The sequence below is a fragment of the Lepidochelys olivacea genome (genome assembly GCF_965140295.1).
Source record: "Lepidochelys olivacea isolate rLepOli2 genome assembly, chromosome: 15".
Lineage (NCBI taxonomy): Eukaryota > Metazoa > Chordata > Testudines > Cheloniidae > Lepidochelys > Lepidochelys olivacea.
Genome location: NC_140425.1, coordinates 31,351,907 through 31,640,264, shown reverse-complemented (window position 1 = coordinate 31,640,264; position 288,358 = coordinate 31,351,907). Strand labels below are relative to the sequence as shown.

General features: G+C 46.4%; 5 protein-coding genes and 1 long non-coding RNA gene across 11 annotated transcripts; 2 read left to right on the top strand and 4 right to left on the bottom strand.

Moving 5' to 3' along the window:
• Nucleotides 1–72,495: 72,495 nt before the first annotated feature.
• On the bottom strand, nucleotides 72,496–100,862 carry LOC311531467. Its single transcript, XR_014714224.1, has 4 exons — nucleotides 100,770–100,862; nucleotides 78,066–78,251; nucleotides 75,673–75,772; nucleotides 72,496–73,733 (listed from the first exon to the last, which is right to left on the bottom strand). It is a non-coding gene; the product is annotated as an uncharacterized lncRNA (long non-coding RNA).
• Nucleotides 100,863–107,181: 6,319 nt separating this feature from the next.
• Nucleotides 107,182–127,941, bottom strand: MVK (mevalonate kinase). 2 transcript variants are annotated; one of them, XM_084648849.1, is made up of 11 exons: nucleotides 127,859–127,941; nucleotides 127,498–127,589; nucleotides 127,217–127,364; nucleotides 126,201–126,348; nucleotides 125,028–125,183; nucleotides 120,948–121,051; nucleotides 119,394–119,439; nucleotides 117,812–117,902; nucleotides 116,616–116,732; nucleotides 110,929–111,082; nucleotides 107,182–109,769 (listed from the first exon to the last, which is right to left on the bottom strand). In XM_084648849.1, exons 2-11 carry the CDS (start codon nucleotides 127,573–127,575, stop codon nucleotides 109,618–109,620), a joined length of 1,194 nt encoding a protein of 397 aa, XP_084504975.1. In that variant the 5' UTR covers nucleotides 127,576–127,589; nucleotides 127,859–127,941; the 3' UTR covers nucleotides 107,182–109,617. The 2 variants fall into 2 exon arrangements, with proteins under 2 accessions (XP_084504975.1, XP_084504974.1); XM_084648848.1 differs by lacking the exon at nucleotides 127,859–127,941 and having other exon boundaries at nucleotides 127,498–127,699.
• A 78-nt stretch (nucleotides 127,942–128,019) lies between these two features.
• On the top strand, nucleotides 128,020–133,987 carry MMAB (metabolism of cobalamin associated B). The gene is made up of 9 exons (XM_084648850.1): nucleotides 128,020–128,261; nucleotides 129,334–129,395; nucleotides 130,168–130,261; nucleotides 131,000–131,057; nucleotides 131,673–131,745; nucleotides 131,998–132,095; nucleotides 132,475–132,539; nucleotides 133,342–133,401; nucleotides 133,754–133,987. Exons 1-9 carry the CDS (start codon nucleotides 128,035–128,037, stop codon nucleotides 133,839–133,841), a joined length of 825 nt encoding a protein of 274 aa, XP_084504976.1. The 5' UTR covers nucleotides 128,020–128,034; the 3' UTR covers nucleotides 133,842–133,987.
• An 8,159-nt stretch (nucleotides 133,988–142,146) lies between these two features.
• On the bottom strand, nucleotides 142,147–177,567 carry UBE3B (ubiquitin protein ligase E3B). Of its 3 annotated transcripts, none has more exons than XM_084648771.1 (29): nucleotides 177,308–177,567; nucleotides 175,349–175,462; nucleotides 175,170–175,263; nucleotides 173,953–174,122; nucleotides 173,721–173,841; nucleotides 172,472–172,531; nucleotides 172,005–172,109; nucleotides 171,807–171,903; nucleotides 171,125–171,210; nucleotides 169,250–169,332; nucleotides 168,061–168,166; nucleotides 166,282–166,402; nucleotides 163,183–163,360; nucleotides 162,765–162,934; nucleotides 161,788–161,955; nucleotides 160,012–160,183; nucleotides 159,168–159,286; nucleotides 158,213–158,327; nucleotides 157,708–157,807; nucleotides 156,933–157,052; nucleotides 154,476–154,652; nucleotides 154,246–154,356; nucleotides 152,346–152,483; nucleotides 151,467–151,532; nucleotides 148,941–148,999; nucleotides 146,953–147,135; nucleotides 146,383–146,494; nucleotides 145,626–145,718; nucleotides 142,147–145,041 (listed from the first exon to the last, which is right to left on the bottom strand). In XM_084648771.1, the coding sequence occupies exons 4-29, from the start codon at nucleotides 174,111–174,113 to the stop codon at nucleotides 144,850–144,852; spliced, it is 3,213 nt and encodes a 1,070-aa protein (XP_084504897.1). In that variant the 5' UTR covers nucleotides 174,114–174,122; nucleotides 175,170–175,263; nucleotides 175,349–175,462; nucleotides 177,308–177,567; the 3' UTR covers nucleotides 142,147–144,849. The 3 variants fall into 3 exon arrangements, with proteins under 3 accessions (XP_084504897.1, XP_084504899.1, XP_084504898.1); XM_084648773.1 differs by having other exon boundaries at nucleotides 175,349–175,457; nucleotides 177,308–177,330; XM_084648772.1 differs by lacking the exon at nucleotides 177,308–177,567 and adding an exon at nucleotides 175,785–176,026.
• Nucleotides 177,568–177,637: 70 nt separating this feature from the next.
• Nucleotides 177,638–194,826, top strand: KCTD10 (potassium channel tetramerization domain containing 10). 2 transcript variants are annotated; one of them, XM_084648775.1, is made up of 7 exons: nucleotides 177,638–177,743; nucleotides 180,689–180,902; nucleotides 186,591–186,760; nucleotides 187,960–188,046; nucleotides 188,860–188,912; nucleotides 189,687–189,882; nucleotides 190,531–194,826. In XM_084648775.1, exons 1-7 carry the CDS (start codon nucleotides 177,741–177,743, stop codon nucleotides 190,747–190,749), a joined length of 942 nt encoding a protein of 313 aa, XP_084504901.1. In that variant the 5' UTR covers nucleotides 177,638–177,740; the 3' UTR covers nucleotides 190,750–194,826. The 2 variants fall into 2 exon arrangements, with proteins under 2 accessions (XP_084504901.1, XP_084504900.1); XM_084648774.1 differs by having other exon boundaries at nucleotides 187,957–188,046.
• An 854-nt stretch (nucleotides 194,827–195,680) lies between these two features.
• MYO1H (myosin IH) lies at nucleotides 195,681–240,423 on the bottom strand. Of its 2 annotated transcripts, XM_084648636.1 has the most exons (32): nucleotides 240,342–240,423; nucleotides 235,752–235,913; nucleotides 234,164–234,279; nucleotides 232,668–232,866; nucleotides 231,519–231,599; nucleotides 230,818–230,997; nucleotides 228,131–228,229; nucleotides 225,797–225,910; nucleotides 224,175–224,246; nucleotides 222,952–223,071; nucleotides 221,630–221,697; nucleotides 220,540–220,645; nucleotides 219,274–219,354; nucleotides 217,287–217,378; nucleotides 215,562–215,656; nucleotides 213,101–213,147; nucleotides 212,783–212,863; nucleotides 212,190–212,295; nucleotides 209,255–209,372; nucleotides 208,636–208,749; nucleotides 208,450–208,526; nucleotides 206,978–207,046; nucleotides 206,101–206,185; nucleotides 205,235–205,394; nucleotides 204,054–204,137; nucleotides 203,388–203,481; nucleotides 202,657–202,712; nucleotides 201,668–201,803; nucleotides 200,328–200,395; nucleotides 199,889–199,986; nucleotides 198,567–198,666; nucleotides 195,681–196,888 (listed from the first exon to the last, which is right to left on the bottom strand). In XM_084648636.1, exons 2-32 carry the CDS (start codon nucleotides 235,875–235,877, stop codon nucleotides 196,865–196,867), a joined length of 3,066 nt encoding a protein of 1,021 aa, XP_084504762.1. In that variant the 5' UTR covers nucleotides 235,878–235,913; nucleotides 240,342–240,423; the 3' UTR covers nucleotides 195,681–196,864. The 2 variants fall into 2 exon arrangements, with proteins under 2 accessions (XP_084504762.1, XP_084504763.1); XM_084648637.1 differs by lacking the exons at nucleotides 195,681–196,888; nucleotides 198,567–198,666 and having other exon boundaries at nucleotides 201,660–201,803.
• Nucleotides 240,424–288,358: the final 47,935 nt, after the last annotated feature.

Below are 288,358 nucleotides of genomic sequence, written 5' to 3'. Positions count from 1 at the left end.
CAAGGACTGGTTTGTCTAATGGAGCTATCCACATCTCCCAACCAGCACCAGGCACTTCTCCAGCTCCAGCAGCACAGCCTTGACCCCTCAGCATCACCCCTTCTTCTTTCCCTAGGAGAGGGTAGTTAATGAATACACTGGGTTTGGGCTTGCGAGCAGCGAATGGATCTGGGCCTGCCCCACCTCCGTAGCCAGCTAACGCTGCAGCCTGACCAGTCTCCTGTCTGCCCCCTGGGAGGACAGTGGCGTTGGCTGGCATTCCCATTCGTTTCCACACGACAGCGTGACCCGCAGTGCTCACTGCCCCGCACTATAACGACACTCCACACTCGGGCTGCAAGGCGTCCCAGAAACAGCCGATCCGCCCGCCTCGCACCCCGGGATGTTTGTAACCCCTCGTGGGATGGATTCCTCCCCGTATTAAGGAGAACGTGGGTATTTAGTGGCTAGCGAGTACTGGGGTGTGCAGGGAATTAGCAGGGCCAGGTGGCCCATATTGTAGAAGGGTAGATGCTCATGACAGATGGGGCCACTGGAGGTGCTTCTCCCTCCTTGTGCCTTTGCACCCCATTAGTCCCTGAAATGAATTTTAGTAACTGTGAGTGTCTCTCTCTTGCAGGCCCTGGGTCAGCAGGGGGAGAAGCAGATGGACAGCTCAGCGTCACTGGCGCTCGAACCCATGGCATCTCCTTGCCTGGACAATGACACAGAGGGATGTTTCACCTAGTCTCCTCCTGAATGAACTTTTGGATGGTGGGACAGGGGAATTTGTCCCCTGGTTTCCCTCACCCATTACTTGCCTTCCCCAGCCTCCTGCATGGAGTAGTGAGGGTGTATGTGAACCACTGCCATCTTCAGGATGGAACTGGAACTGCTTGACTGTGTGGCATAGGCCCTACTCTGCCAACAGCTAATGGGGATTCTCCTCTAACAAGTGCTATGGGCCTGTGCTTATGGAGAAGGACCTGTCTCCGGACCCTGTTCTTGCCATGAAGTTCTGACTGTGGACAGGGCGCATGAATCTGACCCTGAAGTTTTGGGTGCTCATGCCATGATGACACTTTCCTCCTCCTTGTTTCTCTTCCTTATCCCAAAATCAGAGTCGGGCTGGAATTTTCTATAGCTCATTTCCAGGCAGAGAGTGAGGGCAACTGCAGGTGGCTCTGTTCTTTATGGCAGGTGCATCTCTCTGCTAAAGAGCGTGAGAAGAACTTGGTTGACATTCAATTGTGGCAGGTTAAAGCATCACTTCAGCGCTTTGGTATCTCTTGATGACTTTCTGCTGGCACTGAGGAATGTTTCAGGGCATTAATAATGGTGAAGTACCGGAAATGATGATAAAACACAGCCTGTTGCTGCTTCACACTGAGGCTCAGAGCACACTGCCTGGTAAGTGCTCTGTAAACCTGGGCTTTGAAACCTTCCCAAATTTCCTGGAGAGCTAGAGGAACTCATGGATTATTCATGACTATTAAGAATGAAATATACAGCACCATTTGAATGAGTCCTTTTCTTTTTGGTGTGAATTTAGTGCCAAACTCGGGCCACTAAGAGTGGGATGGGAGTTAGGGTCTAAATATCTCTGGGAACACCACCCCAAAGTCCTGGGGTTAACTGCAAAGCAGGTACAGCCCAGGCAGGGGCTGAGCAAGCTGCTCCCAGTTATCACCAAGCCCCATGCCGCCCCATTGAGTTACTCAGGGGAAGGATTTAGCCCAGCAGGCATCAACCCTAACCTGCTGGGACCATCAGGCCTACTGGATCATCAGACCATGGCCCATTCAGTCCGTGGCCTCTCTGCTGAGGCTGCTGACCAAATCACCAGCTAGCTCCAAAGTCAGCAGAGGTTTTTGCTCTGCGCACTGGATTGAGAACAGCCAACTTGCTTCACACAGGCCAGTGAGCAATCATCAGATGGGATGAGCTCTGGACTGCTAATGACCTGGCTGGATCTGAACTGGTGGGCTACTGTAGAGACAGAAGTCGCCCTCTACCCATCACCAACCAACTGAGCCATCCCGGAGCCCGGAGGTCTCACTGAAAGGCATGATGTAAACCCAGGAAAAGGAAGGCCATTGAGAATCAAGGTGGAACATCTATGGCGGCCATGCCTGGGGGCTCCAGTCCATATGCCAGATAAGGCCCTAGGCTGCCTGGAGCTCTGTGCTTTACAACAAACCCTGGGGTCTATTCTTTCTCTCTCAACAAACACATACAACTCCCGGGGAGAGGAGACCAGCAGAGCTGGGTCTCCAGGTTGTGCCTTCTCTTACATTGTCCCTTGCTGTCCTAATTCCCAGAGGGCTCTTTCCTTTGTCCAAACCCCCTCTCCGGGCGCCCCTTCACCCTTTTCCACACCCTCCCTCCTCAGAGGCATTGGCCTGTGCTCATTTATCTCCTCCGCGCTCTGGGACAGGGAGCTCATCTCATCGATGCTTGCAAAGGGCTGGCAGATACGCAGCACTCTGGCAAAGTGCAGGATTAGCCAGGAGGGGTCTCTGATGGGTGGGTCAGACTCACTTCCCAGCGCGCCCTGCCACACGCCCTCCGGGACTAGCACAGGTTCTGTGCAGCACCAGTGCCTGATTCCACAGCTACGTATCCGTAGCGCCAACAAACCTCACCACGCCAATCTCCCCTGCCTGCCAGGCCCATCACTGGCTCTCCAGTGGGTGTTGTGCTGTTTTGAGGAGGAGCCAGGGGAGGAAAGCTTTGAACCAGTGGATTCTGCAGACGTGGCTGATGGCAGAGCCTTCCAGTGCGTGGTCTGCCTGTGTGCGGTCCAACCCTGTGATGTGCTGAGTGCCCAAACCACGCAGGACTGAGCCCCTGCAAAGCGGCAGTCTCTTTGGCTCTATAGCCCCATCGTTGCCTGGGAAGACCAGCAGTTCTGCAAGGTTGCTAGGCTAGCACAGAAGAATCCTGCCTCACCTCGGCACTTTTTGCAGCTGTCTGCTCTGAGTGCAGCGCTCCTGTCTGGGTGTCCGTTAATGCCAGCCAGAAAACGCCATTGGAGAGGGGTCCTCGAGGGATACACTCGTGTCATTAGCCCAGCCAGCCACTTTATGTCATCATTACTGCTCCCTAATGCGACTCAAAGAGCACTCCTCTGGCAGCCAAGCCGTCTGACTTCTGACAGAGGCAGTTTGCCTGTGACAGTTTTCAAGCAATCTGGCACGAGCCAGAGTTGGACGTGTGCACGCCACCAGCTGAGCAGCAGGGACAGCAGCAGAGTGTCCAGAGCACCTGGTTCTCCTGCAGATGGCCCAGGGTTCCCAAGTGAGAGGGGAAGGTAGACAGGGCGGGCAGCAAGCGAGTCAGCTCAAGTGCATGTCTCCAGTAACCATGGAGAACCTTGGAGGATTGTGACTGCAAACCCGTGTCCTTACACCTGCTATTCAACCGTGGGCACACAAGGGAGGCCGGGCTTCAGCCCTTCTGCAAATGTACCCTGCAGTGTCCATAATAGCTGGGGAGATGCAAAGCAGAGAAAGAGGGGGCAACGCCACAGGGAACAGAGGCCAGGGTTGCAATGGGCAAGATCCCGCAGACATTAACTGAGTATCCGAAGTTTGTCTGAACTCTGCAGACCTCCTGAGCGTTGAGAACTTAGCTGGAAATCCCGGGAGCTCTGCCTCTCCATGGGGTACTTCCAGAAACCAGGAGCGCAAAGAGACTTAGGCCACGTCTACACTACACAATTATGTCGACCTAACTCACGTCGGCATACAGCCGCCGCCGCCGCCGCCATTAACTCGCCGGTGTCCACGCATGCTCGGCTCCTTGTCTCAGCAGTGCGCATCCTCACCAGGAGCCCTTGTATCAGTCGGACTGTCAGCGTGGGGCACAGCAGGACGGCTTCTGCTCACCGGTAACAGTCGATGTCAGCAACACAGGGTCTACACTGACGCTGCGAAAACCTAACGATGTTGGCCGTGACTCTGCGCCGCTCGGAGCAGGGGGGTTATTCAGTTGGTGGAGAGAAGTACTTACGTCAGCGGGAGCCAAATTTAAGGGAAGACATTTCCACGGCAAGGTGGAGGCAAGGCAGCTTATGTCGAGCTCCCTGAGTAATGAAGACCAGGCCTCAGGTTCTACACTCCAGGAGCGCAGTGTATGGGTAGCTGCTTGTGGTTTCTGTCAGGGTTCGGGTGGGTCTGACCATGACCGTGGGCATTGAAGTGGAAGCTGACTTGGAGCCTCAATCCCAGCTCCCATGCTGAGGGGCGGGTACTATGTTTTGCTGAAAGAAAAGAAGAGGTTGGCAGCAAAAAGGGGTTTGACTGTGTTTAGGGTACTGAGGCCAGACAGTGAGTCCTATAAACAGCAAGATAAAGGACGAGCTCTACAGTGTGGGAGCAGCGGGAGGTTTCTTGGCAGGCTCCGCTCCCCTCCAGCCTGGGGCAGATAACACTGTTGCAATCAACCCGGCATGCAACCTGCCTCCGGGACAGAGCAGCAGCCGACCACTTCATTCACGATGCAGAGCATGTCCTCCCTGCTTTGTGAAGCACTGGTGTGAAAGCTGCACGGAAGGACCTCTTCCAAAAGGACTCAGCATCCACCCTATCCCCCAGAAATCATACACCCAAGCTAACAGACCAAAGGGGGAAAACATCCAGACCAAACACTTTGGGCCAGATCCTGAACTGGTGTAAATGAGCACAGCTCCAGTGACTTCCTATAGGGTTTAAACAAGACTCAAATGGGGGCTTCGCTGCACAGGAGTGAACTTCTGTCCAGCAAGGCAGGAACAGAACCCAGCCATCCTGGATTCCAGTTCCCTTCCAAAGCCATGGTGTCCCTGGGCTGCATGGAAAGAGATGCTCTAAGCACACTTAGGTGTATAGTCCTCTGTGGTCAAGTGAAGAATCATGCACATAAATCCCTAGCGCGCGGCGTGTAGCCACGCACGCTCAATGTAAACCCTCCGAAGGGGAAAAAGAAAATAGATTATTAGTGCAGAGCAATATTTTTAGGAATATATTTTATAATCAGGAGTGAGTGACCTAAATGCAAGTTTGTCTCTCTCTCCCTCTCTCTCGGTTCACTTTAACATCAAATGGTAAAGCAAAGCAATCAATTGCTTTAGATACGATTTGGAATTGTAATGGTTTTACATTTAAATAATTATCCACTCTCTAACTGTTAGCTCTGCTGAGTCTGGTGAAAATTTTGCATCTTATTTATTAATATGGTTTCCTGTAGTCATTCAATGTATGTCTTTCCCCACTCATTAAATGCATTTTCAGCACATACTTCAAATGGCATATTTTTTTCAATAAGTCTGCCCAAAAGTGCATATTAACAACTGTTTGCTATCAGCTTTTGATTACGGTCCTTTTTATCTTTATATTTCAATATCATTACAAATCCTAGTGTTATTCAAATTACATCAATTATTCAATTTCTACTGCTCCAAAAGTGAAGTCAGGCTTCACAAAGGCAGAGAAGTAATGATCTAGCCCTTTCGGAAAGGATTTAAAATTCATATGGGATCCATTTGAGTTCCATTAACCTGTACTTTTAGCTTCTGATAAAACCAATGAAATGATTCAAAAACACTTTCAATTTCATTTCAGGAGACAATCTGTAGTGGAAATTATTTGAATAAACTTTCTGTTTACTTCAGTGGCGATATGTCATTGCGGCTGGATGTGGTTTGTGTCTCACTATTCTAAAAATGGAGCGGCAAGTGCATGGGGATAAAAGTCTTTCCTCCAATCCCGGTGGCAGATCCAGATGCTGAGCTTTTGCTCTGTGGATCTCCCAGCAGGAGGGAAGAAGTTGCAATCCACCGCATGAATCAGAGAGGATAACAGATTCCCCTTTGTTTGTAGCTCTTCTCTCTCAATGCAGGTGGAGCACAGACATGGGGGAAAGGGAGGTTCTGGTTGCTGGGGTTTTCCATTTGTTTCAGAATAAATTCAAGTTTAATGGGAAATTTTCCTCTGACAGAAACCCTTTCTAGCTGGTTTGTATGCCTGGCTGCAGCTCTTATCCACTCTAGGACACAATGTCAGAGGAATCTTAACCTGGCTTCAGAACTGGCCTCTGCATCATTGCAGGTATCTGAGTAGGTAGACCACATCCAACCATTTGATTTGCTCGCCCAGAGGTAGAGTTTTGCCCATGCAAAAGTGCAGATGGAATTTTACAGGCTTTTGGTTAGAAACTGTGGTCCATATACATCTCATAACCCACCCCCTCTCCACCTGGGGTTCGTTGAGCTACTTCCTCATAGGACTCACGTGCTCTGCACTGGCCAGCACAAATGCAGTGCCATTGTGGGTCAGGCTAACCATTGTCATGCAGCCAGCTGGTGTTACCTTTAGCAAATTGGTGAACTGAGGCAACCTGGCTACTAGCTTCGCCATTCCCCAGACTGATGAAGGGCAGGACAAAGAGCAGAGGGAGGGCTCTCTGCCAGCCCACCATTTCCCTAATGAAGAATCAATTGGAAGTCAGCCTGGTGCAAGCATTTTTCTTCTGCCCCAGGCTCTTTATATTTCCACCATGTTGCCCTTACATTTCAGGGCTGGTTGATGTATTAGAAGTAGATGGGGCCAAATTTAGCCCTGGTGTAAGCAGGAGCAAGTGAATTTGACCAATGAGTATTACGAAGACACTATCCCTTTAAAGGGCAGTGGCTAATCCAAGCAGTGCTGTTTCCACGTCCCCAGCACCTCATTTAAGTGCTATTACGGCAGCAGGTAAGTCAGTCAGGCGAGGCAGGACCAGCACCGCTGGCTACTCTACAGCGACAAAGGAAGCAGACGCGCTCAGGTCAGGGCACGTGATTCCTATCCACTAAGTCAGCAGCATGGAGCCAGGCTCCAAAGCCAGGACTGATCACCTCCCTGTGATGAGTTCTTGTCGTGCAGCTGTTGGGTAGGTCCAGCGCCTTCCATCCAAAGAGCTCATGACACTTTACAAAGCATGCATTCAGCAATCCTCACGGCATGCCCTGATAGACGTTGGGTTTATCAGCCTGGTTAGACACACAGGCACGCTGCAGCGTAGGAGAGGCCCTTGACTTTCCTGGGGTCATCCAGCCAGTGATGTATCCAACGTGGCCAACGCCCATGGCCATCGTTACGATGCGGGAACAACCAGCAGTCAATGTAACTCAGCGAGGTGCCTGCCTGTGGACTGTGTCTCATGCAATCCTGCGCAGAAGTGAGTTCTCCCTGTCTCTGGATACAGTGCCAGCACCCGTGGGAGCCAACAGGGGAGGAGAGGAAGGGCGTTTTTCTTTTGCCCTTACAAGGAGCATCTGGAGGAGCAATGGAAAGCGTTACTTCATCTCCAGCAGAGCCAGGAATAGAACCCAGCAGTTCTCTTGATGCCCTGTCCCCTCTCCTCACTGCTAACAACACATCAAACCGTAGGAATGCCTGAGAAAGTCAAGACACAATTGGAGAGGTTATGACTGGAAAAGCCCAGGCCTCCAAACCCGAGCGCTGCCTGCTGAGGATGCAGACAGGACAACAGACAATGCAGCACATGGACATTAAAGACGGCCTGGCTTTCAAAGCTTTTTTTTACTTGGCTGAGCGTCTTTGCTCGCTCTGTTTGTCACAGTCCCTTGGAGCTGCAGAGATTCTTGGGGCTGGATAAGGCACCTTCAAGGCTCCCTGTATCCTGGCAGCTGCTCCTGGCCTGAAAGGTGACAAGTCAACAAAAAGGCGACACAAATGCCTTCAAAATCCAAAGCAGTTGAGGCCCGGCGAGTTCAATGCTTCTTTGAAGAACTGGGGCAGGATCCCAGCACAGTTGCCTGCGTAAACACTGGGTGTCTCTCTCCAGATGCGCCCCCCCTTCTCCCTCCCTCTCTTTCATGTGTGTCCATTCTTTCCTGACTAGTTTACTGCCAGTGACACTCAGATAAATAGCCCCTGTCATCAGCCCCCAGTCCTGCAAAGAGAAGGTGTCACTGTGATTTATGACACTATCTGTGGAAGGCCGCTCCCGCACTCTGTGGACAAGCAAGCGTTGCCACTACACACATGGGTTCAGCCAAACAAACACCCCACCCGGCGCTGACCCGACTGCAAGCCTGCCCTCTGGAGAATACACAATGGGAACAGTCTGTCGCACCGGAGATCGTTGGGCCCTGCATTAATGTAAAGACAATCTGCCGCAGGGGTGTAAGGCAGCGTTGTGGTCCCGACAGTAAACCTGCCAGCTACTGGGTTAGCTGTGGGGTCATGGTGTGAGGGTGGAGAAGGGATGAGGTACACCGCTGGGGAAACGCACCTTTTCCCTTCTGGTTATTTAGGCCCGTATTGTTGGCAGTTAGGCAACGAACTAGTAAGTGCTGGCAAGACTGCGAACCTTGTCTCTCTGCAATGATCGCTAATTGGACACGGAGCAATGGATGTTCCTGTCTACAAAATAGAATTCCCAACCTCATACCTACTCCCCGTATTGGCCGCTACATGGGACTCAGGAGAGACCAGAAGAAGAGTGGTGGATTAGACAGAGGACTGGTGGCTGGGCAGGTTGGGAAAGAAACCCTTTATCTAGACTGCTTTTCTCCAACACATGCTCAGAACTGAAGGATGTCATCAGAAAACAGCTCACAGCAGCCTCCTTCCCAGCCCTTATCTCTATGGAGACATTGTACCGCATTCCAGCCGCTGGCAGAGACATGGGCCTGAGCTGGCTAGACCATTGATCTGAGCCAGGGTGGGGATTCACACTTACTCTTGGGGGGAAATAAAATAAGTACCAATCAGTGTGGTCACGCCAATCAAGTGGGATGGTCAGAGAGGCTGGGTGCTTCCTGCCCAATTGCAGTTCAGGTACAGTGCTGATGAACAGAGCCCAAAGCCACTGCCGGCTGATGGCTATTTGGTGGTCTTAAATCCACTGCGCGGTGGACAAGTGTCCATTTCACAGGAAAAGCCCCCCCAGCAGGCACTAGCTGGCAGTCTTATGGAACCAGAAACACCCTCTTGCCCTGAAGCACAGTGGCTGATACAGAGTGGGGTAACAGGTGTTGCTGCAGGATCGGACCCGTGGCTAATGGAGTTTCAGTCAATGCAGCGCCTCTTCCCCTACTGCTGAGAGTCGCTCCGTTTCAAATAACCCCCAAACCCGCCCCTGGCTTGAGCTGCTGGCCCCAGTGAGACAGATTTGACAATAAGTGAAGAGTGTGAGAGTTTTGAACATGATGTAGGCTAATGTGGTCTGCCAAAGAACGAGGTCCCTCAAAGTAGCTGACGCAAAACAAATATACAGCCGCTGATTAACTCATTTAAAGTGAAGCATATCATCCTTTTAAAATGCACACATTATGCACCCTAATGATTCGGTGGCTTAATGGAAGAGTGCTCAAAATGCAAATCCTGCTGAGATTACAGTGCTGGGTGCTGAGATACTAACAGCTCCTGATGCCCTTAAAACGAAGGCAGGGACGTGGGAGGGCAGGCTATGGCTTCGTGGGAGCTGCTGAGCAACACTCATAAAAGCCGTTCTTTGGGGAGCTCGCTGGTTTCTTTTCTTTGTCACTATGGCACAAAGCCTCATGTTTTAATTTATTTATTTTTGGCCAAAGCCAGGGGCGGTTTCCGCCTGAGATCTGCAATATTAGTTCTTTCCCACTGGGAGAACATTCTGTATAAAATGAAAGAGAAAAGGCCTTACTCAGTACTGTCAACTGGAGACCTTGGGCTACTTAGAAATTGCTTTGGTTAAATGAAATTGAAATAAAGTCAGAGATGTGTTTGACATGCAAAGCCGAGACCCTGAGAGTGATGGACCCACTCTCTGCTTTGGGCTCCCACAGTTAAGTTGCTTTTGGCTTTCATGGAACAAATCAAATGCCTTATTAATAGCTGCCGGTTACGGGACCGGGTTGGGAACAGTACAAAAGAGCAAAGGAGTTTTGTGTGTTTAACTTAAAGAGAGAGTGTCAAGATAAAAGCCACCAGACAAAGTCTCTCGGGGTCACTTGCCTCCCTTAGTGTCAGTGCTGACAGAATGCATGGCATTCCCAGGTGCTCTTCATCGCTTAGCCTCAGCAGGTGAAATTCCTCCATATGCAGAGGCACCATTTAATTCTCACATCATCCTCTTCTAGATGCTGCACCAAATGCAACTCAGCCAGAGCCAGGCGTGGAGACCTTTTCCCAAACAGGCTTCAGTGGAAGCTGCTCCAGCTTTACGCCAGCAAGACACAGCAGAATGTCGATATTAATCCCAGGTCTGGAAATCTTCGAAGCCTGGTGGGATATGTGTTGGTGATAGCAAATGTGAGACACTAGTTAAAGTTGACATAAGAATAGATAATAGAAATAAATAATAATAATAATGACATCTTTGTGCAGTTGGCTTTCTTCAGAATCTGGGGGAATAAGATTTATTTTGTTCCTTTTATCTGAATTATTTTAGCATGGCACAAGTATGATTAACACATCAAAAGGCTGTTTTGCTTTGCTTAACAATATTATATGCTTAACTGCTTCATTAATTGAATCATTGCAGTGTTTGTTTGTTAAGGTTGGTTTCATTGTAACAAGTCTATTTTATTTTGACTTGTTTTCTGTAGGGTTTTTTTTTTAATTCCTGTCTGTGCACTTTGTGATTTAGTCTCTAGGGTTTGGTGAGGAACCCAGCCAGGTTCATAGGGTCCTGACACTGCAAGAAGTGGTCCTGTCTTTTGGGCTTTAAAATGCCAGAGCTCAAAACCCTGGCACAGATTCACTCGTGCATTGAAAGCGTGGCCTGGCGTGGTTTGGGAAGAGATGGCGTTGCTTATTTAAGGTTTATCATCATCATTCAATAGATCTGTGACTGAGTCGAGAGTGCCTGAGAATGAGGCTAGCTACAACTACCCAAGCTGGGTCTGTAGTCAAAGATGGCGGCTATCTAGCCAGGTGTTTATTTGGCTCCCTTCTGCATTGAGGGGAACTTCATGGTGTGAGTTTATTGAAGCCCCCACATCTGTGCCAAAGGGTGAAATGTTTAAACAAGCAAGCCGGTGCTAATGCTTAAGCCAGTAACACAGGGACCTTTTATCACGGGCTGGGTTTGTGAGCACCCTCCAGCACCTGAACCCACGGGACCCCAAGGGACAAACCCAACCCTGTCAACACGTTAACCTCGTGAGCCCTGGGAGAGGGTTTGCAGCCTGGACCCCGCCTGGAGCACAGCTCCAGAAGCAGGACAAACCTGAGAAATATCAGCTTGGCTGAGGAGCCAAAAGCTCAGGCGATGCTTAGCCAAATGGTAGCCAAGCCTCTGGGGTCGGAAAAAGCCCACAGGAAATCCCAGAAGGACAGGTTGCGCTGTGCGTGTTACACCAGGGCCTAGACCACGCAGGGCACAATCCACCTCCTCTGAAAGGAAAAGGGACAGGCCTGCCCCAGCTGCTGACCAGCTCCAGATATCAAGGAGCCCATCTCTGCCATGGTGACATTCATTCTGAGCAGTCAACGAGACACGGGCAAACCCTGAGAAGGCAAAAGTCCAAACTAGAGTCCGGCGCAGGCTGTGTGAATCGGCCGGGAGCTGGTGTGTGTCTCGCCGGAGCTTGGCTTTTCAAAACCTGTTTGGCACATGCCATCGATTTGTCAGGGCAATGGACTGTGCTTGCCCCAGCCGAAGAGTTCCACACCAGGAATGGTGGATGAAACGCTGTGATGCGATACGAACACTTTAGGCTGCGGTCCTGATAAAGACTTACCAGCAAAATGGCATTGGAGAGCAACCTTCTGCACTGGGCACATGTCAGAGCTGAAACCAGCATACGTTCAGAGTGTCCTCATTAAGGCAGGGCCACGTTAAGGGAGTGGTAATGGTGGAGGTGGGGGTGGGGCTGTGTGTGCTCCCGATGTTCACGTACAGACCGATGGTCACTTCCCAAGCATTCATGGGCCATGCTCTCTGGTTGCTGACTGCTGAAGTTCCCCTGCCATTTGGTGAAGAATACAAGGCCAGGTGAAGACGTGTTTCACTTTTTACAACTCTCCCAATCCTTCCCACACATGCGCACACACACAGAGCTCCAAATCCAAACTGGGCCTCTTTCTGGAAGAAGCTTCAGTCAAACACAAGTAACTGGGTTCAGTATAGGGGTAACTGGGTGGGATTTACAGGTCTGCAATATGCAGGAGGTCAGATCTGGCCTTAAACTTTATGAACACACACACAATGCTCTCCCATGACTCTCATCCAAATATGGACGATATGACCACAGTCCTTGTGATCCGTGAACTAACGGGACAAGCCGGCAGGCTCCATTATTTTTCTTTCTTCCTTGAAAATCACGTGCTCCCAGGACATTCTAGCGCTCTCCTTAGGAGGTGCTGGCAGAGGCCTCCCTGGACAGCACGTGGTAATAATTTTTTTCCAGGGAAGCTAGTATTTATGGACCTTTTCTTCCTCGGCTGGTGAAGGTGGAATCCAACGGCTCTGTTCACAAGCGATTTAGCACCAAGAAAGGCGCCGGTGTCTCATGAGTGCCTGCAGACCCAGCGCCAGCCTCCTGCTGAATGCAGGCTGCCTGCCTGGCTGGTCCAGGGTTGCATCGTTCTGACATCTTGGAGGGAGCCAGGGCACATCACAGGTCATCCAGTGGCCCAAGTGAACCCCTCGGTGTCCGGGAGCAGGAATTCCCGACCTGACACTCTAATGCAAAATGCATTAGCACTAACAGCAGGAGCTCTGGACCCGCCACCAGCACCAAGGGGTTAATTAGATAGCACATGTCAGGCCACATGGAGTCTGGTAGGAACACATTAGTCCACTGGGATATGACAAGGACATGACAACCCATTAGAGGCTGCTCATATGACAGGTCCCAGAATGGAAATGAGCAGGGAGGTACTTTCCTGAGCACCGTGCTGAGTGCAAACAGCACTGGGGAAAGCAACTTTGCAAGGGTAGCTGGGGAAACCATGGCAAGGCCATGTCTTCTGAGTCGCCAGTCAGGAGGGGCCAGGGCTGGGCAGAGCTGGTGGGAAAATGCTTTAATGTTTTTGCATGAAATGTCGATGTTGTTCCCAGTTTGCAGGGTTGGAAACTGACCCATTTGGGGGAGATTTTTCACAGTCCCGATTTGAACTTGTTGCATGACACTTTCCAGCTGGGCTTTCCATTAAAATTGCAAAGGAAAGGGTCCGAAACTTGTTTTTAAAACTTTTTTTTTAAAGTCACCTTTTTCCATTATTTTAAAAATAAAAAGGCCACTTGAGGCTTTTCATTCAGAAATTCCAAGCAGCTCCGCTGTGCGTGATCCCGTTGAAGTCCATGGGCGAGGAAGGCACCCAGCCTCTCTCAAGGTGGTTCTCACCACCTTGTAGACTTAGACCACAATCCTTTGGTAGGCAGCCCAGGACTGGTACCAGGCCTTTCTCACTCCACTCCACAGCTTCGTCCTGCCATTTCTTACACGCTCTGCTGGCTGTTTTTCTTCCGACAAACCGTGTCCCATTACCCTCTTAGCATGTAAGTCACAGCCCCTTACACTTCCTGACCTGCATTGTTGCCATTCTGGCCAATAGGAGGGGAGGAGCAGGACTGTTTAAGGATGTTAAAGAGACAAGGTGGGTGTATATAACTGCATGCAGAGGTTTAAGAATGCATCATTCCTTTGCACTACCTTCACGGCGCTTCCTGAGCACAGCGTGTGACAGCAGGGTGAGGAGATGAAGCTAATCTCCTGCCCATCCCATTGTTATCCCTGCTCTGGGTAAAACATAAGGATTTAGAGCCAGGACATCATGTGCTCTGTCCCTCACCCCGGCTCTGCGCAAAAAGTGAAACTAGAAAACCTAGCTGCTTGCAGCTCCCACGCTGGTGACCCGCTGAGGCTGACCCCAGAGCCCCTTGGGAGAGAGATGAAAGATACCGGTGCGTGCGCTTCGGTTCACAGGGCGATTTGTCTCAGGACCATGGAGCCTAAACATACATCAGGTTGTGCCACCAAATCAGTTTGACAAACAACCCAATCTCCCATTTCTTTTTCATTTCAGGCTTTGGCAAATCCTCTGGAGAGGGCTGCAAAGGGAAGTGCTGCTCGGCCTGGCCTCTCGCTGCTGCTCTGTGTGACACAGCTATTGTGTCCTCTCCAGGTTCACATGCACCTTCCACAACAGCCAAAACTGCAGAAGCAATTGGAAAGGTCACCTTGACGCAAGCTCCGCCCGCCTCCTCCCAGTTGCCGGTGGATAGAACTAGCTTACCAGAAGTCAGCTCCTGCGTGACAGCCTAGGCCATGGGGGTAGGGGGCGGGGGCGTGGGGCAGGCTGATAGCAGGACAATGGGACCATCTTGGTTCAGCAAGGCTGAGACTCCACTGAAGTCCCTCTTAAGCCCTACTCTGGGACTTAAGTGATGCCTGCCTAGGACTTCAGCCAAGGGGCGTTCCCCCAAGGACCATCCAATGGAACCAAGTGAAGCAGGGTGGTGGTTGCCTGACACCTCGAGAGGCTGCAGGTCATTACACCCTGACGCGTTCTTAGGGAGACAGTGTCTCAGCAGAGACAAAGGTAAGGGGAATCTTGATGCTATCTGTAGGGGATGCAGGACCAGCTCCCAATATTTCACCTAAAAAGAACAAAACCAGCACTACAGATTGAAACGCGCTAAATATTTGACAATTGGGCAGTACCAAAGACATGAATCATATAACTGGGACTAAGGAGAGACATTTCAGTCTGTAGTGGTGTGGCCACTTATTGCCTCTCAAACGCCCCCTTGTGAAGAGAGGTTGTCCTATGGCAGTGGTTCTCCATCAGGGGTACATGTACCCCTGGGGGCACGCAGAGGTCTTCCAGGGGGTACATCAACTCATTTAGATATTTGCCTAGTTTTACAACAGACTACATAAAAAGCACTAGCCAAGTCAGTAGAAACTAAAACTTCATACAGACAATATGCTATACACTGAAATGTAAGTACAATATGTATATTCCCATTGATTTTGTTTATAATTATATGGTAAAAATGAGAAAGTCAGCCATTTTTCAGTGATAGTTTGCTGTGACACTTTTTGATTTTTATGTCTGATTTTGTGAGCAAGTCATTTTTAAGTGATGTGAAAGTTGGGGTTATGCAAGACAAACCAGACTCCTGAAAGGGGTACAGTAATCTGGAAGGCTGACAGCCACTGCCCTACGGCACCCTGCCTCTGTGGCCATCCCCTCTTTTCAAGCCATCAGAGTTCACAGAAAACTTCGGCCAATCCCCAGAAAGGATCCCATGTATTGAGCCCCCTGGTGCGCACTGGCTCTCCAGGCCCCAAGCCCAGTTCAGGGTCCCTCTCCCAGTGGTCAGTACAAAGTCCTTCAAAACAAAACACAAACTCTAAGGCCGTCTTGTCCGCAGTTGCAGCTGTGAATTTTTGTGGGAGCACGTGTTTGTTTACAGAAGTGTGGCCAATGGTAGCGTGACCCTATTCCAAGAAAGTCACACCACAAGCATTCAGTGGCCATCTCGAATACCATAACACTGAGGTGACTAATCACTCAGTGTGACTACTGGATTACAACTATTCTAACCAACAATGGCAAAAGCACCCATTGGCTGAGACACATTCCATTAAACCATCCATTGTATCTTTTCAGATGATAACCATGTTCATAACAATGACAGATAATTCACAAACAGCAACAGGGGCTGCTGGTGAAGGAATTGTTTGCTCTGAATAACTCACAGACTCTTTTGCTCTGGCAGGGAAACCAAGAAAACTCTGTCTCAAGGAGCTAATTTATCTCAAAATTGTCTAGGGAGATTGTTATTATCTGGGCTAACAGCCGTCAGCTACAGCCTTTGTTCCTCTTCCCTCTTGCTCCTCTTGCACAGGTCACCTTTAAAGGTGCATCATGGGTGGATATTAAGGAAATGGCCAATAAGCATGTAATGGACGGCTAGATACATCTATAGATAATCACACATGGGACAGGCATTTGTCTTTCAAATCTCTCTCTCCAGCATCTTCTATGCTTATTTTGACAGGTTTCAGAGTAGCAGCTGTGTTAGTCTGTATCCGCAAAAAGAAAAGGAGGACTTGTGACAACTTAGATAAATTTGTTAGTCTCTAAGGTGCCACAAATACTCCTTTTCTTTCTGCTTATTTTGTGGATTATGTAACTGTCAGCTCTGTGCAGTTCGGAGGTGTCTGATCTCCCGTTTATCACGAGGAGTGTCTCAGTAAGGATGTGCGCTTCCTCTGTGGAGTCACCTGCCTGCTACTTGGGCATGGCAGCTGGCACAGAAAGTCCGATTACATCGGACTACATTTTGTATCCACCACCATCACCTCTCCCTCCCTCCTCTCTGATTCCAATTAACCCTAATGAGTTACGACACACATCCAGCTGAGACGTTTGGGCTTCGCTCTGTCCCAGCCCTTTTCTGAACTGGAGGGGGAGGCAGAAACAGGCACTGGATTGGAAAATGTAGCAGAATGGATGCTGCAATTCTAAAGATGAAATGGGGCCTTTGAGGAGACATAGCGATTTGAAGTAAACGGCCTGAATTCCGGTCTCACTTAAACCGGTTTGATTCCATCGATTGCGGAAAACTGGCTCCAGATTTGCCCGTGTGAGCGAGACAAAGGTCATGCCCTCTCATTCTGGTTTAGAGCAATGAGAATGAAGCCGATTAAACCAGCACCCTGCAGCCTTTGCACAGGCACGATTCCCATTGATGTGAGTTGGCTGCAGCAGCATTGTAGTGGGAGTTTTGGCTAGGCGGGGCAGCAGGGCAAGGGTCGCACTGACTTGGTGCTGTTGATGTTCCTTACAGGGTAGCAGAACTTGGAGGCCCCAGCTGAGATGCCCACTGGGCTGGCTGCTGCACAGATACAATCGGAGGCTGGCCATGCCCGAGAGTTCACAGCCAAGACAAAGAGAAAGGAACGATTAGGGACCCCCTTGCTACAGAACTGAGGCACGGAGAGACTACGTGGCTTGCCCAGGTTCGCGCAGGGTATGTCTGCACGGCACTTTGGAGCAAGCCACCCAGCCTGCGTCGACAGGTTCGTGCGAGGGGGCTCGCACTAGTGCTCTAAACACAGCTGTGTAGACAGCGCTTGGAAGTTCTGGCTACAGACCCTGATCTCCAGCCCAAGGCACAACTTCCAAGCAGTGTCTACACAGCTCCTTTTAACAAGTCTCTTGGGCCGGGCTGGGCCGCTTGCTCCAAAGGGCCGTGTTGACCTACCCACAGGGAGTCGGTCACAGAGCCAGAAACTGAACCCCAATTTCCCGGGTTCCAGTCCACTGCCTTACTCAAAGACAATCCTTCCTCACTGGGACACCTGCAGGGCTGCCCAAGGGGCACAGGGTGAATCGCCAGCCCTTGCTTATAGCATGAGGGAGTCTTGTCTGTGCTCACCGGGGAAAACTACCAGCTGCTGGCAATACACGTGCCCCATGTCACTCCAGGCTCTGTGAGCCCCACTCTTCCTCCGGCAGGCTACTACTTTGCATACCCTAGCCCTTACCTCCCTAACAGAGTCCTTGGGACAGAGCGGAGAGACCCTCTGGCTAAATCCATGGAGATACTTAGCCCTCAGCGCTCTGCTCTGACCCCGGGACACAGGTCCCTCCAAACTGTCTGTACACCTCACTTTGTTACACTCAAGTGTCCAGCCCCTCGGCCTCTGGACATCCACAATGCACACAGATTCACTGCCTTTGTGGAAGAGTCATTCCCCAGTTCACTAGCCTCTGCTCAGTTCAACACTCCCCTTAGCACACGGTGCTTAGTTGTGTTGATAGTAAAACCAAATAGAAATTTATCTGACAACACTTAAGGTCAAGGTTAAATTGGAGGCAAGTATGAGGATTGGAAACCTGATAACCGGGAGAAGAAAACCACAGCAAGACACAATCTAGAGCCTCTACTTAGTAACAGGTTCCTTTCCTGTCTAATAAGGTATTTCTCACCCAGGTCAGTCCGGGCAGCTCTGGTCCAATCAAGAGACCTGGGATCCACTTTTCACGAGACGCTCCCGCTGGCAGAGCGCTGCCTCCGTAACGAGCCCATCTCGTGCCCTCCTTTCGCCTTTTATATCATTCCAGACCTTTTGGCTCTTTTCCTCACCAGGGCGTTTCCTTAGCTGCAGCTGGCCCCTGAGGGTGCCCCTAGGCAGGGTCCTTTTCTTTGGCTCTTTTGTGCTTTGTAAAGGCCCAGGCCCGCGCCCGGGCTAGACCGGCAGCACTTGGCTGGGTAGGGTAGAAAGATGCCAACTGATCTGCCTCTGGACAGAGTCTGCCCCCGCTGGCCAGTTTCACCTCCAGCAGCTTTGGAGCACGGTGTTCTACGCGTGCCCTAACACCTCGAATATTTTCCCTACAGACATGCCGCAATAACCATGACACGCAACCAGTTCTTCGCTCTCAGCAGAGCCCACACACGGTCCCCTTTGGTGGAGTGTCGTGAAGAGGGTGACCACAGGGGCCATGTGCCCATCTGGGCACATCCAGGCAAGTCCCTGTGAATAGACTCGGAAGGTTGTACCCCTGTCTGCTGCCACCCTGGGGCACCTGGGTCACACTCACGGAAGCTCATTTGTCAAATGAAAAGGAAACTGACCTAAGAATTAGGCCTGGCTGCATCTCAAAGGCTTTAGGGCTGGGGCTGGGGCCTGGTCTGGACACGCATCCCAGCGCTGGGAGCTTGGTCTCTGCCTTGGGTACCTCTTACGCCTCCCCAAGTGAGCTGGGAGCTCTGAAGAGAACAGTCTGCTGGGGAGGTGGCCCCACAGCTCCTCCAGTTCCAGGCCCAGCTCCTCACTGCGGGCTCTGGCACTTGCGACTCTAGTCTGGTTCTAACGCTGGAGGAGAGTTCAGGAGGGGTTTGTGATACCCAAACCAGCTCCCTCACCCCTCTTCCAAAATCAAAAGCCCTCCTGGGTCTGTAACAGCAATGGCAGCCATTCTGCGTGCGATTGCCTGAGCTATGGTTAGCTGGGGTCCAAGCCTCTGGGAAGCGCTTCTGTCCCTGGCTTGGGAGGAGCAGGGGAGGCGTGGAGCTGGGTTTCAGGAGAGCGAAGCCACCTGCGTGTGCTGCCAAGCCTCAGTGCGGAGGGAGAGGCAACGCGTCAGAGTAAATTTGTTGTGGAAAATCAGAGGCTGCAGCCTGTCCATCACGGGCCTGAACAGCAGGATGTGGGCCTGCTGAGAATAGCACAAATTAGAGCCGGTGTGAAGTGCTATCCCAGGAGCTGGTAATTGCTACAGATACTCCCGGCTTAATTAGCCGCCCTGTCAGAGGAACAACATCACTTTCACATCAAAGCCCAGAGCTCTTCCGAGGCCAGGGAGGGAGGGGCCGCCAGCCTCCCAGCTACTCTAGGCAGCACCTCAGAGCCTCGCTGGCCTTAGAAAGCACCTTGGCTAGTGAGCTTGGGCTCCTCACACAGGCTATAGACAGAAGCACTGAGAATCTGGGCCCCCGTCGGGGCTCCCGCAGCTGGAGCTACTGCTTCGCAAGGCCTAGGATGTGACGGCAGCTGCAGGCCAAAGGGCCCCTACAGTGCGGCCCTAATGGGGAAGCCTCCAGGGGGACAAGGCTTGAGCTCCTGACTCAGTTTCTACTCCGATTTCCTCAGGCAAATACTGCGGTGGGAGTGAGATCTCGGTAAGGGCCTTGGGAGCTGGTCCCGTCGCTGCCATGGCCTGGGCTCCTGCTGGCACTCAGGCCTAGACAGAGCACGGAGGAGGATGCAGACCGTGGCCCAGGGACCTTCTGTTCCAGCTCAGGCTGACAGCGCAGTCCATATGGGTCTCCAAAGGGGCCAACCGTGCTTCACCCGTTGGCGGGCTGTGGTGGAAAGGCTGAGAAGGGAGCCGGCCACTCGCTGCGCGGTGGGCGGGGGGAGAATCTCGCCCCAGGGGCGGGTTAGTACACCATGGTTATGCTGCACGCTGCACCGTGTGCCCTGACTGGCTGCTGCCGGAGACAGGGCGCAGAGCTGGAGACCCACGTGGCTGCTCCTGTGCTCCTAAGTGCGTCCCAAGGGAGAACAGAATGAGGCAAGAGTGGCTGTTGGGCACACGGAGCTGGGGGGAGTCTGCGCGCCTGGGAAGCAGGCCTGAAGGAGGCCTGAAGATCAGACTGGACAAGCACCCAGCCCAGGAGTGAAGGCAGCAGGAGGGGGATATGAGGCGGCGTAGTGCTGCGGGGTGGCGGCTGGAGAGAAGGGCATATTGGATGGCACAGTGGTAAATAACACTGTGTGCCATGTAAATGTACCATGTGCCCAATCAGGGCGAATCTCAGGGCTGCCAGGCTCAAACCCCAGGGCAAAGGGGACATTGAAAGTCAGGCGTGTGCTGGGCTGTTCCCTGAGCTGAGAGCCCAGATTGTGTCAAGGGAGTTGATTGCAGGGATTAACCAAGAGCATTTTGTCAAAATCTCCAGTCCATGCTTTGGGCAGAATTCAATGTAGTACCTTGAAGCATTATAAATGGATAAACTCTCCCCCTCATGCCCTCTCTCTTGTTCCAACAACAAACAGGCTTGTGACTCGCCGGGAGTAATTCATAGCCAAAAAATGCATCTTCACAAACAGCTTTGGGAGGGGAATTTTTCAAACCGTTCTCCGGATGAAACCAAGCCGTGCCCCTGGCTTTCTCCTAAACAAGTGTAGCAAACAGAACTCCCCGTGCTATGGCAGCCCAGTTACTCAGTACTGGGTAGAATGACAAGAGCCCCTCAGAACCACTGGCTGCTCCCAGGCCTCTGCATTTGAACGACAACACCCCACTTCAGACGCAGCCTCAGTGCCAAAGTCCCTACAGTGCCAGACCCACCCCGTGGATTCAGACAAAACTTTTTTTACATGGTATTTGCACCAATTGTAGGAACTACAGGGGACTCATATCAATACTCCAGTCCTGTCATCTCGGTTTAAGCAGTCAGTAGGTCTTGTATGGCAGAGTGGGATTCCCACAAGGTTAGATTTTAACAACAATCCCAAAGCTTAGATACCTAGTCCAAGCCTCTTTGATCTGCAAAGATCAGGAGAACAGACACTGTCATGAAACTCCCCATTCTATGTGGCTCGAAAAACTGTCTTCTATGGGATATTTTACAAATTGGAGAAAGTCCAGCAGAGGGCAATGAAAATGATTAGGGGGCTGGGGCACATGACTTATGGGGAGGCAGATGACACACAGAACAAGGAGTAATGGTCTCAAGTTGCAGTGGGGGAGATCTAGGTTGGGTATTAGGAAAAACTATTTCATTAGTTTCACTAGGAGGGTGGTGAAGCCCTGGAATGGTTTACCTAGGGAGGTGGTGGAATCTCCAAACTTAGAGATTTTTAAGGCCTGGCTTGACAAAGCCCTGGCTGGCATGATTTAGTTGGGGTTGGTCCTGCTTTGAGCAGGGGGTTGGACTAGATGAGCTCCTGAGGTCTCTTCCAACCCTGACCTTCTACGATTCTATGATTTTACTATTTCTACAGCCGGAAACAGAAAATGCAGATGTGCCTGCACACCAAAATGTGAATGAATAAATAAATAGTAGCAGGAACCTTAAAGCCATTTTCATCTGAGGAGCTCAGAGTGGCTTAGGAATCAAGTGTCACAGCACCCTGTCAGGCAGCTCAGGGTCATACGGGACAGAGCTCTCCTTACCCACTACTGAAATGCAGCTTCTTCTGGAGCAGACTCCAGAAGCTAACAGTGCCCAACAGCACTTGCCCTGAGGTAAGAGGTGAGGAAAAGTTCATAGACTCATAGAATTTCAGGGTTGGAAGGGACCTCAGGAGGTCATCCAGTCCAACCCCCTGCTCAAAGCAGGACCAATCCCCAATTTTTGCCCCAGATCCCTAAATGGCCCCCTCAAGGATTGAGCTCACAACCTTGCGTTTAGCCAGCCAATGCGCAAACCACTGAGCTATCCCTTCCCCCCAAATAACTGCCCTCTTTGAGGCTTGAATCAGGACCTTCAGATTATGAGACTGATGCACTGCCAACTGTGCTAAGAAGGCTTAAACTGTAAGGGGAATTTAAGGAGGCACAATGCAACTACCCAAATTGGTATTTAACCACGACCCCAGGATCACCCGTTTCCCTTTGCACAAAGCACCATGCCAAATTTAATGAGCATGAACAACTAGGAGCTCGGTTTTATGTCTTGGCCAGAAGGTGTAAGGAATAATGGCTACATTTGGGTGTGACTGAGTTTTCACCAACTGCTGGAGTTGATTCCTATATGATCCAAAACTGATCCCGCCGCCCCATAAGGGATACATTATCCGCAATGTGGGGATAAACATGAGGCATTTGGGAGTGAAAGGAAAATGGGGACAATATCACTTGCATCTAAATATATCATTAAGCAAAGGGCACCTGCATCCCTGGAGTTGGTCATTGACACAGGAAGTTTCTGCTTAAGTAGAGACTTGTCCGGACAACTCAAAAAAGCAGGTGGCTCTAAAGTCCTTTTTGGGTTGTTCATCACTAGACTAATTTAAATCTCAGCCTGGTAAACTACTGTACGTTTGCCAGCAATTTCCCTCACCTCTGTATTTTGCAGCTGCCTGACTAAGATAGACTAAATCCTTCCCGTTTCATTTGCTACCTTGTCGCTGCACCTCTGGTAGGGGTCTAGGGGACTGATAGCTCAGGGGTTTGAGGGGGACTGATAGCTCAGGGGTTTGAGCATTGGCCTGCTAAACCCAGGGTTGTGAGTTCAATCCTTGAGGGGGCCATCTAGGGATCAGGGGCAAAAATTGGGGATTGGTCCTGCTTTGAGCAGGGGGTTGGACTAGGTAGGTCCCTTCCAACCCTGATATTCTATGATTCTAAGTGGGCAGCAATTTCTGAGGCACCATCAAGCAGCCCTCTTGTCTCCAGGGCAATCCCTGCTCACTGCAGCCTTTGACACATTAACGAAAGTTGGCAAAAGCTTTTCTTCCTGTGATAACACTCCGGCTAAATTATTTAGCAAGTCAGACATTATTGATCTTCAGACACATTCGGCAACAAAAGTCACCACTCTGCCTTGTTCCTGGGGATAGCCGAGGTGCTCAGGACAAAATGACAGAAGCAGGCAGGTCATCTTCCTCTCTGGGACAAGGCCAGTACTGGGGGCTCGCTGCTTTAGTGTGTGTGTGCGTGTGTGTGTAGAGAGAAAGAAATTCAGCCTCCATCCCCGTTCAATCAGTGGCCTCTCTAATGAGGCTGCCAATTAGGAGCTGGAGCTTTTTGGTTTATATTTTATGCAGACACTTGTCGACTGGGAGCTGGAGTGAAATGCACCATGTTATGTCACATTCGCATGGTCCAAGGTGCTCTGGATTCTAACTGCAGGCCTGGGGTTCTAACTGCAGACCAGGTCCCACTCTGGTGTCTGGTTTACTCAGTTCAGTATCCTCCCCATTCATCTGCATTTTGTCAAGTACAACAATGTTATTACAAAACCCGAGACAGACCAGGATCAAATCACCTCAGAATGTTTTGGCAGGTGGAAAACCCAGGACACCTGTGTTAGCTCATGGGGGCTGGCAGTTTTGTTACCCAGCTCTTTATGAAAATGCTCTGCAAGGTATTCATTTGTTCCCCGCGATCTGTGGAATTCCCTGGCCTTACGGGCAGAGAGGCTGATGTGACGGTCTGTTTTGTTTAAGGGACGAAAACGGCTTTTTATCAACCGACGCCAAAGCCTGCCATGGTTTGTGAGTGGCTTTGCATTAGTGGACGTGCCCTTTGGAGATGTGGCACAGCAAGATGGCTGGGTTTGATTGGATCTGACAAGCAGTTCCCCATCTGCATCCTGGGAAGCTGGATGGTTCAGGTGCTCTGGGACGGGATAGGGATAGGATAGGGAGTCTATCCCCCCTTGGTCTCTAGCTCAAACAGGACATCAGCCCGCTATTATTATTGCTGTCTCTATTGTTTGCATTACAGTAACGCCAAGAGGCCCCCGTTGAGATCAGGACCGCACTTTACACACAGGGAGTGAGAGACCATCCCTGCTGCAAAGGGATGACAATGTAGAGAGACAAATCAGGCAAAAGGCAGATGGACAGGAGTGCTACTTGCCCCAGGTTGGAGATGGGGAACTGAGGCCTTGAGCAGTTAAGTGACTGGCCCAAGGTCACATAGGGCAGTGGTTCTCAAAACCGGTCCACCGCTTGTTCAGGGAAGGCCCCTGGCAGGCCAGATCGGTTTGTTTACCTGCCGCGTCCGCAGGTTCGGCCGATTGTGGCTCCCACTGGCCGCGGTTCACCGCTCCAGGCCAATGGAGGCTGCGGGAAGCAGCGCAGGCCAAGTGACGTACTGGCCGCCCTTCCCGCAGCCCCCATTGGCCTGGAGCAGCGAACCGTGGCTAGTGGGAGCCGCGATCGGCTGAACCTGCAGACACAGCAGGTAAACAAACCGGTCCGGCCCACCAGGGGCTTTCCCTGAACAAGCGGCGGACCGGCTTTGATAAACACTGACATAGGGGATGTGTGCTGGAGCGGGAAATCAAGCCCAGGTCTCCTGATCCCTGTGCACTGCTTAGCAAGTGGTCCATCTGCGGCATAAAGCTGCTGCTTCAAGGCTGCTCTGTGGATAATGCGCAGTGAGCTGGGCGACTCAGGCCAGCTTGGAAGGGCAGGTTGGTGTCCTCATTAACACCCCACCATGGGACAGCACAACCATTCAGTTGTGATGGGAAACAACTCCACAGACAGCAACAGCAACCGCTGCTTCCTCAGCTCCCAGCCAGCTGTTAGTCCCATTTCCAGCACAGTCCACCGGTTCCTCTGGATGGGTATCCTGTCTGGCAGTGACCAGTGCTTTGTAGGAAAGCAAAACTAGAACACTGCTGCCCTAATTTGCTGTACTCTTCCTTCCTGACCAGTGCTAGTGGTCAGCTCATGTCCTCGATCCTGAAGATGGAATTGCCCTTGTACATTTGATCCTCGCTAGTATAACTGCAGGTGCGACTCTGATTTATATAACTGCAATTCTTTTTTAAATTCCACTAACCAACTTGCAAAAGCAAGTTGCACAGGTTAACTGTAACTTGCATGACAAAGAACTTCCTGGTATTGATTTAATGTGGACTGCCTCTTTAATGTCCTCGAATGTCCCCTTGTTCCTGCACTGCAGGACTGGGTAACCAGGAGCACCTGGCTGGCCTCTCTGTACCATGCTCCCTGAGCACATCCTCTCAACACGGCCGCTTTCAAGATCCCCTTCACAAATCTGAATTCAATAGCTGAGGGTGTATCTCAGATGAAAGAGAAGAAAAGCAGCCAGTTGCATTTGATCTTGGATCTTGCTTGGGTGGAAGGGACAAGGAATATGAAGAATGAAGACATCGTCTTTCTCAGTGGCTAAGCTATTTCTGGATGGTTTCTTTTACCTCCTGCCAGGAGAAGATGATAAAGGAACCTTGAAAGAATTCCAAGTGATTACAGCAAGGCAAATTCTTTTGCGTCGGCCTTGTCAGCTCTTGCTTTTGAGCAGAGGCATCAAACTGTAGTCTACAGAAAGACACAGAGGAAGCAGGAAATGGGACCAGGCAAATGAGATGCACACAACTGCAGAAGGACAGCGAGGACCTGACTGTATTTACTGGACCACAGTTTATTAAGGAGAGATGTTTCGCTATCCACAGGAAAAGGCTGAAAGGAGATTTTCGTAGGACCTAAGTGACCTAAGCCACAGGTGGGATTTTCAAAGGACCTAAGTGATTTAAGAACATATGTCCCATTTGACAATCCCATGCCGTGTTACTGGGATGCAGGATTCCATGAATAACAGAAGTGGAAAAGGTCAAGAAGGCCATTTAGTCCATAAGAACTATGGAGTGGGCAAACCAGTCAGGATGATACTGAGGAGTGGCCCAAAGCTTTGGCAGACCCTCTCAGGGAAAGGCACTCAAAGAGCTTAGTGAATTTTTTTTGTTAGTCTCTTTTTAACATTCTCACACCTCCACATGTCCTGGATTGTGGCTGGAAGCATGAGAAAAGCCTATTTTTAGCCCCAGTTCAAACCAAGAAGTGCTGAAAATCTTAGTTCCAGGGACGTTTCCAGCCCGGCTTCCAGGCACCTGGACTTTCAGACCTGTAAATCTAGGCTGATGGATATGGACAGTACAAGCAGCACGGTGGGGATTGCTGAGAAAAGCATTTAGGAAACTAGTGAGCAAAGGAGGCTGTGCCCTGCCTGTGCTGGGCCCCTGATATCGCTCTGTGGGTAGCTCCTGTGACCAGGGGACACGGCAAAGTCCCTCTTCCCCAGTTGCTTTTCTTGATGAGAGAAAGTCAGCACCGTAGCTTGATCCGCTTTGAAGCTGTCTGAAGCGTCTCTCCTCAGATCTGCCATTTAGAAACGCTCCCTTTGAGCATTTTAGATCTGTGGCAGTCACACTTCCTTGGCGGTATACATTCCCTCACACGCTAATTGATTAATTATTTGAAAATTTCACTTTTAAAACAACGACCCCCTTCCCCGTTTGGCGTTTCCTTCGCTGATGGCGTCCTGCTATCCCAACCTCTGGGAAAGGTTCCTAAAATGTGTATTTGGGGTGAATTCTTAGGGCAGGTGGAAGGTTCCCCACAGAGCAGAGCCCTGCTCTGACTCACAGAATGGGCTTTGGGTGGGCAGGCCTGCAGCAGTGTCCTTCACTGGCACAGAGGAGCCAGCAGTAGGGATGAGGAAGGAGCTTAGACCAAGATTTTCAGAAGATACTAAAGAGTCTCTGGATGCCCAACCTGGAACACCTTAAAGGGGCCTCCCTTGATTTTCAGGGAGTGCTGAGCACTCACCTCCTGAAAATCAGGCCTCACAAGCTAGGCACCCAAAATCACTTGTCACTCTTGAAAATCTTGGCCTTCGACTCCAGGCCCATTCCTGTTTGGCCTCTCTTACCATCAGTGCTAATTGCAGGGGTGGACCTGCACAGAGACTAGCAACTCATGTCATGTCAGTGACTCAACAGCCATTAGTTGGCAATACCCTCTGGGCATCCCCACTCAAGGCCGCATGGGAACCAGTGATAAAGGTGCCCCTGCTACCAAAGCCCTGAAGCCATCCATTCCCTCCTACAAACCAGTATGACACTGGCTGCTTCACCGTACTCTGTGGACATCCAGCAGGTGGGCACACCCGGAACTGATGATCCTTCACCCTGCTACCTCCAGAGGACAGGGAATTCAATATCTGTTTAAAATGGCAGCACACGTGGGATCCCGCAAAGGAGGGGATAAAAACAAGTGCATGTGGCCAACAGGATCCGTGTTTTGGGGAGCTGGGTAAAGTAATCAGTCAGGAATTGGTGGTCCCTCAACTTTCCATAGTGGGAAACAGACTCATTACGAAAAAAAACGGGGGAAGGGAGGAGAAAGAAGGGAGAGAAATAATCATTTCTATTATTCTGCAAAGCTGCTGGTTATGATGATGCATTAAGCGTTAATGACATCATCTAAAATTTCTATATGTGCCTGTTTAACTTAGATACTGCTCCCAAAAATCTTTACAGCAGGTTGCAGTTAAAACTTTCCCCAATTTCCTTAAGTGATTCTTTTATTCAGGCAATAAGGACAGGAGGAACCTTGCTCTACCAGCCAGGCAATAGAGGGAGATGAAATGGTTTTGATTAGCAGGAGACCTAATGCACAAACGATTCAAAGGGGAGGGTCACATGTTGCAAAGCTGTCTTGATTATTTTCTGCCTGCCCTGGCTTGGAAGGTCCCTTAGTCCTGCTCTGAAAATGACTGACTTTTAAAATGTTTTCCGAGTTCTCTTAACAGAACAAGAGGAAACAGATTGAGAGCAAGGAGGTTCCCAGCAGCTGAAGAGTCTAGTTAGTGGATTTTATTTAAATAAATGTTCTGAGGGTCAGTTGCTGCTGCAGGCTTGATTCGATCTCTGTCTTTCCACTGGAGATAAATTAGTTGTTTGGTGCTTCTGTACTTGCCTGCCCAGATTCTGATCCCTATTACGCCGTGTCAATGAAGTAACTCCACTGACTGAAAGGAACTGCCATCTGCGGACTGTTCTGCCAGCTCTGTGAAATGAGATGGGAGAGTGAATTCTGGTTCCCAATGGGAAGATGTCCAGGTCACCAATCGCCCCAAGATTGACCTCCTTGATGGCAGTCTCAGGAAAGAGTCCAAGAGGTGAATGGACAATAACTGAGCTCCCCTCTCACCCCAGAGATGGTCGAGGCATGCTGGCTGGGCAGTGCCTGGGAGCTTGTACTGGTGCTGCCCGGGCTGTTGTTACTCTGGGGATCCACCCAGGAATTTCATCTCCAGGGCTACCAATCTGCCACCTGTCCCCAGCACTGCAGTTACTTACACAGGAGATTTAGGAAGGTAAAGGGGACCTGGGGAAATGGGTTCTTCCTGGACATGTGGTTTGCAGTAGGAAGGCATTAGAGATCACTCCATTCTGGCCTGAAGAGGCCTCGATGTAACAGAAAAGCGACAGGCCCTGCTAGTCTCTTATCCTTCTTCACTCCAGCCCAGCACCAACACCACCGGCTGGAGCACAGAGCTCTTCAGAGTGCATCCGCGGGGCTGGGCAGATGCTGGAAACAAGTGCTCTGTGAAATAGTCAGTCTCATGGCTCCTGACTTTGCTTTCACTATGCTTCGGGTGTTGTGCTTGATCCTGTGAATCTCCATGTGAGCCGGATCGTGGAAGCGATGACTTTGATGCAGATATTAGAGACTATTCGGGGAAAGCAACATCTGAACTCATAAACCTGAGTATTCCCCCCGGAAAACCTTTGCCCTCCATCCAGTTAGAGAACAGAAATGAGGCCATTGTGACGTAAGTATCGAATCAAAGCTAATCAATGGAGCTCCAATTTCAGAAATTTGACACAACAAACCGCTGGGGAACAAACAGGACACAAGTTACCTCTCAAAATCATTCAGCCTGTAAGTTCAGATCCCAAATCCAGCTGAAGCTGCTCGTGGACAATTCACAAATGGAAAGAGAGGCCAAATCGGTGGAATAGATTATTCCCTACTAATTTGCTCGGCTTGGCTCCTCGAGGAGGCAGGGCACTCCACATCTACAAAGGCCCCAGCAGGGTTATGGAATCTGCCCCCTGCTGCTCTTTGATACATTAAGACAGGGAGAGGTGAAGGACAGGAAGTTTCACACGCAACAGGGGGCTGGGGGAGGGGGACCGCTGGCCGGAGAGCAACATCACAGCTGCCTGTCACTGCAACAGGTGACAACTGGTTCCCCATCAGTAGGAAGCAGCATGAAAATCCTGCCAGGTGGTCACACACCTAGGAACTGCTGTCTCTCTCCCCTTCTGCAAGACGCTGAGTTGTGATAGTGTTTCACTCCCTACCCAGGCTGACAAGCACCATCACGCAAAAAGGAGGCTAGGGACAAAATGACACCGGACGAAGATTCTTCTCCGTAAGGCAGAGAAAACCTATCCAGGACAAATCTGAACTTGGCTGATCGATAGTAAAGTTGTAGTTAAGGGCACGAGCATTATGAAAGGGACTGTATTTTAACACGCCGTAACAGAACAATACTGCAGGGTGAGCTTGGCACCAGCGTGACAAGATGGTTTATAGTTTTCATTTCAACCATTGGTTTTATATTCCTATCTGAGCAGCTACCAGCGTTCAGCTGTAATATTATAACGAGGCTTCTGGATTGAGAAGAACAGTCTGATGAAAGGTTTTAGATTCTCAGATGGTGTAAATCAGAGTGGCTTTGAAATCAAGGGAGCTACACCAATTTACATCAGCTGAGTGTCTGGCCCATACCATTGTGGTCTGAGTGTTGGTTGATTTTTGTCTTGGGAACATCCCCCTCCTGGTATATGGTATAACCTTGCTTCGAACCTCACTAAACATGCCCATCATAGAGAGAGAAATTGATCTTAGCAGGATTAAAATAGCAAATAAAGTGAATATTGCAAGAGCTGCTGATGCTTTATTGGCAACTTTGAAAAACGTCCTGTGTAGAAAACATTTTGCCCTTGTATCTTTGTTTTCTGCATATTCCTCCTCTTGTCCTTGATTAATAAGGCCATTTGCATGTAAATTGGATCTTGGTTCCTTAAGGGTTCATCTGTCGCTGCTCTGGCTTATTCCCCACCTGAAGTTACAATCCTCCATTTGACTAGCCACACGAGACCCTGGCTAGCAAAAGTGCCCACCATGACATGCCCTGGCAGTGCCGAGAATGCAAGAAACCGCCACACAAGCAGAGAGCGAACACAGAATTGGGAGTGGCACCCACTCTTCGCTCTGGCATTACTGGGAAATAAATAAATAAATGATCAAATCACAGAAACTTCTCCTATGAGAAGCAAAAAAACACGGCAGGCTCGAGGTCTTCATACCCATGGGGATGCAGGTCGCTGGTGAAACCCAGAGACAGGATGGACTGTTAGCTACTGAACCATCTCTGGGCTGCCAACAGAAGACGAGGCAGTGCACTCAGAATGGCTGGTAACAACCCATCATTATGATGTTGTTTCTGTGTTACGTTCTCTAGCTCCCCAGATGTCTTCAGGCAGCCGGCAGGGTATAGCATGCAGCTGTTGTATGTAGCGAGTTGTCGCTGAAATCCTATCCTGTCAAAATGAGGAGAGCCAGATATGAAATGCCTCCTTTTCTATTTATTGTATAAAACCATTTTACAATTGTTTGAACAAGTCCCCCTCTCCAAGCCCGCGCTCCCACGAGACTTCATTTTTAAAAACAAATGCATTTGCTGAATGCATATGAAAAAGTGCTTCTCATTTGGGCAATCAATCTGGCTGAGTTTGATGTGTCATTTCCACATCATGTCATTTTAAAAGGTAACATTTTGTTAATGGAAACCACTTCTTGGCTTTCTCTCCCCACCCCAACCCCCTTTCTATTTTTTTTTTGTATTTGACTATTTTGGTTTCTTCTGCTAATCACACTTAGCAAAAGAGCCACTTGCTAGGACTTCAGGGAAGGGAAGGGAAGGAAGGGAAGGGAAGGTGTGGAGCCAGCTGGGTTTGATCTCATCTGGCTCTCTCCAAAGTTTTGAGCAGCACCTCGACTTGCTGCCAGTTGGAAAGACCAACCTAAAAGAGAAAGAAGCCCACTTCAGGGACACGAGAGATCTTTCCAGTTAGCATGGCTTTCAACTCACTCACGTATCTCCCAACCAGAACTCAGATACTGCAGGGATCAGTGTAAAGGCCCCAATTCAGGAAGGCATTTAAGCATTTGCTTAAATCCCATTGACGTCATGGTATTGAAGCCCATGCTGTGTGCTGTGGTGAACAGGGGAGCTGTCCTGAATCAGGGCCTATATAAATGCTTATAGGAGACGAGCTGTCAGTCAGACAGACAAATATTTGTTTGGTAGCCAACGGGGCTAGGTCCTCAGAAAGTGTAAACTAGTCTAGCTCCATTGGAGCTATGGCCAATTTACACCAGCTGGGGATCTGGCCCCAGTGACTGCAGTGGAATTACATGTTTACACCATCTGGGCCCACCTCCTGTGTCTGCAATCCACACAGAAAGACTATTAGTGAACTATTGTTTTGATCAAAGGAAATCATTTCTTTAGCTATATGCCATTCCAGATTTCTGGACCCTTTCGAGTTTTGCTACTTTCATTGAAATTTTCCCTTTTCCTGTAAATTGGCTGACTCACTTAGGCCCACGTACCATGTCAGCGTTATTAAGTCTTTTAGTGGATTTCCATTTGTGTAGAATTAACCTCCTTTGCCATTAGACTTGCCCTCCGTAAGGAAAGAAAATGTTCTTGTTCTTTGTTAATATTTAGTGCAGTGTTCTGGGCTCCAAGGTGACAGAGCTTAGGATCCAGCAGAAAGTCTGTGCTCAGTGGTGGGTTTATACTTCTGCTCATTTTTCCCAGATGTGCATTTTCCAACATTGGGGAATGCTGTGGAACCCCAGCAGTTCAGATTCCCAATCTAGGTCCATCCACACCGGCCTTGTTGCTGGACGGGAGCCTCAGAGGTGGAAAACGTGTGCACTCCTCCCCCCTCACCCCCGATAACCCCCAGAAATGCAGAACCTCCCCAGCATTGTTAACAATGCCCCTGCTGAAGCTCTTGAAGAGGGAAAGAGACTGCAACCCTAAAATGCAATCACTGGGGCGGGTACAGGAGGTTGTCTGCATCCATCGGCCTTCCACAGGTGTCACGTCTATGGCAGGTCTCAGCAGGGTGACGTACAGAACTGAGCGTGAAGCACACAAACAGCCGAGCAGACCCACATGGTCCAGACATGCTGGAGGAGGGCGGTGGGCCAAGCCTGTTACTCCATTCATGCCCTGTATGAACTGGCAACAGCCTGGTCATGTGGGTTAAAAGGCCCCAGTTTTTGTGGCAGACAATTCCTCACCACAGCCCTGCTAAGCTCCGGTGCCCTCTGGGAGGAGCTGAGCCACAAGCCACAGCCCCATGGAGAAGCCATTTAGAACAGGGCCCCTCCTATCATTCACCACCTTGAACTGAGCAGAAATAGCTGACATGGGGGCACCAGGTGTCTGAGGACCTGGAGCCAGGTCACCCCTTCCCTAGTGGTGTTCTGATGCAAAGCAGGGCTGGTGGCAGCCTGGACCTCAGACCCAGCCCAGACCACCACCCACCAGCCCTGGAGTTCGTAGAATCATAGAATATCAGGGTTGGAAGGGACCTCAGGAGATCATCTAGTCCAACCCCCTGCTCAAAGCAGGACCAATCCCCAATTTTTGCCCCATATCCCTAAATGGCCCCCTCAGGGATTGAACTCACAACCCTGGGTTTAGCAGGCCAAAGCTCAAACCACTGAGCTATCCCTCCCCACTCTGAAAAGTTGGTTTGCCTCTGAAAAGCTGAGATTTTTTTCATCATGCAAATAAGAAATTCAGCTGCAAAAATCAAGGTCAGCGCTGAGCTCTGTGCAGCTCCTTCTCTCTCTCTCCCAGGGTGACGTGTTAACAGCCAAGGGACACGGCCTCCCTGCCCATCTGGTTACTGTGCACGCAGCCAGCCGCCCGGGGGAGAGGTGGGAAATGCCAGTGTTGCCGCTGAAGGGAGCAGAGAGAACAAGCAGGAGCGTCAAAGGTGTGAAACGCACCTGCTCCCTGGACACCGGGAGTGAGGGCCTGGGGCTGCTGCTTGGGCTGAACGCTGAATTGTCCCATCCATACGAATGTTGCCAGGTGCCAACCCTGATATTTGATGACATGAACGAATTGACAGTGGAACACAAATGACCCTTTTTATAATTCACACCGAGGGGTTTGCCAGCTCCATGGAAACTCCTAATGGCCAGGAATTGTGTTTGTCAGCCCCAAGGTGAGGAGGGGAAGGAACTTTTCCTTCCATTCCTACCTTAGTCTGCAGTTTAGTCTTCATCTTGGAGCTAGCGCCATTCAGGTCGCCGGTTCTCCAGGAAAGAATCCAGTTGCTGCTTTCCCTGGGAAATTTCAAACGCAGGTTTCCTTTAGCACTTACTGATTTTCCTCTCCCCTGGCAGGACGTCAATAGGGGCTGTTAAGTGGAGGTTTTTAAATGTGTAAGTCAGAGAACGGGAGCATAAATTTTCAAAGAAGAGCAGCAGGAAAAAAGGGACGTGTCTCTTTAAAATCAGCGTGGGTTTGACGTTTCAGGGAGACCCTTGCTTCTGAGCATTTACTGTGCAACAGCCTCCAGCTGGAGACGGAGCTATTTATTTACCTTACTCACTGCAAACAAACTCAGCAGTGAGCATGACCCTGGAAAATGAGGGAGCCACAGAGGGTGTGGAAGGGCTGGACATTTCTCAATCTGAACAAACCCATCTCCAACTAAATAAATAGCCAGAAGCAGCCTGTGCTGGGCTTGGTCAAGGAGCCAGAGCCGGTAAAACGCCCCATAGATCTTTGCTCTAAGAGAGAATCAGTCGGCTCTCAGCTCCTCCAAGAGTCTGCCGTTTTGTCACTGCTCTGCCACTTCTCCAGGGCTAGAGCAGAGTGACTGGCAGTGCTGTCTTCTGGAGGAACAGATGGGTCACACCAGTGGGTGGCGGTAGCTTTGTTCCAGTTGTAACAGGATGGTCAGGGTAGTAAAGGGGGAATGAGTGTGACCACTGTAATGCCCCTGGAAGCTGAGATTTTCTCCATGTGAGATCGTTCTGTAAAATTATGAAACCACTGCTACGTCCCTACAGCTAGGCCAGATCTTGGGTGTCTTTACTCAGTCATTACCCCCCGGAGGAAGTCCTGAGTGAGGTTCGCAAAAAGAAAAGAAGGACTTGTGGCACCTTAGAGACTAACCAATTTATTTGAGCATAAGCTTTTGTGAGCTACAGCTCACTTCATCGGATGCATGCAGTGGAAAATACAGTGAGGAGATTTATATACACACAGATCATGAAAAAATGGGTGTTTATCATACACATTGTAAGGAGAGTGATCACTTCAGATGAACTATTACCAGCAGGAGAGTGGGGTGGGGGGAGAGAAAACCTTTTGAAGTGATAATCAAGGTGGGCCATTTCCAGCACATTTCCAGGAGTTAACAAGAATGTCTGAGGAATGGGGGTGGGGGGGGTGGGGGAGGGGAATAAACAAGGGAAAATATTTTTACTTTGCATTTTGCATTTTTTGTATTTATTGCGAATACAGACTAACACGGCTGCTACTCTGAGTGAGGTTGTGAGCCTGCATATGGGAGCTGGAACAGATGCCAACAGGTGAGGACAGCCTACATCCCTGGGGCCTGAGTCCAAGCTCCCCTGGCCCAGGAAGAGCCAGGAGTCCTCCACTTGACATTAAACCCAGGGTGAGATGAGAATCAGGCCCCAGGAGGCTGAAGCAGGGGGGCAGTACTAATCGGTAAGTGTAGGTACTCCACCCCTGCCAGCCCCTCGATGACTTGACCTCCCCCAGTGCATTTTGGTATAAAATGGTATCGTCCATGTGGTGTGACCTCACACGGACAGTGTATGTGAGGCCATAAGTGCTCAGAAGGGCAGGAACTCTGCTCCTGCCCCATTGCCTTACTGGTTTGAAGCAGCAGATGGATACCCTGTTCCCAGCTTTGCAGAGGAATTAGCTTTGAGAGAGTCTGCAAGAGGCAGCGAGCCAAATGAGTGAAAAGGGGGCATGAGAGAAATTCCCTTACCCATCAGTAAGGGGGCGTTTGTCGGCCTGCAGGACCGCTGGGTGTGACTCACACATCAGGCAGTTGCAGAGGAAGTCTTCTTTAACTAACACTGATTTACCCCCTTTGCAGGTTACTTTCCTCCCTCCAGGCCCAGAGGCAGGTGGGTTGCCAGCTCAGAGCCGTACCATGCCCACCGAGCCTTGCATGTGAGTCTGGCCCTGGGCAGGGACAGGGAACACTGTGCCCATTTGTAAACGGCATTGCAAAGGGCTGTCGAGAGCTGCACAAATGCCAAGCTACTGGCACAGCAAGTCTGTGGCGTGCACAACTGTTTCACTGGGACAAGTGCCGGGGAAAGAGACCGGTGGCTCTCAACATTGGATAAAGGGCACAGTGAGTCCATTTATCCTTTCCTGTTCCAACTGGATATGGCCTTTTGGGGGCACTTTCTTTTCTAAAACACCTTGCATAGTGTTGTTTCGCGCTGTTAAACAGCTGCCACCTTTCAGCCCAGAGGTGACTGCTTCTCACTGGTGAGTAAATTGTTTCCTATAGTTGTAAAGCCCGTGGGAGTCCTCCAGGATGAAATGTCCTATATTAATGGGAGATGTTATCAGCTAACAATCACTATTATTTTTAGTATACCTTAGAGGGGGGGATGCCCAAGACCCAGGTAACACCCTGAAGGCTTGAGTAGGACTTACGTAGTACCTAGGCCTGCTGCTGGTTCCGGGCCCAGGGAGGGATTTCACACACTATACATTTAGTTGTTGAACAGCTTTAATATTTTTTATTCTGTGGATTAGTTGCAAATATTTGAAATGCAGGCTGTGTGATGGGCCAGTTCAGTCACATGGTCTTGCTCCTGTTCTCTAGTTGGCTGAGCATGCGACCGTTCTAGCTGAAGAGCGAAATTCACCTGGACCAGCAAACGAGATGGCATTTCCAGGGCTGGATTGATGTACAATTCAGAACTTACAGTGTGGTGGCAGAGCAGATTGGCTGCATCTGCCCAAGGTGACTGCATGGCCGTTGTCCCAGAGGACGGAGAATGCCTGCTGAAATCTCACTTGAGCCTGCGTGTCCCCTCAGTGGCACTGTTGAGCCCCCGCTCTCTCGCATAGCTTCTCCCCCAGTCCAGGGCGTAACTGCCAGCGCAGCAGTACTCCGCAAGACTGGTTCAATCTGTTACCATCGTATCCGCCCACACACAAATACACCCAGATGCAAAAAGCCAAGGATAATTATTTAAAAGCCTGAAAGGCATGGACCCTCATGACAGTCGTGACAAAAATGCTGCCTTAAATATCTTTTGATTTGCAAGAGAAAAGAGGAGAGTGCTTGGATTATTTTTAGCACTGCATGGCACTCCTGGTGCTGTCTACCAGCCTGTTTGCAAGAGTTAACAGGTGTGAATTGGGATTTTTCTGGCATAAAAACTTGTTGTCTGATCATTATGTTTATTTCAGCCTCCTTCCAGCCTCTATTATGGCTGCTCAGGGAGTCAACTTTACTTTCCTACAGTTTTCTTTTTAAATGTTTTAATGCTTCATACAATGCTTATTTCAAAAACATTACATGAAATAAAAAGTGAATCTCTCCCAGCACAATGTATTCCCACAAGCCCCGGCTAATCAGGAATGATTGCTTAATTGGCACATTTCTGCTTCTGCTGGGGTCTGTGCCAACAAAGAGGGTTCCACTCTACTCAAATAAACTAAATAGTTCTCATTACCAAAAATTAAAATGAAGTCATTAGCCAGAGAGGAGCATTTTCCTGCCTTGCATCCGGAGAAGTCTGATGAAAGATGGGGACATGCTGGATAAAAAGGGAGAGTGGAGATTAAATAGGCAGGACCCCAGCCAGCATAATGCTAGGATTTGCTGTCTTTTTGATCCAATATGAAACTGAGATTCTGACCATTTGTGGCTATTAAAAATCCCTTGGGGTTTAAGAGAATAGGTGTGAGAGCCTATATCCTGGCTTAATTCCAATGGAGTAATTTTTAGAGGTGGCCCTTGTTAGGGGGCTTATTCCTTCACCTGCTTACTTCCCTGGTCCTTCTCGCATGAACAGAGAGCAACAATATCCGAAGTCTAAAGGTGCAAACAATTCGATATTTATTGGGGTGAACTTCCAGCAAGCATGATTCCAGTTTCCTTCCTTAGTGTCCCCCTTCCCAGCTCTGACAACACAGAGCCTTACCTGTGTCCCTGTTCCCATTCCCCCCCTTAGCAAAACATTATTCCAATTTCCCCACCCCCATTCCCTGTTCCCATTCCACCTTAGCAAAACATTATTCCAATTTCCCCACCCCCATTCCCCACCCCCATTCCCCACCTTACTTCCTGATTGACTGCAGACTATATAGTAAAACTTGAGTTCTGCTTAGCTATACCTTAACCTATTATTTTCCTGAAATTTAATGAACCAATCCTAACATATTGTAACGTGATTATTTAACCAATTATATCCCACCACCTTAATGAGTTTACACCCCACAAAATTAATTATACAGCAGACAGAAACAATCACAGAACCAGACAGAGATTATACAGACAAACAATAGGGAAATGGGGACTACAATGATAGAACAACACAGAAAAGAGGATTTCACATCCGAGCTCTTGGTAAGTGAGTTCTTGCCAGACAGGATGCTATCAAAATAAGTTTCCTTTTACATCTTCCAGGCACTTCCCTTTCTCTGGAGGCGATCGGCGTTATCAGGACAGGAGTGTATCCTAACAGCCCAATAGCACCTGATTTCAATGTGACTGGTTTGGAATGTGAGGAGGTGACCGGTCGCTTCCCAGCTTATGGCTGCCTCTGCTGCTTAGCCAAAGGCCTTAGCCTAAGCACAGGGCCTCAGACTGTCACAGTGAGAGAAGGCCCTTACACCGCAGACAGTGATTTTGATTCTTTCTTTTATACCTCTAGAACTAGCTAAGTGATAAGAACACACCTAAATTCTTACAAACTAGGCCTTTACAGGCAGGCCTGAATATCTATATCCTAACAGCCCTGAACCGACACCCTGGAACTATCCCGACGCTGAACGTTGAGGAAGCGAGATGTTGCCTTCAGATTGTATCCAGCACTTCAGAGAAGTCAGAGCTGTGCATCGGGGACTCGTTTCTCATTACAGTCTGCCTCCCCAAACTCACCGGTGCCTTGATTAGACCTTTGTGCTGTGTCACCGCCGGTCCCATAGCAGTTGCCCAGTGTTTCTGTGTGCTGTCTAATGGCTGCCATGGCTCGCTGAAGAGGTGCTGCATTTTACTATATATGTGTTTAGGTTGTAAAGCACTTTTGAGATTTGCATATGACACTAACGAGTCAATCAATAATAATCTCTCCTGCAACTCAACCAGTTGTTGTCCTGCCATGATGCCAGGAGAGGCTCAGTTAACTGGTGCTCAATGAACCAGAGAGATGTTTACAAAAGGATGGAGTCCAGAATGACAATTCCATGTGTATGTCACTGATGACTAAGATCAGCAAATGTGCAGCTAGCAACAGCCAGTCACAGGAGGTTACGGCAGGGTGTTCAGACTGAGACCTCTTCAGGAAAATGTAACAGCCACCACTTGTTTCTGGTGTTCTGTGCAACACAAAGGCCTGTCAATGCATGAGACTCTGCCACAAATAATCTTTAATAAATCACCCTTCATGAATATGAAGGGAGCTATGATTCACTCTCGCTGAAGAGAAAGAGAGCTCTGTGTTTCTGATGCAGAAAGGACTCCAGTGAGGACATGCCAACTCTGCGACTCCAGCCCAGCCCTGGATCTGTGCACCTCTGATATCCAAACCTCCTGCAGGATGGCTGCCAGCCGGGCCTCGGGCTGAGAGGGCAGCCTTGTCTCCTTTTTGTCAGGCCATTTGGAATGCAGATGCCATGCACATGGGGTGCGACTAGAGGAAGGCACCATTTGTGTCACTTCCAATCTGCCATTGTGAATCAAAGGAGTTGACATGCATGCTACAACCCATTCTTCTCATATCACTCATACCATTTCCATGCTACATTGTGACAATAGGGTATAATTAAGGTGTCAGCATATCATTTAGCCTTTTCAATATAAAACCAGGAGACAGGCTGGGAAATCTGTAGTCTTCTTTAATGAGGAATGCAGGGGGAAAAACAGAGAGAAGGAGAGAAAGAGATAGCAACTTGGCAAGGAAACAGACAAAGACCCCCTTAGCGTACCAGGGTTCAAGGTTTTGAAGGACACAGTGTCATTTTCCAGGCATGTTTGCATGGTAGCATAGGGTTACTTCCACATGATCCTGGCAAATATGAATAAACTGCATGGCGTTTTCATGCAGTGATTCATTTCCTAAACTAAAGGAATGCTTATGTTCTTGGGGGGTGACTGTAATCCCTCACAGACAACAAAATGCCATCTTGATTGCTGCTCATGTTATTGGCAATTACAGGTCTCACAGAGCTGCTAGTCCAGCTGAGAGTGGTCAGACCCCGAACAGAAATCATACATTAGAGCACAGAGTTCCCATATTCAGCTGTTGTGCAGTGTTGCTGTGGCTTGTTAAACAGTTTACACGTCTCCGCAAAAGTGGCTGCATCTCAGGGGTGCATGAGGCAATGCGAGTGTGTAAATTGTCTATCAGTTTGTTACATCTGTACATTGTTAGTTGGTTGCATCACTGTCAGGATAGCTACTGCCATAGGCTAGATGGGAGCCTGCTAGGTCTGCATGGGCCTGAGAGTTCTGTTATCAGGATACACCTCTCAGGGAAATGGGGCTCTGTTCACCCAGGCAGATATCAGGAGGAACAAGAGCGATTAACAGGAAGGAAGGACAGCTGCTGGGGAATGAGAGACGAGAAAGCAGAAGGCAGTCTGGGAGATGAACTACTAAATATGGTAAAGACAGATGACACTAGAGAAAACAGCCCTAATCACTAGAGACCGAATCCACTCATCCTGGATGAAAAGGGGTACCCCGGCACGGAGTAAGGCCTTGGACTGAAACACCTGACCCGGAGCAGTGATCTCACCAGCTGGCACCATGGGGCAGCCCTTTGCCATCCCGGGCTCAATTCCATGGGGGGTAGAGCATCTCCTGGCCATGCGGTTCCCATTGACTTCAGAGCGAGGCCCCAAGTGACTCCCGGGGTTATGAATGATTCATTCAGCACCATGGCCAGAGCCCCCAAACAGATCCAGAGGGATGAGCCAAGGGTGCCGCAAAGAAGAGAACGTGTCACCCCAACCCTCAGGGCTGCCTCTGGGAGTATCTGAAGGGAAGGTTAAAAGCATGGACGACCCTGGGAAAGGGGAGGAGGAGATAGTGGGGCCCCACCAGACAGACCAGCTCATTGCTCCAGGATAACCACAGGGGCTTCTGCAGTTACATCAGGGATGAGCTTGGCCCCTGGTGTCCACTTTAAGGGGCTGGATTTGTTTAGTTTCAGAGACAGAGAATAGAAGACCCTCTTCGGAAGCGTCTCCCCTCACACGCCCTTCCCAAGCCAGGTCGGGGAAAGTCCTTATTTCTTCCTTAGTTCGTTAATTAGTGACTGGGAGTGAAGAGAAAGAAAGAAATGTTTGATCGTGAGACGAAGCTCAGTGAGTAGCCAAGAAACAAAGCAGGAAAAGGAAAGTTTCAGGAGAACGGGAGAAACAGGCAGAGTCAGAAGAGAGGAGCTAGCACCAGGAGCTCTGGGTGCTCCCCTTACCAGCTCTGCAGGCACCAACCCCATAAAAAACTCAGCAACAGTGAGGTCCCTGGTGTGCCGAGCCCACGGCCTATCACGCTAGGCAACATTGTCCCTTTGTTTCTTTGAACTTCCGCATCAGCTGTCTGTCCCCATCTGTTATCTCGTCTTATCCTTAGATCATCAGCTCTCTGGGGCAGGGGCTGTCTTTCCTTTCTGTGTTTCTACAGCACTGAGGGTAATGCATCCTAGGCAATGGGGTAACACGACTAACAAATAACTAATAATCAAGAATACCTGAGCAAGAGGGACAGGGGGATGCTGCTGGCACTGCTGCTACAAGGCGTCTCTAGCGATTCAACTGTCTACCCAGGGAATGTGGCCAGCATGGGACTATGGCCCAGCAGGGATGGGAAGCCGTGTGCCATGGCCAAGAACCTACAGGGGCACTGGGGAACTGGGTTGTCCTGGCTCCAGCAGGGCTGTTTGTTCATCACTTAACTGCGAGGGGTTGAGCACGTGTCAGGTGATGGAGATTTGCTGAACAGTCATTTGCAACCCAGGTGCACAGACATCACCCTCTGCCAAGCGGAGCGGGAGCCAGCGTGGCAGCGAGCGGCAGAGCTGAGGCTGGCCTCCCGCCATCGGAGCTTTGGGCAGGTTGAGTCGTTGGGAGACCAGCCTATCAGTGACCTAGGGAGGGGGTCGGGAGAGTATCAGCCAATAGCAAACACAAGCAAAAATGCTCAGGGCGTTCGTGGAAGCTGAATTACCCAGTGCAGGGAAATGGGACTTGGGCCCTGGCTTATGTATTCCTAAGAGTGAGCTTCCTTATAGAGACAGTCCGTAAGGAAAGGTCAAACTGCAAAGCACCGGAAAGTACACCGGGAACTTTACATTCCACCTGGGGCTCATGGGGGCAGCATGGCCCCTCCCAGCCCCACAGGGCCTGATTCAAAGCCCACTGGAGTCAGGGGGAAGATTCCCTTTGGTTCCAATCCCTGGCCGGGGTGAAATCACAAGCTGTCCATTTTTTCCTACTGTTTTTGGTGTCCACACTGGCCCACCCTCTTCCCAGTATAAATCTGTAGTGGGGTCCAGTGCAAGACCAGCTCTGTTTTGTGGGAGCCTTCCCCCAGTATATTGAGATGGCCTGTTCTACAAGGACCCTGCCACCTGATAAGCGCACACCATCCCTGGCCACTGTGGACTCTGATAAGTAACCTCTTGGGCCGTTGCTAGAGGAATGAAGAGTGAGAATGGGAGAGACCGGGAGGGACAGAGGGTGAAGAAAAACCCAGAACTTGAGCGGTTGAGCTACTAGGATGAAACGCTGGAGAAAAGCTACGGAACGATAAAGCAGCCACAGAGTTGTCATGGATTTATTTGCTGCATGATCTGGATAAGGGAACAAAGGATCCTGGCACATCTGTAAAGTGTGCAAATCCAGCATAAATTAGCACTAACGACCACATCTGGAGCCAGTAAATTGCAGCCTGTTGCCTGCAGAACAATGCAAAGGCTTCAGGGCCCCTGGCTTTGTTTGGGACTGAAACAGGACAGCAATGATAACTTCATTATCTCTGCAGTCCCAGAAGCCCTTGCATTGCCCGCAGATTAGTGAGGTTAGGGAGAGAATGGCGAACAATATGTACCAGCAAGTTGGCTCCTTTTTCTTACATGGGTTATGAAGTGTAATGTTCTGGGGCCGGTCTCTTCAGAGAAGAAAGCAGGTCCCAAAGAATCCATCCCAGGTTTTACATACAGCCCCCATGAATGCTGGGGCAAGTTTAATGGCTACCTCGCGAATACTCCTGCAGTGTGTGTATCAATATGTTGAGGAACCTCAGTATCAAATCTGAGTACTTGTAATAACCTGGGACTAGAGCAGGGCAAGCTAGTCACGATGAACACCTGTTCTGTTCACCAGCTCTCCAGGAATAGCCTCTGCAATTGGCCTATTATTCAAAAACATCACACAATTGCTTATGCAAACAGATTTCAGCCAAGAGGCCTCTGATTAGCTCCTTTTTGGAGCGCTGACTATTTATGATACGTCATCTACCACTTGCGGTTGGTCACCTACTTCTCATGATGGCGTTTCCCCAGCTGGATGCCTGAAACATTCAATAGATTGAGTAAGTCACTTGTGATATCAACATCTGTAGGAAACATTTACAAAATTCCCAGACGCGAAACCTGACAAGGAAATTGGGGCTGGCATTTGGTATGCCCAGGTAGATTGTGGAATCTCCATCACTGGAGATTTTTAAGAGCAGGTTAGACAAACACCTGTCAGGGATAATCTAGATAATCCTTAGTCCTGTCATGAGTGCAGGGGACTGGACTAGATGACCTCTTGAGAGCCCCTCCAGTCCTATGATTCTCTGATTTCCACTGCATGATCCCATGACTCAGACCTATTATATGGCAAGCAATGGTCATCAGATAGCCAGTGAGCCATACACAAGGTATGACTAGAGCAGTTGTTTCCTATCAGCCTCCATCTGTAAATCCCATCAGGTATTCAATGCAATTCCCAACCCAGGAGGATTTTGCGTCAAGGGATCCAGAGCAGGCCGTGTAACTGGCTCAGAGATGTTAATGAATGTGTCTAGCTCCGCGAAAACAAAAAGGAGTTTGTCAGGGAAATAGCAAACTTCAGGTGAAGCACAGGTCACCGTGGAGAGTGCTGGATCATTCAGGAGCATGCACCTGTATGGCTCAGTTGTAGGAATGAGGTGAGGAGGAGCCAGGCTAAAAGGTGGGGTGAGCAGTGTGCCAGAAATTATCTGCCAAGCAAACACAGGCTGAGCAAGAGCCTCTGCTGTGTAACACATGCAGCATTTCTCCAGCCCAGCCCTGCACAGGTGCAGAGGAACAGACTGTCCCCACCCCAGAGCTCACCTAAAGACACCCGGAGAAGCAATATCCCAATGTTCCAGCTGGGGAGCTGAGCTCCAGAGGGATGAAGTGACTGGCCCAGGCTCACACAGGGAGGCTGTGGCAGAACTGAGAATTAAACCCAGGTCTCCTGAGTCCCAGACCATCATGAGCATCCGTCCCCTTCGTAAGTCACCAAATTTCCATTAGTATCTAAATTCTTTACAGACGAAAGGGCCAAAATCCGACTCCCAGTTATACTGGTGTAAATCCACAGACGTCACCGGGATGGACACAAGTGTAACGGAAAGCAGAATTCAGTCAAAATGTCCAAACTTCCCCTCCCATTCTTCTCTCACAGCTGACAAGAATCACACAAATGGATCCAATGAAACACTTCAGCAAAGAGGGTTACCAGAGAGTTCAAGCCCATCAATAATTCCTTGATTTCTATAGCAAGAGCTCTCTCCAAGGGAATAAATTCCTGCAGAATCAAAAGCCAGCCACAAATCAATGCAGAAGATTCAGCTTTCTAATTACGGGAACTAATTTTTTGCAGCAGTTATTATTGAGTGCTGACAGTGTTCTGAGCATAACACAGACAGAGAGAGGGGCCGTGCTTCAAAGAACTTACAATATATGGCCCTTATCTTGGAATCAAATCTGTGCCCGTGCAAATGTGGCTGCAGAATTGGGGCCTAAATTAATTTCAGTTCAGGTAAAAAGAACATAGATTCCAAGGTCAGAAGGGACTATTACGATCATCCAGTCTGACCTCCTGCGTAACTCAGGCCAGAGACCTGCCCCAAAATAATTCCCAGAGCAGAGCTTTTAGAAAAAAAATCCAATCTCAATTTAAAAATTGTTGGTGATGGAGAATCCACCGCAACCCTTGGTAATTTGTTCTAGTGGTTAATTATTCTCACCATTAAAGATTTATGCCTTAGTTCCAGTCTGAATTTGTCTAGCTTTAACTTCCAGCCGCTGGATCTTGTTATGCCTTTCTTTAGATTGAAGAATCCATTATTAAATTTATGTTCCCTGTGTAGACTGTGATCAAGTCACCCCTTAACCTTCTCTTTTTTAAGCTAAATAGATTGAGCTCCTTCAGTCCATCATTATAAGGCAGGTTTTCTAATCCTTTAATCATTCTCATGGCTCCTCTCTGAACCCTCTCCAATTTAGCAACATCCTGCTTGAATTGTGGGCACAGGAACTGGACACAGTATTCCAGCAGCGGTCACCCAAGTGCCAAATACAGTGATAAAATAACCTCTCTATTCCTATTTGAGCTTCCCCCGGTTTTGAATCCCAGGATGGCATTAGTTCTTTTGGCCATAACATCGCAGTGGGAGCTCATGTTCAGCTGATTATCGACTATACACCTCTTTTTCAGAGTCACTGCTTCCCAGGATAGAGTCCCCCATCCTGTAAGTGTGGCCAATATTATTTATTCCTAAATGTATACATTTACATTTAGCCGTACTCAAACACATATTGTTTCCTTGCACCCAGTTTATAAACCAATCGATATCACTCATCAGTGACCTGTCCTCTTCATTATTTACCACTCCAATTTTTGTGTCATCTGCAAACTTGATCAGGGATGATTTCATGTTTTCTTCCAGGTCATTGATAAAAATGCTAAATAGTGTAGGGCCAAGAACCAAACCCTGTGGGATCCCACTGGAAACATGCCTGCTAGATGATGATTCCCTGTTTACTATTACATATGAGATCTATCAGTTAGCCAGTTTTTAATCCATGTAATGTGTGCCACATTCATTTTATATCGTTCTAGTTTTTTAATCAAAATGTCGTGTGGGACCAAGTCAAATGCCTTAAAGAAGTCTAAGTATATTATGTCAACATTGTTACCTTTGTTAACCAAACTTGTAATCTCATAAAAAAAGGATATCAAGTTAGTTTGATAGGATCTATTTTCCATAAACTCATGTTGATGTGCATTAATTACATTGCCTTCCTTTAGTTCTTTAATAATCAAGTCCTGTATCAGCTGCTCCTTTGTCTTGTGTGAGATCGATGCCAGGCTGACAGGCCTATAATTACCCAGGTCATCCTGTTTACCCTTTGTAAAAATTGGCACAACATTAGCTTTTTTTCAGTATTCTGGGACTTCCCCAGTACTCCAAAATTTATTGAAAATCAACATGAACAGTCCAGTGAGCTTCTCAGCCAGCTCTTTTAAAACTCTTAGGTGCAAGTTATCTGGACCTGCTGATTTAGAAACATCTAACTTCAGTAACTTCTGTTCAACATCCTCCAGGGATACTAGTGGAATGGAATAGTGTTGTCATCCCATCTGATGAGACTGTGTCATCTGTTTTTTTCCCCTAAACAGAACAGAAATATTTATTGAACTCTTCTGCCTTTTCTGCATTATTATTGATAATTGTACCATGTCCATCTAGTAATGGACTAATACCAGTTTAACGATTCTTTTGGTTCCTATACTGATGTTCCAAACTTCACATCATGCAGAATTTGGGCCTTTTGAAAAACAAATATAGGTCTGAGGATCTGTATTTCCACCCCTAGAAAAGGAGATGGTGGATTCTCCAGATATCAAAGGCTTTAAATCAAGATTGGGTGTCTTGCTAGACGATTCACTGTAACTCAGCCAGATGCTTGATGCAGGAATTACTGAGTGAAATTCTATGGTATGTGGTATGCAGATCAGAATAGATCAGTCTCTTCGGACCTTAAAATCTATGAATCTATGGACTATATTAGGTGGTTTGGCTTAGAGCTGGGTGGAGAATTCAAAGTGAAAGAGACATTTTGCTTTTTTTTCCTGTTTGTCAATTGCCTATTAGCGATTTTCTCAACTTCACTGGTTACACGACATTCTTCCCTGAACAATCTCTGCGGATAATTCTTAGTCTGTAGCTAGTTCTTCAGCAGTTTGCTGCAACTAGTCTATATTCTAAATCCGAGCCATTTGATTAGTTTGGATGTCCATCACATGGTATGATTCTCTCCCCTGATTGGTTCTGTGCAGGGCATTGGAGGTGAGGACAAGCACCTTGAATGGGATGTGAAATCCCACTGAGGGATTCAGGATAGGTGGATTAGGGCTGGCAGTGTGAGGAAAGAAAGGAAAGGACTATCGAATACTTACAGTTGGGGAAAAAATTAAATCACAACAAAGATATGAAGTTGTTTCCAGTGGCAGGACTTGGACCAGACCCATTTTGCTTTGAGGGTGTGAAGCAGCCCCAGCTATGCGAGTGCAGAATTCTGAGTGGGAAGCATTTGACATCCACCTTGCGCTGATGTAAATAATGACACACGGTGAAGGCAATACCGAAGCAGAGAGAGACAGAGAGGCTTCTCTCAGGCAAGTGATTTAAACTACAGAGACAATGAGAAAGTGAGTGAAAGGGAACAGAAAGGGAGAGATAAAGGGGGACAGAGACCTAGCCCCCACCTCTGGCCATACACCCAACCACCCTCTGTTCACAGAGAACGTGCAGCAACAGAACAAACAGCCCTGTATAACAAGGACCGAAGGAACATACACTCCAAATTGACAAAGTTCCCCAATGCTTCATCCTCCCCCCCTTCCCTCCCAGCCTTTGTCTGCTCCCCATCTCATGCTTTTAAGAAGTTTCTGAGAGATAGACGTGCGGCCCTGTGAACACAGACATGTTAAATACAAGATCCAGGGAAAAGGTTTCCCTAGCAACAACGATGAAGTGAGAGTGAGAAAACTCTCCTAGCTCTGCTCCCCTCCTCATGGGACTTTTTAGTGGGTTGGGGCAGTTCCAATAATGGAAGCAGATGGAAAAGTGTCCAGCCCAGGCTGCTGGCACAGGGACAGGTTTGCAGTCATCCTAGCTTGGAGCTGCGTTCATTGGCCCCACTTGCCATTCAGCACTTTGGAGCAACAGGTTACGGTGCACGATGGGACAATTGCAAAAGCCGAGGTGGGGGCCGTGGAAACGTGTCCGGAAGACGTCTGCTACCCTGATGCGCAGGGCGAGCTGACAGCACGCGGACACTTTTTACGGTGTGCTGCTCTGCAAACACTTGTGCAAGCAGCATTTTTGCACGTATGTGTGGCAAGCATCTTGTCTTCGTGCACCATTTAATGTATTCATGTGCAAATGGGCATGCCCCATGGGCAGCACTCACCTGGCGTCCTGCATACACACACAACTACTCTGTGGGCAGGGGCCAAGGGGCCAATGCAAGTAAATCTGCTAGCCAGGCAATGTAATGGGCTTTTCCTCTTTCTCTCCCCGCCCCTCCATCAGGGACGGACCCAGAAATTTTTAAATAAGGGGTCCACACATGTAGCCAACTCTAATGCTCTCTCCAGTGCAAAAAAAGGACAGGCAAAGATTTTAAATCCCTGAATGTATCAGGTCTCTCTCTCACTCCCATGCACCCCAGCCCCGACCTTCCCTCTCCCTTGAAGATTCAATGCCCCAGTGATTGCTGGAGGTGGTTTTCCTGTTTATAAAGGAGGCAACATCTACTTAGGAAGGAGAAGCCATGCAACGTGACTTGGGTGACCAGCCATGCAGTCTGAGGATCCAGCAAGAGTCTCTCACTGCTACTGGGCCCAACTCGCCTGCTGAAAACTGTTTGAACAATTATAAAGAACAAACAGCTTAGTGAGTAAAGCATGACCCATTTGCCAACATTTCCCAAGCAGTGAGACGGGCCCAATCCAGCGAACACAGGCTTCCAAGGGAACAGCTCAGCCATGGAAGGGGAAGTCCAGCTAAGCGTCCCGATGCTCAAGGCTCAGATCCTCAGCTGGTGTAGATGGGAGTCGTGCTACTGAGTCAACAACTTCCCCCAACCTCTTTCAGTGCTCTCAATGGGGCAACACATGCCGCCTGAGGGGCTGGGCCAGTGGGTTTAATTGACTCACTCTCACCCCGTGGACATAAGTATTCCAGGAACAGAACGTGCAGGCTGCCAGGGCCTGCAACTTCCCCAATGTCCCGGGGCTAAGAGGAGCCGGGAGTAATAAGAATCATTGTGCTCTCTTGGCACACCAGTCACCAGTCTCCCCATGCTTTGCACACATTAATGGAGCCTCCCAGAACTAGGCAGGGAACCATTATCTCCATTATCTAAGAGCAGGAGAGGGAGACCCAGAGACCCAGCAATAGAACCAAGGATTCCCAGCTCCAAAGCCCAGCTCGAGCTGAGAGCCTTGGAACAGACCCGCCACCTGCGTCCCAGCTGGCAAAGGCACAGCAGCCTCACCCGTTTGCATACAGAGAATATTGAGTGGCCTTCCTGTTCAGAGATTTGCATCCCAAATTTCTAACATTCTTCTCCGGGGACCCTGTGGCTGAGCTCTGCCGCACTCCATGCAAATGCAGGGCTTGTGAATCACAGCCACACCATGCAAACCAGGCCGGAGATGCACGGGTTACGTCTCCACCCTCCGCAGCAGCGGGATGCGACACCACCTTTTGAGCCAGCTGACGGGACCAGGGTGGACTGCGGATTTTAGGAGACCTTCCACTGGTGTGTCTGGGGTTACAGAAATTCCTTAACCACAGGAGAAACCCCACCAGCTCAGGAATCATGGTGTGGAAACCCATTGCCCTGCCTGAGGCTGAAGGCCAATATGGAGCGACTCCTGCCCAGGACCCGGCCTGGATGGCCACAGCAGCTGTGCCTCTCAGTGCTGCCGATTCCATGACGTTGGCATTGCTGTGCAAGGTTTCTCCGAGCCCCACTTCCCTGTGTACTGCATTGATAGGCCCAACTTTCAGAATCAACATAATCGCACTTGTGAGCACCTCTGTCTGCCTGGGCAAATGCCAATAATGTGCCACCGACTTGGCGTCTGCCCACAGCCTGGCCAGCCTCGCAGAAGCAAATGCCTTTTGGGAGACCATCTGATCATATTACCCCTGGTAGGAACTTCCTGCCTTTCTGGAATTTCTCCCACAGCCGCTCATCCTTGGCACATTTAAACTGGTAACAAAACACCGTGGGCCTCACCCCCCGCTGGGCTGGATCACCGCAGCCATTTCAGAGCGCACTGCAAGGCTCCACTGCGGCGTAGGAAGTGAGTGAAGAAGAATCCCATTGTGCATTTGAAACTGCCAGGGGCGGGGGGGTCGTTAGTTCAGGAGAATGCAATTATCCAATTTCCTTAGGGCATCCAGGTCAATAGCCCTGCGCACTTGCAAAACCTCCCAGGGGGTCTTTAATGACCACAAGTGGTCAGGACCATGGTTTTATGGCTCATCCACAAGAGGCCACGCTGTTGTGGCCCTAAGGTCATGCCTGGGTATTGGTTCAGTAAGGACTCCCCAAGTGGTGCAGCACCTCGTGTCCCTTAGACATCTCCCTCAGTTAGTGACCCAGCCTCGCCTCCTTACGGCAGGAGACACAGCACGGCCCCAGGCAGCGTTGCATTGGTGCCACGTAACCGCTGGGGTGTTTGGGGAGAAGGATCAGACATGCTGCCCCTGTGTATTCCCAGGGCAATGGACTCATGCTGGAACAATACCAGCAGAGGTGGGTATGCAATGGCCCCGGGCTCCGGAAAGGCTTCCGCATGGAGTGGGTCTGGATCTCAACTCTGCAGTTGGCTCTCTCCTCTGATACCTTGGGGCCAAAGAGCCTCAGACACAGGAGCCATTTGGATCTGGATCCAAAGCCGGAGTCTCGAGCCCAGAGAGCCCCAGACAATGTGCAAATGTGACCTTGAAGAGGAGGCGTGCCTGACTCCGCTCCGCAGAACGGGGCTCTGAACGGACCATTAACGTTCCGTCTGAAGTGGATGTGGAATGTGCAAAATCCTTCACTCCAGATGCCACAAGCAATGGGATAATTTGCTTTTATAACTGATGTTAAGGACCCTTTTAATCAGCGAATTACACCCTGCATAAACCATCATCTTGAATAAATTACATGGAAAATCATTCAGGATGGCACGTCCCTGGAACTGACAGAGCCTGGGATCCTGCTACAAACGGCTTCTACAGGGTCATTGGAACTGCAAGGGATGAAGGGCAGCCCCTCACACAAGCTCGTGTGACACTGATGCACTAATGGAGCACTGAACTGGACACTTAACCAGTGAGCTAGGCAAGAGCAGCCCTTGGTAACATTCCTGCATCCAAGCAGGTCTGGGATCTCCTGCCGAGGCCCAACTCCCAACTCTGGCTGATGTCTCACAAGCAAAAAGCAGTGGGCAAACCACCCTTGGGCACTGTCAGCCAAGAGAGGTCTCCCACCAGCTTGTTTCACCAAATATTCTAGGCGTGGGTCATGGCACATCTCCTAGACAAGACAGAGAGTAACCACCACTGCTCCACCCAGTGCTGCCCCATCCCGCTGGGAACGTCCATCACCATGAACCTCCTCTGCCCCCTCCAGGAACCTAGATCTGGCTCCGCTTTTTGTTTGAAGGACTTCCATCTGCCGGCAACTGGTGTCTGCCCCAGGGAGCTGGTGGAGTCCTAGGCCCATTGTAAAGCCAAAGGAACTCTAGATCCCTTGCCCATACAAGGCTTTACAGACCCGACTCCAGCCGAGAGCTATAAAGTGCACAGAATAGGCCGATCAGGGCATTGAGGGCTGGCTTGTTATGGGAGCTCTTGGATACACTCCCAGAGAGATACCGGGGTTTGTACCGTGTTACAATCAACACAAGTTTCAGGCCACCTAACTTGCAAACAGGCCCAGGACCTGTCCCACTCCCTCCCTGCCCCAGTCTACATGTGTGAGCTTTAATAAAGGCCAGGCCCTGTGTTCGCTCCGCACGCAGCTGCTTTCAGGACACCGCTCTGTGTGTAATTGCTAATCGGAGTTTTTAATTATCTCATTTGAATTGTATTTCTCCCCTTTCACCTTTCCCTTAATGAAATCACAGGTGAGCAGACCTCCGACAGAATTAATTTGACACCTCCGCTAGGAAATGAGAGGCTCCTCTCCTTGGAAGAGAGACTCATTTGGTGCCTAGAGGGGTGGAACAATGCCGTCTTTATGCAAATTCCCCTTCATCACATTGAAGAGGCTTAATGGGGCTCATCGGAGTGGCTGCCGCACTGTAATATTTAGTGTTCCAGAGAGAGTCAATCAGCACCTTGTTAGCTCTGCTTCTCCAAGCCCGGGTAGAGCAAATGGAGTGAGAACCAGTTAAATAAAGAAGGCATTTCATTTTCTCCCCAGCTCTCCTTTCCCATTTCACTGGCGGTGGAGAGACCCAGCTGGGGTTTTAAAGAAAAAACAAACCGGGGGTTGGGTCGGGTTCTTCCTTTCGTGCACCTGGGCCGTCTCCATGGTGCCGAGTGGCTGACACCCCTTGCAGCCCAGCCTCTGTTAAATGTTGGGAGCACCTGGCCTCTGTTCCCCTGGCAGGTCAAGCAGGAGGAAGACCGTGAGCTCCCCTTCCCCAGCCAGTGGCGGGGCCAGGCTCCATAACTGGGGGCGGGGGGAATAAGGCAGCAAACACTCTGCTTCCAGACCTGGCACCTGTGAGCACTAAGGCAATGAGCTGCCCTTCCAGCCAGCACCAAGGCTCTGTACCAACCTGGCTCCGCCCTGGGCCCCAGCGTGGAGCGTCTGGAGGGCTGGGACCGCCTGTGATTTGTCCCAGACGTGGAAGGGCCAAAAGGCCCTAGACTGGGCTCCAGCCCAGCCCAGAACAGACTGGCAGCAGCACGAGAGTCGGTCCAGGTAGGGGATCCAGAGCGGAGAGGCTTGGACGCAGCATGAGCCTCTCCCAGCCGGGGGGAGGAAAGCTTAGGCTGGTTGGGAGACTAAAGAGCAGGGGGAGGAGCTGCATGGCTCTGGATCCCCCTCGCCCTCTCCACCGCACAGGAGCTGCTAGCACCGGGCAGCTCTTTGCAACCCACCTTCCCTCCCTGCCCTAACGTGGCAGCGGGAACACAGCCCCAGCAGCAGCTCACTCATGTGTCCGGGGCCACCAGCCCAGGAGGCAGCTCGCTGGGCCAGGCCTTGTGCCTCTACTTCCCCGGCACAGTCAGCGCAGAGAGCCTGTCCCGGTGCCGCGGAGCCAGCAGCGGGCACCCCAGCGCTGAGCCGCGTGCAATCGCGATGAAGTCCTCGGGGGTCCGTAAGGGGCACACGGCCTCAGGGCACTGACCCGAACGACAGCAGACAGCCAGGCAGAGTCCCACGGGCCAGACCCCTCCTCCCAGCTCGCAGGGTCAGGTGCTACTCAGCGGCAGCCCGGACCGGCTCTAGGCACCAGCAAAGCAAGCAAGTGCTTGGGATGGCACATTTCCAGGGGCGGCGTTCCGGCTGTCCCTTTTGCGGGGGGCAGTTGCACTCTCGGAGCTGCGCCACTTAGACAGGGCGAGGGCGCCGCGCCCCCGGCTGCAGCAGGAAGGGGAAGCCCCGGCCCCGGGATGCTGAGCTCCTGAGGGCGAGTCCTGCCGGGGAGCCGGGGCTGCACCACCTCATCTGCGCACCGGCTGCTGCGCGGCCTTGGGCCACCCCTTGTCTCGGGGCTTCTCTGCGTGGCCGGGCGGGGGAGCGGGGAAAGCCCCTGCAGGCGCTGGGAGAAGGGGACATCACTCTCTCCGCTGCCAGCGAGCCCCAGCCCCACCTCAGCTTGGGGCGGCAAAAAACCTAGAGCCGGCCCGAGAGGCAGTAACGGGGGCAGAACCTGGCTCCTGGCCAGAGCCCCATTGCCTTTCTGAGGTGAGAGTCCCAGCAAGCCAGGCCCAGCAGCTCCCCCAGGAGAAGCCCCCCACTCACCCCCTTCCTCCATTGACCCTGACGGGAGCCCTCTCAATTTCCCACTCCAGCAGAATCCTGGCTTTGGAGACGCTCTCCATTTTGGTTGCCGTAGTTCTCTAAGCTCGTCACCATCTACTTAACGTGCCCCTTCCTTGCCGGGCCCGCCAGCGGCCGGCAGCTCTCCCGCTAATGGCACTGTGCCTCGAATCACAATTACAGTAAATAAATCCTATTAGAAGTACTTTTACTACGGCGTGTGTGCGCCTCATTACAATGTGCCAAAACCCCTGGCCCCGGGGAGCTCCATCATTATGAAGCCGGGATGTATGTATGCTGGGAAATTAATGCTTATACAAGTTAATTTGTTTTTGTTAGCGGGCGTCGCCGAGCAGCAAGGATGGCTGGGTTAAGGCGGGGGGGTCAATCTCAACTGGTTTTAATGTTTGTCTGAGGGAGATTGGGAGCCACGCAGGCACCAGTTCACTTCAAGGAAACCCTGCAAAAGCAGCCCCAGTTGGCAGCTCCTATCACCCAGTACCTCAGTGCTGACCCCACTGGGCAATTGAGGAGGAGCCCTACAGGGAGCTCGTCCAGCCCCGGTTAGCTGTTATGATGGCAGTGGTGGGCTTGCAGGGGAAGAGCGTGGGAGGCAGGGAGGGGTCAGTAAATCAGGGATTGAGGCTGGGGGAGAAATGACAGGGCCCGGAGGACTACATCCCCTTGCACTAGCTGAGCACATTTGGTGGCTGCCCTGACCCATCCAGTACACTGTCGTTAGTATGGAAAGACAGCAAATGCTGCAGAACCCAGCCAGGCTGCCCCGCAGCCCCTTCTCATGCCTGTTTCCTGGCCTGGGGTCAGGAAGTTCCAATCATCCCCTTCAGAGCCAGGGTTCTCCGGGTGCTGCATTTCCAGGGCGCACGTGGAGCCAGCTGCAGCCTTTGGAGCCTTAGCGTGTTCCAAGCTGGAAGGAGGCCCAAGTGCAGCAGCCGTGCATGCGAGCGGTATCCTGTGAAAGGCGCATTTTGCTAAGTACACACCGGTGCTCCAAGACCCCTGCATGTAGGACAGGCCTGGCGACGGCCTGACCGCCAGCAGCAGAAGCTGCACAGTCCCCGCCGCGGCTGTCTCCGTCATCTCCCTCCGATCCGGAGGGCAGCTAATGAAAACAGGCCCCGTGTCTCTCTGCAGCTTCGTCCCCAGGCCCAGCGGCTCCGTCCCGGGGGCAGGGGTCACTGCACAGCGCCAAGCAGGTTCTGCGGAGCAAGCGCCAGGAGGGTGAGAGCTAACAGACTGCGGTGGGCTCAGGTCACAGCTTGTTAATAAAGGCTAATGAAGAATAAAACATCAAAACAGGGACTGGAACTGCGTGAAATCATTCAAAAAGGTGCTAGCTGCTAATTAACGAATTACAGCCCCGCCTGGGTGCTTCGTTGAACAGCAAGTTGAGTGTCCTAGCTGCGGGTTTCAGGGAGCGAGCTCAGGGGCTGCCTTTGGCTCCCCCGTGTCCCCTAGAGCACACCCAATGGCCTTCCCCTTCCACATGCGCTGGACCTAGAGAGCGAAGGGGCAGTCCCCGAGGGTGCCTCGTCTGCACAGCCACATCCCCATGAGGGCTGGGGACAACTGAGAGGAAGCCCGCAAAACCGATACGCCAAGGTGCAGCCAGACCTAAGGCCGGACAGTGTCCAGCATCTGCTGGGAGCTCTGTCAGCCCATCCCCAGCACCCAGCCCTGCTCCTGTCTGCACAGCTCTGGGCCCCAGCATTGCACATTGCAGCCACGGGCCTGCCTGACCGCACAGCCAGGCCAGCGAGGGTTTCCCGGGAAGCACGTGGCACCTTGCCAACCATCGCACAAGGGGTTAAACTGTCCCACCACCAAATATTTGCAACCTTGAAAGCAAGAGCAACTTGGCAGCGTGGAGACCAGGCTACCCTGGGAGCCGATACAGTGGAGGGCAGCTCCCGCGGCAGGCTGAGGGCACAGGCTGGGCCACGTCCCTCCCGATGCACACCGACTATTGCTGATGCACTGGCAGGCTGCTGGCATGGCCTCTGGGAGGCTTTGCCCACCATCAGGCTGGCACAGTGGGAATGGCGTTGCTTTGTTGATGCCAATGTATTGAGCTAGTGTGAATTTCTAGGCATTTCCCTGAGTGATCGGGAGAAGGGGGGCTGAGGGAGGCAGGCAATAAAGAACCCCAAAAAGGAGGCTGGCTGCATTGAGTGCCTGGAGCAGCGCAGCACTTCCCAGTATATGGGACGTGCCCCCAAAGGGGCATGGGGTACAGACATACCCCTCAATAGGGCTCCAGGCTCTCCGCTTTAGTTTAACAGAGAAAGCCCATCTCTAGCTGTTGTGCTTGCAGAGCCGTGAAGCAAGTGTAACTGACACAAAGACATTTGCCAGAGTTGGAAGAGAGCCTGAAACCAAAGCTCTGAGGCGGGAACTGTCCCGTTCTTTTAATCAATTCTTAAGCCAGAAGGGACCATCTGATCACCTAGCCTGACCTTCTGTGTAACACAGGCCAGAATTCCTTCTCCCCACCCCAGTTACCCCTTTCTTGAGCCCAAATACTTTAAAACATTTCAACCCTTAGGAGACTATGCTGCTGTGTGCCACAGGCAGCGAATGGGAGACACCAAAGCGTCACCAATGCCCAAGGCCCCTGCAAGGGCAGGGAATTGATTAGCAGGGATATACCTGGGCAACCCTAGCTGGTGATCCATAACCCATGCTGCAGTGCAAGGCAAACCCCCAGGTTTAAATGAGTGCCACGGAGGATACATTGCTCACTACTCCCCTGTGCTCCAAGTAGGAAAGGCCAGGGAGACTCATGCTATGGAGATCCACAGCAGGGGCAGGCTGTAGGGTGTCTGCATCAAGGTATCTGATCCTCCTCTCCAGCAGCACATCACAGGGCTGCCCCAGCCTGCCATGACCCCGAGAGGGTTTGGAGCCACTAGCTGGGGAGTGGGTGTGTCCGGGGAGGCTTGCCAGGGCCAAGCACGTCACTAGATGCTGTGTAAACTTCCCCCTCCACAACTCTGCCAATGCCCAGGCCCCACTACCGCCCCTCTGCATCACTGACACCCCTCAGGCCCAGCATATCTCCCCCCCCAGCTGCAGTGCCCAGCTCCCTAGAGTGCCCCAGAGCCATGGACCCTCCTTGCAGAAACCAGCCCCTAGGAAGGCAGCGAGAGGCAGATTTTACAAGCGGCTCCTCTGGGTATAAACAAGACAAAAAGCACCCCAAGAACAGGCTGGGCCAGGCACAAGGCTCTGTTCAAGTGCATTCCCTCACCAAAGCAACCCCCAGATCAGGAACAGCCTCCCTCACCATCCCATACCAGCCCCACAAACCAGGGGTGGAGTGCAAAAGCCCCATTATATAGCCAAGACCAATCCCACAATGCATTGCAGATTTAAACAAACAGGAAAACTACTTTTAAATACAACAGTGTTCTCCACAGCACTCCCATGAGACCAAAGATACAAAGATGAACAAAGAAAATTATAAAAGGGGGAGTGGGGTTTCCAGCTCTGTCCCTGCAGTCTGTGTGAAAGGAAGGGGCTGAACCCAAAGTTGCTATGGTTCATGTACTAACAACCCAGTCAGAAGGGATTAGAACCAGCCTGCCACCCACCCTCATTCCACAGCTCCCGGGCTGCTCGCCAAAGCATAGGCCAGTGGCCTGACCCAAAAACTAGAAGTCAAGTAGGGTTGCCAAGCCTCCAGGGTTGTCCTGGAGTCTCCAGGAATTAAAGATTATGGCATGTGATGAAACCTGCCAGGAATACATCCAGCCAAAACTGGCAACCTTAGAATCAGAAATTTCTCATTCTAATCCCTGCTATGATACTAACTCCCTCTGCCCTTGGCTAAGTCACTTTGTCTCCCTGCCTCTCTACCTTCTTCTCTACCTGTGCCCCTCACTGCCTCCTCATTACAAGAGAGGCAGGTCCTGTCCTGCCAGTCCCCCCTCTAGGTGCTGCCAGGTGTGGGACTCCAGCAAAGCACCTACCCCAATCCAGCTCTGGCCAGCCTCGCAGGGCCACAGCGGCAGTAGCTCTCCCTGGGAAGAGCTAAACCATCCTTGGGAAGAGCTAAACCATGTGGCTCTGAGTGGGCTAGTTTGAATTACAAACTGCACAGGATCAAGGGGAGGTTTAAGGCTGTTTATTGGGGCTGTTGGCACACCCGGCCCTGGAGACTTCTCCTGCCCTCCCTGGCTTGTACACACAGGCAGTAAAAGGACCCATAAACCAGCCTTTAAAGGTCCCTTGTAAAAAAACCTCCCTATAAAGATGCAGAGCAGGATGAGCGCAGTGGGCCTGGGGAAGGCAGAGCTTCCTGTCCAGATCAATCCTGCAGGCCTGCTGCAAACACTGATCCTTCCACTGGCACATCCTGCCTCGCAGCAGTCTCGGGAAGGGGCAGCTTCAGAGATGCCCTGGCTAGAAGGGACCATCCTGACCGTCTAGTCTCCCCTCCCATTTAACCCAGGCCATGGGATTTCCCAGGAGTAATTTCTGGTTGAACTAGTGCAGGTCTTTTAGAAAAACAGCCCAACTTGATTTAAAAATGGCCCATGTTGGAGACTCCACCACACCCCCAGGTAAGTTGGTCCAATGGTTAATTAGCCCCAACCCCTCCCTCTGTGTTAAAATGTACACCTTCTTTCTAGTTTGAATTCATCCAGCTTCAACATCCAGCCCCTGAATCTTGTTCTTTCTGTGCTGGACTGAAGAACCCTCTACTATCAAATTTCTGTTCTACACGTAGGTACTATAGACTGGGATGGCTACCCCTTAGACTTCTCTTTGGGAAGGTGAACAGTCAGCATCTTGAGACTATCACTATAAATTATGTTTTCTAATCCTTTCATCGTTCTTGTGGCTCTTCTCTGAACCAGCTCCAATTTATCAACCATCTTCCTGAATTGTGGACGCAGGAACTGGACACAGCGTTCCAGCAGCCATCGCACCAGTGCCAAATTCAGAGGTAATATGACCTTGCTACTCCCACACAAGATTCCCTTGCTTATACACCCAAAGTTCACACGAGCCCTTTGGGCCACAAACATGTGCTGGGAGCTCTTGTTCAGCATGATCTCCAAGTCCTTTTCAGAGTCACTGCTTCCCAGGATAGAGTCCACCCTCCCCCCTCCTGTCAGTAGGGCCAAGTCCTTTGTTCCTAGATGAATGTCTTTACAATCGACTCTATTAAAATGCATTTTGTTTGCTTGTGCTCAGTTTACCAAGCAATCTAGATCGCTCCGCATCACTGAGCTGTCCTCTTCAGTATTTTTCACTCCCCCCAATCTGTGTCCTCTGCAAACGTTACCGGTGTTGAGTTTACGTTTTCTTCCAGGTCACTGATAAAAGTATGAAATGGCATATGGCCAAGATCCAATCCCTGCAGGACGCCGCTAGAAACACTGCCATTCGATGATTCCACATGTGCAGTTACATATTGTGACTGATCAGTTAGCCAGTTTTTAATCCAATTAATGTGTGCCATGTTAATTTTGAATTGTTCTAGTTTCTTAATCAAAACGTCAGGAGGTATGAAGTCAAGCACCTTACAGAACTCTGGGTATATTACAGCAACACTATGACCTTGATCAACCACATTTGCAATCGAAAATGATAACAAGTTAGTTTGACAAGATCTATCTTCTATAAACACATGTTGATTGGCATTAATTCTATTACCCTCCGATAAGACTTTATTAATCGAGTCTCATATCAGCCATTCCATTATTTTGCCTGGGACTGATGTGGCTTAGCCTAGCCTCGTAGCCCCTCCATCACTTGGCCCCGCCCAGATCCACCAGTCCATGTATTTAGGCAAAGCCCATCGCCCAGCCCAGATCATAGGATCTGCGGCTTGGCGCCATGGGGAGGAACCTGCAGGAAGATCCAGCTTAGCTGTTCTACCAGACACTGTCCTTGCAGCGGCTTGGCTCAGACGCTCTCACAGAACCGTGGTTATCACCAGCTGGATATGATGGTGGGTCCAAGCTCTTCCAGCACCAGGCAGGGATGCCACACGGACATGGCTCTAGTATACTGAAGCCTAACTAACCATTAGTACATTGCCCTCATGTTGCACCATTCCCTGGAGGACCTCCAAGTGCTTTACAAAGGGAGGTATCATTAGCCCCATTTTACAGATGGGGAAGCTGAGGCATGGAGGGGGCAGTGACTCAGAAAGTTCAGAATAGAACCCATCAGTCCCTGTTCTATCCAGCAGATCATGCTGCAAAGCAGTAAAGCGCAAAAGGCTGACCTTGAGCAAATTGCAGACCTGACAGGTCTGGATTAATAGCTGCAAGGGTTTTGACACCCCCTCCCCCCAGGGTCCTGGGAACACAGAGTCCCATCAAGGCAGGCTCTGCACGTCTTCGGCCTTCTGAGAGAGAAACACTCACTCCAGGCACTTTGTGTGTGTGTGTGTGTGGAGGGGTGTCTTGCAGAGGAGACCTCAGACACTGAGCCAGCCTGTTCTGTGATGAAAGCAGGCCTTGGTACAGTCCATCCCCTCTCCCTTGCCAACCCCCCGAAGCCGCGTGGATTTTGTTGGGATGCTGGTGGATGGAGGTGGATGGCCAGAGCCTCAGCTGGTGCCAATGGGCCTCGGCCAATGACTGCAGAGGAGTTCTGCTGCCTTACACAGCCGGGACTCTGGCCGAAAGGCGCTAAGAAGAGAAACAGCTTATTAGTTATTACTGCAGCGCTGCCAGCCCACTCCCCTGCAGCCAGCACGCACCGAGAGCACATCCCACTCCATACACAGCCCCGCCCTGTGCTGACACAGTGCATCCTTCCCCATTGCTCCGGCTCCCGGGGGGCTGAAGCCCTGCGTGCCCCAGAGCAGAGCTGCAGGGAAGCTGCCATGGATCCATTCATCCATGCTGCAAAGGGAGCCCGGGGAACTGGGAATTCTGTGAGGTGGGAGCTGCGGCTGGAGCGAAGGGCCCTGTCTCACCCTGCACGGAGAGCTCTGCGTGCAGCTCGCAGGGGCAGCTGCCCTACCGCTGAAGTGTTTTCCCCCCACAGCCCAGGGCCGGCTCTAGGCACCAGCAAAGCAAGCAGGTGCTTTGGGGAGGCACATTTGCCGGGACGGCATTCGGGCCTTTTTTTTTTTTTTTTGCTTGGGGGCCGGCCGTGCGGGTGCTCACCCAGGCAGACGCTGTCCCGGCCCCCAAGCTGATGCCAAAGTCCAGGTGGAAGAGCCCCAGCGGGTGGCCAAAGCTGGCCTCGGGACTGGGGTCCAGCAGCAGCAGCGAGGGGGGTGCCCTGGGGCCGCTGTGGTTCACGCCGCCGGCCGCGGCCGAGCCATCCGGCGGGCTCCAACACGTGGAGCGTGGGACACTCGGGCTGGGGGCCGCCCCGTGGGGCGCACGGAGCTGCCTGCAAGTACCGCAGGGTGGCCGCCCCCCAGCGCCACAGCCGGGGCTGGGCAAAGTGGCCCGAGCCACCCAGGGGCTGTGGCAGGGCAGCCAGGAGGAGGAGCAGCAGCGGGTCCATAGAGGGGACCAGTGCCCAGGGCACTGCTGTGCAGGGCTCGCGTCCTGCTCTCCGGGGCTTCGCTCCCTGCCGGCCACTCCCTCTGGGGCTGCCCTGCCCGGGCTCCTCAGCCCCCTGCTGGGGCAGTCCCCCCAGCTCTGGCCTCCTGATTCCCGGCCGGTCCTGGAGGCAGGAGCCCGGGCTGGAGGGACCCCGGGCTGAGGTGCACCCCGGGAGCCCCGCTGCTTACCCCAACCCTGCCAGCACCGGACTGGCTGGAGGCAAGGGGGGAGTGGGCGGAGTCGGGGGGGGACCCAGAGCTGGTGCAGCAGGGGGTGCGGGTGGTGGGGTGGGAGAGCCCAGGGCTGGGGCAGCAGGGAGGAAGTGGGGGAGCCCAGGGCTGGGGTGGGGGGCAGCCAAAATTTTATTTGCTTGGGGTGGCAAAAAATCTAGAGTCGGTCCTGCCACAGTCTGATCTCACCCACACCAGTGTTATGGAAAGAGAGAGGGAACAGCATCAGCCCCTGAGTCTGGGGAGCTAATAAAGCCCCCAGCTGCCTGTCTCCCCAGAGAAGGAGAGTGGAACAAGCAGAAATGCTTCCAGGCCAGCTATTAACCTTTAAAAATGTGCCGGTGAAAGGTGCCAGACTGCTCAGCCTGTCTCTAGCCTCCCAGCTCACAGTGCAAGTAGCCGCCAAGCCGGAGGAACCCCCACCAGGGCTGCATTTCTGGGAAACGCCTCCCCTTCTTTCCCCCAGCACCGGTGCAGCTAGCCATGGCAGGCGGCGCTCGTGTAGACAGGGCAGCAGAGCGCGAGCCGGTGTCGGGTCACTGAATGTAGCTCAGACCAGGGCGAGGTAACACAGTGCGGGTCACGCCGGCAGCCAGCCAGCATGAGCCACTACTGCACTAGTGAGAACATTCAAGTCCCCAGCCCAGACCCAGGCCAGGGCTGGGATGGAGAGAGGGGTCTGCCTTTTGCAGAGCCCACCCCACCCCCAGCCTCTGCTCACACAGCCCAGAGGGGACGGTCTCAGCAAAGAGGCTTTGGGGTCGGGGGGGTGATCTAGGGCGGGTGGGGGCCCAAATGGGAGGCTGCAGTCACTGAGACATTAGCGATAAGTCTATGCAGCCCACACCAACGAGCCTCCCAGCCCAGGTCGATAGAGGTGGCTAGCGGGGCTGATGCTAGCAGCGTCTAGACAGCGCTTTGATGTTGTGATCCACTCGGGCGATCAGGCTCTGAAGCCTAGGGAGGGGGGTGGGCTACAGCACCCAAGCTCCAGCCCTAGTCTCTGGGGTGGGAGCTTGCTGCCGGGCTGTGTAGACGTACTCTCTGAGGCTCACGTGGCTCCTGTGTTTGACAGTAAATCTGACGAGACCCCTTGGGGAAATAATGACCCAGCTTTCTGGTCAGTTTCCCCTAAGAGCCTCCCAGTGCAGAGGTGCTGAGCTGGGGGTCGGCTAGCTGGGCTGGGAAGAGCGAAGAGACGTCAGGATTTCTCCCCTCGGCGTCTGGGGAGGCCGCACAGGCTCTGGAGAACAGTATTTCCGATCTGCAAGCTGGCAAGGCCAGTCGGCAATGACTCTGCGGGATGCACTCAGCCAGGGTCTGGGCATCTCATCGGAAGGGATCACCCCTTCCCGCATGGCTGAGTGGCCCCAGAGCCCCAGCCCCCCGGCTCCACGGAGGTCCCTCTGTTTCCTCTTCCACACGCTACTCCACAGGCGCTGACTTTTGGTTTTGCCGGTGGATGCTCCTCTCCACCCCCTCTCCCCATGTGAGTGGCCCACAGGACCACAGGGGCGGGGGGTGGAAAGAGGCCAAGAAGGGGCGGGGCTTTGGGGCGGAGCCTCAGGGGGAAAGAGGCCAAGCAGGGGCGGGGCCTTGGGGCGGAGCGAAGGTGGAGTGGGGGCGGGGCCACAGTCCAGGTGCCGGGGCCCACAAAAGATTAATCCAGCCATGCGGGTGCTGAGCACCCCTATTTTTTTCAGTGGGTGCTTGAGCCCTGGAGCACCCACAAAGTTGGCGCCGATGCACTCCTCCACCGCTCGGCTTCACACTGACCTCATTGGAAACCTCCATTCCTCTTCTTCTCACCTGAGCCTTCCTTCCCATCCGGCTGGTCCAGTGCAGCTCATGCTGCATCCCCAATGCCCATTGAGCCCCTTCCCTGCCTTAGCTCACTGTGTGCATCTCCTTCTCTCCCCTTTCCTGCCTCTGGAGCTCCCAATCTTCTAACACAAGTGGGTGATGCCAGTGAGCCAGGCTGCCTAGCGCAGCCGAATGGGCTGGATGGACATCTCTGGAGAACATCAGTATTAACAGAGGCTTCCCACAATGCATCTCGCCCTTTGCTGGGTTTGGTCAATCCTGGCCTCTCTGATGAGTCTGATAATAAGGGAGCCAGTTAGGGCCAGGGTGTCAGAAAAGTCTCGTGCCCAACGAGTATCCAGCGCGCAAATCTTCCTGAAATCTGGACACCGCTTTTGCTGCTAACCGGTCCGGCCCTTGGGACCAGGAGGGATGGTGATTTTTTGTGATGAGGGTGCTTGTCTTCCAGGCATGACCCAAAACGCTGGACACTACCAGAAACAATAGCACAGGGCTCTTCAAACACCAGAGAGCTCCTTTCTGCAGCAGGCACAAAGCTTTCTGGAATCTCGGGTTGGAAATTTCGCAATCTGGACCTGAGCGTAGTGGCACCAGTTACCGTCTGCGGGACAAAGGTACATTTGAGTCTAAAAACAAGTGCCATGCTGCTCCCAGGGAACAACGGAGAAAGGCAGCAGTTCTCTCCTGCTACATGTTGCTTTTCCTGCCATATTTTCTGCCTCTCCCTTCACCTTCCATTCTGCCATAATTCCTCCTTGTTGCACCTCTTTGTCCCCTCTCTCCTCTTGACACACGCGCTCCCAACCCCCTCTGAATTTTAATCACACTCACACTTAAAATTTTAATGATAAATCCTGGAGTCACACTTAAAGCACTCTCAGATCCCTCTGACAAGTTGAAAGGCATTATGGAATGTAAATATTTACCACTCCACCTGTAGAGACAGCTCAGCCCTCCTCACTGGATTAGAATAATATAGATCACAGCGTTAATAATACATAGCTATATTAAAATTGAACCACAAGCAGATATTACCTAGAGAAGCACTGAATTATGGATAGAACTTGTCCCCAACTTTTTGTTTTTAATTAAAAGGCCCCTTGCAGTCATGCCATTAAGAAGTAGCTTAGATTTTTTTTTCTTTTTCCTTTTTAACTAATGCAATCCTACAGCATTTAGCTTGTGCTGATGAAACATCTTTGAAGTTCCACGAATTGCTAAGGTAATTGAATAAAAATAATATTTACAAAAAGAGAGCGCGTGAGAGAGAGAAAGACTCTGCCCTCTAAACCTAAATCCTAATGAAATCACCTTACCACACCGAGGAGAGTGACAGCCAGGCATTGGATTTGTGCATATTCCAATAATCCTAAACCTATTAGTGTGAAGACACCATACGAACCACATGTTACGGATTAAGACCAAAAAAAAAGCTCAAACAAAAACTGAAACCTCCCTTTAATTGCTGTGGAGAAAGTGCATCGTCCTCTCCTGTGGGCCTGTGCCAAAATGTCTAGAAGACAAGTCCAATGGACGCTTTCCATTTGATGGCTCCCAGGCATCTATCCGCTAGCACGTGGATTCAGGATCTCTGCTTTATGGGACATAGCATCCTGACGTCAGGGCAAATGCATCACAGGATGCAAATTGCATCACAGCTCCCTGCAACGGCATTTTTGAGATTGTCCAACATCCTACAAGTCCCTAGCTCAAAAGCAGCAGAGACTGCCCATCAAAATCAGGCCCCTCCCTGGGATCTGGCAGGGACGATGACTCCGGTATTACTGTAGGGATGTCTAGAGTGTGCCTGATGTGACATTATACAATGAAATAGCACTGCAGGAGGACAACATCAGACCTACTCCTCACATGGCTCTTCAGCCTGCATGGCGGCTGCAGTATGTAGCAGATCAGGCTGGAGAGAAGCATTAGAATTCAGCCACCTCCAGCAAGTCCCTATTCCAGTGCAATGAATGTGGCACAGAAGGTGGACTCCAAAATGACTATATTAACCTCTTAGAGTGAGCACCAATCGCAACTCTTCCGTGTCACCCGTATCACCTGGATTTATGCAGGAAATAGCCCAGCTTGATTGTCATGCACATTGTGTAAAGAGTTGTCACTTTGGATGGGCTATCACCAGCAGGAGAGTGAATTTGTGTGGGGGGGTGGAGGGTGAGAAAACCTGGATTTGTGCTGGAAATCACTTTAGATAAGCTATTACCAGCAGGACAGTGGGGTGGGAATAGGTATTGTTTCATATTCTCTGTGTATATATAAAGCCTGCTGCAGTTTCCACGATATGCATCTGAGGAAGTGAGCTGTAGCTCACGAAAGCTTATGCTCTAATAAATTGGTTAGTCTCTAAGGTGCCACAAGTCCTCCTTTTCTTTTTACACTTCAGATCTGGCTCAGATCCTCTAGTGGGAGCGAACAGGAAGGAAGTGACATAAAACTCCGATGCCGTTCTATAGAGGTTCTTATCCTGCACTCCTCACCATAGTATCTGAGCTCCTTCCCATAGCGCATTAAGCCACGCGATATCGACATGATGCTGATCACATAAGATCAGGTTCCTGTTAGAGAAGGATTCTCTGCACTTTGACATCTTTAAACCACGATTTGAGGACTTCAGTAGCTCAGACATAGGTTAGGGGTTTGTTACAGGAGTGAGTGGGTGAGATTCTGCGTTGTGCAGGAGGTCAGACTATACGATCATAATGATCCCTTCTGACCTTAAAGACTCTGAGTCTCTGAGAAGGCCAGCTGAAGCAGACACCCTTGCACTCTGAGCGGAAGATGGGGAGGTTTGTGATAGCTCTTAGTTTCTGGGGGAGCTCATTCCAGAGTGTAGGATTAGCCCCCTGAGAAAGCTGAGTCTCCTGATCAGATGAGCTTTACCCTTATTATAGAGTAGGGTGATCAGCTGTCCTGATTTGATAGGGACAGTCCCAATATTCAGGGCTTTGTCTTATATAGGCACCTATTACGCCCTACCCTGTCCCAATTTTTCACACTTGCTGTCTGGTGACCCTATTGTAGAGTTCAATTGTGCCAGAGGAGCCACGTTATCAATCACAGGCCATATCCCTGCGGTTCAGGCAACCTTTCATGGATCCTGGGCCCAGGCCATGGAGTGCCTTGAAGATATGGGCCAAGACCTTGAACTGGACCCACTGTTCTCGGCAGGTGTGACATGTTCGCCCCAGCCAGCATCGCAGAGGAGCCGGGCTGCAGCATTCTGGAGTTTCCTAGCCACTGAAGCATCATGCCCTGGTACATTGCCGGGCAGTGAGCCAGCCAAGAGGTGACGAAGGCATGAGTAACTACAGCACCAATGAATCCCTGATGCCACTGAATACACTGAGATACCCTGGCTAGAGGTGCTACAGAAAACAGCCAGGTTAGGTAGACAGCGAGAGAGGGGCAGGTAGCCAGAGATCTCTTTGCTCTTAATCCCAGCCAGCAACCAGGTGTCAGGGATAAAGTCCTGCAGCTGCGCCCGCTCTGTCTCCAGCCAGCTTAGTGAGCACAACTGGGCTGCACCAGCTGCGTGGCCTGACGGACCGCCTGCCTGACTGGCTGAGGAAGCTTGTTCTCAAACCCAGCTGCAGCAGAGGCTCGCTGGATGCTCAACGCCCACACCCACGTCTCCCGCTGCTCCCCTTGCTTTTGAGCTAGGCCTGTCCCACACCTGGTCTTGCTCCAGGCTAGACCCTTCCCCTGGCCTTGTTCTAGCCCTGTCCCAGCCTCGCTCCTGCCTGCCTACCTCTGGCATTTGGACGCTGACTCTGGTTCTGACCCTCGCTCTGCCCACTAGGCCTGAACACCCATGACCCAACCTCTTGACACCAGAGTTTTCTGTGTGGTCAGATCTCAAAGCACTGTTTTACCTTTTGCTAACTGATTATCAGAACTATGCTCAGGGATCTCTCCAGCCACTGCTAAAATGCAGCCATCTCTTGTGCAGAGTGACCGCTGTAACAGCACGCAAGAATGCTACCCAACAGTTTAGGATAGGAAGTGAAGAAGAATTTTGTATCCAGTTGAAACTGCAGGGGGAGTTGAGGCCGGCAGACTGTAATTACGCTAGCGGGAATCTGGCCGAGGCATCAGGGCTAACGTCCTGGCTCCCATGAAAACTGCCTTGGGGCAATCAGCACATGGTCAGGCCCTTGGTTTTACATCTCCTCTGGAAGGTGGCTCCTCTGGCGGTGCAGCAACCCCTCCCACCATGCTGGGACACGGGCGTCCTGTTATTAATGCACTAGCATGGTATAAAATACTTTGTTAGCACTTTCCTTGGGAATAATTTGGCCTACAATAATGACAGAGGCTTTCCAATTATCTTGCTGTGTGCAGATATTAATGGAGATATTAATTTTACATAAGCGCCTCTTTCCACCCTCAAAAACCCTATGATTATTTCAAAGAGGTTTGAGAATAAAAATGGGAAAAGCTCACAAATTCCAGCGTGCTGGCTCTGAGAGCGGCACAGCTCAGGCTGAAGGGTGAGTGGGTCGGGGAGTAGGTGGATAGATTTGAACTTTTATTGTTTGAAAGGCGAGCCTGATGAAACACTAACCTAGGCAAGTTTTAGAACTCCCTGCACAGTGCTAGAGCTGTCTTGCAAATCGAATCTGTGCATACGCTCCAGAAAGGGTAATAAGTGGGACCCTCTCCAGCCAGCACCTAGTGCCCGAGCTAGCCTTTCAGAGCCATGGTGTTTCTTTTGCCAGCATCGGTTTCACAATGAACAGACCAATTTCCAGCAGGTTCCCTGCAGGGGAGTATTTTTGTAGTGCTCTGATAATGACCATGAAACTTCCTATATGTATCCCTGGCTCCCAGGACAATACCCTCCTGAACACAGTGTGCTGATGCAATCAAGCACCCGAGCCACTTTCATCCCTGGAGTAAGTGGGTGCAACTCAGCTGAAGTTGACCGGCCACAGTCCATTCCCTCTGGGGCCCCATTTGGGCCTTTCACACAAAGGCCAGCTCTAACATGGCCCATTTGCCCCTTTCCACAATCCTGAGCAGGAACAGCTGAGATTACTATAACCACGCCCAGGACAGAGATCCTACTGAGATGGCATCAGCATGTGCCTAAGGATGAGACTGGTAGACTGGAGAAGGTTTCTTGGCCCATTCTGCTTAGAGCCGAATAACAGTTTGACCAGGTGCAAATGAATTCTAAGCCTCCCGCAGACCTTAGCGTACAAAGTGAGTCCTGAAGAAAGCTTCCCTTTGTATTCATTTCAGCTCCACTCCTTCTCCCGTAAAGTGGCTGTCCTCCTGACGCTGTATCCTCAGCAGAGCAGAAAACCAGACCAAGCAACCCACCACGCATTTGGTAACACTGCTATTCTAGAGGCAAAGGACAGGGCACCCTGTTTATTGGCATTGCAACTACCAGGGGTGGAAATCATCTGGATTTGTGGAAGCAGGATTTCTCGCTGGCCAGTAGGCCCACTGCCTGCTGGTCCTGTGAACCCCTCCTACCTTGCAGCCAGTTTGGGCTGGGTCACATCTTAGATGGGAGGCCTCCAAGGAGCACCTATGTGCTATAGGATGTCTCTGAAGAATTGCATCTACAAGTGCTGCATCAGTGTCCCAGCATGGAGGTAGAGGGTGCTGGGCCCAATGTGGAGCTGCAGGCTGGAGTGACAGACATGTGAGAAGTGCTCTGAGACCCTTGGCTGAAAGGGGCAGTCTGAGTACAAAGCAGCCCTGCTGTACAAAGTTCCCAGGGCAGCTCGGTCTCCATCCTTCAGGCCCAGCGATTGGCTAGGTTCTGAACTGAGCCCGCTCAGCCCGGGCATGGACAGAGAGTTCTGTTTACAGGGAAACAACAAGGCAAGCGCAGTCCTTGCTGGCAATGCAGAACATAAACCTGCAGCGGTGGGACTGTCTCCTGGGATGAGGGGAGGGGAAGAAATCTGTTCCTCCCACAAGCTCCTGGAGCTCAGGGAGTGCTGCCTGGAATGGTGCAGCGTGGGCTGCCAGATCCCACAGGAACTGAGCCCAGGACAGGTGCCAAAACAACAAACAGCACTGGCCAGAAAAACAGCCCGATCCACCAGCATTACCGCAGCGCTGGGGCTGGCTACAGATGGGGTGTGCATCCCATAACTAAGGCTCTGCCCCAAGGAGCTTACAATGGAGCTGGAGAAATACAGATGGGCACCACATCAATGCATGTAGCAATTAATAGTTACACAGTTACGCAGACAACCAGAGCCAAGAGCAGGCAGGATCCCAGAGATGAGCAGCACTGGGGAACTAAGCAGAAGGAGTGGGCTTTAAGGAAGAACTTTTTTTTTTTTTAGGAGGCCTTTTAAAAATCACAATCCAAGATGTGCAGAGATGGGCATCTGGCTATGATTATTGACAACCTCCCCTTGAAAAAGAAATGCTCCATTAATGGTCCATGATACCGGAGGGTGGATTTTCACCCACAGTGCAGAACAGAATGATTACTTACTGGAGAATGCTGTAAGTTTGGGTCGGTTCCTTTTGCTAACGGTAAGGGCGATGTGCATCAAAGGGCATCCGCGTCTCCCAGGAGCTGGAGTGATTCCAAAGTTCAATGCTTGAGACATCGCTTGATGCAGAGATCGCTCCGTGACCCCAGGCTTTAGTTTTCTTTTAGCTTGTTTTTTTCAGAAAGCTCCTGAGTCCCTCGTCGATTTCAGGTTGCTTTTCCTCACTCATTTATTAAAAGCTAATTGAGCTCTGAGCAAGCTGTGGCTCTCAAGGATGGCTCAATAATAGGGGGAATGTATCAGGAGGATTTTTGGCTCAGCTCTTCCATTATGTCTAATTGCAGTTTCCACCTTCTGAGCCGGTGGCATACGAGCTTCCCGTCCTCCTGTTCCTTAATTGTACCTGTAATGTACTGTACCATCCACTGGTACCAAAATGATAATTGCAACATCGATCTTGCAAAAAAAATCACTGCAGAAAACATGGTCTTTTGCATTTTTGCACGAAGGTGAAGGGCAGTTCAGGCCGTCAGCTGAGGGGGGCAGAGAATGCAGATCTGATTGCTGTTCCTGGGGATGTTTAGACCTCCTTTTTGTTCCTCTCCTCCCCTCCAGCCAGGGGGAAGGATGAACTGCCTGGAACCAGAGCCCCGAACGCTAAGCCCAGCACCAAACTTTTCTGAGGTTTAAGAGCATTTGCTTTGCCTCTCTCTTCCCTCCCCCCTTGGCCAGCCGTTCTCAGCAGGAATCCTAAGTGTTGGTGTGTCCAGAAAACTTCCTGAGGGTGAGATTGATTTGATCAACAGAGGGGCTGTTTCCCACAGGGGAGGCCTTGATGATGGGACATTTAACACAGGGCTGGACCCAGCATTGGAGGAAGAGACTGTGAGAAGCAGCCCAGCCCCCACCTGGGGCTGGAATACAGCCCAGCAAGGGCTAGGTGGCGAGACCAAGGCGGGGATGGAGCATTTGCCAGGCGTGAGCTGAGGGGGCTGATCCCAGGCCTGCTAATGCCCCAGCATAGACGACACCCAAAGGGTAATGCTGGTGAGGGGATATGCTGCCTTTCAGAGTGCTCCCTGCCAGCCTGGGAAACTGAAGCCTTCCCGTCAATGGAAAGTCACCAGCCGGCAGACTGGGAGATGGGGTGAGGGCTGTATGGAGGGGAGCTGGTATTAGCAACAGCTGACACATGGCTGGGCTGCTGTCGGACTCAGCCTTGTGCTCACCATCTGGATTCTCTCTCCACCAGCTGATCAGACCCAAGCAGAAGTAAAACATGGAGGGCCTTGTTCTCCTCTTTTCTACACAGGTAACGCCACTGGACTCCCTCCTGGTGTGAGTGGGGTATCAGGCCAGTGGATTTGCCTCCCAATCCATGCCCTGTGTATTCCATGGAGAAAACCCACCCAGGGCCACAGAATCTCAGCAGGTCGCTTTTTACACATTACATTATTAGCCCTGGGGGCTGGGAGGGAAAACCTCTGAACCTGAGCTGACGCAGGGCTGCCTGCCCGAGTCTGCACCCAGCTGGCAAAATGCTCTGGGAAGTGCCAACGGCCGCCTTCCAACTCTGAAGCCTAATGATGACCATTGGAGTAGCACCACTGTTAACTAGTTCACTGGTGATCATTTCAGCAGACACATCCAGCCTCTGCACTGCGCCCATCCGTGGTGGACACTGGAGCTGGATGGAGCACGCCCAGACCCTCCTGGAAGCCGAAGAGCCCCCATCTCCTGCCCCTTTCTCTCCTTCCATTTTCTGGACTATCCTTTCTCTATTTTTTCTGGTTTTAAGGAGAGACGTCCTGCAGGATCCCCTTGCCCTTGGAGCATGCTCAGGCCCGGTACTGTTGCTCCAGGTTCCTTCCTCACCCCCGGCCCAGCCTGCCCGGGACACCAGGCCTGTCCCATGCACTGACCCCTCACACGGCCTCCTGACAAGGGTCCCAAGGCACCGGCATCAATGTGTCAGGCTGGAATGGCCAGCGGGGGCTCACCCGGGGGAGGAGAGGCTTGTGAGCCCCCACCCCTTCAGTGCTGCAGCCTATACAGGGAGGGGCTTTGGGGCTGGTCTGCCCCATTCCCTGCCCCATGGGTGCTCTGCCCCACCCACCCAACATCATGCCCTGCACCCCACTGGCCACTAGGACTGCTAACCTCCCCCCGGCACAGGGACAGGCTCCCATGTGCCTTGCAGTGAGTCTGGGCCCCTGGCAGAAACTCTCAGCCCCAAATCTCCCCCTCTCCTTGCCCAGCAGTTCGTGCTGCTCCCAAATCCCTCTGCAGTTCTGTCCCTGAGCACCCCTGCTGCTCCTGCAGCTCCTGCCCCCACCCCACAGGCTGGGTGTTGCTGGGGGGGAAGCAGAGGCGATGTCCTGTCCGCACTGCTCACTGAATGCATCCGATGAAGCGAGCTGTAGCTCACGAAAGCTTATGCTCAAATAAATGTGTTAGTCTCTAAGGTGCCACAAGTCCTCCTTTTCTTTTAGAGGGGGCAGAATGGCCCTGAGCTGAAGGGCTCTTTCTGCTCCCCCCTGCGCCCCCCGCACCCCCCACAAGGGTGTTGGTGGCTGGGGGAGAAGGCATGTCCCTTGCTCCCTGCTGCAGCTCTGACTGGCTGCTCTTCCCCAGGAGGCGGGCAGTGGGGAAAGCGGGGCTGACCTTTGCCAGAGCTGGCAGCGTTATGGGCGTTGTGGGAGGGCAGGGCATCGCCCCGCCAGGGGGAGACTGGCTGGGTGTCTGCGGCGCTCCTCGTGACCGGCAGCCGGCGGGGCCGCAGGAGCACAGCGCAGGGCCAGCAGGCTGCGGCAAGGTAATGCCGTGCGCGGGAGCGGTGCCCCACGTTCAGAGGGATCTAAATAGATTTGCTTTGCTTTGCTTTCTCTCTCTCTCTTTTTTCCCAGATTTAAACTTCTCTCCAGGATAATGCAATAAAGACACGAAGCACCTAATTTTCATTGGGGGACAACAGACGCAATGGTATATTTACCCAGTCATACCATTATGAAATCCTACAATTAAGGCTTCAATCAGATAAATGCAATTACATAATACGATCTTATACGATATAATTAAAAACATCTGCAATCAAACCGAAGCCGATGGTACAGTAATCCTTAATCAGAAATTACCCACCAGCAGCTCCAGTCTGAAGGCGCAGTGCTGGCGTTCCCGCAGACCACGAGGAGACATTCAGTTGGGAAGCCGTGGGGCTGTATCCGGAGGGAAGAGACCAGGCAGGTTAATTCATAGAAATCAAACCAAAGCACCCGTTGCAGCCCAGACAAACGCAACCCCGGTGCATGCAAAGGAGCTGCCCCCACGCCAGATTCTGCTTTCGCTAGCACGGGTGTACACCTAGAATAACTCCGCTGAAATCAATGGAGTCCCTCAGAATTTCGACTGCAGAATGTGGCCCTTGTATTTCAACGGGCAGCGCGAACTGGGTCTACAAGCTGTAGCTACGGGGTGGACAGAGGCAGGACAATGATTGCTCTACAAACAGTTGCCCAGACTTTGCACCATCATGCACTTCATTGGCAACTAGCCAGGAGACCAAGGACCGGGGTTAATTTGCATCTTAATTTACCTTCATTACAAATAAATGCACCCGTCCAGAGCGTTGGCTGGGGTGCTGCTCTGCCTTCGTAGCTGGAGAAGAACTGCTCGTTGTTGGGAGTGGACACAATAAAACCCTGCTGTTGATCCGCTCTGTCTTGACCCTCCAGCTGCAGCAGGGACGGTAGGACTGTGTCAACTGTCTTCGACCCCGAGGCCACTTAACTGCCACCCCAGAAATTGGACTCATGAATCTTTTATTAGTCAAAAAAAAAAAAAGTCTCAAGTAATTCAAAGCAACCAAACCATCGAGTGCACAATGCTGCACTTCCTCCGGTCCATCCGAAAATTCAGCACCACACAGCCCAGGTTGACACCAGCCTATGCCCCAGTGAATGATACAGATCAGTAGGGGATCAGGACTTCCTTCGCTGGCAGGAGGCAGAGATGGAAGGAGCCATGCAAATGCAAGGGCCCTGCAGACTTTTCCAAAACATGGCCAGAAATCACGGAATCTGCATTAATGTCCTTACTTCAGAAAAGCCCAGAAAGGGCATGACTTAGAAACGCTTTGATGTGGGAGACTTCTGTTGCCTTCTGTAATGTCTTCTTCTGTGAGACAAAATGAAATGGGAAAGGTCCAAGACAGATGGATGCTCATCTGACCCATTCACTTATTAAACCGCCCGGTAAATACCGGTAAGAAGCTCTCCAGAATGAATGCGCTCTCTCTTTTCCTCTGAGGCAGAAAACAGAGAAGCTCAAGTTGCAGAGAGAACACTTGACAGGCACTGCAGAAAGATCTTGCAAAGCTCAGACGTAAAACCAGGGAACAACGTTAACAACAACCAACTACGTTGACTGAAAAACCAATGGGCGACGCACACTAATGCCTGTGCCCATTGTCGGAGCAGTCCCAAGAGGATCTCTGCTGGGGACGAGCCCTGTGGGCCCAAACCACATATCCCAGGACTGATCTGCCCGTGCTAAAACTGCCCAGAAACCAGGGGCAGATGAGGTCACACGCTCAGGGCTCTGACATGGCTCCCAAGAGCTTGCGCCGTGCCAGGGGTGAGGGCAGAGAGGGATCAGCCCAGCAGGGGTGGTCAGAGGTCTTGTCACAGCTGCCAAGGGTGGTAGGGAGAGCGTGCAGAGCAGCTGTGTATGCTGCACCTGGAGTAAGGGCTATGACCCAGTGCTGGTCAGCAGCCCTTAGCTGGTGAACGTCCGGAGAGCATGGCCATATCCCCCACATGCCCTTCTGGGCAGTGTGAGCCCAGCCTATGTAGGGCTAAAGCCTTTAGGGAGTGGAGGTGTTTGCAGGAGCACACCCTGGGCTCCTACAAAGCCCCATCCCTGCTCAGTTTAAGAGCAGTGCAGCAGGGAAAAGCCAGCCCCCTGACTAAGCCCCTCTGGAATGGAGCTCTTCTCTGACAGAGAGCCCAGAAAGGCAACCACCGCCCACCCCTCCCCAAGTCTCTGCATCCCCTGACCTTCCCAGCCAGCTACATGCGCTCTGTCCCACACAAATCCAAAATACGAATAAGACCCAGCACTTTGCATCTACTGATCTCAAAGCACATGACAGAGGAGGTCACGATCATTATCCCCATTTTATAGATGGGGAAACTGAGGCACAGAGGAGTAAAGTGACTTGCCCAAGGTCACCCAGCGGGCCAGTGGCAAAGCTGGCATAGGACCCAAGTCCCCAGAGTCCCAGTCCAGTGCTCCATCCACTAGGCCACATAGCTGGAAGGTGGCAGGAACATGACTGTCTTGGTTTGATGGCGGGGTCCTGCTCTGCAAGCCAATTTAGGCAGCATCTTGGCACACACGGGGCCCTGGTTACCTGGCTCCCCGTGCGAAGATGTTATTTATTTTAAAGAGTCCCAGTGGCAGCACAAGGTGGTGAATCCAGCCTCTGCTGGGCCGGCGCTTGGCATATCGGAAATGCTGTCTGTTAATGGAGGACTGTGTTTGCCCTAGCTGGAGCAGCAGAGTGACACGCCTGGAGGGCGTACATGTGAGGGGGCAGGATTGCTTAGCATACACGCTCCACTCTCTCCAGGGTCATCAAGACTCCATTTCCCAGTGCACACTGTCGGGAACCAGGAATCCTTCCGGCTCCACTCTGCTTCTTCACCAGGGCCTGGCAGGGAGTGATTAAGAATCAGTGCCCAGCCCCTGGCTCTGGGCCCAGACCCCTGCCAGCTGGTACCAAATGAAGATAAATGGGACGGATGGCACATTAGCATCCATTAATGCAACTCCCTCACCAGGGACTGGGTGGAGAAACTTCCTGACACTCTGGGCCAAGAAGCAGAGACGAAGCTCCACGCGCAGATGACTCTTCCAATAACGACGCTAGGAAAGCGGAGCGGGCCTGGCTGAGAACAGAGTCTCTGTGACCCAGAAGGGAGCGCTTTTGTTGGAGATGAATGGCAGGAGCAACTGGGCCTCTCCGAGAGCCAACCCAGGAATGGGATGGGAACCCTCTCACCTCCAAATCTAGCAGCGGGGCTCTGCCCCAGATGACTACAGTCCTTGCCATCTGACAGCCTGTAGCAAATGGATTGGGGGTGTCATGTGCTAGGCCCGAGTGGACAAGTGTCCATGTCGGAAAGTCACCAGCAGGCTCAGCAGAGAGGCCAAGGATTGAGCTTCCTGCTCGCCCTTACCTGTGGTCCTTCCAAGCCAGAGTGGGGCACATCAGCAGTACAGCAGTGGTGGAAGCTTGCTTTTGCTACTGTTACTGTGGAGAGGTGCAAGGACATCAACCTGAAGGGGGAGAGGAGCCAGAGATGCCTTCAATTCCATTAGGGACTTGGCCGTTGCCAACCTGTTATACTGGGAAGATGCTCCTGGTGACGGGTGGCAGTACAAAACCTAAGGCATAGGTAGATAGATAGAGGGGATGTCTGGATAGATAGATAGATGCATATGGTGAAACAGACACAGACCTTTAATTGGTGAGACGCTGGGACACAGACTCAGAAAGTTGCTCACCTTCCTCACTCCCTCCCCCACCCAAATGTGAGCAATGTAATTGTCATGCAAGCTCACCGGCTGTGGGCTGGCCCCTGGGAAAGATGGAGTGTCCTGCTGGTTTAGGGATGAATGGCGAGTGGCAGCCAGGTAGAAAAAGATGGCTATTGGCTCTGGGGAGTCCCAGCACATACATGGGAACTCGTTGAAAACACAGCAGAGAGCCCTGGCTTGCTGGCAACACGCTGGGGATCATTTCTGGTGCGATGCAGATTTTCCATTGCTCGTCCCTAACCTGGGCAACCTCAGCTCCGTGTCGCAGTAGGCGAGAGAGACTCTGGCCATTCATTTCAACGCTGTCTCCCTAACATGCCCCCTGTTGGTTGCACGTGGAGGTTCATCAGACAAATGAGTCCCTGAGCTATTCATAACCAATTTGGGGCAATTCTAATGGAGCATTGCAGGAGGGCACTGTCACAAGATCAGTGTCTCGGGCGTTTCAGATGAATGCCTCAGCTCTGCCTCTAGGTTTCTGGCTGATAAACTCCACGGCTTCGCCTTGGCATTCATCTTGCAGGGAGGCCATTACCGTGCAACACAGCGCAAGTGGGAGCAGTCACCAATACACAATTATACCGGCTATTACAGGGAGTAAAAGGTGGGGGGGGGGGGAGAAAGGGAGCACTAACCTGCCTTGGCAGAGGGCTAACCTTGACAAGAACAGGAATAGCAAAGGAGACTGCTGAAAACTTACCCAGACTTTGCAAATAGTTAAAGAGAGAGAGACAAAAAAGGAGGTCAGATTTGAAGCCAAGGCCAAGCTTGAAAGGATCCTTTTAATCATAAAAGTCCAGCAAACTTCTAAGAAATCTGCGTCTTGATCTGGTGCAATGTGCTACTGCAGCACCGACTTGATATTAAATATGAATACACTGGAGGGAACAAGGGCAGGGTGACCTACAAGGCCGTGCCTCATCTCCACAGCGGCGCTGTAATACAATCTCCTTCCTGTTCTAGGAGTGAAGGGCTCTTTCTGTTGCTCTGGCTGAGAAATTACTGCTCTGAAATAGCCTGTCCTCTTTCAAGTAAGTTGATTTCTGATTAGCTAAAGAGCAGAAACAGCCTGTTCTCTGTTTTCCTCAGTAGGCAGCTTGGCCATCACGGTGCTTACAGAAAGCACGTGTGACTCCGTATCAGGGCAGTGCTAATTATAGGTTGGCTACATGGCATCAATAAGTGTAAAGTAAGTGGGTGGTAAAGTAAGCTAGGACTCTGGGGTTCTGTTCCAGACTCTGCCACTTCTTACACCTACGTGCGACGTGTGCATTGCTTCCTCTCCAGTAGCATGGCTACTGCAGGATAAGTGCCAACTACTGCTACCACTGGATGGAGTTACTCCGTTAGTTCAAGCGGTAGAGCTCCATGCTCTGGTACTGAAGTTTCTGGGTTCAGCCTCCTTCTGATGACCCGTGAGTAAGTCTCTGGGCCTTGGTTCTTCCCCTTCGGTAAAATGGCCCCAGTCACATTGACCATATCAGACAGCTGTTGTGAGGAATAATGAGTGTTTGTAAAGTGCTTTGAGATCTTCTGTTAGAGAAGCTGTTCCGTTGTTAATCGCTAGGTATAATTATCATGGGGGGTTGAGCAGGCTGTCTGGTGCTGTCGACGACCCCATGTCCCTGTACTGAGGAGCAGTTGTTCTAATCAACAGCAGTCTCATCAGGAGAACAGGCCGCCATGGAAAGAGAATGTTCTCCCACTTTGCACTCGTTTGGGTGCATATGATATTGTAGCAAGAGACCGTTATCCTGGCACCAAAGCCACGTCTGCTGCCATCTCTTCATTAACATCATCATTAGGTATTGTTTTTGGAAGCTAAATCTAACGTCAGCGTCTCTGTATTATTCTGAGGGCAAGTAACACCTGTTCCTGTCTCAGGAGCTGAATAAATTGCACATTTTGCTGGCAGATGTGCACACAATGAGAAGAGAAGCTGATAAACAAAACTGCATTCAGGCGAGGTACAGAACTAATTGTTGGTTGTAAAAAAAAAAACAAACAAACTAAAAAAGGATTGCTCTTTTACCTTCACATTTTGAGTTTCCTCTGAGACTAACGACCCTCCTGCAGCTCCCAGAGAACAGGACTGGCTTCTTCGCTGGCTTCTTCACTGCATCCCACGTCTGCTCAGCCTTTAGACCCGGGCCTGGATTCTGATCTCATTTGCGCTGCTATAACTCCGTGGACGTCAATGGAACCGTGAAGGTTCACACTAGTGTAAATGGAGACAGAATCTGATCTGAGATCTCTACCTGGAAGAGTTTACAAATGACACAAACAACAAGGGCTGGGTTGCAATGGCAGCCTAGGACCTGCGTGGTGCTATTTAACCTGGCCATATGGCTTGTTACTGCCACACTTTTTGCTTTAGAGGTTCGGGGGTCTATGCCCTGGTGACTTCTTCCTTAACACTTCTTTGACTCTGAATCCTGATCTCGAGTCTTATTTTTTAAAGGCATTTGGCACTTGAATGAGAAATGTCTCCCTCACAGTTAGCTTCCTCCCTCGACCCTTCAGGGATTTTGAGTCTCAGCCCAATCGGCTTTGCAGCTGAGAGAGAATATCCTATGTGTCCCTGAGCAGCGCTGTAGCCTTGCGAGGAGCAGCTGGGACACAGAGTAACGGCATTACGTTCTCCACAAGGCCTAAAAAACGCAGGGCCAGATTCATTTCTGGTGCAGTTCCATGGCCGGCACCAGAGTTGTACTCTGAATGAATTTGCCCCACAGAAGTGCAGTGTCAGCCCCCAGATTGCCAGCCCCAGAAGTTCTGAAATCATGAGTCAGGCCCCCCCAGCATCATGAGATTAGCCTTAAAATCGTGAGTTTAAAAAAATGTTGAATTCTTATTTGCCTTATGGATTTTGAGCTTTTAGGACACACGTGAGTCACATTTTTCAGTTTTTATCTGCAACCGTGAGGGCTAGAAACTTACTTTTGGTTTAAAATGAAAGCTGAGACTCTCACTAAATCACTTGATTCCAGGAGCTGGTACTTAAAACAAAACATCAAATATCACAAGACTCACAATAAAATAACAAGAGTTGGCAACCCTGATGGTTAATTTAGACCCAAACCTTGAGTTTCTTTAACTAATGAAGAAGAGGGAATGGGGATGGTACTTAATGCAGAATCAGATCGACTATTTGCAATTTTAATTTTCGTCTAGTGAAAAAGCATTTTTAAAATTAAAGATCCCCCTGCAACCTTGGAAACCCCAACACAGGATGGGTAGATTTTCAAACAAGCTCAGCTCCTATTTAGATACAAAAATGAGTGGCCAGATTTTCCGAAGACCTGACATTGGAAATTTTGATCCATATCTAGGTGGTTACATGGGAGCTGAGCCCTTGTGAAAATCTGCCATGTGTTTTATGTGCAGGAGAACCGGGAAGCGAAACTGACTATAAACGTGAAGTGCAAATCAACATTCAGAGCCAAAAAGTTAGTGCACATGGTGAGAAGCGAATTTGATGTTCAGAAGGTCCATTTTAAACATCTAAGGGATCACACAGGGAAGGTGATTATTTTTTATGAGTAAGATTTTGATCTTGACGGTGTCCCTTTAAACTAACCTGCCAATAGAAGAAAGACAATGAAAAGAAAAAGCTCTTCCAGTGTAATCGGAACAAGAGAGGAAAACAACAAAGAATTGAGAACTGCCCTGATATTATTTGCAAAAGGAAAAAGGAGGACTTGTGGCACCTTAGAGACTAACAAATTTATCTGAGCATAAGCTTTCATGATAAAAGCTCATTTCAACTGAATGCATCCGATGAAGTGAGCTGTAGCTCATGAAAGCTTATGCTCCAATAAATTTGTCAGTCTCTAAGGTGCCACAAGTCCTCCTTTTCTTTTTGCGAATACAGACTAACACGGCTGCTACTCTGAAACCTGATATTATTTGTATGTCTCTCTTAGTTAGCCTGTCTCCCAAACAGGAGCCAGTAAGGATCTTTATCTTTTCCCTTAAAAATAGACATTGTGTGGATGAAAAGTCCCTGTTTATCTCAGATAAAAAGAAGCACAAATGCTATTTGAACCCTGTGCATGGAAAGAGCTTTTCTCTGCTAAGTCAAGACTTCCAAGAGGTCTTAACGAGGGATGGCTGCACCTTTCTCACACCGGCTTGCTGCTGGTGGGGCACTTCCTTTTGAATCCCTTGCACAAAAAGTGTGAGCTCTTATCAAATGAGGCTTCCATTTGCTGAAGCAAGAAGCAAAGTGGAGAACAGCCAGAGAAGAGCAACAAAAACAATTAAGGGCCTGGTGGGACTGATTTAGGATGAGTGAGTGCGAAACCCCAAATAACCTGGATTTTAGTGCTCAGGACTCAAACGAAGTCCATGGGACACCCTTGGTACCCCTGAAAATCAGATCCATAGTGTGCCAAATGCACCCACAGTCTAACACAACGGACTTCTTGATTGTACATGATCCATAATGGATAGCTAGGCTAAGCAATATCAAAGTGGGTAAATACATGATAACCATAGACAAATATCCGAAGGGCGTAGCACACCAAGGAGGGAGGAGAAGTATTCAGGATGGACAAAGGGGACCTGACTAGGAGACATGGGGAGAAAGTGAGAAAAGGAAATTTTAGATTAACTATCAAGGGGGAGGGGGGAATTCCTTAGTAGTCAGATTTGTTGGGCTGTGGAATAGACTTCCAAGGGAAGTGGTTGGGGAGTCATTTAAAACGGATATCGGCAAAGCATGAGCGAAAGTCCTGTAAGGAACGATGGTGCACTGGGATACAAACTAGATAGGCCCCTCATAGGCCTTTCCTGTCTATAATTTCTATGACGCCCACAGTGTGTGTTTAATCTAACCTGCTGGTCTTGCTGTTTGTAACCTGAACACACCATGCAACCGGAGCCCTCCCAGCCGGTGCTCAATTAGCAAGGTTTTTCTGCCCAATCTGAAGGACAAGGTCTAATCTCTAAGACACCACCAGCCTCTGTCTATTTAAACCAGGGCTCATTCTCCTTTCATGGCTGAATGTTATTACTGCTAATTAAAAAAAGGAGAGGGGGAGAGAGAGAGAGAGAGAGAGAGAGAGAGAGAGAGAGAAGGAGAAAGAGCATTATAGTTGTTCTTGTCTAATTGCAACATTAGGGACATTATACTTCACACCTCCTCGGAGCAGTTGTCAAACTACTATATAATGTTCTCCTCTCGTGTTCACATCATCGCCGGAGTGGTAACAGGAGATTTCCATTATATAATCAGCCACCATCAAAATTCTCAGGCTGGCTACAAGAAGAGCAACGATATGGATGGGTTGCGTCTTACGGAGCCTGCAGCAAGGGAGGGGCATGGGCGTATTGTGTATTAGTCAGTGATGCAGAAGTACGTGTATCTCTCTGTTTTATGGTTGCTCTTTCTGACTTGCCCCAGTCCCCTGCAATGCCTGCTTCCTGTATTCATAGGGCATGGGAAAGCCTCCAAACCCAGCCCAGTGGCCCATCGCAGAGGCCATGCCAACTGTCCCACATGCCTCTGCCCCATGCAATCCTGGCACAATCTAAGTGGCAAAAATGGGGGTTGCTTGACAAAAAATGGGGGACCCCTGGCAAAAATGGGGGTTGCTTGGGTTTTGCAAAATCAACTCCAAACCCAGGACTGCTGGCTCAGCTCCAGCCCCCACTGTGTCTCAGACCCACCCACAGGTCAGCTGGGTGGAAAAGTGGGCACATAAATGACTCCTCTCTAGGCTTCTCTTACCCTACACTGATTTCATTCCCAAAGAGAGGCTCCCTTTTGTGGTAGGAGTGTGGGGCCAAATCCTGCAAAGTGAGATCCTGTAACCCACCTAAAATCAGACTGGACCCTCACCACGGCCCAGAGCTCAGATGTGCTTTGAGGGTCAGGGAAGCTAAGTTGCTCCTTGTGGCTCTGCACATCTTGGCTTCGTCTAGAAGCAGAAGAGCTGAAATGGGGCAGATGAGGGTCTACTCCCAGGGTCTCCAATTTGGCCAGGACCAAGAAGGATTGGAGATCTCTTGGAGAGAAAGCCTGAACCCTGCTCTTGGGATTTCCAGCCCTAAACAAGCCTTAGAGAAGCACCCATCGTATTCATCTGACTCAAATGCTCCGAGTGAAGGTGGCCCTGAGGAGCACAGTCCACACCTGGAACTGGATCCAAACAAACTTACCCTAAATTTGGACCTGGGGGGAGGAGAAGGTTTGGATTCTGCCCAGTTGTAAGGTCCCCCCTTCCTATCCCAGATGGGGGCGGTGAAGTTTCATTTGTCACAGTTTGTGAGGTGCTTTGGAGTCTCTGGAGGAAAGCGCTATAGCAATGCAAAGGACAGGCTGGTCCTGACTCCAATTCCAAAGGCAAAACTCCCATTGACTTCAATGGAAGCAGGCTTGGGCCCAATATCATTAGCCCACTGCTAATTTGCTGCATGCAAGCTCCAGCTGCCATGGTTACAGAGTCAATGACTCCAGGGCCTCCTGGTCTGCAGCAGCCAGAGGTGGCTCTGAAGGGCCTGCTTTGGCCCCCACTGTTGTCACAATGGCCAAGGGTCACTCCAGGCTCGGCCCAAGGCTCTAGCCCACACTAAGTGATTTCACAGCACCACACCTGCGTAGGAAAGCCCTGCCCGGCCTGAGGCTGGAAAATTCATCAGCCACGTCCATCCACAGCATGCTCTGTACCCAGGACTCCCAAATCCTGTGTCGCAGCAGGCCCAATCCAGTTCTCACTGGCTTGCGTGGGACCTGGCTCGGGACCTTAGATCCTGGTGAGTGGCGAGCTGCCAGCTAGCACTGTCCAGCCTCATCACCACCTGGGCAACACCCCAGTTCCCTTGGAGCAGGCAAGGACAGGACATACCTGGCTTTGGGGCTAGTCACACATGTGCTATAAGCTTCCTGATGGCAAGTTCTGGCCAGAACGCAGGCACAGATGCCTATGCAGATATGGACTGCCTGGCACACCCAGTGCACAGAAAAGAAGTCCTTTCCCTGAGGCCAGAAGGTCATTTATCATTAATTCTTACTTTGCACCTCCAACTGTTCCAAGCACTTTGCAACAACCCTCTCTGCACCCTTGTGAGTGAGGCAGGTGCATATTATTAGACCCATTTTACAGAAGAGGAAAGTAAGGTACAGAGACTTTCCCATGGCATTTCATTGAGATAGCCGGGACCAGAACTCAGGAGGGGCCTGACACTCTGTTGCCTGTTCTAACCTCTGGAGAACATTCGCTCCAGATGGTCCCGCTGGAGACAGGAGCTGGGTCTGGCAGAACCAGCTTGCCAAGGGACGGGATGGCTCCTCCAGCACGTGGAGGACTTTAAACAAAGACAGGCTGTTTAAAAATCAGGCTCTAGTTCAGCCACAAGTTAATGCAGGAATTGCTGGATGTCGTTCTACACCTCATGCTATGCAGACAAACAGCCTAGATGATCATATTGGTCCCTTCTGACCTTAAAAATCCATGGATCGTAGGGGTACAAAATCCTGATCCGCTGTGAGATTGTGAGGAAATGGGATATGAGAGGGAGCAGTAGTGGGGTCCCATGGTGCCCATTTCAGGGATCAGGTGCTAGAAACGGATCCAAAAGAGAGTCCTGCTGGCACAGTGCAGCCCGTCCACCGGTGTCTTTGCTCCTGTCAGTAGCCCAGTTCGCTCCCTGCACGACCCCGGCGGGTGAAGCAGCGGCCGGGGATCAGGTGCGGAGTCACTGACGCATTAGCACATTAGTGCATTTATCTAGCAAGCCGCTGATCACGCGCCATCCGTGTAAAAATAAATCCAAGAGAGCATGTGACCTGCACTGCTGGGGGCCCGGCTCCCGTCTGTGTGCATAGGGAAGGAAGGCGGCTCTCTCAGGGCCCACAATTTCTGCGGAGTGAGGTCAGCTCCCCTCTTCATGCATGGGGAAGGAAGGGGGCTCTCCTCAGATGACAAATCTCTTCAGCTCTGCCACATTGTTTTGCCTTTACAAGGAGACAAAAAGTAACCATGCTGTGCTCTGAGTTTGACGGGTGTTTCCTCTCGCCAAAGCCCTTCTGGTGCAATAAACCCTTTCTGAAGCGAGACGTAACTTCAATATTTTATGGGGCTGCATATTTGAAACTTCCCTTGTCCATGTAAATGTATTTTTTTTTCTATAATAACCTGGTTACCGGAATAGCTCATCAAAGGCACATTCCAGGAAACTCCAGTGTCCCAGGGATGTTTCCCTACCGGCCTCCTGGGACGTTCACTGTTCAGGATCCCACCTACACTTGCTGGATTGTAAACATTTCAATATTATTTCTGGTTTAACTCTCTTTTTTGTTTGTTTCTTTTAAACAGATGTTAGCTGCCTTCCATGCCCGACCTCCCTGTGCCCTGAATAGCAGGGGCTGGAGAGGAGAGATGATGGTATTTCCTAGGTGCTGGAAATCAGGTCTGGTTTGCTGGTCTGCGCCTGGGTGGTTTTAAAGTTGATCGTGAATTAGTTAAGAGGATTTTAATTTTAAAAGACGACTGGACGGCGCACAAGAGGACGTACTGCAGGGAGCAAGTCGGCAGTGTCTGGGGACTGACTGGCCTAATTAGATCTTTCCTAGCTCTGATTTCTCTGACTCTCTGCACACTGTGGTAAGAGGAGATGATTCCTGAAATTGCCCCCACTAGTGAATATCCTGAACGGTGCGATTCAGGAAGGACCGGCACTTTGCCGTGTAGGGTCTGATTCCACACACCTTATGCCGAGCGGCACATTCTACGGGGTTACACCCACTGAACTTTGTCAGACTAGGGTGAGGAAGGGCTTTAAATATCCAATGTGCTTGTGATATGGGAGGGTGTGTTATCCAGTGGGTAGAGCAGAGGAACAGGAAGTTCGGACTCTTGGGTTCCAAGCCCAGGTCAGGGAGGGGAAATCTAGTGGGTTTCCAGCTCTCCCATGGTCTCACTGCAGGATCTTTGACAAGTCACTTAACCTCTCTGTGCATCAGTCTCTTCCCTGGTCCAACAGGGATAACAATACTCACCTGCCAGCCACACCCCTCTCCTCCCCGGAGACTCCATACGGCAGCACTCAGAGGGGAAACCAAGGGCCAGCTGTGTCCGTTGGGAGCCTGATCAGGAAATGGCAGAGCTGGGCAGTGCCCCAGACTGGCTGCCCGTACTGCAGAAGGGGCCAAGGCACAGAATTCCCTCCTTCCCCCTTCTGCCCATGCAGGACCAGCCTCCCCGGCCGGGTGGAGGAAGGCCTGGGGGCTTGCAGCTGTTCCCCCCCCAAGCCAGCCTGGAAGCACGAGGCACTGACTTACGGCCTGAGGGGAGCCTGAGCAATGTGGCACCAGAGCTCCCTGATGCTTTCTAATCCGCCACACTTGGTCTGGCGCGGGGAAAACAGAGTGGCTCAGGAAAAGGCAAGGACACACATGGCAGCGTGCCCGCGCTGGCTGTCACTTGTCTTGGGAGACGCATGTCAGGCCAGGGCCCAGGCGTGGCGTAATCGGAGCCCAGCATGCCCTCTGGTCACACACAAGACGCCCCTCCCGGGCAGAGTTCCCCCGTGTGCCTAGTCGCAGCACAACGGCACAGCGTCCTCCGGCCCCTTGGGCTGCTATTGCTCACAGATTGCTGGCAAGGACCTGCCCTGGGAGAACAGGAGGGCAGGGGCCAGTCCACGGAGACAGAAACTCTCACACCGCCTTTGACTCAATAATTACCTGACGCTCCTGTCTCTAGGCTACAACACCCGGCCCCCCCCTCCCTCCCTCCCCTCCACTCCCCGGCATCACACTAGCCATTAGCAGCTGCCATATTCTGAGTCCTTATTAACATCTACTTCCCTCCTGCTCCCAAGCCCAGCCCCACCAGAACAGCAAGGAGCTCCGGTCGATAGGCGATTAATAACTGGCCTATATGGGCGATCCAGCTAATGATCCCAGAAAGAGTGCGTTAGACAAACAAACACATCATTAACCTTGCAACACGTGGGCTCCTGTCGAGCACTGTGGAACACCGTAGCCACTTTCCCCAAGAAGCACCCAATACTGCCTATGGGTGGGGGGGGGTCCTCCTGGGCTGACACCCGCCAACAGACCGCTGCGGGGCCCGCAGCAAACAGACCGGCAAATCCACTGGCTGGAAGCAGAAGACACCAGAACTCCCCCCGCGGTGACACAGACAGAGCAATGGCTTTCCAGCCTAGCATCTCACGTGCTGACTGGTTCCCGCCCACGCTCTGCCAGTCTAGCTGCCCAGCCAGGGCTGGGGCTGGCCCCCGCTCACTGGCGGGCAATGGACGCTCAGAGGGGAAGAGGCTTCCCAAGAGGGAGACAGAGTCTGCAATAGAAGCCAGGCCTCCCTGTGCTCCAGCAGGACTGCCAGGTGTTGGGCTGGGGGCAGGGATCACTGGCTGACGGTTAAGGGCCTGTGTTATGCAGGGCAAATAATGATCATCAGGGCAAAATGCCCATTGACTTCAATGTGGCCAGGATTTCACCCTGAGATTACCAATCCTGGCTTGCAGTCTCCTGCTCTCCCCACTAGCCAGCACTGCCTCCATCTGCGAGACTGGTACCTGTTGGACAGGGGCTGACCTTTCAGTCGGGGTATTCTTCTCCTGGGAGCGTCTCTAGCTCCAGGGACCTGGGAGCTGTCAGACGCAGGGGCACACGCGGGCGCTTTCTGGGCCGTGGCGCTTTCTACGCTCTCAATGCGCCTGGTTTTGCAAGTGACAGATTTTAGAGGTGCACAGATGCCGGGGTGTGATTTGCACATGGCCTGGTTACTTCAAGAGGCGGGTTGGGGGCCGTTCGCCAGGGACGGGGTTCCTGCTGCAGGAAGCTCAGGTGTTGGGCCTGCATCCTTCGTGGGATCAGATGGCAGCAGGAGCAGGGGGACTGAGCGTGGGCTGCGGGGTGGCAGCAGGGGTTGTAAGGAACCCAGGGCCCCAGCCCAGAAGGAACCCAGCGGCACCAGAGGCAGCTAAGCCTGAGACCCCAGAAACCTGGCACCTAACGGATTAATGAGCGGCCAGGAAATGAGAAGCGAAGCCCTTTCTTCCCCTTAATTGCAGTAATAGAAGCCAGAGAGAAAGGTCGTGGACCTGACTCCGGCACCTAGCCAAGCTAATTAGCTCCAAACCTGGCCAGAGTGCGCAAAGCTGCTGCTAATTCTGCTGGATGCTGCAAGCAAAGGACTCAGAACTTCCTCAGATCACCTGTCTGCCCCCAACTGTCCCCTCCTCCCCTAGCTGTCCCCTGCCCTGTCCCCACATCCCTCCTCTCCAGCATCAGTCACCTCTGCCCCCCTCCTTCCCGAGAGCAACTTCCCCTCTACTCCATCCCCACTCCCTGTTGTGGAGAGAGGGAGGCAGAAGCCTAATGGACCAGTTTTCTCCCTCCCAAAAACTAGTTGGTCAACCGGAATCACCTCCCAGGTGTCCCCAACCCCACTGCCCCCAGCACCTCACTCTGAAGAGCTGAACAATTCCCCTAGCCTGCGAGAGAGCCCTGAGTCACACCCTAGCAGCCACTGTCTGGGGACACAGACCCACTTCCCTTCTCCCCCTGTGCTGGATGGGAGCCAGCTCCGATTCTAGAAACTCATGGCCAACTGGCCTGGGCGAAGCCTGTGCCACCCCCAAGGGGCACGGGGCTGGGCAGCTGCCGGGAAGCAGTATGTCCACGGAGCAGCCGGTGAACAGCCATGGGATCAGCCTGACGTGCAGGGTGTTCCCTTGGTATGTGCTCATACTGCCGCCAGGGGGGACACAGACCCGACACTCTCCACCCAACACCCATAGACCTGATACACCCCACTTAGCACCCACAGACCTGGCCAATCCCACCCAGCACCCACAGACCCGACACACCCCGCCCAGCACCCACAGACCCGGCCAATCCCACCCAGCACCCACAGACCCAACACACCCCACTTAGCACCCACAGACCCGGCCAATCCCACCCAGCACTCACAGACCCGACACACCCCGCCCAGCACCCAAAGACCCGGCCAATCCCACCCAGCACCCACAGACCCGGCACACCCTGCCCAGCACCCAAAGACCAACCTACACCCCCCAACACACCCTGCCCAACACCCACAGACCAACCTACACCCCCCAACACACCCCACCCAACACCTGCAGACCTGACACATCTGCCCAGCACCCACAGATCCGGCACACCCAACCCAACACCAACAGACCTGGCACACTCCACCCAACACCCCCAGACCAACCCACACCCTACCCGACACCCAGAGGTCTGACACACCCCGTCCAGCACCCACAGACCCAGGACACCCCCACACAGCGCACACAGCCCAATGCACCCTGCCCAGCAACCCCATGGACATGCACATCAAACACACAGACATGAAAAACAAAGGCGCGTGCCCTCAGGCAATACCGAAGCACGCAGATCCCCAGATGGTGTGATTTTCAGAAGTGCACAGGAGTTGTGCTCAGCCCCTCTGAAAAGCCAGCCAACAGCGCACCCCCACGTAAATGGACACCCAGCAGCCCACACCCTAATGCACAGCTGCTCACACACAGTGCAAAGGCATAGGAAATTGGCCAGCTGCTGCTGAGGGATTCCTCCATGGCTGGGGTGAGCCACTACATGGAGGAGCAGCCGCAGAACTGCCCCGCTCCCCGCAGAACAAAAGGGGGTTTTCAAATTTCACTTTCAGCTTCGAGAATCTAAGCAAGCAAAATCCCTGCGCGCCCAGTGGCAAACGGCCTTGTACGAGCCAGTGTAGGCAGGGTGAGGACAATGCCTGATGCCAGCCCCTCCTCTGATGCCCTGTTCCGCCCCGCGCTGTATGAATCATCCTTCCACGGCTGCAGCTTCAACAAGCCCTGTGTTTATCTCGCAACAATAGTGACACTTGCAAGGTCAGCACTGAAATGAGAAAGTTCCCTTCCCTGAAACAAACAGGAAAGAATTGATCTGCTCCTTCCACATTAATTGCGTCTTCCAGGCTGTCTCCCCCCATGTAACGGAATCGCCTTGGCAAGAGAATCCACGTTAAACCACTGGCTGGTTGGCTGGGAAAAGGCCCTTTAAGTCATCTATTTAAATCCAGCCCAGACAGGGGCTGACTGACAGTTCTCACCAGCTTCTCAGTGGCTGCCTCGCTGATGGGTCTCCGCCTGGTTTTTAGTGGACAGGTGTGTCCTTATTTTCAGACCCATCAACGCAACTGGTCTCCAGAGCTCTAGAGCTGATTGGGTGGTGGAGATTACTCTCCCCTCCTGCCCTCGCAGTTCAGGCTTGGAGCATATTGGCAGGACAGGTGGAAGAGAAGACTTTGATCTGAAGGACCATCACCAAAAGCATGAGAAACACCCACTGAATTCTGCCACAGTTTATCTGAACTCCCAGGCCTCCTGCTGGGGCCTCTCCACTGTAGGCAGATTTATCCTAACTCATCTTGGATAATAATAAGAAGGTGAAATGACGGAGCAAAGCCCCAGAGTTCAAACCCAGGCACCATGTTATTTTCTGCTCTGGATCTTGAATATATGGAGCAATGGAGAAAATACCTTGTGCAAAGACTTGAGGTTTTTATCTGCCTTCCCCTTCCTTAGAATAATATACATGGCAACATCTAAATGCACCTATCAGAGAAAATAAACAGTCTGTTATTACAGCAAAGAAAACCTTTCAAAGCCGAAATATCAGCCGGCTATTACTGTGCAGCATAGCGGGCAGCCAGGCCTAGCAGAGCCACTAACGTAGTTTATGTCTGGAGCTGTCAGATACATTTAGGAGAAGATGCATAGAGAAGAAAAGAGCGTGGCTTTTACTCTGACCTCTCCCGACCTTTCCCACTCCTTGACCTTTTCCGTGTCTCTCTCCGAAATGCCATGGAGCTCCTCGTGCTGTCGGATTAAATGTCACGAAAGGTGCAGGGCGCAGCTCCAGCGGCTCGGCCCAGCCTGGCTCACTAGGTGCTCTTGGGGAAGGTTTCAGGAGCTCTCTGCGCTCCTTCCCACTGGGCCGGTCGCACTGAGGGGTCGAGGGAATGAATAGCGCTATTGTTATGGCCTGTTCCATGCAGGCTCGCCGAATGCTCTGAAAGCCCCATGCTACAGAGGGGAAGCGATTCGCCCATAGTCATCCAGACCAGTCACGGAGGTGGGAATTACTATTTCTATTTGTTATTTGTATTAGCATAGCCTGGGCCACCGTCACGGACCCCACTGTGCTAGGCCCTGTACACACAGAACAAAGAGTCCCTGACCCTAAAGAGCTTCCAGTGTCAGTGCGAGACAAGAGAGAGCAGTGGCCACCGACAGAGATCAGCGACAGGAGCACTGGGAAAGGTGAGAATGGGAGCCATCCATGTCCCTGTGCCTTATCCACAAGCCTGTCCTTCCTGCTGCACAAGGAAGACACGTGGGGACAGAGGAGGAGCGAGGGGAAAGGAGCAAGGAGCAGGAGAGTAGATAAATGGAGGTGAGAAGGAGTGAGGATAGAAGGCTGGTTCGGGGGAAGAGGGGTGGCAATTAGAGAAATTCCCAGGACTCCTGGGTTCTCAGGGAGTGCTCCCATGTGTAAGAGAGTGGGGTATTATGACACTGAGTGCCTGAACCAGCACTGAGTTCTCACTGCTCTCACGCCCTGCCCAGCACCCACAGACCCGACATGCCCTGCCAGCGTTGTGGGATGGCAGAGGAGTTGTGGGGTCTCAGGAACAGGGCTCAGAGACCCTGGGGAGAGCAGCGCTGGGGGAACGCGAAGGGCCATCACTCTCTGAGCACCGGAGGGCCCGCGAGGAAGCCGTGCAGGGGCAGGAGGCAACTCGAGGGAGCAGCTCCCTCCCTGAGCCCTGGAATTGAAGGCGCTGATGAAACATCGCTCCCAGGGAGACAGCTCTTCCGTCCAACTCTCCGGGCCCGGGCTCCAGGGGAGGCAGGAACAGCAGCCCTCGGATCTCATCACCTCGCCGCTGCACGAGAGCCAGATGCGGGGGGTCTAGGGGGCATTATCTTTGCTCGGCTGACTGTAAACGTTTCGGCGGAATTGACTGTGTATTCAGGCACTTTCAAACACAAGTAATCTTCATCTGGGAGACGGAAAGTGAAATATGTTATTGCGGCCGCAGTAAATTACCCGTGCCAGCCCTCGCATATAAAACATTACAGTTGCTGGCCAGTGCACTTACTTACCCTTGCTGTCTACCTCCCTCAATAAATTACAAAACAAATGGCTGCTGGTCACCCCGAGGCAGTGCTGAGGCCGGGCAGAATTGCTCAGGGTTAGTGCAGGAACCTGCGGGTTTATTTACTGCAGGGCGGCACTCAGCCTGCCGGACGGCTCCGTAGGAGAGGTCTGCATAAGGGCTTGGGAGCGCCTGGGGAGCGCTATTACAAGGCAGAAGGCTGGGAATGGGGATCTGGGGTATCTCACCTCTAGGTCACTAGCTCAAACCCCAGGCAGGGTACAGGGAGGGAATAACCCTGCAGCTCTAGGCCGCTCTGGGGGGCTCCCCATTTACTGTGACCCAAGAGGAAAGCTGCAAGTGGGACGATATCTGACTCCCAGCCTCTGCAAACTCCCCCTGAGCTCTGGGAGCTGGGTGGGTGGCCTTTACGTAAGGCTATCGCTGCTGGCAAGATGCTGCCTTATTAATTAGCCCATTACTCATTATGAAAATTGGCTCATGGCATTTACATACCCGATCACACCACTGGTTTATACAGCCTCATATCCAGCCATACCAGCTCACACCTGTGTCATACGAGATCAGACTACTGGTCCATATGGCTCACTATCACCCCTCCTCCCATACCTTATCAGATCATAGGTCCATCTAGTCTGATACCCTGCCTCTTGCCATACAAGCTCAAACCACTGCTCCATACAGCCTGGCTGTCTCCTTAGCTCAGACGACTGAGTCATCAAGTATGGAGTCGTCTGGTAGTGGAAAACACCCAGTGTTTTAGACACAGATGGAAACAGCCCCACAATGCACCTAGCCAATTGCACAGTCTTATACCGAGTCAGATGAACCTTCCAAAATGTCTTAAACTGGAGAAAACAGTCCCAGGAAAAACGTCCTTTGAAACCTTGCTCTCCCAGCACAGGATACAAACATTTCCAATTTGCTTTTTGTGCATGTTTGTTTAATATCTAAACTGATCCTTTTCGTGCACTGGGTCCAGAAAAGCTAATGAGCTGTTATAATGGATGGGATTCAGTCAGCTGAAAACTGCGACAGGAAGCCAGGAGGAGAACAAACAACTACGTCTAATGTTTTTTTCAGGGAAGGCCGTTCGAAAAAAATAAATAAATACATTCCTGCAACTTTAACAATCATTGTGTTGGATTTGGGAGATGTTATTCCTAGTGACAGACAAGGGCAATTATCTGCTATCCGCCAGCAGTTTTAGCCTAATTTCATTACTGCTGTGCAATTCTTCCTGAGCCGCTAGTCTATCAATGTCTCACAGAAAGGATTAGCCGGCACTTTCTTCATCTTCAAATGAATTTTAGCTGTCATGCCCTTGATGAATAGAACAGGGAGGACTACTAACCTAGGTGAGGAAGCATGTCTGCCTGGCTGCCCGGGAATCTAGGCAAAAGCAAATAAAACACCAAAGCAGCTGGGGGACACAGGATGCCCCTGCCTCATAGGTGCCCAGAATGGAGCTCTTATCCGCAGCTGCCCACGCTGAATAGAACACGCCAGGAGATACTGAAGTATCTATTCCCTATGGTGTACATGTCTCATACATCTCTCTCCATCAGTCTATGCACACACACTATATGCAGGGGTGTGCATGTATATTCCTCGAAAATCCACATGCATATATACAATCTATATTGTACGCACACACGTCAGCCTTGCAAAACCGTCACGAAAAGTCACCAGCCCATGCACATGTGCTTACCCACCCATACCACCACGACCATGAAAAATTAAGATGTTATTGTACTTGTCTGTCAACAGACCCGACCCAGTCAGGTGGGCAAACAGCATTCTGCAGGGCTTATCTGTGCGTGTGCATTGGGAACATTACTTGATGCTCAAAGGAGGAGATTTTCAGAGACAGAAATGGCTCCTAACACCCACTGATTTATGTCACATAAATTACATACATATTAGGTTTCATTTTCTTATTTCCAATTTTGTCTCTGGAGACAGGGAGGAAAAGGGAGACAGGAGCAATCTGAGCATTAGGCTAGGGGTGCTAATCCCAGCTCTGACACTGACTTGCTGTGTGAGCTGTAGGCAATTCACTTAATGTCCTTGTGCCTCAGTTTCCCCTATTGTAAAGCAGGGATAATATTATTTACCTACCACACATGGGAGTGTTGAGGCTTCTTTAGTTAATGCTGGTTTGAGGCGTGGATGAACAGTACATAGTCTATTCTTCAGAGACCACATTTAGGAATTGGGCACAATCTCTCTAAGCTGGTGTATCTGCGGTAGCCTGCTCATGGCTTCTCCGATGGATTAAAATGACAGCATCTATAATATGATGAAACAATGAGCAAACCATCTCTCTCCTCTCCAGGAGATGTTTATCTGTCAATCTAGGCCACTTCGGAATACATTAAAGCAATTGAAACTTCAAAGCTGAAACCAAAAGACGTTGCCTAGATCGACGTTTGGGCGACATCATGGCAGGAGGACCTGACATGCCACCTCCAGATGGAAGAGTCTCAAGGGACTGGCCCGCTGCAGCTACACTGGCCCCTGGCTCACACCGGGGAACCTATTAGACAACGTATCAAATAATGTGAGGTTCAAGATGATTTTGCCCTCACTGCAGGGAGACAGGGTTGTGTCACACACAAGTTGGCTATTAACTCTAGGTGGGGCAGGCACCCCTTGCTCAGAGCCGTGCTCAGAGCTAAGAACACCACGAGGGTTACCGTGCTTTTGAACACGACAAGTTTTCCCAGGGTTGACATAGGCACAATGGCCACATGTTCATGGGGACTGGCTTCTGCACATCCTCAGTGGTGCAGCCAGTCCCTGCTCACTCACCTTCCGCACCTGAGCGGCCCGATTCTGGTCTTGGTTACACCACAGTAAAACAGATGAAACCCTGTTGGCGTGGTGTATGACCGGTGTTAGTGAGCGCAGAATCAGGGGCAACAGGCTCTGGCTACTGACGTTGTCTGGGTACAGGATCCAGCCCCAGGGGAAAGTGCTGCTGTACAAATGGACCTTTGGACTCTAGAAGGCAGCCAGAATGGAGAAGGCGCAAAGATGTCAGTGCAGATGGGACTTTGCTTTGGCCAAGCTCTGTCTCCAGGGACAGGGACCTTAAATCCAGTGACTGTAACACCTGGAGGCCGGAGTCAGGCTGCCCATTCTGTGCCACGGCTTTGGCAGGTGCCTTGGCTCTGCGAGGCTCTGCCCTGCCCTGCGCTCAGCTGTAGAGGGAAAGTCCGAACCTCCCACTCCGCAGCTAGACTAGAACTATTTTAAATCTTAATAATGCCAGACAACTAGAAACTGACACTAAGCAAATACTGTAGGTACACAGGTGATCAATACAAGCACGGGGCTACTTGAACAAAGCGGGCCGAAGGGGTGATTTGCAGCAGCCTCTGTGACATTCAGAGGGTTTTTCTTTTGTTCTAAGTAGATGCCAGGAGGTTATATTACGTTTAGAGAACCAAGGGGTATCTAAATTTGATGGGCCTTCAGGCAGGTTTAGGGCAAATGGTCAGCCTCACTGTGAGCCAGAAGCAATAACCCTCTTCATACGAAGACAGCTTTACCTTCTGCAAAGAACCCTGAGCTCTCGGCTATGGAGGAGTTGGGGATTCTGTCCCCCACCCTATGGCACCCCCACCAGCTTTCTGATGGCCCAGAATCAAGTCTGCGAGATCTTCCTTCTAAAACCCATGCCTGGCCCTTCCCTGATCTCCATTCAGGTGTGTCCAGGCCCAGGGGAACGCAGGATGGGGGTATTTACTCACTGCAGCAGCAGCAGGTCAATACAAAGCACTTTGCTAATTTATCTTTCCTGAATAATTGTGGGAAATCATTTATTTCATCAGCACTGAGCAAATGACTTGCTAACCTATCCCCTCCCCCAGATCTGGGAAGCCCTCTACTCCGGAAGAAAGAACTGGTTTAGTTTTTATGCCTGTCTGTTCAGAAGTGGAGCCCAGGGTGGGGGAAGAAATGCTATTTTCCCTTTGCATGAATGTACGTTATGCCCATGTTAAATGTACAAAAACGACCCAAAGCACAGATGTTATGCCCCATCCATTGGTTAGGCTCTGCATGTGGCTCATTTAGAAAATTAAAACAAGTCAGGTCAGGCTTTGGCTTCCCCAAAGCTCAATGCACCTTTGCATGTGCAGACTGACCCAGGGGCTGCTTATCACCCAGTTGTCTTGGGCTTGATCCAGTGGGCCACTAAGCGAGAGTGCTCGGCCCTTTGCAGGAGTGGGCTCCTGGCTTGGGAGAGCGACCAGTTCCCATCAACCATTCCCAGTGCTTCTCCAAACGCTTTTGGAGCTGGTAGCGCCAGGCCCATTTGTCATGGCAAGCCAGGGCATGGGGGGAAGAGCACAGACTGGTCACAGTGAAAGAAGAGCCCCAGATTAGTGGGGGAACAGATTGTGAGCACAGGGTGGAGTGTTTTCTTGGGCTGGCTTATGGTGATATGTCACTCAGCCACTGCGCCCACAAACTGTGCATACACAGACCCCTTATGAGCCTTGTCTCTTCTCTGGAACGTTTACCTGCCAGGCTGAGCTAGCATGGACTGTGACCAGCCTTCCCCGACAACCCGAGCAATTTCTGGAGAACTTAATCTCCCATTAAAAATAAATAAATAACTTTCTAGCCCTTCTGGCTGTGAAGAAATCCTTCTAAACAGGACGCAAACTTGCCAGAGGTAAAGCTACAGAAACAATCTTCAGCACAGATGCAATCAACCCTCATTCACTACAATGATGTGTTGACTCCGAAGCTTAATGATGACAAAATACGGGTTGTGAATTATATTACTGCTAATCATTTTAAAAGCGAGCCTGGAGCAGAGAGCCGCCATTTCTGCCCCAACCCAGCTCCCGTCTGCGCCGTAAGTGTTCAAACCGCTCTCATTATTGGCTAATCCCTGTGCAGGAGGTAGCAATAGTGGGAACGTTTGTGCACACTGTGCCCTGGGTGTTTTCACCACTGGGCTGCAGCTGCGTTAGACCAACAGGGAGACAGTTTCCCACAATTCCCAACCCAAAGGCAGACTATGAGTGAGCCCGGCACAGAATTCACCAGCCTCTTCCATCTCTAAGGCACCCATCTCGCCCAGTCTCCTAGCCACAACAGACTCCTTCCCCGCAGCACTTTGTGGTGCTTTGTTCAGCTTTAATTGGCTAATGCACCGAAGCTCCCAATGCCTCACTGCCTGGCCAGAGAGGTGAACTCAATTCCCATCATTCTGGGGGATCGATGCTACAACCTTCATATGTTGGGAGGCTTTGGGGATGTTTTCTCAAATCATAATTCTCAGTCGTTGGGTGCTCCTTGTAGAATATTTTAGCAGCTCTGATGCAATTTCTTAGCCTCTCTGAAATAGCATTTTAATATAACCTAGCTGCACTGTATACCTGCTCTTAATAAACCTCTGCGACTTTAATGAACTAAATAGCAAATTACTTTTTTATTCAAGAATGAAATTTCATCATATTCATAATTCATATTTTATTTCAGACATCTGCTGCTGATTACATTACATTTAACTAAAATTAGATGATGCTCAGAATGTAATTAAGCCCCTGCCAAATTCTCTGGCCCACCAATACCAGCCTTGCTCAGCGGGGGCCGTTTGCAGCCTAATATGTAATTAGGAGCTATTTTCTAGCTGTTTTTAAAGTCTGAAAATTAGCTGCCTTTATTAATCACACAGACAAATATAAAGCAGAGCCAACGCTTGCTGAAATTTCTAAAAAGGATTTTTTTTTAATTATACACCACATAGTGCTGAGACTCATTTTGAATGTTGATTTGTTGTGCACTGACATTTTGACAACTAGTTCTCAATTTGTCTGTCGTAGTTAGGCAACAACAAAGCCGACAGTAATACTTAACTTTCAAAACCTTCAGTGCGCCAGGAGGGGAAAGGGAGAAAAAAAAAATCTACTTTGCACAAATGTTTAGTTTCTTGGGAGCTGGGGAGGCCGCGCCAGGCTGCTCCCTCTCCAGGAGGGGACGGGCTGGGCTAGGGAAAGGAACTGAGTGGAAAGGCAGGCGTGCCTCAGCCCAGCAAGGCACACGGATCTTCTTCCCTTTGGCTTATCCGCTGGGTATTACGAACGCTTGGGAAATTTCAAGTGCCCTGCAAGGGACCCAGTCCACCAGGACAAATACTCCAGCCCGAAGGAAACACCATCTCTCCCATGCACCGGCTTCCTAGCTGGAGTGTTATTGCACAGACCTTTGCCGCTCCAGGGCCTGGCCCGACTGAGCTCAGCTGGGCCTGCTTTCACCGACAGCTTTCCAGGCAAACCAGAGCACCCCACGTGAAGAAGGGGCAGCAGGTGGCTTTTCAGCCGCGCTGTGGCTCGGGCTGAGTGGGTGCAGGCTCAGTCTTTGCTGGGAAGAGCCAGCGCTCACCCAGGCACAGAGCACCGCTCTCACCTGTCTCACTCAGGTCTGCACGGCTACAGACTAGGGACCGAATGGCTAGGCAGCAGTTCGGCGGAAAAGGACCTAGGGGTGACAGTGGACGAGAAGCTGGATATGAGTCAGCAGTGTGCCCTTGTTGCCAAGAAGGCCAATGGCATTTTGGGATGTATAAGTAGGGGCATAGTGAGCAGATCGAGGGACGTGATCGTCCCCCTCTATTCGACATTGGTGAGGACTCATCTGGAGTACTGTGTCCAGTTTTGGGCCCCACACTACAAGAAGGATGTGGATAAATTGGAGAGAGTCCAGCAAAGGGCAACAAAAATGATTAGGGGTCTAGAACACATGACTTATGAGGAGAGGCTGAGGGAGCTGGGATTGTTTAGCCTGCAGAAGAGAAGAATGAGGGGGGATTTGATAGCTGCTTTCAACTACCTGAAAGGGGGTTCCAAAGAGGATGGCTCTAGACTGTTCTCAATGGTAGCAGATGACAGAACGAGGAGTAATGGTCTCAAGTTGCAGTGGGGGAGGTTTAGATTGGATATTAGGAAAAACTTTTTCACTAAGAGGGTGGTGAAACACTGGAATGCGTTACCTAGGGAGGTGGTAGAATCTCCTTCCTTAGAGGTTTTTAAGGTCAGGCTTGACAAAGCCCTGGCTGGGATGATTTAACTGGGAATTGGTCCTGCTTCGAGCAGGGGGTTGGACTAGATGACCTTCTGGGGTCCCTTCCAACCCTGATATTCTATGATTCTATGATACTCAAGACAGCGGAAGGGAGAGTTTGTTGCGGGGGGGTGAGGGGGGGGATTCTAGTGCAGCCTGTGCTACATCAGGGGGAAGGACAGCACAGCGCTGGAGGAAAGAGATCGACTTCAACCAACCCCCCCTCAGTCTCCAGCGGACAAAGCCCAGAGCCTGGCAGAGCTGGGTTCAGCTCAGGGGTTAAGGGCCAAGCCAGGATGTTTGGATCAGGGGGCCTGTTTTGGACCCATGGTGGCTGAAGAGGTAAATTGATTCTGCTAGTGCACAATGGCCACGACCACAGAGGGAGCTGGTGCCTGACGCAGCCCCTTGCCTGGAGGGGCAGGGAGGTGCTGTCACTAGGAAATACCACCACTCAACAGGAACAAATTCCTACCAACACAGAGCACGGGGCAGGTGGAGTGCAAGGCACAGCACTTCCCAGGGGCAGAGGCTGCAGCTAGAGTTCAGATAGGCCTGGCTCAGAGCAGACACGGCCCAGCGAACCTGCAGTGGGGAGAAAGGGGAATTGGGGCTTTAGTTCAGCCTGTGCAGACTGGTGAAATCAGTGGCCTATTTTGGTTTAATTATTAGTGATTGCGCCCGGAACGCTCCTCTCCTAGGGGCTGACATTGCCACAGGGCGATGCCATGTTATTCTTTTGTGCCACTCTCGCCCTGGTAGACTTGTCCTTTGTCCCTCCGCAGGACACCACGCTGGGTCGTTGGCTAGGATGGAGCACTTCCCCCGTGCTCCAGGGAGAGACGGCCTTGTGGAAGAGAGGACAAGGGAACCACTGGGGAGGTGCTGTGCTGGATAGGACAGGCCCCAGCGTGCTCCAGCCCTGAGCAGGGTGAAGGGGAGGAAGCAGCCTGCTTTTCACTGTGCAGGGGTCAAGCTGTCCTAGCACCTCCCATCTAGCGGCCCTCAGTTGATAGCCATCCAGTGGCCCATGGGGAAATATGCTGGGGTCTCTCCTTACTGTTTCTAGTAGACAGGTGTCCACAGTCCTAAAAGATACCAGCACTAATTAATTTGCACCCTTTTATTACCTGCTATTTGTATCACACGAGCACCTGGAGGCCCCATCACGCCAGGCATTGCTTAGCCACAGAGCGGAAAGACTAGCTAGATCGTTACCTGTCCAGGGCAGGGACTTTATGCTGACAAGCAAGGGAGGGAATGTTCTCCCTGTGGCACAGGTGGGGAACAGAGGCCCATGGTCACACAGTGGGGCTGTGATAGGAGTCAGAAACTGAACCCGAACCTCCCAAGTCCCAGGTCTGTGCCCCAGCGACAAGACCCTTCCTCACCACGGGGGCAGGGAGACGCAGACACCAGGCCTGCCAAGCTGGCGCCTGTCAGCACTGTGCAGATCAAACCAAGGCTCTCCGTCACGCAATGTGTTTTTCTTTTTAAACACACAGAAGGAAAATGAATCTAAACTCTGGCCAGGTGAATCCCTCCTAGAGACACGACAAACCATGGCAGGTCATTAGGTACTCTGCAGCCTGTAACTCTGTAAGTTATGCGGAGAAGGCCTGGCCCTTGTGGATGGAAAGGATGAAAGCAGAGAAACATCAGCAGGGAGGGGTGTTTGCCAGTAAAATCTGGGTTACACCCATCCGTAACCACTGCCCCGCATCTCCCTCCGCCAGGAATTAATGGGCATCTCCCCTTCCCTCGATGCTATACAGCCCCACGCAGCCCAGCTGATCAGAGGAAGAGGGCTTTGAGTGAGCACCCACAGTCCCTCTCCATGCTGCTACCCAGCTCCACCTGGGAAGCAGCCAAAGAGACACTGTCACATTGAGCCTCACGCTGGCTAGGATTAACCTCAGAAGGAGAGCAAAGAGAGCATGCTGTGGAAATGAACCCCCAATCCCCTTGCAGCCCTGGGCTTTGGCTTTAGGAAATTGACCTGATCTCACATTTTCTTCAGGCAAAATCACAGAGTCAAGTGCTAGAGAAGAAAGCAGGTGATCAGGTCACTCAGGCTCTGCTCTGCTGCCCAGTGGAGGATTGTTCCTATGACTCCCAGGGCAGGAGCTTTTTAATCTGACATGGAGGCATGGATGGATCAGATTTTATGTCAGTAGATGTCAATTTCACCACAGACAGCCAAAAAATATTTCCAGACGACAAAGTGTGAAAAATGCAGCTTGAGAACAAGCCAGAGTTTGAGTTAAGGCTATTTACTTTGTCTGTTTTGACACACGATGTCGACAATTTATGTTTTAATGGGTTATAAGGCTTTAACTTCTTGAATCTCAGCATCTACTGTCATTAGACAATTACTGTCTGCTCCTTCCCCGCATTTATTTCCCACCACAGCAAAAATTTAAACAAACATTAAAAACCTGCTTAAAAATAAACATCAATATTATCGATCGAAATTCTGCCAAGCCTACCTACGTGTCTGCGTAGCCCCTGCAAAGACCGGTGTGATGTACCTGCTAGTGTTTTGTCCCGTATCCCCCTGGAGAACAGAGCCGATGGCACAGTCCTGCCCCCGCACTACATGACTGAACAGAAATTAGAGCTAGAGAAGTATAGTCTTTACTATGGAGGTGGAGCCTACAGAGAATCATGGAAACGTTGGGCTGAAAGGGCCCCCTCCAGGTCTTCCAGTCCATCCTCCCCAGGCTGAGACAGGGCCAAGTAAACCAGCTGCATCCTGACAGGGGTTTGTCCAACCTATTCTCAGAAATCTCCACTGATAATGATTCCACAAGGGGCCGTCGCTGACTGCACTAACCAGCCCTGGGAATTGCTGCCTGGGGGGGACAGAAGGTGGCAGGCAGCTAAGGACACAGCCCTGTTTAGGACAGGAAGTGAAGCCTACAACCAGCTGAAACGCTAGGGAGCTTGGGCGAGGCTGTTCTGCTCTGCAGCACGCTGATCCCATGATACTGAATTACGTTAAAATGTGGGTTTCACAGAATAGTTTTTGAGAGCGGGGATGTCAGACTTTCGCCACACAGCCCTCGGCTGACATGGGATGAGATGAGCCAGTTTAGGGCCCACTTACGCCGCCATTCAAACCAGCGTGGCTTGTAGCCATGAGCAGCCCTGTCCGGGCATGGCAGGGGTGCAGAGGGACGACAAACAGGGAAGAGGGTTAGGGAATGCTGTGCTACCTTCCACCCCCAAGCTGAAAGACAGGCCTGGGCAGGCCCAGCAGTTACTATTTGTGTCAGATTCAAGGAGAAGCCACAGTGGTGTTTGAGGCCCATGGTGCTAGGGGCTGTATGCACAGTGAGTGTGTGGGGGGGAGGGGGGGGGGGAAGACAGGCAAGCTTGAAGGGCAGATGGGCTGTTCGCTGTAACATTGCTTGCAACAGGCAGAGCACCAGGGATACCAGAAGCGGTGCCTATGAGCCAGTGCCCCCCCGAAAGCAGGGGCAGGACTTCTGTTGATTGCGGTAGGCTTTGGATCAGGGCCCAGGAGAGTCTGCTCCTGAGGGCACGGGGACCTCAGGAGCCTAGGGGCCGCAGGCATTACTGCCAGCTTGGAACGGCGCTGACCCTGGGGCAGAGAGCTCCAATGCCTGCAGAGCTTGTGGCTGGCCCAGGCGCGGGCCATCCTGGGGCCAGTTCCAACTCACCCAGGGAAAAGAGCGATGGGAGGCAGAAGCCCTGTGGAGCCAAAAGGAGCGAGGTGCAGGAGAATGGAGGGGAAGAAACACAAATAATCTTCTGCCACCTCCCCGCAGCCTCTCAGCTGCAAAGCAGAGCATGTGCAATACAAACAGCACTAATCCCCTGTCAGCTGCACTGGCTATCAGCGGAGACCAGCTCCAAAGTGAGAGCACTAATTGAATCGAATTGAAAAGGAGGAATTGGCTGCTGAGGCTAGAGGGGCACCCAGCCCTACCTTTATCCACTCCATTCGAATTTCAGACTGGTTCAGGGGAAGTTTGCTTTCTCAAGGGCTCCCTCGTCCTGATGCATGCACCAGGCAGACAATGACTGTAGGGTTTCTCCCCCCTCCCCACCCCCTGCCTTTTATCTATGTGCTTTGACATTTTCTCTCTATCACTGACCCTTTTGCTGTTCTCGCTGTTATCTCAAATAATGTCACTGCCTCTTTAGAATCTATTCATCAGAGCAGAAAGAAGCTGCTGCTGACACCGACAAAAAAATTACCATCTGTGCCTTGCAGGGGAAGGAAAGCGCCCGCACGAACCACACCACTGCCGTTTACACAGGGGAGCCAAGCACTAATTAAATTCCTAGCAGGGTTAGAGGCGCAGGACCTGCATGGAAAGAGGACACCACCTTACACTGGGGAAGGCAAACTGGGAACGCCAGCAAGAGACACTCGCGAGGTCCAGCTGGCACTTTCTTCTCAGACTAACATGAAATCTTCAACTCCTGGTCAGGTATCAGCCGCCCCGCGCCTTGAAAGCACTCCCCGCCAGGAACAGCAGCTTGGGAAACACCCCCCCCCCCCCGGAGAGTAACCTCTTGCTGATCCCACAGAGGAGAGCAGAGTTAGCATGGAACACAGTCCGGCACCCTGCACAACCGGGGAAGCATTCCTGCCCAGCCCATGCCACTGCATGGCCTGAAGCCTGAGATCCCCCTGGAACTTTGTCACCTCACCCATAGCTGCAAGGCAGAGCTCTGACCCTTCTCGTGAATGGGACATGGAGACTGGTGGCAGCTGGCTAGCCACAGGCAAGTAGGAGAATATTCTCTTGAAAAGAAAGGAGCCCATCTTTAACCCCTGCCTGCAACTTCACTGCCAGGACTCTGGCTGGCAGCATGCACAAGGCGCCAGTCCAGATACAGGGCACACGCTTTGGTGGCAGGAGACCCGGGCTCTTGTCCCAGCTCTGTCTGACCCCCTGCCCAAATCACTTAGCCCATTGCAGCCAGTGGGAATCCTTCCATTAAGTGCAATGGGCTTTGGATCAGGGCCTTTAGTTCCATGCCTCAGTGTCCCCATCTCTGTAAGCGGGGGCTGATGCAGCTTCCTCACTGTAGTTGGGTTTGTCAAAATCTAGTGCCAGAAGGCACCCCGTGAAGCGCTAAGGAATACCCACCGGGGTTGAATCAAAGCCCCTCTCACAGCAGCAGTACTTGCTTTTGAAGCTGTAAAAGATTTCCTACCCAAGTGAAAGTCAAGAGAGGTAGACAGCAGATTTGTTAGGAGTGAAAACAGAAGGCAGGTATTTTATTCCATGCATGCCTTTAGCTACAAGGTCATCCCTTAAGGTTTCTGGCCAGCCAGCTTGATCTACCAGACATTTAATAACATTTTCCCTGCAGGCAGAACGATAGTGAACAATGATTTACAAAAGGGAGAGTCTGAGATTCAAAGTCTCTGCAGTCACTTTTTAAAAAGTTCCCCCTTCCTGAGGATTTATGATGCATTTCAGCTGTCTTTGCCCACTCACTCCCCTCCCACAGCTGCATGGCATCACTCCATGAGCTCTGGATCCATCCCATCAGCAAGACAGAGCATTAAATATCAAAGAAGTTTCCTGAAGCAAAGGGGGGTTTTTTTAAAGAAAGGTTTGACAAAGTGTCTTATTTTATGCTGATATTAGATTGAAAAGCATCCTTTTGGCTAAAACAGTAAAAGTAGATAATATGCACAGCACCCGTCAGGAAATACAGCTACATCTCAACACATTTGATCCACTTAGAGGAAAAAACCCTTGGTATAGTTTATATTAATGAAATCCCTGCAGAGTTTGGATGCAACGTTTCTTTAGGAGTCTCAGCCCTTTTTGCTAAAGCATTTTGCTAGTAAGAACTTATTTACATTACGTTAGGGCCTGCAACTCCCAAACAAGATCCAGGCCCCAGGGTGGTAGGCACTTTACAGACAATGCTTGCTCTGAAGATCTTATTTGCCCTGCAGATCCTAGACAGATAAGAACAGCAGCAAAAGGAGAAACAGGGAGGTGGAGAGTCACATAGCAAGTCCAATAGCAGAGGTAGGACTGGTTTCAGAGTAACAGCCGTGTTAGTCTGTATTCGCAAAAAGAAAAGGAGGACTTGTGGCACCTTAGAGACTAACCAATTTATTTGAGCTCATGCTCAAAGCTCATGCTCAAATAAATTGGTTAGTCTCTAAGGTGCCACAAGTACTCCTTTTCTTAGAGGTAGGATTAGAACCCAAATCTCACAACCCAGCCTCCTAGTCACCAGACCACCATGCGGCCCCAGACAGATGCCGAACAAACAGCCAAGCCAAAAGCTACCCAAGCAAGAAGCGATTTGAAAGATTGTTACATGTTCTTTTCCTCTGCAACAGGATGGAGTGTAGACTCCAACCTTTCCTCTCTGCTCTGGCTATTAAGAGGCCAAGCTGGGATCGTTAGTCTTTTTGCAAAGCTCCTAATGTGAAAAATGAAGCTCAAGAAAAATTAGCCAAATTACCAAGCTAATCCTTCAGCGGAAATCATTGCTCCATTACACATCTGTAAAATGAGCCTATAAAAAGGGAAAGACGTGCAAAAAAATAAGTAAATATATGAAGTGGTTACTCTTTTGCTGGGGAGATTTGCTGCAAGGTAAGGCAGAGAGGATGGGGCAATGGGAGGGAAAAAACACACTTGCAAAATGTAATTTGCGCTTCAAAAGCTCTAAGTGTTAAACTGCAGGGGGCAGCTGTTTAAATGCTGCCTTGTTCTGAGCCTCTTACCTGTCCGCTTTACAACAGTGAGCCAATGTCAGCAGGAACTTTTAAGCAGGTGTGTAAGACAGCTGTAAGAGATCCATGGAGGCAGTGCTGGCTTGTGGCTAGGGCAGTGGAGCAAGACTTCTGGGTTTTATGCCTGCCTCTTGCTAATCCAAGTCAGCACCACTCACTTTATCCTCTCTCTGACTCAGTTTACTCCTCAATGTAATTGGTGGGGTGTATAATTAATTAATTGGGTGAGACCCAGTGTAAATGTAACTGCAATTGAAAAGATTTATCCACCCTATTTGGACAGAACATTTGTGAAAAGCAAGCAGAAAACCGCCTCCAACGTCAATCATGCTATTTGTTGTGGGTTCTGGTGATTAAACCATGGAGGGGAGGGGGGAGAAGATAGATAGATAGAACACAGCACGTGCGGCCGGTTGTTAAATCCATGCTTACTTCTAATAAATTGGGACTGGCTCCAGCTGCTGACTTATGCAATTATGGCCCCGCTGTTGGCACAGATAACTCACTGCCCTGCTTCCAGGCACGATTTGCCCGTCAAATCAAACAGGCTGAGAGGCATAAGCAAATTTGATCTCTTTGTTAACAGTTTCTAAGGGGACCTATCAGAGCTTGATGGAGAAGCTGTACTGTAGAGCAAGACCCCAGTCTCTTCTATGCCAAAGGTGCCTCCCAGCCACTGTCCAAGGCCCCGACCTTCGAACACAGGCCAGATGGAAGCACAGGCTCACGGCATTGCAGAAGAGTGGGTCTCCACTGCCCCCTTGTGGTCAGCAACAGAAAAGCGTTCAAGCAATTGATGGCTGTAAAGGGCACAACGCTTTTTAACACACGGAGAGGCTGTCTGCTCCCATCCTGAAGGTTGAGAGCACAGTAGCCATCGTCAGCATTGATCATTCCGTAGTAAGCGATCAGCTCCTAGGCGCTGTGGTAATACAAATAATTCTAGAAATTCTTCCGTCATTCCAGGGACCATTTTCCTTTCCCTAAAAGAGAAGGCACCAAAGAGCTGGATATTGGATCAAAAAAAAAAAAAATCAATTTAGAAGACTGTTCCCGATTTGGCCACCTTGGGTGATGGTTTCCATTGCTACCTCACACAAAGAGGCGGCAGCTGCTCTCGGGGAGGAGGATGTGGCTCCTGGGGGAAGATATCTGCCCTTGCAAATGTTAATACCATAGCAGAAACCTGCACTCTGCTGACATACAAGCACAGTTCAAGTCACTTACACTTCACGGCTGTAGCCAATCAGGTCCTTTGTCACTTGAACATCTTAATCTCACCAACCAACAATCAGAAGCAACACAGGCCCAGTTAAAGACAGGCTGAAAATCTGCTCACTGAGATGCCAGAGGTCAGATGGATTCCTCCCGAGCAGGAGGGCTCTGTTTTGTCTGGGACTGAGTGCCACGGCGGAGTTGTTGTGCTAGGGTAACAAAGAGCCAGAGGATGAAATGGAGGTGTCACACTCACTGCTCTCATGTATTTAGTGAGGGAAAGGAGAGGGAAACTGAATGGTTAAGAAGAACAGGAATTAGAGGCTTCCATATCTAGGCTGCTGCTTTGAATATCTAGCTCAGGTTACCAGTAATTGAAGGTTACCATCAGATGGCTCTTTGGTGGCTAATATGGAGTCATGCTAAGATAACTGCATCAAAGACAGACCTCTCAACTGGCACTCGGGGATTGGGCATGGAAAGCCAAGATGGGCTCATGCCAAGAGGCAAGCCTCTCCAGGCATAGCACGGGCCGTTGGCATGGTGACTGCTCAGTGGCTGGAGAGATGACCACAGGCTCCAGCACTAGAAGCACATAAAAGAAAGGAAAAATCGGAACACACACATAGGAGCTGGGGGAAGACTCACAGAAGAGTGAGAATTAGGAGGAAGCTTACAACTGCCCTCTGCCTCTCAAGCCCTGGATTAGCTGCAAAAGGCCCATGCTATGCCAGCGAGACAAGTTTAAATGCAGAGACAGTTATGGGGGGAGTGGGGGGGGTGCGCCGGCGCAAGGGGAGGGAGGTGATGGTGTAAAGGAACTGAATTCAAGGTTATTTTTTTACAACACTTAAAAAGAAATTGTATGATCAAATCATTTCTGCCTAGATGCAAGATGGATCCATACCTCCATGAGCACATAAGAGGCAAGATAGATATACTTGGAAAGATTAGATTTTATTGATAAATGTCAGTTTCATTCTAGACACACAAATTGACAAAAACATTTCCATTGATAATCAAAATTTACAGATGGCAGAGTAAGAAAAGTGCTACTTGAGAGTTTAAGGATATTTACTTTGTATATTTGGACACGTGATGTTGACAATTTGTGTTTTAACAGTTATACACAGCTTTAACTTTTTGAATCTCAGCTTCTATCATAACCAAATAATTACCTGACCCCCTGCATAATTTTCTGCAACTGTGAAAATAAAATAATTAAAAAAGAAGTCTAAAAAATGCTTTAAAAAACAAACATACATACATCAGTGTCAGGTGCCAAAATTATCAAAAACTGAAAAAAAATTTTCTGCCAAGCCTAATAGGACAGGTCACATACCCTGGTTCCAGGAGAACAGAGATTTTCTTGGGGTGGACACACATTGTTTGATTACATATTAGGACATTCAGCAAAGCTGTTACATATAAAAGATATCCCAGAAGTCTAAGGGCTTGTCTACACGAGGACTTTTACTAGTCTCTATCTGTATAATTATGCCACTGTAGTTATACCATTATGGCTCCCCATGTGCAGGCGTACCTAGAATATTTTGCTAGTACATTTCCCCGTGTAGACAGGCCCTAAAACAAGTTTGTGGGTCCATCCAGCTCACGCTGCATTGAAGAAACAGACTGTCTTGTGAAACAGCAAGAAAACCCACAGTAGGAGATGCTAAAGGCAGCACCATTTGCACTGCATAACAATTTGTAAAGTCCCTCCCTTCTTCCCCCAGCCATTGGCAGCTCTTTAACCCATTGTGCTAAAACAGTTGAAAGCAACCTAGACTTTTTGTCCTCCCCACAGGGACGGGCTGCTGGGAATGCTTAACCAGGGCATTAAGGGAAAGGAGCTTTTTCAACAGTGCCAATTGCCAGTGCTGAACTACAATTGTGAATGGCATCCACACAGCTCTTATCTAGCCAGGGCTCAATATAGAAGCAATGGGAGGAGGGTTCTAATTCTTGTATGCATGCTGCAATCTACATTTAACACAGTCAAGTGTCAATTTGTTGATTAAGACACTATCTACATGACAGAACTGTCTGGTATAGAAGTTGAGGGGTGAAGGACAACAGCCCATTCCAAAACTGGAGGCTACCAAACAAGTAATGGAAGAGATACTGACTCTGCACTGGAGAAGTAGATCACTTGACTAGAGTTAGCATCAATTAAGAAACTGCAAAAATATTGTGGAAATTGATTTACTTTATGGGTCAAGCTCCTCTGGCACCCCACTCCAATAAGTGGCATTAAGGAAGGATGACTAGTAACAGATGAAGTGAGCTGTAGCTCACGAAAGCTCATGCTCAAATAAACTGGTTAGTCTCTAAGGTGCCACAAGTACTCCTTTTCTTTTTTTAGTAACAGATATCCATTGACATAACCTTCTACATTCCCAGCCAAAGGAACGTGTCCTTAACATCCCGCATTTGGGACCAACATTTAGACTGTTTGAAAAACAAAAACCCAGGGATTCGAACAAATCTACTATGAATAGAAATACTGACTTGAGATTAAAATAAAGGAAAAGTGCTTTTGGCTTTAAACATCTTCCTGCAGATTTTGTGGTGTTATTAATGTGAGAACCAGACCGTGAGACTACAAACAGCAAGCCTGCTCAGACAATTGGCTATGGAGGCTAATGTAACGGCCTAGACAGAGAAGGGATGTGCTAATGGAAACTAAAAAATGGGGCAAAGTATTAGAATTTCACTTTCTTCATCTTTAATTATCTGAGATTCAGTTAGTGACACAGGTAAGAGACATTTAATTTTTTTAAATCTCAGCAGTGCCTCTAACAGCATTAGTAGAAATACCAGAGCAGTCTCATGCTTTGCATTCTGTGGTGCCTTTCACCAGAAACTCTCATAGATACTCTGTGCACACTAACTACTCCAGCCTCACCGTGGCCTCAAGAGGCAGGCGAAGCGAAGCGGATACCCCACTATGCATGGAAGGGAGGTAAAACACATAATTGCTCAAGCCGGAAGTTGGCCAGGACACCAGGGTTAACGCCCCTCCCTCTTGTGCCCGCTGTTAACATTGTAGTGTTTATACTATAAGTAAATTCAAGATCCAGCTTCAAGGTTGAGACACAGGGCCGGACTCACAGCTAGGGTAGGTGAGAGCAATAATTCCACTGTCTTCAGTGGAACTGCCCAGTTAGTTACACCAGGTCTGAACTCGGTTCAGTGTCTCAGTTCACAACACTTCCACAGACATGGAAAAGGGGACAAGATATTTCAGACTGGCAACGTAAGCTAAACTCTGTAGTGTGTTCGGCACCATGGGCGGCCACTCCGGTGAAGAGTTAAGAAGCTCTGAACTTGCAGGGGCAGGAAGGCAGGGTACAGTCAAAGTCCATGTCATCTTAAACCTCATTAAAGACGTGCAGAACTTCTGCTTTCAAAGAGGACAGCGAATGAAGACATATTCCAGGCGCCCCAATACTGGTCTCCCAGCATTCAAATCCACAGGCACTGAGATCTTGTCTGGCTGCTTCCACCATCAATGGGTCTGTGTCTGCCAGGAAGAAGGTTACACCAGCCAGTTAAGTTCAGCTTGGTCACCACTGGGAGATGGAAATGCCTTGCTGCATGTTTAATATGGACTAAATGGTATCGCCACGAAAAGGAATCAAACATCCTAAGTTTGGGGTGGGGACATATAGGGGTACATTTTATCTGTTCCTTCTTACATTAACGAGCAGCCAGTTTACCATTAGGTTTGACTTAAGTTTTCATTGGTAGGAGACATTAATGGGCACTTTAGAATCCAGTAGTCGCTAGTATGCCAAGTGTCTCAGGGTCCCACTATGATGGAGAGGTATTCTAAAGGTGCGGAGAGGTGTCATTTTCAGTCTATACATACATCCTTTTTGCCCTTTAAATAGGACATTCCCATTTAAAATTAGTAAGTAAACCAGTGCAAGTGTCCCTACCTAGATATTCTACCACAGTGGTTTTCAACCGTCTCATTTGTGGACCCCAAAACATTTTGAATGGAGCTGTGGGCCCCCCCAGGGTCCGCGGACCACAGGTTGAAAACCACTATTCTACCACGTTCATGACCATGATAGATTTTACACAGTTATTACTATACATCACACTCAGATCTTTCTGCTCCAAAAGAAGAATCCCACCAAGTGAGCTAAAGGAAAATCTTAGAAGTACAGGGTCTATGTAACAGTTGGGCAGTTTTCATTCCAGCCAGTAGAGGGCAGAAGTACACACACGGTTCATGGACAGTCTCCAGTATATTGCACCGCTAGTCTATCCCTCACCTAACACACACAGGTGAAAGAGCCCAACAAACCTATTTCCCATTCAGTTAAGATGCAGTGACACGTTTTTAGGGTATGACACCCAAGGGCACTTCAGCAGCACGGACACTGCTCCGTGATAGTAAAGGCCCCGCTCTGCCAGCCATCTACTCAGAGCTCCCACCAGTCTCAGTAAAGTGAAAATGACTCAACCAGTTCCACAAGCTGGGTGGAGAAATGTAAAACAGTTCTATGAATAGCAAAGAACAAAATTAGGTTTTAATTTTTTTTTAATCGGTTTAAAAAATGTAGGTGCTGATGAGGCGGTTTTGTTTTGTTACGACAGTGCCCCTTTAGGTCTCTCTGGCAACATAAAAGGAAGAGATTTAAATGATTAGTAGTAAAGTAAGGATTCCTGACCTGGTCTTAACAAAGTGATTGCACAGCCACCTCCTCCAGCGCCAGTCAGCTTACTGTGCAGCCCATGCGTGGCAGTCACTCGGCACACGCTGTCCAGCGAGGGATGGCCAACTCCAATCACATTTAAGTGATGCTGGTTTATATCGAAGAGCTCCTTAAAACAAAGCAAAGACAACAAAACCATCTGGATTGCAGGTCCGGCCCTAGCGGGGGTGAAGCGCCCAGGGCAAAAGTGACGAATCCGACACTTCCAGGATCGGCCACACCGGGGGTGGGTGGGTAAGGGAGACTGTCTCCCCCCAGGCAGCCAGGCGTGGCCCTACGCACACTCCGCCCCCCCCCCAGACCCCACTTTGGCAGCACCGCTGGTCTCCAGGGGGCTGGGGCCACGCAGCCCGCCTTCCTGGGGGGGAGGGGGGAGGGGAGATGCTGCAGCAGTGTCACTGTGCGCTCTCCCTTGGGCGGAAGGGGCGGGGCTGGGGGTTAGCCTCCCCCAGCCAGCAGTTCACACACTGCCCACGTGGTGCCGGCCAATCGCGCCGGCCCACAGGGCCCCCCCAAAGCATGTCACTCCGATTTGCTGTCCCCTAAGGACAGCTCTGGATCTCAATCCTCCAGAACACGTCTCTTTTCCAGCGAGAGAGGTCGCTATTCCAAGGCGCCTGCAAGCAGAGCTGTACTGTGTACAGTGACCTGTTAGAAAGTCACTGACAGACTGACCCATCTTACTGCGACACAGCATAAGGCTGCTCAGGAACAAGCAAATGCTGAACAATGAGACCGAGCCCACCAGCAGCCTCAGGCTTCTAGTCTAGCCCTGCTCCCTCTTCCTTCCCTCACTGACTACTGTGCGGGCACAGATCAGTTCATTTTATAACGTCTTAAAAAAAAAAAAAAAAAAAAAAAAGAGAGGCCAAAGGAAGCAGAGGGCACAGAGAGCTGCCGTCACTGCAGGCACGGTGAACTTCAGCCCTCAGTAGTCTTGGCCTGCTTCCTCTCACTCCTGCTACGCATGCACCGAACAGGATGCTGTACAAATCCTTCCCTAGCTGTGGGAAAGGAATCGTGCTGGGATCTCTCCCATTCCTGGCCAATTCTGCAATCCATCCAACTCCAGTGACAGAAAGTGGTACTGCCAAGGCAGTGATAAACAACATCAAAATCTCACTTGTTTGTATCATATAGCACTTCTCCCCACACTGCAGGGCAGAGATCCAGGACCCAGACCAAGGGGCTTCCCCCAGCATGAGGCAGGTACTCTAGATATTTGTTGGCCAATCCAAGTCACGCTCTTAAACGTTTCCTGAAGTCCTCCATTCTGGGACCATCTGTGGCTATGGAAGTACAAAGCAAGCCTTTTTCCAAAGCAGAGAGGATTTCTGCAGCATTCAAAAGCCCAGCTAATGCCAGCAGCCAGAACCCTGAGGCTACTCTCTCACGCAGGTCTCCAGCGGGCCAGGATATTGCAATAGCTACAGGACTATTCATGTCCAAATCCTGCTGTTACTACAGTTAGTTGCTTGTGGCAGGGACGCATGAATGGCCCAGGAGATTGATAACAGGATACAGGCCCTTTCACCTCTAGTGAGCAGTTCAAATACAGCCCCTGGCAATCTGGGTCCAAAGTTATCACAATCCAACAACTGTTCAGCGGCCTTTAATATGAGTTGGAGAAACTAAGTCCACTCCCAGAGCACAGGTATCCAATACCACAAAACGAAGCATGAATGGCAGCTTCAGAGAGGCAAAGGACTGAATGGGCCATGGTGACTGAACGACTCAATTTCCCCCAGAGATGAGCTGGACACGCTGGCTGGAGCACGTTGATGGGGGAAGCCTACACTGCTCATAGCACGCCTGCCTTGCAGGCACGGAACGTTACAGCACAGGGCTGACCTGGCAGCTAGTACAGAACTAACGAAACACGCGCACACCGACATTTAAAAATTACAAGAATAAAGTGAGGGGTTTTTTTTTATTTAAGAAAATGGAAGCTAAGAATTAAAGGAGTTAACTGGAAAGGAGCAGCTGGCTGAAATGCTGCCGTAGACAAGGCACAGACCATTACCAGCGGAGCACTGAAAAACAGGCTAATGAGACAAGAGTGGATGAGAGAGGAAATTTCTTAAAGCAGCACGAGAAGCCCACACACAGAATGTTAAGTGTACATGAATGGGCACAAGTTATAATTAGCAGGTCAGGTCAGTGGGCAGCGACTGAGCAGCCTGAGCCAGAACAACAGTCTCAGACCCAGTTAAGCTCAACCCACCCATCACCTCCCCTTGCTAGTTCTAGCCAGTCACACTAGCCATTCTGGCTCTGAACTGGATCCATCTGCCACCTGAGACCACCACAGAAATTATTTGTATTACGACCGTACGCAGAAGCCCCCACCAAGATCGGGCCCCACTGTACTAGATGCTGTACAAACACATTCTGGAAGAGACAGACGTTGCCCGGAAGACCTACAGTCTAAACAGGCAGACAAATGAGCGTGGGAGAGAGGAATGACCATCATTCCCATGTTACAGATGGGGAACTAAGGAACAGAGAGGTTAAGTGACCTGCCCATGGTCACATGGTGGCTCTGTGGCAGAGTCAGGAACTGAACCCAGAATTCCCTTAACCACAAGATTGTCCTTCCTTTCAAATACATCAGAACGGGGTGTGTTGGAAGTAAGAGTTTGCTAGCCACAAAATCCTGAAGCCTTAAGGTTTTACACAGAACGGGGCCATGATTCAGTAACATAATGTAGCAGAGAGGAGCAGCTGGCAGCCACAGGCCATGTTAACTAGGGACCAGCTGAAAAGCCAGCAGGCCAAGTACACCATGTTCTTTGAGAGATTTGCTCTCTTCCATACCCAGGGCCAGTCTCTTCACACAGTGCCATGACTAGTTTCTGCCATGCCTCCACCTGACTTTTGATAAGCACAGGCTGCAGTTAGTGGCTCACCTTCGGATGATGCTTTGACTACACAGAGCTAGGAGCTACAGGACAGCATGGAAGGTGTCAATCACTGTGGCTCCCTATCCAGCCCCGCATGGGTCTCCTGTAAACACCACGTGGGTATTGGATGATGCAAAAATACTCCCCCGCCCCACACACACCAATTTGCAACGTACTTTAGATAAATGAGGGAAGATGGATTAGCCAGCACTGTTTAGCATGTATGCGCTGCAAGCTCCCTACACTGGATTGGACAGACGTCCATCCAGGGGCCTCTATATGCCTGAGTGCAGGGCACAATGCTGTCTATGATGATCCAAGACACCTGTCATATTCCAATCCAAAATCTGCTAGGAGTCAGATGACAGCTTATGACACAGTAGACTAGTTCAATGGCTTAAGTACAAAGATGTCCAGAACTGCACATTTCAGCTACAGCAACAGTCAAAAATATAGATATGTATGTATGCAGCATACATCAACCATGCCTCTGTGGGCTCTTCAGACACAAGACAAACAGAAACCAACTTACTGCAGCGTTCCTCCTCCTTGTAATTTAAACAGGACCTCTCTTTTATCTGGGGATATCAAAGCACTCTTTAAGCTAAACCTCACAACCCTCCTTTCATTTGACTGCTGGACGGATGAAAGACCTAGGTGAAGTGAATTGTCTCAGGTCACACTGCAAGTCAGTAGCAAACCTGGGAACAGACCCCAGAGTTCAGACTCAGTCTCCTGGTCTAACCGTTACGTAGCACTCCACTACGTTACACAGAACACAACTTTCATACAAAATCATTCTACCATCTTGGTGCAGTGGTAAAAGCAAAATCCTAATTTTGATACAGGCCCTTGGGAACTGGACTGAGACCTATCAAACTCATCTCACATAGGACACCCACTAAAGCCATTTGCAGGTTTGACAGCACACAGCTCTCTCAGAAGAGCTCTCTTTCCTAAGGAATGTACTCTATGAGACTATACAGCACTATAAGTGGCTCTGAATGGAGACTGGTAGCGTAGCACAGGAGAGCCTCAGCATGAAAATGTGAGGGAGAAAATGCCAACCGTTATGCTCTGAATAAGCACTGTGTTGCATGACAACAGCGTGGCACAACTTTGCATCGAGATAGACATCTCTCTCCTTGGACCTCACAGCGTTTACAGCCACTAATAATGGAAGTCTCGAAGCACCTCTGCGGGAAAGGGAACCTTAGCCCCATTTTATGGGCTGGAGAACTGACACTGAGATGGAAAACTTAAGTGACCTGCTCAAATTCAAACAGGATTTGTGCGGCAGAGAACCCAGGAGTCCTGAAAACCAGTCCTGTGTGTTAGCACAAGGCTTCCACTCGTTCTCCATGGCCCTCAGTGCTCTTTCTGACCCAGACTTTGAGCCTGTCACAACTGTCACCGCCTTTGTTGTTCCTCAGCCATCTGCCAGGCTCACTTCCTGACACCATCTCTGTCTGGCCTTGCGATATCCCCATCTCTTTCTCTTCCCCAGACATGATGGGTACATGCACTCATCTCCACCTGTTCACCACTGTTCCATCCACGGCAGCAAGGCCCTACTGCAAAGGGAGGCAGATTGCTCATTGTTCCACCGGAGGCTCCAGCCTTCACAACCAGATACAGCAAGAAACACAAGTGAGGGGCGATGGAAACAAAAGCTACGCTTTCAAACCTCTCCTGGTGAAAACTGATTGTGAACTGATGTTGGGTAGAGCATCTGCATTCCCACCAGTAAAGGTGACTCCTTATTGCAATCGAGGAGGAAAGGTTTTGTGTGGGTGGGAAGAGAAAAACAGGACACCTCGCTATCTATCAACACCTCCAGGAATGGAAGAAGCAGCAGCCAGCTGTTCTTGCAATAAAGCAGGTCACTGCAATTTATGTCCCTTGTTGCTTGAATTCTGTCCCATCAACACCTCTGTTTCTGAGCACCCTAAGCATTCAGCATTTAGCACATGGGACTTCCGTGATCCCATACCAGATGTGGGTTCATCCACCTCCCCATAATAAAACATGTCCCAGCAGATGCAGTCAATGAATTAAGTTTTCCCAACACTAACTAATAATTACTTCGTTATAATCAGAACACTGAGGACACTACCCCGTACATTTGCGTGGAGGGGAAAAAAAAAAAGTCTTTAAATTTGAAAGTCGTTTCCACAACAGCCTCCCTGTGCTTTGAATGGAGCCAAAATGAACACAGATCTTATTCACTGCATGCATCGACGTCAAAACAGTTCTGGGCACAACAATTGCTATCTGCTCTCCTGAGCCTGGAGACAGGACAAGCACAAAGCGGGGGCTGGTTTCTAACTAGTCTATCAGAAACAGCGGCTGCCGAGTTTTGTGCTTCCATATTGGCTTTGGCAGTAATGAGAATGGTAGTTTTATAAAGAGCTACTGGCCATCAAATCACAAACTATTCTAAGGAAGGGGACATTTTGATCCTGAACTAACTCGGTGTCCCTTCAACGAAGGGAAATGAAATGTATGGCTCTGACAGAATAATAAAAGCAAACAAGTTTTATACACAGGAGGTAGCAACAGTACCTTAACTGCTTCAGACATAGGGAGCGTATTAATGACAGCGGACGTACATTGTGGTTCACTCTGAACTGAACATTTCCTGCTATCGAAATCTCTCCCAACCTTAACGATCTTTAAACGATGTTTTGATGTGCGACTATAACAGTGTCTAAAAATACAGGCGAAAGAGTCCCTTACCTCTAGCACAGGGTAATAATCCTGTGATGGACTCACAGCCATTGCTTCTAGAACACTTTCACACTCGTGAGAAATTGCATCTATTGAGGCAAGCACTGGGTTCATTATAGCAGGAAACTGTGACAAGAAGAAAAATGAGAGACATGAAGACAGCTCTGTGGTGTTCCGTGGCTTCATTGCTATTGTGCTGGAGGTGGGCCAAGCCCTCTGAGGCTGGACAATTCATGTGCAATAAGGGATCTAAAGCAGAAGCTGGTCACATTTGGGGCATCAGAGCAAAAGAAGAGAGAAACACAGTTAAGTTGGGTATTTCAGGGTTGCAAACTCTTGTGATTTTGTTGAGAGACTAATGATGTTTGGCATTTTTCTTAAAGCCCCAAGCTCCTAGAGTTAGGGATTTTTTTTTTTTTAAATGAAAAACAGATATTTTCACCACAAAAGCTTCTAGCCCTCTGGTTGCAGAGACAAGCCTGGAAACAAAACTTGAAAGGTTCTAAAATTCAGAAGGCAAATTATAAAAGAAAAAATAGCCTTTTAAAAATCTCATGAGTTTTAATGAGACTCTTGATTCTTTGGAGCCAGACATGATTTTTTAAATGCTTGGGGTTCACCAAGCTGCTTGTCACTGCAACAACAGGAAGGGTCATGGCCAGGTCCTCATTTTAGTTAAAAAAAGGGAAGTCCTGGCACAGAGTTTGGATTAATAGCTGCTCATCATGGGGAATGATGAGAAATAAATCCTTTATATCAGAATTGCATAGTAGCCGAGACTCCACGCCACTGAGCATAGAAAGCCAGATAATAGGGACAACTTCTGGAGGAGTCCTGTTAAGCTGACTTGGCTGGAGTGACATAGAAACTCTACAGTCAGTGTCATATCCAACGCATCACCTTAGTGAGTATATTTTGACCTACTCCTTTTTGGGGGTGGGAGGGGGAAGCCCTCTCTCTTCCCCCTGCTCATGCCGCAGTAATGCCAGGAGCAACATAGCAATACCACTTAACAACAGCTTCCAAGAAATCCATGCAAATGCACACCCTGCTACCCCCCATGGAAGGGATCCTGGGATTACTCATAAATGCAGGTCAACTCTCCCCACCCCCTAACAATCAATGTACTGCCGTGCTACCATTGGGTTGGCTCAATTAATAGATGCGCTTCCATGTCACGGTCATCAACCAAAAAGATGCTGCACCTTAAGGATCTTGTCTTTGACACCTGCCACAAGGATCTTGGTGCTCCGAGAGACTTTTGTGTTGGTCAATAAGATCATTAGAGTTGGCACTCTGAAAACAGAACAAACATTCTGAAATTCATTTTCCTCTTGATAACTGGGCAATGTCCAAGGTTTATTCCACATCCATCAACAAATTTACTCCCCCGTTCATGCCATGGTCAAACAACCTTAATGCATGTAATATCTACACGTACAGGCAGGACCTAATGTATTCCACTATTCCAGAGCCACAAACTCTGCTACATAATTAGGCTCTAGAATCTCCACCTTTTTAAAAAGTGCCTACCTCTTGGGATCATGAAAATAAACTTGAAAATGTGAGGCTAATGTAAACTGATGCAGTGACATCTTCCTGTGTTTTGAGAGCTTTGAGAGCTGTGAACTGCCATTTTGATTTGTCTGCTCTGAAGTCTAATGGTGTCCGTTTTATTATCAACATGGTTAACTGTTTCACTGCTGATCATTTTAGCAGAAACAAAGTTAATTTGCTTCTCACCATTTGTCCCTTTGCGCCCAAAAAATACAAAGACTACTGTACTTTACTGGATTTAAATATTTAAAAATGTATAATCAATAAAACCCTCCATTTTAAAAAAAAACGTATCTGAAGGTGGTGCCAGGTTTTTACCACAGCACTCCAGACTCCTCTTGTTTAGGTCCATCTCACCTACAGACTGCTCTAACCTAGTCTGGAATGAAGACGAGCAGAGAAACAAGGAGCCAAAACATGAGAGCTTCCCTTCTCTGCTGCATCAAGAAGATCTCGGTCAAAGTAGACAGTCTGGCTGTTGGACTATCACCCCTCTAAAACAGGCTGGCTATTTAAGACCATAATCTAACAACATACTTAAGCACGAGAAGTCCTGTTAAATGTCAGTAAGCAGGTGCTCAAGTGCTTTGCTGGGTTGGGACTCTGTGCTCTCAGTTACACGTACATTGATACAACTGTTCTGGTTCTACAAATATGACAAACGTGCTTACTGAGATCCATGTTTTTCAGCTAAAATATCTTTCCTTTGAAACACCATTCGTGAGACCAGCCAGCTGGAGACATTAACTGCTAACAGAGCAATTTCATGCACCGTGAAAGATTTTAATGGCATTGGATTATAGTTCATTGGTTGGAGGTATAGAGAGCATTCTGAACCAGGATTTGTTCTCGCTTTACAGCTTGGTTTTTGTACAGTTCTAAAATTCAATATGCAAGAAATTGTGGTTTTGTTTTGTTCTTTTAAAAGGTCATTTGCTGCTAGGAGCTGACTTGATCCTGCTGCCTATAAGGCCATGAAATTAATATTGAACTTTTGCCTTATAATCTAACTTCAGACAATAACCAGACATTTCATTGGCCTCATTCTTCTCCAACCCAAGACAACAAAACTGGTTTTCAAGATATTAAAGCTACCCGATAGGTCCAATACAGGGTTCTGGCTGCAAGATTCCTACTCACACTGTTCAGCATTATTTTGTTACTCTCATACCTTTAGACCATAAACTCTACACAGATATGTTCTGTGTGTGTATATAATTTTAATATTACCTCTTCAGTGATGTGATTTTTCCTGACTGAAATCTGAGTACTCCACCTAAAGTAAAATACATACATAGTCATAGTATGCAACATATCTGAAAATAATAAGTATATAGGGACTTTCATCTGCAGAAACTAACCTACAGCATGAGAAGTTAATTGCAAGAAGCACAGGCAAAACAATGGGCTAGATCCTCAGATGGTGTGAACAGGCAGAGCTCCATTAACTTCAGTGGGAGATCTGGCCCAAATATGAGTAACTTGGTGTCTTCACCCTTTGCTTTCCTGTACTGAGGGCCATAGAAAATAAAGAGATATTTCAAATGGAGAGAGTTAGGTTAGAATCAAGTCTTCATTGGTCTAAAATAACGAAGTAAGAATCAAATGAAGACTTCTGGAGTAGATTTAAACACATTAAACACCAGATTCAGTGCAGAGTGTGAATATTTGTGAAGAATAACTGTTAGTAACCCAACAGATCCCCACCAGTCAGCAAGCTTGCTACTTCGTTATCCACTTCCCAATGTTTTGACAGAGTAGCTGTGATGAAGTCTGATTATTAATAAACACTCTCGCAAAAAGCATCACAGCACACTTGCACATAATAAAGACTAAGGTACAGGCGACCAAGTATGAACGTTTTCCAAAGCATTATACTGCAGCAAGATTTTTTTTTTTAATTTATATTTATTTGCTCCATAATTTGTAAATTCCAGTTATTTCCATGAGGGCTCCTCTTCCAAGGCATTAATGTGAACGAGGGAGATTCATATAGTGAGTCAGAGATTAGTGAATTAAGCCTCCCAACACCCCTGTGAGGCATTACTCCTATTTTACAAATAGGGAATAGGGAAACAAATAGGGAAACAGAGGCACAGAAAGAAAGCATGACTTCAAGGTCAAAGCTAGAATCAGAACTTGGGAGTTTCTAGTTCCTTCCCCCCACCCCATCCAGTTCAACAGACCATTCTCTCTCCCTCCTGAGGCGGCGAAAAGTATTACTAACATTGCTAATGTACGAGAGGTTTATTCTGGGGTAACGTTACCTTCATTCTATGCTCTCAATAAGCATCAATAAGCAGCGAGTTTCTACTAGAGCAGGCTGGCAACAACACAGAGGAAAACTACAGAAGAGGATTTGGTACTAAGATGGTGTAGGGAAGAGGCTTTACTTGTGCTCTTCCCTTTCTAATCCAGTGTCTGCCGAGAGGACAGAGACTGGGGTCGAACAGTCAGTCTGCAGGATGGATTTTGGACACATTTTTATATAGTCAAAACTCCCTGCATAAAGGGCTGTGAGCGATTTGAGAGGCATACTGAAAGCCCACTTAGATTCACTGCAGTCTGCGAGGCCCTTTGGATTCTTTGGTGAAGTGCTACTTAGGAATTGTACCCAGGGCAAATCCCATCCGATCTCCCTTCACCAGCTATGCAGCAGTGTGCGAAGGGGACTGGAAAAGCCATCATTCCCAATGCCCAAGTAGTGGCCTCTTCTACTCTGACAGTGACAGCACCTGTATTCAGAGCCAAAAGAGGAATGGATTGAGACTGAAAAATACATACCCCAAGTTGCTACAGAGTTATCCACACCAGAAGGCTTGCCATGGATGACCTGCTCTCCCCGAAAGGCCCATCTGTTAATTAAATCCAACTCCTCCTCAGGCCACCTGAAAGGCAAGAAAACAGTTTAAAACTACTACAAGCGGGCAACATGCCACAGGAACCAAGGAGTCCACTAGCCATAAAGAGCAGCAGGAATCACATGAGCAGACTGAAGCGCAGCATGTCAAGGGGGACACCTCGCGGGGGAGGGGAAATGAACCCCCACACAAATTAACAGGATGAAGTAGTGCTCGGCCCAGTAAAAGCAGCACTGCCATCCAAGATACTATCACCTTCGTATCTAAGCCACACACTTAAGTGCATCTGCTTCTAACAATCACAGGATGGAATCAGTATGAACGCAGCAACCGCTACAGAGCGTTGCCACCTTGAAAGCATCACGTGAGGAAACGTTCTGGAAGGTTCCAAGCAGAGCTGTGTGCGTCACTGCTGAGTCTGACTAAATGTCCACCCGAAAAAGGCAGTGTAGCAGTGCAAGCAAAGGGCTGGATCCCTGGAACACCTGGATCTGACAGACTCCTTCTGTGGTCTTGAACGCAACATTGGACTCTTGGCTTCTGGGTCTCTATCAGTAAGAATGGGGATAATACTTCCTTTCCTCACTGATACTGTAATTAGATGTTTAATATGCTTCTTTGCCAGTAGGCATACACCTCAGTGCCACTTTTCTTCTTCCCCCTTCCTCGGAGGGGGAGAATCCAGCTGAGAGAGAAGAGCCATCAATGGTTAAGAAAATCATTCTACGTGAGGAACAATCACAGCACCCTAGCAGCTAGGGAAACGAGAAGTACTAAGCACTATTCCTCATGCTTCCCCGTCTGCCTGCTGCATCCACCTGTTGTCTCATCTTAAATTTAAGTTATAAACTCTGCTTGGCAGAGACCATCTCATAGTTATCTGTTTGTATAGTGCCAGGAACAGTGGGGCTCTGGCCTAAAAGCAGTATTGTAATCCATATATTATTACTATTTGTACATGATGTGAAACACAGGTTGGAGAAGAGAGGAAAATGGCAGTCATGCACTGGTGAAGATTAACGTTAACTAGAACGTGCAGCGAAAAAGGCCAACCCTTCAGCAAGGGAGTATTAAAAGCAGGTCAGTATTACAGCTAATTACAACTACTTTTAAACAGTGTTGTTTGTATGATCCATATCCCAAAATGCTTCACAGGATTAAACAGCAGTGAGAAAAATCGAGAGACTTTAGGCATAAGAGGGATAAGGAGATGTTTGCCGATGAGATCTCAGCCGACGAGATCTCAAGGGGTGGGGAGATACAGGAAAACACTGCTAGGAAGCAGGTGGGATCCCAGTATTGGTCCCTTGCTTCAGTATGGTTCACCAACTATTCTCATTGTTACACTAAAGACTGTATGATGCCTACACAAAACCGATGTTCTTCTGCCCTATCAAGTAATTCCTAGTTTGGGCCTTGTACTCTAAAAACCTGTCAAATTCATATTCTCACTGCACCAAAAGCTAACTTTGAACTGTACAGACTATAATTGATGCTGAGACATCGGATATTAATATCAGTGTCAATGTGCACTAGTCTGTTGGAGCAGTTGTTTTGAGTGCACAAGGTGGGTTTGTGGAATTTGCTGAGCATGCAGAATATACGGCACTGTGAATGGACTGGATGTGCGTATAGGAGTTCTAAGTATTTATAGAGTGGAGTGGGGTGATGAGGGCTGGAGGGCTCATAAGGAGACATAGAACCTTCAACTGTAGGTTGCTGGTACTGATCCAGATCAGTAGTGTCGGATCAGTGTTTGGTGTATACAAAATGAGTTGGTGGATCCTGCGGCCTACATCACACAAGCAATGGTCAGAGTTGTCAGCATTGCTGACAGTTACTAGAAAAGAGGCCAAGAATTCAGACGGGTGTGGGGACCGATCTACCTTCTCTCCCATAGCATTAATGTAGAGTCACAGTAATGGAGTAAGGGGGAGGTGGTTTCATGAATGGCCATTCTCTACTATTTATTGCAGTAGTGCCTACTGCTTTGTGGCTAAACTGAGACCCTTGATCCCAGTACTCTCTGGCCCAGCACCAAATTCTCTTAATACCTCTTATTTAAAGACACAATTCTCAAGGCACATGCAATTTAAGCCTTCTTCTGCTCAGTCACCACTTTATAAAGAGCCATGTTTCGGGCATATTGTGTGTCATTAATAAAAACACCCTGTATTGGCTCCCATTGTGCTCCAAATATGAGAGACCAATGCAGTTTGAAATGTTAGATATTAAGGCCTAAAAATCAAGGTCGATAATGGAAATATTAAAATCAATTCCAACTAGAGCGGCATCAAGTGTTGCCCCATAATGTTAATGGATGCAGCTCTCCAAAAGAACACGTGTCTGCCCTTCATGCAGAGATCTTCATCTCACTGGGAGGTGTCTGAGCCTGAACAGCTTGCATTTCACACACAGCTCCTTACTTCACAGCTGCATAATGCAAGGGCAAATATTAAAAGTTGCAAGTGAACAGACTGCACTGTTTGGCAGTGGGGATTAGAATCACAGACCTTTACAAGGGGAAAGGGAGAAAGAAGAGTAGAAATTATATTTCTGTGGAAGGTTAAGCCAACATGTGTAACCTGTGGCTAAAGCACAAACTATCCCAGTCCTGACTCATCACTACTCACTGCCCCATCACAGGGCATTCTTTGGGAGTGATGCTTTCCTCTCCTTCTCTAGGATATTGCACTTCAAGGATACTTTTCATTTGTCACTGTAGTTGACAAGGATGCTGCCAAACATCTGGTCTCAAAACACTTTTGGCTGGTGTCCCTTAACTGCTTGGGGTTGTGACTATTCTTCAAGCAGGATTATTTTCTTAACCATTGATGGCTCTTCTGTCTAATGCTAAACTGGATTCTCCCCCTCTGATGAAGACGGAAGAAGAAAAGGTGTCACCAAGGTGTAGGACTACTGGCATTGACGCATAATTTACTGGGCAATACAACGCCAGGCCCTGCTGGCAAATGCCTCTTGTTACTCATACAGCTTGTAAAGGACAAACGGATACAACTTCCCGAAGAAATCAGAAAGGTTCATTATTGCTCCTCCAGCACCATATGTACACTGAACTCTATGGAGAAATAACCACCTTGTCCCTCTGTCTGCAACTCAGGGGATGGGCACAGGCACACCCCTGTGCCCATGTAGTGTCTTCAGTGGAGGCTTGTGAACTGGCAATTGCTGTCCTAATTAAACACAAGGACAGATGGTGGGACCCTGCAGGAGGGCTGAAGGGTTGGGAAGGCAAGGACTACGGAAGGGAGATCATGCCAGACCAGTATGGCCAATCTTATGCAGTTGTTGAGGTTAACGGTTACATGGTCTTATTCTTTACCTGCTCAATCAGGTTCAGGGGAAGATCCAAGTTTACAGACCTCACAGCACAAGTGCGTTTTGATGAGAGGGTAGAAGATGGCGAACAGGGCCATAAAGGGGCTTCCATAGATATAGGAATGTATGTTAAGTTTACACGAGTTCACCTATCTTGTTATATTTTTTTCTTCAATGTTAAGTGAAGACCCTATGAAAGATGACCTCTTGAAGCTTCACTTACCCTTTTGCATTCAAACTGTAACTGAAAATTACACTGCATCCAAACTACAAATTACAATTAAGAGATGCAGATGTTTACACCACTTCCAGTATAATTTGGAAGATGCATTTTTGCTAGTACAGTATGTTGTATGATCAGATAGAAGTTTGCTGAAAAATATATTAGGGGACAGAGGTCTCATTGCTCAGCTCTGTGTACCTGCATAATCTTGTAAGTCATTGCTACAGGCACTAAAGCAGAACATTTTTAACAGGTAATGTCTTGGAATCACATTTTGTATCCTGACACTAGGTCACTAACTTCAAGCCATCAGCTCAGAGAGACAGGAATATGAAGTTAAGAAACAAGCAACATTCATTTGCTTCTCACTGGAGATTTAGGGAACATTATGCTACCCCAATTCTACACACCCAAGATACACAGGCTTTTCAGATGCTTTACCTGACAATGGACTTCTCCTCCTCTAATGGGCAGCCAATGGCTCCACATGCAGTCAACAGGGCAGCTGCCAAACAAACGGAATAGGCAGCACTTGAGCCTAGCCCAGCTCCCGTGGGCAGCTCAGACCACACCACTATCTCCACGCTTGGTATCTGTCTGAAACACATTAAAATGCGTTGCATAAAATGCCAATAACATTCTGGAGATCAAAGGCAACAGATGCAAACTAAAATTGCTGTGATCACACCACCAGCCAACTGGTGGCGTCAGCATACACACAAGTATATGACAGACATGGGCCTCCTGAACTTTCAGCTAGCACAGCTGAGCAGCTTTGCAAATCCATTGTGCTAGAAGAAAGCCTAGCTAAATTGGATTTCTCATTTCCATTGGTTTTTATCCCAGTGCTAGGGGTGATTTATTAATAGAACACCATAAATATACCCTTCAGATTTTTGGAAATATATTTTTAAAACATTTTAAGATCCCACATCAGTAACAGTAGGTTTACATTTTACTATTGTAATAAGCTGGCTAGTATCTGTACTGTTGTCCTCTCTTTGATAGAACTGGAACTGCACGTGTGTGTGTAATAGGCTCCCTACTGCTAAAAGCGAAGGAGAATTTCCATTATCTAAAGCGGGAAGGACATGTGGTTTTAGAATAGGCTGATCACAGCTCAACTCCTACTATCACCAAGATGTTCAGAGCAGCTGTGATATGAAGCCCTATGTAGCTAGAGACCTGTACAATGCTTCAATATTTGATTATTTCACTGCCAAAACTGAGCTCAGGATTGTGTTTCTCTTGCTACAGCTGAGATCATTAGTAGGTAAAGCCGATCACATTTCTAGAGCCCTCTTAATAGTTTGTAGCATTGTCAACTGTTGTGTTAACCACAGTTAGAAGATTAGCACTATTTCTCAGTTATGACTAATCATGTTTTGGGCATATCCTTGCTGATTTCCAACCCACTCAGCACAATTTAGCTATTTCACCTCAGAGTTACTAACAAGATAAGAGCCTAAGAAGACAAAGGAAAGTTTCCCTCCTTTATTTTCTTATTTTAGCTTTAGAGATCTGTAATTTCACAAGAAATTAGAATAGAAATTTAACAGGAACCATGCACACCTAGGATACTGCATTCATTTCTGAGGAGGACTATGTTCTTACCCATATTTAGCTGAAATAGACAGGTACAGATAGAGAAATGCAACGGTACCAAGGCTCTCAGTGGCTGAAAGTCCAGTAGTGATTCCTGCGAACTCTTTCAGTGCATCCATTTGTTCTGGGCTGGGGCATTTAGATTCATCCAAGCCATCTAGGAAAGCAATCAGTGGTGGAATTATTCATTTACAAAGAAAGCTTAAAAAACATGGTTTCAAATTAGAATGAGATATTTACAAGAATGGCATGTCCAGTAACACTAAATAGAATAAAGACAACTGCCGCTATGCTTCAGCGCACAAACTGATTACTGGGGGCAGGGGGGAGAGAAGAAACCACCAGCTACACTGAAGAACTGCTTCTTTCATGTCACCCACAGCAACATCATAAATGAAACACCAGGAAAGGGCTCCATCTCTGACTCATACAGAGCCAACCACATTAATTTGTGCTAGGTGTGGTACACGACATACAAGTCTTACAGTATAGGTGGGTGTGGAGGCAGGTGATTACAGATTTCTACAAGTGACTGGTACAGGACACTTTGCAAGACAAGACACTGAACTACAGGGACCCTTGGGGTTTGCTGATAAAGCACCTACATGCTAACCTAGAGAGACTTTATTCTGTCCCCTTTTAAATGGTGCATGCTAGAATCATAGTAGTTAAGATGGAACAAGCTCCTGCTGACGCAGATCGCTTGTGTCTCACCCAGCGCATCTGCTGCCTGCGGACTATGAGGACCAGTTAAAACACTGGCTCTGGGAGCGTGAATACACTTAGTAAATCCAGCTACCTGATTTGGTGGGAGAGGGAAGCCTAATCAGTTAAACCCACTGTAGCTTCTAGCCACCTGCTGACCAACAACACTCATTAACACACGAGATGGTTGCCAAGCACACGCAAAGTGCAATAGTCGGTTGGGGTACGATCCGACACACATCAGAAAAGAGGATGAAGCCAGGGGTTTCATGATTTTAAAATATATGGACATGCGCGGCCATTGTTCTAACAGCACTTGCCTGAAAATGCCGTCAGCAGTGTCCGGAGCCGGACGGCTTCCCAGTTTAAACTGGTTCCAATATTAGGCAAGCATATCAAGACCTTTCCATTATTACTGGGCCTAATCTGAAGGAACGTTCTCAGGTTCAAGGCCACAGCCAAAGCTGCCTGCACACAAAAAAAGCGAGACGTGAGTGGGGGGGCGGAGGCACTGTGCAGAACAGCCAGCAAAAGGTTCACGGCTGCCCCCCAACTCAGGGCCTTTCATCGCCCGGCTGCCAGCGCCAGCCCAGCGCTTTACCTTGCCATGCACGACAGCGTGCTCCCCGTGGAGAATAGCCTTCCCCGGGGCAGAGAGCGTCAGCGGCTTGGCCAGCATGTCCGCTGCTTCGCCTGCGAAGGGAAAAAGGCAAGAGGCCTCTGAAGGGCTCGGGCTGGGCCGATGCCTCAACGGCCCAAGTCTCCCGATCGCCCTCGGCACCAGGGCCCAGCCCCCCACGCCACAGGCCCCCGGCGCCCCGCCCCCAGCGGCGCCCCCCCCCCACAGCGGCACCGCGGGGGCGGGGCCTCAGGCCGGGGAGACGCCTGGGCCTCCAGCCCGACGCCCACCAGGGACTGAGGCCCCGGCAGCGGTGGCCCCGCACCCCGGCCCCGCACCGCACCTGCGCCGGGGCTCGTCTGTCAGCAGCCCGGCTCACCGCCTCACAGGCTCGATGGCTGCCCCAGGAGCTCCCCGATAGGCCCCGCAGCGCCCAATGGGGACCCGGCGCCTGTCCCACGTGACACGGCCGAACCAACCACTGGGCCGCCCCGGGGAGGCGAGATTCCTGTCGGACCAATGGGGAGCGGGCCGGGTCGGGTGGTGCGCGAGTCGGGTGACGGCGCCTGGCGCGGCCACGGCGGCCGAGAGGGGTCAGAGCTCAGGGCACGGAGGCCGAGGCGGGGTCGCGGCAGCCCCATGGCGGCGGCGGCGCTGGGCCGGGGCTGCCGCCGGCTGGCGCTGTGCAGGCCGCTCCGGGCCTGGCCGCGGGCCCGGGGCCACCGTCAGCAGGGCGAGCCGGCCAGGTGAGCGGGGCGGGGCGCTGGGGGAGCCGGAGAGAGGCCCCGGCTCGCACCCTCCCCGCTCCGGGTGGGGCAGCGCCGAGCTTCTCCCCCCCCCATTCCCCCCGTCCCTCAGCTCTGGGCCGCCCCCTGGGGCTGCGCCGAGCTTTCCCCCCCCTCCCCGCAGGGCCTGGGCCGCCCCCTGGGGCAGCGCCGAGCTTCTCCCCCCCCCCCATTCCCCCCGTCCCTCAGCTCTGGGCCGCCCCCTGGGGCTGCGCCGAGCTTTCCCCCCCCTCCCCGCAGGGCCTGGGCCGCCCCCTGGGGCAGCGCCGAGCTTCTCCCCCCCCCCCCATTCCCCCGGCCCCTCAGCCCTGGGCCGCCCCCTGGGCCTGGGCCGAGCTTTCCCCCCCCCGCCCCAGGGCCTGGGCCGCCCCCTGGGGCAGCGCCGAGCTTCTCCCCCCCCATTCCCCCCGCCCCTCAGCTTCCCCCCCCCTCCCCTGGGGCTGCGCCGAGCTTCCCCCCCCTCCCCGCAGGGCCTGGGCCGAGCTTTCCCCCCCCTCCCCGCAGGGCCTGGGCCGCCCCCTGGGGCAGCGCCGAGCTTCTCCCGCCCCTCAGCCCTGGGCCGCCCCTGGGGCTGCGCCAAGCTTTCCCCCCCCCTCCCCGCAGGGCCTGGGCCGCCCCCTGGGGCTGCGCTGAGCTTCTCCCACCCGCACCGTGCCCAGGCTGCTTCCCCCCCCCGACGCCCCAGCTCTGAGGTCGCTCCTGTGTCTGACACAATAGTTCATATGAAAGAAAAACACGACACTTCTTAGGATCCCCCTGCCCTGAAGCGGCCCATGGCAGCGTGAACCGGGGTGTCCCCGCTAGCGGTCCAAAGCAGAACTCGCCCTTGGGCCCCAGTTGTCTTCCCGTGCTCTCTGCTACGAGGAAAGGGGGAGATGGGGGCAGTAACCGGGGCAGTGCTTGGAGAGCCTGGCCTTACCAGCAGATACAGGGGTGCCGGTCCCTCTCTATAAATAGAGTTGTCCGCTTGCCAACCACTGCCTGTTAAAAAGTCATTTCTGCTAAACTCATAACGGTTCCATTTTGTGTCTAGCCTGGAAATCAAACCCAAGACAACCCGCGTTCCAAAGATTTACACAAAAACAGGAGACAAAGGTAGGGTCTGGGCTGCACTTAAAACCTAGAAGCCACAATATCATCATAGCGGGGTAAAAATATAACAAACAACAAAGGCCATTACATAGCATTTTATATTCCCAAAACATAGTTCTGAATTCATTTTAATGTACTAGCCCATTTAATTCATGTCAGGTTGTAATGAATGCTTGTCTAATACAGCAGATAAGCCCCCGGGTGCTCTGACATGCTATTTATTTAGAATTGTCAGATGACTTTCTAGCAATCACCACAGGGAGAGCTTCTTGGACTGTCTGTAGTCCCTACAGAATTTAAATGGTTGTTTTCCTCTTCCATGTGCCCTCTTAGTGCCCAGCACAATTTGTGTTTAAAAAAAAATTGTGACTCTACACCTTCAGTGAACCTTTGACTGTCCTGTGCGTGCTGGGCTGTTCCTACATTTGCAAGGGGAGCCAGGGGAGGTTATGGTGTCTTAATTAAAGTAAGACACAGGCCCATGGGTTAGTTGGAAAAAGTCTTTGGCACATTGCTTTGTTGGTCTGTGACACCATCACCAGACAGGAAGAAACTCATATTCGGTGGGGGTCCATCACTGGTTGTGTCACAGAAGCAATCAGCTGACACCTGTTCAGTGGTAGAGGCCCTGGAGATTTAGGGTCTTATAAATCGAAGGCTGCTGCTACCTGGGTGTCAACCTAGCACAGACTGCAGTGAGTTTTCATATTGTAAAATTTGCAGCTTTGTCTGTTCCAATCCCTTTTCCTCTTGTTGCTATTGATTGTTTTTAAAGGGTTTTCCAGCACATACACTGGGGAGAGGCGATCTAAAGATGATCAGGTCTTTGAAGCTTTGGGAACAACAGATGAATTGAGTTCTGCTATTGGGTAACAAAACTGTGAATTCTATCTTTGACTTTTGTTTACTGGGGTATTGCTAAAGCTCTTATCTGAAGACACAGTGCCAAAAAGTTTGTCGTCTTTACTTACCTTGATAAGCTGATACCTGACAGTCATGAACACTACAGACATAGAACAAGGCCTACAAGCCCATCCAGTGATGTAAAGATGCAGCAAAGCTTGAGAAGTCTGTTCTGATGGGAGTATGTACACTCTTTATTCTTGGTGTTCTTGGGGTTGTTTTCTTTTTAAAGGGAGAAGGTGGATATATTGTCAGCCTGTGGGAGAAGTTGTAAATACATCCTGAGTCAAATTCACTGGAGAGCTACATTGGCAAAAAAAAGTGTGCCCAACCATAATATTCATTCAGTCTCATCTCTCTCTTTGTTTAAGAGAATTTGCTTCTTGATCAATAAAAACTTGCTAGTGGATCAGCTGTGTCCACACTCTGCAGTTCCTGAGTATAGGAAGAAACGTACTTCATTTGTACCTCTGATTTATATGGACAAAATTCAGAAAGCAGCAGATGGTCATGCAGATATGCTTCTGAATTGGTGTTTTCTTTTTTGGTGTTGAGAGTCCTACTTTGTTCCATGTTGCAAAGCAATGCTCCTTGTGAACCTGTGCATGTAATATTGAGCGTACAATGAGCCATAAATACATGCTATATGTGCCAAACAAGTCTCCTCTGTTCTAGAGCTAACTCTCTGCTTCATCTTAATCTAGGGTTGCTAGTGAATTAAGCCAGGAAAGTGGCCACACATTTGTCGAACAACTTCACAAAGTGAGTAGTAACTACATGCTCTATGTCTAACATGACCATTAAATCTGTATTATTAGAATGCTGAGTTCTTAAACTCTTGGTTTAAAATTTTAAAGCCACCTAGGAGATTTAGGCTTGTAGGTCCCATTGCATTCAGTGGGAATTTTGCATAAATCCTTTAGGCAGACTTGAAAATCTCTTGGTTACGTGAAGAAACAAGATGCTTCTTTCTATCTGTACTGAAAAGGAAACCAGTTGAACGTGTGTGTGTGAGATTGAGATGGTTCATCTTCATTATTATGCACCATCTTGGGCACAGATTAAGCCTTGTTGTTATGCATTCTCAAATTGAAACCAAGAGAACATAAATACTAAGCCAAGCTGCCTGAGATCAAAAGAACTGTGTATCACAGTGGAAAACAGCTCATGTGGAGGGTACATTTGGCATTTACTAATTAGCATCACACTGCAGAAGTGGTCAATGTCACCTGATTAAAGGCTCTGAGGATCCGTACCACACTGCCTCTAGAATGTCTTATTGGAGTGTCAAATGTCATCTCTGCGAGTGTAATTTCATTGTCTATGCTTTGATTGTAATGCATACTTTCATTTTTCTCTACCTATTACCGTCCTTAGGTCCAGTGTATGCTGCAGGACGTTGGTTCCAACATTGCAACTCCTCTCTCCTCGGCCAGGGAGGCTCACTTAAGTAATCCTCAAATCATTTTCCCTACAGAGATAATAGCTCTGTATCTTTAAAAAAATGCCCTCGTTGTAGGTCAAGTTGTTTATTTAGCGATACTACTTGTGCACTTCTGTGAGCGTTTGCTGTAGAAGAGGGAAGCTGTGGGACACGAGTGTAAATTTTTTACACGTCTCTAATGAGTCCTTAGTATGACAAATGTAAAATGCAAGATCCATTTTGTGGATGGATTTATTTGTTTCCTCTTTCCCCCTGTAGAACGAACATCATTTAGTGAAAAGCCAGTGCTGGAGCTGGAGCAGTGGATTGATAAATACTCAGACCAACTTCCACCTCTCACTGCTTTCATTTTGCCTGTAGGTATTGGCTCATACTTTTTACTGAACTGAAACTCTTTGCTAGGTATTTGATTGAAGACTTAATCAGAAACCTTGATATTAAACATTGGGTAGTTCTTGAGGTCGGTCCACCACATGCTGTTCTCTTCTAGTGTTTGTACAAATACAGGAAGGCTGTAGGGCTGGAAGAGATTGAGCTAACCCTCCTCTGTCTCCATCTGCAACTGAATTTAAATGTCCAGCAGAAATGTCCCATTCAGATGTACATTGTAGCTTCTGTAAGTGTCCAGTAGGGCTTTATTTTGTGTACAATGTCGTATGTTTAAGTTCTGTGCGGCTGGGTGGCTGTATGTGGCTTCTGATACAAGGCACTTATGCGTTTTTAATGTTGTTTCAGTCTGGAGGTAAAAGTAGTTCTGCTCTTCATTTCTCCAGAGCGGTCTGCCGAAGAGCAGAGAGGTGGTAAGTATAAGAATAAGGCTGAGGGAAAAGGCCTTCTGAGCCCTGGTAGTTGCTGCAGCTTCCGAGCCATTTAAAACTGTATCTGATGCGATTGATCTTAAGGCAAATGCTGTTAGAATTGCAGCAAAACTTGAGATAAAGATTTGTTTAATTAAAGAGCTCTCCTGTAGCTTTTTTGATGCTATCACAGCAAAAAAGCTGGCTTCAGCCTTTGGAGTCAGCTGTACTGGATCCTGTGGGAGCAACAGGCAATTTATTCTGTAAGATAGCATATACAGACTTTTATAACTGAACAACATGATCTCGGCTGCAAAAAAAAAAAAAAAAAATCTTATGGCCTCTTGTTAAAAAGCAATTAGTGTAAAACATGCATATCAACGTAAGAGCTGTAGAAAGCCAAAAGAGTGAGTCCAGTACTGTAGGGGAATAATGAGTTTAGCGGTGTATAGTCACGGATAATAATTATTCTTACAAACTGCTATCATCGATACTGATGCTTGTTCACATAACAGGTTCTCTCTCTCTTCTACATTCTATACAGAAGCAAAATCTGTGCTGAAGCACTGTTTTTCATTGATTGGTTAAAGCATGTAGCAATCCCTGGATTTTATGGTCAGAGTTAATTTTTAGACTATAATTCCAGTACAGAAGGGATTAAACTGGAAATTAATACTGAGGCTGTACTGTGACCACTCAAGGTTTTGAGCATCTCCAAACCTCAAAGACCCATCTATTATTAAGCTGTGTATTCAGAATAATAGATTAAACATAACATGAAATTGTTATTCACTCTCCTTTTTAGCGTTGTTCCTTTAGTACAAGCAGGAGAGGCAGATGCAAATGTGGCCAAATACTTGAACAGGTAAAACAGATTCTGTCATTGTTAATTGCCATAAAGGCTTCAGAGACTGTACATTGTGGTTTCCTTTAATATTCAAGGGGAGAACAGCAGGGGTACCCCAGAGAAGCTCTCACTTCAGGTTAAGATTTTAACTTGTCTACGTTTTAACTGGGCTCCTGTGGGAACAATCATTTGAATGCCATTTTGGGGATCATTTCTGTTTTCTCGGTCTCCTGTTGCTTTGTTTTACCTGCAGCTCCCAGTGCTGTAATTCAGTACGCTCTTTTTTTTAATAGATGTATGTAGCACTAGATACAAGCATATCTGATGATAAACACACATTTCTTAACTACTTTCTCTCCTTGCTTTCCAGACTTAGTGATTTTCTCTTCATTTTGGCACGTTATGCTGCAATGAAGGAAGGGAAGAAAGAGAAAATATATACAAAAAGTGAAACATAAATTGGAGATGAGACTATACTTTCTAGATCATGAAAAGCTAAATCCAGCCAAGTTTTCATTCTGCAGGCAAGACGGAGAGGAGAATTCAAAATGTGAATTGCCACCAATTCCCCCCAATAAAATCATTCAAGAACTTGTTTATAACACTGTAGAAAACATGCAGCCATTCTGTAAAACTCACCATCTTTGAGCTAGCTTCCAGATCAAGGCGTCAGATTCTGAATTGTTTTCGAAACTGCTTCACATTGTGTTTGACTCAGGCTGGGGTGTGAGCTCATAGGCTTCAAAAGCTTCAGAAAAACTATACCATCTTTACAAACACAGTGTAATGCTCAGAGCAGTGGCAGGTGTGATTGAAAGCTCTCTGATAAAAGGAAGAGAGAAAAAGCATTTATCTGCTTGTAAAGGTTTAGAGTACTTAACAGAAACAGGAAGCGTGCACAGATTCAGGAGCCCAGTCCAGAAGCTCTGAAAAATAAATGTGATTTACTTACACCAAAGGGCTTTAAACTGTCTCACTTTACTACCAACCCCTGCCTACTTTTCCCTTTTAAGTTGCCTTCAATCCATCAGTTCTGGCTGGAGCTGGAGGAAGCACTTTGTAGATTTACAGGAAAGTGCTAAGAACTGTCTGGCACTCTTTGCCAGCCCTAATGCATCTGTGACGAATCCCTTGCTTCTGACAACTCCAGTACCTCCACAGCCATGAATGGCTTTGGGCAAGGAAAAGGGATTAAACAGAACTAAGGGCCAAGTCCTGCCGTTCAAATGTAGGCAAGACTAGCTTTGTAGTCAGTCTGAGTCTTAACTTACTGAAGATGGCAGGATGACATCCAAAAACAGACAGCTTATTCCCAACTAAGGCCCCATTCTCACAAACATATGTGCACATATTTAACTTACTACCATGAGCAGCCCCACTGATTGCAGTGGGGCTGTTCACACTAGTAAAGTTAAGCACATACTAAGTATTTTCAGGACAGAGGCCTAAAAGCTTTGGCAGGGTGAACTAAAGAATGCACAGTGCTTACACATGAAGGCAGTCGTTCCTTGGACAAGGAGCCTGCTGAGGGTATTTAAATATACATTTATTTTACCTCTCATCTGAAAGACATATCCTAGTCTGCTGTGGCATTTTTAACTGACCATTCCTTTACCTGGAAACACTCAAAAACTGTAGCATAATTTCCCCTTTACCTGAGTTTGGTGAAATGTTTAAAAATGAAATGAGAAAAGGAATCACCTAAGCCCCTGATAGAAAAGCCTGAAGCATCTTCAGGTGAACTAAAGAAGTCGGCTAACTGAAATGCAAGGTTCTCAGAATAGCTGTCAGAAAGCTTTTCCAGCTGGCCTGACGCCTTGAAGACTAGGAGAACAGCACAGTACAGCTAACTAATGGGTAAACCCCTTGGTAAACATGTTTTATGAAACTGTCCATTAAGGTGTCCAGGTGTCCATTAAGGTTTATACATGCAATTACAATCCTTCTACTGCATGGATATGATTTGGAAGAGCATTTCTTGAAAGGCGCAAACATCCAAGGTTGATACCAAGTTAACAAACAAAAGAATTCAAAAATCTAGATCTGTAAAGAAAACATCTAATCTCTGTAGGATGATTGTGCTATACAAATAGCTCAAGGAATTGAAGAGTTATAATTGCTCCAGCTCTGTGGGAGGGGATTTGTCCTTATGTCAGGCCACTTTTACAGTTCAGTATTTAATTGGAAACAATCTTAAACGATCTATAAAAAACCCTGTCTTGCGTTTGTGCTAACTTTTTAATCAGAGCAGGGTTAAGATGAAGAATACCCATCAACTAATGTAGTGCTGCGTCGTTCAACTTTTTCTTTAACTGCTATTTCATAGCTATTGTTAATGCACATTTTTCACAGTGTAATTTTCTAAACCTTAGCCTGCAACACATCCTGATGACAAACGCTCCTGCCTGAGCCCGTGCGTTCAGCTGCAATGTCACATCAGGCATTTTCTCAATGCCGGCTTTGGGCAGGCCATTGAGTTTTATGAGAGCTCTGTCTCAGTTATCACTGTTGAACCTTTAAGAATCCAGAGGCTTTTCAAGTTTAATTGAATAAAATTCTTTGAATAATAAATTCTTCATGAATGCCATATAAATCAGCTCCAGGATGGATTTATGGCATTCCTCCCCCCGCCCCCCAGCTAGGGGAAGAGTCTTTCTCTGGCATCTCTGGACCAAAGCTCGCATTTTGATTGCAGAGAGAAATGAATATAGCTTTTACAGTTTAACAAGAGGTGCAGATTACGTGTATTAGCGCCAAGTCAAATAACTTCTACTTGTTTTCCCCTCTTAACATATTCTGCCTAAGTTGTTTTTATATAGGTGGAGCAGAGGGAGCTTGCTGTCTGGGCCAAGCTCTGTTATTTAAATATAAGTGCCCCTGATTAGCCTAGACCTGAATTTAGTGCTGAATGCACAAGTCCGACTCCTTGGGGAAGGAGCAGCTGAGAGCCACACTAGCTTCCAAATCTTTGTTTAGGGGACAGCAGCTGGGTGAAGGCCACAGTTAGTCCCTTGTAGCACACCTGGCAAGGTGTATTATTCCCACCCTCACCCCAAAGGCATTTGGCTGATTAAGGGCTCTGGTCAGTGCCCCATGGCTGAAGTAGATTATTACAAAAAAATATTTTGCTGGAAGCCACTACTATTTATCTAAAAGATCCAACAGCCCAAGGACCTGATCCAGTACCCACTGAAAGCAATGGAAGGATTGATGGGCTTTTGATCAAGCCCTCTGAATGGATTTAGCCAGGCAAAGTGCTCCCCCTGCCCTACCCCCTCTACAGGGCTGGACCCACTCTGCCATGCATGTTATCAGTAGGGGTGAGCTGAGAGCATTAACTCTCCCAGAAGTCAGAGTAGCAGCCGTGTTAGTCTGTATTCGCAAAAAGAAAAGGAGGACTTGTGGCACCTTAGAGACTAACCAATTTATTTGAGCATGAGCTTTCGTGAGCTACAGCTCAAGCTTATGCTCAAATAAATGTGTTAGTCTCTAAGGTGCCACAAGTCCTCCTGTTCTCCCAGAAGTGTGAGCTGCTAGGAGGGTCTTTGCACTTATCTCAGGCAGGGACAACCTCCAGCTTGGGTGAATTGGCATCTGCTAAGAAGTCAGGGAGGAGCTTACACTAAAAGAATGGAGGCTTACCAAGGACCAGTTCTGTGGGGAATGGATTTAGCTCATTAAAAAGGAAATGGAAGGGTTTTAAAGCCACTGCACCCTGATTTAGGTCAAGATTGTTTTCAAAGCCCTCTGTCCCCACCCAGCCCATACACAGATGGGAGGCAGGCTCATTCCTACACCTCATTAATGTGATAGGATTAAGGGGGAGGATAGCAGATGCTTGGCCCACACTGACTGTCTGCAGAGCCCAAATACACTGTTGCCGAGCAGGGTTTCTTTATTTATGATTACCTTGGAACTGTCAGCATAGACATATGTTGCTAAGGATCGTTTATTCTTGTTTGTAAAATTTATGGCTTCTTTGCGCTGCCATACTGACAAAACTGGAAGGCTTGCCCCCAAAATCTCTGGCTGCATGATTGGATCAGACGCTTGTACATCTGTTAACACTGTAGGAGCTGTAAAATTAAATAAGTTTAACTATAACTCAACTGCTCCTATTACCTCCACAAGGTGTAAGCAGCAAAGCCGACTGCTGCTCTTGCAGAAACAACACAAAACATTCATTTTGCCAAGTCATACGTAAGTTTATCCAAGTCACTTCCCTCTGAGAGGTGCAGAGCAGAAAGAGAAGTGTGCTACCAGAGATCTGAGCCCCACTTGCATCCAAAACAAGCCTCTCAAGTCTCACCTTAACAGGGTGTGTTCTGGACAAGCGGAGTGAGTTACTTACCTGGAATCATTCTTTGCTGCTGGGATCCCGTGTACGTCCCTGCTCCCGGCACATGAGTCTTGGGGTGCCTCGCACCAACGGTGCTCCAAAGCCTGGGTAGTCTTGCCATAGGGGGCAACACCCCACTCAGCCAAATGAAAGTAAAACAAATGCACCTTCACCCCAACCTGCTTCCAGCAAAGGAACACGCACTACCAGCAGCACCCGCAGGTTGGCAGCAACCTGGTGGGAAGATCCACCTACGTGCATAGCACCTCGCATGGCCTGGCTTAGCATAGCTCCCGGAGCAGCAGCTAGAGTTGCAGGATTAGCACTGGGGCCAGTGAGCAAGGGCTCAGGCCACCCACCTATGCAGTGTTTTATTGTTCAGACAAAGGACACACCACCCTGTTTGGAGATTTTGTTCCTCTACCTTGGGAGCAGGAAGCCATGAAATGCCTAGAACAGAGCAGGAGCAGTTGGGGATTTTAGCTTAGGCAGCTGTTGTAAAGGTTCTCTGCTGGAGGGAATAATTGTAGTGATGAACAGAAGGAAGAGCTGACATCCTTTGCTGCTTGGCTTCTCCTGCACTAGCCCAGTCAACCAGGAAGGAAACCAAAGTGTTCCGACCTCTCTTCCTGGACCTCATTGATTTGAGGTGATGACCCAGACCAAATCATTCATGCAAAATTAGCTCAAAGCCCAAACACCTTGTGTCCGTCCGTAACGGGCATCTGGCAGCTGCTGTAGGCAATAGCTGAATGTGCGCAGACATTCAACGGTAGCTGAGCTAACCTAAGTACAAATAGCTCATAGGAGCAAAGGCTCATAGCTTTATAAATCCCCTGCAGTAAAAACTTGACCTTAGAAATAAGATTTTTACAGCCAATTTGAGGTGCCACTTACCCAAGCAGGGCCATGTATCATTATGAACCAAGCGCCTTATAAATCTGACTAATTAATTACTCCATGCAAGCTGCTAATGTAATTCAAAAGTCATAATTACATTCCTGGACAAAGTGAGCAAACCTAAAATTAAGTTGCAGGGGATTACATGGCTAGGCTTCAATGCAGCAAGGAGCTGGCCACGAAGAGCAATGAGGAAGCTGAGAGACACAGGATGGGGCCACATAGGGCAGAATAACCAAGCTGTAGGCTGGATACTACAGAGCCACCTTAACTTTAAATACCTCCTAACCAACTTCATATTCTGAGTGCACGTTTGGCTGTCATTCAGTACAACAGGCTGAGCACTATACGCAGCAAGGAAAATACAAACACAGCAGAGTAAGTCTGTCCCATGAGACCCACCAGAATCCTGAAAAATTAGGCTAAGGAAAATGGCATGGGGATTTCTGATCTATGGGCTAAGCGGGAGCATCAGACTAGTCCATGGGAGGCTCCGGACAGAAGAGACTAGCAGTGTATGGGGAGGGGAAAGCTGCATCACCCTGGATCCACCTTCACTCCCCACTGCACAGATGTTAATCTGGATAGCTCTTTGCAGCTTGCCTTCCCTCCCTGCCCCCATGGCAGGAACGCCCTAATGGGGCAACTGGAACTACAGCTGGCTGAAAATTTTCCAACTGAACAATATGCTGATTCCATAAAATGGAAATATTTCATGGCAAATGTACAGCTTGTCCCTTTTGTCAACAAAATACCATTGAAACATTTCCCTTAGACTCGGTCCAAGCACTGTGGTGTTTTGATTTTATAAGGCAGATAATATACAGATAAAAGTCAAAACATTAAAACGCAGCACTCCAACAAAGTCCTTTCGATATTTCCAAAACTCAACTTCTGCTGAAATTTAGTTTTGTGGGAAATTTCAAAGTTCGGGTTTTGTGTCCCAGTGTGGGACGAGATAACGTTACAAAGTGTTGGAATTTCACAGCATGGAAATTGTGCTTTTTGACCCATGCTAGCTGGAAATCAGTCATGGCAGCAACTCTCGCACCCAGGGCTACCAGCGCAGGGAGTAGGTTGCTGGGCCACGTCTCGTGCATCCGCTTCCCCAGCAAAGCTCAGCTCTGAGAGCACATCCCTGAGCCAACAGTTGATGCCCCAATGCCAAGCAGCATGTAGCCTACTAGGGAGTGGGGGGAACAACAGGAAGGGAACAGGAAGCAAAAATGGGGGGGGGGGAGAGGGGAAGAATGGAGAAGAAAAACAAGAGAGAGGAAAAGGTAGTCACAGCACATGGGGGCCCCCTGAACACTGCCCAAAGTCCAAGCCCCCCTGCTCCCCGCCCCCCCCCCCGCAAAAAGGGTGGGACTCACAGGAGTAGATCCATGGAGGCCACATCCCAGGGTCTTTTAGTCACCGCACCCCTCCCCCCGGCAACACACACACACTTGTACAGCAATGGAGGAGGTGCCCATTTCATCTGGGATGTGTTTGGGTGCTAGAACAGGGATATGTGGCTTCCACCCTTTTGAGTGACAGGGAACATTTTACAAAAAGGTCTGTCCATAGATTTTTAAGGCCAGAAGGGACCACTGTGATCGAGTCCAACTTCCTGCGTAATTCAGGGAAGTCCTATGGCCTCCCTGCGTGGATTCCTGCTTGAAGTCCAGCAGCTGGGGTTGAACTAGAGCGGACCATCTAGGAAAAACATCCAATCTTCATTTACAAATATCCAGTGATGGAAACTCCACCACAGCCCTCGAGAAGCTGTGCCCATGGTTAGCCAGCCTGGTTTCCCGTCCGAATTTGTCTGAACGGCCAGGCGCAGTGGAGGCTGTTCTTTACCGCTTGTGGTCATTAAAAATCCAATGGTCTGATTTGTAACAGTCCAGGCATTAACCCCACTGTCTTGGCCAGTAGCCACGGTGGATATCCATTCCATTGACCACTGTCCCTCTGGATGTTTCAATTACTTACAGTATTCCTCACTGCCTGTACTAACCTGTGCTGAAGTGCTGCTGGGCCACTTAGCCAGCTGCTGTTTCAGCGGAGGGTCATGAGTTTATAAAGCGGTTGGGGATTTTTTAAAGAGAGGAAGGATGGTTGTACACAGCAGCTGCGGAGTTGGAGTCAGGGGCACTGGGATCAGTTCAGTTCCTGGCACTGCCAGAGACTCACTGTGTAACCTTAGGCAAGTCACTTCAACTCTGCGCCTCAGTTTCCCTGTTACATGGGGATCAATAGTTTGTGAAGTGCCCAGCTATTGGAGTGACGAGGGCCAGAGCAGAGTCAAAGGTAAGTTAGTCAAATAAGGCACACAATCAACACATGTTATTGTGGCCGATGAGGCATGAAACGCAGCATGGGTTGGTGCTGGTGCTCGCAGGCCTGCAGATCTCTGGCCTGCGCAGCAATGACAGGCAAGCGATAGTTTTGCTCAAGGCATGGCTGTTTCTTGCCAGCTCTCTGCCTTTGACACCATTGGAGCATCTGCTGTGGGTGTCCTTTTTGCAACTTCTTACTGTGCCATATGCCATAACGTCAAAACAATACCATCTGCACACAGACTCAGCCCTCTTTCCAATTTCTGCCCTGCCTCACCCCCGAAATGGAACAAGTGTTCCCGTGTGCCAGGTTAGCTTAGTGCTTAGGACTGACTGCAGTGCAGTTAGCAATAGCCAAGGGGTTTGTGCTGTATCATACCATGGCAGTGAAGAGCAAGGGAAAAGGAGCCTTAGAACAGCTCTTGCTGACTCTTGGTAAGGTCCGTAAATGAAAAGCTATGTAGCTTTCATACACTGCCACCTAGTGGGCCAAAAATTACTTGTACAGTTAAAAGAACAGGAGGACTTGTGGCACCTCAGAGACGAACACATTTATCTGAGCAGAAGCTTTCATGAGCTGTAGCTCACGAAAGCTCAAATAAATGTGTTCGTCTCTGAGGTGCCACAAGTCCCATACAGACTAAACACGGCTGCTCCTCTGAAACCTAGTATAGTTAAACGTATGGTACAAAAGGAGGCACAGCTGTTCTCTCTCTCAGAACGAGGCTGTTCAGAGCCAGGCAAGAGGAATTAGGCAGTGTAAAAGCAATTGGTACCTTTCAAGTATTCCCTGTTGTTCGCTGCACCCTGAAGCCCCATGAAGGCTGCAGGCAACTCCCCATGATCACTAGTCTGTTGGGGGAACAATTACATACCTTGAAGCCCTCTGAAAACACTCTGGTTCCATTCATGTCTACCAGAACATGATCTGAATGGGTCACCTGCCCCAGCAACCACGGACTCCCTGTGTGACCGTGGGCATTCTTCTGCCTCTGACCCAGTCTTAAAAATGGAGTCAATGCCTTGACTCTGTGCTTTCTCTCTCTTGCCCCCACAACCTCCACCAGCATCAGATCTCACTGCAAGTGTGCCCATGTCTATAAAACATCTGTCTTTGCCTCAAGCAGAGAAAAATATTTGCTGGAGCATTGCTCTGACACAAGAGAGGTCTGCCCCCAAAGAAAGAAAAGTCCCCAGTGGTATTATTCAACATGTCAGGTTTATTTAATATCTTTCTGCATTTTTGACACATGGGACGTGCCAGGATCTCAGGACCATCAAGTCTTATCTATAGAAAAAATAAACTCAATCTCCTATAGCAAAACCCTTTTCCCTCCCCGCACAGAACATACATGCAAAGTACAGACATCCAGGGCAGGACTCGTCACATGTTCATAGCCTTCTACTCAATACAAATGTAATACAGCCTCTCCAAGTCATTCAGAAATCAGTTACTTATGAGAAATGCTATCGTCCATATAGCCATCACGGGGTGTGTAGTTTATTACACAATCACAATTGATACACTACCTACAAAATTATAGATTTAGTGTCTTGTATAGTGCAATATTTCCAAACTTTAAAGGAAACTTAAAGGGGAGCAGAGATTTGTTGTTTAATAAACAATTTCAGGCTTGTGATCTATCTGGACACTGTTTATCTAAGAAAAAAGACATTGCGTCATATCTTAAGCTACAATAAACTGTTACAGGTCAGTATCATGGCCTTTCAGTCTATACGATGGTTAACAAGTGTTAAGCGATCACTTACACACAAAATCAAAAACGGTGTTTACTGCTCTAAGTTCTCCGTATTCACTCAACTTAGCAGACATTTTTTCCTTCTTTAATAGATCAGTCCATTCCTACAGAATAGAGTTCACACAGAAAAAAGTCCCTAACACAGGAGGATTTGAGATGCATTTTCCAGCAATAGTTCTCAAGTAGAGAAGGCTTATTTCCTTGAAATTCACCTCGATTAAAATGAGAGATCAGAAAACATGTCGGGCATTCGGATGCTCTTGTTTGAGGGGTTCCGGCTGGGAGCATTTTCTGGTCTTTCTACTTTCTGTCTCCCACCAAGGACGAAGAGGACCTGCCCAACACCCTGGGGACCATTCTGGTGCTGAGATTTGTGCTAGGCAAAACACGCCTGGGTTTGGATTCCCTGCCATTCATACCTATTGAAAAGATCCTGAAGATGAGGTAGCCTTGCATTGTAGCATCTGCTGCTGGGTGATGCGCACAGCGATGCTTTCGTTTGATCCGCCTAGGTATTGCAGAGAGTAGGATTTGTTAAAATCACAAACACACACACCCCTCAAACGCTAAGAGGAGGAAAGGAAGGTGAGGGGGGAAGCCGGCAGCCTCAGCACGAGGGTCGCAATAGGCAGAGTGAAGAAGTTAAATAAAAATAATTATGTTCCTGAACATTAGAGCAGACTGTGCTTTCCAGAAATCCACGCAGCACAGGGAACACCTGAGAGAAAGCAGCGTCCTTTCTTGATGGAACATGGAGAACTGCTGGGCTGAGGCAGGATCCACACTGGCTGTAAAATGGCACAGGTGCAAAGCAGCAGGCCTAAACGAGGTGTGACAGGACAGTGTCTGTATTTCGTCATTAGAAAAGTAGAAATGGCCAGCATGTGGGAATATCTCTCTCTCTCTCTCTCTCTCTCTCTCACACACACACACACACACTCCCTCCCTCCCTCCGGAAAAAGACTCTTCATAACCACCAGCTAAAAAGCTGAATGCAGCAGTTGAGCACAAGCTAATAAAATAAGGCCAAAAATATTAAAAATAAATAGTTTGGCAAGCAAACTTCAGTGGGCTTTGGAGAGGCCAAGTCTGGGTTGCAAATGGGCTAAAGAAGAGACCTCCATAAGGGAGAGAGACGGTAAACTTAAATATGAAATTTACATCTCTGAGCAAGAGGCGAACTTCCCAGCGGAAGCCGTTTAAAACGGGTTGTTGGCAGCTTGATGCATTCCAAGCATTAAAGATGAACATGGAAGATGCATTTAATGACACTGACAGAGTTGAACACTATACAAGTGCCACTGTGCTTCCTGGTCACTTGTAAGATGAAAGTAAAATAAAGTTAAACCTTGTTCTTATTTGCTTAAAAGCAGAAAGCAGTCCCTCCCTCTCCTCCAACACGCAGAATTGGCAAGGAGCCAGCAGAGGTGCAACTGGACTCTGCATTCCAGCCTCTGTGTCTGTTCTTTGAGCTCCTATTCTACAGCACTTTGAAACGGTCTTTGAGAGCGGAGGGTTCATTTTTCTGCCAGTGTTGGCTGTTGCTTCTAAACTCGGGCAAGCAGTTTGTTTTCACGGGAGATGAGCACGCCGGCCTTGCCTCGTGCACAGGACCTCAGGACGTCATCACTGCAAAGCTTTACCGGAGAGAAGGAGCTAAGGAAACTGTCAGAGTCAATGCAGCAGACTGCCAGCTAACCTACTAGTACTTCAGTAACATTTCCATCAGCGCCTTACTTAGGATGGCCTCCACCCAATGAAAAAGTTTGGCCATCTCCTAGGAAAGAGGAAAAAAAACCTCCCGCACGACAGCAGCTAGCTTGGACTCCACTTCACAGCCCAAGCACGCTGTCTGCCGGATCCAGACTGGGGTTTTCAATGCTACTTTAATGCTCTCCCTGGGTTTGATTTTAAATAATAGTTTACATGACGACAAGCGTATTGGATGAGACCCAGCACTTCCCTAGTGCTGCAGGAGAGCCTAGGCAGATCCCACAGCTGCCTAGCCCAGGAGTTCTCCTTGTGAGCCTCTAATACCATTTGCATATATTTGTCTCGGAGCCGACCCACCCGCTTTGCACGAAGGGCCGTGTGTCCGGCGTCAGCTAGCGGCTCTTGGAGCCGATCCCAGGTGCCAAAGCAGCTACGAGAGCTCAAAGCCTGTGTTCATGCTGATGGCATAGCGCAGCTTCTCTCGCAAGATGCTCTTCTTGCTGTAGTTGGGAAGCTTGAGCAGGTTAAAACAAGTAGAAGAGGTGGGGAGCCGGCCGCCTGGCTCTTTCTTGCGTATGGTGAAGAAGCCCCTTAGCACGCTGCCCAGCGTGTCACCCGTGTCCTGAGAACAGAGGGAGAGGCAGGTTACCTCTGGCAGAGCACTGTGCAGCGAGTCACAGCATGAAGGAGGGAGGCATTACCCTGGTGTAGAAGTGGAGACACTGAGGCAGGGTACACAGGGTAATACACAGTAAGCCTGTGGCGGAAGCAGGGGGAATCAGAACCCAGTAATCCTGTCTCTCAGGGCTCCGTCTAGCACTAAGGGGTAACTTCTCCTGGTGAAAATTCAACCGGGATTAACCCTGCAGAGGACACAAAACCCAACAGTAGCAAAGACTCAGGAGGAGAGCACCAAAGTCAAGTGACCCAGCGTGGCTGCAGACCACAAGGGGAGGTACTAACCTGCAGGCAGGCAACAGGGGCATGGGGGGAGCTGAGTGCACCACACTAAAGTGAGTATGTTTTCATCTCGTCTCCTGAACGCTGTCTGAAGGACACTTTCTACGCACTGGAGCTTTCTAGTTGCTGCAGGGAAGGGGTGGAAGCAGGGCAGGGACGGGAGGAGCTCTGTAAAAGGCCTCAGGAGGGGATCTCCAATGCATAAAGCTTGGAGAAGTGCTATTCAGATCCATTCTGGCCGCGTACCTGATCATCTGAGACTTCCACACAGCGAATGGAGAAAGGAGGCTTGAGGTAGGCAAAGCCCAGAAGCGGAGGCCGGGAGCAGCTGGTAACAAACTAAAAGAGACCTGATTAAAGACTGGCAATTGTTGATCATTAGAGTAGCATGGCTTGGAAACTAAAACCAGATGTGTCTTCTAAAGGAACTGTTTGCTCATTGCCCTGCACCATTCAGCTGGCTTTTCTAATGATAAATTGCATTTAAGCTACTCTGGGAGTTGATGTCTGCAGCATTCATTCCCCACCGCAGGTTACAGCGGCTCCTCATCAGTCGTTCCTCCCCTGAGACAAGTGGCGATAACCAAGCAGGATACTCTCCTCAATACAAAATCATTTAAAGGAACCCTCCTTCCACTGGAGTGTGGGGAACAGGAGGGTGTCAGAACTCCAGGGCTCAGGTCTTTCATTGTTCTTTCTGCCACTCAGGCCATGTCTACACTTACCGGTAGATGGCCTGCAATCGATGCAGTGGGTGTCGATATAGGGGGTCTAATGAAGAGTACGGGAAATCGACAGGAGAGCGTCTCTATTCACATAACTGGAGTGGCATAACTTAAGTTGACTTACCGAGGTAGTGTAGACAAGGCTTCAGAGGAAGGGGTTTATGAGTGCAAAGAGCAGTTTTGCTTGTCCAGATGATAATGGAAAGATGACCAGCACCCGCCCCGCAAGGCGACAGGTCGGGTGCACTCTATCAGGAGCGGAGCTAGGAGACATTTACCTTTAGAAACATCGCTCTCTCCTCGGGGCTGAAGTCATTGGCTAGGATGTCCCAGAGCCAGATAATGACCCTGTGACTCCCATGGAAGCCACCATAGTATACAGTGTGTTTCCTGAGGAAGGACAGAGAGCAACATGCTTACACATCACTACACCAGACAGCTCACAGCTTCCTGCTTATTGAATGGCTGCATCGCACTATAGACAGAGCTTAAATCCACAGCTTAATCACAAAAGGAGCTTGAATTGCTCATGTTCCCTGAAACCTACATCCACCCTTTATTGCAAACTTCTTCAAAAGCATCGGAGAGGGTAGAATGAAAGTCCCTCTAATCCTACGGTCCTGTACTGGCTCCCGGGAAAGACTCTTCCCTTGCTCTATTTGCTAGTACTTCCTCCAGTCTTGTCTGAAATTACATCCAGTTTGTCCCATACCTTTTAATTTGAAGAAGTTAATAAAAGGCTGGAATGGAGTTAATTTCCATGCACCAAACCTCAGAATAACATTGCTATCTAACTGCATAACTGGCCTGTTGGATAGTAGAACCAGGTGACTGAATTGCTCACTTACTTTAAGTCCTCGAGGTCAATTTCAGCATTGTCACCAGATATGAGCCGCTGTAACTCAGGTGCAGAAAACATCCGAATCCATTCAGGCTTAATTATCGACCTGAAGCCACTAATGAGCGCAGCCGTCTGACTTTTTATCTGCGTGTGCATCCGAAAATGAGCCATGAGGTGGATGTAGCTGATTCTGTCCAAGGTAAGGAGAGGGGAAATCAGAGGCACCAAGCAGTTGAGAACACTCACCACAGTAGCACTGGCCTGGCACTTTTCTAGTTTACAATGCACTGCCTAAAAGGAATGCGGGGCCTGATCCAGGGCTCACTGAAGTCGATGGAAAGACTCATGACCACTGACTTCAATGGGTGGTACACCAGGTTCCCAGAGCACATTTCACTCCTATGGGTGAGCAGGCACAAAAAGATGGCGACTTCTTCCAACTCAGCAGCTTCTGTGCAGAACTCTCCACAATTCTTTCAGCCAAATGACTGACACCCAAAATCGTTTCATCTGGGTGTCCGTGCATACCCTGCAGAAGCAGGGTATTTGTACAGTCTTACAGCAGCTGCTTTCCCCCATCCTGTCGGGTCTGACAGCCCTTCTCAGCACTGACACAGGGCTTCCAATAATCCTGAGCACTTATAATATGCACATGGTCAAAGCACTCATCATACATCATCTAGTTGCTGTTAAACAGCTCCTTAGAACTACTGGGTTTATTTATTTTTCATAAAAACAATTTTCCTACAAGCACTGTAGATTCCACAAGAGACTCATAGGACAAATATAGCCTGCTTTGGAGAGCCCTCATTTGGAGCCCAAGGGATCCAGATTTAGCAATACCTTGAAACAGGAGTTTTCCGAGGTGCATTAGTTAGTGAAGGGGGGGAGGGGGGGTCTGTTTGAAGCACTGTCAGAATCCACCAGAAACACAATCTCTGCAGATATCCAGCCAGCCAGCCATTTTACTTACATTCCCTCCCCCGCCCACATTAGACACCAACCCTCTTAACTTGGCTACGTTTCTAACCCAAGCGAACTCAAAGACTACGACAAGAACAATTCTGGATTTCCTCCATTATTGCATTTTTCCCCCCCAGTTTTCTTTCCCTAGCCGCCTCTGTGTGTTTGTTCAAAATTACGCGTGTAGTGAGCAGAGTGACACACGGGACTTTTGACTTGCTTCCTGACCAGCCTTCTGACAAGCAAAAAGATATTCCTTTCAAATGGGAACTCACTGATCTGATCTCAGAGGAAGACAAAGATTGGGGACACGCAATTGTAAAGTGCAGCCGAGGCAGATGAGTCTTCAGGTTGGACACAGCCCTGACTTGCTGTTAAAGAGAGCACGCTGCAGATTAAGAGTTTAGACACACATCTGCATAATAGAGATTTAACTGGTGAAGGGGGATGGGGATTGGGGAACAAAAGAGGTGGGGAGCTTGGTTTTTAGGCTTTCACAGCTGACATATCTGATAGCCAGCTTTAGATAGTTATCTGTGAAAATAGCTCCAGGGCTCAGTGTCTCTTCTGATTTCCTGTGTCTAAGCACCACTGTCTACTGCATTTGAATTCATCGCTGCATCTTCTGAAGAACAGCGTTTTATACAACTGCCACATGCTATCATTCTGAGAGAATCTGTCTGCTCCAAGGTGTCTTTGAGCATCTGTGCCCTCTGTGCTCAAGACCGTGTGCCTGAATTGCTTTGAATCCATCTGTCTGTATCTATAACCATCATTAAATCCCTACGAATATCACGGACTGTGTGCCTTTGACCTCAGAAGTGCTGTTTCAAAAAGTAAATTGTCAATTCTTATTTTGCAAATCGAATTGAATACAATTTCTGCCAATGAAGTGTAACCAGTAAATTCTATTAAGATATTTATGGGCTCTTTCTACTCCAATCCATCTCAATCTATTCCAGATGCAAGCCCAAGGAACCAGAATGAAGTATTTTACAGTGGTGACCTTACAAATCTAATTGCCATACTTACTTATTTTCATTGGTAACAGGAATGGTCTTCCCTCCAGGAATAAGTTCATGGCAAACAAGCTGAGGGAAGAAATGATGATATTGCTAATTAACTGCCTGAAAACTTCACTGGACAGAGAAGCCTTTCAGAAGCTGGGACTTATCATAAAATAATTACCTACTTTTACAATAAAACATTAGGATTTAAATGTTAATCAATCATCCCGTTTCTACTCCCACTCAGCGTTTCAGTTCAGTACAAACACAGAAACTGAACTGTAGGGAATTTGCCAATGGAGCTAGCTTGTCACCTTTCCTCCATTACCACCCACCATGAGCAACCCACACAAAACACAGTCAAGAGAACTTTAAGGTGAAAAGCGAAGCCATCAAAAGCCAGGAAATGAGCCACCTTAATTCCAGGATCACACATTTTTCTGCAGGTCCCTCCTCTCATTCAGGCCCTGCTCCAAAGCCCAGGGAAGTTAATAAAAAGACTCCCATTGAGTTCTGTGGGCTTTGGATTGGGCCTGCAAGGCACAGGATGGAAAGGATTTGAAGAAGAAGGCTGCTGGTCAGCATTTTTTACCCTCCATAGTCACTGCCTGGTCCAATGGCTGGTCTACCCCACACCAGGCAGAGGACAAAAGAGGGACATTCCTCTCTCTTTAGGCTCATCCCCACAGCATCTGGGAGCTTCACATACTCTAAAGAATTTATCCTGGTCACACCCCGAGGAGGTAGGGAAGTATTATCTCCATATTAAAGATGGGGAATGGAGGCAGAGAGTGAATAAGGGACTTGCTCAATGTCACACAGGGAGTGTGGCAAAAGGAAAGAACCAGATCCTCCTGGCTCCCAGTACAGGGCTTTAACTTCAAGAACATCACCCCTCTTCCAGCAGACACCCAGTCTCATTCACAACACGTCACACAATGGCAGAGAATGAGGCAAAGATTCTCAGGACCCCAGATGGATTCATGAAACACCCTGCCTCATTCTCTGTCCAACGTGTAAAATGAATGAGGCCTGGGTCTGGTGGAAAAAAAAAAAAAGGGTAAAAGATCATGTAATAAGACTTTACTATAATGCACTCAGACAAGGGGGCAGAGTTAAGGTTATGCACGCAACCTTAACTTTGTTGTTTCTGACTTCCAAATACTCTACTTTGTAACCGTAGGTTCATTTAATGTAGGGATTTTGTATGGCATTTCCTATTTTTTAAAATAAGAAAAAACAAATTAAAAAATTCAATCGTGTTCAAATATTTGCTAGGCAGCAGCAGAGCACTCTGTACTATGCAACAGGCACAAAAGGCCTCCTACCATGCACACCTTTCCATAGCAGGTGGAAGGAACAGCGCCCACCTCCTTCCGCATGCACCCATCTACCTTCTCTCACACTAAAGGAGCAAGACTGCTTTGCAGTCCTGTTTCTTCTCCATTCCCCTTCACTAATCTTAGGGAAAGGCAAAGTATTGTCAATGAATGTTACTAAACTAAACACGGCGGGCAGCATCACTGCACCACCGGCAGTCCAGTAAGAAGCCGCACTACAAAATCCAGTGCACAGGTTCAAAGTGATTTAAAAAAAACCAAAAACTTTTAACAACTGATATTGTAACCAGTTTTCAACAAACCACCAAAAGGCATGGGTGCAACCTAGTGACCACCATCTCCCTGCCAAATTTCAACTTTCCACCCAAAACTTGCTAAATAAAAAAGTATACAAAGGAAAAAGTCTCTCTTTTTCTACTCGATTGTTTCTTCAAACTGGGGGAATCCTTCTGGATCACACTTTCCAAAATAATTCACTTTCAGACCGGTAACAAGCCTGCCATATTTCAGCCACAGAAGTACAAGGCTAACAAATTTAGAAGCAACTGAAAGTGACCCCTTTGGAGTATCTGCATTACAGATCTGAAACAGCCTGTAAGAATCCAAAGGAGAAGTATAACAGAACAAAGTGCACCTCATGTTATCAAGCAGCTATGCAAACAAAACTTGGAAAAAGTGGTTGATTCTAGACAATCACAAACACCTCTTGGGAAAACACTGAGAATATTCCATGTAGAGTGTACTCTGCAAGCAGGTCAGCTTGCACATGGGTTTCTTTCCTCTGTCTTGCACAAGACACTATCAGGAAAATAAGAACATAATTCCTCAGGAGCCCGTCTGACCCACACTGAGGAATGCTTGAATTCATAATTCTCTATTTGGGGCACGAGAGGCTTTTCCACAGTAATGGACAGTGATGTGTATGGATCACCAGAACTGGTTCCAATCGAAACCTCTTCCTGGAAACATCAGACAGGCAGGCAGAACACACCAGCTGAGCTGGAGTCACTCACTCAGGAGAACTGCTAGAAATTTACAACAAAAGGCTTGAAATCTCCTATCCCAGTCACCAAGGAAACAGGCTGCCTGGGCACAGAAGCCTGCTTGTAACTCTGAGCAGGTCTGAGGAAAGTAATAGAAAGAGAGAGAGAGGAGCAGAAAGGAGGCTAAATATGAAGGGGAAAACTAGCACAAAGATGTGCACGGCCTACCTGACCCATCGCATCTTCGTCATAGGAGAGCGTTAAGCCCAAGTCGCTGATATCTCCGTCGTAGCGCTAATGGAATGACAGAGGGGATGAACGGGGATCAGTGCACAACCACTGAGAACAGCAGCTTAGCACTTACAGACTACTCACCCTGTAAGGGATCCTCGCAGGTGCTCTGCACTGAGACAGCGAGGATATGTGACTGTCTCAAGGTAACAGAGGGCGTCAGCGTATGAGCTGGGACTAGAAGGCAGGAATTCCTGGCTCCCAATCCTGTGTTTATATCACTAGAGCACCTTCCCTTCCCTGCTTTACATGGGGCAAGAAATCCCACACCCTCCACTGCCACCTACTTTTAGGCTCCACGTTCACCCCTACAAGTGCACGTATTTTCATAGCTAACATGAGCACTGGCTCACAGGAAGGGGGAATTTACTAGATGCAGGAACCCTAATATTTCTAGCAGCAGTCAGACAGAGAATACCTCTCCTCAACACAGGAGGAACAAAGTGTTTTAGTGTCTGTGGACATTATTAGTACCCAGCTCCTATACAGTGCTGCTCATTCACAGATCTCAATAGGCTTTACAAAGGAAATCACTCATTATCCCCAGTTTACAGATGGGGAAACTGAGGCACAGAGCAAGGCTGTGACTTGCCCAAGGTCACCCAACAGGCTGTGGCAGAACCGGGAACAGAATGCAGCCCTCCCAAGTCCCAGTCCAAGGCTCTAGTCATTAGGACACACTACCTCATTTAAAAGGGCTTTTGGAATTACCCTGACAGGCAAAAAGTTTACATCCACCCCTGCTGGCATCATCATTTGGACCTCTGAGCAGCACGTTACAGTGAAGTGGGGACGCAGGGAACAAATTGCTCAAACCTTAATCGAGGTGAGGTTTTTGTAGAACTCCGAGTCCAGAGAGGGAAGTTCGTCCACAGAGCTGTAAAAGCTACTGTGACGGTGCCCAAGCAGCTGACTCAAGAAGAAGGAAGCAAAGGGAACATCCACCACTATCCCCTGCAATCAACACAAGAGAGAACGTGTGAACACCCCACTTGCACTAGCTACGGGCAATGTCTCTAGCTGCCAGTCCTACAGGACAAACTGCAAGCTTCTGGCTTGTACAGAGGCACAAAGGACAGCTTGGCCACCCAAACAGATCACATCCTCTTAAGAGGCCCACCACTTTGCAGCCCCTTCTCTAACGGATATCTCTGGGATTTGGAAGCATCATCTCATGGGGGGAAAGGTCATGTTCTGCCTTTCTATAAGCTCCTGGCATGGGAAGTTCTCAAAGCACTTTACAAATATTAATGAACCCTCAACAACAGCCCCTTGTGATAAGCAGCAAATACTTTAAAGACCTACTTTAAAGATCAGGAAGTGAGCAGAGAAGTAACATGCTGATGGTGACCCAGTGGGTCACTGATGTAGAAGGGAAGAGAACCCAGGAATCCTGAGTCCCACTGCCTTGCTCTGGACACTGGCCTGAATATACTACTCCAAGCATGGATACAGATTCAGAGAGGCTCTACTCACACCAAAGCCGCTTCTCAAGTGGGTTATGGGGACTTCTCTGTGAGCAGAGCAGATACAGACTACCAGCCCCATGGGACGAACCTGGGACCCTATTCCTCCCCACACCCACGAGCTCCTTGAGAACGCGAATCCATCCTGTTCAAAGAGATGGCACTGTGGGTATGGAGATAACGGATGACTACAATGAATGCGTTGGCGTTAATGCAGCGGCTTGAGCCGTTGCCACCTCACCATGCCCAGAAATGAAGAGTGCCATGGGGCGAGACAGGGACATGGCTAAGCGTTCTTCGAGAACTGCAGACATTAGAAGTGGCTTACACCAGTCATCTAACCCTTCCCTCAGCACCCAGCGATTACCTCCCATCTAGTCCCATGCCATTTAGGTGCTTCCACCACTTCTTTTGGGAGATGATTCATTCTCCTCGTATTTAGCTCAAGTTGTCCCTTTAATCCCACCTCTTGGCTTTCACTTTAACTATGAAACACACTCGCTTTTGGCAGCTAGAAAGCAAAAATTTGTTTCCCTCGTGGCTCCATCCTTTGCCAGCTGGCAAACCCCATGGTCTGGGCTGCCTATGGAAAGCAATGCCATGTTACTACTACTCAGCAGTGGATCCCCCAGCAGCAGCAACGGTGGTAGCAGAGGGAGCCCACGTACTCTGACTCTGGCAATTTCTTTTATGTTTTATAGCTACAGAGTTAATTTTTCAGTTGGATATTTAGGCATATTTCACCTACTCACTCCCTTGCCATTGCAGGGGCCTCGGGCACTGGTGGCACCTGTCTCCCCTGATCTCTGCCTGTGGCACACAACGGTTCAGAGTCCCTTGAAGACTAAAATGCCTTGGTTTAACTCATGTCACTGGGCTCAATCTACAGGTACCTGGGTGGAATCCAATGGCCTGAGATATATGGGAGGTCAGATCTCCTGGTCTCCTCTGGCTCTAAACTGCACGAAGCAAGGCCATCAAAGCTGGCATTTTCAGAGGAGGCCAAGGGAGCTGAATGTCCACAGGATTTGGGCACCTAATTCCCTTTGAGAGTCCCAGCCCAACAGGACTATTGCAAGACGGCATTACTCTTATACGTCATTCCTCTAGGACATTCTGCCCCCCTCACCCTGCCGGAGCACACCCACAGAATGCAACACCTGCAGTTTGTCTGCACATCCCCAGGGCTGTGTGCGAGCAATGCTACACCAAAGCGGGAGACATCCACGTGCCGGCCTCCTCTGGCTTACCTCATACACAGCCTTCCCGAGCATTTTGCCCACAAACTCAAAGAGCTGGAGATAGTTCTCGTGGATGTAGGAGGTCGGGGATGGATACAGCCTCTCATCGCCACTGGTCGTCTACACAAACACAATGATGAGACAAGACATCAGTATTGTGAACAACCAGAGCCAGTTTTCACTGGTCATTTCAGACTGGGGGGCAGACAGAGCCTATTTCTACAGCTCAGCATCAGTACCTTAAAGAGGTTGAGTGCAGGGTCAAACACCTTCTTTATGATCTCCTCCAAGAACTCTTTGAAAACACCATCTTGATCAATACCAGCCTCATCGACACCCAGGTCATTCACAAACTTCACTCGGATAACTCCCTTCATGAGGTTCTGGGACAGCGGCCTTAGTTGTTCGTATCCATCCTGCCCAGGTGAGAATTGCCACACATTAGCCATGCAGAAGGACACACAAATGTCTTCACGAACATGCAACACTGACAGGTGTGTGCACTGGGATATAAATGGTATACCGGCATTTTAAGTGGGAGTTCACATCCACAAAGACAGTGGCAAACTCTTGTGTTAATGCCACGGATTTGGGGGTCAGAACATGCCAACCAACACGCCAAGTTTCCTGAACATATTGTTTCATACAAATACTGGAAGGCACCACATCCAGGATTCCTGGGAAGAAATCTGCCTTCTCTTTGAAGCAGCATTTCAGAGATGGGAAAACTCATTGTGCTGTTGTGTGGAAAGGGAAACCATCACAACTAGTATATTATGGTGTATATATACAATTAGAGCTTTACACACCACACACTAGTTACCTATAGAGGCAGCAAGAGGGTAAAGGGGCAAAGGAATAAAGGCCGGAGACAAGAGAATTGAAATGATTATTCAGCAGCTATGCTAAAACTCTTGCTAGACAAATGCAGAGGGGTTTTTTAGTGTAGCACAGCATCAATTACACGTTATTTTATTGTTCATGCGCTCACTAATAGACAAATAAGAGACTTGTGCCTTCGAGAAAATAGCAAACCCTATATTTAGTGAGATTCTAGCACAAACATGAATTCAACGGAGCATGAAGTAAAGAACCAAAGCAACTGAGTGGGACCGACTGGTCTGGTATGCATGCCCTGGGCCCCTCCCTCCAGGCCTCTGTTCCAGTACATGAAAACATGGACCCTGACACAGGTGAGAGAAATGTGGGGACACAACTAGGTCAGTAATAAATATGTGAGAAAATCACAATTGAAATTGGTAAAAAAAAAAAAAAAAAAAAATCTGTTGGATGAGGAGATCCTGAGCAGAGTGCTCAGCCTGCTACTGCTGGTGAAAGCAAGAGATGCCTCTCCCCCCCGCCAGAATCTAGCACATTTCTGCTGACCCCCATGCTCCGAAGGGGGTATATGCAGCTGCATGACTAGGCAGGCATGTTTTCTCTCTAATAGCAAGCAGAGTTGGACAACTAGCTGCAAACATGTCAACATACACTGGATCACTCAGCAAAGGAGCAATGTGTGTATAGAACACAGATGGCTGTCAAGTCCCAGGGTCTGATCAAGGCATAAAAGGGAAACTTTCACAGTTTGTTACAGTTTAATGGAAAAACAGGCAGCACCGCCAGACTCTCCACTAGGGAAGGAAGAGTTTTAGGTGCCTGAAGGAGCTTTCTAAATAAGATGCATACATGACAGCAAAGAGAATGAGCCCTAATCTGTTTTAAATGGAAATGAGCATAAACAATGCTGATTCCACCTTTCAATCCTGTTGGCTTCTGCAAGTTGTACAAAGCATGTGTCCGGGGACTCAGCACAGCCTGGGCCTGAGCTCACCATTTCACCCATGGTTGGATATTCTGAGGTACTTATTAGTTAACCTTCAGCCCGGTAAGGAACAGGTCGCTCAGCGCCAGATTCCATCCTATCAAACACATACAGCACCATTTCCCAGCCAGCCCAGAGCCTAGCCTCATCAGATGAAGAGCCGCTGGCTAAGCGAACCCAGGCAAGTTTGAGGTGCTGCTGAGAGGACAAAGGAAGCACTTTGAAGAACTTGCCTCCTCACCCCAGCATCTGTCCTTGGATTGCTATGTCAGCCCGTGGCATTGGGACTCCCCACTACTACTGGATGCCCGAACACCCAAGGTGGCAAAATATGTCCACTCCCATCGGCAACTGGCCAGAAAGTGGTGCTCTATCAGGCCCAGACCTGGGCAAGGTGAGCCACGCATTCAGGAATCTCCACACTCAGTTACTGCAGCTCTTCACATCTAGAATGATCTCCACGCTCACGCCCTTCCCCAACTGTTACAGTAGGAGGCTCATGAGTGCACGAAACAGAACTTCCCAGGAGAGGGGCCTAGGCAGTGGAACTCACAGCCACAAGAATGATCAGGAACCTGACTGCATTCAGAACTGGATACCAACTCATTCCTTGGCCTTAGCTTTCCCTTCAAACACAGGCCGACACAAAACAAACACACACTCAAAATGCTCCTGCAGGCTGGCAAAGAGCAAAAAGAAAGACACTGTTGCTATTTCTGTTGTTAAACATCCACAGATACTATGGCAAGGACCCCACAGAGGTACCTAGGTCAAGATCCGGGCAAGCACTGAACCACACACTCACAGTACAGTCACCAACAAAACCAGGTTCCTGGCTGGTAGATTTGCTTCTGAGGGCTGAGCCACTCACCTCCAGCATGCGTGAGCGGCGGATAGTTATGTGTGTGACGTGAGGGGATGCAGAGCTGGTTTCAACCAGCCCAAGCTTCTCCTTCTCCTTTGTCACCATGTTTCGGAAAAGAAGAACCCTCTAAAAAAAAAAAAAAAAAAAAATCCAAGAGAGACCAACAGCGCCAGGGTCATAAATCTCTGCACTGCACCTCGTGAAAGTTATACATGCTGCTCACCCTGGCACATCCCAGAGCCCCCACTCCTGTGAAGAACCCCGTCCACGGGCAGGCTTGTGTGCATACAGCCAGGGAAGGAAGCACTGGGATGTGCCAAGCCTGGGATCCCAGAGCCAGGGCAGGGAGCAGCACAGAGAGTGCAGGGAGAAATACAGTACAGCCCTGTGGGCCCCCCCGGCACCTTCACTCCCCATGGAGAGCCCCGACATCCAGGCTGCAGCCCTGCCCTCCCCTCCCACTCTGCAGCACTGGGACTCCTACATTACCTCCTGTTGGGCAACCAGTCCCTGGCCATGGGCTGCCTTACACTGCTGTCTCGGGCATGGGCCTTTTGCCTATGGCCAACTTTTGGTTATTAGCAACTTTTTGCTGGGAAATGAGGAATTGCTAATAAGCTGTATCCCCTGTATTTTTAAATGGGCTTTTGGGGTGTGAATTCAGCACTGGAAAACCCTGGAGACTCAAGTCCCTTTCATTCACCCATAGGATGGGCAGTAGCAGGGCAGCCATTCTCCTGGCATACAGCACTCAGAGCCCTCCTGGCCAGGTCTCACTCACGTTCTTGTGGGGGATGACATGCGGGATGTACTGCAAGAGCAGCTGAGCTCGCTTCCTGTCTTTGTCCAGCTCTTGGAAGAGCACACTGGGTTTGAGGTCCCTTAAAAAAGCAAGACATGTATTCAGAGCTCCCTGAGAAACACACAGAGAAAACAGGGCTTGGCAAAATCAGTGGGGATAACATTCTTAAAAGCACCTAAGAGATTTAGGAGCTTAAATCGCTTCTGAAAATGGGATTTGGGTGCTTTTGAAATTTGTACCCTGTACAAGTGATACTGAGAATAATCGCTCTACGAAGAGAGAGAAGCTTCTTCACCAGGGACTTTAAATTAAATAAGGCAAATGCAGCGTAGGGAACAACCCTGGCCTGGTGCTGGCAGGGAGGAACAATAAGGAAGTTCCATGTCTAATAAAGCGACAGAGTCCAAAATGGTCATGACAAGATCTGCTGTGATGAGAAAGCCATACAATTGTACACGACCCGGTACAGGGATCCAGGACTCACTTCCGCAACCAGTGGTCCTCAGGAGCAAAGCGCCGGCGACAGTCTCTTTCATACAAGATCATTAGCCAGCCATGAACAGAATGGAACAACTCCAGCGTCTCTCCTTTGGCATTCTCTACCAAAGAGACAAACACGGAAGTAGCGTTCAGTGTCTCCTACATACCAGTGACTGACATGGAGCAGAGAAGCATGACATGAAGCAGAGAGCCACTCCTTTCCCCAGTACAAACAAAGAGAGCTATGTGTCCTCCACTTCCACTGGCTTTAGGGGAATCAAAGGCTACTGCAACCAGCACCAGCAAAAGGTAAACACACTTAGATCTACACGATCCATACACAGGTATCCAACACTCTTCTTCTGATTCAGCAGATTTACCCCAAAGTTGGAGTATATTCCTCTCTGAAACCTCACAGAGCTGAAGTAGCAGGAACAGTAGTGCTTGACTAGAACCCACGGAATATCAGAAGCAATGTGCACTTAGTGGTCTTAGTCCTCCCCGGCCTTTGATGTGTGATGTAATTCCTGTTTTACACAATCAGCAAGAGAACATATCTCTCTGTTTCTAGCACCAGATTGTCTAGGCTGTACAATTACATGTAACTGCACACACAAACCATGCATTCACTGGATTTGTGCACGTAATTACAGAAGGAAGTACATTAAAGTTTTTGCTTTTGAAGAGATGCAGGTTCTGAAAATGATGTCCCATAAATTCTCACTTTAATAAAACACTGACTGGCTGGTTTTTATACAGTACCCCAATATGGCACAGGTATCTGAACACCTGAATGGGGGATAGTTTCATTTCAAACATCCTAAGATTTTATAACACGTTCTGTTAACAGCATTCAAGTCATACTAGCAAACTGGCTAAAGCCTCTGGATTAAACCATTCATTACTACTTTTTAAAATAATTATCATGGTCCCCTCAATCAAGCTGCTGAAGCACTTACCCACAATTCCATCCCAGATCATCTTAAACACAAAGGAATTCAGGAAAGAGGAGATGGTAACAAGCTCTTCCACTTTGAACGAAATCTGTTCTTCATAGACTTCAATTTCGTCGAGAATTCTGGAGGAGGAAAACAAATGTTGATTTATTTCCCTTTGGAGAGGGCTTTCAGAGAGTGCATTTTGCCTGGCACGTTTAGGGGGCGTTCTCTTTTCTGGTGATGACTAAAACAGGAGCTAAACCCCTAAACCAACAGTATGTATTTACAGATTTTGATCAATATCCGAGTTTAACATAAGATAGCACAAAAAGTCTGAGAAATAAACTACACCCAATACAGTATCACCTTCGGAGAGCTTTTTACCTGTAGATCACAAAGCACTTTAACAAGGTGGGTAAGTAGAATTATCTTCATTTTACAGATGGGAAGACTTTCCACATAGGCAAGGAGGTGGCACAAGGTCACACAGCGAGTGGGTGGTGGAGCTGGGAATAGACCTAAGTGTAAAGGCTCCCAGTGGAGTGTCCTGCCAGCCAGATAATGCCCCTTCTTATAGCATGATATGTGTCTTTGAAGAATTTTCCCTGTGTTTAGATGCAGCTCTTGCACACAAGCATTGAGAAAAAGTATTCCTAAAGCACCTAATGCTGTAGTACCTAGTTACCTCTCCTGCCACATGTCCTCCCTAACACAACACACTCTTTTAAAGCATGCATTTTTGCTCTTGCATTTTAGTTATCTATATGTAATTACAGCAGCATTTTGGCTCTCCACCCTGGCACTCAAAGAACATTTGATCTGTATATTCAAATTCCATGGAAAGAGCCATCTGCTAGTAACCTACGTGATAAGGTGTCGAGAACAGTCACAAAACAGCATCAGCATAGCCAGCAGTCTCTTGGATTCCTCTGTGTCATTGTTCAAGCATTCCAAGAAGAGTTTTAATCCACCCTGGGGTCCCAGCTCACAGATAAATGCCCACAATTTGGGCAACAGGTCATCAAGATACGTGAGGCCTACAGGAGGGAAAACAAAAGAAAGAAAGCCTTAATACGGCTCTTTTCCCTGCACGCAGGGGAAGATGAATATGACCCGTTGCAGATAGCAGTTTATTTTGTAAAACTATCTACTGCTGAAGAGGAAAGTCACAGTGTTCATGGGTGCAATTCACGTGAACATGTATTCTACAATCACAATGAGACCAGAAGGAAGCCTCTTAACTTGCTAATAATACTTTGCACACCCACGGCACCTTTCAGTTGAAGATTTCACAGCACTGAACAAGCATCAGTTAACTAAGCCTCTTGCAAGGCAGTCGTTATGATCCCTGTTGTACAAATCGGGAAGCAAGGCACAAAGGGCAAGGTCATGCAAGTTGTTCAAGGTCGCAGAGTCAGCGGCAGAGCCAGGAACAGAACCCAGGAGTCTGGACTCCCAGTTTCCTATTCTAGCCACTAGACCAGTGATTGCTTACCACCTCCTCCCTCCCTTCTAGTAAGAGAAATAATTTGTTCTTAATATAACCTAAGATCCCTGTAAGCTGCATGGCTGGGTGGCCGCCCAGTAGGCTATCAAGTGCCACGCAGTTCAGGTGTCCCTCCTCCCATTGCTGTGTGCTGCTCCTGCCCTCTGCCTTAGTGCTGCTCCCAGGAGCCTCCTGCTTGCTGTGCAGAGCGGGAGTGGGAGAAGAGGGATGCTGATGTCAAGGTGTCCCCCTCCCTCCACCCCACCTCCACAGAGCAGGGGACATGACAGGGCTCAGGACAGAGAGAGCTTACTAGCAGCTGCTGCTGCGTCTGAACTTCTGATCTACTTAAAAGGGCAGCGTACTTAAAGTGGGGTCAGGGTACTGAAAGGGACAACATGTGTCTGTCTCACACACACAGTGTGTGTCTCTGTCACACACACACACACACAGTCTTTCACACTCACCTCCCAACACATACTTGTATTGTTGTTACTTCTTGATACTTCTTTCAAAGTGTGTTATTTTAGTTTTTTGACTGGTCTATGCATTTCATAATTTTTATTTCTCTCTTACACTTAAATTTAATTCTTTGAGTAGTGAGTTCTAAAACGCTTAACCTGTCCTGGCTGGAGTAATTATCCCTACGGTAACTTTTTAAAAATATACATTATATGTAGGTTTTTGGTTTCTACTGGTGGCGCACATCCGCACATTACCTAGATATGATGCACATAACAAAATTCATTCCACACATGGATGGAAAAAATTAGAGGGAACACTGAATATAACTGAAGCATTCAACAGGATCACCACATAAAGACTGGTATTACTGGGCACTATTCAAAGACATTGAGCCAGATTCACGGTCGATAAGAAGTGACCAGGTTTCACTGGAGCAGAACTTGCTTTCATTTGTATTCTAGAGAGCTAACATTTGATAAAGAAGCAATGAATGCTATTGATCCAGGATAGAATAAGCTTTCCATCCAGCTGGTCAACAAACAGTCCTGTGTAGTAAAACTACCAGCAGAGTCACAGGAATCAGTGAGAGGCACAAGTTCAGATCTTTTTAAAATCGGGGGGGGGGGGGGGGAATCTTCTAAGACACTTTGAAGAAAAAAAAAAAAACCCACATTCCCGCACGCTACTGACCTGTGAGTATCTGCAGCCGGATCTGCGTTAGAGTCGTCAGCGTGGTTTGGTACAGCACACAGATGCTGCACACCTTCTGCACCTCTGCTGAATCCACCCGCTTGCCTCCAACGGGCTTGAGGATGTTGCGAACAGAGGCGGACTTCTGGAAGGCTCGCTTGAAAAGATCTGGTGGGAGATAAAGGGAGACACATGCACACAGGTCTTGGAGACTGAGACATTCATCACCAGGTAAAGTCTTATTCTGGGTCACTGTGCAGCCCCATAACTACGGGGGTTTTAGTAAGGACAGTAACCAGTTAAGTGGGTCATGCCACAGAACTGCAGATTTCAGTGAATTCCCCGTGGCAGAAGGCTTTACAGGAACATTCTCCATTCCATAAACACCAAGACGTTCTCTGGTGACATGGAGATCATTCACAAATCGTTCTCTAGTTTCAAATGTTATCCAAATGTAATAGGAATCAGTAGTTAATATCTAGCACATAACTACAGTAGACTGAGTCAGCACAGTTATAGGGGGTTAGATTGAGAGACTGTGGCCCAGAAATTCCAGAGCTGTAATCCAGACTCTGCCAATGATTCCTTGTGAAACCACGGGAAAGTCACTTAACCTTGCTGTACGACAGTTTCCACCTGTGAAGCTGGGATACTATCCAACCACTCTAAGGTACCGAGACCCCAAGTAACAGGCTGTGTGGTCAGGATTACATTGTGCTTTTCATCTTCAAACCACATGAGAAACAATTCAAACCCTGCTTGGAAATAGGCAAGTGTCCCCAAGAAGATAAGTGACTTGCCAACATCACAGAGTAATCAGAACAGGGATCCGACCCCAGGAAGAACTTGCCTCTAGCTAGGTAATAGCAGGTGCTGCAAAAAACTACTCAAAACCTTTGACTAAAGTGAACAAAGTCAATCTTCTGCCAGCAAGAGAGAGAAGACAGAGCCCATGCCCTGACCCGTACTGAACTGACTTTTCATGGGAAGGCTGTTCTGTGGGGAAGCAGTTTGCCCCAGCGGATAAGTCGGATCCTGAGTCTCCACCAGCTTCTTGTTGAGAACATCACTGAAGAGGATGCGAATTAGGTGGACTCCCCAGAGATGCTGCAACTGCTTTGTGAGCAGAGGCATGGACTCATTTAACCTAGAAGAAAAAAGTCAGGGGCAAGGGAGAGAAAGAGACAGGTTGTAACAATGGCTTTATCGCCTCTAACAAGCTGCATATGCATGTGGTGTTAAGGTTGTACAATTAAAATACAACTCAGGACATGCAAGGAGTTACAGTGACCACTCTGTCCGTCCTAACAGTGACAGAAGGTACTGCATGTGTAACCTGGTCAAGTTATAAATTAAATCTCAGAGTTACTTGTCTCAGAGATCCTGCTTACTTACCCATAATCCACAGTCTGGGAGAACCAGCCAAGGACAGGGTGCCAGTGCGTGAGGTTGGATTTCTTTTGCGACACATACTTCTGGCAGTAAGAGAGCATGTGAATAAGCACGCTCACAAAGTGAGCAGTCTCGTCCTCGAGCACTTTGTCATTCAAGGAGCCCAGATAAATGAGGTTACCTGAAAAAGAACCAGCAGCAGCCCTTTGAAGAGGAGCGCCATTTGCAAGAGAATTAGTATGACACCTTTACTGGAAATAGAAGGGGGTAGAGATCAGTCTCTCTCCACCACCTCTCCACTTCTCACCAGTGCAGGGCTGTACCCTACCCATCTGCTCCCCAGTGCTCCAGCCAGTCTGTTCATAATCCCCTCCTTGTCTGCGTGTTAATGCAACGCTGACTCTGCCTTCAGTAGTGACAGCAGGAAAGGGTAATTGTCAAAATCATCACTATGGGCTGCACCCTGCTCCCACTAAATTCAGTGGCAAAATTCCCCATTGACTTTCATGTTAACTTAGGACCTCTGTGATTCTCCAGTGTCTTAAAACGAATTGGGGGACTGAACGGGTTACAGAAACCAGGCCAAATTCAGGTCTGGCATAAGCAGGTGCAAGTAACAATGAGAGTAATTAACCATTGGAACAACTTTCCAAAGGTTAACAAATTTATTTGAGCTTAACTACTGGTAGCACCTTAGAGACTAACAAATTTATTTGAGCATAAGTACGTGTGGCACAAGTCCTCCTTTTCTTTTTGTGGATACAGACTAACATGGCTGCTACTCTGAAACCTTTCCAAAGGTTGTGATGGATTCTCCATAACTGACCATTTGTAGATCAAGACTGGATGGTTTTCTAAAAGATCTGCTCTAGGAATTCTTTTGGGGAAGCTCTATGGCTTACATAAGAGATCCATCTAGACAACCACAATGGACCCCTCTGGCCTTGGAATCCATAAAAATCTACAAAGTCAATGATGCTCAGTGAATACAGTGTTTTGGAAATGGCCCACCTGATGATCACTTTAGATAAGCTATTACCAGCAGGACAGTGGGGTGGGAGGAGGTATTGTTTCATATTCTCTGTGTATATATAAAGTCTGCTGCAGTTTCCACGATATGCATCTGATGAAGTGAGCTGTAGCTCACGAAAGCTTATGCTCTAATAAATTGGTTAGTCTCTAAGGTGCCACAAGTACTCCTTTTCTTTTTGCGAATACAGACTAACACGGCTGTTACTCTGAAACCTAGTGTTTTCACAGACACTGCCCTCGCTCACACTGGGTTTGGATTAAGTCTCAAGAACCATTCCTTAAACAGATTCAGATCCAATTCAGTTGTCCAGTGACCAAAATTTGTCTCTTGCTCTCTGACGGTCGTTCATTGACTCTTTTCATAGCAGTCACTGGTTTCAGCCCAGTTTCCAGCACACACGTCACACACCAAGGTGATACTCTGTGATAGCATAGGAGATCCTCCCATAGCCATCTCATTTGTTTCCCACCAACACTTCATACGCAGCATTATATGAGAGAGAGCGCTCCTAACAGTAGCCAGGATAGAGAATTTAGAGGCCATTCATATTCATGAATTACAACAGCTCCTCTAACTATTTCCACAGAGCTGATGTGAGCTCAGCAAGTTTCAGTAGCATTTCCATATAGGCAGGGTAATTTCATGTCTGCTGTATCAGTGTCTAAATGGAAAGCAAACTGAAATTATGATTTCCTGTTAGATCAAAACGACACATCTGTAGGAAGGGGTCTCTTTCTGAACCACCTTTCTCTGTTTCCTGGGTCTCTTAGCATGACCCTCTAGGTTCACTTAGTCCTGCCTCAGCACAGGGGGCTGGACTGGTTGACCTCTTGACGTCCCTCCCAGCCCTACATTTCTACACCTTACATTAAACCTGAAGTTAAGTGTCTTTCCAAACACACATGGCACAAGCGGTTTTAGAAACCACCCAAATGAGTCAAATCAGGAAATGTTGGACTTTAAAATCCAGAGTCCTTGACCCCAAGAGAGGAATTCAGATTTCACTCAAAGCAAAGAAAGACTCTTAAATTTCTCTTCTGTTGTGGAATATGCTCAGATTCCGGACACATGCTTGTAGGAGCAGAATTTTGTAATTGTACTATAAAAATTAATGTATAATTTGATTTCTCCTGCCAGTCACCCTTTTTAAATAGCAAAAAGGAATGACCCTCTGGGACTATGGGATTCTGTTTCCCATACCCATTACAAATCGGGCCCTTTTAGTTCTTTGTTTTAAGGTTTCGTTAGTAAAAGACAGAATCCTGTATTGTGTCTATATTAAGTAAATTAAAAAAATGTTGAAGGCCTGGGCCTCAATGTGAACTGTTTTGGTTATAAAATTTAGCAAGGTTTAATTTACAAAGTCGTTTTGCTCAATATAAAATACTGCTGTTTGTATTCTCAAAGGTCTTTATAAAAAACAGTTTGTGTAAATAAAAAATGCATGCATCCAAAAAAAAAAAAAAGGTGTAAAGGCCATTGTCGAAACCAAATAATCAGGGGAAAAAAATAAAAAAATTTAACAAACTTATGAAAGCCAAAAAATCATCAATGCGCATCCATAACTAAGGGAAAGTAGACTGATGACCCTAAGGTGGAGGCTGGCACCCCTAAAAACAAAACAATTAATTAAATCAAAAGGACAAAATGGCTCTCTCAAAGGTGCTTTAAAATGTACCATCAATCTTAACATAAAAAAATAACACCAATTAAAAAGTAACCGGTCACAAACTAACACACCAAAATCCATAAACTTCAACAAACAAAAAAACACTATAAAAACAGGGTGCTTTGCCATGGGACTTTGGGTTCGTCTTGCCACTACTCCAAAAGCATCGGAACGCGACCGACAAAGCCTGGCTCCCTTCTGCGACCAATCTGGCTGGCCACTAAATTAATCCAAAAACTCTGGACTGGTAACTATAAACATCGACTGGCGGAACTATGTGCATGGTATGTGTGTGTAACTAAAAAGCATATGCTAACTGCTGTATTCTCAATAAATGCGGCGTTTTGCCTTCTCCGCTATAAAAAACTCTTGGGTGCTTTGTATAGCATAACATACTTACCCAATAAACAAAGAGTATGGCTTCCTTCTAAACACACGCAGACATCTCGGCACTGAGCCTCACGACTTAAAAATAAGATGAATTTGCGGAAAAGGTCATGGGATTCTATCACTGCCAGACGCTGAAAAACAGAATTGTTTTTAAATGATTGTGAAGTTGCAAGTTAAACGAACAGAGCGTCACACAAAAGCAGCTAGACCTGACACATCATCAGCAATTCGGGGTGTCTGTACATTCCAGTGAGCAATCACTGCGTTCAGGGGCTGCACAGGCTTCATGCCAAAGAATCACTTTAAAGAAGAGATCTCACAAGATCACAGGCATGTGGGGCCTGCCACAGGGGAGATCTGCAGGTGAACTGGGCATATTCGAACCAGTCGTAAGGATAACCTTCACCTGTCCTGAGTCTATGGCAGTTAAATGCCTGCATCCCCTGGAATTCACCAGCATGCTGTGAAAGGGAGCAGACAAACCACACGGTATTAGTGGGCAGTATATCACTGCTCAGTGAAGATCCCTCTCTCTGTGATAGATGATTTTGCAGCTCTTTGTTCACTCGCTCCCCAGTCAGAAATCACCATGGGGATGGAAGGACAAGGACACAAAAAATAAAATGTCCAGACTAAAAATAAAGAGAAGCCAAGGAGCCTCAGGTCACACACACAGCTGAACACATTAAGTAATAATTTACATCTAAAACTGTGCCACTTGCAGTTTCTCTAAACCATAGCGATGTCCAGAGTTGAGCGGATAAATCTCCATAACAATGTCCTATTCATCTGCATGCCCAGCTGAGCTGGAGGACGCTCTGCATTTATCAGTTGTTGCCACAGTATCTTATCTGGTAGGAAATGTGCACAGCACTCTAAATACCAACACAAAGCAAACCACTCCAACGGCTGCGAAAACAAAGACTTAAACCAGTTCTGAAAAACCAGCAAAAACAACACTCTGGCTTATTGTTATTTAATATTTGTATTATGGGAGCACCTAGTGGTACCATGAGATGTGGTTAAGGTGCATAACTACAAACGGGAAGATCACGGGTTCAAGTCTTGCTTGATCTCACACCAAAAGGCTGCCTCCAGTTCACGCAGCTGCAGAATGGGTACCTGATCCATCCGGTTAGGGTTGTCAAGGTGGTTGGATGTGATGCTGGCCATGTCACACCCTTATGTACCACAGGCTATGAAACTGATGTGCCTTGAGAGCATCAGCCCAATGAGCCATTGGCATGGTGGGAAAATTGACAAGAGGCTCCAATAGAAAATTGGGGCTTGGGTGTGCTAGGCACTCTGTAAGAGTCTCTGTCCCAAAGAGTACATGGTATACATACGACATTTTACAAATGGGGAAACTGAGATATGGAACAATTAAGTCATGCAGGGAGCCAGTGTCTGAGCCAGAAAAAGAGGCTAGATCTCCAGGGTCCTAATCCAAAGCATTAACTACAAGAGCATCCTTCCTGTCTGTTCTAGGGCTCTCCATGCCACTGCAGTTCAAGCTGTGCACAATTCTACTGAGCTCACTGAGGATCCTGTTGCAGACAGAATACTAAAACAGCTATACCAGCTTCCACAGCATTAGAAACCCAGGCTATGAAGGATGGGGAGGAACCTGTTTCCATTAGAAAAGGATTACATTTTACTGTCAACTTTTAAGAGGCTGATCTAACTCTTTACTCGCCATTATTTGTAACTGTACAGTTGCTGATGACTAATTACAGCATATTTGATGTGCCAAAGGGCTCAGGATTCTGTGATGGAGTAGCCCACGTACCTCAGGTGTTAGCGTAGCAAGGTGAGTCACGATAGCAGGCACTGACATGATATGGATCAGGAATGATCGCAAGAGATTGTCAGAAAACTGAGCAGCAACCACAGGGCTGAAGAGAGAAAAAAAAAATACTTCAAACCTCAAGCTTTGTGTTTCCTAAGACATGCAGCCTTTCTATCAGAGAGTTTCAGAACTGGCTGATGCTTCTGTTCTCATTAAAGAGGTCAGTTTGAAAAGAATCAGCCCCCTATGGCTTCTGCTATCATGGCGATTTAGCAACATCCATCATGACCCCAGGGAATCAAAGAAAGCCAGGGGCAGGAGGCAATGTGGAGTCTTATTCCATAATACACAGCACCTCCCATGTCTCTAAAGAGCTCCATAAACGCTAACTAGATTAAACCTCACCACACTCCCATGAAGTAGATAAATAAGTAGTTCCCATTTACTCAGGCAAAGCTTAAGTGACCGATTCAAGACCAGTTTGAGTCTGGGGCAGGGTCAGAAATCACTCTACTCTTGCTGGAATGATCATCAGAAAATCAGATGTGAGCCTGTCCCATGATCCCAGAAATGATACTTATGGAAGGAAACCAGTTCAGAAAGTTAGCTCATGGAAGTCTTTAGGAATGCTCCTTGGGCACTGTGGTCTGACACCAAGTCAACTTCCCATGAAGAGATCTGGGCTTTGCAGATCTGAGTTTGGATTGTGCCTGGACTTTACTTTGAAATGCAGGGGGGTGTTTCTAGCTAGTCCCTCTTTGGGGGACACAATTTACACATGCAAATTGAAGTGTGAGCACAGATCTGATCATCTGCACCTCTACCTGACAGGCATCCATAAGTATGTAGTTAGAGGTGCACTGGCAGTTCATTGTGAGATGCAAATCACACTTGCAGAAAGAAGGCCCATTCCTTCAGATTATTTACCCAACACAAAAATACAGCATTCCAAGTCTAACCCCACAACTGATGTTTACAACGGATTTATAAACACTTAATTTTAGGGGTACAGAGTAGGAAAAAAATCAAGCCCTCCACCTAAATTAGCATCATGCACTAATACGACAAATTCACAGACAGATACAAAAGAGAGAAACACAATGAGAAACTGGCAGGGCAAGAGGTCTTCAGACAGACACTAAAAGCAGCTTTGACTACATATCACCCCAAGCTGCTTTTGCTGCCTTACCGCAATGCAAGAGAAAAGATTGCAGTTAAAGTGCCTTTGGACAGGGATGGTCTGGATCTTGCCAAGCCATTTGTTAGCAAAATCTGAAAAGAAAATTGCAACTTTGGTTAGAGAAAGAATCCAACTGTGTTCTTGAAGGGCACTGTCACTTTCAAGAGATATAAAAAGAAATTAGAGAGAGTGCTGCTTTAATGTGGTTGTTACAAGTCACTGGCCTGGATCAGAGCGTTTCTGTTCCAGGTACTGGCAGCACAGAGAAACTGCATTCAAAGAGGTTTGCTATGATCACACTTGCCAATTTAATAGGGCCTTTCTTCAGAGGGTCTCAAGGCCCTTTATAATCCATAAGCAAGCCTTGCAACAACCCTCTGAAAGACAGGCGCCCCCCCCCCCATTTTACAGATGGAAAAAAGTGAGGCACAGAACAGCAAAGAAAACTGCCTAAAATCACACACAAATTCAATGTCAGGGCTGGGAACAGAATTCAAGACTCCTGACTCCTAGTTCTGTATTTTAACCAGCTGCACTGCACTGCACTGCTGCCTTCCATCTCCTAATGAGATGATGAAATGGAATTTAGATTAAATATTGCTCATGGAAAGGAAGGGAGGGGGAGTTTTTTTGGTTTACCGACTGACGCTCTGGACCTTGGCGGAACACCCAGCACCCCCATGTTCATCCTTGTAAAATGATTGTGTGGCATCCAATGCAAAGTTTGTCATGCCAGCCGTCTTCAGAAGGCTCATGATGCACTGAGCATTGTTGTTACAGTAATGTTACAGGTTATCATTTCATGTATGCAGTTATTAGGCTGAAAATGTGTCCTCATGGCTTAAAGTAAGCCCAGGCAAAAACTCTCCAAGAGCAGAGAGGCAGTTCACACCTAATCAGGACAAGTATGGGACAAACCCAGCCCAGCCTCACAGGAACAAAGGACGCTGGCCTAGGCAGCAACAAAAGAATCTGTTAGTCTCTCGAGGGACTCACCCCCCTTCCTTTGGTCAGTTTGGAACTGCGATGAGGTAATGCTCACCTGACTCTGCAGGGGGCGGAAAAGCCAAGAGGGAAGAAAGGACATGATAAAAGGGAGAGACATTTGCCATGCTCTCTCTCTCTTCCACCTATATCTACAGACACCACCACCACCAAGCAACTGAAGCGCTGATCAAAGGAGAGGGCCTGGCTAAAGAGCAACCAGCCAGTCTGTGGTGAGAAGCATCTAAGTTTGTAAGGACATTGAAAGTGTTAAGATCAGCTTAGAATGCGTTTTGCTTTTATTTCATTTGACCAAATCTGACTTGTTATGTTTTGGCTTATAATCACTTAAAATCTATCTTTATAGTTAATACATCTGTTTGTTTATTTTACCTGAAGCAGTGCGTTTGGTTTGAAGCATGACAGAAGCTCCCCTTGGGATAACAGGCCTGGTACATATCTATTTCTTTGTTAAATTGACAAACTCATACAAACTTGCAGTGTCCAGCAGGCATAACTGGACACTGCAAGACGGAGGTTCCTAGGTTATGTCTGGGACCGGAGATATTGGCTAGTGTCATTTGGTTGCAAGTAGCTGGGAGCAGCTTACATGCCAGAGGCTGTGCGTGGACAGCCCAGGAGGGGGGTTCTCACAGCAGAGCATAGTAAGGCTGGCTCCCAGAGTCAAGGACTGGAGTGACCAAGCAGATCACCGGTCTGGATAACACCAGAGGGAAACGTCACACCGACCATAAGCAAAGTATTCTCAGAGGGAGTCACTGCCAATACATGCCCAACCCAAGCATGAAACAACACGTCTGGAGAATCTTAGAATTTAGTTAAGGCAGAAAGCACTGCAGGGTTTGAAAAGCATATCAACTATTATAATCACAAACAAACCTGCAGCACAGAATAAAATCCCTTCTGATTGAGATGTCCCATGATATTTGCACAGATGTGGTTCATGGCAGGTCGCAGGGTTTCTCCTGCGAGGACAAAATAATGACATTTCTGAGAATTATTTTTGTGTCATATAATCTATATGAACTGTAGTCCTACATTGTGAATTATGACAAACTTCTATTAACACCTTCATTCCCAGACACATCGTAACCCTACACAAAACACTGAGTTTAGTAGCTTTTGGGGATATTTTAGACACTGAAATTGAATTTAAATAGCATGTTTAGAGTTTTTTCAGTTGACTTCCATAAGACTTCTTCAGGGTCAATCTTTTCATGAGTACAATTAAAGAAGATATTTTTGATGGAATTCAAGAGAGCTGGAAGTCATCATACCCTTACTCAAGGAAGCTTTTGATCCACATGACAATGGAGCATTATGAGAGAGCAGCACTAGTGATTGAACTATTATGATCTTAGGGGGAAGTCTCCTCTCTGATCCACAGTATGGATCTCTGTTGCTCAGTCTGCACAGAACGAATCATATAGCTTGGCAGTGCATACGAGAGAAGAAAAATATTCCCTTTCTGCAGCCCAAGCCAGAAGACTTTAAAACAAAGAGAAAGAAGAAAGGTCTGGATTGGTGGCTACAACAGGGTTTTGGAAAGAGCCACACAGACCTTTTCCCCGAAGTATTTTCCACGTGGAAGTGTCTGTGAACGTAACAAGCATCGTGAGGTGCAAAGTGACCAGTTTCGAGTCTTGTAGGATGTCAGGCTGGAATAACAAGAACATCAACATTAATAAATCAAGTCTACAATACTAAAAAGTGTGAAACCACAAGAAACACAGAACTAAAACCAATGAAAGATTTTTACCTTAAGCTGTTTGAGAAACTCACAGCAAAACCACAAGATGTCCTTGATCTGTTTGATCCACAAGAGTGTAAGATCCTTAGAAAGTGCTAGTGACACATACCACACCTACAGGCAAAGAACAGGAGAAATTTGTGGTAACTTTTTCTGTTCTGTTGCTTTTCCAGAAGCAGTGTAATAAAACTACTTCCACAGGCCACGCAGATCCCAGCACTGGACCAGAATTACCCCGCCCCCGGTAATGACTAGGTCAGCTGTAAATTGTACCACGCGGGAAATGCTCTTTTGACCCTTGTGGATCCATGTAGCTATCCTGGGTTCTTCTATGGGGTTTATCAACATATAAAAACAATCCACCATGGAATATAAGTGACACGTGAGTGTCTCTTACTCTTGATATTTCAGATCAGTGAACTTTTAAAAAAAATAAACCTAAATCCTTAATCCCCTTACAAAGTTGACCTGCTGACCTTGGGCTCATTCTCAACATCCATACTATTCAGGATACAGCGACACAACTTTTCAAGCCTCTGTAAAGAAAGCGAGATATGTTAGTGTACTTCCCATGCCCCACAAGTACAGTCAGTTACTTGGGAAAAACTGTTAAAAAACGCATATTACGGGAAATAAAGGCCTTCCACCCTAGAAGCAACTGAAGCTCCGCTGAGACCAGCAGCTTGTCTTTGGCAGTGGTGGCCAATACCGATGGGCTAAGAGGAAGGAAAAACCCATTGATATATATAATTGCTCCCTTTTAGATTACAGATTGAGTTTGATTACATTTGCCTTGCTTGCAAGTTACCCAGTGAGACTCCCAACCACTCTAAGCTCTATGACATCACTCCCACACGGGACAGGAATTTCAGGATTCTCAGGAAGCAGAACGGAAAAGAATCCAGAGTACTCCTTGGCCTCAGAAGGGATCCGTTTACTCCTAGGGTGACACTTCAATGATGTAATTAGTTACCGTAACACAGGGGCCAAACAACATTGTGGCACCAAGGACTGGTGGGGGAGGAGAGCAAACATGCCTGGAGCTCTGGGAACTGTATGTCACACTAAGTATACATTTACAATCAGATATAAGTACTACAACAACATTTGATGTACTTATATTTCTCTTGACAGAACAGAAATTGCTCGGGAAAGAGGCAACTGGGAACAACATACAGCTGAACAGATTTAATACAAGTTAACATGGCCACTCACCCTCACAGTGCCTTTTACCCTGACTGGCTTTCACAACTCCCCTGGGAGGCACGTATTAATATTATCTCAATTTTGCAGATGGAAAGACTGAAGCTGGGCTATTAGGGCTTTGTCTTCACTGCAAAGTTAACTCAGGCTCTTATTTGAGTGTTGCCCCTAACCAGAGTCCAAGGAACACACACAACCCTCTGCTTGAGTGTGATGGTGCTTTACACCAGAGCTAGCTGGCCCATCGGGTGCGTTAGTAAATGACTTGCTCAAATTAACTGAGTGTCAGAGCCAGGACTAAACACTCGGGAGTTCTCGACTCTCAGTCCTGCTGTCTCCCCGCTGTCCTCACCATGGCATTACAAGACAAAAGGAGCTGCAGGTCACGCTCTGAACCCTCCATGTTGTAACAACCCATTTGACAAGCCAAGTAACAGTTCATATATATTAAACATATAGAATACATTGTACATTTTTAATCTGAGGGGGGGGGGGGGAAATGTGTCACAGCAGCAGCTTTACCTCTTTGTCCTCTTTAATTCTGAAAATAAACAGCAGTTTCCTGGAAATTTTGAAGATGGAAAGTGCACTTCTTTTACTGGGAGCAGATTCATTTATTTCAAAGAAATCCTCCACTTCTCTCCTGGGAAGGAGGAGGAATCAAATGTTGAGCGTTTTAAAAAGCCACAGTCATCTACAGAAAGAGCTCAGTTCGCAACAAGCAACAAAGCCCGCGGGGTGGAATTTCACACACCTGATCTCCCTCTGCAGCCTGCATCGACAAAGAAACCTCCTGATCAGGGCTTGGATCTGAATGGCGGCTCTCTCTCTCTCTTTCAGCTCTCTCCGCTCCTCACGGGCCTGACGCGCTTTATCGAGGAACTGGGCTTTGGACGACTGTGCTGTACCGAACATTTTTGCAACCTTCCACAAAGATGAGATCGGGGAGAGAAAGAAGGTGTTACCTGGATGTTAGAATACATGCAGCAAGTGTGTTTAGGGAGTTGGGAGTGATATGGACACAACATATAGCCCCAGGGCAGGTGTGCATGAAGGGGCAATTCCCTACATCGCTCCAAGAGACCGGCTTTGGTTGGTTTGGACAGGCTATGTCCGCCTTTAGACAGAGGAAATGACGTGTCCACAGAACACAGAGCATGAGATAGAGAAAAATGGGGCCCCAAAGTACAACACACATGGGGTACCAAAAGTGCGACATGTCAGCAGCAGAGTTAAGGGGAAAACAAGAACAGGACTGGTACCAGAACTCCATCAGCCAGCACATTTGCCTCTCCTACTTCCAAATCTCCGCCTCACCCCCACCGGCTTGTCATGTTCCCACATCAGCTTTCATTAGAGTCTATAGAGAATTCTGAAGGGCAGGGGAACAAGGGTGGATAACAACAGAACTGTCTAAAATAAAAATAAAGGAGGTGATGGAAGGACCCAGTTTGTCCAAGTGGAATTACCCCAGTTTAGACCATGAAACAGCTGTCAAGCATGTTGGGAACCTCCCAGTGTCCCCTTTGGTAAATGGGGACTATATAGCATCTTTCTTTGTAGGAAACTTCCCCATTACCTCCCCAATTCATGGCCCTGTAGTGGGTTGACCTGTCCTTCTAGTGAGGGAAGGCTGGAGGCTAGTCCTTCCAGAAAGCCACTTTTGGTAGGGATAAGGTCACTCATGACCCTAAATGTGCTGCTTCCACCATGCTCCCAGCCAAGGAAGAAAGAGGCTGAAACAGGTCCTGAACTCAGCTACCTCAACGTGATAGAATGTTGCTCTGCCCCTATACCATCTAGACTGGCCCACTCTATTGCATCTGTGACAGACGAATTGCTTGGTAAATATTTAGAGACAGTTTCAATATTTATGGAGCCTTCAAAGCTAAGATGCATTTGATGCGTACATTTCTACTGTGTGAATATTAAAGGCAAAGAATTTTTATAAAAACTTTACACAAAACTCACCTGAGGATTTGCTTCTGAAGAAGAAACTGATACTCATCCATATACAAACATGATCCACATCTGCTCTGACTTCAAATATAGTCTCCCTTCGTCTCTGTAGAGACAAACCAATCAATTCTAGATACTGTGGGGGACTATTAATTTCATTTGTTGTTCTAGATGTCTTTGGCTGTACTCACCTACCCAATCACCCAGCAGCCACTCAGGGAGAAATACTGGACAAACCTCAAAACACAGAAAGGTGCATCATGGTTTTGGTCCACCTGCTACAAGTGATAGGTCTCAAAGCTGCTCTGGGGAAGTAAAGAAAAAGTTTCTATCTCATGTAAAACTCTTCTATCAGAATTTCCATGTCAATAATTTCATAGCAAAGCCTGACAAATAGGATAACAAGAACAAAACACCAGGATTAAGATTATTATGAATATTAACTAATTTCTTTCACTAAATCTCCCTGTATACATCTAATCCACCTGTCACCATATCTGGCTACAAGGCAACCTCAGAGTTTCACAAGCCTTTTAACAGAGTTCCCAGCTAAAAGAATGTGTCACACAGAATCAAGCACCCCTCCTCCCAAACATACCAGCTTTTGATCCCTCATGTTCTGCTCACCCCTTAGCACCAAGTGCCCCCAGATGCTCTACTCACATACGCTCCAACACACAAGGTACTTCCCTGCCCCCATACACCACTTCCACGAAAATGTTGCAACTCTATCCCCAGATCACCTCCTTCTCCCAGCACCAGATCACCCTGCCCCCAGGACCCCGCAGCACCAGGTCACCCACCAGGACTCCCCAGACCAGGTCAACTCCCATCCCCATCCCCCAGCACACTCCCTTCACTCCCAGGACCCGGCAGCACACAGCCCTCCCATCCCAGCACCAGGTCACCCACCGCCTCCCCGCTCCCAGGATCCCCCAGCACACTGCTTTTCCCACACACACAAATGCCCTCCAGGATCCCCCAGCACACCACTTTTCCCTCCCCCACACCAGGATCCCCCAGCACACCGCCTTCCCCCCCCGACACACCCTCCAGGATCCCCCAGCACACCGCCTTCCCCCCCCACACACACCCTCCAGGATCCCCCAGCACACCGCCTTCCCCCCCCCACACCCTCCAGGATCCCCCAGTACACCGCTTTCCCCCCCACACACACACCCTCCAGGATCCCCCAGCACACCGCCTTCCCCCCCCCAACACACCCTCCAGGATCCCCCAGCACACCGCCTTCCCCCCCCACACACACCCTCCAGGATCCCCCAGCACACCGCCTTCCCCCCCCACACACACCCTCCAGGATCCCCCAGCACACCGCCTTCCCCCCCCCCAACACACCCTCCAGGATCCCCCAGCACACCGCCTTCCCCCCCCACACACACCCTCCAGGATCCCCCAGCACACCGCCTTCCCCCCCCACACACACCCTCCAGGATCCCCCAGCACACCGCCTTCCCCCCCCCCACACCCTCCAGGATCCCCCAGTACACCGCTTTCCCCCCCACACACACACCCTCCAGGATCCCCCAGCACACCGCCTTCCCCCCCCCCAACACACCCTCCAGGATCCCCCAGCACACCGCCTTCCCCCCCCACACACACCCTCCAGGATCCCCCAGCACACCGCCTTCCCCCCCCACACACACCCTCCAGGATCCCCCAGCACACCGCCTTCCCCCCCCCCACACACCCTCCAGGATCCCCCAGCACACCGCCTTCCCCCCCCACACACACCCTCCAGGATCCCCCAGCACACCGCCTTCCCCCCCCCCAACACACCCTCCAGGATCCCCCAGCACACCGCCTTCCCCCCCCACACACACCCTCCAGGATCCCCCAGCACACCGCCCTCCCCCCCCACACACCCTCCAGGATCCCCCAGCACACCGCCTTCCCCCCCCCACACACCCTCCAGGATCCCCCAGCACACCGCCTTCCCCCCCCCCGACACACCCTCCAGGATCCCCCAGCACACCGCCCTCCCCCCCCACACACCCTCCAGGATCCCCCAGCACACCGCCCTCCCCCCCCGAACCCCCCAGCACACCGCCTCCCCCCCACACACTCCAGGACCCCCCAGCACACCCGCCCCCCGACACCCTGGCCCAGACCCCGCTGAGCAGCCGCCTCACATGCCCGCCCCTCAGCGCGGCCGGGGCCGCCTCCGCGAACGCCCGGGGCGGGGGGGAGGCAGCGCCAGGCCGGGGCCGCCGCCTGTGCGCCGCGCTTAGCGACCCGCCCGGGAACGCGGGCCCGGCTCAGCCAGGGGCCCCGCGAACCGCTCCCGGGGTCGCGGGGGCCCCGCCAGCCCTGGCCCCCCGGGCTCGCCGCCTCCCGTGCCGCAGCGGGCGGGCCGAGGGGCGCGGGCGGGCCCGCGGGCCCCGCGCTTTGCGAGGGCCGGGGGGGGGCGTCGGACGGGTTTGGGCGGAGCGCTCTGCGGGGCGGAAGTGAGGTGACCCTGGGACCGAAAATAGGCCGTGAGCGAGGGGCGGAAGTTCGCCTGTCCCGCCCCGGGTGCTTCCGGTTTCTCCGCGGAGCTGCCTCGGGGACTCGCTTGGGCTTTTCATGGTGAGCGCCGGGGCCGGTCAGCCCAGCCCCTGGGGCGGGAGGGGCTCCCCGGCGGGCTGCGCCTTGCGCTGGGCTGGGGGTCCCGGGACCGGGGGGGGCTTGGCTGTGTGCGGGGGTCTGGGGGCCTTGGCTGAGCTGGGGCCTGGGGCGGGAGGGGCTCCCCGGCGGGCTGCGCCTTGCGCTGGGCTGGGGGGGCCCGGGGGGGGGCTGGGCTGTGTGCGGGGGGCTGGGGGGCTTGGCTGAGCTGGGGCCTGGGGGGGGGCTTGGCTGCGGGGAGGCCCTTGGGGGCTGGGTTGGGTTTCCCAGGACCGGGGGGGGGGAGCTTGGCTGGAGGGGGGCCCAGGCGGCTGGGCTGGGGCCTTGGCTGGGGGTCCCAGGACCGTGGGGGGCTTGGCTGTGTGCGGAGGGTTGGGGGGCTTGGCTGAGCTGGGGCCTGGGGGGGGGGTTGGCTGCGGGGAGGCCCTTGGGGGCTGGGTTGGGTTTCCCAGGACCGGGGGGGGGGGAAGCTTGGCTGGAGGGGGGCCCAGGCGGCTGGGCTGGGGCCTTGGCTGGGGGTCCCGGGACCGGGGGGGGCTGGGCTGTGTGCGGGGGGCTGGGGGGCTTGGCTGAGCTGGGGCCTGGGGGGGGGTTGGCTGCGGGGAGGCCCTTGGGGGCTGGGTTGGGTTTCCCAGGACCGGGGGGGGGAGCTTGGCTGGAGGGGGGCTCAGGCGGCTTGGCTGGGGGTCCCAGGACCGTGGGGGGCTTGGCTGTGTGCGGGGGGCTGGGCTGGGGCCCCGGCTGAGTGGGGGCAAGGACTGGGCGAGGGCTGGTGCTGCTGGGTGGTCTAGGGCCAGTTGCTGTCTCAGTGCCCCAGCAGGGCGGGGTGCTGCTCCTGCCCCCCAGCAGGGCGGGGTGGGGGGGCTGTGCAGTGCAGTCTAGGGCCTGGGTCTACTGTTACTATCACTCTAGCTGGGGGGTCCTGCTGGCCCTGCCTCGCTCTGTGCTCTACTAACAGTAGCAAGGAGACACCTTGCTATGAATAGTGGTCCCCTAGTGCCCTACCTTTCTGAGCTGCCTGATAGCCTCTGTCCAGGCTCTGCCTACCAAATGCAGCCAGCTCATGTACCTGCATTGCCAGCTGCATTAAGGGTCTCTGAACAGCAGCAGAACATGGATGATTTAAGAGGTGGCTTCTAGCCATGTGTGCGGAAGACTGTTTGACCCAAAGACTGTAGGACCTCGATCTGTCTGAGGTGGCTGTGCTTTAGTCATCCCATTCTGGTGCATTGTAGGAGCCTGAGGCTAACCATAAAGTGGTGATTTGGCAGAGGCCTGGTCATGAGTGAGTCAGAGCAACATATATATTAATTATGCGGCTGATCTCCCTTTCAGTCTTTTGATGTACAAAAATGCAAATGTGTTCAGTTGCCTGGAGCAACTGTTGATTAGTGTGTGAGCCTTTCTGCTCTAGAGCTCACAGTCGGATATTCTTATTAGATGACCAGTGGGAAATGAATTGGTGGGGAAGCTTTTTATCTTAGTTCTCACATGTCCACATTTTAAAATTATCTCTCAATATTGCCTCTGCTCAGGAGGGTTCATGATACAGTATGGATGCTACAAGTTAGAAGGGAAGTAATTCAGTGGAACAGTGTGTGGAAAATCTCAAGGCAACAATAGTAGGAGATTATACACCATCCTAAATGCATTGAAAGCACTGCGAATGTATGGAGATGAGAAGTCTACATTCACAAATGTGCACGCACCCTCAGTTTCAAGAGCACTAAATTCACTCACTAAATATCTTTTTTCTCACTGAAATCTGCACTCTGAATCACAGCCAGTGAGATTTGTAAGAGTTTCATAGATCATCCAGTCTGACTCCCTGTACAGGTGTGAATGTACTCAAATGCCAGATGCTGGCTGAACTAAGCCACTTCCCAGAAGAATTTAAATCTTGTGAGTTTTGAGTTGGAGAGATGAATGCACTTTTTCATTCTTCTACTCAGTTTAGCCAGGTAGATAACTTATGGTTGTAAAATGCTGCCCAGAGTTCACAAAACTCTGCACTGGTTTAGTTTATTTACATTCTTTGGTTGGCTTGTCTAATCCTCAGGAGATTGTATGCAGGGTTTCTTTGTGACTTTAAGTAAAATATTTAAAGGTAGCAAAGAGGAGCTGAGACTGAAATAACACCCAATATGGAAAGTTAAACAGTGGAACCCATTTATAGTGAATTCAGATCAGCTGAAACAGTTTATAGTGAAATAGCATGAAAGTCCAAAATCTTCCATGCACAAGATTTTGTCTGCAGTGCTGTGAATAGAGAGTAGCTGTTTAGTGTGGAAAAAATGTTGGCTTTAAATGCCTCCATTGGGTTCAAAGCCATTGTAAACTTGAAGTTAGTTCAGAAAGGGGAAGTAACCTGCTGCGTTTAAAAAAAAAAAAAAAAAAAGTTAAGCATTGGACAGTCAAAGAGTGAATGCTAATAGGCAGTGCTCTGGATCTCAGTTTAGCTTAACTTTGCTCTGTTTGCCATAGCTGCAGGAAATTGGTCAGCATGGCTTTAAACTACTACACGGCAGGTCTCTAGTAAAAAGTCCTGAAACCATTCCCTAGAGTTTTCCATACTTTATTACAGAGATAGGCATAGGAGAAGCAGTTTTCATGCAATGGGAGGGTGTAGGGCAGGGGAGTGGGAGCCAGAACTCCTGGCTTTATTTCCAGCTCTGCCCCTCTCATGTTGTGAGCTTGGGCAAAACATTTAACCTTGGTTCCTCCAGCTGCAAAATGGAGATAAGCTTTAGCTACCTGACAGGATATCGTGAGGTACTGTGAGTTTCCCAGCCAGGGATATAGAACAGCAGTGTATTAATATTACCTACATAAAATGTTACAAGGGAGCAGTAAATTGTGTGGTACACAGTGCAAAAGCAGGCCTAATTGGCAACCTCTCTGGTTTTCAGGAAGAGATGTCAGGAGAAAGCGTGGTGAGCTCAGCAGTGCCAGCAGCTGCGACTCGCACCACCTCCTTCAAAGGGACCAGCCCGAGCTCCAAGTATGTCAAGCTGAACATTGGTGGCGCTCTCTACTACACCACAATGCAGACCCTGACCAAGCAGGACACCATGCTTAAGGCCATGTTCAGTGGCCGCATGGAGGTTCTCACCGACAGTGAAGGTAAAGAGACACTGTTCACGTCATTTAGAGACTCATGGCAGGGAAAAAATAACCTTTCAGTTAAGATTGATTAACACATTAGAAAATGGACAATTGTAGTGAAGAAGCTTATCCTAGCCCCAGGTTCTCTAAGGCATTTGTTGTTGTTTTGTTACTATGGCTAGCAAACTATACAGCTGAGAAAAGCCGTGAAACAGGAAAGATTTTAATCTTATTTATCTGAAGCCACAACCCTCCTCTTATTTAGATTATGGTAAAGTCAAAGGCCCTGATCAGACCCAGTTGAATAAACTTTTGCTTCCTTCTGAAACACTGAGATTAAAAGTACTCTGTTAGAGGGACTGGGTGAAGTGGTTAGCACAAGGGCTTAGGAGTCAGACTTGCTTTTTGACCTTGAGGCTGAAAGGTTAATTGACGACTTTGATTTCTCTGTCTGTAGTACAGTGCTAAAACTTCCCTTGTGAGGGTTGTGAGTCTTAGTGTATTAAGCGCTTTGGGGATCCTTGGATGAAAGGGGCTGTAACTTCATTTTTCATGTGAGGTTACATATTGTTGAATTCTAGAAAACAACCAGTTATGAAATGTAAAGAAGCCACCTGTACTGAGGTTACTGACACCTAATTATGAATTTCTTGCATCTGAATAATTGTGATGTTAGTAATTTACTAGGGCATATATGAGACGAGCAAAAAACTACAAATCATCTGTAAAAGCTGCTAGCAAATGGATCTCTTTAGTCAAGTCCATCTGTAAAGGGATCATTCAGAATGTTCTGAATTAGTTTTGAGCATTGCCTTTTAAAAAGAGCCTATCTTCCTTCCCTACCACAAGGACATGGACTGATTATCTTTTTAAAAGTCATGGGAGAAAACTTGATCCTTTTAGATCAAGGATCAAGAAGTTTCATCTGAGGGCTGTTCAAAACGTTTAGCCCAGTTTAATATCAACATTCCCAGAGTGTGGGAGTCCCACTGACTTTAATTCCAGGCACAGCTTTCTATTTGTGTTTTGGCATTTTGCCCATTATCCGACAGCTCCCATGTTTGCAGATTTATACACTCATTGTCTTTGACAATAGTTCATTAGTAGACTGATCTTAGAGATTGAAAACTCTTTTCTGTTGGTTAGCTTGTTATTGTATTGACTGTTTGAACTTGTCTTGAGGATGGATTATGTCTTGCTCCTCAACTGGAGCAACTGAACTTAGTTTTCAGTGCCGTAGTACGTCTAGTATGTGTTTAGCGCTGGGGAGAAATAAGCTATGGTTTAAATAAGGCCCTCCTGACAGTTTTCTTGTGAGAACAGGAAGTGGATTCGCAGCCAACCTGTGAGAAATACAACACCATTTAATATTAAAGTATTACCATTTTAGCTAGAGTCCATCTCTAAACAACTAGGGAAATATTTGAGTTTGTTTCAGTTTTTGTAGTGGCTTTTTCAAGTATCCAAGTACTATACAGAATTCTAAATTCTAAGAGATCAGTTTCCTCACCACAAAAATTCAGGGATCTCTGCAGTCGGACATTGCAGCTGTTTAACAGTGCACAACTATGCTACCTAACAGTTTAGGGTAAGAAGCAGAGAGGGTCCCTCTTGCATGGAAAATGCAGGGGAAATTATAGGTAGGTAAGCAAGAATATAATTATCCAAGTTGGTCATGATTACTTTTGAAAAATGTCTCATGGGATCATTACTAACCATAGGGCTGTTCTATTACATTTCATCTACCACACTGTACATCCAGCGGCACAGCCCATAATGCCAGTGGAACATTGGTTCAGTGCTGATCCAGAGGGAAGTGTGCCAGCTACTCAATCATCATTTGCTTCCAGTTTAATGACAGCACTAGAATGCAACCTGCTGAACGTAATTCATCACCCTAGTTCTTTTGCAGCGTTTTCAGAATTTCCAGGGCCAGAATTATCCAGGGCCACACAGCAAGTGAGTTAGAACTGTGATTAAAACTATGCCCTGGCACTGTCCACTCACTCCTCAACAAATGCTGCCTAATGCACGGTCTCAGAGCTTCACCCAGAGTGCTCTGGATGGATACAGTACAAGTGCTATTACAATGTGTCCTTCAAATATGAAATCCACTTTTCTACGTGTGGACAGATTCTCTCTTCTGCAGGGAGGGGAAAGTTGAAGGTACTACTGCTAAGGGTATAAGGCCATCTGGATCTGACTCTTTTAGAATACCATGTTTGCTTTGCTCTGACTTTCACAGTTCGTGATGTAGGAATGCCTCATTTGCCAGTTTGTGCTGGTGTTTCAGGGGGATTTTAACACTTCTTGCACATAGAAATGAGATACTCTTGCTGCAGTAGCTAATGTTTTATCTTTCACTGCCTGGTATTACTTGAAAGTGTTAATGGAAACCAGGACAATAGTATCATAGTGTTTAAAGGAAACTACCCTTATCTGAAAGCCTTCAAATACTGTGTTCTTCAGTCACACCCAAAATCTAGCACAAAATAGGAAGTGTTTTTCACCATAGTATGACTTCTTCTCTCCTCTCCTCCCCCCCCCCCCCCCCGCAATTTACAATAGAAATGGCTACAGTTATCTATGCATGTAGATTCTTTTCAGTTTATGGATTTAATCTGCAAAATAAAGAAACCTGCATATTTCAAAATCTACATCTTACTGGAGTAGCGGGATAGAAGTAGGGGGCCTTTGTGGGAGACTTTGTGCAACATGAATTCCTAGTCTCCCCAGCTGTTCTAAAATATGCATTTTTAGATTTTAAAGAGAGACCAGATTTAATTAGTCTGCTTTCAACAAGAGCCTCATGAAGACCCCCAAGTAATCTAATGCCAAGATATTTTATTATTTAAGACTTAGCAGCTCCTTCTAGCCTGCTTTAGTATCAGTGTTTGGGAGCCATCACTTCAACTCTTCGTGTAACAAAAGTTAAACTCCCATGTTTTCCATTGTGTCTATTTATGGCTTCTGGGGATATTTATTCCTGCCTGAGTAGTGGATCCCAAAACATTTTGTAAAACAATGATTATTAAAATACAGCTTTATAAGACTGCAAACTACAGATGAAACCTGCTTTCTTAACTCTGCAGCAGCCAGGCTGAGGGGCTCACTTTCCTGTTAAGTATCTCCTTTTTGCAGTACATTTTGGCTGACTAGTAAGAACAGGAGCACCTGTGAAGGCTGATGGAATTGCTAAATGTGGTGTTTAGCAACCCAGCACCATTTTTCACTTTAAAACATCTTTGCATCCTTGCTGCAGCTGTCTGGGACATTAGGAAGTCAGCATTTCTACAGGTTTATGGATAGGGAAACCGAAGCAGAAGTTAACTTTTCCAAGTCCAGAGAGGGAGTCACAGCTGCGTTGAGAACTGAGGAGTTATTGACTCCCAGTCCTGTGCCCAGAATGTATCTATTCTCCCTATACCATCCCCCCTACGCATCTCCAGTAAATTAAGTCACTGGCTCCATTTGGTCTGTGATAGCTCTTGGGTTTTGGGAGGATGGTGTGTTCTGTGCCCTCTCCCCCTTACAGTGAAAGGGCATGGTCTTGGGAACTTCTGCAGTGGCCCCTATATATGTTGTATTATGCCCAGTAATTTGGGACAATCTGTAGTTTGATTCCTGTGTCAATTTGCAACAAGCATCTGTAAATCAGGTCTGTGTAATCACCCTAGCTTCCTAGTACATTCCTCCACTCCCTCTGAAGCTGCAGTCCTAACCAAACAGCACCTCTATATAAAGCACGTGCAAGGGGAAAACACAGAAAAGTGCAGAGTAGAATGCTAGTGAACCTCACTTGCTAAGTAGGCCATCAGTAGGAAAGACCTATATTCAACTTAGGGGCTGGAGAATTAACCAAGTAATCAGAGTTTTAGTAATAATTACATTAATTCAAGCCATGTGGTGCATGCTTTACCTTACTTTTCCCTTATTTGTCTAAAATATGAGTCCTTCCCCACAAGCATTTCCTGAGTACATTCTTGAGTCGAAGCCCATAAAAATGGCCGCCTGTTTATGGAAACTTGAGCTGGACGTTGCATAATACCTTTCTGAGCCCTTTGGTCTGCTTCGGGAGATGGACTACTGTTGCGTGGAGATGAAATATGAACTTCTTGTTCAGATTAAGGGTGCCATGTATTCTATTATAAGCTCTGCTGAAGCTTTGTTTCCCTTTCTCTCCGGTATCTCTACCCAGGACTGGTGAGTAATGTGCCTTTTAGCAGGTGGTTTCGTAAAGGAAATGCTACAGCATCTAGGACTATCTCACACGTCACTTGTACTGCTCACGTACTCACATTACATCTTCAAAGCACTTTAAAAACATTCATATCCTAATCAATTTGCTATTCCTGTTCAATGCCAGTTGGGAGTATGGAAGATGAAATGGGACTTGCAAGGATTCTGCTGACCTTCATAGTATCCATGTCTTACTCACCTCTTTGCTTCCTTTTCACCTTTCTTGCGTAATTGCTGCTTGGGGACAGCAGGGTTATTTTCCACACATGTGCCATTGTTTTTTAAAAAAATAAAACATCTGAATCGGCAGACACTCCCAAGCCCCCCTTCCGTACCAGTGTGCGGGATGCAGAGTGGAAAGCATTTCATCAGGGCCCTGCAGGGGATGGGAGAAAATAAGTGTTCTTTAAAACAATAGTCTCTCCTGCATGCTGGGGGGAGTGGTCTGTCACAGAACTAACACTAAATACCAGCTTGATGGGAATTTTGCTTAGGTTAACCATTCTCTTGTTTGTGCACAGTAAGGGCTCTAAGGCATGTGAGAGCCAGCTGTAGCAGGTAGGATTCCTGGGTTCTGTCCCTGGCTCTGCCCTTGACTGGTTGTAGGTCCCTCAGGGTTCGTCTACATTGCAGTAAAACGCCCAGGGCTGGCCTGGATCAGCTGACTTAGGCTGGGACTGTAAAACTGCTTGTGTAGATGTTTGAGGATCTCAGAGCCTGGGCCCCACCTGAAATCCAAACATCTCCACTGCAATGTTATAGCCTCACAATCTGAGCCCCACCAGCCCAAGTCTGCTGACCTGGGCCAGCCGCTGGTGGCTTAGTGCAGTGTAGACATACCGTTAGACTCCAGTTAGGTACCTGGGAATCCTCTGTTCTGCTCTATTTAGCTGTCTCTTAGCTGCAGTTGTAGAAAATCTGTCCCAGTGGTTGTGTGTGTGTGTGTGTGTGTGTTTGGGGGGCAGTCAAGGGTTAACGTATGCTAGCAGGTCCAAAAACAGTAGACAGGATTCCAGGAAAAGCCATGGGGCGGGGGGAGAGACCAGAAAAACTGAGTTTAATTTGATGGTGGGAATTGTTTGTTTTTGCTATCACTTCAGCTAACTGATGGTCAGTGGCTTGGGAGTTGAAAGATATAATGAGCTTCCTCCCTTTGCCTCCCACCATGCGCCCTTGAAGGATTTGGAGGGGGGGGAGATACACACAGAGAATTCCCTGTAGAAGTACAGCCTGCTGCTGTTCCAGCTGCCAACTCAAGCAGCAAGCTGGAGGATTTTGGAGCCTTTCAGTAGGATGTGCTGTGCACCAGCGTGAGGCAACGTTCTGCGGATAGGCTCCTCTGTGCAGAGCTGCAGTGTGTTACACCATGTTCTGGCCAGCTGGAGCTGGGAAGAGTGAGGGTGTGGACTCTTTGCCTAAGTCTTTCCCTTCCCCCTGTTCAGCTGTATCCCGCTTTATCCCTCCCAGGCTGGATTTTGATCGACCGCTGTGGCAAACACTTCGGGACAATATTAAATTACCTGCGTGATGGGGCTGTGCCTCTTCCCGAGAGCCGGAGAGAGATTGAAGAGCTGCTGGCCGAGGCAAAGTATTACCTGGTTCAGGGTCTTGTGGATGAGTGCCAGGCAGCTCTACAGGTAGGTGTGCAGTCTTTAGCATGGAGCTAGTGAGAAGCCTGGTCCCCAGCCAGTACAAGTGGCTTGAGCTCGTTCTATCAGTCAGCCTTTCCTTATGCCCTCAGTATTCCCTCTGATTAATCCCACTTCCTGCCCTGTCCTCAGGAAACAGTGAGAAATCAGTCCCTGTCCCTTTGCTTGCATGTGGATAGTTAAGGCTGTAAGGGGTTAGGAGAGGTCAAGTATTCTTCTGGACAAGTAGTTCTTTTCTCAGTGTGTAATTAACTTAAAGCATGGCGCCCTGGGATTCTAGCTGTGTGTACGTGTCAGAGATCAGACCTGCTTAGCTTACAAATAAAGATAGTTAAAACGGCAGGCACCGCAAACACCCTTGGGATCCCAGTGTCAAGTTGGGCTCTTTCCTGTTTGCACATCACCAGTGTAAGATTCTGCTGGCCTGCCCTTTGACCCTAACTCCCTTGTGGAGTGCTGGTGGTAGAGAGGTGTAGTCAAAGGCATACGGTGCTTTTCTCCCTCAGGAGCAGCAGCTGGGGGGGACCCCAGCAGCCAATGCATGGTTGCTTAGCATCTTCTGCACTCATCCCTTCCTGTCCAAAGCCTTCAGCAGGGGTGGAGTAGGCCTGTCAGAGCAGTGGGTCTTGGAGTGAACAACCTCTTGAGATGCATGGGACAGTTAACTCCTCTGAGCTGTTGTTTGTTTCAGGCTCTCTGCAGACTCGAGCAGGCATCATTATATCAGTTATGCTCAGATCACATTTTTCCATAAATGAGTTAGGAACCTTTTAAAATGAAAAAGTTGGGCATCTAGATTCACATGACCCCAGAAGGCACGGCTTAGGTACAGGCCTATGGTGCATTAAGGCAGTCCTGGAGCTGGAGCCTAGGCTCCCCAAAGCACCCCAGCAGCTGTTCTTGTACCTCTTCCCCTCACTGGGCGGTAAGGTGGGGAAACATGTAATGTCCCTGTACCCCAGCATGCCTACACAAAGGAACATAGCTGTCTCATGCGGTCAGCTCACTGCTCTATCAAGTCCTCTTGGTTCAGACAATGGTGAGCCACCATTCCCGTCTGCATCGCTGTAACTAACCCCAGGCTTAAATAGGAGAGAAGCCTTGATGGCCTCCTGCATTTTGTTCAAAGGCCCGAATGTGGATTTCCATTCACCTGCTGCATTTGACGGACTGTCTTGTTTCAGCAGAACAAAGATGCATACGAGCCATTCTGCAAAGTACCAGTCATCACTTCTTCTAAGGAAGAGCAAAAACTTATAGCAACATCCAATAAGGTAAGAGGGAGCAGGCTGTGCTTGATCCCTGGGGGAAGTTTGCACATACCCCTCATTACAGCAAGGCAGCAGTTCACCAGCCAGAGTGACAGCTGACTCTTTGGAATGTGGTACACTAGTTTTTTGAAGTGTGCATGCTCAGGAACCCATCTGTTAACTTGTGAGTCTGAAAATTATACTTGATCTCTCTGCAACCTCATTCTATCTGAATTAGAAGTTAAACAGCTTTTCACCCAGGTCTTTAAATGGGTCTACATTTAAAAAACAATGCATCTTACAGTGGGGGCCTTCTCTGCCTTACATATTCAAATAGTCAGTAGGGAGGACAGGTTGACTTAGGGCATCAATAGGGGGCTATAGAACCTTTCACCTGTCTTTCCAGCCCAATATTGATATTTGACTGACCTGAAATGTTAGTGGCTCCAGTTCCTAGCAGCCAGGTATGCACTCTCATGCCTGCTATCCCTCTCCCCCCCCCCCAAAATGCCACCACAGCAGGCATTAATTGGGGATCTCAGCAGATGCATAAAGGACTGGAATGGCCATGGAGAGTCAACTATGAGCTGGTCACCACAGCTCAGGGAAGTCAGGGTTAAGGCACGCTGTGGGGAAAGCTTGTGCTGTACCTGTCCTGGGAACGCTGACATGCTAGCACTAGGCAGCAGCCTCAGCATCACTTCCACAAACAGTGGGTGTACGCACAGTACTATCGCGTCATATTTCCCCTTCTCTGCGTGCCTGGAACTAAGGCTGCAGCTGTGCTCTAGCCAGTAAATTGTGCTCTAATTGTGCTTCCTGCATGTTTTTTTCCAGCCAGCAGTAAAGTTGCTGTATAACAGAAGTAATAACAAATATTCCTACACCAGGTAAAACAACTTCCACTATCAGCTATTAAATGTACAGTTTCAACTGGAAATTAATGGTCTGAAACCAGATTCAAGGAGAATGGGCTTTTCCCTTTACTGAGTGTTTGTGGTTGACATGCGCAGTAAGCCCTGTTCCTGCTTTGTTTGTGGAGTCACTGCTAACGGGGGTTAGAAATGGAAACTTCTCCAGTGGAAAGCTAAGTGCACACTTGCAGCAATAAAGAGCTTCCTCTTTAATGCCCGGATGTGACCTGCAGGGACTCCATGACAAGATGATGCCCTGTCGTCTGCGGGGACTGCAGAGTTGTTACCTGCAGAGTCGGCAGTTGGCCTGGAGTCAGAGGGCTATGCCTATGCGGCTCTCAGTTGGGTAGGCGAGGTGGCTGGGCTCTTGTCCTCATATGTGACTATGTCTAACTCATGACAGCACTGGCCCAATCCAGCTGATGCTAAACTTTAGTAGATGGAATAGGTTAGTTGAGGGATGAATCCTGATGTGGTTACTCCCAGCACTGATGCTGTATTACACTCTGCACCTTCTCCACTGAAGGCCAGTCACCCTTCAGCTGCAGGCTCGCTCTCCTAATGCAGTGAGTGATTCTTAGTGGGATGAAGCAGCCCTAGCGCTCAAGTCTAAACACAACCTTGATGGCTGGTACAGTAAATAAAGGGAGGCAGGACATCTAGACCTCCAGCTGCCTGAATCTCCTTAGTTGTTGACATTTCCTCTGCATGGCATTAACTCTGTTTGACTGATGCCCTGTTCTCTTGCAGTAATTCTGATGACAACATGCTGAAGAACATCGAGCTGTTTGATAAGCTGTCACTGCGGTTTAACGGGAGAGTCCTCTTTATTAAGGATGTGATAGGAGATGAGATTTGCTGCTGGTCTTTCTATGGACAGGGGCGTAAGATTGCTGAGGTCTGCTGCACCTCCATTGTCTACGCTACTGAGAAGAAACAGACAAAGGTAGGGATAAAACTCATTCATGCTGCGTAGTAGCTGCTGTAAGAGTAATGTCCTGACTTCTGTTTTGAAGCCTTCCTTTAATTGCCCTCCCCTCCTGAGAGCATCCACTCTACCTTCTACAGAGGAGCGGGCCGAGAGCAGTCAAACAAATTGTGAGTTCTGTGGGGCAGGGACAATCTTGTGCTTGTGCGTTGCCTAGCACAATAGGGTATTAACTTCCAGATGCTATCACAATACAAATAAATGCAAGTTCTGGTCTTTAAACCCACTCATGCACTCACCCGGTTCACTTATTTAACTGTATAAAGAAAACCAGTCGTATTCTGTTCACGTACAATCTTACCTTGCCCAGAAATAATCTGTCTTTGCATCTGCCTTTTTGGGGTAATGGCTCAGGTCTGAGAGCACTGGATGTTGGACATCGGAGGCTGAAAGCCAGCAGGCGGAGCACAGAAACATAGATCTTCAAGGGTTCCTCTTAATGCCTTGTAACTTTTTTGCAAGTTTTCACACTTCCTGCAGAGTACCACCACCCAAGAATAATGGAGAGGATTCCTTAAATACCAAAGGGTACATAAAAACTGGCGGGGGGCCTGGAATGAGTAAGATTGATTTTGCTTCTCCTAACCTAGCTGTTTGGGTACCCAGGTGGAGTTCCCAGAAGCCCGAATTTATGAAGAGACACTGAACATTTTGCTTTACGAGGCTCAGGATGGACGAGGACCTGACAACGCACTTCTGGAGGCTACGGGAGGGGCAGCAGGCCGCTCTCATCACCTGGATGAGGACGAGGAGCGGGAGCGCATTGAACGTGTGCGAAGGATTCATATTAAGCGTCCAGATGACAGGGCGCATCTTCATCAGTGAGGAGTGAGAGCTGCAGACTGCACAGCCCTCTTGGGAAAGCTGTGGCCTGGCCTTCTCCATTCTTTACAGCTGATAACCAGGCAACTTATTTATGTTCAGTGAAGTCTATAAAATTACATTTTGTACCAGGCTAGATTATTTGGGGGTATTTAACAGGAAGCAGCGCTGTTAGAGGAATAAAGAAGGTATCAAGGGTCAGATCAACGCATTTGGGGTAATGTCTTTGAATTTTCAGCACTCTTCCTGCAGTTTTGTGGTTAGAGGAGGAGGAGTGTTTTTGTCCTTCTGCCTTTTAGTATTTATTCTGCACTTTCACTAAAATTTTCAAAGAGCTGTCTACCTTCCCTACAGCCCCACATTTACTCCATCCCACCTGAACCTATTGTACATGAGAAATGCTATTCTGTGCCACAGTGATGCTAAAGAAACTAACCCCATGTGCTTCAGCACTTTCTCCCCTTGCCTCCCCTCTTGACCTTTAAGGAGGAAAATAGAAATGCTTCAGCCTAGCTTTCAGAAGACAAGGTTCTATGGATACTGGCTTCCCTCCAGAATAGAGTTGCTTTGCATGGTTTGAAATAGACTGTAGTGGTACTCACAAAAAGAAAAGGAGTACTTGTGGCACCTGAGAGCCTAACTACTACGGTTCCGGAGTCAGACCTGCTCTGGTGCTAGGTCTTGCTGGTTGGCAGCGACTCTGGTTTTGTTATTTAGTGCTGGCAGCTACTCAGGCTCAAGTTCAAAATTCAGAAAGTATATTAAAGTGAGCTGGTTATGGCATCCCCCCCCGGAGCTTAGTGGTAATGGTTCAGTGAAACTAGTATGCTAGGGAATAGTGGAGAACCCTCAGCTGCTTTATGGCAGGGTTCAAGGGTGGGAGATATTTACACTTTGAGGGTTAGGAAAAAGCTATACTTTCATAACATTTTGCCTAAGGTGTTTGGGATATCTACTGTAGTCAGTCTGTTTAGCATTTCCGCTTAAACCCAGAATGTAATTTGAAGGTTCCTGCTAGATTGTTTTTTTTCCCTACTTTCTCCTGAAACAGGAATGGTTTTTCTTTACAGCTGCCCTAGATAACTCCAGCATGGGCTACTACTAACACCATGTAATCCCAGTCTAAATATGGAGCTAATTAGACATTTGCTCATAGCTTGAGTTCTATAAGTGATACCAGGAGCTTTACCTCTAGTGCTGCTACACTGGTGAGAAATGGGTGGACATCCCTTTACGTGTCAGTATCTCCAGCTATTCTTCACTGTCTCTTTCACAGTATATTCTAGGCCACCTGGAAGAAAATGGCTATAATCATCTACAGAATACTATATAGACCTTTTCACTCTCTGATTGCTCTTCTATTGCAAATAATGTGTTTTATCTACCTCCTAGTCTCTTGTTGCGTAGTAGAGAGTGTTAAGTAGAAGTGATGGTGGAGGTTCATATCATTCAGAGGGAGTGGATATTAAAAAGAATAGCCAGAGTTACTTAATTCTAACAAGCTTTGGATGGAATATAAAGCCTCATACTTCAGGGATTTGAATGAGACCTTCACATGGGGCAGATTGTCCCTCATCTGTTGTAGAGTTTCTTGCAGCTTCTGCTGATATTGGCCTCTTTTGGAGTTTGGGTGGTGGACTAGCTGGACCACCTATCTTGTGTAGTAATGGGGCTAGCAGGAAATCTGAAAAGTAATGTTATACTGTAAAATTAGTATAGGAGGTCTACTCTAGCCCCAGATGTCACTTAGCATTTGTCAGAGGAATTAGTTTTAAGCATTAAAGGCATTACTATCTTGGTTAGCATCGCTATATGTTGCTCTAAAGTAATGTTTTGTAGGAATGGTATAAGCCATATGAACACCTGCTTGTAGGGATTACTGTACAATCTCCATATTTTGACAACTTTATTCAATGGTACATCACTCTTGTGTAGCTTAAATACTTCAAGCCTAGGAAAGTGAGTGTGGAGACTGCTTTTCAGAGGCAATATCAGCCAAAGATTATTTTCAGGGTACAGCTCTGTTTATAGTGCCTGTCTTCTAGATCTTCAAAACTTTACTACTAGAAAGTTAATCTTTATGTAAAGAGGTCACTGTGGTAAAGCTAGTTTCAAACCAAACAGTTTAGCAGCTTGAACTATCACTGTGTGTAACTGACAGATGTGGGCTTAAAGTGCAATCATATCAGTGTTTTGTACATAGATACTGTAAACTCCCTACTTGCCTAATATTAGAGAAGCCCTTCTAGAGTCCAGTGTTTAAGCTAGGCTATTCATTTTAATCTCAAGTCTGTTCTGACACAGAAAATGGTGTCAGTCACAGGTACATGTGACTTGATTTCTTAAACTTGTCACAGTGAAAAGTTTTGTTTCCTGCAGCCTTCAGTGGGGTGGGGTGGGGGGACGACTGGTTATTGCATAGGTTGTTTTAGGTGGGGTGGGGGGGAAGGAAAGCCTCCACTCTAGTGAACTGCAAACTTCTATATTTCCAATACTCTGTACTTTGAGATTTTACATATTTAAGAATTTAAGCAATGCCTTGTTTACTAAAACGCAACTTACCGCTGTTACAGGGCTGACTAGTCAGTTGTATAGAGTGAGTGACATGAAATCTACATTTTCTGTCAAGTGGTCCAATCTCTCCCTTTGTCTTTGCTATTGCACCAGGCCAGCTATGTTTCCATGGTACAGGTAGCTTCCTTCTCATTCAGGAATGTGTAGTGCTAACAACATTTCCATTTCTATTGTGATAAGCCCAGAGAAGAAGGAAATATACAAGACTGTATGTTACACCTTTAGCTTAGTATAAATACAGTGGCTTAGATTGCTAGCCCTTGGTGGTACAATTTAACCAAAAAAAAAAAGCAGCTTTCCAGAAACACCTTCTTTCCCCAGCCTTTTTTAATCTGTCTAGTAGGTGGCACTTCCCCTCCTAAAGAGCTGTTAATTAACACAGCTTAAGAGGTTTTTGAGAGGTTTTTTAAAAGCCCTGTTAGAAGGAAGGATTGAGTTACAGTGACAGCAGTTCAGTACATTCTTGGTTTAGCCCTCTAATTGCCTTAGTTATGCAATACAAGCATACCATTGTCTTGTGTCTGACAGAAGATAATGTGCAGTGTGAGATCTGATCTGACTAGTTATGGATGGGACCACAACTCATTGCCTGTATGAAGGCCATGACCTCAGAGGGGCTCCCTCATGGAGCAACATGCAACAAAGCATCCTCTATAGTACAAAGCTTATTAAACAGGGTAGAAGTTTCAACAAAGCCTTAATTATGCTGCAGAATATTAAAACCACCTGCCAGGGCCTGAAGACTAGTAGAAAGGTGGCCTTTAGACTGTACTGGAAGCCTTGAATAGAACCCCCTAGCTATTAGCACACAGCTTTCATCTTCTACATACTTTATGGACACTGACAAGTCAGCCTTAGTGCAAGCTTCACTGTACTTTAAAATAGATCTCCCTGACGAAACAGCTGGCTTGAGATAGTTTCACTAACTTACAGGCTTTCAATACCATCCTAAGTTGTACACTTTTCAATAGTGAGCTGTTCTTTGAGCAGCCTCCTCAAGGTCAAGGGCTCATATAGAAAGCCTTTGCCTCTACAACTTTCATGAGATGGAGAGATGCAGTTTTTATGTAACTGAAGTCACCCCTATTTGGTAACAAGCAATATTTTATCAACCAGCAGCTGCAAGAGAGCAAGTCAAAGTACATAACTGTTTCAGGTTCATGCCCACATGTCATTGTTTCCAGCGTGCAATACAAGCAGGAATACTGACAGTACAGAGTGCAGCTGATCAAGTTATTCATGGAAATGTCTTGTCCTTTAAAGGTAGAGCAGTGAAGTTCAGAGCTGCACCTTGTTTTTAATCTTAAGGCTGGTTCACTGTGTTCTCCATTCCCTGGGTTACACTGAACACATGGCCCTAGTAAACTTGTCTGCTTTGTACAATCACTGACTTTGTATAGCTATGCACAAAAAGCTTAAGCTGGAATTATGTATGGTTGTGTATGCAGTATGTTCTATACTTTGGTTTGATTATATGCAAAATAAATTAGAAACATTTCATATTTACATCCCTATTGATCATTGTTGCTCTTTAAAACTGTCCCTCATCTTATCTGGCTGGCTCGCTCCCATAACAAGTGCCTTTTTAGGGGAAGCTAAATCACATTCTAGTCTCCCCATAGGTTGATTGTTTTACCTTCCAATGCTGATTGTAGTTGAATAGCTGGTTAAGCCAGACTCTTCCCCCTTCATCAGAGTACAGGAGGGTGGAGAGGCAGCAAGGCAAGGATATGCAGTTTGGAGGAGGAGTACTTTGCAGCACAGGGAACACTAAGGTAGCAAGAACCATCTTTAATACATCTGCAGAGCCTGGGGTAGAGGGAAAGGAAGAGAAATACTCCCTCCCCATAGCTGCCACCACCCACCCACCCGAGCTAGAAGAGTGGCCCTGACTGCGCAGGGCCAGCACCACTGCTGCCATCAGCTGTATTTGTTCCCTCTCAAACAGTCTTCAACTTGTTTCCATTTGTGGACCCCTAAACATTTTTCAGAGTGAGGTACAGGCCTCTTTGGAAATCTTAGTCTGCTGACCCCCCAGGAGTCTGTGGACAACAGGCTGAAAACCACTGCTCTACCAGATTTACTTCCCAAACACCTAGAGAAGGTAGTTTTGTCTCAGCAAGAGGAGACAGTGGAAGATTCTGCAAATCAAGCGATTGTGCTTTGTTCGGAAACAGATTGGAATTGGAAATGGAAAAGGTTCAGAAAAGGGCAACAACTGATTGGGGGTATGGAATGGCTTGTGTGAAGAGATTAATAAGACTGGGGATGTTTCAGCTTGGAAAAAGAGATGACTAAGGGGAGATATGATAGAGGTCTATAAAATCATGACTTGCAGAAAAAGTAAATGAAGTGTTTACTCTCTCAACTTTATTTGGTGACCCCAGTTCTTGTTAAGAGGCAGCAGGTTTAACACAAAAAGGCAGTATTTTTTCCCCCACACAGTCAACCTGTAGAACTCCTTGCCAGAGGATGTTGTGAAGGCCAAGACAATAACAGGGTTCAAAAAAAGAACTAGATACATTCATGGAAGATAGCCATTGATGGACCTATTAGCCAGGATGGTGTCCCTAGCCTCTGCTTGCCAGAAGCTGGGAATAGGCAACAGGGGATGGATTACTTAATGAGTACCAGTTCTGTTCATTCCCTCTGCAGCACCTGGCATTGGCCACTGTAGGAAGACAGTATAATGGGCTAGATGGACTTTTGTTCTGACCCATGTGGCTGTTCTTATGTTCTATTGTTTCAGCTCAATAGAATTTACAAGTCAAAGAATATTCCCCCCGCCCATCTTATTTTCATTTCATTCCTATTTCCAGTGCCTTGTACTCATACAGTGCACTGTGTATAGCCATTACTATACACAACATGGAGAAGTCTTGAGTCAACTATAGACACTAACTGGCCAGAAAGAAAGCCGAGCGAATGAGGTTTCCAGCTAAGCAACCTCATCTAGTACTATGTTGAGTCAAGTAATGAGAATGTGTTGCCAGCCTTATTCTTGCTGTGTTCAGAGCACAGACTCATTCTGCCCACTTAGTCCCTGGTGAAGTCTAACTATGCTGGCTTTGAAGGCTCACAGCCTTCATGTGGGCAGAGGTGGGTTCCAGACCCTACTGCCACATTTGCCAGTCTGCAGTTTGTGCATTACTCCTGGTTTGTACAAAGAATTGCTCATTGAGCCCTGCTCAGGAGCCGGGGAACCCCTTTTGTTTTTGCTCAGTCTTTCTTGGATGGTTAAGATCTTTGCTTACTGGGTAAGTAAAGTTATTTTCAATGTTAGAGAACTTCATTTGCGTTAAACAGATTTATGAAATTTAGTACTAGTAACTCAAATCTACATCAATTTGAATGTTACAGCTACAGTTGATTAACTTTAGTTAAAAAAGCCCAAAAGCTGAAAAGATGCAGGTGAACTCAAATCTCAGTCTTATGGCAGCAGAAAGCTTTCAGCTGGAAGATGTCAGTGCTGATCTCATCCAGTGGGTTCCTTTCTGTTATGAGCAAAGATGGTGATAAGCAAAGCAGGAATTCCTGTTCAGCCTCAGGACTTCGTTCTGGTTGACACCTGTGATAAAAGAAAGGCATTATTTTATTCCAGTGCAGACATCCCAGCCTTGGTGAGATCTGTGTGGAAGAACTGCTCCTGTGCAGCCACTTCAGAGGGGCCAAATGGATGTGGCACTTCAGTGCCAGGAAGCACATTATGCTACATGCACCCCTGTGGATCAGCAAGGAAAGGGAAGTGATGCACCCAGGTGCTTTGGTTATGGCTGAACAACCCATGGGCACCCAGAGACCGTTAGCGCTCATGGAGAAAAGACATGGACATACCTACTGCCATATTTCAGCTTTAAATTAAGTTAAAATGTTGCTTAATATGCAGGCATCATTGCCTTTGAAACAGCTTGAGAGACTCCTGCCTTTCACTATGTAGGGTTAAATTTGCTACATAAGAATATGATAATGGCCATACTGGGTCAGACCAAAAATCCATCCAGCCCAGTATCCTGTCTAGCAACATTGGCCAATGCCAGGTGCCCCAGAGGGAGTGAACCTAACAGGTAACAATCAAGTGATCTCTCTCCTGCCATCCATCTCCACCCTCTGACAGAGGCTAGGGACACCATTCTTTACCCATCCTGGCTTATAGCCATTAATGGACTTAACCTCCAGGAATTTATCTAGTTCTCTTTTAAACCCTGTTATAGTCCTAGCCTTCACAACCTCCTCAGGCAAGGAGTTCCACAGGTTGACTGTGCACTGTGTGAAGAGCTTCCTTTTATTTGTTTTAAGCCTGCTACCCATGAATTTCATTTGGTGGCCCCTAGTTCTTATATTATGGGAACAAGTAAATAGCTTTTCCTTATTCACTTTCTCCACACCTCATGATTTTATAAACCTCTATCATATCCCCCCTTAGTCTCCTCTTTTCCAAGCTGAAAAGTCCTAGCCTCTTTAATCTCTCCTTATACGGGACCTGTTCCAAACCCCTAATCATTTTAGTTGCCCTTCTCTGAACCTTTTCTAATGCCAGTATATCTTTGAGATGAGGAGACTTGGTGCCCATGAGACATTTGGGCTGGTAGAGGAAGAGTTCTCTTCACACTGGCTTGTTAGTCAGTCCTCCTGCTCTTCTCTACCCAAATGCTAGCAAGAGTGAGGAAGTGAGTCCCTATTACCAGACACAGTGTGAGGCAGGATTTATCCACCAGCCTCTGGAGACTTGATATTGCCTTAAAGATATGGTTGTGCTCTGGAAAGTAACTGCCAATGGAACCGTGAGGTTCTTGCTTTCTCAGGGAAAAGATGTAAAGTTTGGTGGTTAGGAAGAAATAACCGGAGTCACAAAAACCTCTACCCGGCACCTGAAAGTTCAGGTGTGTTTGCAGGCTCACATATTCCCACTCTAGAGGAAGATTCTGCAGTGGAATCTGGTGAACAATTCAGTTGCTGCAGAAGCCAGAAGAGAATCTAGCTTCCCCTCCATTGCCAGGTTGGCTCTGCAGGGCTAACAGGAGGAAGCAGCAGTAAGAATGTGTAACTAAGGTGAGTAGGCAGGACTCGGGATACACAGAGTGCAGATCTATTGAGTAATATGAAGCAGTCATTTATCTGACCCCAACACTATATGCACAGACAAGAGGAATTGATTGGTCCCGTCTTCCAAATGACCAGAGCAGTCTCTGCTCACTGTGTCACCCACGTGATGAGCATTAGATGTAACTTAGAATTCTAGTTCTTACCACTGTTAGGTGTCCATTTTTGGCTTTATAGATCTGAGGCTCCTGCCCAGTTGTGAAAGCTATCATCCCTTTTTTCCCAGAACTGATGTGAAACTGGAGGCTGCAAGTACACAAGTGTATATTGCTTGTTACGTGCTTTCCTTACAATAGGCTTTACTCTAAGCTCCTCTTTGGTTCTGTTCCCCAGGCAGATCTCATTAAGTTAAAGTTCAAAACCCCTCACAGATTTAGATAAATTCTCTGAACAGTTGCACATGTGCAACCAAGCCAGAACAAAAACAAGGAGTCCTTGAATAGCCGTTTGATTACTAGAACACACTAACTAATAAAAGGAAAGAAACATAAGCATGCTAAATTAGGCAGCATGCCTGGTCTGGCCAGACTGAACAAGCGTAAATGCTGTATTACAACTGAAATGTAGTGGCCAGCAGAAGGAAGACAGAGCAGGAACACGTATCCATTGCAGCTTTTGCATTCCATTGGTTTCGGTCTAGGATCAATACACTTTGCCTCCCTGTCTCCTGAAAGCCCAGGAGGCCTAAACACAGACTGAGCTGGTAGTGTTAGTCAGATGTTATCTGGAAGAAACTGCCTCTTCTCAGCGTTTAGTGTCTCCTGAACCTGCTCCTGTCTAGTTGAGAGCAGCATTTTTCTGGAGTGATCTGGCTGGCATACTGTCTATCCATTGGGTCAGCACAGCTCAGGTTAAAGAAAACCCATCTATTAAGCTGCTGGCAGTTTAAGGTTCCATGATCTTGTCTCTGCAGTATGTTCAGTTAAAATGAACAGGGTATCACCCAGATGATTACACGACAGTCAAACTCCTCAGACTTGTTCCCATGGCAGGAAGCAGTTGTTTGAAAAATACTGTATTTAAAGAGTCATGAAATTGAAAGCTGTTTTATAAGTAAAACTGACTCCGCTGATTATCCAGCTACACAGACATGCTGGAACCCGTCTTTACTACACAGCTCTATCATTCACACCACCACTAATACATTACATAGTCCACTTGTATAGTGCTCCATCTGTTCAGCCTGCTTCACCGACATTAACTAAGCCTGCAGAGAAGTCACTACAAAAGCTACTGCTGGGGAAAATGTTCTGTGAAACAACTACCTGAAAAACTAACTTCAAGCTCCAGATTACTCTTATGATCTTAAGGGCCAAATCTTGCCCTTTGACCGTGTAAGCACATTGCATTATTAGGTAGGTGTGGACTGCTGGGTCAAAAGAGTTTTAGCTGACTAAATGGGAGAGCTCAGTGCCACAGAATGAATCCCTTTATAAGATGTAGCATGAATGGCAACCTAGGTGCTTACCTTCCCTGAACAACTTGGACAGCATTCTGCTTATTGGCCAGCATGCAGAGCTTTGTGACGGTCTCAAAGATGTGCTCACATTGAAGGATCACGTCTCCCTAAAAGCAGAAATGGGGACAAAATAATTCAACATTCTTAGGCACAAGGGCAAAGAGCTTTTCGTCTCAGACCAGCAGTTAAGCTAGACAACATTTGTAACTGTAGGGAAATACTTTCATGATGTCTAGCACTGGCATCAGAGAAATGTCCAACATACCTTCAGTTGTTACCTATCATTAGAAAATGTATTTCCCCCCGCCCCCCATCAGGCCAGTGATCCTGTATAAGGAGGTTTGTAAATTGCTACCCTTAGTGCATTTGGTATTTATAGTAACTTGGTTGTTTCATGTGAAGATGTTCCACATTCGCCTGGCTCACTAGGAGCTTTCTGGTGGTTTACCTTCTGTTTGTTGTCCTCAGGAACGTGGATGACGAAGAGCCCATCACTCAGATTGCTGGTAGAAATACCTTAAAAAAGAACCCAAAAATTAGAGGAAGAGAAACAGCCACTTTCAGAGATAACCATAACACAATCCTCATCTTGGGTGAAGGTTGGTTTTGTTTACAATATCAGGGCCCTCAAGCTGTGGCTTGTGTGGAGAAAAAGGACAGTACCTTTTTCAAGTATGAGGAAAACCTGCTCTCCTGCTTACCAGCTCCCAGAAACCTTTGCTCCAACAGCAGCTGAGAAATAAGAAGCATCAGTGCCAACTCCTTGGCATTATTCTTAAATTGCTTCATTTTAATTCCTAACACATTGAAACAGCTACTTTTGAAAATATTCTGTGTTACCTAGCTATAATCAAGGATGTTTTGGTGTGTAACCCCATCCCCACCAACAAATTCCTCTATCTTGCCAGAATGGGGTATTTTTAAAATAAATGGAGCACACCTTTTGAATGTGCAGCTATCCCTTTCCAAACTATGCCAGTTTCATGGACACATGCATAAACTGCACTTCAGAGGAAATAAGAATTTCCAAACATCACTAAAGAATCTAGTACTCTAATCCCTTTTGCCTCGTGTACAGTTTGCTGTAATTAACAGAGATATAGTTCCCCAACCTTGAATAAAAACTTACATGCAGCATATATACAGAGTACAGATTGCTACTCTACTACAGAGATTAGTTGTTTTATAACTAGAAAGGATCTGTCCAATCAGTAGAGTGACCTGACATTTGTTCCCCAGATGAGGTCTGGTTTCTAAGGTCATTTAATAAAATTCCTCTCCAAGAGATGCTTGTTAGTTACAGTAATGGAGAATCAAGGGTGTTCTCTCAAACAAGAGTAGCGATATATAGTTACTAATTCACACCCCCGCCCCCACCAAGTAATTCAGCCCAGAACTGAATTAACCCTTTAGACTATAGTAAGACTTTAAAAGGAAAAATACCTGTAGAGTAGGGTTGTTTATGCAAAACTAGACACTTTTTTAATCAGCCACATGGTCACAGGTGGTCACACTGCTTTAGCTGATAAATTGTGGTCATCCTTCAGCAAGTCAGCAGGAGGCAAGTGAAGTGATAACCCTCTGCTTGCAAACAACTTTTTACAAACCACCAAGAAGTGTAAAAGGATTTAATCACTAAGCTAAATAGCAGGTGAGGGGGGTTGGAAACCTGGAGGGAAGGAGGAATTAGCAAGGGGGGAAAGCCCTCCTCTTCACATTCTGCCCCTTTGCCAAGGCCTTGATGACCTCTGCAAGGGAAGAAGAACTAGCACTGACTTACACTGTTACCTTTCAGAGTTGCATAGTCTATTTTCTGTTTGATCTTGGCCATTTCCACCACATAAGCTGCTGACTGGGTCAGAACAAGTTGCCGTTCTCTTGCTTTAAACCCGTTCCTGTCGTATTTTACCACTGGCGTCACATACTGAAACAACACGTGAATGTTAGCATTCACTGAGGTTAGGTTTGACTAGAGATAACTCAGGAAGCAGGCATCATTGGCCTGAAATTCTGGGGACTATAGCATGAGACAAGATTTAGGGTGTTATTGCCTTCTGCTTAGAATACACTGAGCTTGTTTCTTTAAATGCTGAAATTGGGGGTGGGAGGTTTAGCTGTGACTGGGGGCAGATCATGAGATTTTGGAAACAGTTTATTCTGTACAGCCCTCCAGCTTTATGGGATAACATAATGGGCACTATATGCATCTGCAGTTTAACTGTCAATTATATGCTGGCAGAGGCACAAGAATGGGGCATTAAGTTGCTGGGTTTCCATCGTTCCGCTGTCCTAGAAAAGGAAAGCAGCACTGAATTCCCTAGCAACCACACACTTGCTCTACAGGATTCTCAAAACAGAATCAGAGACCGAAGATGCTGTTAATGTGTTAGGTCAATAAGCCTCATAAGAACTCCCCACACACGAGATCAGATCAACGAATTTTTTTCCCCCCCATGAAGGCTTAAAAGGAGCCTTTACACTATAAATTTCTCGTGTTTCATCCGCTTCCTAGGTACGTACTTACTCAAAAGCAGCACAAAGATGGTCTAAGTTAAACTCACATAACCCAGAGATAGGTCAGGCCAGTGTGGAAATATTTGGCTACATTGGTTATTTGATTGCATGTACCATCCTTTAGAACTGGCAGAGACACTGTTTTGAACATCACAAGGTTAACCTTGGCACATTTAAAAGTCTTGGCAGTGACCTGGTTAAGAGGGAGGATGACAGTGAGATGTTGCTGATGAGGAGAAATCCGCCATTGAACATCTTCTTACCTTGACCTTCTCCCCATGAATTAGTTGCAGTACTTTGGGGTTTATGTCTCCCTCACCTAAGGAGGGAACCAGAAACACGTACCACACAGTATGAAAGTGTATGCGGTGCCACCATGTCCATCAGAATTGATCCAGCCTCTGCATTTGCCTTTTTAATCTCATTAAGCTTCATTCACATTTTAACTCTGAACTTTCCATGATTTTATGGCCTCCCTTAGAGGGACTCCTGAAACTGTTCCTGTGAAATATTTGTCCCACAATGTTAAGATTCATTTACTGAGTAAGGACATTTTATACTAAATCGATCCATCTCTTGCCCCATTGATCTCCTAGGGGTACATGCTCAGCTTGGATAGGACTAGCTCCCATTAATACTCCTTCAGTCCATCTCTCCTTTCTCTGGAGAGAGCTAGGCGAGGCTCCTTCTCCGAAAGCATCCCATTATTAACCAAAACCTTCAGCTCCTAACACGAGTGAAACACTAAATCTGTGTGTATTTGAAAGGTTTCCTCTAACAGATGGTCTTTAGGCATCAGTTCATTATAAGCCACAGGACACTGGAATTCCAGAGCTGAGTCAGCAGACCACCACCACCACTTCCTACAGAACTAAACTGGATAGTCCTCACTCAGGCAAAGCTTCCACAGACCTCAGGACCTGTTGCCCAGCATATTAAATGGGACTATACTGAGTCAGGAGCCCAAGAGTGCAGTTTGTTGTTGTATACTCACGTAGCCTGGTGTCTGCAAAGAGCTGGCTTACGCTCTGCAGGTAGCCATCCTTCTTCCCTCTGAAAATGGCACTCGCTGCTACTTTTTGCTGCAACTATTTAAAAAAAAAAAAAACAACAAAACACCCCACACCACCACCACTTTCTTATATTCCCAGTAGAGTGTCCCACGAGCCAGATGAGAGACTGAGTGAAGGGCGTCACTTGGAGCAGGGTTCCTGCTGTTTGTGCATTAGCTGTAAAGCTGCATTTCTCCCACTGTGTTGAGTTTATTCCTGTCCTGCTATTGCAAGGATTTAGCAGGCAGCCAGCCTGACCGATTTTTTTTTTTTCCTCCAAAAAAAACCCACACACTGTCCATCTGAAAAGCAATGGGAAATAGTTCCCTTCACATTACACAGGTCTCAGCTCAGGCTACCGGGAAGAACTGTACTGTGTATTTAAAATACCCCACAACAGAAGGTCAGGGCCATCACCCTCAAAGAAAAGCATGAATATTTTCCTATTGTAAAGGGGTGAAGGACTCATTGGTTGGGCTAGCATAAAATGTAAAGTTAATTACTGGTTACAGCTTTTGCTTTGTACCGCTCACTAAAGAAAAGGACTCTTATCTGAGGGAATGTCCCCTATCACGTCCCTTCATGAACACGCATACTCCATTCATTACCTGGGCGTTCTTCTCAGCTGTAATCCCTTGACAATATTTTCGCACTAGGTTCCTCATGCAGATTTTCTTCAGCGTCTCAGAGGTCTGCAGAAAAGACTAGAATGTAATTCCAACATAAACATGCACTGGGTGTCCAAATGTAACTGGTGTGGAGCTGAAGAGGCAGCATGGACTGAATTTATGAAGTTTAGTCTCAGCTGTGACACCAATTCCATGTCTGACTTTGGTACAAGTCAACCCATCCCTCAGGTTCCCTCCCCCTTCCCCCTGTAAAATGGGTTTACTCTAGGGAGAGATGGTTCATGTTTGTGTAGTGCTTTGAAGATGCAGTACATTAGGTGAATGCAGAGTAATATTTCTGAAACTGAAGTGATCTAAGATGTTTATCGAGGAAATGGGAGTTTCATATAAGAACAGAAGCTGTTTCTATAAAAGTGACAGTTCAGAATCTCAGACAGATGGTTCAAGAATCTAATATTCTGACAACCCTGCACCAAGGATTAGAAGGCCAATAAAAATGTAAACAACTGTTTTAAATTTAGTATTCTCTTGGGGATGATCTGAACTGTTCATCCAGTTCTTACACCAAGCGAGACCATACCTCTCAGCCTGCCAAGCCCCAGCTGCGGGATATAATGTGTGACAGAGATCCAAGAGGGGACACAAATTATTCGTGCAAGTTTAAAATGCTGTGGGGTTTGTTCCTTCTACTGCAACAGAGGGTCGCCAACAGTCCCTTATTACAAGGGGGTGGGGTGGGGGGGTGTCCCTTATTTTTTCCATCCCTCTACAAGATCAGAGTTGCTGAGTGCTGCAAAAAAGAAATACCCTGGTGAACGTAGGTGAGTAGTGCTTAATATTTATACTATCAGGAGGGGATGGATGGGGGTCCTAAGAAAAAAGTCCCTTATTTTTGTAACACATTGTTGACAACCCTAAGTAACTGACCTCAGTGTAATGAGTGTGCATTTCTGAGGTTAACAATTTTCAACAGTAAAATTAGTGGGGATGGTAGTAACATTGGAAGCAAAGTGAGCAGCTTCTCTTGGGACGCTTGAGCACGGTTCGCTGCAGGTTGAGCGCAGAGCTGGAGGGAGTCATTTCACTGTGTTATAAGGGAAAGTTACACAAATGAGCAGTGCCTTGAAATGGTATCACTATATCGCAAACCCTGTCCTCACCTCTTCCAAGATAGAAGGAGGCTTGAGCCAGTTCTTGTCCAAGACATTTTTGGGAACGTGGTCTCTGAGCTTCCTGAGATAGGTGTACTGCACAAAGCTTATAAACTCATCGTTTTCTGGGCAAAGGGGATTTTTTCGATTGATGAAGCCTTTTATAAACCTACAGGAAAGATCCTAATGAGAACTCTTGCTTACAAATGGCATTCAGAAAGTAATGGGAGTGGAAAGTAAGTCAGGTCAGAAAATTCATGCCAACAACTGCTTAGTACACTAAGTCAGAGAAAGCACTGCAGCCAGCCAATCTCCTTAGCAGAGAACTTCAGATTTACAATATGCTAAACACTAAAAGACTATTCCACTCACCCAAATTCCATTTTATGGAAGCCATTAATTTTTAATGCACCAATAAATTGTGCTTGCAAGTTTAAGAAAAAAAATCTATTCTATTACCTTCTGTTCTTAGATTCCAAAGCACGATTTTAAAAAGTCAGGCAAGAGCCAGGTTTAAAGACATGGAGAGTGGGCAACTTCTAAAGATTTGGTTTGAGGATCACCCATGAAGTCTGGATGCTCATTCAAAACACAAGAACCTACCTGGCCTGTGAAAGTGGACCACAAAGTTCATGAGAAGGGGCTTGAGATTTCTAGTCAAGCCAGAAATAACCATTTGAAGATGGTTGAGGTAAGAGCAACATTTGCAAAGGGGTAACGAGCATGAATAATGAGGTATTCTGCCATAGGCACCTACAGGCTGAACAAGAGTAGACTTATACTTGCTAGGTACCACTCTGGGATCACCCCACCTGTACCCCAGCACCCATTCTCCCCCCCACCCCAACCTTTTACCTTCCCACAGTGGAATGTACCTTTTGATGGTCTCAATAGCCCACATTCTCCTCTTGGCCTCTTTGCGTGCCAGCACCCCTCTCCAGCAGGCCTCGAGCTTAATAGCTGCAAGAGTCAGCCAAGCTGATAGGTTACACTTAGAAATATTTAGTCCCTTTGCGGTCAAATCCTGCTAATCCCCTGCTGTTTTGGAAGTCAGGAAGAGTTTCCTTAGTAAAGGGCACAAATGCTTCAGGCCTCTCCTAGAGTACCATACATCTCCCTGGATCCAGCACTGTGTGTTACAGTGGCTCTGTTGAAGGGGATGTGGGGATATTGGGGTCCTAAACTTCAGAGCAATGCCAGGCCCAATGTCCTCAATGACAATAAGGCCAGTATGGTGCTTGATGTATGCAGCCAAACAAATGTTTAGACCTGCTCTTATTGTTAGCGTCCTTTGGAGAGTACAGCTGTCCTTTTAACATACTTCGATAGAAACAGGACAAGCCAGCGAGCTAGTTAGAACAGAGCTGCCTGGTTTAACCAGCAAAGCAAGCAAAAGCTTATCTCCTGGAGCATTCAGACATTTCCTAGTGCTATAGCTTCCAGTTACATTCCAGCTAGAGAGCAGCGGGTACTATGCTTACACAGCATTGATCGCATCTACAGTACTGGGACACACACGGAAACAGGGTCACACAAGCTAGTGGAGTAATGAAGAAACTAACTGGCTGGCTCTCTCTAATGCTGCTGTCACCCACAGTTATTTGGCAGCTAAATTCACATCACACACACACACACCCCTATATGGGCGAGTATAGTGCAGGTGCAGTTGCTTACAGGGAAGTGGTATCCTCGACCTCCAGACTTACAAACTCAAACTTGGAAAACTCAACACTAAGGAATGATCAAGCTTACCTGCTTCCTTCTGTTTCTTGTATACTCTCTTCCCTAAGCAGCCTTTGTATCTGGCCTGTATTCTCGTAACTGAAAATAAAACATTTCTCAGTACTATGGAGTCACAGCAGTTTGAGAGATGCCCTTACCAATTTCACAAGGAAAAGGCATCCAATTCAATCAATCAGCCTTAAAATAACTTGTGATAGGGTCAGCTCTAAGGAGGAATGGGTGGAGAGTTTGAGAATAATTAAAGCATGCAGGTCCTGGCATGGGGCATGCCATTGGCAAAAAGAGGAACACAAGAATAGGCACATCAGAAGAAGCAGGTTCTACCTACTCCATTAACCTGTCTCCAACAGCAGCTAGTACCAGATGTCTCACAGGCAGGTGCAAGAAACCCTATAACTGCCAATTAAGAAATTACCTGCCTAGAAGGGAAGTTGTTTCTTGCCCTCAGGCAGATAGTGCTGGACACAGAAGGATGTCTCCCCAGCATCCCCATGGGGTGCAACTCCTCCAGGAGAGGGGGTAAAGCATCCACAGGTGCTCTGAGTGAATTCCACAGGGCTGATGCAACAGAACACATGTTATGTGAATTTTGTTTTGACCCTGCATAGTCTGCTTATTTCTATTCCTCTTCTGCAGGGCCCTGTGGGGGTTGAAGAGATTGCTAACTATGAATCTCCCCTCACATCTTGGACTATAGCTTCAGGTAACAGATGCACCAATAACTGGCTATTCTAACTATGCAGGCTTAGTCTGCTCTTTGTTCGGTCCATCTCCAAATGCTTTGTTATAAGCCACTGCATTTCTACGCCATTGCAGTGCATGGTAAGCTTCCTTTAAATGACTGGTTCTTTCGGTGGCACTATTCGGTAGTGTTACTGGGTGCTTGTGCACTGTTGCATTTCAGGGCTGACAAAGCAATTCCCATTATGCATTTAGGATCTTCCCCGATGAACATTCCATGTAAATGACATTAGACTGGGTCCTTTCTATAAGTGTGTTAGAACGCTGCACTAATCATGACAAATCTTCATTTTGTGGCACTCTCCAGAAGTTGGAAGCAGTAAGCCATGTTTAAGCAACAGGTTTCCTGGCACATGCATTTTAGCATCTACATTTACACAGACAGTTAACCCGGCTGCTAGTCACACAGTTGTGGTAGCTACATCCACAGAAGTTAAAGAGGTGCCCAACTAGCTATGTGTGTGCAAACTTGGTATTGCACGTGCAGTCATGGTACCTGCACACACAAATACCAAAGACCTCAAGCCTCCCTAGAATCAGTCAGACCTGAAATCCTTACCCAGTTCCTGTAACTTGCATCTCCTGAAAGCCTGGTAATTGCCTCTAGTGATGTGTTTCTGGCATCTGTTATTTTCTCAAATGACTGAAGAATGCTCATAAAGGACAGGCATTTTTCTTTTCATTATTCAGCTGAAAGGGTTATTAGGCTCTGCATGATAAAAAGGCAATTGGAACTGTACCTAGCAGGTGTTTGCTGTATTCAAATGCATCTTCTGTAGCAAACAGAGTCCTTGGGAAACGAATGAATATTTTCGTTCTAAGAGAGAACACAGCCTATTAATCAAGATCCACTATTGCAACAGGAGCAGTAGCCTGACCTGATTATCTGGTGTAACACACTATGGCAAGAGAAAAAGAGCCTTTACCTTCCTAGTTTGTATTCTTCAGGCTTGTACCCAATGTGCTTTATGAGCCTCTCCACACCATCAGCTGCTGGTCCATGCCAATGAGGCCAAGTAGCCGGGCACAGGGACTTGTACCTAGCAAGATTAGTGACAGAGCACATCAACAAGACTAGACTTGGTTTGAAAGAGAGCAAAGAGGCCAACATGTAGATTAAAGTGGATGCAGATGATTACAGCAGATGGAGATTAGATGTGTTCAGCACAACAGCAGTGGCTGAGACAGCTTCTTTCTTGCACAGATACTGCCTTAAATTCTGTAAATCCAAGACATTGAGCCAGAAAGTTTTCAGGCCTGGTCACCTAAATCCATACTGAGGGTCCCAAGAGTAGCAGCCTAATTCTGAGGTGCTGAGCACAGCAGCACCTGAAAGCCCTTACACACAGAAAATGACCAGCCAAACCCAATGACCAGTAATCTGCTGACACCTGGGCATCCCTGCATCTCCTGGGCACTGGAGACCTGAGCTTTGATGTGACACTTTGGACTCCAAGGCAGAGAGATCCTTTTGTATCTTAAGAAATCTGACCTGAGCCTTTACATGGTTAGGGAGCAGCAACCTTTTGAGGGAACTCTGTTTACCTTTGCAAGAAGAGTTCATACTTTCGCCGGTATGCAAAGCCAGCTCGCCTCACCCGCAAGTGCTCCATCAACCCCAAGTACTTCACCTGGTGTCTTATCAGGACGTCATCAAACTTTCCTGTGGTGAATGGATTACACAGTGAACAGGAATCACTCTTAAGGTCTCAAATGGCACCACTCCCTCACTATTCCATACATCAGGATAGGCAGCTCCTCAGCCGGGCATACCATGGTGGCAGGTGAAGTATGATCACAGCATAGTAAGCTCCACTGAGTCACTGCCGAACAAGTCTATTTTACAGCCCACATTATGGCTTACTCTGAGCAGCTCATGATCTTGACTGTATTTCTGCTCACAACCCCTGTGTGACAGGTTGTGACTCCCTCAGTTTGCGAACTGAAGCAGAGAGAGGACAAGGATAAAGCTTTCATAGGTGCTTACATCACACTTTTAAAGGTGACTTGGAGTAAAATTTTTAAATGCACTTAAGTGAGCTGTCCAAGATCACACAGGAAGTCTGTGGAGGATAAAGGAAGTGAACCCTGCCCTTGGCTCCACCCTAACCACTGAACAATCCTCTCTTTAATCCTTGCATTCTGGCACCAGCCTGGCCCTCTGTGCTCCCTCCTCAGCAGCGAGCCTTTGTGCTGGGCCCCAGTACTATTGCTACCCACCTTTCATTCAGCTGAATGCACTTGGTAGCCCATGCTCTGTGGTAGGCTAGGTGACATGCTTCTCAGGGTACCCAGGACTAGAGATTACCTTGTTATCCCCCACCCCACCTCCAGCAATAGGGAGATTTGCTTGGGCTCACCTGGGTGTCAGCTCCCTGACACCACCAGCCCATTAGCCACCCAAACTATCTCCTCAGGCCCCCCCCTTTAACTCTGCAGGTTAATAGGTGCACCCTACTCCTTGAGCCCCTTTGAAGCATTCCCCAGCAGTATTCAGCTCCATGTCCACTGGCCACTCACAGAAATACCAGGTTTGCAATCCCTAAGGGGATAGTGCATACACCAGCCTGTAGGATCAAACTCAGGATCAGCTCCTGGTAGAATACTACAGCACTGAGTTATATGAATAGTGAAAACAGTTGTAAGTTTGTCAACACAAAACTAAGATTTAAGAGACAGCGAGTAAGGAGAACAGAAACAGCAAGGTGATGTAAAAAAAATTGTAACATGCTTTCTAGAGCATCAACTTAAGAGGCCAACCACCTGTCTGAGGAATCCTGTCTAACTCAAGCATCCCTTACAAACTCCCCAACCATGGTAGGTAGGGATCCTGTTTTCATGAATGGCAACCACACTGCCCGATTGCTTCCTCAGGTGCAGAATAAAGGGGTCTTTTTCCCCTGCCCCTTAAATTCCCCGAAGTTCACTGTCTGCCCCCAGAGACAGAGCAACTCATTGTAGCTCATTCTCCAGTGTGCTCCTTTCTGTCTGACTCGGGATGTAAATGGGGTTTCCATTATGTTGCCTTACAATGCTTAATTTACATGTCAACAGATACCCATCTTACCTCCTGCCTGGAAGAAACCAGTTTTTCCTTCTGTGGTTGGAACGGACTTTAAAAACATGTTTTTGGTACATATACGCAACTCCTGAAATATTGTCTGTACCTACATTTCAATTATATTAATAACCAGCATGACCCTGGCTTTCATTTAAGCCCTCACATGATATTCTTTATGGATAAAAACCATGAAAGCGGTGTGCTAGGTATAAGGAGTTTGTCAGGAGCTGCTGTTACAGAGAAGTCGACCCTTTGGCAGCTGGCACCAATGGGCCTCTGTGTCAACTCGTCATTAGACTGGAACAACGACACACAGTTCAACATGGAGGTGGTGGATGGGCCCTGGCTTATACAGTCAAGGTCTTAGTCTGGTAAACTGGTACAGCTGCCCGAAGAGTTTGGGAAGCACCAGACTGTGCTACAGTCTATTACTTCAAAAGTCTGGGCCATAGCCAAGTGAAGGTGCTTCGGCAGGGACTGCTGTTTTTTTGAAACACTAAGTGGATAACAAATGGTCTTCCCCAACTTCAAGAATATTTACTTTCTCTTGCTGTGTAAGAGCTTCACACTGTAGCTCTTTGCACTTTGATAGTGCTTTTCCAAAGCACCTATATGTTAATGAAGCCTCACTATACTAGTGAGATAAGCATGTCCATTTTGTAGATCAGGAGGCAGGCACAAAGTGACTTAGCTCAAAGCTATGTCATGGAGGATGGGACAAAACAGAAGCAGAAATCATGACTCCCATTGCCTGACCATCGCACCACCCCTCCTCCCAAAGCTAGGGCCTGACTCCAGGTCTCCCGCTTTAACCAGTGGTGCCCCCTTCCTGCTTGCTTCTGGTTAGGAATTAGGCAGATTGATAAATGTACCATATCAAGGCATTAAGCAGACCAGGAAGCAGGTATGGCCTGAAAACAGTGAGGAGAATGGGTCTATTCTGAGACGTGCAGTACTTGGGTAATGGGGCTTTCTCCTGCATCCCATCACCAGGAAAGAGGATTCTTGCAGTATGTTGGGGTACTTAAACCATGTTTGAAGATTAGCCTACAAAGTGCTAGCTGCGTAGGGGTGACTGACCGGCAGCCCGCATGGTATGCCTTGATGAATTCTAAGAGATGCCTAGCAGAAGAAAAAGCACAGACTAAGTAGCAGCTGTATGTGATATAGGAAGTACACGTAGTCTGGGTAGTGTATAAGCAGCGCTAAAGTTCAGTCGCCAGAACCAGGGGGACTCACTTCCATTGAAGTTTGGCCTTTTATTGTGAAGTGTTCCCGGGCTGCTTCTTGAACTGGCTCCCTTACTGCATCTGCCAGCACCCAAGTGTTGGACTTTGTGGTTTTTTTAAGGAGTTACACCATAGCTGTGGGTCTGCCTCTTCACCCCACTAACACCACGATAACAAAGATGTCCCTTACCAGGCTCTTTGCCCTCGTTGGGTTTAATACACCGGATATAAGAAGGCTCCTTGGACATCAGGATTTCGATTAGGCTAGCCAGGCTGTTTTTGAACTGGGTTGCAACCTGAACAGACAATGAAAATCTCTGTTAATGACACAGCTAAGACTGTGCAGTTACTGAAGTCTGCAGAAAAGCCCTACTCCAGTCCTTGAGCTGTAGGTTGAATTAAAACACATGCGTTTCCAAAACCCTTCAGCAAAGCGGGAAAGCATTTGAATATGAGAATTCTGGGGGGTTTTACTTAAACCAACCACCCTTGGGATCTGCCAAGCAGATAGAAATGTCAGGCAACCCTTAGGAATTGAACAATCTTTATTTACTGTGGAAAGCATCCAAAACAGTTTTGGGTGCTGAATAAATAATCAGTACCATTACAGAGATGCATCATGCTCCTTACTGAGATCTAAGCAGCAGTCTTGGATATTTTTCCCTCCCCTTCAAGACTGCCAGCCTCAGTGTTACTCTGTTGAGGAATTCCACCGGAAGCCAAGCTATTTTGGAAGTTAGTTTGCTCCTCCTTATAGGTTTGTATGTAAGGGATGAAACTCACAGTCTCAGGCCGTCTCCTGTTGTCTAGCTCAGATGGAAGAAAACTTTCTTTAATTATGCCATTTTTAGACTTGCACAGTACCTGAAACAGAGGAATGCAAGGGTGGAGTAAATGGGCACATTACTCCCACAGGGTGCTGCTGAAGTGAACGAATGAGGCTGCATAGACAAGAGTTTTCTAGACCACCACATGGTCTGTAATGGCCATTGAAATGCTTGAAACTGTAAAAGCTACTCAGATGCCTAACTAAACTAAAGATCAGCCACAAAAAAAAAAAAATTCTGAAAAGCCAATTCTGGTGATTCAATAGCGTCTTACCTCTTTTAAGTTTCTGTACAGGAGATCGTTATTCTTCTCTAGGAATCCTGAAAAGAAAGTTTTAACATTGGTTTTGAAGAAAACGAAAGAAATATTAGTAGGTTCTTGATGAATTTGCTGCTTTTGCTAAGAGGCCATCATCTGGCTTTCATAACAAGAACCCTGTTACCCAACTATATTGGAATGCTTTTGCTAGAGTTTGTCAGCCCCTCACACATTACATCCCAAGAGAGCTGGTCAGAACATTTTAAGCAAAATTTCATTTCAAAGCCAAAGATGGATGCATGTGTATAGCCTGCTGGTTGGGGTACCTGTCTGTGATGCACAAGACCCAAAATTCAAGTCCCTGCTCTGCCTGATCCAGAGTGATCTGGAATGAAAAACTCTGCTCTGAATCAACCAGACGAAGGCCTTGAACCTAGACCACTGCCCTAGCTAGCAGGTTGTAGAGTGCAAGTCTCTCCTCCCAACCACACCTCTAAGCTTGGGTACGGATCCAAAGTGGACATTTTGGCACACGTTGGTTCAAAGGGTTGTGAGTTCGTGCAGAACGAAAAATGTTAAATCTTCTAAAGTTGCCACAACACAGAATTGTCATCATCTAGACGCACTAAATCCAAATGGTCACTACCCAAATCAGCCACAAGCAGGGAAATCTCCTTCTATTCGGCATTATCAATGCAGACCAGCCAAGCTAAGTGGCTATTTGACCAGATATAATCTTTGCCTGCAACGGTTATGCAGCTGTGTGCCATGTGTAAATCTGAAATAAAAAGTAAGTATTCTTTGATCTGACCCTTCTATGTGAAAGGCTCACTGCCCATTGTAACCAGGAGCAGAAAAAGACCACCACCCTTAAGAATTGGTCTTTAAACAGACCATAGATCCCAACACTCACTGCACACAGGAACCAACATATGGAATGCCACTGCAACTGTTGGTGATGCAAGGTTCTACAGGAGAAACAAGCAGTGGGGTCAAGTTAAAGAAACCCAGAGTGCATACAGAGGCCAGTGAAAGCTATTTGTATCATGTGTGTTTAGAAGATGCAATTCTCTGAAGCAGCTTAGCGACTAAAGGTTTAGAACTCTAGTTTGGCTATACTCCTACCTCGCAGTTGAGCCAGAAGATAGGACAGATTCTGAGCTGTTATGATTGGTGTAGCTCCATTGATTTCAAGAGCTGTGTCATTTACATCAGCTAAGAATCTGGCCCAGAGTATTCACCCAACAGTTTCCTGTCAGCAACTAGCAATCAAGGCCCTGATCTTACAAATACCTATGCAGACAGCTTGGTTTGCTTGAGTAGTCCTATTGGCTTATCATGTGTGAGTGAAGTTACTCATGTGTGAAAGTGAAATTACTCACACAGCCTGACCTCAAGTGTTCAGTTTAGCTTCCCCCTGGATACACTTCCAGGTCAGCAGAGCGGTCCCTTGGGTAGGGCGAATCGGGGTGACAGTTCTGGGCTCTGTGCTTTGGGGAGCCCCATGCTTCAACACCATGGTGGCAGATGCAATTCTCTGCATGCACCCTCACAGTGTGCATGTGTGTTGCTCAGGGGGTTCGGGGGTCCCAGGGGCGGATTGGGGCTGGGAGATCCCAGGGGCAATCCATGGAGGGATCCCAGCGGTGGTTCTCGGGTTTGACCTGGAGTGCTGGAGGCAGCGCTGCTCAGGCCCCCTGTGGGGTGTTCCGCAGGCCAGGACCTCCCAGCCCCATCTAGCAGGGGTCAGCGCTGCCCTCCTGGGGTCCCTGGCCCAGCCCGTTGGCAGCAGGGTCGTGGGAAGGCCCCAGCTCCAGGAGCCTCTGAGAGGCCCCTTTGCGGCTGGTTATTTCTGTCTAGGGAAGGGGGCTGGTCTGGCTTTCCGGGCCCTGGCCCATGAGCTCCCTGTGTGGGGTGCAGAGTGGCTTAGAGCCTGGCCCCCAGCACCGCTCAGTTCTGGGGCAGGGCTGCCTCATGGTGAATTTTTTTTAAATTAATTATATATACTACAATATAACTACATTATAATTATACAGCTGGGTGCTACCAATATTTAGCCTGCAGCTGCCCTTGAAGTTCACTGTAACCAGATTTCACCTGTATAAAAAAAGTGTTAAAGGGGGCCCATACAGGCTGATTTGTCCCAGGCCCCACACCTCCGTAGGGACGGCCCTGCATATCAGTTTCAACCTCATCTATATACATTTTCCCATATTTTTAGGAAGCGAGTTGCATGAATTAAATCTTCAAACTGAATTTTTCTATCAAAAATTTAGACTTGTGGATTTGAGATAGTCAAAATAAGATGAAAAATGAAATGCAGAGTGCCCTTTAAGGGCAAGTATATTTCAGAATAGTTTTCAAATCAGGTGCGGGAGGGGGAGGATTTGCCACCACCTGCCTAAGAAAGCACATGTCACAGTGAGAACCATGAGAATGTCCTTCAAGAATGCAGGCTTGTCTAGTCCACGCTCACCTACTATGCAGTAAGTGACCTCCCCTGCATAGTGAAGGAGACGGAAATCCACCCAGTCAATTGATTTTCGTGTCTTTTGATCTGCAAGCTTGCGGCTACAGAAAGAAAGAAACCAGAGAGTAAAGCAAGAAGCCAAATAGTTTCTTCAGTTCATGGGAATGGTGGAATCAACCATACTAAGAACAGTTCACTGCAAAAACAGAAACTGACATCAAGTTAGGCTCTTATTAGCATGAATCTGATTGCAAGGTTGGGGCCCATATAGACATTTCTTAGAGAAGGTCTTTCTGAAAGATTTTGCAAATTGGTCAGAACCCATCTAATAACGAATAGCCTATTTCAACAGAAATGGTTCATGTACTGTCATGGTAGTTCCTATAATCTTATGTGGCCTGCAATATGCTAGTTAGAAAAGGCCATTTATTCAGGATACACTTTACACCTTGCAGAAGGCATTTAAATGTTTAGACATTTTTATTAGCTTTGTCTATGTGGCTGGGATAAGGATGGCAGCTGGCTTCTGCCTTATTTCAGTTTGAAAAAAAGACACCCCAGAATTTTACGCTAAACAGGCAAAAAACACAGTCAATGGTGTTTCATTAATAGCAAATACCTAATGCAAAGAGGACACCACTGTTTCGAAGTTTCAGTGAACGTTTAGTATTTCTGGGATAAATATTTAATAAAGGCAAGATTCCATTTGTGACAGAATTGCGTTCACACTGATGTTGCCCTCCAACATGCATTGCCTTTTTTAAAACATGGAGTAGTTCTAGCAATTATCTTTGCAGATCTTTGTCAGAGTAGGATATTAAGGAACAGATAGGTAGCGGGCAGATCAGTTACCGACTCTCCACAAGGAATTGTCCTGAGTGTCACACAGCTAGAAGTAACATTTCAGAAGCTTGATTCTGTGAACTGCTGGCTACTCATTGGTTTTTTAAAAAAGAAAAAGGAGTACCTGTTGCACCTTAGAGACTAACCAATTTATTTGAGCATAAGCTTTCGTGAGCTATAGCTCACTTCATCGCTATAGCTCACGAAAGCTTATGCTCAAATAAATTGGTTAGTCTCTAAGGTGCAACAGGTACTCCTTTTTCTTTTTGCGGATACAGACTAACACAGCTGCTACTCTGAAACCGGTCATTGGTTTTTAGTTAGCCTTCTCTTATGGACACCCAGGTAGGGACCCGGTCTTCACCTGCATTTTTACAGCACCTACCACAGCAGAGCCCTGGCACTAGGCACTGCTGCAATAGAAATATTTACTAAAGGGATACTTCTCAGGAAGAATCCAGATGGGCTCTTTGGAGATGTTTGTATCCGACTCCAAATCCAAGCTTTGCAGGCTGGGCTCATCTCCAGGGCTCAGTTCTGCCAAGAACCTTCAACTCTCACCGACTTCAACACAAGTTGAAGCTATTTGTCACCTCACAGGATTGGTCCCAGATTTGGATATAAAATACACAGAAGGATGGATAAACTGGGCTCAAGTATTGGCAAGCTACTGATACAGGGAAGACAGGAATTCCCCCCCCCCCCGCCATATACACACCACAGATTATATTCTAACAATGTTGTTTGTCATAGCGGTAGATTGCAGGCAGCCTGCTAGACTGGGAATTTTTCTTTGGTATAAAACAGGACCATTCATCCTCAGAACAGAACACTGGAAACCCTAGGGAAAGTTTCCTCTACTGTAGGTTAGAGAGCCGAAGTGCATACGTCAGGAAGTGGGCATGATCTCCTACTTTCTCTTCCAACTTTTCCAGGAAACTTAAATCAGTTGCTTCACCAGGCCGTAAACATTCTTCATCCTTTTAAAAAAAAAAAAAACAAAAAAACAAAAAACACATTTCAGCATCTTAATCCGACCTCAGTCCCTGTTGATGGCAGATTAAGCATGATTTACTGACCCAAGATTTGCCAAAATCATTTTCTGTAATCTGTATTAAGTGTATAAATTCCCTCAGAAACCCCAACACTATTTAGAGAGTGGTCATTTGTACATCTGGGATTTGTGCTTACCTACTGATTTTAGGGTTTTCTAATGGGTAACTACAGTGATGGATGCTAAGTGCTGATGCATTGAGAAACTGGCCTAGTTTTCAGAAGGTTTATGAACCCAGTCCCATTACTTTCAATGAAAGCGGCATATTCTCAGCCCCTCATAGCATCAGGCCACAAGCAACTTGCCCAAAGTCACAGCATGTCCGAAACATGACATCTGGGTTCTGCACTCAGTAGTGATTCCCAGTCCTGTGCTTTAACACAAAGTCATCTTTAATATCAAAGTACAGAGAAACATTTGCAACAAGATGCCTTGTTTCAGCAAGGTAAATCTAGGGAGGTGGGATGTATTAAAATGTATTTCTCTATCATGATTTAAATTAAATGTACCACATTAGTGTACAATTAACTTTGAATGCCACTAAAATCTGGGCAGTGGACACACTCTTGTTCAAAGAAGAGTGCTACTGTTAAATAAATGCCAAGTAACTTTTTTCAAAACACAAACACATCTCATGACTGTTTAACTTAGTACAGTCTGGTTACAAGATAACATGTCATGGTAATTACTTGTAACTTATCAACTACAACATTACCATGAGAAACTATAATTAAGGTTTTCAGTTTAAAAAAACTATTCAGTTTCATACAGAACACCTATATACTTTCTTGTAAAATTCATAAGTCAGTTTTACAAGACTAGAGTTATACAGAAAATTTTACATTCTTTGCAAGTGTATGCCTCTCTCCTTGTCTGTTTCACATGAAGGTGGCAGGGTGGAAGAAGTGGATATCACTAGGCACTGAGACCCAGGAATACATAGATAAAGGCTAGAGATTCTTGGTCAACATTGATAACAGCTTCTAAGAGTCCAAAAGCCTCCAAACCTACTGGATTGTCATCTTTTCTACCTGAGAACTCCTCCCCCCCACACTATTATTATATTTATAGAAGAGTTCTGCTTGCACATGAACTTAATTAGGATAGGAATACTAGCATTAAGCTTCAATAATCATGATACTCCTGCCCTGGGTTACAGTGCATTAATCACTCGGCTTCTGTATCCATGTGATAAACTCTCCACTCCTCTGTCTACAAGTCAGCAAGCCATGGGGATGTCAAAGCACAATGCATCACTGTTGAATTACATGCATCTTTACAGAAAGAATCTCTATAAATCTTGCCTCTCGTTTTTTGCATTTAAGAACAGATTGCCATACAGTAATTGTAATACCAAGTTCAAAGCAATTTGATTTTCTTGTAGGGTCCCCACCCCATTTTTCTCCAGAGAGGAGGGGAAGGCTGCTCTGCACTCTAGGAGTCCTCTTGCAGCCAGTGCCCTTAGTGATGTTGACAGGCTAGAAAGAGCTTCATTTGAGCAGCCCCTGCATCTTCCAATGCAGGACGGTGACCGCTGCAATTTGGGGCTTTTGAGGATAGAGATAAGTAAACGGGAGAGGAACAAGGAGAAAATCTCAGCACAGCTCAGAAAAGGTACAAGTTCCTCCAACTTTACTTTGGTGTTCTGTGGGGTCTTCAGACTCTAACTTAGTATTCTACCCAACCCTTTTAATAGCAAAGGCCTGACAACAGAACTTGAGCATCCATATATTTACATCCTGGGTATTGTAGAGTTCTTACCATATTGAGAGAGTAATGGTATGGAATCACTGCACAATAAGGCACAAATTTTGTTCTTACCAGTATGGAGATTATTCCTTTGTGTTTCTCTTCAACCAAGTCACAGATGATCTTGTTGTTGAAATATGGAATTGGCTCCCACTGGTATTAGAAAGGGAAAAGTGATTTTCAAGAATTCAGAGAACTTTACCTACTCCAACCTGAAGTAATTCCATGTTAGGATTTAAGGTTTTATTGGAGAGGTTCTTGACCAAGCCACTCCTCAATATATTCCCCCTTTAAGCAGCATGGGCAGAGTTATCTTACTCATTACATTACTATACTGCAATCCTTCAGTTTCTTCTGTTGTAACATACGCAGCTGCTTCTTTTGTTATTAGTATGTCTTTATCCAATGCACAGTTAACCTGTGGAACTTGTTGCCAGGGGATGTCGTGAAGGCCAAAAGTACAACTGGGCTCCAAAAAACGTTGAGAGGATAGGTCCTTCAATGGCTGTTAGCCAACATGGTCAGGGATGCAACCCATGACCTACGTGTCCCTAAACCTGACTGCCAGAAGCGGGGACTAGATGACAGGGAACGGATCACTTGATAATTGTTCTGTTCATTCCCTTTGAAGCATCTGGTGCCCGACACAGTTGGAAGACAGTACATCGGACAAGATGGACCAATGGTCTGACCCTGCATGGCCATTCTTGTATTACAAGGATCTTCTTTATTTCTACAAAGGCATTTCATTGCAGAGTCTGTTTCTGGCCAAGAGTCCTTGTTCTGCCACATTCTCCTTCAAAGCATACAAATTAACTCAACCAGAATGACTGAACGCGATAGACAGGATACAACTAGGAGTAATGGGATCAAAGAAGGGAAGGGGGAAACTAGGCCAAGTATAGCAAGAGCTTCCTGTGAGTTCTATTACATAGCACAGGGGTTCTCAACTGGAAGCTGGGGGTTAAACAGGGATTCGAGAGTCATGACTATCCCACACATCCCATGTTGCCAAATGGGAGGATGGCCTGACTAGATGAGAGAGGGCCCCCAGGACAGAAGAGGTTGAGAGCTACAGAGAGGACAGTCACCAAAGGGAAGCATTCTTTAAAAGTGTGACAACATGAAAATATACTGTAGATGATAATCCTGTATTAACTGAAGGGAACTGGACAGATGGAACCACTATGCCTGTTCCATCTCAATCATCAATGATGGAATTTCAACTCTAACGGGAAGTTTTGAAAAACACTATTAATGCCTTTGTGAATAAGAGTAAGTTTGCAGTGCAGTGATGTTCCCAAGAGAACAAGATAGGGAAAAAGCAATGAGAGTTACCTCTATGCCTTCCATCTCATATTCCTCCTGCTCTGCCTTCAGAGTCATTTCGATTAATAGCTGCTGGAGCTTTTCGTTGCAGTAATTGATGCAGAACTGTTCAAAACTTTTGAAAAATAAAATAAGCAAGAATAGCAATATGTATTAAAGGAAATTCTGTTGTCTTGGTTTGTAGGGAAACAAGTGTACAGAGAATTCCTATTTTAACCCTTCTCCCCATGACAGGAGACGAGCCCATGAAATAGCTGAGGCAGCTGAAGTTTTGTTTTCCCACTAGGATGATATTTTAATAGAAACAGCCCATATACCATTTCATGAGTGGCTACCTACCAGGGTAGATGTTTAATAAGAACTGGAGAACCAGTCTGGATAAAATACTCCACTCCTCCCTCCCCACCCACCTCCCCTAAAACTTCTGCTTGGAACTCAAACCAAATTAGAGAGCTTTGATAAAGTAAGTGAACTCCACCCTCTACCCTCCCCAAACACAGATGCACACTGTCATCTGGGCTGCAATTCCAGAAGGAAGTACCAACGTTCTTCCCAGAAGGGCTGTTTTTGAGAGACTCAGCCCACTTTTGCTGACACAGCAAGCTCAAAGCAGACTAACTGCCGAGTGTTTCTGAACTAAACTGCCACATTGTCATCCATCCTTCCCAACAGCCGTATAATTGAACCTATGAAGGCAGAATAAGTGTTCTAGGGCAAGGAGTTTTGTTTGGCTAGAAGAAGGTAGTTGTCACATCCTTCTCTCTAGAGGCTTTGAAAGCTGCCCCACACAAGATGGCGGCCCACTGCAATACTACATGTCCAGAATCCTATGGAAGAACGTGTGCTTTTAACACAATCAGCCAGATAGAGAAAGTAGTGAGTCGAGGCTTTCACTGTACTTCACTTAGCCAGTTACGCCTACATACTGCAACACATGTCAGAGATTAGGTACAACTCAGAGCTGATGAAGGGAGCTGGGACTCAACTTCCTTGCCTTTCTGGGGTAAGCCAAAGCCTGAGCCCTAATGGCCATGCATTGCTTTGGAAGCAGACCCACATTAGTGTGCGCACAGTTTGACCCAGCTTCAGTGGCACTTACCTGTTTGTATCAAACACTTCAAACCCATAGATGTCAAGCAGCCCAATCACCGTTTTCCTGGTGAGGTCCTGCCAAACATACCATTAAATGCTCCATGAGGAAAAGAGGATTTCTGTAACTGGTCCAATTGCTCTGTATCATTCATGTGGTTCCCTTCACCTAGATTTTAATCTCTCATTTGTTCCCACTCTGCCACTGACCAGGGAGTTCAGGGAGACTCAGTATAGGGACAGTGTCATTACAGCCTGGTCCCTCTAGCAGGCAATTCTGCTGCTGAACTGACCAGATATTTTGGTGAGCAAGCCAATACAGGTCTAAATATTCTTTGTGGAGGTTGGGCATAGGGGTAGGAGAGAATGTGGAATAAATCCCCTTTATCTTCTAATGGCTTCACCCTCCTGTAGGCACTGGGAGGATGGCCATCACATATTTGTTCCAGGCAACCACTGTCTTCTCTATGTGGGTAGGACACAGGATCCCATGCTGGGGACTCCTGGCTGTTCCTAACTCTGTGTGAACATTTGTAGTCTCCCCAACTCAAAGCCTAATGTTAATTCTCAGACCTGGGTTTCTTAGCTGATAGTGCAACACGTTCTAGTGCACAGCTACTGTAGATGCAGAGAGGAATCCAACGATTAAATCATTAATGGGGGAATCTAGCCAACCCCCACTTTCTACAAAACTACATATCCAGGATAATGAAAACTGCTCTACGCATGGCTGCCTGGTGGCTTACCAAACCAAAAGCAAAGACCTCCTTCAACTAGTCTGGAAGGTCACTTCTCTCTCCTAAGCACAGATATCAAAGCTACTTTCCATACAAGTTTCGTCACCATTTGGAAAACAATTTTTCTGGTCTTCTATAGAGCTCAGTTATATGCTAAACTCCCCTCATTTTGCACCAGCATTACAGACCAGCAAATAGCATGTTAGTTTGCTGCCACATGTCCAACAGGAGAAGCACATACCATAGTTTGGGTGGGTCCTACAGAGGCAGTGATTTTTTTTTCTTATCAGCTATAAAGTGATCATGTATAGATCTGTGTTTACTTACTATCAGGATGGGCAATTTTAAAGCAGGTCATGCATTGGCCAAACTACCTGACAATGTATCTTTAGTATTCAATTAAAATAAAACCACACAAACAAGCAGAACATGAATCTCCAGCTCACAGTGGTTTGGATCCCTGAACTCAACCAGCAGACTTGAGAAGTCTGGTGGAAACCACCACATTACTGTCTCATTCTGGAAGCATTGTCCACTCACTGAATGAGACAGTGCTTGTCTGTAGAACACAGTATTAGCTAGAATAGGAACCAACCTTGTTGGCTAAAGATCCATTAATTTTGTTGACTAGCCAAGTAAAAGTCCGCCCATAAATCGCCTTAGCTGCTGCATCCCGAGCACAGAATGCCAAGTCTATGTTCAGGGGACTTAGGACCTGGGGGAAAAAAAAAGCAGGTAAAAATACTCAAATACAGTAACTAAGATAACTCAAAGTCAGTAATTTTTAACTCATTTCATGCTTCTGGATTAGAGAGCAAGCTACCATGCGACAGCCTCCATTTCACACTGAAGCATGAGCAAGCCTTCGGATTAAAACTGACACCAGCGACAGCTAGCACCTCAGGCTGGTGTGACTACTGCTCTCCGGCCAGCTAGGAGACCGCACGCTGGATCCTACTTCTACACATCTTCCATTCAGCTGCACACATCCTAACCTGTAACAGAGTTCAGACTGGTCCAGTCTCACAATGATGAGATGGATCTGAAGTCAAAGAGGTTTTGGATCATGGTTTTGAACTAGAGTGAGATATTCCATATATCATCTTTTTGGTCAGAAGGTACAAGACAGTAGCTACAAATCTCCTAGCATTAACATACAGGCTACAGGAGAGGAGTCACTGACAGTGAAGTAGATGAATAAAAGTAAGGATTGAGCCCCATTTTACCCCCTAATTTGGGGGCAAACATCCATCTATATACAAGGTAAATGTTGTATACCAGATATAAGGGGAAAATGGGCACACACTATCAGGATTATTAGGAGGCTGCATTTTGGGACTCTGAAAGCCATCAGAATTGCTGATGGCTTTTCCCCTTGAAATTTGGCAATCAACATTAAATGTTATAAGCGGACATTTTATACAAATGCTTGCATCTGCATTGAAGCAGAATTTATCAAGAAGCACTTTGCAGACTACACAAAGGAAGGTAATGTGGTTCAGACATGTGGCTGTGTGTAAACCTTCCTCGCTTCTGGCTTTTTTCATCACTTGTTATGTCACTCAGCAGGAAGGCAGCCTCACACCATGTCTCAACTTAATATCTCAGAAATTTACAAAGGAAGGTAACTATTCTTATCACAATTTTACAGATGGGAAAAGAGTCAGAAATTAAGGAAACATCACCAAGTTTGCTGAAAGAATCTGAGTGTGTCAAGAACAAAACATAGGGTACCCTGGCTCCTTATCCCAGGGTTTTACCACTAGACTGTTGACTTCTAATAGACTATGAGGAATCTGACACTGGCTTAATTTATACCTCCTCTGATCTGGCTTCTATCTTTCTGTGAGTAAGAGCTTCCTGTAGAATGGATAAGTGGACGCCCAATAACTGCCAAAGAAAAGAGCCACAGTTAGAGTACAAAGGGTAATTTCATGCACACAGTCAATTTGGAATGAAATGTCCAGGCTGCTTCCTTTTACTGTTCATTACTCTTGAAAACCCAAAACATAACAGGACAAACATCTGTATTTCTCTGCACCCACAGATAAGGAGTGAAATCCGTCATATTAAGGTTTAAAGGAAAAGGAACCAGACAACCGAGACAGCAATGGTATCTCTAGTCACACTGGGATTTTAAGGAAAATGCTGTAGTTACTTGCACTGGTTTAACATGATTGTCATGATTAGAGGTCAGTCAAGAATGCTCTCCCATAGTGTATTGGCAGACTGCCCAGGCACTTCGTAGGGGTTTGCTCCCTTGTGGAGTACTGAACTGCTGCTTCTCTGTTAGGGTGTAGCCTACACAACCCATTTTTGGTTGTTAGAGGGTGGCAGTATTGGCAGATTAAGTCACTCTGATCTCTTTTGTTGTATTTAAAACAATGTTAAGCAGTTGATTTCTACTGACAACAGGAAATTCCAAATGGATGCTGCTGCCACTCCAGTCTGAACAAGAAATTTGACCCTTTTGTGCATTGGATAAAAGGAGCCACAAACCAAAACACTGTGTGCCACCGCAGCAACAACTGTGCACATCTGTCAGCCGCCACCCTGCAAGCATGCAAAGTCACTTATGCAGGTCTGGGAAGTGACAGTGTGTCTTTATGCCAATTGGGGACAAAAACACTTAAAAACAATGAGACAGAGGATATTCTAGTAATGACTTAATACACCACACCCACAATGAAAAGCATGGATCAGTTACACAAGAAGTGTAATATAATATAAATACCAGCAATGGCTAACAGTTTAATTAAAATGCTAAGGGGCCTGGTTGTATATTATACATTACAGATATCTACTTTTCCATCTTTATGCTGACAGCAAGAGTTGTTTAAAACATTTAAACTTTTGCACTGAGCTGCCAAATGCAGAATCCTAAGCTCATAGGGGTGCTATAAAGAGGACAGTGGAGAATAATTGATCAAGTCCACTGAAGGCAGGACAAGAACTAATGGGCTTAATCTGCAGCAAGGGAAATTTATGTTCGATATTAGGAAAAGCTTTCTAACTTTAAGGGTAGTTAAGCTCTGGAATAGGCTCCTGAGGTAGGTTGTGGAGTCCCCATCACTGGAAGTTTTTGAAAACAGTTTGGACAAACCTCTGGAAGGGATGGGCTAGATTCTTTGGTCCTGCCTCAGTGCAGGGGGCTTGACTATTTGACTTCTCAAGGTCCCTTCCACTCCTACATTTCTAGGATACCCTGATTAGCACAGGGACTGTTCAAGCTGGACCTGACGCACCTAGCCAATGTGAGCAGAGACCATCAGAGCGGAGACCATCCGTCTAGAGAATTTGGAAGCTTCCTAGGACAGTACGTGCTACCATCCACAAATTAAAAAACATAGCACGGAAGAGAAGTAACCCCTCAGACCTAGTGCCTTGGGCCCCCGCTTCCAAATCTGTATGGAAGATTCCTGTCTCCCCAGAGATGATACCTTTGAGATCCATTTGATCTGGCTGCTGTTGGTGATGATGGCATGACCGTTACTATCTTCTTCATATTGAATATTCCCCAGGTGCAGGACACTGGCAATGACCCCAAAGAGATGCTGAGGCCAAAGTGACAAAAAGACTGTTAAAAGCCAAGTTTATATGGTTACATGCAGTGATGAGCTGCCAAAAATCTTAATCGGTTCCCTATAAAAAGTTCTGAGGTAAGGGATGTGCCCCAGTATGTATTTTTTGTACCAACAGGGTAACCATACGTCCGTATTTTCCCAGATGGCGATTTAAAAACCAAAAGGCCTGACCTGTCCGGGAAAATACGGGTGTATGTTAACCTTGCCTAAAGTTTTTTCAAAAAGATGGGCCTGAACTAGAAATGAGCTCCGTTTCACAGGTGTGGGGCCCTGCCATGCCCTGGGAGTGTGCTAGGGTGACCAGATGTCCCAATTTTATAGGGACAGTCCCGATTTTGGGGTCTGTCTTATATAGGGTCCTATGACCCTCCACCCCCTGTCCTGATTTTTCACACTTGCTGTCTGGTCACCCTAGGGTGTGCACATGTGTGGGTCCCAGCTGCTCCCTGCCCCCCTCATTGAAGCAGGTGTGCAGGGTTACTGCCCTGGGAACTGCAGGGCACCAGTGGACGTGGGGCCAGCTGCAGACAGGGGCGTGGCGCAGGGCTGGCTGGGGGCAGGGCGGGGGGTGCGCGCAGCAGGGGTTGGCTAAATACAGGGCAGGGGCTGGCTGTGGGCAGGGGGTAGCTAGAGGCAGGGGGTGGGTGCTCATAGGGAGCAACCCAAGCAGCAGGACGCAGCCTAGGCCCAGCAGAGCAGCCGGGGACCCACCAGGCAGCAGCTGGAGCCCCAGGGCCAGGGGAGCAGCCGCAGCAACAAGGCTCGTGCCCAGGGCCAGGCGGCAGCCCACATGGCTCCTGCAGCGCAGCGCCCCCGACGGCCGGAGGAGGAATTACATCATTTCCCGGCCAGAGCCCATCAAAGCCTCAGTGCCCCCTGCAGGGAAGTGGGTTAAAACTGCTTCAAAATTTAACAACCGGTTCGTGCAAACTGGCTCCAGCTCACCACTGGTTACATAGTCATTATTCTTAATGAGAGCATGCTCTAGTTTGGCTCAGCGGTAGTGCAATCTGTTGATCTGAAAATCCACTACTGCTGAGGGAGACAGTGAGAGATCAGCAGCTACTTCTCTAGCCATGGTACAGAAGGACACTCCAACCTGGCTGCCTCCTTCCAGTCTGACTCCCTGGGATATAAACATCTGACACTTCAAAATTAAGCCAGCTGCTCAACCTAAGAAATAGATGGATGGTGGGAATCACCGAAGTCCATGGGAGAGGCAAAGACAAGGTCACCAGGCATGCATGCATGCATATAATAGGGCCTGCATCTCAGGCCATCTTGGTGCTGGGACCATCACTTTTATAGACCCTTCTTCCCTTACTCCTGAGAAGTTCACAACACAGGCAGCAAAAAAAAAGGGCACTTTGCTACATGATGCGGTTAAGCCAAAAGCAATCCTTGCACTTGCAAAATGGAGATAGAGAGCCATTTCAGAGAGGCATAGAGGATACCCCAATGAACTCTGGACCCAACTTACTTAAGTGGTATCAAAAATCAGTTAGTTAGGAACTGCAGAGAGGGAGAGAAGGGAGCATGTTTTAATTTGTACCATGCATTTGAAAGAGAATTGGTCGTTCAATAAAGCCACAACCATATCCCCCAAACTCCTAATTCTATGTCCCATGTTATGCAGGACATCAAATTAATCCTTCTGGTCTTAAAAAAAGAAAATCTATCAAGAAAATGTTTAATGATATGAAGAGTAACAGCTCCTGGTTTTTATAGGGGACATGAAGTTCTGGTGCCAATCTCTACCTTTATACACGTGACATTTTTCACCAGAGGTAGCACTATAGACTTCCTTTAGCAACACACTGCTGACACCAGAAACCACAGAGTGGGGAGGGGATCAGAAAGTTTGCTACTGGCCCAGTAATACTGTTTGTAAAGCACTTTCCCCTGGTGGGTACAGGCATTGGTTATTACATCCCATTTTCCTATCCATTATGGAATATCAGAAGCCCATAAGGTATTCAGACAATTCCTGCTCTTAGGTGATCTTGTCCATGTCTTAGTGCAAGATTGTTCCCCACAACACATACTTCAGCACTGCGTCCAGTCTTAGGTGTTCCACCACTTCCTTAAAGAGAGTTGTAGAGCCCTTATTTGGAAATTCCCCAGATATCCACCCTGAACCAGGATGGAATCAGCAGTTACCCCCTTTCATAAATGCACATCCCTTCATACCTCAATATCTGTTTCAGTGAAGTCAATGACAGAGAAGGCTTTGTGGACTGTTTTCCAGTCACTCTTGTCATTAATGGAAGACACTTTGGCACATCGACCCTATTGAGGAGAAGAAAGAGGCATGAAAACTTTGCATCCATCACTACAGTTCTATTGATCAGGTGATCTGTGTACCACTAGCCAATCTCACCTTGGCTTGGCATTTTTGATTCCCAGTTCTTTACTACCTTGTTTACAGGTATACACACAGGTTATTCCACCCCTGCCCATACAGCCCATGGCTCTACTTGTCAGTCCTTTCTGTAACTGTTACTTAAGAGCACGGTGTGTGTTGAGTTTGGGTAAAATTGAAGGGCAAATTATCTGCATATTATACTCCATCAAAAACTAAAGGAAATAGGAGTCATAAAACAGCAGTTTGCACAGATGATTCTGCATTTTATGAACAAGTGTAGGAATGCTTTTCTTCATCTCATATGTAACAGCTGCTTAAGTCAAGCTTACTTATTTTACACCAAATTAATAAAGAAAGACTTAAAGAGAGACCTTTACACCGAGTGTAACTTGCAGGTAGTCATTTTACTAGTTAATAGTTTAGGCCATGCTTTCCACTGAATCAAAGGGGTGTTTTTAAACACCAGCCAGCTGTTCTGCTTAGTAACATCTGCCATTCAGTCACAATGCTTCTAGGATATAGCACTCATTTGCCAGGCAACAGTTTAATGTTTATCACAGTCTATCAGACAGATTAAGAACTTCACAGCCGTGGACTAGGCAAAAGCTCTAAGGTGGAGTAAGTGGTTACCCACGCACAAATAGCCTCACTAAGAGGACTGAAGAATACAAAGTGATTGTATTGTTAAATTCCTTATTGAATAAGATTTCTCATTTCAGTTTGCTTCATTGTGAAATCCCTTTCTAAATTAATGGAGAGGCAAGGACAGGTAGAATTCATAACTAGAGAGTAGAAACTAATTCAGGGCCAAGTTTTAGTCTCTCATGCAGCTTCTACTTATTTCACAGCCTCAGAGCAGAATTTGGGCAAGCCATAGTGTTGTCTCATTCGAACGTGCTTTATCCAGTAATACTGCAGAAGTTAGTGCCTCAACTTCCTTTACTTCTAATATTGCTGCAGCTCTGGACCCAGGGCGAATCAATATCAAAAGGTGAAACAAGGGTAGAAAAATCATACTACCGACAGCTGTTCTACAGTATTATAATCACTTAGAAAGTCATTAGCTATAGTCATAAAAAGAAAAAGGAGTACTTGTGGCACCTTAGAGACTAACCAATTTATTTGAGCATAAGCTTTCGAGAGCTACAGCTCACTTCATCAGATGCATACTGTGGAAACTGCAGAAGACATTATATACACAGAGACCATGAAACAATACCTCCTCCCACCCCACTCTCCTGCTGGTAATAGCTTATCTAAAGTGATCACTCTCCTTACAATGTGTATGATAATCAAGTTGGGCCATTTCCAGCACAAATCCGTGGAAGTGAAGAAACAGATTGATAGAGCCAGAAGAGTTCCCAGAAGTCACCTACTACAGGACAGACCTAACAAAGAAAACAGAATGCCACTAGCCGTCACCTTCAGCCCCCAACTAAAACCCCTCCAACGCATTATTAAGGATCTACAACCTATCCTGAAGGATGACCCAACACTCTCACAAATCTTGGCAGACAGGCCAGTCCTTGCCTACAGACAGCCCCCCAACCTGAAGCAAATACTCACCAACAACTACACACCACACAACAGAACCACTAACCCAGGAACCTATCCTTGCAACAAAGCCAGTTGCCAACTGTGCCCACTTATCTATTCAGGGGACACCATCACAGGGCCTAATAACATCAGCCACACTATCAGAGGCTCGTTCACCTGCACATCCACCTATGTGATATATGCCATCATGTGCCAGCAATGTCCCTCTGCCAAGTACATTGGTCAAACTGGACAGTCTCTACGTAAAAGAATAAATGGACACAAATCAGATGTCAAGAATTATAACATTCATAAACCAGTCGGAGAACACTTCAATCTCTCTGGTCACACAATTAGACATGAAGGTCGCTATCTTAAAACAAAAAAATTTCAAATCCAGACTCCAGTGAGAAACTGCTGAATTGGAAACTATTAATTTAGGCTTAAAGAGAGACTGGGAGTGGCTAAGTCATTATGCAAGGTAGCCTATTTTCCCTGGTTTTTTCCTACTCTTCCCCCGCCCCCCAGACGTTCTGGTTAAACTTGGATTTATGCTGGAAATGGCCCACCTTGATCATCATACACATTGAGAGTGGTCACTTTAGATAAGCTATAACCAGCAGGAGAGTGGGGTGGGAGGAGGTATTGTTTCATGGTCTCTGTGTATATAATGTCTTCTGCAGTTTCCACAGTATGCATCCGATGAAGTGAGCTGTAGCTCACGAAAGCTTATGCTCAAATAAATTGGTTAGTCTCTAAGGTGCCACAAGTACTCCTTTTCTTTTTGCGAATACAGACTAACACGGCTGTTATTCTGAAACCAGCTATAGTCATGACTTCTACCATACTGGAGTACTTGAACAGTAAAGAAAATCCATCAAGTCATAGGTGAGCATAATCAACAACAAGGTACTTCAGATCTATGCTGCCAAATTCATCACAGGTGGTTCCATGCTGGGGGCCTAATTATCCCAACCTGTATAAGATACATGTACTTCTGTGGATTGCGTTCTAGTCCTAGCCAGCGAAGCAGGTCATCTTCCCCACCCTCCAGCAACTGGTAGAAGATATGGAAATTCCGTTCCCCATTGTTTTGATGAACAACTCGGGATTTCTCAATCAGGTAACTGAGGATGTGCCCTCCTACTGGAGCTCCCTAGAGGGGGAAAAACAAAAAACAAAACAAAAACAGCCAGGTGAGCTTAGACTGCTAAGCCTTCAACACCCAACAGTCCAAGTGACAGGAAGTCAGCAGAAGTGTTGTTACTGTGTATTCTTATTAACACACATACTGTGACAGGCTTCTGGCGTCATTGCTACTCATCTGCTCTTCTTCCGCTTCATTAGTTTCTCTATTAAAATATCACTTACAAGTTGACACATACTGTCTGAGGAGTGACTGTCTTTTCAACTAACTCCTGCTCTGTAGTGAAATATTACCTTCTCCACTGAGCAGTTCGCTGTGTTGCCAATAAAGCTGAAAACTTCCAAGATACAAGACTTCAGACATCTCAGTCAAAAAACACAAGAGCAGTAAAAATTAGGTCAGAAGGTAGTCTGCAAGGTAAATAATTTTGCAGGGCAGTAGAAGGTTTACTGACTAAGTATTCCATGCTGGTGCCATGCAGCTACATAGCTATGCTTGTCTTGAGAATGGTCCAACACATTTGTTTTTACCTTAAAATCAAATTGGATATCCATGTATTTTCCAAACCTACTTGAGTTGTCATTACGCAGAGTTTTTGCATTTCCAAAAGCCTGCAGAGAAACAAGTAAAACCAAGTCACTCCTCTTGCTGCTGAGAGCTCTGCATCTAGAACTGGGGTCATGAGGAACTGAGGGAGAAACATCAGCATGTACAGCTTTAGATATCCTATGAACTTTTCCTCTTTTCATGCTTGGTAAGTCAATAGGCAGCTAAATCCCATGAAACTCTGAAAAATTAGGTTTGTGCTTACCGGAGACTTGACATACTTGCTTCCCTCCTTCCCCACCCTCTGCTGACACACTGCATTCCATAAAAGTAGAATCCATCTGCCCAGACACACCATTAGTTTACACTCAACATACGTTCAGTACTTTCAGTTCTCTGATTCTCTTCAGTTCGTTCTTCATGTAGGGTTAAGTATCAACGGCAGTAACTAAATGTGAGCCATTGTTTGGTCATGAATATTTAGACAAGCGTTCCTAAAATTTCTGACAATATGAGTACTTGTCATCTAAAATTCACTGAATGTGTGTGCCCACCAGGAGTCTATATCCAGCTCTCAGTGCATCTTATTTTGGGGAGAGCTCTAAAACCTGTCCAGAATAGCAGTATCCAGTTACCTTCCTGCACATTAGGCAACTAGAGGGATAGGTGAAAGATGCTTGTTCATTCATTGATATGGTTCAGCATTTATTAAGTGGTCTCAAAAATATTTCTTCTTTCCTTATGGAGCACTACTGAGAAAAATCCCCTCTTTGCACAGCATTTATACTGAGGGAGAGAGACTAGGTGTTTTGATTATAGATGAAGAAATATTGTAAACTGAAAGTTACAAATGGAAAAAAATTTAAATCCCTGAACAGCAAATTGGCCTACATCAATTCCTTCTCATTTTCCAAGTCAGACAGGGCATTCTTGCAAAGGGGCTGAAATTACTTTTCTTCTAATGCAACCGGAGATCAAGTATCCCTGCAAACTGGAGGCCATTCTGCTGATTAGATCTCTTTTTCCTTCCATGCATTCAAAACATTTCAGTTCTATATACACAGAGAAATCTTGCAGACTCCAGCCAGTCTCTGCATGGTACACCTTTAGGGTTTATTTTATTTTGGTTTTACCTCCAGAACTGGATTGGAGAGCAGCAGGCGATCACGGACTATTTGCAGCTGTTCCGTAGTTGGGCAGGTCACTGCAAAGTACTGCAAGATCTTCTTGGAGGCTTCTGTTTTCCCAGCTCCACTCTCCCCAGAGATGAGGATGAAGTGGTTATTGTATTCAGCACACATTATCCGGTAGGCATTGTCAGCTATGGCATATCTGAATAAGAGTCGCCCCCCCCAAAAATCAAATCAGCTTTAAGAATTACTCGATATGAAACATCCATACAAAATGATGGCAGAAAGCTCTGACAGGAGTAAATGTTCCATAGGATCCTTAACACTGGAGACAGCTAAAATTTACAGACCTTGAACTGGACAGGCAAGCAATGTTCCCCGCAGAAAATTTGCTGATTCACAACTTCAAAGTAGAAACATTAATTCAAATGGAGAGGTAGGCACATGATGGAGGAAAAGAGCTTTATCAACAGAACCCCTTTGGGCTATGCACACTGCTGTGGACCTAGGTTAGCACGCTGCAGGCCTGTGACCCAAAGGCAGAGACCAACCAACCTCAAATTTTCATTTTCATTTTCAACGCAGCCAGCTGGTCAGTGCCAACTTCTGCCCATGAAGATATTTTAAAAGGTAACAATTAGTGCAACCACTCTTACCGCCACCGCCCCCCCCCCCCGTTATTTGGGAAGAAAATGCAAAAATCTACATCCAGCTTTGAAATTTTACCTCAACCCACTCCTGCTCCCAGAACCAGCTGGAGGCAGAGTTATGAGCACTGAGAATAGATGGAGCCCACGGAGCCAGGAGGAAGGGCAGAGACTGTGAAAGGAAATGTTTCAGACAAACTAACGAGAGATATACTCAGTACTGGAATTATGCCAGGGCACATCATGGCGGAGCCCTGATGGTCTGACATCCCATCATCAGGTAAGTGAGGAAGGTATCCACTGAGCTCTGACTTGCTAGAAAAATTCCTTAATTCTAGCCCTGACTGACAGATTCTTCCCTGTGGCTTTTGACAAATTGGCCTCTCAATTTCACCCTCTGTAAAATGGAGATAAATACTTACATGCCCTCACAGGAAAGTTGTGAAGAGTAATTAACATTCACAAAACATTTGAATTTTCAAAGCTGTGTTAATATTAAGTTGACATTACCCTCCTTCCAAGTTCTGACATCCAAATGCCAACCTTGCAGACATATACTAGACTAGATAATATTTTGTCCTGCCATGAGGCAGGGGACTGGACTAGAGGACCTCTCAAGGTCCCATCCAGTCCTATGATTCTATTATATGGTCTAATTGAAGTTATTTGATAAATAACCCAGCAAAGAGAAGCAAGTTCCTGCTAAGATTGCTATTAAGAAAAGTTCTCCCACTCCCACCAATTACTTCTGAAAGTGTTTGTAATATAAAAAACACAACAGTGCTAGACCTGACCATGTGAAAGTCAAAGTGTTTATGTGAACTGAAAGCAGGGGAATTTAGTGCTACTTACATATGTGGTGGCAGTTCAAAAAAGTTGACCCCTTGATAGATCTCCATCTGTTTCACGGAGTAGAAATCCAACTCTTTGTAGGGATTCACAGATACTAGAAGGGTACCAACATATGTCTACAAGGAAGAACAGAGCGTAGACAAACGGAATGACTTCTCCTGAAGGGCAACCTCAAGCATACCATGTGAAAAACTGACAAAAACAGAACATGTGGAACTTTTCTGTAACAAAACTTTTAAAGACTTCAGTATTTCTGTGCTCCATTTCTAACTCCCCATACACTTAAACCCTTATTTAAAAGGTTGGCTGGCAAAGTAATTACACTGGTTTAGTCCTTTAATTGTCCTAATAGAGACTTGATACCTCTGTCCCTTGATGCTTCTGGGATTTGATTCATATCCCAGTTAACATAGGAACGTATTTGCCCATAACGAACACTGTTCTGTTAATCCATTGAAAGTCTGCTATTCTCCAGATGTGATGCTGATGCGTCATAGGAAAGCTAAAGTCATAAGCCATTTGGTGGTTACTTAAACCTGTGCATGTCTGCAGTGTAGTAGCTGTGTTGGTCCTAGGATAGGAAGGAGACAAGATGAGTGAGGTAATCTCTTTTGTTGGACCAAACTTCTGTTGGTGGAAGGTACAAACTTTCAGGCTACACAGAGCTCTTCTTTCTGCTCTGCTTCCTTACCCAGACTTGAAGAGCTCTGTGTAGCTCAAAAGCTTGTACCTTTCCCCAGCAGAAGTTGGTCCAACTCTTTCTTAAGACTGTATATGGAAAGAAATAATTCCTTCCTGAGCCCTGCAGATGAACAAATCTCAGGTTTCAAGGTGCAAGTCTAATTGCCTTAATTTTAGACTATTTCAGTGAGCCAACGTTACACAACACTTTAGAACCTAGTAACAACTGACACGTCATATTCCACCAAGCCCTTTCCTTTGTTCCCACTTGCCTCATCAAAATATTGAGATTCACCTAACAGAAGAGAGGTTTGGTAAGATTCTCTGCCATTTAAGATCTGCACAGCAACAAATGTTGCACTGTGGGTGCTCAGAACCTTTGAAAAAAAATAGGGCCATTAAGAACTAGCAAATTTTCATCCTGCGGTTCAGTGCATTCTCTGTGCTGGCTTGGCTTTTCGTGTTCTTTTGTTATTTATTGCACACCACTCGGTCACCTGGACATAAACCATACCATCCACAGAAGATATAGATATAAAAAGTATCTAAAGGGCAAACAGGGCAGTCAGCCTGCGAGATTCTGTAAACATCCTTCAACCCTTCCCCATACAGCAGACATAACAGCAAAGCATTAGAAAGCCATAATCTTGGGGAGATATTCACTCTGTACTGACAAGCCAACACTGCAGCGACAAGAGAAATCAAGTCCACCTGGAACTCTGATCATCCCAATACAATGGTTCCACAGAGAAGCACCATTTGGCCTTACTCTTTGATCTGACTTGTAAGCAGGTTGTAGTCTGAGGCATGTCATCCTCCCACAATTACATGTTAGTTCACAGTATCTTCTAGACACAAGTACCAGTATTGCCATGAAAGAGGAAGTCATAAAAGCATGCAGATTTACGTAGATGAGGTTCTCTCTGTATCGTTTGCGAAGGTTGTCCAAGAAAGCAGCCTCACTGGTGTGGGAATCCAAAAGAACGAAGTCCTGTACCCCAACTCTGTCCCGGGCGATCAGAGCCCCTTCCATGTTCAGCTGGTTGTGGTTATCACTCACCTCTTCTTTCTACAATGCAAAGAAAGTAGCTCAGTTATGTGTGTTTGATCCTTTGTTTTCTGAAGGGGGAGCTTTCACACTGGAGTAAACTAAAAAAAAAAAATCCATTTCTATTAAAAGCTCTGGACCTTTTCGTTATTTCAGCAATTAATGGCTTAATAAAGGGTTCCCTCCTTCCCAGCCTAATAGCTAGTTTGGTGCCATCAGAATCCTGTGTTTTAACATTCCACTTTGTGGTCATGGCCCAGTGGCTAAGGCATTAGCCTGGGATGCAAGAGACCTGAGTTCAAATCGCCCAATGTCACATTGGGCAAATCTCCTACTAGGTGTGCCTCAGTTCTCAATCTGCACAATGGAGATAACAGCACTGCCCTGCCTCAGCATTATTGTGAGGAGAAATTCACTAAAGACTGAGGTGCCCAGGTGGGCTAGTGTAATGGGAGCTGTAAGTACCCAAGCTAAATACAGATAGCATTAATGCTGCCAATTCACCATTAACCGATCCTACAGTGAAGCACAAGGAAGCAACCTTAAATTTCAGCTCAAACACAGCTTTGGTAATTAGCAAGAGAAGAATGGTGACAATCCTTTAAAACGTAAAGGATGCATATTTATATCTGATCTGCCAGACAGTCCCCAGGTATGAAATATTCTCCTAGGTTGTTTGTACCTGAATAGGCTGCAGTAAGGCAAGCTGCCCTGCAGAACGAAAGCTCAGTTGGAACAGTCAGTCATCCAAATACAATACTAGGAAGATCCTCAAACTGGAGTTTTCAAAAAAACTGCATTTCTCTAACCAGTGGGAAATTCAATCCTGATGTGGGTTTATTGGCACTGTGACAATTAGCTTCCCATTACTGTGAACCCCAAGCCTACTCAAGATTTGACCGTTAGAATGAAGATCTGAGCTTCCATAACAGATTAATTTTTCCAGACAACCAAGATTAGACAGAGAGAAAAAAGAAAGCTCAGGTTTTCACATAGGGTTCTCTAGAACTTAACACAATTGCCCAAAAGCCAGACAAACCTGGTTCCTCAACTCAGATGAGCTATTAATTTAGACAAGCCACTAACCCCCTGTCTGAGTCATCTCAACTGCTTCCAGCTGAGTTGGTTTAGTTCAGATACAAGGAGATCAGGTGAGCTGCTCAAGCTACAGCAGCTGGGGCGACTTTAAAACACAGGTGCTGCCTCTGACCTTATTAGTTTTCCCAAGGAAATAAAAATTAAACTTGCATCTGCTGCATGGAGGACAACGATGACATTTTTTAAGCCTCCTACAAGCAGATGAGGAACAACAACTTTTAAAGTTTGGACAGCAGATGTCTCCATACACCAAGGAAAGCGTTCTGGACATAAGGATGCAATGATTACTAGATACAACCGAGTTGTCTGGCTGGAGACACTGCACTTTTGGAGTGATCTGGAGATAACAATGCTGTCTCAGCTAGCGGTCTCCTCTCAAAACAGCGGAACACTGTGCCAGGGCTATTGCTGAGCAAAAGGCCTCTCCATTTCTCTGCGCTATTCATTTTTGACAGATTACCTTGGAAAAATACTTTTATAATTAACGGTCTTTCCCATGACTGGGATACAGCTATTCTGTTCTGATTTAGAGATTGCATTAGATTTCTTACCCTTCCGTTTTTAATGTGTTAAGTGGACATATTTAACACTAGCAAGTGGACAAGTAGGATATTCTTTATAATTTCTATAGCACTTACATTTCAAAAGTCCTGTATAAACATTACACATTTCCAAGAACTCATTTCTCACTCTGTGCATGATTTACTTTCCTTATTCGGCCAAAAAAATTAAAAAAAATAAAGTTAAGGTGAGCTCAAAATGTTTTGAGCTGTTTTGGGACTTGGTGAATTAGACTAGAGAAATAAATTTGGCTGAAGATCACTATACTTATGTAAAGGTTTATCAGATATGGGAATTGTAATGTAAGTCTCATGTCTGGTATTATTGTGTTGGCCTTTATGACAGTGGTTCTTGATATTTTCTACTCTCTCTCAAAATGATGATGCACAAAAGATTGGGAACTGGCGTTGAAAGGATGTTGTGAGAGGCTATTTATGTAGCTGTTGTGGTGCTATTTTAGTTTTTACCAGAAACTGCAGGAAAAGTCAGAATAAAATGCTATTTCTGCTTTTATTTCTAGTTTCTACTGATTTTTGGCAAACCTTGACTCTGGACTTGAACTTTGGAGAAGGTCTGGATAGCATGAATGGAAGAAAGCAAGTCTTGCTGTCAGAAGTACAATCATGCAAGAAGAATTTCACCAAAGGCGTATCAAAGCACTGAACTGAAGTTCACAACTTGTTATAGGCCTGGGATAAGGAGATTTAATTGAGCTCAGAGGCTAGTCATTCTTTCACAAGACATGCAGTACATTAACCCTGTCTACGAACACACTAAGTACATTACCTGGTTTCATAAAAATGAAGTATCTCCGTGTCACAAAATCCATCCCGTGCGCCCCCCCCTCCCGATTTCAAAAGTAATCTTGCCACATGTTTCAGATATAGAGGTTTTGACCACTTAGTTATTAAAAAAATCTCATTGTAATTACTGGAGTTAAACTTTTGGTCCAGATGCAGGGACATTCTCTTAAAGAAATTTTAATTTTAAGTGGAAGAAAGAAATACTACATCCTCTGAATTGCTTTGTACTATTGCTGGGCCCTCATTAAGCAACTTGTGTTCCAACCCAGAGGTAGAAGTGGCGGCTGTATTTTTAGTCATGTGTGAAGGACTTGATCTTTGTGCATGAAACCTGCCCTTACTCAAACATTGTATCTGGAGGCTCACCTTCTGAATTATTTTCAAGTTCTTAACAGAATAGATACCTACAGGAAAATACTGGACTCTCTACAGTACATAGAAGACCAGGGTGTACAGGAAGAGAGAAAAAATCACCATGAATTCCAGCATGCTTTTAACACACTGTAAACCCTGAATTTGACTCTTTACAAAACTCAAAGTAGTGTTAGGGCTTGAAACCCCTCAGTTTTTGATCTGCATGGCATCACTACTGAAGCAGATGTGTGGAATGAAAGTAAACTGATTCACAAGTTTTATACTTTTAGTGCTGACATTTTCGAAGATGCTAGGGACAGGAACAGTTAGGACACATTTCTAGTGTCTCTAAAGGGGTTACAAATTTGCAAGAATTAGTTCATTCTGATCTCTTTCCTAATATAGTATTGAATGACCATTCTGACAGGAACAAAGCAGCAACTTGATTCAGTCTGTTTGGAACTTCTACAAAAACCACAGGAGAGCATTCATATCTGGTTTTGTATCACTTGGTTATAGATGTCACAAACATCCAAATTCAGTAAAAGCTAGTTCTGCAGGAATTTTCTTGTCTGGCAAGGTATGAACTACAAGCTTCAGTATGCCAGAAATACTAAAAAAACCAAACATGTATCTATGATAGAGTCACAAGAACTGTCCTCTTGATGTTCACCTTCCTTTCAAATGCTATTATCGGAGAATACAGTTGCCACAGAGTCATGGGGCTAATGCTCTGGAACTACTCCATATGAAGCTAGTCAGGACTAGGGCAGCATGCCTCCTCTCTCTCTGAACATACTGTCACCAGGGCAAGAAGCTTACACAGCTTCGACCTTCCTGGATCTGACCTCTGATCATTCAGCATCCCTTTCCACACCGTGCACTTCCCACAGTGAGTCTGCCTGTGCAGGGCTCCTGGGGAAGCCAGAAGGCCCTGCACCCCAATTCTGCAGTCAGTTGTGACTCTCAACCAGTGTAAATGGAATGTTTATTAGTTGACAGGAACACAGTGTAGAACAGAACTTGTTAGCACAGAAATCTGTGACTTTCAGCCAAGTCCATCTTGGTGGAATCCTGGTCCAGATACCCTGGACTCCCATCTTCAGTCCCCCCCAGGCAGACTGCCCAGCTTCAAGCAACCCGACCACAGCATCCCCCAGTGCTCCACCTCCTGATCTTTGTCTTGGTTCCCAGGCAAAGTGTCACCTGGTTGCATCCCCCTCCTGGGTCTCAGACTACGAAGAGCACCAGCCATAGCCTATGGGCAGGCAACTGGAGCAGTCTCACCTGCTGCCAAAGGTCTCAACTAGAGTCTCTCATCCTTATTCCCACCGCCTAGACATTGGTGCAGCACACAGAGAAACTGAGTCACACAGTATTCATGCAAAACAGTAAAAAACTCACATAGGCTCAACAGTAAGACTCACATACAACATCACAAGGGAAAATCTCCACTTCATCACAACAGTATAATAAGTGACATCTTTCCACCATGAAACAGACTAGAGTCTTTTTGGAAATACCATCCTACACTGTTTATCTGTAGGAGTCAGCCTCTAAAGAGGTGATTAATTTACATTCTTAAATACACATTTTATATTTATGCCACAGAACATACAGGATAAAGATTTACCTGGTAGGTCTTTGTTTTTCCCCCCAGCTACTTTCCTCACCAATCGACAAAGGAATGCTTTCTAATTTTAATCTGGACTTCCTTAAAAACTTGCTGCAATTTCAATTCTGATTGGAACATAGTCTCACGAACAGGAATTCACGAATACAGCCAGGAAGGAGAACAACTTTTGTAAGACCTGACCAAAGCGTACAAGAGTTTATCAGAGTTAACAGAGTCACTGTTTGTAGCACAGGTCATGAACGGATCAGAAGTTACTTGTTCCAGGGTGATGACAATGAGAGGAAATGAATGCATCAAATCAAACATTCATTCAGACTGTAGGATCTGGTGAAAGGAGGATTTTGATGGGGGTGGGGGATGAGTGAACCCAAAGTTTAGGGTTTGCATCTAGCCACAAAAGTTAAACCCAAACTCTTCAAGTTGTATTTCCAGCTGAGAGAGACTTTGCAAGCCCATCTGTAGAACACTGAATGGGGAGGAATGACCCAATCCCACTGGCCATGGGCTAGAGAAAGACCTCTTAAGACACAGGCTCTTGGAGAAAATTCTAACTGATCAGAGCAGTTTCTCTGCTAAGGCAAAAAGGTAAATGGAAACCAACGAGCAGGCTATGGTGTGGAAGTTAAAGAAGCCTCGTCCTAGATTTGTCCAGTCAGAAGCATTCAGCACCTTCCCAATACACACTTTAATACTGACCTTAACTGGAAGAAAATGGCATTGCGCTACTCTTTTCCCTACACACATTCAGTCATAGCTGTGCTGGACTAGGCTGCACTGGCATCTCCCAATAAGTAACGAACCACAATATTTTCCATTGAACTATTCCTGAATATCCTAATTCAACTGTCACTAATTTTGGATTATCTTCAACTCACTTGAGCTGTCAGTTCTGGGGTGCCAGAGATCTGTCTTGGGCTTGGCATGTATTCCATGTGTCACTAGTATCTAAGCACCAGTCTTTAAAGTCTAATACATGTGACTATATGCATTACATTGCAATCATTCTTTTTTGGATCCTCCTCTCTCAGCAAGGTACAGCCTGTTCTCTTCCCAGAACCCCACACCCCTTTCACCTTACAGTTTGTTGTACATGTGCCAACTCCCACCCCTAGCTTCCCTTTCACTGACCTCTTCTTGTTACCTGCATAAGACTTTCTATTTAAGCCTTTCCATTGCTGCTGCTTAGATGAGAGATGATTCCTTATCCTAACATTTCTCCCAGGGTAAAGTGATTCTTAAATGGGGGGGTTTAAGATGCAAATCATATTTTAGGTGTTTTGCTGCTTGATAAACATTGCATGCATTTAGCTAACTAAGAAGTGTCTTACAAGTCTGCTACTGACACTGCTCTGCCAAAGCAAACAGAACTGAAAACGGATACCGAAGGCCTTAACCCTGGCTGACCTAAGGAAGTTCAGAACCCAAACCATATCACAATATAAGCCATTTCCCTATATTTTTTGCCCATGAACTGCTGGTGACATTAATTTTTCACACTGCTTTTGTCAGGCAGCTACTATACTGTAACCAGGTTGAGTATCATTTTAATGAGATAATGTTTAAAATGAAAAACACAGCTTGTCTGCATTTTCAAGAGGAATGTATAATTCTGATAGTATTCTAGAACATCCGCTCAGTATGGAATGCAAAGAGCCAGTCTTCTTTCCAAACCCAGGAACATGAATGCGTGACTAATCCTGAAATCCCAGGAGCTGCCTAGCTGATCAAGTTTCCTTAGCTTATTTTGTTTACAAGTTAACATATCGGTAATTGGTTTCAAAGTGGTAGCCGTGTTAGTCTGTATCAACAAAAAGTACGAGTCGTCCTTGTGGCACCTTAGAGACTAACAAATTTATTCGGGATAAGCTTATGCCCAAATAAATTTGTTAGTCTCTAAGGTACCACAAGGACGACTCGGACTTTATATCAGTAACTGACACTCTGTTCCCCTTTGGGCAAAGATCCTGCACTCATTTCTGGGCTAGACTGTGCTCAGATTAATGCAGCATTGTCTCACCACTGTGTTTGGCTCAAATGGTGGCAAACTCATTTCTTAATGACCATGTTAGTTAAGGTGGGATTTTTCCCAAATCCAATGCTAATTATTCAGATGAAGTCCCACCCTCACCTAGTGAATATGGGAGACTCACTGTTCTGTCATCCTGAAATCTCTCCTCACAGCTTACTTATGAGAATCAAGGATTCTTCTGATTTACTGAAATGTGAGCTCTCTCGGGGAATCTATTCCTATTCATTTAGCTGGCTAGTTTAGCCACCAAGCAATTTGTTTTAGCCCCCAAAAAGATGAGATGCAAAGACAGTTCCAAAAAGAACCAAACTCTGAAGAGGCTTAGATTCTTCATCCACCTCCAAGAAGAGTTTGATTTTGGTACAAACAAAGAAAAGTCCACAAGAAGTTTTGCTAAAGTATTACCATTTTTTATTAAAATGGTGTGTGTTTTTAATTTCCCAAATGGCTCTAAAGCTAAGTGCTGTGCTTTTTTGGCTGCTTCTTCTCTGTGGCAATACCGCGTAGCGAGGAATGGTCATGTCCGTTTAGGGGAACAGTGTTATATCTGTTATTTTGAAAGCACTGGAAAGCGTGCTGGACATCATTCAGAACTGACGTGAAGATAAGTTCTCTGCCCTAAACAGTGGGCTACAAAAAAACCCTGCACTCACACAAAGCACCACTAACTTTAACAGGGTGCCTTACGGCATTGGGGCCTAGGTGCTATATATGACAAAGTGAAAATACCAACAAGGATGGTACAGTTGAAGGAGAACAAGGGTTACTAGAAGATCACTTGGTTACTCACTTTAGGTCTTCATTCAGACCAGTATTAAGCTTTATTTTTAAATATATGCAGGAATTAATGTTTTTGATAATATACAGCCATCATAAAAGATTTTTCAACAGATTCACAAATAATTTTAGTGTCCATAAAAAGTGAGGGTCTGAGAGCATGGGCTTGAGGCAGGAATAGCAGCACCACACAATGTGCTACTTCCCACTACACAATGCTCCTAACTCACATCATCTTGATTTACCTACTTCAGTTTGAGGCTGAGGTTGCCAACAGGCCACTTCACCTTGAAGAGTCTCTTAGAATGTGATAACTACTTATGCTAAATAATTTGTTCCATCTCCTATTTAGCTGTCACACTGAGTATCTTTCCCAGACCTGAAGAAGATCTTTGTGTAGCTTGAAAGTTGCTCTTTCATTAAGAGAAGCTGGTCCAATATGAGATATTACCACACCCACCTTGTGTCTTATATTTTGGGACCAACATCGCTACTACTTGACTGACTGTTCAGTTAATTTGTAACACTGATCACCTAGCTGATTTCACTACAACATCAGTCTACATGGATAGCAGGATAGCACAGTCAGATTTCCTTAAATTACAGACCAATCCTATGAGACTTGATTTTAGGGAGTTTGTGACTCTCACTTCCTGCCATTCCTTGGTGAAGTTTTATCTGCTATACCAACCCCTCCCAAATTTACCAAGATAAAGTAGGCTAAAGCCATTGCAGTGGATCCCATTGACAGGCTGTACAAGTTTCTGGCTTGCCAACCAGACCAGATTTAGAAAAGCATGTCACAAGGCCACCTGTGCTCCTGTTGCTAATTATGTCCCTTGGGAACTAGCTATTACAATACCTTCTGAGTAAAAGCCAAGTGTCAATGGTAGGTGCTGGAGGTAGGGGGAAAATTCTCTGTAGTACCAAAACAAGTGAGGGAAAGAGGAAGAAGAGCACCTTCACAATAGGGCTGCCACCATAATAACAGGAGCAGAGAACATGTATTTTGCTGCAGACAGGATTAGGTGGCCAAAAAAACCAAACTGAGGTAATTTGTAGGAAAACACTAAATCTCTCATCAGTTGGTCATAAATAGAATTTCAGCAATGTAAAGCAAGTTTTTAAATAAAGGTTTTAATACTTAAATTTAAGCAAGGGACAGAAAGATTTGATGTCTATGATAAGCAGGAGTTCAAGTTTGCTTTTTTTAAAATGGTTTAAGCAAGATGTTTTATTCTTTTAGTGATAAAAATGGTGTCTGAATTCCTTTTATGTAAAATGTATTCACAGACCACGTTTGTTCTAGTAGCATGGAGGAATCTGTCTCTTCTGGGATTTGCGGGATCGAAGGTTTTTGGAGTGGGAGTGGGATAAAGCTGTAAGAAACAATGTGGGAGTGGGTATGGCAGGACAGGATGAAATAAGTAGTCCCATGCAGGACTCTACTTCACAAGCAGCACAGCCCTAAGCACATATGCCCTGAATTTTTCTACCTTCTCCACTCTAAGATTTTTGGTGGCTAAAAACTAGCCTTTTGTCTCAGCAAAAGCTTTTGTCTGCTTAAAATAAAATTCACTCACTGACTGGAACACTTCATGACGGATAGAAGCAAGGTCTTGTGATCTTCTAGAAATAGTGGGATTCCCAAGCTTTACACTGAGCTAGCATGTCCTATTTCAGGTTTGAGACACAAATTTGGCAGAGCCAATTACTGATGGCTTTGCACATCTCCATGACTGGCTGCCATCCTGAGAAACTGGTCACGATACATATAAGACCCCTTTTCAGCTCTTTCACCATTCTACCCTTGAGATGTAAATAAATAGAAAGGCTAGTGGCAGTGATTTAGTGCAGTTAGCCTTTTGGGGCTTCTGGTTTAAATCAGAAGTGAAAATAAGGTCAAGCCTCTTGGTGATGCTCAGGACAGATCTCACAGCTCCCCTCATTAGCAGGGCTGCTTCCCCACACTAAATCTGCTTAATCTTGGACATGAGAAGTATACATCTTCACTGCAACAGGTGGTGTTGCCATAGATAGTGCTCCTGCTCCCACTGAGTTCAGTGGGTGTTTTCCCTTTGACTTTAATGAGAACAGCCTCAGACCCTCAGTTGCATGGATCACTCCTGTGTTAGAGATGCACCAGGAAAGCTTCCCAGATTATATACCTGCCTCCTTTGCTTAAGTCTCAAGAAAGAGGCTGACTAGGGATGCAGTGACAGAGCTGAACCATGAAACCACAGAGTGGAACACTTTTTTTTATTAAAAGATGACAGGAACAAAAAAAGTCTTGAGGGCACACTAGTCAGTCTCCCTGGCTGGTAGGGCCTGCAGACTCACTAAGGACTGAATAGGCTTTGGCAAATGTACTTTCCTCTTCACCTCCCTAGCAGTTGCCTCAATCAGGGGCCAGGCTGAGGCACACTGGAGGGTTCGCCTAGGGATGCTCACAGTGCAGCTACCTGTGTAGTCCCTGTTCTGGAGATAGATGGGGCCCTGTACCACTCCCTGTCCCCAGGGCTGTAAATCTATCCTCTTCCATGAGCATTTCCATTGTCATGTGCTTGAAAGGTGCTCTTGAGCCACAAGTTAGAACTCAAACACTGAGCTGATGGCAACTGTAGGGTGATTTCCTCCTCTGGAGGACACCCCCCCAGATACTCTGGACACACCCTTGTGGCTCAAACACGTATCTGCAGACTACTTTTCTTTTTAAAGAAGTGGAAGGGACCACACTGCACCAAATGGCAGAATTATAAAAACATTCCTCCTTAAAGGTTAACCCCTAAGCTCTTAAATGAGGTCTTCACTACATTGCAAGTGACACACAGTGAATAAATGTGCTGTAATATTACTCACACTCTCACCCTTCCTCTGCCAACACTTGCATCCTGGGTCACAAGATTTATCAGGGGCTAAGAAGGGGACAGAACTTGGAAGCCCCTTGTTAAATATTGGTCAATATAAAAACTGCAACAAAGAGCCCCAAAATCTTAGAGATCCCTCTCTCCACAATAAGCACTGAAGGCCTTCTACCCTCCTTCTCAAGATAGTTTCTATGAGAAACTTCTTTCAAGGATTATTTAGAAACCCTTATATACTCTTGGCACTATCAGAAATGTTAGAGACTTCTAAAACTCACCCAGCAAATCAAAACCTCAACCCTTGTGCCTGTTTGAGACAAATTAGACTCTTCACTAGAAATTAAAACTACACTGAAAATCCTGGGAGAGGGAAATTATTGATACTTATGTAGCTTTCCTAATGAACTTCTGATTTTAACATGAACAATGCAGACTTTACAAATACAAGCAACAATTGTGCATTTTCAACTTCAAAGAGACTGTGGTCCATACAAGATATGCCCATAATGTTTTTCACATTTAAGCGGCATTTCAGGTTTTCTTCTACAACTGCTGAGCAGTTCAATACTGCAAGAAGCTTGCTTGTTCCAGGGCTAAAATGTAACTAGAATATCTGAACTACAGTACACAGTTTACAAAGAACAGAATTCATAAATACAATTATATTGTGGAAAACATGTACACATTGTAACCTAATTTCTTTTCAAAAGAATACAGAATAAGAAGGTTTTCAGGTTAATCAACAGCCCAGAGAAATGCCAACAATTCTTAAGGCCTCTTGTCTGTATCTAGGGAATAGTCTACTATAGACTTGTTAAAGGGTGACTGTCTGTCCTTCTGAATAGGAGAGGTCGAGGTGAACTACTTCACTTTCAAAAATCAAAAGAAAGAAAAAAGTGAGAAAATCTCCAGAGTTCAAACATTTCTTTAAAACCCAAACTTTAAATACTAAATGGGCTTCATGGCTGCCATTTTGAAAAACATTAGTTTGCCAAAGGACCCTTTTGATTTCTATTCGAAATGCAAGAGCTCACAGATAATCCACTGAGAATCAAACCCACACAAAAGGCTTTTTGAAACAATCGTGGTGCTTGTGAAGGACAACATTTTTGTGCGCAAAATAAAACATTTTAATGCCCTACAATCCATTACACATATATTCTTACATTTCCTTTCAGTAATTATTCATTAGAAAACATTTAACGTCACTGCAGATTTCACACTGGGCAGTCTGCACACAAAGGAGAAGAGTTGGCCCATTTATAAGGGACTGAGGCCTTCTTTTCTAATCTGAGAAACTCCAAGGAGGTGGGGCCTACCGGACACAACAGGCAAGCTAAATTGTGCGGTTAACGGTCAAAGCCCCCCTGCCTACTTTGACACTCATTTAAAGATGACAGGGAACAATAGAGATTTGTTCTTAGCAACTCTTTCTTGTTATGCGGTCTACATCGGCTAAGCTGGGCGGTTCAATACATGAAACCAGTACAGATATTCTATTCCACCTGCCATCTCTCACCCTCACTCAGTCCCGTCTCTCTTCAGCCCCCTTTTCCTTTCCCCACTTTAACACAATGAGACAGGTAAAGAATATCTTTAGAGAGTCCCATTCAACATGTCAGCTTTAATAAAACAATTGCCTGTCAGGTTAATATGAGGAGCTCAAATTTTGGGTTAATGCCAGTAATCCTGCTCCTCAGACATAGGTTAGTAACTCATCTATCCTCGTATAATGAAAAAGCATCTCAGGAACACTGTCAAATATCTAAAATGACTTCAGATGGCAATACTGTTAATTTTAATGTATTTTTGCATACTATTGATAAAAGTTACACAAAGTTATGAGTAACTGTTTTACACTAAAATGATATGAATATAGTGAGTCCAATGATCATTTTGCTGCCCCAGTGCAAGTTATCTGTCTAGACACTGCTGCAGCCTGATGTCCACCTGCTAACTCCTCAACAGGGAGATAATAGGCTAGTAAACTGAAAGGAGGCTATGTTTCACTTGGGAACTTATAACGTGCTATATAGTACATAAGATTTAAAACTTGAACATAAAGAATTAGAGTGTCCTACGCTTCATAAATCTTTGCTTTCTAATGCAGCTACTATCACTTTCTTCAACAGTGACATGCTCAGGTTTACGACCACTAGACCAAAGACAGCTGCTAAATCTTCATTATGTGTAGAACATCGTGCCTTGCTAGAAACAGTGTTACTGCTGATCAGCTCCATTAAAAAAAAAAATCAGAGCTAGATAATAAGCTGGTATCTTCAGCCAGAAAGAAGAAATTCAGGGTTGAAACTTCTGGAAGGCAAGAACTATAAGAACCCAGACATAAATCTAAACTGGGGGTCATAAGGTTATTACGTGGGGGGCCATGAGCCATCAGCCTGTTCCCCCAAACCCCGCTTCTCCTCCAGCATTTATAATAATTAGAGTTAAATATATTTAAAAAGTGTGTTTTTAATCTATAAGGGGGGGGGTCACACAGAGGCTTGCTGTGTGAAAAGGGGTCACTAATGCAAAAGTTTGAGAACCATTGATTTATGCAACCCCGTGGCTAGAAACAGAAGAGTCCTTGAATACATTAAGGTAATGTTATCATTAACCATTGGCAAGTTAATGGAATGGGGTTTCCCCCACTCCTGGGTAATAAAATCTATAGCATGACTAGTATCCTTTCCCCTTTGGCTAAAATGTGGGGCCAGACATCAATTTAGCTCTGATGACTAGAGATGAATACACAGGGTAGCAGGGCCATTTACCCCCATTTATTCTTTTCAAGTAAACATTTCTTCTACAATCAATTTCCAAAAACAAAAACTACAAGATATTTAGTTTGATCTTATTTACCATAGCCTCCAGGCTTTGCACACACCGTATCTTCCCCTCAGGTTACAGTATTGTATTATTTTTATTACAGTAATCCAACAAAGATTACACTCCATTGTGCTTGGTCATGTACGTAAATTTAGTAAGAGGCAGTCAGTCCTGAAAAATTTACAAACTAAACAAAAGGGTGGGAGAAAGGAAGTATTATTCCCATTTTATAGATGAGGACACAGAGATTAAGTAACCAGCCCAAGGTCACATGGAGTCTGGGCTAGACACAGGAACTGAACTCAGATTTCCCAAGTCCCATTCCTCTGCTGGAATGATAAGATCCTTCTATTGTACAAAAAAGACATATGCACTTTTAAATGATAGAACCTCCCCATTTGGAGAATTCCTCCTTTTTATACAAGTTTGACTCTAAAAAAATGGAACCAGCAAATGCTCTTTGACATTCTTCTCACCTGGTAAGAAACTACAAGAGAAAGGCGTGTAATTTGAACTGGTAAACAGAAGAGGTAATCCAGTGAGAAATTTTTATTTTTGCAAATTAAACAGTAAGTGAACAAAATAAAAGTAATATCCTTTAAGTACATCTTGAAGAGATAGTGTGGGAGGGAAGACATATGAAGCATGACAAGAGTCTAAAAAAAAAAATATCACTAGACCAAATTTAAATTTACTGAAATCAGTGACTACAGCTGTTATAGTATCCAAGTTTTGTGCAATGGATTTAAGCACAATACTATTGCCTGGAGTGTTACAAATATGATAGAATGCTTACTGGAGAATTAACTTACATTTATGATGGTACTTTTATGCTCACATTTTACTGTATTTACTACAGTACAACATTATTTTAACTAGCTAAAGATTTGTTTAGCTGCTGGATCAGGCAAAGTATCTTCTGTGGGAATTCTCCCTGCATAGCTGCATTCTCTATCATCAGCAAGTGTCATTGTGGATAACACCACACAGCATGTAATAACACTGGTGACTATAGATGTAGAGAGTGAATCACGGTCTCAAATTACCCTGGAGATTGGTCAACCTCTTGGTAAAAATTAGTAAATGTACTTCAGTTTCATTATAGATAGAGAAACCACATCTAATCAGTCTTATAGATATGGACAAGATGGCTGTTTTGGGCAGCGTCCTTGCTGGTTCATAACACTGTAATTAAGTAATTCAGACTTCTGATATTTGAGTAACATGATCTTCCATGCATGTTGTATTGCTAGTCAGTAGGCACTCATGCACTTGGCCTTGGATAGCGAGGCACAGGGAATGCTCTGGTCCAGGTGAATTCCAGACAAAATTTCTGTGCTTATCTGACATCATTCTCAGCAAATCCAACCGCTCATTTATCCAGTCTGCCCAAGGCTTCCAAAATGAAATGCCCTTTATCTTCAAAAAGGTAAATGAACCAGCCCACCCCACCCAGTTTCCCCACCTCCAGCTATGGCCATCTTTGATGCTTCAGAGAAGAAGAGCAAAAACAAAAACAAAAATAAACAGCACCTCAAATCTTGAATACATTGGGGTGAAAAAAAAAAAACACTTCCTGACCCCTACAGGTGACTAGCCGAAGCCCTGAAGCCTGAAATTTTAGGAACGTAAGACACAAACCAGCCCTGCAGATAGCTTAATACACAGACATTGACATTATACCCAAAGAGTGAACTATATGTTATAAAACTGCCTCAACCAGCAGGTAAAGGATGGATTGAAGCTTCACAGCATTATGTAAAAGAGTACCTATCCCCAGGCCTTTTAATGTTTAGTATTGGGCAAACCTGTTCTTTCAGCAAAAAGAGAACTGGCCACTGGAACTTCTCCAGTTGACACACACATGGTGGAAGCCACTCAGCTAGAGAAAGGCTGTTAGAGGGCACCTCCCATTCTTTCTGTCACCACTGTGGGTAGGGAGTAGTGGACAAAGGAAGAGGGCTCTAGGACAGAGCATTCTAATTTTCTGAAAGAAAAAATAAATGTTTATTGTTCCCCACATACATGTCAGGACACTAAAGAGTGGGGGGGGGGGCGCGCAGCAGCACACCACAGGAGAAACAGACTTTTCCTCCCTCTCTAGAGATTTTCTTAAAACAGATATGGCCTTTTATACATATATCAGAGATGTGTATTTCCCTAAATGTTTTGTTTTTAAACATCTGTTCTTCTCCACTGGCCAGCAAATCTCTCCCCTTTTCCTTTTAGTTTAAGGAGCCTAGCTTACTACTTTCTTTCACATCCCCATCCTTTGGGGTTCTACAGACCATCAATCTAAGCACTAAGGGGCTGATGGGGCTCTTAATTTTGCAGTGAAAAAAAGAACTCTTGCAATAAAGTGTGTTTGTATAAAAACCTAAAAGATTAGCAACTCACCATCTCCTCCATGTTGTTACTGAGCAGAACAACTAACCCCACTCCCACCTAAACAACAAGCTGCCCTTTATGAGCACTTTATATGTTACTGGTGCACTACCTCATGGAGGTGACTCAGCTGTTTGAGCTTATGGCTAGAAGGATACTTAATCGCCAGAGATCACATGACACAGGGAAATCCGGTTAACAATTGGGAGAAAGCAGGTGCACATAACACATCACTTAAGGACATGGTTAAAAAATAACGTGCCTGTAAGTGAACGGGTGTTATTTGGTGGCAGCAATGAGCCCTTATTAAAGGCACTTTAGGCTTAAGTAATTATGTAATAAGTAGGATACTGTAGGATAGTAGCTGTAACTCTCCCCTTCTCTAGAAAAGAGAATGCTGGTTTAATAGCTTATCTACTAAATGGCTTCTGGAGTAGAGAAGAAAATATACTGCTGTCCATGAGGGATAATTTTGTTTATGTTCTAAGGTAGGGAAAGGGAAGATATAAAAAAGAATATTTGGCTGTAATATTTTCATAGAAATACAGTAACTACAGTCAGCTTTATTATGATCAATAAGTTATTAACAAGTTGTTAGATGTTGTAATGCCTTCATCTTTTAAAACTTCCACCTAACCTACATGGGTGACTGCTTCAGGAAATTAGATTTTGTAATGCAACTGTAGGCTGACAAATCTTAAAATCAATAGATGAGCTGACCCTTATAAATTTACTATAGTGCCTTTTAGGCTGCTACAAAACTTTCAGAGTTCTAAGCCTATTTGAGTTAGACGATGTGACTATCAAAATGTCTATTTCCAAGGGGCTTGAAAACAAAATGCAATTAAAATGAAGTAACTTTATATTGAGTTATATTACTTAGCTTTGATAATTACTAATCCTTGGAGATGAAGGATGGTCTGGGAGTTAAGGCCTAAGGCAGGGAGATGTGGGTTCAAGCCCCTACACCAGCACAGGCTTCCTGTCTGACTTTGGGCTAGTCACTTAACCTCTCTATGCCACAGTTTCCCATCTGTACAAGAGGCCTATACTGGAGCTGGTTGGCAGCCTAAGACAAGAAACCAACAGAAATCTGCTCTATCCAACTTTGGTGTGGGAAACAGGTGGAGGAGGTGATGATAATTACCCTTAGCTCTGAATGTTCCCTGTGAAGCTAGACCTCACCACAGTTTGTCTGACTGGTAACTGATGTAGTGGGGAAGTCCTGACTGTGTAAACAGGGTATGTGGATTTTTCTAAGGAAAAGGGAAGGCTGGTTAGTCCTTATGAGTTTGTAATTCTTTCTTGCAATGACCCTTCTTGTTACTGAGGGTTATTACTGAATCCAAATCTTTGTGGAGTTAGAGAAGTTTCATTCTGGGTAGGTAGTGAATTAAGAAAGAAAGTGGAGAGAGAGAGAACAGAATGTGTTCTATCCTGTACATGGTAGGAAGCTTTCTCACAAACATTGCAGCTACAGTATTTGACCTGAAAGTGCTATTCTGTTCAAGCTAGGGTGACCAGATGTCCCGATTTTATAGGGACAGTCCTGATTTTTGAGTTTTTTTTATATATAAAGCTCCTATTACCCCCACCCCCTGTCCTGATTTTTAATACTTGCTGGCTGGTCACCCTAGTTCAAGTGCATCGTCTTGTACAGTGTTCAGATGTCTCATATTAAGCTGAGACGGTGACAATGTTTACTGGTACAATAACTGCACTGAGAATGTTCACTGAAACCTCCTTTAAAATGGTAACTAACTAGATAGGCACCTGAGTAAGAAGAGAAATAAAGACAAAGCTAGGCCTAAGCCACTGTTAAGTGTGCACAGCTCACTCCAGGCAAAACATTTTCTTTCCTTTGCCCTTCATTAATGTTCCTGTAAAATCTCCAATTTCATGGCTGGTGGCCACCTTCGCCCACCCAGATTAGAGTCCTGCTAACACCACCCACTACTCAGCTGGCCCTGCCCTGAGCTGTGACTTGCTATTTGCTGAGCCAGGACTCCCGAGGGCAGTGCGCTTGGCCCATGAAATAAACAGTAGGGTGAAGCTTGATTTATTTTTGAACACACGTTTACAAAGTTCTTCCACTCCTTTAGACTCCTTTGCAAATCCCAGGCTCAGTGCTTAACAAATAGGAAGAAACTGTTCCTGCATCTAGGAGATTACAATCGAGTTCAGATATTAACAAGACATTTCAGAAACAACTGGTAGGTGGCATGCTATCACGAGCTGGAAGCACTGCAACTATCTTCACAATATTACATCTACCCAGTCTGTGATACACAGGGTGACTTTGCCTGGAGAACTACTATTTGGCGTCAGCATGATTACTGTGCTAGTTGGACAGTATCTTTAAGGCTGATCTTCAAAGGTGAAAAATTAGGTGTGTGATGTGAGATTCTGCTCTGGGTTTTTTTACCTTAAAAATTCAGGTCTTGTTTTCTCTGTTTTTCCTGGAAGGACGAACTAGTTGTTTGCCATCACTGATATAAGGCACTGATGGTTAACTGACAAGGGGAAGTGATTTTTATTCTGTTTGTTTTTGTTTGACTTTGCTTTAACTCAAATTCCTAACAAACATTTGGAAAGATGGAAGAAAAGGTCTAATAACAAATTTACAACACCCCCAACCTTCAATAACTAAACCCCCAGATCCTTTAAAGAGACCACAAATAAAACAGGGAGAGACAGGAGTTGAAATTCCTGATATTTCTAACATAAAAGCAAAAAACAAAACCATTTTTTTTTCCAGGGAGGAATGTTTTTTTGGCCTTCTAGATACATTATGAAGAGGAAGAAGGGGAAAAAAAGACCACAAACAATTCTTCATCTTTAATGCCCCGATTTAGCAAGGTACTTAAGCATGTCCTATGGACTACCAATGTGCTTAAAGTTAGACATGTGTGTAAGCACCTCATAGAATCGGGGTGTCAGTTCGTGGCTAACCCAGCATAGGCTGTCCAACACAGAAATTGGATGATAATTGCTTTGAAAATGTATTGCTATATTTCAAATATTCAGACCAACATGTTGCATTCATTTAAATACCCTTGGTGGGTTAAAGTAAGCTCTACCCCAGAGCAGCAGCTTTGGAAATAACATGCACACTAGAATAAACATTTTAGAAAATACTGTTGCTGGAGGACAATGCTCCAGCAAACCCCAACAGAATCATCAGAGTTAAACACTCAGATCTTCTCACAATAAGTTTAACTATCAACACTCTAACTGATGAGAAAACGCAAACCTTGGTCACTCTCTCAGATCAAGTGGTGATACTGACGTTAAAGACCACATTATTTCCTTTAACCTCATCGCCTTATGCAGAGGAATTGAAAGGGGAAAAAAGGAATATAGTTCATTAAAAATTAAATGCAACTGAACTAAAAAAATCATCTTTTGACTTGAGTATGGTGACCTTCTTCCAGGGCTCCCTCCATCTGATTCAGAACACTGCAGTTAAGTAATCTTTCATGCTCCTCCCTTGGCCACTTCTTATTCTGGAATCAATTTGCTTGCTTACTTCTTGGCTTCCACATCAAGTTCTTTTGTCTTGTCTTCACTGTGCCAACTGCACAGCTCCAGTCCTGACTACGCTTGTACTATCCCTGTGCCACTCTCCCCAGTGCTTACCTTCTCCTGAGCTTCTCCTCTACACTGGGAAGTACCTCCCTCTTCTTATGTGCCAAACTGATTCCCTCTCTGTTTAAATCACTTCTTGAAACACCTCTTCTGCAAAGTCTTTCAGCCCTGAGCCCCCATAGGACATCTAATTCATGTCATGAATGATCTTCATGATGTGTGTTGTGAGCACAAACTCTATTGCCTCTAATATGTGTTATAGTTTCCTTTGTAGGTGGAAAGGGGAGATGGGAAACCATTTTTTTCCACATCTGAACAGGGCTGAGCACACTGATGTTCAATAAATAATAGGCTGGATAAAGAAACTTCTTTTGCTGCAGAAGAAGTGCTTAATGAATAGGAAGGCAATGGCTCTGGCTCAAGGAGACTACAACCTAGTCCAGACGTTAACAAGACAGTTCTGGAATAAGTAATACGTGGTATGACAGGATAAGATGCAGATGCTGTAGGAATCTGATGCTTGTCCGAATAGGCCAGTTTTCAGACCTTCCCAAACTCTTCCAAATCAGTTCAATTCAAATCTAGTTGGTATGCAGAAATCAGTTGGCATTAGTGATATGGTGTGGCGAATACTGCCTTGCACAGATTTTTACTTCCGTTGCCTGCTATTAAATTATCCCAAGTAAATAAATTCCTTTGTAAGTTTTTCTGCAGTCTATGGCAAAGCGAAAATCATCAGCAAAAACCTGACAACATGCATCTTGATTACAAGAAGCTGTTACAACCCTCTGCATTTTAATCTGCTGTTGGAAAAGCTAGCTGTCCTGACACTGGAGTTGTATCTGCCATCTCCATTGTTGATCCTTTATTTACATAAGTGAAGTTGTTGGCTCAGCTGTAGCATCTTAAAAAGTTTCTTTATCTAAATCCACTTGAAATTAAATTTCTGAGTATGCAAATATCAAATATAAAAATAGTGCTTACTGCTTCGGAGTATGGTCCAAAAGAATCTTAACAACTACTGACTATGCACCATGACCTTTTTGAAATGAGTCTACAATCAACAGCTATTTATGACTGCATTACATCAATTATGTGCTTTCTTAGAATATTCATTCAAAATCACTACACCATAATCTAATCTATTCTAATGCAATCTCCACACATTTGCTGAAGCACTTAATGTCATCTAGAGCTGCATCTTCATCTACTAACTAATATATCCATGACTACATCCGCTCATAATTAATATTACCTGGATGTCCATCCTGTATGCTGTTAAAGCCAGTTGTTAACAATTATTCCAGCTAACCATTCAAAACTTGCTTTGAACTTGTTTATGGTCCAGTGTAGCACAACACTGTGCAGCTCGGTCTGACAGGCTACTTCCTCACCTGAATGGAGCACTGTTAATAATTTAGTCAGTGACTGTGTCCTATGGATACTTGTATCCCCACATTGGCTGCAGCTCAAAGATAAGAACTAGAAACCGTATCGTCTTTGAGATTATATTGCAGCCAGTGCTGATCTTTGATTAGTCAGTTACATTACATGCTAATCACTAATTACTGAAATGAGCACAAGTGTCTCATATTAAAATTCCCACTGGAGCCAGCTGAATCTAGAATAGTCCAGCATAGCAGACACAATGCTAGTATGTTCAACCTCCTTTTCAGAACCCTAAACTTTAGAAGATGAAGGAAGTGAGTCGAGTTGGGAGCTCTAAGTTTAATAATGTATATTCCCTGGGTTATGGTATCTCTTTTTCCAGGCTTGGTCTAGGTGCTGCTTAAAAATTTAAAATACATTTACCCTGCAAAGGAAGAACTGATGCTAAGCTGGCATGTTAATCTTTAATGTGCTTCCAACTCAAATAGTAAATTTTACCAACTTCTTGGACTCATTACAACCCCTGCAAGCTCATCATCTTAATGCACAAAATGCCTGCTCAGTACAGCAGGCTGCACAGTCTGGGATTCAGATATAAAATGCCAAAGTACAGCACAATAAACAAACATCAAAAAAGTGCTTTTACCAACTCACACCCTCACGTATTCTGCTCTCCTTCTTTCTTCTACAGGATTCTTACCTGTAGTGACCAGACTGAAGGAGAAGCCATCATACCTCTGCAGACATCCTCATGGAGTATCCTGATGTTTAGTCCATATCAGCCAATGCTAAAATAGAAGAAAAATCACTAGCTAGTTCCACAAATTGCTTACATCAAATAAAAGAGAACTCTTATTGGATGTTTACAAATTTACACAGCAGTTCATTCGCTTGTCTTGTTTTATACAATGATACATATGCAGAGATGAAGCGTGCCTATGTGTTTGTGTATACACACACACACACACAGAATTACCAGCTATTTGCCCCAACTGTAATTTCTACATACCTCCAGTATAACTTTGCAATGCTATGCCTACTACACGATGGGTTGGGACAGAGAGGCACATAGGTACTACAGTGATGGTTGCCAATGTAAGAACTTAGGTAGATAGAAAATATTTATCTTGATATTATCATTACATGTTTCTATAACTCCCATGACTGCCCTTACCACCACAAAAAGCCCACAATTAATGCAAAACAAAGTTACTTTAGATTTTCAGATCTGAAATACAACCCAGAAGGGGAGGCGGGAGAGAGGACAAAAATAAATATAATACATGGATGTAAAGTATGTGAACACTAGTTACTGGGGTCCCTGAAGAACTTACTGAGAGATGTTCTCTGGCCTCCATTATGCAGGAGTCAGACTAGATGATCATAATGGTGCTTTCTGGCTTTAAAATCTATTCATCTAATTTTAAGTGTTTAATCCAAAGTATTAGCCATACAGGGGCACTATAGATGTCTTTACATGTCTTTTATTGTTCATCCATGTGCAAGCTATTAGTTCTGTTCACCCACAGATGAAGACAGGGGAAGTTTGTAGGTCCAAGATACAATAAAACCTTCCAAAAGAAACTTCATTTGCTACAGAGGAAACTGGAAGGTATGGAAGTTAAGTCTCTGTAAGCAGGAAACTTACACCAAATTAATGCTAATCAGAAGAAGCCATGAGCCCTGGGTATCATTCCCCAATCCATCAAAACAAAAGACGAGTTGGCTACATTCATTAATTACTGTATGGCAGGGGTGGGTGGGGAGGAGGGGGGATGATACTTTTTAGTGGTCTACTCAAAAATCACTTGAAACACTCAAAGGTTAGAGTCCAGTAAGTATTCCTCTCCATCACCCACCTATTTTGCTCATTGTATCATCTGAAAAGAAAGAAACCTCAAACCAAAGTCAGTATCTTTGCAGATACAGCATGTGGATTCCAAAGCGCTCTGATTATCTGCTTTGTGTTGCTCATTCACGCATAGACACCTAAGCACTTAGGGTGAAATCCCAGCTCCACTGAAGTCAATGGGAGTTTTTCCTGTGACTTCAGTGGTGCCCAGATTTCACCCTTAGAGTCCTCTTCATATCAGGAAAAAACTACAGAACTAACTGCAGACAGTCCCCCGGGGCACTGAGGATTCCATATTTGTGTGCTGTGAAATTCTCTGAGCTGCATAGCCCCATCTCTGATTTTTCACCATGCGATTTGGTAGTCAACTAAAATGATCATTTTAAGGAGTTCGGAGTCAATATCTCAAACTATTCTATTTGTAACAGATCCTTGAGATGATCACACACGGGGCAGCTCTCTAAAACCTCCCATTCAAGAATCTCAAAGGGCTTTACAAATATTAAAGCCTATCTACCGATGGGAGGTTGGTATTATCATCCTGAATTATCAACAGAAAGAAACTGAGGTAAAGTAAGCTAGTCTGAGCTAATCTTAGGAAATCTGCAGAAGACATGTGAACAGAACCCAGATCTCCTGACTCAATGAGACTTTAAACCAAAGCCATTCTTTCAGCTCAGTAAATTGCTCTAGACTAGAATTATTTGAATAGGCTCTGATGACATTCCCCTGAACCACTAGAAGGATTGTAGCTCTTTCAGATGGTTAGAATTTTGAAGTTCCCAATATGTCTGATACAAAACTGACCATTTCACAGTAAGGAAGGCTGAAGAATCATCCATGGACAGAGAAGGAGGAGAAGAAATAGAGGTGGAATCAAGGTGTAGTGGAAAGTAATATTCTATATAGACAAATTTACCTTCATTATAAACCTAGATACCATGATGAGGAGCACATTAGAAATATCTAATAGCTCACTGGAGGGCAGATAGTATAAAGAGAAGAAATATGGTCTTGTGTTTTGAGCACAGGACTGGGAATCATCAGGATAACGTACTTCTGTTCCTAGCTCTACTCCAGATTCCTTAGGACTTCCCCTTTCTGTGCCTCAGTTTCCACATCTGTAAAATGGAGATAATGCTGACTCATCTCATTGGGGTATTGTGAGGCTTTGTTCGTGAATACTCATAAAACACTTTACAATTCTTGACCAGAAATGTGACAGATGCTATGGATTCATGGACTATTCAGAGACTGTTGTATCAACTTTATGAGGTAGGCATATGTACAAGCTGCTTACTGTTTTTATTATATGTTTTTGGTTCTGAATAAGTAGTACTTTGCTAATGAGAGCTGTCTAACACTGTCACTGGCTAACACAGTCATTGCCTCTAGACGAACAGGACTGCAGGTGCTGAACTAAAGTCAGACCTGCTGAAATAATCATAGTGAACCGCAGGAGTCGGTTGCCTGGTACCCTGTCTGGAGGGAGTGGATTGTGGGATCGCGCCCTGAGAAAGGTGACAGCTAGGGACTCGAGACTTAAGTTTGGCGCTCTCAGGGAGGCTAGAAAGAGGTCAGAGGTGCAATTTACCTTGGGAACTGAGACAAAAAATGCAAAGTATTATTAAAGAGTTGTGTTTCCCTTTTCAGTAACATAAATAAAAGGGAATTATCACTTTATTCATGGAGACGTATAAAGTATCCTACTGTTTTAACTGGCTGGGGTTTTTTTGCATGCACAAAATTTTCTTGGTGACTGACCTAATTAGTCAAGTAATATTTTACAGTCTGGAACCAGCTTCATGCTACAGTACCTTTGTGTGGAGAGACAGCCGTCAGTGATTATCTGTTTCAGGAGGTCAGAATCCTGTCTTCCTGGGACATGATGAATGACTTTTAAGTAACATAATATCTGGTTTCCTACTCCTTCACACACCCATTTCATTGACAGTTGTCTTCAGTGACCAACTCTGAAAGGATTATTTGCAGTTGAAACAGAAAGAGGAATTCTTTATCACATGCCTGGGCTTCTCTTGTTCAAATTTAATTGAATTCTTGCTTGTGTTAAAATGATCATCAATTATTCAACCATGCATTCATTAATTCTAAATATTACAAGCCAAAAGTAGGGCTCCCCTCTTCTGTTAAGGACTTATCCCCATAAATATTTTCTCTTTGCATTTCAACCCTGATTTCTGGCTCTAACAGCAAGTCAGGGAGTGAATCATGCAGTATGAGTAGGTATTCATTAAGTTGAGTCACTAAATGTATTTTAAAAGGAGAGCAGGCTGCAGTCATGTTATAGCATGTTGCGCTACTATATAAGGTTGCTGGGGAGCAGGGTTTTAATCTGTTTTGATCCTGAACCTGATTCATCACTCCCTGATGGAGGAGGAACCTTGAGGAAGAGTGTTTCTCTTTTCTTCTTTTCTTTTAAACTTTCTGTTTTAAAATATGGTGGGCTGGACAGCAGTCTTTTTTATTCTCCATCCAGTGCACCACAAAGGGTTAATGTATTACTGCTTGGAATATCCTACTACTGCCCAGAAATTCACTATTCTCCTTTCCAGAGAAAGTCAGTGTATTGAAATAAATGTTACAGTTGTGACATAAACCAATGTAACCAACAAATGAAGGCTAACATTCTGTCTTCAGCTGACAAAAAGTACCACTGTTTGAATTAGTGTTGGGGTTGTGGGGTAACCTTAACTTAGAAATCCTTGCAGGATTCTGTACTATCATAATTATACATACACCACTTACACTCTTGTTGGCATATCCACTTGCAGGTTAAATATATATTACAATATGGAATACTAAAAGTGCTAAAACCACATGTCCTACTCATGAGAGCTGACCAGCTTTGTTAAATACATATGAAAAATATTTGTAATACATGGCATGAAACATGACACACAAGGAACAAAATTTTCATTTGCTTTAAGGCCCTGATTCTTTTACTTCCTCCTGAAAGCTACCTATTCCCTCTTCCTTCCCTATATAAGATGAAAGTCTATATGGTACTTGCTGTTGGAGCAATGCTTTTCTGGATAGTTTAAGTGAGACACACATGGCTTTCTCACTAAAATAGCAGGACAATATTTAAAAAGCACCTTTCCAATAGGTCAGTGTCCTTTGGCATCTATAAAAGGTTCAAAATAACTTGACAAAGTAAACCAAAAAAAGGCAAAAACAGACATCTCTCCAGCCACTGATCCCAGACACACTATAAACTTCCCACCATACAGTTGTGCTTGTACAACCTACTGACATAAAACAATGGCTGTGTTCTCTCTCTTGAGGACACTGGTGCTGCCCAGATGTCAGCTAGGATTGAATTTGGCTGCATGTGCCACAGTAAATAGGTCTTTGCACTGCACTTTATAAGCCGCTTACCAAAAAGAGCAAAATTACTCTGAACAAAAAATGCCTGTTAGCTATAAAATTCAGGTTAGGAGACAATGAGACAAGAAATGAATATGGATCTACTTTTCGCAAAGCAAAAGCTGGAGGATTCCACTGACTCAGAGAATTGGTAACTGGATACAGCTTTGCATCTCGATACAGCTTTGCATCTCTACGTCAACATTAGAATCCAGCTGTTTCTGTAGCATTTTTTTAAAATAAGTTAGTAGTCTTCTGTTTGCCAGAAGCTGGGAATGGGCGACAGGGGATGGATCACTGGACGATGACCTGTTCTGTTCATTCCCTCTGGGGCACCTGGCATTGGCCACTGTTCGAAGACAGGATACTGGGCTAGATGGACCTTTGGCCTGACACAGTCTGGCCGTTCTTATGTCTCTGTCCAGTGGTTTCTGAACAAGAGTCCACTTTTCAGCTGGCAGTCCCCACAGAAGGGCCAAGAACTGAAGGAGGTTGAACTCCCATCCCGCCCTAAAGTACATTTGGGCATACAGGCAAGGAGCAATGTGGGGGAAGTTTGCTTTGCCACTGCCTTGGCTGTAGGTGTTCTGTGTTTAGTTTTGATGGCTGTCAATGCAACACCTTTCCCCAGCATTAATGCCTCTTACTAAAAAGTGATAGTAGTGAACCAAGAACAACAGAACAGCTTTGTACAACAGACCTCCAATTCTGCCTCAGTTACATTTATGCTTTCTCACTGTCCAAGTGAGTGTCTTGATTAGCTAAATCAAAATCCTGGTTGTGCTTCATTAGCAAACCAGACGCTTACTCCTGTCAGTTGAAGAAGATACCCAAAAAATTAGGAAATGTGAGAGAATCTGATCCTGATAAGATATGGCAACGCTGAAATCCTATCCTTTGTTAAAGGCCTTAGAGCAGTACTTCAGCCCATTCTGAAAGTCATACTGTGATTACACACGATCTGATATTTCAAGAGGTCAAAACACTTCATTTATCATGGTAACTGGAACTAAGGAAAGAACACATGATCTACTCATCATATCTAGGGCCAGAATAGTAAACTTGACAGCGTTGCACAGGGGAAGTGTCATCAATATACATTACTATTTGATGTTGCTCTGTACAGGCACTTACTAATACTGAGTGCCTTAACCTTTAAAAGTCCACCAAAAGGTGCTTTTTAAAAATCTAGATATTAGAAATGGGATTGTGATAACCACATAGACTCCACACTGTAAAAAGTTGTGATGGAAGCATGTTATGGGTCCACTTCCTTTTTTTTTTTTAAAGTCTTTCATTCATATTCACAGGACAAGTGGTAAAGCAGAGATTGTGGTTGAATGATGGTGCAGGGAATCCAACATGGGAATGGAGAAATGCTCCCAATGTCCCCAATTCGGCATGCTGCCCTGGGATATTCTAGAAGTCTAGATTCTTGTGTTCTGTTTCCAATCCAGCAGATGATTCACTATCTGATCTTCAGCAATTCACTAAATCTCTCTGTCCCTCTGTTTCACTATGTGTAAAATGAAATTAATTCTACCCTTCAGTTGCCTCCCCTATTGCCAGTGTTTACAGCAGCTCTGGTGGGCTTTGACGCAAGACAAGTCTTGACCGCAGAGTCTCCACAACAAGGGACCTTTGACAGCAAAAGACAAGAAAGTTCCCCAAAATAATTCCAACAGCAGATCCTTTAGAAAAACACCCAGTATTGATTTTAAAATGGTCAGTGATGGAGAATCCACCACAATCCTTGTAAACTGTTCCAATGGTTAATTACCCTCACTGTTAAATATTTGTGCCTTATTTCCATCCTGAATTTATCTAGCTTCATCTTCCAGCCTTTGGATCATGTTATACCTTTCTCTACTAGATGGAAGAGCCCATTATTAAATATTTGTTTCCCACGTAGATACATATACACTGTAATCAAGTCAACACTTAACCTTCCTTTTATTAAGCTACTAGATTCAGCTCTTTGAGACTATCACTATAAGGAAGGCTAATTAATCCTTTCATAATTTTCTCTGAACCCTCTCCAATTTAACAACATCCTTCTTGAATTGTGGATACCAGAACTGGACACAGTGGTCACACCAGTGCCAAATACAGAGGTAAAATAATCGCACTACTCCTTATAAAGATTTCCCTGTTTATGTTTCCAAGGACGGCATCAGTCCTTTTGGCCATCGCATCGCACTCGAAGCTCATGTTCAGCTGATTGTCCATTATCAGAGTAACTGCTTTCCAGGATATAGTCCCCCAACCTGTAAGTATGGCCTATATTCTTGGTTCCCAGATGTGTACATTAATATTTAGCTGTATTCAAACACATATTGTTTGCTTGCATTCAGTTTACCTAGCAATCTAGATCAAAATGTCGTGAGGAGTAATAACAAGTCAAATGCCTTACAGAAGTATAAGTATATTATGTCAACACTATTACCTTTATCAACCAAACTTGTAATATCATCATAAAAAGATATCAAATTAGTGTGACAGGAGCTAGTCTCCATAAGACCATGTCGATTGGCATTAATTTATATCACCCTCCTTTCATTCTTTATTAATTGAGTCCCATATCAGCCACTTCATTATCTTACTTCGGATTGATGAGGCTCAAAGGCCTGTAATTACCCATTTACCCTTTTTAAATATTGACACAACATTAGCTTTCATTCAGTCTTCTGGAACTTCCATAGTGTTCCACGACTTATTGAAAATCAACATTAATGGTCCAGCCAGCCCTTCAGCCAGCTCTTTTAAAACTCTAGGATGTAAAAAGAAAAGGAGTACTTGTGGCACCTTAGAGACTAAGATGGACTACAAGCCGTCAAGAACACTATCCCCGATAATGTCACGGCTAACCTGGTGGCTGAACTTTGTGACTTTGTCCTTACCCATAACTATTTTACATTTGGGGACAATGTATACCTTCAGATCAGCGGCACTGCTATGGGTACCCGCATGGCCCCACAGTATGCCAACATTTTTATGGCTGATTTAGAACAACGCTTCCTCAGCTCTCGTCCCCTAAAGCCCCTACTCTACTTGCGCTATATTGATGACATCTTCATCATCTGGACCCATGGAAAAGAAGTCCTTGAGGAATTCCACCATGATTTCAACAACTTCCATCCCACCATCAACCTCAGCCTGGTCCAGTCCACACAAGAGATCCACTTCCTGGACACTACAGTGCTAATAAACACTGGTCACATAAACACCACCCTATACCGGAAACCTACTGACTGCTATTCCTACCTACATGCCTCCAGCTTTCACCCTGACCACACCACACGATCCATCGTCTACAGCCAAGCTCTGTGATACAACCGCATTTGCTCCAACCCCTCAGACAGAGACAAACACCTACAAGATCTCTGTCAAGCTTTCTTACAACTACAATACCCACCTGCGGAAGTGAAGAAACAGATTGATAGAGCCAGAAGAGTTCCCAGAAGTCACCTACTACAGGACAGGCCTAACAAAGAAAATAACAGAACGCCACTAGCCGTCACCTTCAGCCAACTAAAACCCCTCCCACGCATTATTAAGGATCTACAACCTATCCTGAAGGATGACCCAACACTCTCACAAATCTTGGCAGACAGGCCAGTCCTTGCCTACAGACAGCCTCCCAACCTGAAGCAAATACTCACCAACAACCACATACCACACAACAGAACCACTAACCCAGGAACTTATCCTTGCAACAAAGCCCATTGCCAACTGTGCCCACATATCTATTCAGGGGACACCATCACAGGGCCTAATAACATCAGCCACACTATCAGAGGCTCATTCACCTGCACATCCACCTATGTGATATATGCCATCATGTGCCAGCAATGCCCCTCTGCCATTTACATTGGTCAAACTGGACAGTCTCTACGTAAAAGAATAAATGGACACAAATCAGATGTCAAGAATTATAACATTCATAAACCAGTCGGAGAACACTTCAATCTCTCTGGTCACGCAATCACAGACATGAAGGTCACTATCTTAAAACAAAAAAACTTCAAATCCAGACTCCAGCGAGAAACTGCTGAATTGGAATTCATTTGCAAATTGGATACTATTAATTTAGGCTTAAATAGAGACTGGGAGTGGCTAAGTCATTATGCAAGGTAGCCTATTTCCCCTTCTTTTTTCCTACCCCCCTCCCCGCCCCCCAGACGTTCTGGTTAAACTTGGATTTAAACTTGGAGAGTGGTCAGTTTGGATGAGCTATTGCCAGCAGGAGAGTGAGTTTGTGTGTGTGTGTGTGTGTGTGTGTGTCCCCGGGAAAGGGGGGGGGGTGAGAGAGCCTGGATTTGTGCTGGAAATGGCCCACCTTGATTACCATGCACATTGTAGGGAGAGTGGTCACTTTGGATGAGCTATTACCAGCAGGAGAGTGAGTTTGTGTTTGTATGGGGGTGGGGGGGTGAGAAAACCTGGATTTGTGCTGAAAATGGCCCACCTTGATTATCATGCACATTGTAGGGAGAGTGGTCACTTTGGATAAGCTATTACCAGCAGGAGAGTGAGTTTGTGTGTGTGGTTTTTGGAGGGGGGTGAGGGGGTGAGAGAACCTGGATTGGTGCAAGAAATGGCCCACCTTGATTATCATACATTTTGTGAAGAGAGTTGTCACTTTGGATGGGCTATTACCAGCAGGAGAGTGAGTTTGGGGGGGGGGGGGAGGGTGAGAAAACCTGGATTTTTGCTGGAAATGGCCCAATTTGATTATCACTTTAGATAAGCTATTACCAGCAGGACAGTGGGGTGGGAGGAGGTATCGTTTCATGATCTCTATGTGTATATAATGTCTGCTGCAGTTTCCACGGTATGCATCCGATGAAGTGAGCTGTAGCTCACGAAAGCTCATGCTCAAATAAATTGGTTAGTCTCTAAGGTGCCACAAGTACTCCTTTTCTTTTTGCGAATACAGACTAACACGGCTGTTACTCTGAAATCTAGGATGTAAGTTATCCGGCCTGCTGATTTAAAAATGTCCAATCTTAGTAGCTGTTGTTTAACATCCTCCAGAGAGACTAGTGGAATGGAAGAAGTGTTACCATCATATGAGGAGACTATAGCTTGTTTTTTCCCCCAAATACAGAACAGAAATATTTATTGAACAGTTCTGCCATTTCTGAATTATTACTGATAATTCTACCATTTCTATTTAGGAATGGGCTAATATCATTGTCAGGATTTCCTTTTTGCTAATATACTTAAACTTCTCATTATTGTCCATACTTTTCTCCTCGTGTCCTTTGGCTTCCCTCATCATTTTTTTACAGTTTCTAACTTCTAATTTATATTCATTACTATCAACTTTCCCTTTCTTCTATTTGTTAGAGAGAGAAAGAGAGAGAGCTGCCTTCACTGCCATACTAAACTTGATCATTGTTTTAACCAATATGGCCTTCTTCCCTGATGTTGGATTGTGGCTTTTTGGGCATCTAGGAAAATGTTCTTAAAAAATTCCCAATTTTCATTCATTTTTTTTTGACTAAATTCTTCCTCCCAGGTAATTTGGCTTATAAATGTTTTCAGCTTTGTGAAATTGCCCCTTTTAAAGCACCAAGTGTGTGTGTGTGTGTGTGTGTGTATATATATATATATATATATATATTATTGGTTTATTCAGCATGCACATTATAAATATGATCAGGTCATGATCACTTGTACCTAAGATACCATTAATTTTTAGTTCTGTTATCAGTTCCTCTTTATCTGTCAAGACAAGGTCTAATATAGAATTCCTACATGTTGGTGGAAACACTTTTTGAGTTAGGAAACTGTCATTTATATCCTTTAGAAATTTCAATGATGCTTTAGTACTGGCAGCGTCAGGCCTCCAGCACATGTAACTCACATTTCAATTTATCACTTAAATCCTGTAGATTTTCTTTAGTGGATAGATAGCTATATATAAGTAAATCTGTGCTATGTGAGCAGGGTAAATATTGAAAAACTAAAACACTGAAAGCCTGATTTCAGAGAGAACTATTAGATTCATCAGCAGTCTGCTGTTTTGAATAAAAAAATCTATTAATCTCTATAATGTATATGCAAAAAGAAAAGGAGTACTTGTGGCACCTTAGAGACTAACCAATTTATTTGAGCATAAGCTTTCGTGATACATCCGATGAAGTGAGCTGCAGCTCATGAAAGCTTATGCTCAAATAAATTGGTTAGTCTCTAAGGTGCCACAAGTCCTCCTTTTCTTTTTGCAAATACAGACTAACACGGCTGCTACTCTGAAACCTGTTATAATGTATGTGACAGTAACAACTTCCTTACGTACAAGAAACTCCATTAGTTACAATGCTCTTTTGCCACTGCAATAAAAATACATTGGTTGGAATAAATTAAACTATCATCCCTCCTTTCTTCTCTCTACAGGATTGGCCTTAAAAACAGAATAAAAATTAAATAAAAAATAAATTAAAATGCCAAATGGATTCTAACAATGTAAAATGATAGTCATTCACAACAAGAGGAGTGAAGGTATAGCAGTCCTTTCGAGGCCTTAATCTGTGATGTCACCTTTGTTCCTAAAAAGCACTGCAGGGGGAAAAAGCTAGAGATTATGTCCAGTATAATACACAACAAAGGACTCATTCAGACATTAATCTATGCTGTGAGTCTAACATACTTAAGAAAAAACATATTAGAGGCAGCTAAAAGAGGGCATGATGGAGATTTGGTCTGTAATGGATGCCTATACACGGGCCAAAGAAACCAGTTAGAAAGATATATGGAGTGTATAAATATTATGTACCTCTGTTCTTTTTCTCCAACACATTAACCTATAGTTTTGATCACAAATGCTGTGTATGATGAAAGATTAAACACAACAGATATAAGAAGCTACAACTTGTGAAATAAATATTTGACACAATATAAGTTGTGTGATATTTTAAGAGGGCTACAATTTCTTTTCTCCTGAGCCAAAAGGAAAAACACTGCTTTGGGTTTTAATATTCCTGGGCTCACACTTAGTTGTGAGAAATGTATTGTTTAATTTAGTTTGTCACATCCCAAAATAAAAGATACAATATTTAACTTCTTTCCCCCTCCCCCCAGCTTCAAAACATTTGATCTGGGGACAAAAGCAGGTAGAGGTAACAAGACTTCTACCCATTAATAAAAAAAACTGTCAGAAAACCAATATTTTTTCTTTGAGTAGTATGTTGTGTTGAGTCTTCTTACTTCTTTTTAAGTAAAAGGCCTGATTGTGTAAGGTTTACTCGCATGATTATATCTTCTGCAAGTTGTCCCATTGAGCTCACTTGGTTTACCTGCATGAGTAAAGTACACTAATATGAATAAAGACTTCAGGACTGAGCATCACAATATGTCCACTGTTCACCAGCTGCATGCTGCAAATAAATGGCAAACCCCCTACTTGCATAACTAAGGACTACTAGGGTGAGTAAGGGTTGCAGGCCTGGGCCCATCGGGCTGCACTGGTACGCATTTCTCAACAGCACCCACGAGAGGATGGCTTGATTCCTTCTCTGTCCCTTGGCATGATTACAGCAAACCAGCACTTGTTAATCACAGACACTCTGGCTTCCTTGCTGAAAGTACCAAGGATTCACTAAGTGACAAGGTCACATTTGGAGATCAGGAGCAGGGTTATTGCCCTTCTGGTAAGTCTGGCAACATTATCTATCAAGAGACACCATTTTCATTTTAAACTCTGTATATGAGTAGGAGTTGTGGGAAGCTGTTTATTCTTGTCTTGCCCCATAGCCCTACTCACTTCCAGGAGTTTCTTATACTTGTATGTCTGGCAATAGAAAATCTGTTGAATAAAGTCTAAACCTGCCAATATGAGGAGTTAATGAATCTCGCTTCGTATAACTGGCAGGGATGTAGCTGTAAGAGTAAACAGTGTTCTGCATCACTCACTTGGACAGTAAAGGAAAGTGAGACAAGAGAGTTGGTGCTTGGACTAAGGAGACAGATGAAGATTGAGGCCCCTTCTTTTTGTCCAGCTAAGTACTGTTTTTGTTCAAATAAAAAACCTTTTGTTTGTTTCCACCTATATATTGAGGTCAGTTCAAAGATCAAATTACTCTTTGCAGATGTATTAGCAAAGACATGTCTACAGTGCATATCATCAAGGAAAAAAAACATGTGGAGATGAATCTTCATGTTTTTTTGAAGATTACTGTGCAACAACTGCACACCACCTCAGTACTCCCTCTCTACACAAGATTAAAAAGAAGAAAATAAGAGAAACTGACTAGCAAAATGTTCCATTTGATTATATCGGCAACAACCAGAGTCATATGAAAAAGTTAACTACCTATAATGTGTATGTTTGAAACTCTTGTGGTATTATTTTTAAAACACTCAGTATATGACTGCTTGTTCCCAAGGACTGACAGAGGCACAATTATGTGAGAGTTGTCAGAATTGCACTCTTCCATGACAGGACCTTTCTATTCCCCGGGGATGATTCTGCTGAAGACTGTTCCTCTGTTGTGAAGGGCCTGAAGCACATTATCTTTGGGGAAAGAAAGTGACTAGAATCATCATCCTGTCCCTTAGCATTCTGCTCATCCCTCACTTCATTGAAGATTTCCGACTTCTGCCACAGGAAGGGCCAAGAGATTTCAGATATATGTTCTGCTGGGCACCTGATGATTTCAGATGCTCACTTCTGCCCACCATCACGCTGGGACACCACAGATCTTCTTTTCCACTGGCACTAACAATGCTAAATCTCAGAGGTATGATATCTTCTCGAATTGGGTATACTCCAAAACCTACATCCCTCCCCATAGTTACTGTCTTTGTTTTATAGACTAGCATTCCTCATCATCTGGAAAAAATCATCAGAATTGACCCATTAAACTTGGGTGGTTCCGTAATTTATAATACACAATATATAAACATAGTATTTGATAAACAAGATCCAACCATTAGCAATTAGTCTGATATTGTGCCTCCAGCAGTGGCCAGTACCTGATACTTCAGAGAAGGAAAGCTCCACCCCATTTACACTGCATCAGGCCAATTTCTGCAGTATTCCATATGGGAGAGAGATAATGCTTTCCTGACCCTTGCGGTGATAATATTATGTCTTGGAGCATGAAGTTTGTTTATCCATATATTAACTTCTACAAATGATCTATTATTGATCACAAAATTATCCAGTCCTCTTTCAAATCAAGCTGCAGTATTTGACACTAAATACAGTTTCAGACAGAAAGCAATTATGTTTGATGTAATGAAGAGACATTTTTCTAAAACATTGTGCTCAGTTCTAAGAACATGATGCATATTGGTGGAGAGATGGACAAACCATTAAGGAAGTATTTCCTTCACTAGCATAATTTGTCTTCAGAAATGTTTGGAAATGTTTCAGCACTTTATGTGTGTTTATCTTTAAATCAACTCCATCTATATTTTAACCCATCCATCCTCCCAGGTTCGTACATTCATTAGTACACACAAGTTACTTAGGACTTTATATAAGCAAGGCATGTATGAAATTATTCCCTCATAATGAGATGGTAAATTCCTGCATTTCAAATCTCAACATGTATTTAATGAATAGGTGCAACAGACGTTTAGAAGTCTCAAATTACATATAGACATATTTCATTTAGATACAGTCAAGTTTCATACAGCTCACAGCAATAAAGCCAATTGGACACAAAAACTGATGTTTTATAAAACTTAAAATACAACTTTACTCTGAGTCTGTCAAACCAATGCATATGAGCGATCTGCATTAAACTGTGTTTAATTTAACTCTAAAACTATAGGGACCAATTAAAAATAATGAGGCCTGTCTCCAACTGTCAGGCACAATTAGAGATAATGGGGACTGATAGCTCCTGGAATAGATTCATTTTTGTCTGATAGATGAATTGGGGCAGGGGTCCTGGCAGGGGTCAGTGGAATAGACCTGGCAACAAAACATGGGTCATTCAAGCTTAAGGGGTCTTTAGGAACCTAGTTATTAAATAAGGAAGTAAATCAAATCCAAAAGCACATGAATAACCCTAACAGATTCTCTTTCTATTACATATTATTATATTATCATTCATCTACCTTTTCAGCCTCCACCTTAAACCAATAAAATATTTCATCCGTAAAAGATTAAATGTATTTACTATGATGACCGAAAACTTTAGAAGAAAAATAAGGGTGCCCAACTTCATCCCAGTACCTGCTTTGAAGAGTTTAGGAAGATCAGGAATTTTCTTATTTAATGTTTAATAGATATAATTTTGATAAGATGATTTACACTGGATTTCAGAAAAAGTAGTATTAAAAACCTTGAAGGGTAATTTGGATCCATGAAAGAAACCTGGCTGTTTTGGTAGCAGTAAAAGATGGTTACTATACTATTTTCTTTTGGGTCAAAAAATAGGAAATATTTGCTTGTCATTATTTGCTCAGCATTTTCTAAATATACTATTGGAAGAGCTGACAAATGGAGAAACTTGACTGAGACAACTCAAGGTATTTGTGCTTGAAGTAACAAGGATGGAATGGTGAGTGACTACTCTAAACTTTTAGGCATTAGACAGTAGCTGTCATTTTAAATGAGTAATTAATCTTTAACTGAGCGGGAGATGTAGAGTATTGTTGCCTGTTTATTAGGCTACATTGACAGACACTGTCTGTTCACCTGGGGAAGTGAGGAAACAGATTGACAGAGCGAGACAGGTACCCAGAAATCACCTACTACAGGACAGGCCCCACAAGGAAAATAACAGAACACCACTGGCCATCACATACAGCCCCCAGCTAAAACCTCTCCAGCACATTATCAACGATCTACAACCTATCCTGGAAAATGATCCCTCACTCTCACAGACCTTGGGAGACAGGCAAGTCCTCGCTTATAGACAGCCCCCCCAACCTGAAGCAAATATTCACCAGCAACTACACACCACACCATAGAAACACTAACCCAGGAACCAATCCCTGTAGCAAACCTCGTTGCCTACTCTGTCCCCATATCTACTCTAGTGACACCATCATCATCATCCACCTCTAGAGGATCCAACCATATCAGCCACACCATCAGAGGCTCATTCACCTGCATGTCTACTAATGTTATATATGCCCTCATGTGCCAGCAATGCCCCTCTGCCATGTACATTGGCCAAACCGGACAGTCCCTACATAAAAGAATAAATGGACACAAATCGGACATCAGGAACGGTAACACACAAAAGCCAGTAGGAGAACACTTCAATCTTCCTGGACATTCGATAACAGATTTGAAAGCAGCTCTACTTGAACAAAAAAACTTCAGAAACAGACTTCAAAGAGAAACAGCAGAACTAAAATTCATTTGCCAATTTAACACCATTAATTTGGGCTTGAATAGAGACTGGGAGTGGCTGGCTCATTACAGAAGCAGCTTTGCCTCTCCTGGAATTGACACCTCCTCATCTGTTGTTGGGAGTGGACTATATCCCCCCTGATCGAATTGGTCCTGTCAACACTGGTTCTTCACTTGTGAGGTCACTCGCTTCTCTTCGTGTGTCAGTATATTTATGTCTGCATCTGTAACTTTCACTCCATGCATCTGAAGAAGTGAGGTTTTGACCCATGAAAGCTTATGCTCAAATAAATCTGTTAGTCTTTAAGGTGCCACCGGACTCCTTGTTGTCTGTTCACACCACTTTTACCCTGGCTGGAATTTTTAACCTCTCAGAGGCAAAGTTTGCTGGTGCATCTATTGTCAAGGTCAATGACTCTGAAGTTTGTGTTGGGCAACCCTGACACATTGTTTCTCCTTTGTTTTTCTTCAAAAAACATTTTTTTAACCTAATGATATCTTTCTCAATGTCTAATGATGCTCCTTGATTGCATTCTATCCTGCGTTCCCCTCCCCCTCATGCGTATTATCCTACGAAGTCATGCTTTGCCTTTTAAATCTATTCTGTGTCTTCTGACAGAAAAAAGAATAGTCAAGGAGCATCTGTACTTATCCATGATTGGACTTTTTTCTCTTTGGGCTGAAAAAAATGGATTGTGAGCAAATTTCTCTTTAGGATTTGTAATCTTACCCAGTGTTCCACCCCACCCCACCTCCCTGTAAGCCCCACAAAAGGGATTCCTTATGTCCATGTTTGAAAAGCACAAACACATAATTACTAAAATGACAACATAGTGGTTATTAGCACTACAACAGGCTTTGCCAATCTGCTGCCATGACATCTGGGAGATACCCGTTTTGTTCCTGGGAGGAATGTGCTGTGCAGGCAGCATACTCAGGCCATGGGTAAAAAAATATGTGATGTTACTCAAATAGCCATCTGCCCAATTGCCTCTCTGGATTGGGCGGGGGGGTACGCAGATGGGAATAAACATAGACTGCAAGCTCTTTGGAGTAGGGACCATGTCCTTATGTGTGTTTATGTAGAACCTAGCACAAGGGGCACTGATCCTGATTAGAACCTCTGGCAACTATCACAACAGAAATAAACACATACACAATAATGAACTGGAAAGTTCACTTTAGCTGGCAGCCCACATGACTGAGATGGCACGGCAAGCCAAGGGGAAAATGGAAGGCATTTAGGGCCCTGAAAAGACTGGGGAGGATTCTATCACACCCAAATTACAGTAACATGCTTGCCTGTATTAAAAAAAAACTCACACCTGTTAGTGTGCAACCAATGCCAGGTGTGTACATCTGTGGGCAGGTGAGGATTTGTGTGTGTATGTATAATTCCACAGAGATCCCTCAGTTTGTAATTTTCTAATTTTTTTCACAGCCAGGACTTTATATTTTTTCAAAATCTGTGACTAATCTTGAAATGTTAACAACTGCACACTTTAGTTTGAATAATTAACAAATCTTTCATTAGACTTAGCTCCACTTGCACATCACTCTTACGGTTAACACCAAAGGGCAGTATTCTATAAATTATTTACACCAATCTTTCTTGATTTCATCCCTTGAGTGTCAGAGGTAATGTGATGCTTCAAAAGAACAAATTTAAGTGTCATGGAATGGTTTAGCAAATAATGAAACTCATGTCATTTTGTCAGATGCTTAAAAGGAATTTGCACTTAAGGTGCTAACATTTGGAGCACATGGTTTAGCTAAATACAGATGAACACTATGCACAGAGTTTAAAATGTTCATATTAAAAAGGTACTTTTTAATTACCGTAAAAGCAACATCTCTGAGCTCAACTATAGTTAAGCATCCATCAGCATTTCAAATATATAGTCTATTTTTCTAGGATGTTATAATTTTGTTATCCACAACTGGGCCAGATTGAAATTAAGTATATAGCAGCTTTGCCTTTGAGAAAATTTAATTTTTCTCCTTTGTGGCAACAGCAGAACATATTATTTTGCCTTGCTATGGCATCTCCCATCAGAGGATCTCAAGTGCTTTACAAACACTAATGAATTAAGCTTTAGAGCAACATTGAGAGACAGATCCCTATTTTACAGCTGAGGAAACCTAGGCAGAGATGATCATATCATACTATTAAGTATTTGAGCAGAACACCCCATTAATTTCAGTGGCGACTTCAGCTTAAAAATTGATTACACCATGTGGCTAAGAGAGACTTAAGGTTAAATTTTCAACTGTGCCACTAATTTTGGCTGTTTTCGTTTTTGGATGCCCAACTTGAGACAGCTAAAGCCTGATTTTCAGAGGTGCTGAGAACATGCCACTACCACTGGCTTCTGCAAACTAGACCTGAGGGTATGTGAAGTTGGGCATTCCTTATTAAAGCACACAAAATTAGTTGACACTTTGGACAATGTAGGCCCCCTGGGGCTTGTAGAAGGTCACACAGAGGGATCAACGATAAAGCTAGAAATAGAACCAAATCACCTAACTATTAATGCTGTGTTTAACTGCAAGACTAACCCTTCCTTATATTATATGAAATTATTCAAAGATACTACATTCATATATATGTATTAGTTTCTGCTTTTCTCTCTGCTTTTTACTGAACAACTCATTTCTCCTCCCCTAAATTGTCCCACCTAGTACTTAGATGACACGTCTAACTGGACAAGTAGTAGTCATTTCCTTCAGAACTCATGACAGTGCAGTTACAAGGAATGGGCGACAGGGGATGTTGCAAGATCAGTGCAGCCAGCACAGTCAACTGTGAAGACTGACTGCTGTAGTCATCTAGCCCATGGCCTTGAACCTGAATGTAGCCCAAATTTACTGAACTCCCATCTCCCACACAGAAAATACATAGTTCTTGCTCATTATCTTTGACGGTCTTGTTCCCGCTACTTCCCCAATAAAGCCCTACCTCATACACATTCTTAAATAATATGAAGTTGTAATCCCTGGTGTCAATCCCTAATACATACAGAAAACTATGAGGAAAATCATTGGGACTAGGTTTCTTTTTTCATAGTATCTTCGGAAATAAAAATCATGGATCTCCAACACCTTGGCTTAGAAAATATTCTGTAAATCTTGTGGCATTTATGGTGAATGCTGGATTTTCATTTGTTACTTTATATTCTCAGTTATTCATTTTGGGATAGTTTCCTGATCAGAATCTATAACTGACAAATGTGCATCCAAAACTCAAAATACTCAGCAATGTTGAGAATAAAGATTAAAGCATCATAGATATATGCTGAAATAACTCTAAACTCCCTCAAACTTTCCTCAAAACTTTCCTAGAAACTTTCTTCATGACTGAAATTTTTGCTGCATGAAAAATAAAGTCTCCAGTTCCAAGACTTCCCTAGCAGCTGATATCCTTATCTGTACTTTTAAAAAGGCAAAGAATCTTCATTTAAGCTGAAATATATATGTTATTAGTGGTTCTCATACTGAATACTTGACTTTAAGATTATTTTAGTGAATTAAACTAAATTATTCATTGTGAGCATTTCTAGAGTAGGACACTTCCAGTAAAAACATGGTATTACACCTAACCTAAGGCTCTCTTGAAATTATCTTTAAGACAACATTTCAATCACAGATCTGATGCTATGAATATATAAGGATGAGCAAGAACAATTTGTGCATTAGGAAGAAACCCCCCAAATTTGTAAATGCAGAGTCACACCAAAAGTTACACAGCAATCTGTGAAGCAACAGCTGAAAAGGAAGTTTGTGTGCCTGAAGTAGAATCTTGCAATTGCGACTGTCTTTACATACAGGAACATGCATATTTGTAGTACAAGAGGCCTTGTTCACTTATTATAAATTTGACATTTTATGTTTAAGACTTGTCAACATTTCTAGTAATAAAACACTACAGTCAGAGCTTCTAACTGAGCAGTAAAAACTTTGCTCCAAAAAGAAATTTGGTATAACATCTCAGTCCTCAAGTGATTTTTCTTTTAATACATGTTTAAAATGTTAGATATGGCCATTTCTCCTTCTGTAGTTGTATAACTTAAAAATGGCTTCAGTTTATAAAATGCAATTTGAAAAGTGATTAAGCACAATGTTTCTGACAGGAATATTAAAATGATAATATTTATCCATTTAAAAACAGCTATTAAAACTGTCAATACCATGTTAACATTATTTTAAAGCTTATTAATATGCATACTATATAAAACACTATACAATATACCAGAGCAGCTTAGACTAAGTCATTCCAATCTATTGTTAATAAAACATCAGTAAAAGATATAGATATGTATTCAAAGTAGGGAGTATCAGCTCTGTAACAACAGTTCTGGCAAATGCCTAACCAAACATTTCTGTTTAATTGGCATTAGCCTCCAGATTTGCAAAGGGTTGTACTGGATTTACTGGGCTGTTCTGATTAAAATCTGTTAGAGTCATGCAGCTAAGACCCTGGTCAACACTTTGAAAATTAAGTGGTAAGGGTCTGACAAAATGACAAAAGCCAGGAAAATTAAATGTAATGCTGACACTCCATCTTCTCACACCATTGAACCATTTAATGCCTCACATCATTGTTTGGCATGGTGCCATAAAGATATGCATGCCTTAACTTGGAATTACCTGGCATTTGTAAGTTTATACAGTAGTTAGATCCTTAACTGAAGAATAAGTGCTTTTTAAAATAAATAAGTAGAAAGGAATTGAAGTAATCTATATAGTCAGCACCCAATCAGTACGGCCCGTGATATGTCAAACATCCATTCACCAAGTTCACCCTTTTAAAATCCTACCCCCACAATGTTCTGGTGCTGAGTAAAAGAGAAACCTTCACTTGTCATTCATTCAGCTGGACAATATCCACTCCTTACTAAGTTGCTACACTCCTGTTTACATACCACTCAACGCAAAGCCAAAACCAAAGGCCAACTGCTGGTTTTTCATTTACACTTTTCTAATCTTTTGGAAAACATCACATCTCTTTTGGCCTGATCCTGCCTTCCTTTTTCAAAGCTCCCACTAACTTCATTGGCAGGACTTGACCCTCAGTTTCCTTTCAATTCCACTATAAAATCTGGTCACTTTTGTCGCCACTGTAGCTGGACAGTATAATCTTTCCTCAAGGTCTCAGAATGGATAAACCTTATTTTTACCATCTTCTGAATCAATTTCTACTGCTCCCACAGAATGTCCTTAATTTGGAATTAAATGTTAGATGTTGCTGTCACTTAAATCTTGAGACTGTGGCCACTAGAATAATCAAATGTTTTCAACCTTTTATTTTACACTGGCATTTGAAGAGTTTTGAAAATACAAAGAAGCTCAGCAGGCAGCCTATGAATTCCCCTCATCCCCTCTTAAAAAAAAAAAAGTTATGTGGGGGAGGAACCAGCCACATAATATATCTTGAAGATTCAGGAGTTTTTCTTTTTCCTGTTGACTGGTTCCAGTTGTGAAAAGCTATATTGGTGCACACCATACCAGTAGGCCAGCACCCATCATTCAGTTGGTCGCCCAGATACTGTAGCAGAAACTGTCCAACAATTGGTTTATTCTCTTGTGATAGTAACCCAGGAAACAAATCTATGATGACACTGTTACATGCATTTGTGAACTTGGTAGCCTTGTAGGTCACTGGACAAATCTCTCTAAACTGAACTGTTGACAGTTCTTTGCAGGGTTCCCCACAGGAAACAGAAGGTTAATTGACCATTCCTTCAAACCATGAAATGCTTTTGAAAATGTTAGTTTTATGTCTTGTAGCCTAAACTCTGATGAAACAGCATGTCTGTACTATGGTGTCTTCTAATTACTGAAATTAAGAATTTGGTCAGGGAAGGTGAAGAAATGGTTTATTTATATTTCCTCGTCTTGTAAACATGAAGCAAAAGTCACCTAAATGTGGCAATGTTTAGCACACAAATGTTGAGGTAGCAGAGAACCTGCTAGAGTAAGCTATCCATGAGTAAAAGCAACTACGTAACTCAATGGTGCTAATTTGATTAAAGCTGGTTGAAGAGAAGGGATTTTAGTCTTAAATCCTTAGGCAAACACACACATGCTCAACTTTACTCATGTGAGCAGTCCCATTGATTTAACAGAAACATAGGAATTGCCACAGTGACAATTTCAATATGACTACTCACGTGAGTAAATTTAACCTCTGTGAACGTGTTTTCAGAATTAGGGCCAGAGATTCCAGAAAACATCCATTCTTAGCTTTCATTTTCTTTAACTGTTCTTCTCAAGCATGTTGCAGGAAAAACAGATTTGCTTTTATGAAGTCTGATACACATTTGGAGGAAGTTGTATACTTACTTCATTTTCACTGTAGCTGGAAAAAGAAATGGAAACCAAATGTTATATCCCAGATTGTGATATTTTTTCCCACTGTCCTTTAAAAAATTATTGGATTGCTTAATAGGTGATTATGGGCTGACTGATTCTTGCAATTGTCAGATCTTATTAACTGCTCACTAAAAACCACTCCAGCTGAATGTAGTATACTAGAGCATACTTTATGGTAAAAATAGTTTTTGATGCTGCTTCTCCTAAATCATCATCATTGTATTTGGGTTTCACAAATCTACTGGATTTCAGCCTAGCAAGTCAAGGTTTCAGAAACAAATATACAACATAACAGTTTAAATTAGCCTGGCACTAGAGGAGCTTGAGCTAAACTCTGAACCAAAATCCTTAAGCTTTGCAAAGTTTGGATCTGAAGCTAAACTTTGCCATTTGGCCCGATGGATAGCCCTTGTCTTGGACACTGGATTTCTGACTAATGAAGAGCAGTTTTAGTGAGACTTTAAAGTGAGAAATGACAAATTATGATCTTGTATCCATTTGTGTCTGTATCTATATGGTTCAGTTAGTAGCATAATTTCACTCCATCCACTCTATCAAGTCTAGACATTACCGTAACCTTCTCCGCAAAAGCTGCAGCTCCCCCTGAAGCTATAGTCAGTGCCCTCCGGGTGACCATCAGTGTATAAAGCAACTATCTTACAACCTCAGAGGATAATCACCTGATACAGCTCTCACTGAAGTAAAAAGAAACAACCAAAAACTCAAAGTGATCTTCTAGGCCAATCTAGAATCAAAGATCCCAAACTCTGACCCCAACATGCTATGTTTCCACTAGATCTCCAAGCACGTGTTGACTTGAAATTCAGATGTTGAATGAAACTCGAAAATGGGGAACAAAAGAAAAATATTAGTGCAAGAAACAATACTTTTGACACCAACATAACATTTCAGCTGTACACTAAGCAGTAACTAGCTACATGACAACCCACACCCTGAAGGTCACTTGCTACTTTTAAAAACATTTCTTTGAAAAACAGGCATAAGCCTATCAGTGTAAACTCCTAGTAGAGACAAAAATCATATATGTCCAGCATGATTTGCTCCAATATAACTGCACAAGAGCACACTGCAGTACCAGTGTAAATCATGTCTATTGTAGGGACTTGCACTGGTAAAACAACATCAGTGGTTGAAACCCCAATACAGACAAGGCCCCAGTGTTCCAGCCACTGGAGGGCTGTGGATCAGATTTCTGCACCTGTTGCATGCATAGGAAATACGGCAGAACGCAGAAACTTGTTTTAACTTGTTCTGTGAGTTCCTTCTATAAGGAGATCAAAGGGAGAGGCACTTAAGTCTTAGCAATTTTATTGACATTTGCAAAGCACTATGCGTGGCTCAACAGAGTTTAAAATCTCACCATACACAAGCCTTATCCAAAGGGTAGGCTAAAATGACTCTAAGAAGCAAAACAGGAGCAGAGAAACGGGGTAGAAGGGCCTGTCACTGTCTGAATCCATCCCAGATTAGTTATGATTTAAGTCATGGCTATTCAGTGTTCTATGCAACATAAGTTGGTGATCTTGTCACCAAAATCAGCATTATAATTACCATCCTTCTTGACAGTCTGAGTCCACAAGCTAAGGACTGAATAGGTATGGTGATCTAACTCATCACTCACCACGTGAAGCCAAATTAAGGCTCTGGCAAGGGGCAACATAGATTGAAGCTTGCCTCCATGTTGTACCTGTTCTGTGGCTAAGTAAAGACTTTTGTCTCCAATACTGTCAGTATAGCATCTTTCACTAACACTAGACTCACTTAAAAAAAAGGGAGGATGGGAGAAAAAAGAAGGGATAGAGAGGATTCAGACAGTGCTTAATTTGTGCCAGGGCTTAGCCCCAGCACCTGTAGGCTTGGCAGTTCATACTCCCAGCATCTCTGGGCTTGCTGCATCAGTTATGAATGTAAAAAAATTGCTTGAGCCCCAGCACCTCTTTCATTAAGCCTGGATTCAGAGAAGTCTGTCCTTAGGAATGACTCCAGAGTCACTGTAAAGGAACAAATAGGAGAATGCCTGGACAGGTACAGGCTGGACAAAGACAGTCAACACAGATTCACAAGAAGAGGTCATGCCTAACAAATCTAATTATCTTTGTCAAGGAAGTGACAATGGGGGCTGATGGGATGAAGTGGCAGACGTAGTCTATCTATACATCTTGAAGAATTTTTATACTGTAATATAGAAAAATAACTATTGAATAAGGGTATCAAGGAAAGTGCTGATATCAAAGCTTTCAAACTGTGGAAAGAATTAGCTCAATAAGGAAAGGCAAGGAGTAGTGGTAAATGACTATATAAGGATACAAAAGGATTAGGTCCCTAATTGTTCACAATGAACATACCAGAAAATCCTATAAAGTACCTCCTCAGTAGCAGAACTGTCATTTGACTTGGTACATGTGATTACATGTTGCATCAAAAATATATATATTTGAACATCAAATAAGAGGAAGTTCCTGGGGGCATTTCTAGTTGTTAACAAGAGACAGCTGGTGACTGGGAAACCTTTAAAGACCATTTGGACTGTCAATAAATGGAAATCACCTCCTACAAGTATCTTGTGTGAAGGCAATGCTATGGCAAACAACAGGACTGGAGGCCAACATGAACTCTAAAGGAAGGGATCCAGTAGAGTTTATGACAAATGTTACACATTTGGCCTAAGCTGTAAACTGGTAGACAGAGGGGAATAATTCTTAATGGTCAGGAAAAAGGTGGAAAATTTTCTTCTTTGTTACAAATGTTCTTGTTTTACTTGTGTTGTCCATGAAGGGGAAAAAACCCTCTATTGTGTGGGCATGAACACAGTTAAGAGCATGCATTATAGTCATTTGTGTCATACTCACAATTGGTCTGTGGAGACTGGGTTAAAACTATCATGAACCTGAGTCTGGAAAAGCCCACTAATAGGCTGTAGGAAGACATAAGTCACAACCATGCATGCTTCCCTGTAACTTGGATTGGATGGAGGGAAACTGTACCCTACCTAACAGCAACAGTATAACCAGGAATGTCAATTATGTAATTATGTAAGCAGTCACAACAGCAGAAATTCCACCATTCTCTCACCCAGTCACCACAAGACTTGTAAATTATATCCACAAATCATATTCCTATACATATTCCTTTAAAAGTGACTTTCATATTATTGTAAAAAGTTGGTAACAAACATGTTTAAAATAATTATCTTTTATTGCCAAAAATACAAAGTAAAATTAAAGCACAAATGCTCATGTTTAAGTAGCAATAAGGATTTCACTGAAATTCACAAATGTGAGCAAATTCAAGTTCAAACTGACAAGCTATTTCTTAGCACACCCTTTCATGCCTAGATGTTATAGGGGGTGTCTCTAAACACGGATGATATTACCTTCCCTATGTGCTGCAATTCCTACAGACAATAAGTAAAGGAAGTAACTTCAACTTCAGTCCTGAACTTCTTGCTTCTATGGGCTCACATTAGGGCCTGAATATTTAAAAAAGTTTTTAGGTTTATCATATGTCAATGTGGAAAAGGATTTAATGTTAGAAATGAAAATTCCACTGGCTTATATGTCTTCAATAATGATATCACTGAAGAACAAATAAAAATCTACAACTATACTTGAAGCGCATTACTGCTTTTGAGACATTTTGGGGTTACATTTTGCTAAGAAGTCCTGACACTAGCAATTATGGTGGACATCGGAAGTGCTGCAACATGGGCCAGCAAATCAAGTTTATTCTTTCTCAGTGCCTGTTGTATAATATTTTATATAAAAATAATTACATTACACAATAACACTGCACAGAGATAAATTATGCTGTGCATCAAAGAACAAACCTTCTATCAAGGACATTCTAATTTTTGCAAACCATTCACAATGTACCATGCTGCAACACTAAGTTTAAGTGGAGAAATGATGGGACAGAGAGTTAGACTTTACACTGAATCTTCTACGTTTTGTGGGGTTGTCAGCCCTTCAAGCACTTATTATTATGTATTTGTACAGTGGTAGTTCTTAGAGGCCCTAGGCCCACTGTGCTAACTACTGTACAAACATATAATAATGAGGTGGTTCCAGCCTCACTGAGCTTACACATCAGCCTATGGCTTTATATAATGTTTATGGTAAATACATCTATAACTCTTCTAAGAACTTTGAGATAATTAAGAACAATGAGACGCAGTCTCCTGTAACTCAAAATTTCTCTCTGTTTGTCAGACCTTTAGAAGTATTTTATAATATTTTTTTTCTAAATGTACACACATATCATAGCCAGCAATACAAACAAAACCTAGCCTGTATTGAAAATACATATTTTTTGGATTTTTCTCTGCAAAGAGAACTTTATAAAACTCACTGAAGGAAATAAAGAGGAAAATCTAAATCTTCTGCTGTTTGAACTAAGAGAGTCTATCAAATTGTACAAGAAGTGCACTTGCACTAATACCATAGGAATAAAGGTATTTCACCTTTTTCCCATTCTTAAAATTTAAAAAAAGCAATTATGTTAGTGACAGAAGAGTATCTATGAGTGTACAGTAATGTGGATAAGTGTTATAGAGCTTGCATAAGACTCCTGAAACTTGTATAGTTAGCATTGCTCATGGCCAAAAAGAGAAGCTTCTTTTTAAAAAGCTATAAGTGGAGGCTGGCATACCAGGAAAGATGCTCTCCTTTTCTATTACTAGCCTTATCCTGGTGACCCCTTACATCAGGATAATGGATCCGTTCCTTGTGTCATCATGAAATTTGAAATCAGTGACTAGGTCAGCTGGCATTTTTCAAAGTCATGACAATACTAGGTGAGAGAGAAACTATCATTAGTCCATGCAGAGCATGACGACTTTCTCCCTTCTGAATAGAGAACAGCAGGTTTTAGTTTAAGTGCTGAAGACACTGGTAGTTAGAAGCTGCCAAACCCATATGTGCATAACTCCAACAAGTCAAAATACAGTTTTTGCTTACATGGATGCAACATGGAAAAAATAAATTTAAAAAAGAATAGGCATAAAGCTACTTTTGAAAATGAAGGGCATATTAATTAGGTTTTTCTTTGTACTACACATTAAACAAATCTTTTAAAAGTAAAGGCATTTTTAAAAGTAGCGTATTCTGAACAAGTCAGGCACTAGGACCTCCACTGTATTTTTCTTATCTTCGTTGTGAGGCAGGTCTTTTTGTCCGTTACATCCATGGGTGTAATCAGTGATTGTGCCTATTGTAAAACTCAGATTCACCATCTGTACACTCCCAAGTGGCTAGACAAGTGCTAAAACTCCATCCCTGATGGGCTTAATCTGCAATTTCACACTGAATGATTTTTAAGTGTAATTTGTTACAATGATACAGTACCATTGAATCAAAGACAGTGTTTTTGCATTGTACTAAGAGAGTTTGTAAGTTTGCTGTATTTAAATTAACTTGTATATAGTTCAAATTTACATTCATTTCATTTTAGACTTTAATATGAAAGGAATATGAATGAACAGATCTTGGGAACAGAGGTTTTTGGCAACTAAATAGTTGCATTTTATTTCTGAGGGAAAATGTATACACACACATTTGGAAGCTATGCACTGATCCAGTTAGCAGAGGAGGTAGAAGCAGATTCCTTGTATCTTATTTAAAATTAGGTATTTGCAAAATGAAGTTGCAGTTCCAATTGGAAATAGACTATGTAAGTTCTGGGTTGGAGGAATGAATTGTAAAAGACACTGTGCAAACAAAGGAGGAGCCAGGGAATACAGTCTTTCACATAAAACAAAGCGGCTTGAAGCGTGCAGGGAAATTATTCCTTTTCAAGAAGCTCTTACTTTTATTAAATAAAGGCATTACTCTTGGAGCGCATCATTATTTCCTCCACACGTTTTAAGATATTCTGCCAATGAAAAAGGAGCAATATAATCAGAAATCATGCCTACCCAGGACTATGGAGCTCAAAGGTCAGGACATTTTAATGTACTCTAACAGAAAAGATCAAGAGTAAACATGAAGCAGTTTTTCAGTCATGCTGGGCTGAAGATAGCAATTCTGTATCCCAGACCAAACAGCTTTGAGGTAGGGAAATGCTTATATTTTATCACCTGGCTGGATGGGGCACAGAGGTCACCATAGTTTTGGTAAATTTCTACAGTACCAGCTCACGTCTTACTATTCCTGTATTTTCCTCAGTTGTCTCTTGCTTTTCTGGAATTATCTCCTAAAGTTAATAAGAAAGAAATTAAAATGAAATGAATGCATTTTGGGGGAACATCTGTAGATAGCAATGTGAATTCAGTGCAAGTTAGTACAGAATCCAAAACAAATTACCACAACTAAATTAGCTGAGCTTCTTCATGCTTTTTCTGTGTCAGAAAAATGTAAGATTAGGAGAAACTCATATTTCAGAGCAAAGAAACTGGAGACCAAGTGCATTTATAAAGTAACTCTCTCTTTTGGTTCAACATTGCTTTGTTTCATGATTAATCTGTTGCAAAGCAGTTATTCCAAAAGAGGGAGAAGGTTTAACTACTGTTAAATTATTTTTAAAGGTTACATACAGGTTCAGCCATGTGTTTCTAATTAAGTTAGCCCAAATCTGAATGAAAGAATAGAAAGGGATAAGTAGAACTAGCCAATAAACTCTTTTTGCCAGTGTTCACCACAAAAATAACTTCAGTTATGCCAAATGGGCTGGCCTCATTCCTTAAATAGACAGGACTGTACAAGCCAAGTTCAACCACTTAATACAGAATAATAAGGAAAAATAAGCTTCCATCCAGCTTCTTTAACCCATTTCTGGAATTCACTTATTTTAAGCCTTGTAAGGAGGCCCAGTTGCTTCATGTACAAATGCAATTCAGTTACATTTCTTGTCCACATTGTTTTCATTGTTGTTCCTACTTCTGTCCAACAACCCAGTGTCTCCAGTGTAACACTAACTGGGTGAGAAGACTCTTTTAAAACTGAAAAACTGGCCACAGGCAAACTGTCAGAATATACCTATCAACTTGCAGTTCACCTGCACTCAGATTTCTACAGAACTAAACCTTAGCACAAAACAGTCAAAGGATCTCTGATAAAAAGCCAACTAAGGAGGTAACAGCAAAAAGAGTGACAATAAAACAGATACTGATGTCTTGTAAGGATACTTGTTTATTTAGAACAAAACTATTTTAAATATAATTTTTAATATTAGTTTAACAGTATGTTTAGCTTGTTATTGGGAGATTCCACTCCCTGCTCTGGCTAACAATAATAAAGGCTGCACTCTGTAAACACTTATGCATATGACTTTAAGGGAACTACTCATGTGCAAGAAGTTCTAAGTGTTTGCAGAATCTGGGCCAAACTGTTAAACTGCCCATCCCTTTACCTTCTTCTCTTATGTAAACTTCTCTAGTGAACAAAGCAGACATAAGCTGTACTGTCTATTCACTGCCAGAAAATACTTACCATGTTCACTGGTTCTAAACTGCAGTTGTGCAACTCAGTGGTAAATTAAGCTTTCCAATTAATGCATTACTACAAGGAAACAAGACAACTGTAGAGTTTAATAGCATTTGGTCGTACAGAGGGACAGGAAGATTCTGAGAAAGCTTAGAAGAAATATTTTTGTATTTTACCCATTGCCCCCACCCACCTGATGAACCAAGGCCTTTAGTTTAAAAGTGCCTTAGCTTTAAGTTAAGCTTAATGTGCACCTATAAAGAAACTCCGTTACGGGAACCATGTAATAACATTTGAAACAACAGCACAAAATATCATTGTACTTGAATAATTTAGTGACAAAATCAGTATCTCTCAGGCTGTAACAGTTGTATTACTTTATTTTTAATGCTGCTAATATTGGCTGGTTATTGGTTCTACATGTGTGCCCGTTCCACTAAGGACCCCTGATTCTGGGAGGTGCTGAGCACTCTCAATTCTTATTGATAGGCAACGGGGGGGGGGGGGGGAGAGCTCAGCCCAATTCCAGGGCCACTAAATCCAATAGGCTCTCACTGTCTTCAGTACCGATTGGGCCTTATGCACCCTTAAACTGTGTTTCTGAAATATTTCCACATCTGTGTGGAGTGTACAAACTCTGAATGACACCGTGATATTGCCACTGATCTATAAATGCACTCACATAAATCTCACTTAAAGGTATGGCACTTGTTTGATGGGAGGCAAGAGGAAAGAAAAATCCCAATTACCTTTGTAAACTAATGCAGAGAGAAAGCTAAGAAGAGCAGTTTAGTGACAATAAGCAGGGAGCAGAAACCAGGATTTCTGGGATCTATTCCTCGCTCTGCCACAGCCTGTGTTGGACTTTAGTTTGCTCACTTCCCTCTGTTTTCCTGTTAAGTGGAGATACAGTAATAAGACTGACCTACCTTACAGGTGTATTGTGTGGCCTCATGATTTAACCTCTGTAACACGCTTCAAAAACCTCTGGTGAGAGGCTATAGAAAGGGAAAGTCGGTGTGAGTGTCAGAACATGTGGCTTTTCTTCTCCTATCTACTGATGTCTGTGTAGTGGTTTGCTAAAATATTACTCATCTGCATCTATCTGAAAGCCTTGCTTATCAACACAGTTCTTTATTCTCCTCATAAAGGGAGCTATGGTTTTATTCAATGTATCTTTGCTGCATGAAATGCCCCTGGACCTGTCACTGGCTCTTCCACAGAGCACCAGTTTAACCAGTCCTGGTGGGCCCCACATCTATCCTCCTTCCTTCACCTTACACTATCCCCGCCCCTTTCCTCACATCCCATCTCTCTGCACCTCCTAATCTCTACAGGGAGCTGTCTCACCCCAAAAGGCCCTCAGGGAGGCTGTTTCTGTCTCTCTCTATGTTGAGACTTGCAGGGGAAATTCCTCCTCACAATCCATGTCCCCACCCCTCTCCCACAGGGAGGGTGTATCTCCCTCTCCTCCTAATTTAGGTTGGTCTGGTAGGGTAGGGAGCTGCTTCTTGGCATTAATCTGTCAGTCCCCGGGGGGGGGGGCTGTGTCCCTCACTCCAACCTGCCCTTGTGGGGCTGTGTGCCCAACTCTGACACTCTCTCAGGGGGCTCTGTCCCCCACTCTGATCTGCCCTCAAGGGGCCTGTGTCCCCCCCACTCTCCACTCTTCTCTCAGGGGGTCTGTGTCCCCCACTCCGACACTCTCCCAAGGGGTCTGTCCCGCACTCCAACCTGCCCTCAAGGGGTCGGCCCCCACTCCAACCCGCCCTCAGGGGGTCTG

Bases quoted from the DNA above. Each gene is read 5' to 3' on its own strand.
- MMAB (XM_084648850.1), top strand. From the start codon at position 128,035: ATGGGGAGCGGGCCGGGTCGGGTGGTGCGCGAGTCGGGTGACGGCGCC. The intron at 131,058-131,672 runs GTGAGTAGTAAC...TACCGTCCTTAG, and splicing joins TTGTCGAACAACTTCACAAA to GTCCAGTGTATGCTGCAGGA. The intron at 133,402-133,753 runs GTAAAACAGATT...CTTGCTTTCCAG, and splicing joins GTGGCCAAATACTTGAACAG to ACTTAGTGATTTTCTCTTCA.
- MVK (XM_084648849.1), bottom strand. From the start codon at position 127,575: ATGCTGGCCAAGCCGCTGACGCTCTCTGCCCCGGGGAAGGCTATTCTC. The intron at 121,052-125,027 runs GTAAAGCATCTG...CTTGCCTTTCAG, and splicing joins GAGGAGAAGTCCATTGTCAG to GTGGCCTGAGGAGGAGTTGG. The intron at 116,733-117,811 runs GTGCAGCATCTT...TTCTTGTCACAG, and splicing joins TCAAAGACAAGATCCTTAAG to TTTCCTGCTATAATGAACCC.
- UBE3B (XM_084648771.1), bottom strand. From the start codon at position 174,113: ATGTTCGGTACAGCACAGTCGTCCAAAGCCCAGTTCCTCGATAAAGCG. The intron at 157,053-157,707 runs GTGAGTGAGACC...TTTTTTTTTTAG, and splicing joins ATGTCATCCCCCACAAGAAC to AGGGTTCTTCTTTTCCGAAA. The intron at 154,357-154,475 runs GTACTGATGCTG...GTGTTTGTGTAG, and splicing joins CTGCACTCAACCTCTTTAAG to ACGACCAGTGGCGATGAGAG.
- MYO1H (XM_084648636.1), bottom strand. From the start codon at position 235,877: ATGGAAGGGGCTCTGATCGCCCGGGACAGAGTTGGGGTACAGGACTTC. The intron at 234,280-235,751 runs GTAAATCTGCAT...TCTTCCTTGTAG, and splicing joins ACAGAGAGAACCTCATCTAC to ACATATGTTGGTACCCTTCT. The intron at 198,667-199,888 runs GTAAGCACCTAG...GTGTACTTGCAG, and splicing joins GTCCAAGTTGTTCAGGGAAG to CCTCCAGTTTCACATCAGTT.
- KCTD10 (XM_084648774.1), top strand. The intron at 186,761-187,956 runs GTAGGTGTGCAG...GTCTTGTTTCAG, and splicing joins AGTGCCAGGCAGCTCTACAG to CAGAACAAAGATGCATACGA. The intron at 188,047-188,859 runs GTAAGAGGGAGC...GTTTTTTTCCAG, and splicing joins TTATAGCAACATCCAATAAG to CCAGCAGTAAAGTTGCTGTA.